The 272,248-nt window shown below is 55.3% G+C and overlaps 18 protein-coding genes across 37 annotated transcripts; 10 read left to right on the top strand and 8 right to left on the bottom strand.

Annotated features, from left to right (window-relative positions):
- The first annotated feature begins 2,946 nt into the window (after positions 1–2,946).
- On the top strand, positions 2,947–7,122 carry SHC2 (SHC adaptor protein 2). Its single transcript, XM_065745902.1, is given in 13 exon segments — positions 2,947–3,036; positions 3,039–3,608; positions 4,165–4,235; positions 4,533–4,593; positions 4,764–4,883; positions 4,981–5,034; positions 5,241–5,292; positions 5,450–5,576; positions 5,700–5,865; positions 5,949–6,015; positions 6,131–6,283; positions 6,390–6,691; positions 6,769–7,122. Coding segments are annotated over 13 exon segments (1,962 nt in total). The 3' UTR covers positions 6,898–7,122.
- Positions 7,123–11,912: 4,790 nt separating this feature from the next.
- On the top strand, positions 11,913–13,154 carry C2CD4C (C2 calcium dependent domain containing 4C). The gene has a single exon (XM_065745930.1). It carries the CDS (start codon positions 11,913–11,915, stop codon positions 13,152–13,154), a length of 1,242 nt encoding a protein of 413 aa, XP_065602002.1.
- Positions 13,155–21,753: 8,599 nt separating this feature from the next.
- On the bottom strand, positions 21,754–29,579 carry MAP2K2 (mitogen-activated protein kinase kinase 2). The gene is made up of 11 exons (XM_065745931.1): positions 29,473–29,579; positions 28,458–28,668; positions 26,929–27,075; positions 26,175–26,252; positions 25,676–25,727; positions 25,456–25,580; positions 24,134–24,347; positions 23,695–23,759; positions 23,399–23,460; positions 22,937–22,982; positions 21,754–22,042 (listed from the first exon to the last, which is right to left on the bottom strand). The coding sequence occupies exons 1-11, from the start codon at positions 29,556–29,558 to the stop codon at positions 21,932–21,934; spliced, it is 1,197 nt and encodes a 398-aa protein (XP_065602003.1). The 5' UTR covers positions 29,559–29,579; the 3' UTR covers positions 21,754–21,931.
- Positions 29,580–30,595: 1,016 nt separating this feature from the next.
- CREB3L3 (cAMP responsive element binding protein 3 like 3) lies at positions 30,596–34,834 on the top strand. Of its 2 annotated transcripts, none has more exons than XM_065745919.1 (10): positions 30,596–30,755; positions 31,745–31,872; positions 31,978–32,233; positions 32,449–32,564; positions 32,949–33,080; positions 33,176–33,282; positions 33,375–33,443; positions 33,558–33,642; positions 33,991–34,087; positions 34,165–34,834. In XM_065745919.1, exons 1-10 carry the CDS (start codon positions 30,611–30,613, stop codon positions 34,509–34,511), a joined length of 1,482 nt encoding a protein of 493 aa, XP_065601991.1. In that variant the 5' UTR covers positions 30,596–30,610; the 3' UTR covers positions 34,512–34,834. The 2 variants fall into 2 exon arrangements, with proteins under 2 accessions (XP_065601991.1, XP_065601992.1); XM_065745920.1 differs by having other exon boundaries at positions 30,625–30,755; positions 32,952–33,080.
- On the bottom strand, positions 34,833–42,088 carry SIRT6 (sirtuin 6). Its single transcript, XM_065745938.1, has 8 exons — positions 41,982–42,088; positions 41,086–41,213; positions 40,600–40,782; positions 38,510–38,569; positions 37,839–37,934; positions 36,930–37,010; positions 36,447–36,570; positions 34,833–35,771 (listed from the first exon to the last, which is right to left on the bottom strand). Exons 1-8 carry the CDS (start codon positions 42,045–42,047, stop codon positions 35,436–35,438), a joined length of 1,074 nt encoding a protein of 357 aa, XP_065602010.1. The 5' UTR covers positions 42,048–42,088; the 3' UTR covers positions 34,833–35,435.
- A 2,087-nt stretch (positions 42,089–44,175) lies between these two features.
- Positions 44,176–50,598, top strand: ANKRD24 (ankyrin repeat domain 24). Its single transcript, XM_065745882.1, has 19 exons — positions 44,176–44,244; positions 45,255–45,385; positions 45,476–45,564; positions 45,884–45,948; positions 46,209–46,266; positions 46,342–46,412; positions 46,603–46,709; positions 46,794–46,981; positions 47,132–47,157; positions 47,312–47,404; positions 47,660–47,764; positions 47,872–47,916; positions 48,017–48,115; positions 48,196–48,268; positions 48,379–48,500; positions 48,573–49,760; positions 49,880–50,017; positions 50,090–50,155; positions 50,303–50,598. Exons 1-19 carry the CDS (start codon positions 44,176–44,178, stop codon positions 50,378–50,380), a joined length of 2,811 nt encoding a protein of 936 aa, XP_065601954.1. The 3' UTR covers positions 50,381–50,598.
- A 31,115-nt stretch (positions 50,599–81,713) lies between these two features.
- On the top strand, positions 81,714–88,715 carry SEMA6B (semaphorin 6B). The gene is made up of 16 exons (XM_065745883.1): positions 81,714–82,163; positions 82,326–82,455; positions 82,791–82,851; positions 82,933–82,995; positions 83,372–83,473; positions 83,666–83,756; positions 83,860–83,979; positions 84,052–84,140; positions 84,235–84,452; positions 84,548–84,679; positions 85,033–85,182; positions 85,894–86,088; positions 86,449–86,589; positions 86,767–86,844; positions 87,045–87,103; positions 87,184–88,715. The coding sequence occupies exons 1-16, from the start codon at positions 82,061–82,063 to the stop codon at positions 88,152–88,154; spliced, it is 2,703 nt and encodes a 900-aa protein (XP_065601955.1). The 5' UTR covers positions 81,714–82,060; the 3' UTR covers positions 88,155–88,715.
- A 1,360-nt stretch (positions 88,716–90,075) lies between these two features.
- Positions 90,076–92,501, top strand: LOC136054616 (perilipin-3-like). Its single transcript, XM_065745927.1, has 8 exons — positions 90,076–90,110; positions 90,235–90,278; positions 90,355–90,553; positions 90,630–90,712; positions 90,785–91,025; positions 91,471–91,652; positions 91,730–91,834; positions 91,907–92,501. The coding sequence occupies exons 2-8, from the start codon at positions 90,237–90,239 to the stop codon at positions 92,372–92,374; spliced, it is 1,320 nt and encodes a 439-aa protein (XP_065601999.1). The 5' UTR covers positions 90,076–90,110; positions 90,235–90,236; the 3' UTR covers positions 92,375–92,501.
- A 14-nt stretch (positions 92,502–92,515) lies between these two features.
- Positions 92,516–95,508, top strand: LOC136054617 (perilipin-3-like). Its single transcript, XM_065745928.1, has 8 exons — positions 92,516–92,544; positions 93,328–93,388; positions 93,561–93,756; positions 93,834–93,916; positions 93,988–94,285; positions 94,406–94,596; positions 94,673–94,795; positions 94,873–95,508. Exons 2-8 carry the CDS (start codon positions 93,335–93,337, stop codon positions 95,212–95,214), a joined length of 1,287 nt encoding a protein of 428 aa, XP_065602000.1. The 5' UTR covers positions 92,516–92,544; positions 93,328–93,334; the 3' UTR covers positions 95,215–95,508.
- A 533-nt stretch (positions 95,509–96,041) lies between these two features.
- On the bottom strand, positions 96,042–106,504 carry HDGFL2 (HDGF like 2). Of its 4 annotated transcripts, none has more exons than XM_065745903.1 (16): positions 106,408–106,504; positions 104,697–104,773; positions 104,478–104,616; positions 102,504–102,683; positions 102,126–102,245; positions 101,890–101,961; positions 101,415–101,562; positions 101,128–101,203; positions 100,733–101,018; positions 99,894–99,988; positions 99,297–99,367; positions 98,877–98,947; positions 98,351–98,452; positions 98,047–98,260; positions 97,253–97,382; positions 96,042–97,032 (listed from the first exon to the last, which is right to left on the bottom strand). In XM_065745903.1, the coding sequence occupies exons 1-16, from the start codon at positions 106,477–106,479 to the stop codon at positions 96,954–96,956; spliced, it is 1,932 nt and encodes a 643-aa protein (XP_065601975.1). In that variant the 5' UTR covers positions 106,480–106,504; the 3' UTR covers positions 96,042–96,953. The 4 variants fall into 4 exon arrangements, with proteins under 4 accessions (XP_065601975.1, XP_065601976.1, XP_065601977.1 ...); XM_065745904.1 differs by having other exon boundaries at positions 102,126–102,239; XM_065745905.1 differs by lacking the exons at positions 104,478–104,616; positions 104,697–104,773.
- Positions 106,505–108,643: 2,139 nt separating this feature from the next.
- Positions 108,644–113,266, top strand: UBXN6 (UBX domain protein 6). Its single transcript, XM_065745970.1, has 11 exons — positions 108,644–108,756; positions 108,955–109,109; positions 109,384–109,445; positions 109,711–109,842; positions 110,098–110,195; positions 110,559–110,634; positions 110,721–110,805; positions 111,013–111,232; positions 111,338–111,468; positions 112,066–112,211; positions 112,671–113,266. Exons 1-11 carry the CDS (start codon positions 108,674–108,676, stop codon positions 112,797–112,799), a joined length of 1,317 nt encoding a protein of 438 aa, XP_065602042.1. The 5' UTR covers positions 108,644–108,673; the 3' UTR covers positions 112,800–113,266.
- Positions 113,267–113,920: 654 nt separating this feature from the next.
- Positions 113,921–127,793, bottom strand: CHAF1A (chromatin assembly factor 1 subunit A). The gene is made up of 14 exons (XM_065745881.1): positions 127,745–127,793; positions 126,719–127,533; positions 124,374–124,430; positions 122,472–122,713; positions 121,861–121,921; positions 121,283–121,351; positions 120,663–120,886; positions 120,003–120,171; positions 119,718–119,798; positions 119,541–119,630; positions 119,060–119,321; positions 117,976–118,463; positions 115,615–115,708; positions 113,921–114,241 (listed from the first exon to the last, which is right to left on the bottom strand). The coding sequence occupies exons 1-14, from the start codon at positions 127,791–127,793 to the stop codon at positions 114,144–114,146; spliced, it is 2,799 nt and encodes a 932-aa protein (XP_065601953.1). The 3' UTR covers positions 113,921–114,143.
- Positions 127,794–129,216: 1,423 nt separating this feature from the next.
- On the top strand, positions 129,217–153,604 carry SH3GL1 (SH3 domain containing GRB2 like 1, endophilin A2). Of its 3 annotated transcripts, none has more exons than XM_065745935.1 (10): positions 129,217–129,345; positions 145,807–145,875; positions 145,987–146,059; positions 146,704–146,847; positions 148,700–148,833; positions 149,685–149,843; positions 150,205–150,308; positions 151,245–151,369; positions 151,844–151,897; positions 153,198–153,604. In XM_065745935.1, the coding sequence occupies exons 1-10, from the start codon at positions 129,301–129,303 to the stop codon at positions 153,392–153,394; spliced, it is 1,104 nt and encodes a 367-aa protein (XP_065602007.1). In that variant the 5' UTR covers positions 129,217–129,300; the 3' UTR covers positions 153,395–153,604. The 3 variants fall into 3 exon arrangements, with proteins under 3 accessions (XP_065602007.1, XP_065602008.1, XP_065602009.1); XM_065745937.1 differs by lacking the exon at positions 129,217–129,345 and adding an exon at positions 144,627–144,843; XM_065745936.1 differs by lacking the exon at positions 151,844–151,897.
- A 7,716-nt stretch (positions 153,605–161,320) lies between these two features.
- Positions 161,321–170,818, top strand: MIER2 (MIER family member 2). 3 transcript variants are annotated; one of them, XM_065745909.1, is made up of 12 exons: positions 161,321–161,453; positions 161,970–162,121; positions 162,718–162,903; positions 163,469–163,589; positions 164,215–164,324; positions 164,988–165,057; positions 166,492–166,643; positions 167,235–167,316; positions 167,412–167,506; positions 168,249–168,352; positions 169,043–169,179; positions 169,750–170,818. In XM_065745909.1, exons 1-12 carry the CDS (start codon positions 161,333–161,335, stop codon positions 170,223–170,225), a joined length of 1,806 nt encoding a protein of 601 aa, XP_065601981.1. In that variant the 5' UTR covers positions 161,321–161,332; the 3' UTR covers positions 170,226–170,818. The 3 variants fall into 3 exon arrangements, with proteins under 3 accessions (XP_065601981.1, XP_065601980.1, XP_065601982.1); XM_065745908.1 differs by having other exon boundaries at positions 161,322–161,453; positions 168,249–168,376; XM_065745910.1 differs by having other exon boundaries at positions 161,324–161,453; positions 162,778–162,903; positions 168,249–168,376.
- Positions 170,819–175,367: 4,549 nt separating this feature from the next.
- On the bottom strand, positions 175,368–182,701 carry MEX3D (mex-3 RNA binding family member D). Of its 3 annotated transcripts, none has more exons than XM_065745915.1 (3): positions 182,643–182,701; positions 180,867–180,963; positions 175,368–176,716 (listed from the first exon to the last, which is right to left on the bottom strand). In XM_065745915.1, exons 2-3 carry the CDS (start codon positions 180,961–180,963, stop codon positions 175,461–175,463), a joined length of 1,353 nt encoding a protein of 450 aa, XP_065601987.1. In that variant the 5' UTR covers positions 182,643–182,701; the 3' UTR covers positions 175,368–175,460. The 3 variants fall into 3 exon arrangements, with proteins under 3 accessions (XP_065601987.1, XP_065601985.1, XP_065601986.1); XM_065745914.1 differs by lacking the exon at positions 182,643–182,701 and having other exon boundaries at positions 175,520–176,379; positions 176,481–176,716; positions 180,867–181,446; XM_065745913.1 differs by lacking the exon at positions 182,643–182,701 and having other exon boundaries at positions 180,867–181,446.
- A 5,277-nt stretch (positions 182,702–187,978) lies between these two features.
- Positions 187,979–202,230, bottom strand: MBD3 (methyl-CpG binding domain protein 3). Of its 2 annotated transcripts, XR_010622757.1 has the most exons (9): positions 202,126–202,230; positions 200,654–200,776; positions 195,787–195,946; positions 194,788–194,925; positions 192,939–193,029; positions 192,317–192,494; positions 191,153–191,350; positions 189,314–189,853; positions 187,979–188,737 (listed from the first exon to the last, which is right to left on the bottom strand). XR_010622757.1 is itself a non-coding variant. In XM_065745945.1 (8 exons), exons 1-7 carry the CDS (start codon positions 202,137–202,139, stop codon positions 191,158–191,160), a joined length of 897 nt encoding a protein of 298 aa, XP_065602017.1. In that variant the 5' UTR covers positions 202,140–202,230; the 3' UTR covers positions 187,979–189,853; positions 191,153–191,157. The 2 variants fall into 2 exon arrangements, 1 of the variants encoding a protein (XP_065602017.1); XM_065745945.1 differs by having other exon boundaries at positions 187,979–189,853.
- A 3,812-nt stretch (positions 202,231–206,042) lies between these two features.
- LOC136054645 (cytochrome b-c1 complex subunit 10) lies at positions 206,043–207,938 on the bottom strand. Its single transcript, XM_065745965.1, has 3 exons — positions 207,889–207,938; positions 207,126–207,260; positions 206,043–206,126 (listed from the first exon to the last, which is right to left on the bottom strand). The coding sequence occupies exons 1-2, from the start codon at positions 207,936–207,938 to the stop codon at positions 207,140–207,142; spliced, it is 171 nt and encodes a 56-aa protein (XP_065602037.1). The 3' UTR covers positions 206,043–206,126; positions 207,126–207,139.
- Positions 207,939–214,441: 6,503 nt separating this feature from the next.
- Positions 214,442–264,608, bottom strand: TCF3 (transcription factor 3). Of its 9 annotated transcripts, XM_065745892.1 has the most exons (20): positions 264,583–264,608; positions 262,098–262,199; positions 256,261–256,333; positions 235,349–235,422; positions 234,220–234,316; positions 229,325–229,392; positions 227,451–227,580; positions 226,402–226,451; positions 223,207–223,309; positions 222,902–223,041; positions 222,644–222,770; positions 222,156–222,214; positions 221,462–221,540; positions 220,969–221,042; positions 220,407–220,610; positions 219,727–219,850; positions 219,233–219,380; positions 218,038–218,276; positions 214,975–215,119; positions 214,442–214,747 (listed from the first exon to the last, which is right to left on the bottom strand). In XM_065745892.1, the coding sequence occupies exons 2-19, from the start codon at positions 262,170–262,172 to the stop codon at positions 214,977–214,979; spliced, it is 2,007 nt and encodes a 668-aa protein (XP_065601964.1). In that variant the 5' UTR covers positions 262,173–262,199; positions 264,583–264,608; the 3' UTR covers positions 214,442–214,747; positions 214,975–214,976. The 9 variants fall into 9 exon arrangements, with proteins under 9 accessions (XP_065601964.1, XP_065601966.1, XP_065601967.1 ...); XM_065745894.1 differs by lacking the exons at positions 218,038–218,276; positions 264,583–264,608 and adding an exon at positions 215,523–215,749 and having other exon boundaries at positions 262,098–262,452; XM_065745895.1 differs by lacking the exons at positions 218,038–218,276; positions 264,583–264,608 and adding an exon at positions 215,523–215,746 and having other exon boundaries at positions 262,098–262,452.
- Positions 264,609–272,248: the final 7,640 nt, after the last annotated feature.

Here is a 272,248-nt window from a genome sequence, read left to right as displayed (position 1 = left end):
GTCCCAGCCCCCTCACCCCAAACCCACTACTAGGGACACTGGCAGCCATGTCCCTGGGCTCAGCACTCAGCTCACTTCAGCGACACTGCTGGTATGTGTGTCCCCTCTCCTAATTAATGCTTCACGGATTGGAGAGTCCTTGATGTTTATTCCCCTCATGCAGTGCCAGAGGTGTAAGGAGATTCATTAGGCACCGTTTAGAAAAGCTATGCAAATGGAGAGAGTCAGGGCGGGAGGTCAGAGCTGCTTCCCCTCGCCTCCCACTCCTCTCCACATCGTCCACCCCTGACTCCACTGGTTCTGGGCATGTGGGTTGGTGCCAGAGCCACGTGTATTGGGGCCACAGGAGCCTCTTGCAGTATCTCAGCTAGAAATGTGATGGGCTGCAGCCTGGAAAGACTTGGAAGTCAGCCCTGGCTGTTCTGAGGCTGTTCTGTGGCTGGACATGGTGAGCTGGATGCCCTGGGCGGTTCTGCAGGGCCCTCACCGTGGGGGGTGAAATAGGCTGCTTTCTTTAACAACAGGAATCAGAATATTAGTTTAAGGATCAATCTATTCGTTTAGCAAAAGGAATCAGTGGGTGCTAATTCTAAAACATTCCATTTCAGCTTTGCTTGCTGGGTGAGCAGCCTTGTTTTCTCTGAATTCTCTCTCTCTGAGAGGGCACGCTTGTTTGTCAAGTCGCTCGGTCTGTATTGAGGAATAAAGGAATGCTGCTTTCTAACACTGCACTGGGGATAGAGGGTTTTCTTCCCGGATGACAAGATGCTCCGTGGTGCCAGCAGAGCACCTGAGGCTGTGATCTTTATCCCTGGAAGCTTTCCTTCCACTAATGATTAAAAGAAAATGAAGGGGGGAGGGCAGGGAAGCCCTTGCTGCAAAGCTAGCTCTCCAGAGCCTGAAACCAGCTGCTAATGAGATGAAAATAATCCATCAGGGACCTGTGCAGGACTGGGGAGCAGCCTGCAGGAGCTGGCAGTCATACAGAAACAGCTTGGGGGCCGTGGAGGATGGCTGGGGGGAGGGCAGGCAACCAAAGGTAAAGGCTGAGACAGATATCTGCACCCAGAACTGCTCAAGAGGACACAAAAGTTACCTGGCAGGTGTATGAAGGGGAGATACTGGCTTGGTGACTGTCTTGTGGGTTCTGCTTCCTTGGAGGAATAAAGGGAGATGACTTGGTCAACTACCACGTGAAGAATGTGAACCTGGCAGCAGGGAGGGGGGCTGGGGATTAGGAGATACAAGGGCTCGTTTTCCTTACAGGAGGCACTTCTGCTTGCAGAGCACCCACCACAGCAATGATGAAATAAAATACTGCTCTCTGAGATCCTCGCCTGTGCCTAATTATTGGCTTTGTGAGTGTTTCTCACATGCGGGATAAAATGATGGGACCAAAAGCTGCTTGCCCCAGGCAGGGTCTGCATGGTCCAACCCCACCCCCTGGGTCCAGGCTGGAGCTGGCCAGGGGAGCTTGCAGGAGCCCAGCTGGTTTCAGCACTTTGCAGTGGTCTGAAAACCAAAACAAGAAGGGCAGAGAGAGGCTGAGAGAAGAGGTTCCTAATATGGCAACAGCAAATGTATGTAATTCTATTACCCTGATTTATCGATTGCACTTAGAGCGATTACTGGCTTTCACCCCCATCATCTGCCAGGGAGCAGGAGACAGTGAAGAGAAGGAGAGATAAAGGCGGCTGTGCATTGCCCAGGGCACTGCGGGCCCCCAGGGAGGCTCCGGTTCTGTCTGTGGGGCAGAGACCCGACCCCTCTGCAGCAGAGCATCCCGCTCAACCTTCCAAAGCCTCTCAGCTGAAAGTGGAAAGGCAGAAAAAAAAAAACCCAACCAAAAAACAACCAAACAGCTCCCGAGGGAGGACTCGGGGTGAGGAGGTGGCTCTGGGCTTGGTCCCCAGTGTGTGAGTCATGCCGGGTGCCCCCACGCTGGGTGTGATGCCTCATGCAGGCTGAGCTGCCCCTCTGCTCAGATGCTGCGGGTGGATGCTGTGGGAGGACGGCAGGCTCGGCAAGAGGTCTGAGTCCTTTGAATCGCTGGGAAGAAAAAAGCTCTAGGGTTGGAGGAGGGGAGTGTGACACGATTGTTTTGAGGTCAGAAAGTCCCTTTAAGTTCCCCCCCACCCCCCACACACACTTTCCTCTTGCCTGCTTGCTGCAGATACTGGCAAAGCAGCAAGAAAATGATTGTGCTTTTTACTTGCCTGAGCCCTCCAGGCAGATATAACAAGTGAGAGCCAGACAAAATCAGAGTGGACAAGACCACTGGGTTGGGAGGCACAGAAATAAGCCAGCCCCGCTGCGCAGCAAAGCCCCCCGCAACCCCCCCACCTCCCGAGCAGCCCCAGGCACCCTGCAAACGCTTCCTGATGATGGAGTGGTATTACAATGGAGAAAATGTCCTTTTTGCAGGTGAAGGCAGCGGCCAGGGGCTGCTGGCCCCTTCCAGAAGCTTCCTGCTCGCCCCTGGGGGCATCCCAGGTGCGGGAATGGGGCCAAGCCATACCTGGGGCTCTCTCTGTCAGCACAGGCACCCCGTGTTGTGCAGGAAAGAGCTCCTCCGACCTCACCCTCGGGTATCCCCGAATCGGAGCAGGGACCACAGTTGGCTCTTTTGGGGCTCCCACCATTGGAAGCATCCCAGGATGGAGCACAACCGGGGTGGTTCGGGGTCGGGTGATGCTGCAGGGTGCTGGGGGGGGGGGCTGGGTGATGCCGAGTGATCTCAGGGCTGGGTGATGCTGGATGATCTCAGGGGTGGGTGATGCCGGGTGATCCCTGGGCTGAGCGATGCTGAGCGGTGCCAGGGGAGCTCGGGGTGCTGGCGGGGCCGTGCGGACGGCGAAGGCGGGGGTCGCGGGGCCGGAGCGGGCGGGAGGCGGGGATGCTCGAGCAGCCGGGAGGGGCCGGGGCGGGCGGCGGAGCTCTCACACCATGACATCAGCGCTGCGCGGCCCCGGGGGAGCGGGTGGGGGGCGGGAGCCGGCGCGGCAGCGGAACGGGAGCGGGAGCGTTCGGCTCGGCCGGGGCTGCGGGGCATGCTCCCCGAGCCCAAGTATGATCGCTTTCGGGATGAGCCGCTGAGGGCCGCGGCACGGCCGCGCCATCCTCCGGCCGCCCCTATGCCGGCCCCGGCCCCATCGCATCCCGGTGCGGCCCCGGGGTTGGCACAGCCGTGCCCCGCCGCTGGCGAGGAGCCGGAGGCGGGCACCACCTTCTGCATGCTGCTGCCTCGGATGCCCCAGTGGAAGTTCCCCGGTCCAGGAGGTTTTCTCAGCCGCAGCCCTTCGGGTTCCAGCAAGGAGCTGTCCTCGCCGGCCAAAACGGGAGGAGCCGTGGAGCCCGGGGGGGCTCCGTCCAGCCTGGCCGCCGTGCTGGGAGCCTGCGAGCCGGGCTGCTCGGCTCCGTGCTCGCTGCAGGTGATGAGCAGGCTGCGTGGAGGGGCCGGGGCTGCCAGGAAAGCGGCGAGGGTGGAGGGAGCCCGGCCGGCCGGGGACGAGTGGAACCGCAAGGGCAGCTTCATCAACAAGCCGGCCCAGGGCTGGCTGCATCCCGACGAGCGGGTGCTGGGTCCTGGCGTCTCCTACATCGTTAGGGTAAGTGCTGCCGGCCCCGCTGCTCTCTGGTTTGGTGTGGGAAGGTGTGAAGCCCCCTAGCACTCGGGGCAGCTGGAAGCCCCCTCTGCTTGCTCCTCACTGTGACATGGTCGCAGAATCCTGAAGGACTGGGCAGGACTCCTATGTCCTGGGATGGGCACTGTGGGGTGCCCCTGTAGCCAAGCAGGACACACAGCCCAGGGCCTGAACAGTGCACGGTGGGAGCCCATTGCCCAGCCTCACCTGGGGCTCAGTGCGAGGGCAGCAGAAATGGTCAGTGGGCCCAGAGGCTGCTGGCCTTGCTCCAGACCAACCCAGCCCTGTACAGTGTTCAGGGCTGGAGCCTCAAGTTTTCCTCATCCACATGTTCATCTCGGTGGGTATGGGATGCTGGCAGCCATATCCAGCCCTGCACAAAGCCCACAGGCAGAGGGGAGCAGCTCTGGAGCTGGTGCCAAAGCAGGCCCTTGTCACTGGCACTCAGCTCCTCTCCATCACCTGCATGGGGCTGGCAATATTCCTTGAGGCTTCTCTGACCTTCCCTCCTGTCCTGCAGTACATGGGGTGCATCGAGGTGCTGCGCTCCATGAGATCCCTCGACTTCAACACGCGGACGCAGGTCACCAGGTAGGACCTGCAGAGATGGGGGGGTCAGGGCTGGGAGGACCCCCTGCCCTGTCGAGGCCACCCCGCATGCTGAGACAGAGGCAGCAATGCGGTGATGGGCATTGGATCAATGGGTGGAAAGAGGATAGGGGAGGTGGCCCCAGTGGGGATGACGTACCACCAGCCCCGTGACACTGGGGGAGGCTGGGGGACATTGCGGCTGCTCGGGGATGATACTCCCAGAGCTACAGGAAGGGAAAGCAGCCAGGAAACATCTGGGATCTGCAGCAGTAATGTTGTGGGACTTGGGGCTTGCAGAGAAGCCATCAACAGACTGTACGAGGCAGTGCCGGGTGTGAAGGGCATCTGGAAGAAGAAGGTGAGTTCCCACCCAGGCCCGTCCCTCTCTGCTTTCCTAGGGCTATGGGCAGGGTGCTAGGGCTGATCTCGGTGCAGAGCCTGGGGTGTTGGGCACCCTCTCTGTTTACCCCACTCTATAAAGGCTCTCTGGAAGGGCAACATTGCCCCCGTGCTCCTGTCCCCCATCAGGCTCCCAGCAAAGCTCTCTTCTCCATCCTGGGCAAGAGCAACCTCCGCTTCGCCGGCATGAGCATCGCTGTCAACATCTCCATTGATGGCCTGAACCTCATGATCCCTACCACACGCCAGGTGAGGGCCAGGCATCCCAGACTCTGCCTCCAACCTCAGCTCTGAGCCGGGTGTTGGTGGCCTCCCCGAGTAACCCCACTGTGGCCGTGCCCCACAGATCATCGCCAACCACCACATGCAGTCCATCTCCTTCGCCTCCGGTGGGGACATGGTGAGGCTCTCATGTCCCGGCCCCACACTCAAGGAGCGGGGACATGGGGCTGCCCATCCCATGGCGGGGCCAGGCTGAGCCGAAATTCAGGGACAGCCCGGTCACTGGGGCTGGGACAGACAGGGCTGAGTCTGGGACTGGCAGCCTCAGCCCCGCTCTCCACGCAGCCACAGGACATGAGCCCCAAACACCCTCTGTGTCCCCAGGACACCACGGACTACGTCGCCTACGTCGCCAAGGACCCCATCAACCAGAGAGGTGATGCTGATCCCCAGGGCACGGAGAAGGGATGAGCTGGGCTGGAGTAGGGCACCTCTTGGTGGGGTGTGAGGGGCAGCTGGGGGGCTCCTTGAGGGGTTGCTGTGAGCGTGGGGGAAGGCTCGAGCCATGTGTCTGTCCTCCTGACTGTTCACAGCCTGCCACATCCTGGAGTGCTGCGACGGGCTGGCACAGAGTGTCATCAACACGGTGGGACAGGCCTTCGAGCTGCGCTTCAAGCAGTACCTGCACAGCCCACCCAAGGCGGTGGTGCCCCCGGACAGGTAGGGCTGGGTCCCCCCCAATTATATCCCTCCATCCCCTTGCCATTGTCCTTGTCCTTGCTGGGACTGGGGCTGGGCAGTGTGTCCCCAGCTGCCCCCGCTCCCTGCTGCGTTCTGCACAAGGGTGCTGGGGATGGAGGAGTCGGCATGGGGGGAGGATGATGAGGCGGCCGAGCATGACTACTACAACAGCATCCCGGGCAAGGAGCCGCCCCCAGGAGGGCTGATCGACTCCCGCCTCCAGCACAGTGCGTTCCCAGGCCGTGTCCGCGTTCAGCCCTCCCATCAGGTGAGCCCTGGAACTACTGCTAGCCCCACAGTGAGGGCCCAGGGTCAGTCCCCCCCAGTGCCCTTGCTGTCTCCTGTTCCCAGGGTGTGTTAGCACTCAGACGAGAGCTGTCGAGCCAGCCAGGGCAGCCCTGGGACCCAGAGAACCAGGGTGGGTACCACTGCTGGAAATGTTGATGCTGGTGGCATTGGGGTTCCCGCAGGGGCTGTGGAGGGGACCCTGCTCCCAGCTGGCCTGTGCAGGTGGTGATGCCCAGTCCCCACAGGCCAGTCCTGCGATGGGTATCTGCAGGCAGACGGGCACCCCCTGGTGCCTCGGGATTACGAGGAGCACATGTATGTGAACACACAGAGCCTGGAACCCGATGCTTCTCACGCAGCACCAGAGGAGAGCCCGAAAAAGGACCTTTTTGATATGAGTAAGGTGATGGGCTGGGGTTGAGGGGTGTCCTGGACATTAGTCTGCCCAGCCCCATGCTCCAGAGCAGTGGTGTTCCCCCCTCCCCCCACCCCCGGTCCCTGTAGGGCCTTTTGAAGATGCCCTGAAGCTCCACAAATGCATTGCGGGGAGCAATGTCAGTCCCCTCATCGAGGATCAGTGGCCGAGTCCCCCCACCCGGAAGGCTCCCATAGCCCCCACAGAGGAGCAACTGAGGAAGGAGCCGTGGTACCATGGGAAGATGAGCCGACGGGATGCTGAGAAACTCCTGCAGATGGATGGGGACTTCCTGGTGAGGGACAGTATCACCAACCCAGGGCAGTATGTCCTGACGGGCATGCACAGTGGGCAGCCCAAGCATCTGCTGCTGGTGGATCCCGAGGGCGTGGTAAGGGCAAGGTGGAGGGGGTTGGGGGGCTGGGAACAGCTGCCGGGATCTTCAGGCATGCTATGTCCCCACCCCAGGTGAGGACCAAGGATGTGCTCTTTGAGAGCATCAGCCACCTCATCAGCCATCATCGGCAGAACGAGCAGCCCATTGTGGCTGCAGAGAGTGAGCTGCACCTCCGCCAGGTTGTCCAGAGGAAGCAGTGATGCAAGGGGGTACGTGAGCCCCCCCACCCCACTCCCCTGGCACCGATCTTGCCCCAGCCCAAGGTAAAACTAGGGCTCCTCTGCACTCCCCTCCTCTCTTAGTGCCTGTCTTCTGGAGAGAGTCAAAGGCCCTCAGGGTCAGTGTCCCTGTCCCGGTCCCCAGTAGGGTCTCATGGTCCCCCTCCCCAAGGGGACGTGCTGTTCCTCCATTGTCCTCCCACCCACAATGCCTTCTCTCCATTGTTCACACGGGGCCCCTTGCCCCCACGGACACACAGATATTTATTCCATGTGCAGTAGCAAAACGCTGCTCAGATGAGGGATATCTGCAGACAACGTGGGAACGTGCTGGGGGTGAAGCAGCCTGTGCTGCCAGAGGGGCTGCCCTGTGCCCTCTGCCCCGGACACCACCGTTCCCATACCCACTGCTGCTGCTGCATCCTGGCACAAGAGACATGGAGCAAAGAGGGGAGGGGGGCAGGGACAGGAGCATCGTCCCCGGGCTCCTGGGGTGGGATAAGTCAAGCAGTGTGCATGTGTTCACGTGTGCATGCATGAGAGGGGCTGCTGGGGCTCTGGCCCCCACCCACTGAGCTCTGCCTCTCACCCAGCACTGCTGCTCAGGACCCAACTCCTGCCTCAGTCCCTTCTCTCTGCCAGGACATTGGGGACCTCCCCCCTACATCCATGGGGACTGCATCTCTGCTGGGGCTCTGACTGGCAGGGCTGGGCACAAGCATCTCTCAGAGCTGGTGCTGCTGGGTTTTCCCGTTGGTTCCAGATTTCCAGCTGCCTTCTCTCCATGAGCTCACAGAGCCCCTGGAGCTCTGTGTGGCCCTGAGATGGGGGCCAGGATGGAGTCTCTGTGGGGACGGCGTGGGGAAGCAGTGAGGCTGCAAAGCTGGGGCTGGCAGGGGGAGAAACATCCCCAGCCCTGGGCCCCCACCTGGCTGGAGCTTTGGCAGGTTTTTATGATGTTCACCATCCCGTCTCTCGTCACTCGGCACGGGTTCATTGTTTCGATTACGTTTCTAATTAAACCTGGAAATGAGTAAGTTCCCTGCTGTTCATGCTGCTCCGGGCACAGTGCTCACAGGGGAGAGGGCTGGAGGCTGCCTGTGCTTCTGTGCCAGCACAAAACAGGGACAAAGATGGGGACACAGAGGGTGCCAGGTGGACTTCTCCATCACTGTCAGCTCCTGGCTGGTCCCACATTTGTGGCTGCACCCTCCAGCCGGGCACACATCACCTCAAAGCTCCAGCATCTCCTTCTGGAGCCGGGCTGGCTGCAGAGGCCAAGATGCTGCCAAGGTGTCTGGTGCAGCCTTGTCTCACGCTACAGCCAGGCTGGCATCAGAGCAGCACAGAGCAGAGCTGAGCTGTCATTCATCACCTGCTAATGACTACAGACTGGGAGCGGGAGCTGAGCCTGGCCATGACCGTAGCTCCTGGCTGTGCTGCGTGGCCAGGTGATAAAAAGGCATTTGCTGAAATTGGTAAAGGCAGGAAAAGCCCTGCCTGAGCCCAGATCCTGGGCACGAAAGGCTTTTGGAGCTAGCAGCAGGGCCAGGCTGCCAGGGGGTGTGTTCCCCATGGCAATGGGTGCTCAGCCCCAGTGGGCTCTGGCTGCAAAGCGTGGGCTGGGTATGGAGCTTTGGCAGCGAGCTCCAGGCAGGCTTTGAGCTCAGTTCCAGCACTGACACCTGGGGGTCCCCATTAAGCACTCTCTGTTCACTGTGCCCAGTGCCAATGCTGGGCCTGGGGGAACAGGATCACACCCTGGGGTCGTCCCTCCGGGCAGGGTCAGTACTGTGTGTGGGGGGGGGGGAGGGGAGTGGGTTTGTCTGCGTGCTGGGTGACTCAATGAATATAATCATTGCCAAATAAAGCCCAGTAATGAATGTGTAATTTTCCATTGATAGTCAAATACCTACAGGGATGCAGCGCTTCCATCTCAGCTGCTATTTTTTTTCATGTAGTAATGTGTCTGCAAAGATAATTGCACCATTCCCTCAATAGCAGAGGCAGGAAAAGGCAGCGAGAGCCCCTGCTTTCTTCACTGTCGGAGAACCAGCCCGCACCTCGCACCAGCTGCTGCCTGAGATGCTGCGAGCCTGGCGGGGCTGGCACGTCATGTTTTAGGGGGGGGGTTCAGCTCTTGTTGCACCAGAAAGAGAGCACTCCCTCCCTCTCCCCCCCCCCCCCCCCCCCACAAACCTCTCAGCCCCAGCACACAGTCAGGGCCGTGCGGCGTGGGGAGATGAGCTGAGAGCTGCACAGCTCTTGAAACAGAAAACAATTAAATATGAGCCCTTTACCGAGTTAACTATGGACATGAATAATGCAATCAGAGCGTCGGTTCCCAGGAGTGCTCGCATCTGAAATTGAATTTCTGCCGGGCGGTGGGGAAGGAGGGGTCGCTGCCGTGCGGTGCTGCCCCACTGTGAGGGGGGGGGGAGGAGAGAGGGGGATTCTGCTTCCCATCCTCCAGCAGGTGGTAGCACGCTGCCGGCTCCGCATCCCCAGCTCTGCCATGTCCCAGCCCTGACTCCGTCTCCAGCTCCGCCGTGTCCCCCAGCCAGGCATCGCCCCTCTGCCGCGTTGAGCCCGGGCACTGCTGGATGCTGTGCACCCCCAGCCCCCTCCAGGCTGGCGTGGAAGCCGACCCTTGTCCATCTCTGTGTCACTCGTGGGAAGGCACGGAGCCCTTGAAGGCCGCGGGAGGGAGGAGGGGCGGGGGAGGGGGGCAGCCAGGAAGGCAAAACCACCTCTTCCAGCTCCGCAGTGCTGTGTGATGGTCTGCAGCCCATTTTGGAAGCACTGGAAAGCTCGTTTTCTCCCAACCCTGCAAGCATTTGTTCCCTGCCCGTCTCTATCTGTGGTCTGGCACCTCCCTCCGAGCGCAGTGTCTGTGGCAACGCAGCGCTGGAGGTGAACGCTGGTCCTGAGCCCACGGCGTGGAGCAAAGCTGGATGGAGCAGCCCGGGTACAGCCTGCATCCCCACTGCGTGACCCAGCACCGCGATCCCTGCTGCTGTCCGTTCGCTGCAATCCGGGTCCCACGAGCACACCGTGGCTTTTGCAGCCCCTCTTCTTCCCCAGCCCCACGTCACGCTGCTCCCCTCCGTGCTCCAGGGACTGTTGATCCCAAACAGATCACGCGGGCAGGGCTGGCCCCGCTCCAACGCTCTTTGTTATCTCCGGGGAACTCAACCATTTCTGCACTTTATTTACCTCCCGTTGTACATGGGTGGAGGAAAGGTAAACACCAGCCTTTTGTTCACCTTTTCCTTGAGCCTCTTCCTCCTCTCTCTGTCTCCATTCACTTTCCCCCCGGGTGGAGCCAGCACTGCAGTGCTGAGCCCCAAAGGCATCCACAGGGCTGCCATTCCCCCTCCCCAGTGCTGCCCAACAGATATCCCAGCCCGGACACCTCCCAGGACTCAGGGGTGCTTCCCAAACCCTTCATGCTCCATTTACTGATCCCAGTGGCTTCTCCCAGATCTGTCCCTGCAGTGAGAGAGGGACTGCTGCGCTGAGCAACCCGTTCCCAGGTGGAAATCTGCATTTTGTCAGAGCTCCCCACGGGGCAGAGCGATCTGCTGAGAAAATCCCACCCTTTTCATGGTGCTTGGCTGCCACGATACGAACTGAATGAGCTCACCGAGCCAGGCTTTCACTTCTGGTGATTATACCCAGCCCTGTGCTGCTGTGGACTGTTCATGGGGAGAATGGAGCCTTCCTGACTGCTGGCAGCATCCCTGGGGTAGGAGGAACCCCTGCTGGCCCCGACCAGGCCCCATCCTGCTCTGAGTAGCTCTGTCCCCATGGCGGGACAATGTCGGTCCTTGTGGCACCTGTCTGGAGCTCACCCTCCCGGTCTGAAGATCTCCTGCCTGTCCCCTGTGGGCTGCAGCAATGCTCTCTGGATTCTGCTGATGATTTTGCCCCTGGTGTCCCCAGCACCGTCTGGGCCATATCCCACCCTGGTGCTAGCGAAATGTGTGACAAGTGGCATTGCCTTCCCCACTCCTTCCAGCCACGATATTAAACCACTTAATGCACTCAGCGAGTCCTTCAGCTCTGAGCTGCTTTGGAGTGCTGTTGGCTTTGTTCAGTGCTTTGATGAGCTCAAGAGCTTGGAGCAGGGAAAGCACCAGGCTGGCAGTGGGCTCCACTCCATGCTCTCTCTCAGGACCCCAGGCGGGAGGAAACCGGGGACACCACGGGGCTGCCGTGTCCGTTCCCACTCCAGTCACGGTCCCACCCGTGGTTTCACGGCAGAGCGACCCGGGATGGGTGGGGAGCGGGCTGCGGCATGCCGCTCCCCGGGTTAGAAGGGGCCGTGGGGCAGAGCTGGGTTCCGACCCGACCCGTCCCGGTGCTCGGAGCTGCCCGGCAGCATCCCCCGGGATGCCCGGAGCTGTGCGGGAAATGTGAGGGCGCAGCGCTCGGAGAATTACGGCGGCGGCGCGGCGGGGAGCGGCGGGGCCGTATAAAAGCGCGTCCGCTCCCACCCGGGTCTGCGGCGGCGGCTCCGGTCCAGGTGCGGCAGCGGCTCCAGCAGCGGAAACGGCAGCTGCCCGGTGGGCGGCCCGGCCCGGCTCGGCACAGCTCTCCGTGCGTCACGGCCGCCCCGTCCCATCGCTCCCAGCGCTCGGGTCCGGTGGCTCCGCCGCGCGTCGCGGGGTCCCGGGGCTGCGGGTCCCGGTGCCCGTCGGTGCGGACGGTTCCTTCCCGATCCCCGTTGCACGGCTGGAGCGTCTCGGTCGCGACGTCCCGCGGCGCGGTCCGGTCCTTCCCCGTCCGTTTCCCCCGGGGCCGGAGGGTCCCGGTGCCCCGCAGCGCGGTCGAGTCCTTCCTCCCCTCCCCTGCGTGTCGGTCTCGCTCGGCGCGGCCCTTCCCTTCCCCATCCCCGTTCCCATCACCCGCGAGGCTCGCGGTTCGCCGTTGCCCGGTTCCCGGTGACAGCGTTTCCGATCGTTATCTCTTCCAGCCCTGCACCCGGCGGCAACATGTGGCTCCTGGAGCGGCTGCGCGGCATGGCGGAGAGCAGCGGTGCACGGGGCTCGGGGCCGGACGATTCCCCGCGGGGCTCCCGCTATAGCAACGTCCTCACCCCCGATAAGATCCCCGACTTCTTCATCCCTCCCAAGCTGAGCGCTGCACCCGCTGAGCCCGAGGGTACCGAACCCACTGCGCAGCCCACCCTGGGTCCCTCTGTCTCGGAGCAGGACCTGGCGGGCCGCAAGACCCCACGCAGCCCCCGGCCTCCCAGCCGGCCCCGTGCGAAGGCATCCGGCCGTCACATCATCCAGATCGAGAGCGCCGAGGACTGGACGGCCGAGGGAGGCTTCAGCACCAACGCGGACCCGCAGGCGCAGACAGCCATGTCGCTGCCCTACGTCCCCAAGGCGCAGACCTCCTATGGCTTCGCCACGCTCGTGGAGAGCCCCCACACCCGACGGAAGGAATCGCTCTTCCACAGCGAGCACAGCAGCCTCTGCCCGTCGCCGGCCACCTCTCCCAGCGCCCAGCGCAGGGCCAAGCTCAACGGCGAGAGCAGATCCCAGGCACCTGCCGACCTCGGGGCAGCCCTCATGCACCCCGGCCGCTATTTCAGCGGCGGCGAAAGCGACACGTGCTCCTCGGCCGAGTCCTCGCCCTTTGGCTCACCCCTCCTCTCCCGCTCCGTCTCTCTGCTGAAGATCTTCAGCCAGGAGAGCCAGTCTAAGGTCATCAAGCTGAAGCACTCGGTGGCTCGCAACAGCTCGCTGTCCACCGACGACAGCTCGGCCGACACCAGCCCCAGCGCGCAGCGTCGCTCCAGGAGCGCTCCGGCCGGGGGACCGCCGGCAGCGGGCACGGAGCTGCCGCAGGGCCGGCCCCGCGAGCACAGCCTGCGGCTCAGCCGGGGTGGGCGGCTCCGTCTGACCGCTGACTATGATCCTTGCAACGCCCGGCTCCGTGTGAGGCTCATCTGCGCTGAGGACCTCTACGACGCCCTGGTCGACGTGCGTGGCATCCACTGCTGCGTTTCTCTGTGCCTCAACCCGGGGAAGCTGCAGAAGCAGCGCAGCACCATCATCAAGAACAGCCGCAACCCCGTCTTCAATGAGGACTTCTTCTTCGACGGGCTGGGCCCCAGCCACGTCAGGAAGCTGTCCCTCAAGCTGAAGGTGGTCAACAAGGGCAGCAGCCTGAAGAGGGACACGCTGCTGGGGGAGAAGGAGCTCCCGCTCAGCGCCCTTCTGTAGGCCCAGCAGCCCCCGCAGGGAGCGTGCCCGTGGGGCTGGGGCACGGGAGGGCTGGGGCCAGCCCTGGCCTCTCTGAAATAGGGGCTCCCAGAGGAGGGCCAGGGCTGTGGCAGAGCTCAGGGACCCTGCAGGGCCAGGTCCCCGGAAGCAGAGCTGCCAGAAGCAGCCCTCCTGTGCCAGCCTCTTCCCTCTGTTCCAATTCCCTGCCCAGGGCTGCGGCTCCTGGAGCACAGCAGGAGCCACCCGCCCTGTCCCCTTTGGATGGATGGATGTCAGCTGCTGGGCTCTTCCCTTTCTGGTCCCCGTGGCCTCCAGCTGGCCAGCGTGAAGGTTGGAAGCGCGTAGAGCTCTGCAGCATGCTTATTGCCACCTCTTTCCAAGCCTTAGCTCCTGCTATCTGATGATGGCATTGACCTTGGCTTTCATTTAAAAGTCAAGCTTTGTAGTCTTGGAAACTGCAGAGAAAATGCTGCAGAGGTGACCCAGGAACCTGGCTGGGGTCCCTGGGAGGTGGCCCCGTGGCTGACTCACACCTGTGGTCTTTCTGAGTCCCTTCCTGGGACCACATAGGGTGTGCAGGTCAGCTCTGCCTGACACCCCGCAGCCTCTGGGATGCCCTCCCATCCTGAGCAGCACCCCCCAGGTACTGACCCCCCCCACCCCTCCCAGTGGATAACAGCTGCAGGAACTCCAGAGGCATTTGGATTTGCCCAAACCTGGATGGCAGCTGATAGGGGCTGGGGGGCACACGGCCAGGGGGGGGGTGGGTATGAATGCTGGGGCATTGTCCCAGCTGACCCCAAGCAACAGGAGCAGCACCCATCCCCCCCTCCATCCCCATCTCCCTGAGTGCTGCTGGCTGTGTACCTGCGTGGCACCAGGGACAGGTGGCAGGCTGGGATCTGGGCTGCCCTCCCTTCTTCTACCCTCCCTCATCTATGAGTGCTCAGGGGGTTGGGAGTTTCTGCTCCCACCCACAGGGAGAGCCATGGCCCTGGGAACACAAAAGCCCCTCCCCTGGTGGGACCCAGTCCCCAAACGGGGCTGTGTTGGCACACTGGCTCCCAGTGCTGCCTGGAGATGCTGGAACGGGGGGAAATCCAAGCTGGGGTATCTGCAGGTGGCTGAAACAGACACTTCGTTGTTGTTTGGTGTGGTGTTACCTGCATGTTCTTTCTTTCTTTTTTTTGTGAAAAGGAGCAGAAATAGCATTGCTCCTCTCTGCCCCCCTCCAGCACGTGTGGACGCACGCACATGTGTCCCTGTGTGTTAACCTCTGTTGGTGGCGGTTGATGTTCCTTCCTTGTCCTTTGCAGCAGATGGCAGATTTCAGTGTTGGCTATTTATATCTGAGGCTGATCTTTCCCAGCGTGTTTTACTTCTGTCTGTAAATATGTTTCAGGTATATGAGGCATGGTTCTGGTCGCGTGCTGTTTGCATGTCGGGGGGATTCGGGGTGATCGTGGCTGTTTGTTGAGCTTGTGGCTGAAAACAAACCATGCAGGACGCGAGGAACAGACGCATCCCTTTGCCACAGGGGGTTTCCCACCTGCTGCTTCCCACTGCTCTCCCCAGGAACAACTAAGCAGTGCCCACCTTTGCTCTTCCTCCATCCCCTGGCCTGGGGGAGGAGGGGGTGCTGAGCTCAGCACCAAGCAAAGTGGGTGCTGCTGGGGACAGGGGACACCCAGCTGGTGGCCAGAGGCTGGGGCCAGGACCAGTTCATAAGGTTTCAGTGCTCAAGAAGGGCTGGGGGTGCCACAGCCCCCCCCCCCATGGTAGAGCTGTGCTGTGTGTCTCTGGGTTTTGGGGTAGGGGGAAGGCTGAGAGCAGGGCTGGGGGCTGCTCGTTGGCTTGGGGCTGGCCCCATGGGGGGGGAATGGAGGGCTAGGAGCTTGTGCCATCCCCCCTTCCCTGTCCCAGGACTTAGCTGGGCCCTGGGACTTGCTGCTGTGACGGATGGGAGGGTGGATGCGGAGTCCTGGCAGGGTCCTTCCTCCCTGTAGCTCTTTTCTAACGTTCCTGCTTTATGATATTTCTGTGGCTGGATATTTATATATTCATGAATGGAATGTTTGTTTACAGATGATTTCCCCTTTTTAGTGCAATAAAGTCTTTCTAAAACAGTTGCGGGTGGTACCCAGCTCCTGATGTTCCCCTCCTTTCTGCTCTCTCATGTGCTGCTGACTACCCCCCCTCCCCATGATGGGAAGCACTGGGGACAGCCTCCCCCCACCAACCCACCTCTGACAAGCAGCTGCTGAAGAAATGAAGGAGGTTTGTCTGCAGCATTTCTTTTTTTTTCCCTAATTTCCACCGTTCTAATAATTTGTCATTTTTAGGAGAAATAAAGAATAGGAATGCCAAACAGATCCGCCCTCCCTCCTCCTGGCCCCAGGGGCACAGAAAGCAGCGTGGTGAAAACTTGGCAGGTGCCAGGAAATTAAAGTAGTTTTTATTTCTAGAGGTGTAAATGCTACAGCAGTTAGCAATGAAATGAGTCTGATTAAGTTAGTTGGAACTAGAGTGGATGGGGTCAGCCTGAAAACACTAAAAATCCCTCAAGTGCTCAGTATGCAAAGCATGGGAAACAGTCAGAGGGGCGGCTCGTGGGGGAAGATTTAGCTCTGAATTACTAATTGAGTTGTTAGAGGAGAGAAATACAGCTTCCAGAGCCCGGGGTTAGACCCTGAGCTGGGGGTGGGCTGCAGTGAGGCTCTGTGCTGGGGGCTGTGGGATGGATGGGGTTGGGGTCCAGGGTTAGGGGTGGGTGCAGTCATTACCTTTCCCTGCAGATATTTGGGTGCTGTTGGGGCTGGGGGCAGCCTGGCAGCACCCCCTGCTCCGACGAAGCTGCTGTTTTACCGTTTTGGTTAAAAATAATAATAATAATAATAAATAATATTAAAAAAAAATAGCTTCTTCCCGTTGCTTGGCAACACCTTGGCTGCCTGGTCCGGTTGCGGGGGCTGCAGGGCCCTGGGCACTGTGGGGCTGCCCCAGCTGCAGTCTGATCCCGAGCATCACTCCCAGGCTCTGAGCAGCCTGTGTGGGAGCAGTGCTGTCTCAGTGGGCATGGGGCACAGTGCACCCACCCCACAGCTGCGTGCGAGTGTCGGCCTCCCTCCGGCATGCACGCTCCTCATCTTTATTGCATGCATTTGTCTTCCGTGGCAGCACGTCTGTTTTAAAGCAGGGAGAGAGACTCCCACTGTTACCGGGTGGAAAACAGAAGTTAATTGAATCCCACAATTCCTCGTAGTCGCATCAGGTGAGAGAGAAAAGCCAGAGGCAAACGTTTTGCCCCCATTGCTTTCTGACTGTGGGGTCTGGGCACTTTAAGCCACGAGGACACCAGACCGTGGGCACCTCGAACCATGGGGACACCAAGCCCTGGGCAGGTCCTACTGGCAGCAGGGATGATCTAAAGCTCCTTTCCAGCCCTGAGGCATTTGCAGGTTTGATAAGAGCCAGCACAGAAGCAGCAGCTTGTGGGCTTTCCCCAGGGCTGGCAGTGCTGCTGTCACTGCAGCCCCAGGGCTCAGGCTCAGGTTATTTTGCTTTTCCACTCGAGCTTTGCTCTCATGTTTTGAAGCTGACACTCTGACAAGGACCTGGAGCCAGGGGATGGATCCTAGCTCAGCCTTTCCCATCTCCTCTGTGGAGGAATTTGGCAGAGGAGAAATTAACACATCCCAAAGCCCTAGAGGGGCTTGGCTGGAGCACACACAGCTGTAGGACTGGCAAAGCCCCCACAATCTGTGCTGGGAATGTGCATGGTTATAAGGATGGACAAGAGAAGGGGCTGAGGATGTACTGCCTCTGGACCAGCTCTTTTCCAGCTCCCTCTGATGGGTTTGCAAAATGCCCAACACATGGAGCAGGCCCAGGTGTGTGGGGGGGAAGTGGCCAAAAAAGAAACCCCAAAGCAGACAGGAGGATTTGTTAAACGCCATCAGCTGACAGCCAATGTTTTAATATCAGTTCAGACAGGCACCAATCGATACAGCAATATGGGGCTGCTGGCTGAGCTCTGCACTTTGCCCACGGGCCAAGACCTGTGCTACAGCTCTGGGTGTGGGTACAGGTTGGGGGGACTCCTTGCTGGGTGCTGTGGGGGGTGGATCAAACCCCGAATCATGGGTTTCTTGAGGGGCAGTGACTCTTACCCACATCGAAGCATGATGAGCATGTGGGGCCACATCCACCATCGCAGCTGGGTCTGCCCCCAGCACGGGCAGCATCTGGAGATAGTGCTGGACACACCACAAAGAGCATCAGCCTGGCTCCATCGCCATGGCGATGCAGATAGCAGAGCCCGCAGGCAGGAGGGGAGAGCTGGGAGCCCTGGGCTGTGCTCACCCCATGGAGGTGCCACAGCCACACTCAGAGTCAACCAGGCAAGTGGGGGGGGCCCTCTCTGAGTGCTTGGGGCTGCCCGAAGCTGCTCTTGTAGCTGCAGTGCCACATCTCACCATGCTGAAGCTCTTTGCTCCACAACAAAGCCAGAGGTAACACCGGACCACGTGTGAGTATATAGAAATAACGTCTATTCAAACCTTCACATCTTACTGCTGCCAGGTTATAATTAATTCCTATTTGCAACTCGGTCCAATTTCCTTCACGCAGCCTCTCAATTCAATCCAATTGCCGTATGAGATTTCTGTAATCACTAATCTTATCATGTCCATCAGCGTGAAGTGAGAAGGCTGCAATTAGCAGGGCTGGGAGCAGAGCCGCGTGGAGCAGCAGGTGATGTGCTGCTTGGTGAGTATTTACCTCACCTGTGCCAGGGAAAAATGGTGCCTGGCCAGGGCTGTGCTGGGGCTGTCCCCTTTCTATTTCCACCGTGGCTCTGGCTGCAAGAGCTCGTGCAGCAGTGAAATGATGCTGGCCTGGGAAATGGGCTCAGCTCCCCAGCACACCAGAGCTGCTCCTGCCTCTCCCCCTAACCCAGGGCTCCCCCTGCTCCCTCCATCCCAGGACAAACCCCCTCCCCCACAGCCCGGGGGTCAGCAGGGCTGCCCCCAAGAAACGCAGCGTCTGGATGCCAACAGTGAGCCAAGAAACGTGACGTTGATGCTGGCGAAGCGTCCTTAAACAGAACCATCTGCGCCACTCTTTGTCACAACAGTAGGAGTTAGAGATGAAGTGTCAGCCTGCGTGCTGGATTTCCTGGCTCTGCTTGCCACCACTCCCTTTCACAGCCCAGCTCCAAGCTCTGCTCGCTCCGTTCCCGAGCAGACGGAGCCTCAGTCTTCAGGGGCAGGAGGAAGATGCTCGCATCCCGCCTGCCCTCCCCCGGAGTGCTGCCAGCCTTTTGCCAGTTGTGCAGAGCGAGGCTGCTCGTGCTGCTGTGACACCCCACGAGGGCCAGGCTGGGCTAGCTACGAGCACACCCGGCCCCACTGCGGGCACAGGGGACCCCAATCCCCTCCGAGCTGGCCCCATCCCCGGGGTGCGGTTCGCGGGGGATCCCGCTCCGCACTGTGCCTGTTTGGTGGACAATCTGTTCTCCTCCCACCAGCGCTGGCTGCCTGCCTGCAGCTTGCTCCCGGCAGAGGCGTCGTGCGATGGGATCGGAGCTGCTCCCGCAGGTGCCTCGAAGCTATAGGGTCCCTCTCTGCGCCTGCCTGAATTTGGGGTGCAGCCGCTCGCCCCGGTGCTGGGGTACCCATCGAGGTTTTTTTTTTTTGGGGGGGGGCTCACACAGGTCTGATCTTAGCGCATGCCGGGAGCGCTCTGGGGTGCTCCAGGGTGCACTGGGTGGCCCAGGAAAGCTTCTGGGGTTACCTACGGGGTAGCTCGGGTGCCCCAGCTTGCCCTTGGAGGGGCACAGAGGGAAAGCTCTGGGGCAAATTGAATGGCTCTGCGGTGCCACTGTGCAACGGGGGTGCGTCACCTCTCCGGGCACCAGGCAGCCGGTCAGCAAAGTCGGGATCCCCCACTGCGGGAGATGCGATCCCCCATTACCCACGCGGAGCTCCCGCCCCGCCCGCGCAGCGCTGAGGCGGGCGCCGCCTGCTGGCAGCACCGCGGTACTGCAGCCCCGCGCGCATGCGCAGTGCTACGTGGGGTGGCGTCCACGCCCCGCGGGTGCCGGCAGCGCGGAGCGTGGGCAGCGGGAATCAGAGCGGCCGTGGGGAGGCGAAGCGGTACGTGCACGGGGATCGGTGGGCACGGAAACGGGGAGGGAAGGGCGTCGGGCATTGCAGGGCGGCAGTAGAGCTGCTCGCCCTAAGAGCGTATGGGGATGGGGACACGGCTTCGGGTGGGGGGGGGGGGGGGTTGGGGTCAGGCAGCCTCTTTGCCCTCTTTATTTTGCTGATGTAGATTTGGGGTCGTAGCACCCACGTTGGGGTGGGTTGCCTGCAGGGGGATTGGTGGGGCTCTCAGCATTTGGCATCATAGCACCGTGAGCCTGGAAGCAGAGCACTGCGGGAGGGATGGGGGGGGGCAAGGTCAGGGTGGGGGGCACAACAGAGCAGCAGCTGCTGCCACAAACAGCTCACAACAAGAAGGAATGGTTTCAGGGTCAGGTGTGTCAAATTGGGGTGGAAATCACACACGGGGACAGCACGAGGTTGCTCAGCAGAGCGTATACCACAGCATCGTCCTGAGAAGAAGTGCAGAAGGAGGGATCCAGCCCCAGCAGCACCAGGGAGCAACGTGAGGCCACAAGAGTGCCTGTGTCTTAATTCACGCCAAGCTGCTTCGGGTGGAATGCACTGCATGGCACATGGGGTACCCCAGAGCCCATGGGAAGCACTAGGAGTCCTCAAGGGCACACCAGCAGGGAGCCAAAGCACCCAAAGAACGATGAGATGGTTTGGGAGTACACTAGGATGCCCTAAAGTCAGTCCCTGAAGCTCTCCTGAGGGTGGGGGCAACCCTATAATGCCTGCAAGAGGTGCCAGACACCGTGCCCAGCCACTGGGGTCCCCCAAGCCCCACCCTGATGAGGACTCTGCAGGGGTTGAGTTGATGCAGGGTTTTGATAAAGCATTATTTTTCAGGTGTACTCCAAGGTTGGATGAGTCCAGGGCTCCCAGCTAAGCTCAGCCTCACTATAATGAATACACTCAGCACCCAGCAACCCCAGAGCAGGATTTATGGCAAAATGCTTTCCTTGGATCTCACATCCATCCTGCTGGGACAGGATAACTGGGGGATCTGTTCCACGAGGAGCCTGGCTGCACAGGAGTGAAAGCTGAGCAGGAGAAATCAGAAGAGAACAGGCCCGTAAATGTAAAGTGCCATTTATTATTATTTTTCCACGATGAAAATATTTAGCTTAAAAAAAACAACAAAAAAAAAAATATGATTTTCCCCTTCCAAAACCCAACACCAAAGTGAAACAAGCCACGAATACCCTAAGACTTGATGAATGGACCATCTCCCCACCTTGCACATAGGAGGCAAAAAACAACAGCTGCCCCAGTGCATCCTGCTGCCATCCCCCTGCCCCAGCCAGGCAATGGGGAAGGGGCACAGGGTTTGGGGTTCATGGGGCAATGCTCTTGGCAAACTGCAAAGGGAAAATCAAAGTAATAAATGCATAATTGAGGAGGCCCACCCTCCCCCCCACATAAGGAGGAGAAAGGGCTGTAAGGCACAGTCTTGGTGGTGGCTCAGCCCTGACTTCAGACAGAGGCCTCACCCTTCTTGAGGCAGAAGGGCACACAGCAACCTATGGTTGGGGTTAAGAGCGAGCAGGGTGGGCACAGAGCAGACTCTGGAAAACCCTGAAGCCTTTGGGCTGAGCATGAGGGGGAATTTAACCCCCCCAATAAGATCCAGGCCTGGCCTGGCCCAGCCCCTCCGTGGCCCCCACTGCAAACCCACACATGGCAGGAGCCCAGGCCTCAGCTTGGGGGGCAGCTGGAGGGGGGAAGCCTGTAGGCCAGAGGGGCCTCCAGGACTGCTCTGCCTGAGGCACAGAGAATCCAGGGATGGATCCTGCCCGAGGCATCAGACCTGCTGCCTGGACTGCAAGGGGTGGGAGTGGAGCACCTGCCCTCTGTGTACTCAGGCCTGCCTGCAGCAGGGACAGCAGAGCCCACTGCCTGCCCCACGCCTTTCCCATCGGAGCTGGGAGCTCAGCCTGCACTCAGCAGATCAAGACAATTCATCAGGAATCCAGTGCACAAGAACAAGCTTTAAATTAACCCAGTTAACAGCAACAGAAGTCAAGCCACATGTGCCTCCTCTACCCGCAGGCCAGCTGGGCTGAGCAATGCCTTGTGGCACAGCACCTACCAAGGCTCTGTGGCTGTGGACACCCTGTGAGGTTTCTCCCCTCCTGGTAGCACTGATTTCCCCATTCCATGCTCCTAGTCCAGCTGAGGAGCCCAGGAGCAGATGAAGCAACCACCACCCCACAGCCATTTGCCCATTCCCTGCCCCCATCTCGTACACATACACCAGTGCACACACCTTTTTTAACCCAAGTGAACATGTTTCCAAAACAAAAAACAAACAAACAAAAAAGAAAAATTAACATAAGCAGCACATTGCCCAAGTGTCAAGAGCTCCAAGCTGGAGCAGAGGCCTAGGACACCCCCAGACCAACAGAAACCAAGCCCACGCTTGCTGGGGGGGCAGGGGGAAAAGGAGGGGGGCAGCTGATTAACATTTCCAAGTGATGGTGTTTCGCCAGTGGGATGCGAGGTGAGAAGGGGCTGGGGAGAAGGAAGAAAGGCAGTTCTGTTGTGTACTGAAGGAGAGGAAACGGTGACAGAGGCAGATGTACTGACACCAGGGGGTGGGCTCAGCCATCACACGGCAGCACGGGTGGGTGTGCTGGGCTGGTTCAACCTCAGTGTTTTGCACAGCCAGCCAGCAAAATCGACCTCTTCCACTTCAGAGCGCTTGATGAAGGTGTGATTCTGCAAGGGAAGCAAAGCAAGGTTAGAAAGGCACCTTGTCAGCACACAGCCAGGTGCTCCCTGCAGTGAGGGGAGGCACAGGGTTCCCACCTCCAGTCCCTTTTCAGAGCTTTGATGGGGTTGCACTGGACCCCAGTAAGGCTGATGGATCCAGGGCCACAGCTTGGGGTGCTTTCAGGCCCAGGTAGCAGATCTGGAGAGTAGTTCCTAGGTGTTTGCTACTTACAGCCCTGTGGTTGGGTTTTAAAGTCAGTGCATCTTGTGCCTGACCATTAGGATCTCAGGGCATGGAGAAGAGTTGAGGTGCAAAGCCTGTGTGCTGCATCCGCAGAGCAAACCAGAATGTCATGGTGGAGACAGGACAAGCCTGGTGTGGGCTCAGCCTGGTCCGTCTGCTCCTGAAGAGCAAACCCCCTCCAAGTGAGAAGAGAGGTAGAGCAGGGTGGCCACAAGCCAAGGACAGGGAGCAGGGACACAAGGATGTGGGCTGCTGCTTTTGCAAGGGGCAGTGGGGGGCAGCCAGCTGTGGTTCAGCACTAGGCTGAGGAAGAAAAGTAAGATTCAGAGGGATAAACGGAGCTCTTCTACCTTGCTCAAGAGGCAAAGGTTTGTCTCAGGCACCTTCACAGACACAGAGAAGTGCTGGAGCCATCAGGTTCCCATCCTGGGCTCTGCTGGGGAGGGGCAGCAGGCTCTCAGGGGTTAGATGACATCACTGCCTTTGAGACAAAGGCAAGTGAGTCACTCCCTGTCCCAGGCTGGACTTGGTTCTCAGGCTCAGACAGGGGAGTTTCCAGCCTTCAGAGAAAAGGAGTCTGGAAGGGTTGGGATGAGGCAGCAGCCTACAGATCTGGTGCCACCCAGTGTAGAAAGAAGATTGCTCTTCCCATTTACCATCAACATCTTCAAATCTGCCCGTTCTGCTGGATTCTTAATTAAGCTGAAATGAGAAGAGAAAAAAAGCAGCACTCAGACACTTCTTACACAACTGCTTATCTGTCTGGAAAGGTCTCCAGCTTCACTAAAACCACTCTGCCTCCTGTCTGCCTTTCCAGCAGACCAGCAGCATGCCCAGATAGTACTGTCTGCAGCTCCAGCACCCTGAGCTTTAGGCAGAGCCACAAGATCCATCACTTCTATATTGAATGGACAAATTTACAGAGATTAATGGTTTTGCAACATCCAAATGATGGTAACAGCATTCCCAGGCATGTCCCCAAGGTCAGAGGGTCTTGAAGGCAGTGGCGTTTGCAGGGTGCCTGAAAGGTTGTGGGGTGAGCTGCAAAGCATAACTACAAATAGACATGCCAGCAAGCACGTACAGGCCTCCGCACTGTTACAAACAGAAATCCTTACCATTTATTTACAAACTCCTGGAAATCTTGTGTGAAAACTCCGTTTGGCAACTTGGGAGGTGGCTGCAAGAGAGAGGAAGAAGGGTTAACAAACCTGTTAAGGTTTGTCCAAAGCCATGCTCCTCCAAGCTGCTCCCTTCCCATTCTACCATAGCAGCAAACAGGATTTTGGTGCAGTTTGAAGGGGTTTTATTGAAAAGCCACTGTCAAGCAAAGGTTTTTGAGACTACACTGACCTGGCAGAATGGACACAACACCAACCCAGGGGAGCAGAACCTACAGCAGGGCAATACTCACCTCATTAACTATGTAGTCCAGCAGTTCAAAGATGGCCATCGCAGGCCGGCTGTCCATTCCATGGCCTGTGCAATTAAGATGAAATAAATACTGCTGAGAAACCGTTCAGACAGCAAAGGGCTTCATTTCATGCAAAGAAAACCCACACGGTGGGGTTTCTGTTGGGAGAGGCAGAGGGCTCTGACTTGAGAACAAACCCACAGATAAAAAAATCCCCCAAATCACCTCCTAAGCTCCCAGAATCTCATAGACTAACTCAGAATTACAAACCTCCACAGGACTGGATTCTGCTACAGCACAGACATAGCTCTGCCTGCAGGAAAGAGCAAGATGAGAACCCTCCCTCCCACAGCAGCTTTTGTTAACCCAATCACACTGAAGGAATCCATCCCCTTGCCCCCACGCTCGTGTATTGCATCCAATGCATGACAGCCCCTACCACTGATGGGGCGTCCTGGGGGCCTGGCCCGCGGCGAGATGCTGTGAGATTCTCCCTCTGCCCCATCCACCACAGGACGGCCAAATATTGCTTCCAGTTCCTTGGAGTCTGGTGGGGGAATTGGGTACCTTCCAATAGACAGCTCCACCAGGGACAGACCCATGCTCCAGATGTCGGACTGGACTGAGTAATGAGTGCCCTGCAAGCGCTCGGGCTGGAAGGAAAGAGCACAGACAACACATTGATAAGAAACCTGAAGCATCCTCTCTATGAGCAGGTGTCCTCCAAGCAGCCAAGACTGCCTGCCAGATGCACCAGTGTCTGCAGAGGAAGCATTTCTTGGGAAGTGGAGGAGCTGCCAAGTGCAAAGGGGTGGTCACGTGCAAACACAAAGCACTTGCACACATCTAACCAAGAGATACAGCTGAGAAGCATTTGCAGTTGTCTGTACTCAGAAGCCTGGAGTATTCAGTATTTCTCAGTGAGCTGAGATCTCAAATGAGTAGCCAAATAAAAGTTGCTTTTTATTTTTTGTTTGTTCCTGTTAATATCTGAGGAGCAGAAAACCCTACTGTGATAAAGCTAAAAAATAAAACACGCAGGACATCTATACTGGTAGCTTTGTGTGAGCTATGCAGACCCAATGGCTGCATGCAGAGGGGAACATACCCTTAAATACACCATCTAACTATAACTCTACTTAAATAACCATTCCCAAAATACAAGAGGAGCTCAGACCTAAGTACAGAAGCACCAGTAGCTTCACTAACAAAGCTTCTGCCTCCTTCCAGCCACACATAGTGTGGACAGCAGACATGGATCTTCTTTGCTATCCAGTCAGAGGACCAGAACCAGCCAGGAGGGAATGTCATGGTTACAGCAATCTGCTATCAGGACACAGCACAGAGCAGGGATTCAGTGGGCAGAGGAGTCTGCACGATGCCACTCACTGCTCTGTGTCACTGCCACTACACCAAACTGGACAGGAGCTATTAGCCAAAGTGTGTCACTCAACATGAGGTCTAGCACACTTGCAGCCAGGCTAAAATGGTTTCTGACTTTCATTTAGAGGCACAATCAGCACTTTTTGCAGTTCTCCTCCAGACTGGCTTTGTTTTCCATCAGTCTGCACCAAACCCACCTGCACTAGACCAGTTGACACGTGATCAGGCAGTGCCCAAAGAGACCACAGTCCCAGAAAGGCAGAAACACAGGGGAAGATTGCAAACAGCTTGGGCAGGACACTGATTCTGTACAAGTGGTTAACTCCACCTGCAGCCAAGCTGAACCCAAGTAAAAACCCACTAAAAAGTTGAACTTACAGACATGTAGGACCGAGTTCCCACAAAAGAGTTTGCCATGGAGTCAATGAGCTGACCACTGACCCCAAAATCACACAGCTTAATCTCTCCTCGAGAGTTAACCAGGATGTTGGAAGGCTTCACATCTGACAACAGTGAGAGAGAAGAGTGTAAACATGGCTCTAGGTAAAACACAGGGCTCCTCCAGCACGGGCAGCTATTCTTAGGTTCCTCCTCTCACCTCTGTGCATGATTTGGTGCTTCTCTCTCAGATATGCCAAGCCTCTCAGAACCTAGAAGGAAGCCAAAGACAGGATAAGAACTCAGAAGCAAAGCGCTCTGCCTTCAGTAAGACACATTGCATAAACTTGAGTGCTGCCACACCACAGCTCTGTGAGGAAAGCCTCCCTGTAGTGACTAAGCACTTCAAGTTTTGCAACTGATCACCATGGATAGGAGTGAGCAATGGCCACTGTTTAGATTCAGTCAGAGAGCAAAAAACAACTCCTACTGTGACAATCACAAGTCTTGGGTTTATTGCCCAAGGAAGTTTCTGCATGGAGCCACCACAGTGCAACAACAGGGGTTGGAGCTATGGAGTGTCCTTGGGAATCTGCTTCCCTGCTCCCATCTCACATACCATCACCTCCTGCACAGCTTCAGGATGGGAAAGCACACGTGGAGAAATGAAGAAAGCTTCCTGGGGATGTACAAGCATTTTCTCACCCGCAGCAACTCACCGCTATACTGACTTTCCCCAGTATTTCCTCAGGGATTCTTTTGGCTTCTTTCAAAACTTGATCCAGAGAGCCACCATCCTGAAATTAAAAAAAAAAAAACAAAGCCAAACCACTGAGGTTACCAGCACAAAAACAGCAGCAGAGCAGCTGGCCACGCAGACAAACATGCCCATATTGGACAAGTGCTCTAAGAGTGGTACACAGCACCCCAGCTCTGTGAACTGCAGTGAATCAGTATCAAGCACACTCCTACAGCAGAAAAAAGACTTCTGGTGATCAGACCTCAAGCTCCTCACGGAGAACTACTTCAATCCCATCAGCTCTATTTCTTGCTGTTAGCTTTTAGCTTCTTTTCCCCTCTGCAGTAGACACAAAGATGATGCTGCCAGCATCATTTTGGAGGAAATGACAACGCTTCTGACAGAGACAAGAAAAGATACACACTGCATTTGGCAGTGAGCTCTGCAGAGTGGTGGGTTTACAACATTTGTTTGGCCAACCCCCAAACTTCTGCTTCCCAAAAAAAGTCAATGCCTGTCATTTAAATGCCTAAGTAGGAGCGTGTAGCTTCTAAACTGAGCTCAGCAGCCTTGCTGCATGCTGAGCAGTCAGAGCAAGGAGCCACTGCACTGCCAGCAATGAGCACCAGCACACCAATCCACTTCACCTGGATGTCATTCTCATGAAGATCCAGTTGGGAACACAGTGCTGGGTGCAGCAGTTTGCAGAAGGAGAGGAGGGGGTGTGGACTCACCATATGCTCCATGCAGATGGAAATCTCTCCATCACTGTAGAAGGCTCCATAGAAACCCACAATATATGGGGAATTACACTCATGCAGCACCTGCAGCTCTCGGATAATCTGATTCCTGATGGCTGGTTTGATTTCTAAATGAATCAGCTGACAAGAGAAGAAAGTAAATTAAAAAAAAATTAAGGTGTAGTGCCTAAAGAAATAAACAAAACAAAAAGAACAACCTTACAGGAACCACATGAACAAGTGAGAGTAAGCACTGGGAAGAAATAAAAACGTTTTCAAAGTGCACCCTGCTTTGACCTCAACTTCTTTGTGTTTTTTCCTTTGCAAACTAAAATTAAGGATGAAGGGACAAGTAGAGCACTGTGCAGTCTGTTAGAAAGCACAGCAACTGGCAGCATGTGTGACACACTGAGATGACACAGGACACAGTGGAAAGGCAAGTCAGAAGTTGGGTGCAGATCTGACTCAGCAATGTGAATGTTTTCACAGGCTTTGTAGGAACAGGTGCTCCATATTGAGGAAACTATAGAAAGTAGGAAAAAAAATATGTTCACATGCTTCTGCATGTGAAAGCATTATTCCTTGGGCTCCACATAGAGACAGCAACCACAGCTGTGGGAAGGAAAGCCATGAAGTCTAGCAAATGTCATGGCAGGTTAGAAAGCAGCTGCTGTTACTATAAACTTGAGGACACCCAAGCTTTAGTCTCTGCAAGGAACACAGCAGTGCTGCCCAAGGCTTCAGCTTGCCTTGGCTCCAGTTTCTAAACACAGTACTCCCAACAGTCTCAGAAACACCTAGTTACACCTAACGTCCCCAAAATAATGCCATGATGGCACCCAGAGCTCAGCTCCAAGCAAAACCACCTGGAAAACTTATTAGTTCACAATACCCACTAAGTTGTCCTCACAGCAGGTGAGGATAGAGCCTTCCAAGGAGGCTCTCCTGTATATTAGCAATTGTACTGTCCTCACTGAGCACTGTCTTTTCTGGTAGGCAGACAGAGCACCTCCTATTTCTCTATTACAAGGCACTACAGTAAAAGACATCTCCCAGAAGCCAATCTCTGGGAGGGACGAACATTAAGACAGGTTCACAAGGCTGCTTGGAACTACTACGAGGACAGCAAGGGATGTGTGCATGCCAAGGTGTGTGCAGGGCCTCCACATGCCACACTGAGCCCTCATTAGCCACAACCCTCAGAAGACCCATTTCCTAGTGCTTTACCATTTCACTGAATTCATTAAAAATAGCTTCACTGGTAAAAGAACAAGCTTACGTTCTCACACAAGGCATTGCAAAACCCCATGACCTGCCATGGTGCAGACTTCCCCTCCCAGTAAAGGGCCCACAGCTGGGCAGCACAACCAGAAAGTTCACAGAAGTTAAGAGGAAGAGGCTCTGCACAGAGCCCAGCTTAGGGCACTGCTGCCAACCCATGCAGGTGCTGTGCATTCAGGTGGAGCACTGCAGATAGCCTGATTGGACCCTGCTCTCCAGCAAGGCATCTCCTGTCCCCTCACCTTCCGTGCCATAATGAGCCCTGAGGGTTTGTGTTGCACTTTGGTGACCACACCACCGTTGCCAGCCCCCAGCTCAGAGATCCGTTCGAAGTCGTCATCCTTCAGCTCCCCCACTTTGGCTTTCTGGGTGAGGAAAGCTTCCAAGCGCTTCTTCTGCTGTTCATCCAACTCCAGCTCCTCGAGCTTCTTCTGAAGGTCCACCAGGTTAGCCCTGCAGGAGATGATGGGGGTAATCAGTCAGAGGTCCATGAGGGCCCAGAGAAAGAGAGCTTGTCCTCTGTTGGCAGCGGCAAAGCATGGCTCAGAAGAATTGGAAAGTGAAGGAGTGAGGAGAAGAACCTCAACATTTTTTTGTGGGAATATGAGAAGTCCCATCCCACACATACTCAGCCCAAACCCCTGTACAGTTGAGAGACAGCCTCCCCTAACACGGAAACTTCTCTGTGAAGCACAAGAACAGCTCTCCACACATCCACCAGCCCCCTGCTCTGCCACTACCCTAGATCCATAGCCGAGCACAAAGGGGGGCCTGTGTTCCCCAACACCTGCTACCCCACTCAACACACACACCAGCCGCCCTCTGCCAGCTGCTACCCCACCCCCCTCCACCCCACACCCAGGGCAGGGGAATCAGGAAGGGCTCCCTGCAGCCCCCAGCACACTTCTGCCTGCCTCCACCTGTCCCCGTGCCAAGGCCCGAGGGCCCCACTCCTCCTCACCCCCTGCGACCGCCCCACACCGCTCCCTTCGGCCTCAGCCACCCCCGGCCTTTCCCCACCTCGTCCCGGCCAAACTTAAGGGGCAAGGCCGCTCCGTGCCCGGCCCCACGGCCCTGCCCCCAGCAGTCCCCAGCCCAGGAAGGGCCCATCTCATCCTCCCCCCATTCCCGTCCCGCCCGCTCCCCAGTTCCCCGTTCAGCTCCCCCCCAGGCCCCGCACCCAGCCGCCCTCAGCACCCCGGGCCCGACGCTCCCGCCGCGGCAGGGGCCGGACGGGCCCCACCGCCACTCACTCACTCTGCGGAGCCTCCTGGCCCGGGTCCTTCGGCGGGGCTGGGAGTGATGGTGAGGGCCGGTAACACCGGCTTCCTCTTGGCCGGCATGGCCGGGCCGCGCCGCGCCTGCGGGCCGAGCGGGGCGGGGCATGGGGCGGGCGGGGGGGCGGGGCCGGGAGGGCGGGGCGGAATCGAGAGGGAGAAGGGAGGAGCGGGGCGGGGGGGGGGGGGGCGGACGTCTCGCGGGGTCTCGCGAGAGCGAGCCGAGGAAGACGAGTTCGAGGCGAGAGCGGGAGCGGGGCGTGCGGGGCTGCAGCGCCCCCTAGCGGTGCCCGCCAGGCAGCCAAAGGGAGCGGAGCTGGGGCGGAGTGGGGGAGGGGAGCGGGGGGGTGGGGGTGGGGGTGGGGGTGGGGGTGCCCTTTGCCCGGAGCCGGCAGTTCCCGTCTCCGCCGCGGTGCCATAAAATGAGGCGTGAAGGCGGTGCCCTCCCGCTTGCAGGTCCCTCCTGGACAGAGGGCGTTGTGGCGGAGATAAGCGCGACGTTGCAGCCTTGTACCCGTGTCACAGCGCGGTCACAAGTCGCCTTGCTCACCGTGCACGAGGGACGGGGTCGGGCTTGGCTCTGCTCTGTGCCACAGGGATCCGCTGGGTGAGGCAGAGCCCAGCGTTCACCCAGCTGCAATGCGAGGTATTCGACATGACCAGCGCAGGGTGAGGGATGCGGCAGGCAGCGAGCCCCTGCCTTTGTGCCTTTGGTCTGCAGGGAAACTGAGGCACGGAGGATGCAGGTGGCAGCCGGGCCAGCCCTGGGTATGAGGAGCAGCGGGGATGGACGTGTTATGGAGCAGCAGCATGTGGTAGAGTCCAAGTTGACATCTTCCCCAGATGCTCTCAACACCTATAGGGTGTGATTAATGCTGATACACTCATCTGAAAAAAAAAAAAAAGAGAGAAATTACCCCCGAAATGGGTGAAAGTTCATGGGCAGATGCAGAGCCTGGACTTCGCCCATCAGCCCAGGCCCCTCCTGCCCCGCTCGGCAGAGGAGGACAAAAACATTTGGCTAATGAGTTACGGAGCACCGTGGGCCTTCCCTCTGCCATTGCGTACCGCCGGCCCCTATCAGGACGCGGTCGATTTTGCAATCTTGGACACTATTTATGTGCTGTTGGAATTTAAACTTTGCCACTCGGGTCAGGGCATCGCGGAGGAGGAGGTGGCCAGGCTCAGTGTCCCGCACACCAAGGGAGTTCAGAGGCCAGGACGGATCCGCAGGCTCCCCGCTAGAGCTGGGGTCTCATACAGGTATGTCCTGGCTGCCAGTGCTTGGCAGGGCCCTGGGGGCAGCAGTGAGGCTGTTGGCATCACTGGAAGGATCAGGGGTAGAGAGTAGGGTGCAGTTTCCCTCTTTTTCCCGAGCTGGCTGGCCAAATGTGACGTTAATGACAGCCAACCTCAGTCTCAGCTCAGAGAACTCTTGAGGCAGTGCTCCTGAGGCTGTGAGGTCGGTTGGGTGGTGGGCTGGGTGGGTTGGGTAGGTTAGGTCAGTTGGTCAGTGGGTTGGTGGTTTGGTCAGTCCGTTTGTCAGTTGGCCAACAGCTTGGCTGTTTTCTCTCAGTAGATTGCTCAGTTTTGCTGGTTACTCAGCCAACAGCTTGGCTGTTTGATCTGTCTTTTGGTCACTTCCTTGGTTTTGCTAGTCAGTTGGCCAACTGGTTGGCTTCCTTGGAGTCTGTGGGACTGGAGGAGCAATGGGGACCCCTCCTTGTGGCTGGCCAGCAGCCTCCTCCCCTCCATTTGCCGCACTAAATGATTAACCTGATCTTCCCAGCAGTCACACATCCCAGACAGGGCCAGACAACTGAGCTGAGGTTCAGGTCTGGGTGCTCCTCCTGGTAGGGTTGGGGAGGCACTGCCATGTTCCCAACTCCCTGTATGTTGTGCAGACATACATGTGTTCTCCCTCCTGTGTGCAGGCATGTAGGGCTTGGCCAGGTGTGCTCACATGCTCCAGTACAGGTTGCAACGTGTGCGTGCACATATAGATTGCACAGTCATATCCTTGCACACACCCAGCTGGGCGTGCATCTACACGATTGTGTACACCTGCACACACACACACACACGTGACACATGTGTGGATACACTTCCTCGTGGTCCCACACCCATCCTTGTGATCTTTGCTCCCCCTCAACAAGCTGCCCCGTGCATCAGTGTGTCCCTAAAGTTGTGAAACCTGGGGGAGAGGCACAGGGATGATCATGGGGATGGAGGCTGACTTTGCCTCCTTGCAGCCATGGCCTCCGCTGTGGGCAGCCTCGACAGCATCGACCTGCTGGACCTCCTCTTTGATCGCCAGGATGGAATCCTCCGTGGTGTGGAGCTAGGGACGACATCCCCAGGCACCTGGCATGAGAATGGGGTGAGCCCTCAGGGTTGAGAGATGGCCTTACCTTACAGGAACACTGTGCAGTGCTGTCCTGTGGGTGGCCAGCAGTGATGGTGACTGGCATTTGTATCCCCACAGCGTGCCAAGGATGGCGAGGACTTCCTCAGCTCCATTCTGGGCTCTGGGGACTCGGTATCAGACTCGCCCAGCTGGTCCCCAGGTGTCAGCGACAGTGGAGTCTCCGAGGACCCCCCCTCTGATCAACTCGATAGCCCCCCTGGGTGCTGTGATGGAGGGCTCAATGAGGCTCCATACACCTTTACCAACTCCTGCCAGGTTCTGACACACCCTGGGGGCACCGGAGCACCCCGCCCTGAGGTCTCCATTGACCTGGGTGAGCCATGGAGACAGACTGGGTGGAGGACGGGGCTGGGAGCACTGGGAGGGCAGGGGGACACTGGGGAGCTAAAGGATGGCGTGGGAAGTTAAGGGAGCTTGGTGGGATGGGAGGTTTGGGTAAACTGGAAGAATGGAGAGGTATGGGGCACAGAGGGGAAGCTGGGGGGCCAAGATGACACAGCTGACAGCTCTTACTCACTCCTTACCCAGATATGTGGAGCCCTGGCTTCTTCCTGGAGGAGGGCCGAGGCCTGTCGACCTTCCCTGCGCCTGCATCCTGTACCCTCACTGTCAAGGATCTGCTGCTCTCGGGCAGCTCCGATGCCGTGAGTCCTCACCACCGTGTTCCCTCCTTGTGCCCAGCCCTGTCCCTTCCTAGATGCCATCCTCATTCCTCAGGCACGGTCCCATCTCCATCCCTGTACCTTTCCTCATCCTTTCTTCTCTCTGTCCTTGTATCTTTCTTTGGACCTTTGTCCTTCCCTCCCTCCTTATCCCTGCCACTTCCTGGACCACGATCTCACATTCCTACCCTCATCCCTCCCTGTCTCTCCCCTGCTTATTCCTCTTCCTGAACCACAGTCCTTTTCCTGTCCCTTCCTGGATGTCATCCTCAACCCTGAACCATGGTCCCCCCACCCGTGATCCTCTGGGGCAGGCGTGGGGTGAGCCTGCAGCCCGGGATCATCACCCAACCCACGGTCCCACAGCAGCCACAGATGTCCAGCACCATGCTGAGGCAGGGCCAGGGGCAGTTCCAGGAGCTCGTGCTGACAGAGGATGAGAAGAAACTGCTGGCAAAGGAGGGGGTGTCCCTGCCCACACAGCTGCCCCTCACCAAGGTGAGTCCCGTGGTTCCTGAGATGGAGCAAGTGGACGCTGTGTGCGGGGGTCCTGGCTGCCCTAATCCCCCCCCTCGCCCCCCTCATTTCTTCAGTACGAGGAGCGGGTGCTGAAGAAGATCCGTCGCAAGATCAGAAACAAGCAGTCAGCTCAGGAGAGCCGCAAGAAGAAGAAGGAGTATATCGATGGGCTGGAGAGTCGGTATGGCCTCCGAGCCCCTGCCCCAGGCTGGCTGGTGATAGGCACACTGCTCGGCTCCCCTCAGACCTCACGTCCTTCTCCCTGTCCCCCAGGATGTCAGCGTGCACGGCTCAAAACCAGGAGCTGCAGAGGAAAGTCCTGCACCTAGAGAAGCAGAACTCGTAGGTGTCTCCAGAACACACCAGGGACAGAGGGGCAGGTGAAGGGGTGGTTGAGAGTCTGCTGGGAGGTGGATCCCAGATCTTGGGGTTGTCGTGCACTCTCTCTGTCCCCAGGTCTCTCCTGGAGCAGCTGAAGAAGCTCCAAGCCCTGGTGGTGCAGTCAAGCAACAAGGCAGCACAGACAGGGACCTGCATTGCGGTGCGTGGAGCCTCCTCCTTTTATCCCCATTCTCTGCCCCAAATATCCTCCAGGGCTCCTTGCTTCAAGGGAGCAAGAAATCAATGGAGGAGTGCTGGCAAGGGTGCATGGAGGGATGGGTGTGCTGATGTGGAAGGATAGATGCTCCAGGGTCGGGTGGATGAAAGAAGGGATGGTCGTGTGTGTGATGAAGGGTGGATGCATGGTGTCCTGCCAGGGGCACGTGGGCAGAGAGAAATGGAGGGACACAGCCCTGGTTCTGCCACCAGCCCCTTCTCCAGGAACCATGTCACAGAGCCTGGTCCTCCTCCAGCACCACACACAGTAAAACCACCCCTGTGCCCCCAGGTCCTGCTGCTCTCCTTCGCACTCATTGTCTTCCCCTCCATCAGCCCTTTTGCCCCTAGCAAGGCTGAGACAGGCGGTGACTTTGGACCGGTGCGAGGTAAGGAGGGCTGGGGGGGCCATGCTGGGGCTACACAGAGGGCCCTACTGCTAACTCTGACTCTTGTTTGTGCTCAGTTTTCTCCAGGTCCCTGCATAACACAGCTGCCTCCCGTGTGGCTTATGCACAGCCCCGAGCTGGGGATGAGAAGCCCCCAGAGCCACTGTGGTCAAAGCCCCAGGGCGAAACCGAGACGCTGCACAAAGCCTTTGGAAGCAGCTCCTTCACTCCACACCTCGACAAAGCTCCCTCCAGAAACAGCACAGCACCACTTGCCTCAGAGGGGCTCAGCCAGAGCGATGGGGACCGAGCTGGCACTGTGCTGGGGGATGACACTGCACTGCACCACAGCCTGACATCGCTCGCTTGGACCGAAGCTGATCACAGCAGACCCACGGTGCTGGAACCAGCTGAGGAGCTTTAAGCAGCACCCAGGGAGACTGCAGGGGATGCAGTGGGGTGGTTTGGCACCCCAGCACCTATAGGACGGACCCTTGGGGTCGCTCTCCAGGCACGGACAGATGCTGGACCAATTTGGCTTTGCTTCTATCTGCGAACTGGGAAGAGATTATTTCCTATTGGCCTTGCTAGGAGGGAAGGAAGGGGCTGCCCCTGCCTGCTGGGTACAGCAGGACTTGGGGAAGGGATGTGGGTTCGGTCAAAATAGGATGGGGTACCCACAGGAGCTCTGGTCTGGCTGGATGTTGACATTGCAGCTTAGTGGTTTTGTTCTCTTTTTTTTTTTTTTTTTAACAAACAAGCTTTATTTTCATCTCTAAATAAAAAGTATTTTGGAAAAAAAAAAAAAGAAAAAATAAATAAAATTCATCTGCCTTAATTTATTACAGGGTGATGCACTGGGTTTCAAAGACACCTTGGCTGTTGGGTTCAAGAGCTCCCTGGCTCACAAGGTGGAAGCAGAGCTGGGAACCTTGACCAGACCCAGACCACACTGCCCAGCAACCCACGGGCACAGCAGGAGGCAGAGAGACCAGAACACCACCCCACCACTGCCCAGCCCTGGCTCTGAGACAGCAACACCTGCCTGATCCTGTTGTGTCTCTTCCCCCAGCATTACCTACCCAACACTGAGCACCCTGGGCCCTCTGAGGTCTGTAGGACACAGCTGAGCTCTGCAACTTCTCTTTACAGATCAGGAACCATATAGAGCAGGAAACATTCTTCCCATGCTAGCAGGTGCAGCTGCCCAGACATGCATGATTCAAGTGTTTTTAATACTTACATAAAAAAGAGACAATGCTTAAGGATATATATATATATATAAAAAAAAAAGTTGGTAGGAAAAGTGGCACAGACAAGTTTCTAATCAGACAGGGAACAGTCTGGGTCAGGTGAGGAGAGGCTCTACCTTCATCTTTTTTGTCAGTGGTGGTCCTGTGTCCGGACTGGGACACTCCTGCTTCAGACTGTCATGGTGCTCCACCAGCGTGGTCCCAAGGTCAGGGCACTGCCCAGCTGTCCCGTTGTGCTGGGAAAAGGGCTCCTCCTCGAGCAGCCCGTGAGCCTCGGGCTTCAATCTGTAGAGCTGTTCAGGCTCGGCAGAGTCAGCACTTTCCACCACCACTGGCCCTGCCCACTCTGGGACTTCCAGCCCCAGGTGCTTCATCAGTTTTGTCATGACATCATCGACGTAAGCATGAATGCGCAGGTCAGCCTGTCTGTCCTGGGGTAAGCAAGGACAAATGTGGCATTAGAGGGACAGACACGATGTACAGGAACAAATGTCTGTTCTCAGGGAGTGCCTGGGGACAGGGAACTGGGCAATGGCTCAGCTGCACGCAGACTCCAGGGCTCCTGCCCCTGGGACATCATCTGTGAAGGAATACATGCTGAGACCGTGACCCCACCTGACAGTGCTCTCTGGCTATGCTGCAGGCTGCTGGGGCTGTATCCAGGTGCAAATAGACAGTGTGCACCTTTAAATACAGCCCAGCAAAGCAGACAGAAGAAGCAAAGCCAGGCTAGCAAGCCCAGGTCAGAGTGGGACAGGGACAACAGAGCACTAGCAAATCTCAGAATATGCCTAGCTCTGGTTATTCAAAAGATGCCTGACGATTAGGGCACCAAAACCAGGGCTAAACATGAGCCAAACTCCCTTGTGCCATGGCAAAGGTTATGTGTGTGCAATTATTTAATTGGACATAATTCACCAGAGCATACACTGGGCTTTGTGCTTTTTTTTTGTTTTTTATCATGTTCTTGATACATACCTTCCCATTTCTAGGAAGCCCAGCCTGCCACTTCTATATGGCTGCTTGGGAGGGGACAATGTGCAGGGAATGAGTGATGGGGCTGAAACAAGTGAAGGGAAAAGAGCAGCAAGGATGCTCTCACTCACATGCTTTGTTGCTTGCAGGTTGACTATGACCAGCTTCCCTCCTCTTTTCTTTGTGATCAGTGGGAGGTTGCCACTGGGTTTGATCTGCAGAGAGGTCCCCAGTGTAACAGAGAGATCAGCTTTCCTGCAGGGAGGGGATCAAATATGCAAGACAGAAAATAAAAATAAAACAAAAAACATAAAACCATGATCATTTGCAGACTGCTCCAGCCTGGGCTCTAAAAGCTTCCATCAGGAAGCAAAGCTGTGGTCAGAATTTGCAGCACTTTTCCTTGGTTACTTCCTGGGGAAAGAGCTAGGCATTACTGTCTTCTGGATACTGCCTCAGGTCTGCAAGGTCTTATGCACAAACAAAACCACGCAGGGTCAGCCTGAGGCCTGCTGTGGTACTGGCAGAATGCAGAGGGCACAGGCACCCTCCTGGGTCACTGAAAGCTGCAGCAATCAGCAGTCAGGATGGCTTGAAAATTCTAGATTTGGTACCTGCAGGCTTCATCTGCCAGTGTGAGGTCACGGTCGGGCAGGGAGTCTTCCCAGTCCAGAATAGTGTCTCTTAACTTCCCTCTAAAAGAAATACAGGGACCACGGTTACTCTGCAAGGAATGGTCAGCAGAGATGCCTGGGAGAGAGGTGACAGCTCCATGACCCAAACCCCCCTGTCACACCTCCTCAGCCCAACACTGCAAAGGTATGGGAGAGAGCCCAGAGCAGTTATGTGGACTCACCAGCAGGCAAGGGAAGAAACGTAATTTACCTGTGTGAAGCATTTTGTAGATGGTGCTGTGATGCCACCAAAAGCCATCAAAGCTGCTCTCTCTCTCTTTCTGTTCATTGCTGGTGTGCACCTTTAGTTCCCCAGATTCAGAGGTGCATCAGCACAGCTCTGCCCCACGTCCTGCAGCCCCCCACCCTCCAGCTCAAACTCTGCTGTACACAGAGGGAGTGTGTCTGGATGTCACATCATATCAGTGCCCCTCTAGCTGTGGAGCTGAAGGTGCTGCCTACACTTCCCTACAGGAGATCTGCAGCATCAGGGCAGGGTAAGGACTGCACCCTGCTGGAAGGGAAGGGCCATCTCTAAAGCTACAATCCTACAGCAGTGCGTTCTCCAGCAGCAGGACATGTTCAAATGATCAGCATGGGAAGATACCCAAGAGTAGGCTGCATGGTTAGGAACTTCTCAAAGGCTGGGACACTGGCTACCTCTCCTTGCATTCAAAGATATCCTGTGCAGCCAGTGCTGCTTATTTATTCACCTGAACCTGAGGGATTGCTGGCTCAGCCCTAGAACACAAAGTCTGAACATCAAAAATCATTCACTCCCACCTCCCAGGTCCTCAGCTGTCCCCTGGGCCAGCACCTCCACTCCCACAGCTGCCCCAGCAGACGTACCTGCAGGCCCGTAGCCCTCGTGCTTTGGTGACACTGCACAGCCTCCCTGTTGGCTTCAGCCCCATGCTGCCCACGACAGCATCCCTCACGTACTGCCTGCACACACAGGAGAGATGGTGCTATTCAGGGTCAGACATAAAAGCAAGGCTCACAGCAGCCACATGCAGGGAGAGGGCACAGCTGTGAACTGTCCCCACAACGTGGCACGTTTCACATCGCAGACACCTGGGAGTGGAGGAAGCAGGTGAGGGCTCAGAGCTACAAGTAATGAGCTGAGCACCTAAGTCCTTCATCAATCTCAACCCACATCTCTACCCAGGTGCTGCCTGCAGCAATTTCCCTTTCAGGGAGCTCTGAACAACAGCTCCAGAGCCATGAAAGTCTGCTACCATCCAAGATGGAAAGCCCAGCCTGCAGCAACCTGCTCTTACCTCTCTAGCAGGCAGCCCTGCTTGCCACAATGAGCAGAGGGTTTCCCAGGCAACGAAAGTCTCTCAAAATGTTTATTTCCCACAGTATGACAGGGCTTACAATTCAGGTGGGACAGATCTGTCCACGATTCCATGCACTCTGCACTAGGGACCTGTCTGACAGGCAGCTCCAGGTCTGTGCAGGCCCTCCATCGTTCCCCAGGACAACAACAAAGCCCCCACCTGCTGCTGCCCACGTACTTGCCACATTTCATGCACTCCTCCACAAACATGTTCCCATGGAGCTCAGCCAACTTGTTCCTGTGGGAGAAACGGCAGTGATGAATGGAGGCTCCCTGAACCGCAAGGAGCCATCACACGCAGGGCATGTGAGATCTGCTTGAGCATTTAACACAGGTAATACTGTTCCAGGGTGGTTTGGGAAGAGCTGTCCCTCTTGTGGGGCAGAGGAGACCCAAAGGACATGTTCAACCCCTGGGAAGAAACCTTCTGCACCCATTCCACTTCTATCATGAGAACGTTATGCTACGCTTGCCACAGTTGGGACCGAGAGGAAAGAAAGCATATCCTGGCTGTTTGATTTTAAATGCTTCCCTCCACAGCAACAGCTCTTTTTCTATTCTGCCCCAGTCTCAAACCTTCTTTGTGCCTAGCAACAACCTGGATCTTTGCTTTTCTCAGCACTCAGTGTTTTTCTCTTTGTCCTTGGAGAGCCTCATCCCTTTGTCACCCTTCTTGTCCAAAATTCTCCCCAAGCTCAACACCAACCTCAAAGTACTGAAGGCAGTGGAAAACAAAGCCACACTCTCCCCATGTTCCTATAAGCCTCACAGTGACTGGAAACCTCCAGGACTAACTTGATTTCCACAACGTTGAACAGCTTTGGCCCCAGCTGAGGGGCACTTTCTTATGCACATGCTTCACTTGAGTGGAAGAGAAATGCTGAAGAAGAATGTGAGCCAGTGGCACCAGGCTGAAGGGAGCACAGATAAGTCATGGTGATTATTTCTTATTCTTTTTTCCAATGTTGTTTCATTTGAAAAGGCAAATGCAGTGCCAGGAGCATGAACTAGGCCTCAGGGTTTTTAATAATAGGAAAAACTCTCTTGAGGCAGCTCTCTGCTCAGACCATGAAGGCTTGAAGCCATCTGAGAAATGCATCTTCTCCCAGATCCCAATCAAGCTCCTCATTCTCATCCTAACTTCCTTCACTCTATTTCCTTACTTGAATTCAACTGCTTTCTCTTTCTCTTCCAGGTAGCTCCAACAGTTTAGATTACAAGATAATTACCTGCTAGTCTCAAGTGCTGGAAATGGGTTCTTATCACAAGCTGAAGTTTCTTGAAGGGAGAAGAACCTGTTGCCACAAGTGCTAATGCAAAGGCAGGTTCCTTTGAAGACAACTTGGAAATAGCCACCACACTGCTAAACACACTTCAGACTCCACCCAAGCAGAGATGGGATATCCCTTACCCTCAGTTTCCACACATCACTGCTTCCCACAGAGGGAACAGCACTATGTAGGACCCCAGACCCCACTGCAGCTGGCAAAAAAATCAGAGCCTGCAGCCAGTAAGTTTGGTCAGTTCCTACCACAGCATTCTCTCTGCCCTGGCACTCACAGTTTTCTAAGTTTATCTAGAAGCAAAGTACCCTCTAAAGCTATATTTGGCCAGTGCACAGTTTCATCACTGGAGCAACATCCACTTTAACTGTTTCCTCTCTTGAAATTCAGTTTAAGCAAACCCTAAAATAACACTTCTAACAGTGCTGGTAAAACAGGGCAACAGGCACTTCTGTAGGAGCAGTTCCCCATGCTCCTACCCTCCCTTCTGTCCACTCAACTGTGTGCAGAGGCAGAGGAAAGGACCACGAGTCCTGAGCTGGGATCTGATGTCTCCTGTTCCCCGGGCAGTTGCATAGTGCATGCCACTGCCAGCCATAGCTGCATCACTGACAGGCATCAACACACAACAGCCCAATGCTATGGCCTGTTTGTTCTACCTGGCAGCTTCTGGTTGTACTTATAAAGAGTATCAAATGACACTGACTTAACATCATCACCCTCCAAATCACTTCCATAACCTCTCTTCCCTGAATTCAAGCTGGTTTGCATACTTCTTCCCTCACTAATGCACTCCCTTTTATCAGTGGGCAGACAGCTTCTAAGCTCTCTCTGAAACTCAATCCCCAATGTAAAGAGAGAACTGGCTGGTGTGTTTTGTCAGGGATGTTTGCAGATGCATGCACACGAGGCCACACTAATGAGGTAGGTAGAACAGCCATGCTTTTGGCAGTTGGGACAGACAAAAGAGACCTGGAGGCAGTACCGTGGAAATCCTGAGCGCACATGAAGGCCATCCACGTTCTGGCTGACCAGGAATTTCAGGATGCCAACTCTTTGCAGTTCCAGAAGTGCCATGTGAGTCTTGGAGGGTCTGGCGTTCTCAAAGGTGGTGTCAAATTTTGGGGAGAGCCCCTTCTCTTCCATAGTCCAGACACCATTGGGCCCCCTGCAGCAAAGGGACAGAAGAAGTAATAACCGAGATCTCAGGCTCTGCTAAGATGTTTGTAAATGCATCCCAAGCCCTGTCAATGTAAGCAAGGCACTGCTAAAGCAGGGCCACACGTTACTGGAGATTTTTGTTTAACATCAAACCAGTGCTCATGATAGAAAGGGTAGTTTCAGCTTGATACAGAACAAGAGTGGACAGGACATGACAGGATGGCTAGCAGGAAGCCCAGTCTAGATGGAAGATGGACTCAGAGGAGGTGCTGTCCCCCCACGCCCCCTGTGTGCTGCCCACTGCCTTTACCTGAAGTCAGGAATGCCCGAGGAGGTGCTGATGCCAGCCCCTGTGTGGAACACCACATTGGAAGAACTCCTTATCAAGTCTGCCAGCTCGCACACCTTCCTCTCCAGCTCTTCTGGTGGATCAAAAATCTGAGCAGAAGAGACAAATCCCCACAGGAATGGGGACGTGCAGAGATGGGTGCTACGTGCCTCCTGGCAGGCCCGAAGAGCCAGCAAACTACAATTCTGTCTTATCCACAATGAAGACTCCTCAGGGAAAAGCAGGTTTCACATAGCTTAATGAGAAATACACATAAAGAGGGAAACAGCACTGTATATACCATCCCCACACAAGCTAAAAGGCTTAAAACAAGCAGGATAGGGGACACCGGTGGATGGGGTCATGGGCCCATCCTGCTTTTTGGCGTGGCATGAAATTTCATTTCCACAGGATGGTTTTTCTGGGGACAGGGGTTCCGGCCCCTGCACGGCCCCAAAGCTTTTCTTTTTTCCCCAAAGCTTTTCTTCATGAGTACAGACAGAGGATAGAGGTGGGGTCACTCCAGTAAGAACCCAGCAGTGCCCTTCACACTGTCACAAAGTAAAGGCGGTGACAGTGGGGGTGTCCCCGCAGACGGATGCGAAAACAAACGGGCACCCGAGCGGGGAGGTCCTACCAGGGTAAAGGGCCGACCCTGAGGAGCGAAGCCACGCTGAGGGACACAGAGGGGAACACAGGGTGGGAGCGGACACAAAGCAGGAGGAAGAAGGGAATGGAGGCGGCGAGCTACGAGGCCGGGACCGGAGCACCCGAGGGCCCCGCGGTGCCGGAGGTCCCCGTGGGGCACAAGGCCCCGTTGCCATGGAGACCTCGCAGGGCTCAGGCCATGCCAGGCGACCCCGCCGCGCCGTGCTCACCTCGGGGAGACCGCACTTGCCCTTATCCGAGTAGGGCGAGAGCCCGGCCGCGTAATTCACCGCCATGGCCCGGCCCGGCCACCGGAGAGCTCATTGTTGTCGGTCCGCGAGCGGGCGGAAGCGCGCAAGGAGGCCGCGGCATCAGGGCGCATGCGCAAACTCACGCCTAGAAAAGGCCGCGCCGCCATCTTTGTGCCTGGCAATGGGGATGCGTGCCCTCACCTTGCCAAGGTGTATCCCCTATAAAACACAGCCCTGGGAAGGGGAGAAGACACGGGGTGTTGGCAAGGGTGTGCCTCACAAAGGCAGGGGGTGTCAGTTGCGCTGCTCCCAGCCATGTCCTACACTGCCTGTAGCCTCAGGAGGAGCTGGGGAGGCAGGTCATAGAATCACAAAACAGCTTACATTACAGAGGACCTTAAAGATGATCAAGTTCCACCCCCATTCATTGGGCAGGGTTGCCAACTGCCAGGTCAGGCTGCTTAGGATCCCACCCAGCCTGCCCTTGAGTGCCTCCAGAGATGGGGTGTCCACAACCTCTGGGCGACCTGTTCCAGCACCTCACTGCCCTCGGAGTAAAAAACTTCTTAACACTTAACTTAAAGGGTTGTGGTGCTTTCAAACCCTCCTTCCCCTCCCCTGAGGCTCACCGTGGTCCCCTTGCTCCTGAAGCTGCCCTGTGCTTGGGTGCTGGGTTTTAAAGGGTGCCAGTGCTCCCCATCCATGCCTGGTGCAGGGCCCTCCCATGTTCCCCCCCCCCCGGCTGTAAGTAACCCAATGCCACTGTGTAGCCCCCCCCCCCGCACTGTGCCGTGGGCCAGCAGCTGTGAGATGAGGGACGGACAGGGCTGCCGGATCCACAGCAGCAGCAGAAAGGCCCTCAAAGCTGCCACTGCCCTCTGTGACAGTCACATCCCCAGGACCTGACCCCACGAGGCTCTCAGGCACAGCCATCGGGTGTCCGGGTGCCACGGGATTGGGACTGGAGCTGCCATGAAGAGCCTGAAGGCCAAGTTCAGGAAGGCAGACGTAAGTGCTGTCCCCAAAGGACGTGGGGATGTGTCCTGGGTTGTCCACAGGGATGTGGGGACGTGCCCCAGGATGTCCTATGTTCCACATGGGTATGGGGACATGGGGACCTGACTCGGGATGCTCTCGGTTTCATGTGGTTATGGGGACATGGGGACCTGCCCTGAGTGGCCACTAACCACGGCTGCCACTGGGATCATCGGTGGGAGCAGGGCAGAGCAAAGGAGAGAAAGGCAGCACCAAGGAGAGGTGAATGTGCCCCAGAACCTGTACGCATTTCTGTCCCATGGGATGCAGGGATGGCTGCCAGCTTTCCAGCTGCCACAGCCGGGTTGGGTTCCCACCTTGGGGACAGCGAGTCAACTCTCCTTAATTATTCAGCACCAGACTGGCACCATGCTGCAGGTTCCTGCTGTTCACCAGGCTGGGAGGAGGGTGACAGTGCTGTCCCCACTGCCTATGGCAGCACCATGTGGACGTGTAGTAACTGGGGGGCCCCCACACTGCCTGCTGTGCTCAGGGTGCTCTGTGCCTCAGTTTCCCCACAGTGCTGTGAGAGGGTAGGGCTGAGGGCCTCCATTCGGTCCCGCAGCCCCTAGGGGTCTTCTGGGACAGATGCCAGGGATCCCTCCATATTTTGGGGTTCCCTTCTTGCAGGAGGTCACTATTCCCCTAAGATTCAGGCAGGGGGTCCTGTGTAACCCTCCTGGCCCCAGAGTGATGGGAGTCTGTGCCCCCCAGGGCAGGGTTCAGGTTCTACATCCTTCCTCCTCCTTGGGGAGCTGGATGCAGGCAGTGGGAGGATGCTTGTCCACGTAGTTTGGGGATGTATCTTCCCCTTTCCTTGGGCACAGGGTGGGAGAGCTACTCCCCCCCTCCCCATCCCTTCCCACTCTAACTGGGACCAGTCTTGGTGCTCGGTGGGATCTCGGTACCTGCTCCGAGGTGGGGATGCAGGGATGCGGGGATGCAAGGATGCTGAAACTCCGGTAGTGAGGAGGGAGGGCAGGAAGGAGGGACGAAGGGGTGGCAGGAGGCGGATCCCGGCTGCCACTGCGGCAGGACCCGGCCCCCACCCGGGCGGCCGTACCGGACCGACCCATGGTCCGGGGTCCGTGTCCCGGAGCCTCAGCCAGCCCAGCCCAGGCAGGGAGGCAAGGGATGCATGGCTGCCCGCCGCCTCCTCCTCAACACCATGAAGCAGATCTGCCTCTGTGCCGCTGCCTCCTTTGCGGTACGTCCCTGCCCTTCATCCCCGCTCCCCTTCAGTCCTTCACACGGGGTAAGCTGTGTCGCCCCCACCCCGCCCGAACCCCCTCTATTCCCAATTCTGTCCCCGGGGCTCCGCTGCCACCTCTCCGAGCTGCTTTGTCCTTGCAAGACAAAGGGGCGGGGGTGAGCACCACGCTCCCAGTTTGCCCAGTAACTCTGGGAGTTACCCCATGTCAGGGTCCGCTGGCCCCATAGGACAGCTGCCGTGGCACAGAGCTCCTAAATAGCGCTGGGCATCAGCTGGTGAGGGGCAGGATGTGAGCAGGTCCCAGAGGTGACATCCATTTCCCAGCCGCAGCCAAGCTCTGGTTTGTTGTCTCAGGCTGTGGGGTGAGCCCGAGGCTTCCCACACTGGTCCTGCTCTGCTGTGGGTCATTCTCTGAGGATGGGGTGTGTGGGGCCACCGGGCCAGCAAACCCTCACCTAGCTCCAGTTCTGCTCAGGAGCAGGGGAAGCATCATGCCCTACACATCCTGGGCTGCTGTCATCCCCAGAGACCTGAGCTCACTGTCAGCCCTGCTTGCCCTGACTTGAATCCTTCCTTGGAAAGGAGAAAATCAGGGCTGGGAATGGAGAGACCCAGGCAGGGACAGGGCTCAGGCACCCTTGGGTGCTGGCTGTGGATAGCATCAAGGTCCCTGGGGTGGCAGGAACAAACCCTGGGGTGGGGGCAGTCAAGGAGCATAGGGTTGCTCCCAAATCTTGGAATGGAGCAGCTCTGTTACTTCCTCTGTCTGTGAAATGCAAACTGGTTGGGGGGCGAAGGGGAACCTCATTCTAGTCAGCTCTCCTAACTGAACCCATCACACAGCACCCCTGACACTGCTGCAGCTGGGAAAGTGCACCCAAGAAATGGGGTTGGGGATGGGTGGGAGATAGCAGGGGATGAGATGAGGATTGTCACCCATACCTAGCTCAGCATCCTACTAAGGATAGCACAGGGATCACAGCCTCACACTGGCTTCATTGCAGAGTCAGGACTGGACCAAGAACGATGAGAAGCTCCTTCAAGCTGTGGACTACAACGATGCTGGGAGGGTGGCATCCCTCCTCGTCCGCAAGGGCCTGGTCCCCACCAAGTTGGATTCGGAGGGCAAATCTGCGTAAGCACTGACCTGTGTCACCAGGGCTGCAGGGCTGAAATAAGGCTTAGGTGAGAGATATGGGTCCGACAGCTCTGGGTCTTGCTGCAGATTTCATCTGGCTGCCACACGGGGGAATGTGGACTGCCTTGATGCCATGCTGGCTCACGGCGTGGATGCCATGACCAAGGACAGCTCGGGTGAGGGCATGGTGACCATATACCCATGTATAGTGCTATGGTACACCCTGGGCCACCAGTGCTCCCTGGTTCTTCCAACTCTTTTGGCAAGTGTTGAGGCTGAGGGGACAGAGGTGACAGCCACACGGACTGTATATTGTCCCTACTCCCTGTGGGGACTCAATCATTTGACTGAAGGTGCTCCTGTGGGTGTCTCATTCCTATTTAACCTCAGCCCAGCATGTCCCACTGTGTGCTCACCCATGTGTCCCCCAGCTGATCCCCTCTGCGACCAACCCACTGTCTGTCCTCTAACCTGTTTGTCTGTCCTTCTCCCCAGGTTACACAGCCCTGCACCTGGCATCCAAGCACGGCCACCCACAGTGTGTGAGCAAGCTGCTGCAGGTACTGGGGCTGGGAGGGAAGGTGCTGGTATCATGCCACACTGAGCCCAGCACCTTAAGGGCAGCCTCAGAGTGGTGCTCTCTGTCGCTGAGCAACCTTCCCTCAGTGGTAGTGCTGCTTGGCATGGTGGTTCCTGGCTTTATCTGGCACGGTATGATTTGGGGCAGCCCAGCTCAGCCCTACAACCATGCCAAGTAGCTATGTGCTTGCACAGTCTGTCTGTCCCCCATCCTGCTGTAACACAGATCCTCTCCCTTCAGGCCTCCTGCCCTGTGGATGTAGCTGACAGCAGTGGCCAGACAGCACTGCACCATGCAGGTGAGTGGGGACAGTGCCAAACCCGTCCTGCTTGCATCCCCCCATCAGGCAGCACTCAGCCTCTGTCCTCCACAGCAATCAGTGGCTGCATATCGTGCTCAGAGATCCTCTGCGATTACAAGGCTTCCCTAAACATCAAGGACAAGGTGAGATCCTTCTGCTCCTCAGCCTGTGATACTCTACAGAGCAGCAAAGATCTAGGCTGGGGCTACCTCTGAAATGCAGCTGCTTCTGGGGTGGAAAACAAATGGGATGTGGAAATCAAGCAGCAAGCTGCCCCAAAGTGGGGTATCCAAGCAGTGTCCCCACAACCTCACATGATTTATCTCTGCCCAGGGTGGCTGCACACCGCTGATCCTTGCTGCCAAGATGAGCCACTCAGAGCTCTGCCAGTACCTGCTGCACCGTGGTGCAGCCATCAACAGCCGGGACCTGCAGGGGAAGTGAGTGAGTCTTTGCTGGTGGAGACTGGGAGCACGTGGGGAGATGGATGGTCCTCTCACCTCTGCTCCCACCCCTCTGCTCAGGACAGCCCTGATGCTGGCCTGTGAGAATGGCAGCGTAGAGACCGTGGAGGTGCTCATCAATGCTGGTGCACGGGTGGCCTTGGTGGACTCGATGGGCCACGATGCTGCACACTATGGCCTGGCCACGGGCAATGCTCTCATCCAGCACTTCCTGCAAGAGGCAGCTCAGCGCCAGTCCTGGGCCAGTGGTAAGGCAGCTGTATGTTCTCTGTGAGTGCATGCCACTGTGTGAGCACACCAGAGGTCTCCTTGGACCCACTCTGGCTCTGCTTGCCACGCCCACCTCCATGATCTCCAAAACCTCCCTGATTTCTCTTTCTTCCCACTTTGATCCACAGAAGAATCATCTGAGAAGACATCCCAGGTGAGGGCTGCCAGGCCTGACTTTTAGCAGGGCTGGCCTTGCTCCTGCCCACTGCCCTGGGGTGGGGTCCTTGGGAGCTCTGAGGCTCTCCAAGGTGGTGGTGCTGGACCAGGAAGGAGGGAGATCACTTTGGGTGTGATGTCCCTCTCTGCAGACATCTTCACCCAGCCAGTCAGCAGGCGGAGAGAAAAGCAACACCCCAAGGAAGAGGAAAGCTCCCCTGCCTCCCCCAGGTGCCCCCAGCCAGGTAAGAGACAGGATCCTTCCTGGCACAGGTATAACTCCACACCTGCAGTCAGCATGGCAGGCACAAGGCAGCTGAACTGTGGCCCATTCAGAACTCCTCCACCTTAGCCCACCCTGGGGGCTGCATGGGGGTCCCTGCCTGCATTGGAGGAGGTGATCATGGGTTTGAGAACGCAGTGGAGGCCACAGTGGGGAGTCTGGGATAGGGATGGGCCCACAGCATCACATCCTGAGGCTGGACAGCTCTTGCCTGCAGGAGGACCAGGATGCTTACGAGGAGATTGTGCGGCTGCGGCAGGAGCGGGCACAGTTCTTGCAGAAAATCCGGGGCTTGGAGCAGCAGGAGAAGGAGAGACGAGAGGTAATGGTGAGGAAATATCTCATGGGGAAGATGCCACCCTATCACCAAGGATGGGAGGGATGAGGACAGCATTTACCCCTCCCTGTTGTCTCTCTGTGTCTTGCTAGCAGGCAGAGCTGGACAAGGGCTCCCTACGCTCCATGGAGAAGCAGGTGAGGCCAGTGTGGGGAGGTTGTGGGCAGCCTTGGCTGTCTGGGGGGTCCTGGGGGTGCCATTGGAGAGCGAGGGGGACCCCTGTGACATGCTCTGCAGATCCAAGAGCTGGAGGAGCGGCTGGCAGCACGGGAAAGAGAGAAGGAGAGGCTGGGCAAGGAGGTGGAGGCTCTGCAGAGCCGCTTGTCCTCGCTGGAGGTGGGCATAGGCAGTTGCTGGCAGCACCAGAGGCCAGGCAGGATGTGCAGCATCTGACACATACTGCTCTGCACCCCTAGAATGAGAAAGAGAACACGAGTTATGACATTGAGACACTGCAGGACGAGGAGGGAGAGCTGCTTGAGTTCCCAGGTAGGGCCCTGCTGGACTCCCAAGGCCACCGTGGGGCTGTGAAGCACTCATGGGTTCCCAGCAGTGTGGAGCAGCCACACGGGCATGACACCATCATCTGTGCTGCACAGGAGCAGAGCTGCTGCTCTCCAAGAAAACTCTGAGCCCTTCAGCTGAGGAGCTGCTGGCCACACTGCAGGGCCAGGTGCAGTCCCTCACCATGCAGAACAAGGAGCTGAGGGAGAAGATACAGGCAAGTCACCCTCCGTCTGCCCATCCCTCCTTGGTCTCCTGCCCGCTGGCAGCCTCACCATCCCCTCAGCAGGTCCTGGAGAACTTCGAGCGGGATGAGAGTGACCCATCTTCCCCCGGGGACTTTGTGCCTGCCAGCCTCTACAACTCTCTCAAGAGGGAGCTGGAGAGGCTGCGGGCTCAGGGCACAGTGGGGCTGGCGGAGGCTGAATGTGAGAGGCAGAGCCCCGGCTCAGAGCTGGGCAGAAAAGAGAGCAAGGAGCAGCGGCGTGCTGAGCGGCAGCCCCAGACCCGGAGTAAGCACGAGCTGCAGATCCCACTCCAGCAGTTTCCCTCCAGCCCCGAGCAGGAGTGTGGCACTGAGCTGGCCGAGGCCCGGCTGGCCCTGAAGCGGGCACAGGCAGCGCTGGAGGAGCGGGAGCAGCAGGTGAGGGAGCTGCAGGGCCGCTTGGAGGCTGGTGACCGGGATGCAACAGCCTCGCTCAGGCCCTCCCTGGAGGAGGCATCGCAGGAGAAGGCGGCTCTGCTGGAGCGCTGCAGCCGAGCAGAAGCGTTGGCGGAGGCGATGCGACGTGAGCTGGAAGCCAAGACACCGAGCTGGCGGGTGGGCAGTGCGCCCGAGCTGGAGCCAGAGCAGCATGTGGCCGAGCTGGTGCAGCAGCACAAAGAGCTGACAGCTCAGCTGGGGCAGCTGCAGGAGGTGCTGGGCCGCAGGGAGGCCGAGCTGGATGCCCTGAGAGAGCAGCTGGCCGCCCGGCCGGTAGGGAGGCAGGAGCACGAGGAGGTGCTGGCCCGGCTGCGGCGGGCACAGACGGAGGCCAAGGGCCAGGTGTCAGCGGAGGAGCACGCTCGGGCCACGGCAGTGCTGCGGGAGCAGGTGCAGGAGCTGCAGCAGCGGGCGGACCGGCTGCAGGCTGCGGCGGAGGCCAAGGGACGCGAGGCTGCGAGGATGGAGGCCGAGCTGGCGGCGGCGGTGCCTCGAGGGGAGCACGAGGCCGTGCAGGAGGGGCTGAGGGCCGAGGCGGCGGCGTTGAGCCAGAGGTTGAACGAGCTGTCGCGACGGCACGAGAAGACGTGCGAGGAAGTGTTCCGGGTGCAGCGGCAGGCGCTGTTCATGAAGAGCGAGCGGCAGGCGGCCGAGGAGCGGCTGGCCGCCGTGCAGCAGCAGCTGGCCGAGGCCAGGGATGAAGCACGACGCCTGCAGGACCTCCACGGCCACGCTGAGGACTCGGCCCGGCTGGTCAGGGACAGGGATAGGAAGGTAGGGGATGGGGAGGAGGAGGAAGAGGGGTGGCAGCGAAGGCACGGCAATGGGGAGACCCCTGGGAAGGTGGGGCTGAGTGGTCCGCTGGTTCCCCATAACTGCGATGCGCTGCACAGATCACCGAGCTCTCCAAAGAGGTCTTCAGGCTGAAGGAGGCCCTGAATGCTCTCCCTGAGTCCCAGGGAGTGCTGCAGCCCCAGCATGATGCTGCCGCCATGCAGTCCAGGATCCGGGCGCTGGAGGAGAAGCTGGCGGTGGGTACTGGGGTGCCCGGTGGGTTCCCCAAACCCCTTGCCCCAAGCACAAGCCTGCTTGCTTTCTTTCAGGAGATGGAGCTGCAGCACAGCAAGGTGATCAAGCTGTACCGGAGCCACCTGCTCTACGCAGTGCAAGTGAGCTGGGGACACGGCTGTGGGGACAATGCCATAGGGCACCACCGCACCATCCGTACCAGTGCCCTGTACACGTGGGTGGCAGCAAGGGGCCGGATCCAGGCACTGCCAACTCACTGAGCTCCCAAATGTCCCTTTTTGCCCCAGGGCCAAATGGATGAGGACGTGCAGAGGCTCCTGTGCCAGATCCTGAAGATGCAGCAGCTGCAGGAGCAGGGCAGATGAATCCCCACCAGCCGAGACAGTACCACAGGGACCATGGGCACAGCCAGCAACCTGCCAGGGGGGTCAGGCCCATGCTCACACCCTCACGGCCCCTTTGCTTCTCTGAGCAGCACCCTGGTGCTGGCAAACACATCCCCAGTGTTCACCTGGCACTATGGGGTCCCGTGCTACCCCCCACACTGCTGCACGCACCCCAGCACAGTAGCAATAAAGTATTTATATTCACAGCACGGGATCATTTGTCTCGAGTTGGGATGAGGATGGGCACGTGGGTGATATAAAACACAGAGTCGGAAATGAGGATGTTGGGGATTTAATGCCATCATCTCCTTCAGCCCCAGCGCCCCCAGAAGGGAGCAGGTGACCACAAAGGAAGAAGTGGGGTGGGAAAGGACAAAACCCTTTCAGACAGACACAAAAAACTGCTTCCCTGAGGCCTGGTGCAAGCAGCAATCCCATGCACAGGGATCCCTGTGAGGTTAAATTGGCCTGCAGGTCCCCACTCTTGTGTCAAAACACACCCCTGGGTGAACAGCTCCATCCCAAAGGCTGGAAGATGGCACTGCAGACAAGCTGGGACAATACTGCTGACTTCTGGGATCAGTCAGCGGGCTGAACCTCTTTCCCCTCTATAGGAACTCACACTGGGTGAGATTTGCACGCTGAGTGCTTCCCCAGTCACTCAGCAGCTAGCACTATAGCGCTCCCGTGCCGGCTATCTCTATGGTAGTAGGTCCTCCAGCAGCCGCTGATCTCTATGGTAGTAGGTCCTCCAGAGCTTGCTGCGCATGTGCGGGGAAAAAACCCCGGAAGTAGCGTCTCCTCTTTTTAACCGCTCTGCGCCGCCAGTTCTCCAGTCTCTATGTTCTTTGGTCCTCCAAGCAGCACAACGTCTGCACCCGGAAACGTAAAAGCGATATCTGCTTCTCGTAACTACTGGAAGGGGAGATGAACAGTGCACCCCACGATGTTTATTGTTTATTTCCGCTTTTTTATCCCCGGGAACGGAACGCTTTGTCCCCCACCGCCCACCGCGGCTTCTGATTGGCTCATCGCGTCACTTGACTGACAGGCACCCGCCCCCTCCTTGCGCGTGCGCACTAGTGTTACGATATTCGCTGCTGCCACCTAGCGACCATAACTCGGTACTGCAGGCGCAGTGTTCGGGGCTGTTCCCTCCGTATTTTCTCACTCACTTCTGCTGTTTCTTTCTCTCACACGACAGAGAGCTCTTCGTCAGTTCTCCGGCATCTCAGCCCATCTCCATCCTGTTATCTTTTGATGAGACACCATCGTCAGGACCGACCTTGCGAGCACTTTGCACAAAGCCTGGAAAAGACGAAGGCCTTCTCAGGGAAAACAGCTGCGCTGATTAAAACCGAAATAACCTCCATGCCAAAACGTTGTTCACGTGGGGACGTGTGAACAGCACCGTTCTTGTGACCTCCACGGCAGCAGGACAGCTCGTTCCTCAGCGCTGGTGTGCAGCAGCCTTGGGACCACTCCCACTGGTACTACCGAGCTTCCTGGGAGCTGCTGAACACGCAGATTTCTTACCCATCCCCAACAGCCATCGTGTCTCCTCGCTGCGCTTCGCCGGTAAGCAGCCACGTGCACAAAGCGCGGCGATACCGCTCCGAGAAACGAGCACTGCGCATGCTCACGGCAGAAGCGCTACTCCGCATGCGCGGGGCAGTGCCTGCAGTACCGCCGGCGTCCTGCAGGGGGCAGCAGAGAAACGCTCCGTGGCCGTACGAGGGAACAGCGGAGCACCGAAACGGAGAGCTAAGCGTGGGGGAAACAGCATCGGTTCAAAGTGAGAGGGGAAAATCAACTCCTGCCGCCCAGAGCTCATTGCTGTACTTCAGAGTGCCCTGCAGGCTTTTCTTCCTGCCTTTCCCACGCTTTCCCCAGGTGTCCTCCTTGCTCTGCCCTGTTATTCCCCTTGCCTTCCTCTCCATTGCTCAGGCATTGCTCTTCCCTCATCAGTATCAAATCCTGACACACTGCCACTCTGTAAGAGAGTTATCCAGTCGGGTTGTATTGCCTCGCTACCAATCATAACCCCTAAATGGCTGTAAGAACCTGAGACGTGCGCTGCTTCTGGGGTGGGCTCAAGGATTTTTCTTTTACAGGCTTGTTCAGCATTCTGGGATGGATGTAAGGGTTCGGGGTTGGGGTTTGGGAGCAGCATAGGAGGACCTGGTGGGAAGAGAGGGTTAAAGGACTAAGTAATGGGGTTAGGGTTTGAGAGCAGCATAGCAGGACCTGGTGGGAGAGAGGACTGAGTAATGGGGTAAGGATGATCCTCAGTGTGGGGGTTGGATTAGGGTTATGCCCATAATTTTCCCCAGCCCCCCCTGTGCTGCATGGCATTGTCCCCAGGCAGCTCTATGGAGCTGTGCAGCCGTTGCCAATCAGTGGGGGATGAAAGCTGGCGCTGCCTAAAGGCAGAAAAATTAAATGAGAGAAGCAGCAGCTTCTAGGCCAAGCAGGCAGCCCGGCTCTATCTTTCTCCCTCCCCAGCACACTGTTGTTGTGGTGTTTGGGAGCACCTGGTGAACCCCACGTGGATTTCCTACACCCACCATTCCCCTGGGAGCGCCCACCTCCTTCTGCCCGAGCCATGGGTGGCACAAACTCCCCATAAAGCCCCGATTGTCACCGTCCACGTGCAGGGTTTGGAACGCCGTCAGGGCTGCTGGCTCACCCCAGCCTCTTCCCAGCAGCCAGCATTTGGCATTCCCCATCCAATCCCCTCCGTGCAGCTGCACTTGGCCACAATGGTCCCTTCTTGCAGCATCGCTGCACCGGGGCCACCTTCCCCCCATGCCCAGAGCTGGGAGGAGAGACCTTCCCTGGTTGGAGTGAGGCAGAAAAATCCACACTTGTACGTGGGCCAAGAGTTGGGAGGAGAGCCCCAAGCAGTCCACACTCGAGCACACTGCAGGCTAATTCTGCTGCAGAGGGAATGTGCAACCCAACTGGGAGAGACTTGGGACAGCGCTGGAGTGTTGTGGGGAGAGAAAGTGGGGAGACCCCAGGGGAAGCCCTGCTGGGCCCTCAGGTGTGGGGTCTGGCTCCTGGCTCCTGCAGTCTGGAGATGTGCTGGAGGTTTGGGCTCACTTGAGCGCTCTTTGATCCCTCCCAGCATCGTGTGCTCTGCTACAGTGCGCTGCAGCACAGATCCTAATGAAAGAGTGTAGGTCTTATCCGTGCTATTAAGGTCCTCTGGGTATGTAAGCAAAGCAGCCAATGTTGATGGGGAGGAGACAGAGCCAGGCTCTGCCTGGCTCTGAGCAACCAGAAGCTGTGCTCCCCCGGGGGTGCACTGCATCACTCAGCCAGCCCCAGGTGCCCCAGTGACATTGCTGCCACCTGCTGACCCCCACGCCCCCCCAGGACACCCTGGCAATGGAACATCAGCATGCGGTCCCCAGGAACTGCTAATTGGAAGCAGCAGTGGGAAGTTTTGTCGTTAACACATGGGACTGATAATTGCTGTGTTGCTGTGGCTGTGCCCTGGGAGCTGCCAGAATGCCAGTCCCTCAGGCTCCACGAACACCCCATCCGTAATCACAGCGCTTTCCCTGCATGCAAGGAGCAGCAGCTGCATCCCTGGGGATGGATCTGTGCACCACAGGGGGAAGTGCAGCCCTCTGAGGAGTGGGGCACCCCAAACCCATCAAGCTGGAGGCGTGATGCTGGGATGTGGTGCTCACCCACTCGGGGTAGGGGCATCTTTGGGGTGGCAAACGAAGGCCTGTGAGGTGTGAAAGGTGCTGAGCTTACAGGTGTCCCTGGGGTGGCACCCCAACATCACCTTGTCAGCATGGGGACACGCTGTGGGGGAGTCCCCAACAGCCTTAGTGCTGGGGACCCCCCCTTCTACAGCTGTGCCCCAGAGCAGAGGGGCTGTGCAGGTCCCCAGGGCTGTGTCCCCGTGCAGCACTGTCCCCATCCACCCAGCCTGGCTCTCCCCCTGCTGCACATCTGTCCCTGTGCTGCAGCTGGAGCTGGTGCCTTCTGCCTTTGTTTGTTTGTTCACAGTACAGCGGCTCCGAATCATTAGATAATTAACGCTCCGGAGAAGCTGCCGTCAGGAAGTGCTGTTCCTCCAGAGACACGTGCCGTCCTCCTGGGTGGTTTTGGGAGGGGGACGCCCAGAGAGGGGGCATGGACCCCATCTTCCATCCTGGGGTCAGCGGGCAGGGGTAGGATGGACCCACATTGGGAGCATCACCCGCATGGCCTCCAAAAATCCAAGTGCTGGAGGCTGAGCCCATCCACCCGTCACTTCTGAGCTGCCCAGGAGCAATGGGAGCTCCCGGACACAGCACTGCCTCTGTGCAATGAGTATGACCCATTTACCTGGGCTCGTTAGCACAGTGAGAGGCTGCTTAATTTGAGGCTGAGAGCTCAGCACGTGCTGAGCACAGTGCCCTGGGCACTCTCTGGCCGGGACAAAAGGGAATGTGGGTTAAGCACGAAGCATTGCACTGCTGCACACAGAGCCCTGCTCCACTGCACCGCGAGGATGGAGCAATTAGCTAATTGCTCCGCATTCCCGTGGCAGGGGACATGCTCATGTTGTACCCTGAACTTATCTGCTGCAGAGCTGCTTCTAGGGGTGCCCACCCTGTGGCTGCTCGTGGTCAGTCTGCAGCAGCAGCAGCCGTGGGGGGCAGAGGGGGCTCAGGATGGAAGGAGGGGGCACAGAGCTCTGTCCACGACTGATGGACCTTAAACTTCAGTGTCACTCATGCCCTGATTGTGCATTGCAGGGGGGGTTGGGGCAGCCTGAGGGTTGTGCTGGGGCTGGGTGAGGTGGTGACTGCTGTGTGATGTCACCACGAGCCAGTGTGACAAATGACATCATCAGACGGGGAAAGCCTTTCCTATGGTGCTGCAGGACACGGAGTGCTGGGGTACCCCAGCGCAGTGTGTGACGTTGGCAGAAGAGTGGAGAAAGGGGGGCTGGGCTGAATGAGAGTGGGGCTGGGATGGCACAGGCTTGGGGAGTGGGGAGAGGAGGAGGAGGTGGAGGAAGATGAGGCTGGCACAGAGCAGTGCCACCAGCTCGTGGACACAGGTCCCGTCCTTGCGCTGCTGACATATTGACTGACAATTCTTAATCAAGTGGATTATTAATTAGCAGAAGAAGCCGGCTGCTTAATCCTCCCCATCCTTGGCTGGGCTCGGAGCCGGGAGTTTATGCTAATCGCGGCTGTTATCGCGGCGATGTCAGCAGCTGAGGCCAAGGCTGACAGGAGAGCTCGGCGGCAGCGAGATCGGTAATTGCAGATTTAATCAGCTCTAATGTTTCCTGAAGCCACCACGCGCCCTTGTGCACAGCACAGCCACCCCCGTGTGCTGCATCGCTCCCCACTGCTGCCCGTGGTGACAGTGCTGTGTACACGGCCACGTCCCCGCTGTCCCCACCCCCACTGACCCTGTGGGTCCGGGCCACACCGCCTCTGTGCCAAACTGGGGTGTGAGGATGGGGCTGGGGACCGTCTCCTCCGTTCCCATCTGATGCTGTGTTTCGGAGCAGGAGCAGTGTTGGTCCTCATCATTGTCAGCGCTGAGCTCGCTTCACATCGCGTCTGTCGGTGGAAATCTCACATCCCTAATTAAAGCTCAACGCGTGCAGCGTCGGTTCCCCGGAGACGCTTTCCCTCTCCTCCCTATTTCCCGTCAAGATCAAGGGGATAAACTGATGCTACCGTTAAAGTTAACGACAGAGGCAACGAAGGGAAGTGCTGACAGCCCCGCGCCGGCAGCGGGAGCTTCTCCGGGGTTGGGACAGCAGCACTGGGGGATGATGGTGACCCAGGAGTGGTGGTAAGGGTAGGGACAAAGGGGGAATGAAAGATGTAGGTGAGATGTGAGGAGGAAATTCTTTGCTGGGGGATGCTGAGGCCCCAGCACTGCCCAGAGTGGGTGTCCCATTCCTGGTGGTGCCCGTGGTTGTGGTTTCTGGGCAGCTTGAGCTGCTGGGAGGCACTCAGCCCGTGGTAGGATGGGGCCGGTGGGGCTTTGGGATCTTTTCCAACCCAACCCAACCATTCTACGGTTCTGTGGGATGAGGATATTGGATGCAAGGTGAGGGCTGCTCAGTGCTCAGCTCCTCGAGGAACTCTTGAGGAGCTTCTGCCCCCAACATGGGATGTGAGCAGGACATGTCCCAGCTCCGTCCCCAACACTGCTGGGGGGAGCCCAGGGCCCTGTATGAGCCTCCCCCTCCTTGAACCCCATCACGAGCCTCCCTTGGCTGAAAGATGTTGGCCATCTACCCCTCTGACCCCTCTGCTGCACGGGGCTGAGGGGGGGCGAGCTGCACGTGGTTGGGTGAGCAGCACAGTGCTGCCTTCCCTGCAGGCAGCCGGGGTGGGGGGGGGTGGTTGGGCGAGGGGGGGCTGCTGCTGCTTCACATGCCAAGCAATCTCATCCCAGGCATCTGCGTTGCTCCCCGGCTGCCAGCGTGCTGCTCGCAGGGGTGGGGGAAGCTCTGGCACCGATCAGTGCCCACATCTCACACCCCGCTGCAGCCAGCCGTGCCCCGGCCACCGTGCCGGGGAGGTTTCCAGCCCTGCAGGGAGGATTGCACACAGGCGGGTGCTCCCTGCTGTCTCGCATGGCTGCTGCCTGCTTAATTGCGCTGAAAGCACAACAGATGGCAGAATGGCTTCAAGATGTTCTTTTGCAACACTGAGGTGCTGCCGGGCTCCCTCGCTTGCTTTCCTCTAGCACCGAACAACTTCATAACGTGCAAATGGGGGGGGGGGGAGGGGGAATGGGGAGAACTGGACCGTGCCTGAGCTGCAGTGGGACCCCGCTCCTTGCTGACCCCAATGCAGCGTGGCACCGCTGCTCCTTGTCCCCAGCAGCCGGGCTGTGGGCAGCTGGGAGGGGAATTAAAACATTTGCTACCCCAACAGTGCCGTGCTTTCTTCCTGTGATAATCCCCAGGCTGTGCTGCCCTTCCTTCCTCCACCTCCATCACCTGCCCCATCCTCGTGCCACGCAACTGCCTTTGACACTGCACCCAGTGCTGGGCCATGTGCCGACGGCAGCTGGGGACAGCACATGGGGTGGGGGTGGGGGGGATCCATGTGGGGCCAACCATTGCCTCTGGTTGTCCCCCAAAAAGCATTACCCCACCACTGGCACCAGCACCAGCCCCCAGCTCAGCTCTGCCACCACCAGTGCCCATTGTGGGCCACCAGTTCTGCCCCAGTGCCCAACTCCTCCACCTGGCTCCCCCCCCCCATCGCCAGCACACCGGGACGACGCGTATTAACACACGTGTTGGATGCATTATTCATAAGGCAGGTGACCTCATTCATTCAGATTGATTTTCCTCTGTGTCACTCCAATTTCTGCTGCGCTCCTGGAACGGGCGGGCAGATGGAGCACTGGGTACGGGGCTGGGGCAGAGGGTCCCACCCTGGGGACAGGACAGGGATTGCTCTGCACCTGGCACATCCAAAATGCCCTTTGCTGGCTCATTAAGGGCTTTTTCCCCTCTTTTAATCACCGGAGAAGGGCTGATCTCAGGTGTGTCTCTAAGCATCCTCATGCTGGGGGAGACAACAGCTTTGTGCTGGCATGCCAGCCCCGTGCCGTGCAGGATGCTCCATGGGGACCATCCAGCCCCATAGCCCCATTGCCCTCCCTGTACCAGCCCCCAGAATCCCCCCCCCCCCCGTGCTGGGCTGATGGCTGCTGCCCTTAATTGTCACCCCAGGTAGCCCCGTGCTGCACAGCCTAACGAAGCCACGCAGAGCAGAGCAGCAGGGCGGCTGCCCATCGCTATTGTCACTGACAATGGGAACTGCCCGGCCCCGCTCACCGAGAGCACCATTAGCCCAAATATTTGCTTCCCGTCTCCAGGGTGACGGGGTTGCCAGCGCTCACCCACATGCCTCCTTTGATCATTTTCCTCTTGATCTTCGGCGCACCAGCTCCCTGCACTCCTCTCTGTCTCCCGCTCCTTGTGGGAGCCGGTGCAGCATCCTCCAGCAAGGGACTGCAGGCAGGCAGCTTCCCTCTGCTGTGCATCCATATATTTCTTCTCCCCTTTTGGTCCCTGTTTAGCCTTCCTCACTTATGGAGATGGTAAAACGGGAGGTGCAAGGCCCAAGGGAGCTCAAGTGTCCAAAGCAAACCTCCATAACCACCACCATCATCTCCTCATCAGCACCACCAGCATCTCCCCATGGCCACAACCATGGCATGTACCCATGGCCACCACCATCATCTCATCATTACCACCACCATCATCTCATCATTACCACCACCATCATCTCATCATTACCACCACCATCATCTCATCATTACCACCACCATCATCTCATCATTACCACCACCATCATCTCATCATTACCACCACCATCATCTCATCATTACCACCACCATCATCTCCCCGTGGCCATCACCAATCCCAAGACAGACCCCTGTGGGCCACCACTCATCACTCTGGACACAGAGCTGTTGACACATGGTGCTATGAGGGAACCAGTCCAAGCCACCAGGCTGCCAATGGTTTCTTCTTCCCCTAAAATTCAGCTGACCCAGCAAAGGTCCCATCAAGGATCCATCCATCAGGGTAGAGATGGTGCTGTGCCATTTGATGACCATGCACAGAGTCGCTGCTGTTGGAGCATCTTCTTCTCGACATAGGGGGGGTTTGGAGGGGAGCAGGAACAGCCCCAAACTCTGTGGGGTTTTGGTGGTGGACAGCAGTGCAGTGCTGAGGAGGGAGCGAGGAGCCGAGCGATTTCTAAGTGGTGTTTTAAAAACAAAGTGGAATGCTTTCCCAGAAAAAAAAATTGTCGTTTCAGTAGTGTTAGGAAATGAAGGTCGTTTCCAAGCAGTGCTTTTTGTTCAGAAGTTGACCAAAAAATAACAGAAGAGGGTGAAGCAGGAAAAAAGCAGCAGCTTGGAGCTGAAATGGTCCATAGGAAAACATCCTTTGTTTTGGATAAACCCAACTGCTGTAACTCAGTTTTGGATGGAAGGACCTCGAGTTACCATCTCTGGGGGCCGAGTCCTCCTGGAGAGCAGTGCTCCCAAAGTGTCATTCTGCAGAATCACTCCATCCAGCACAGTGAGCAATAACACGAGCCCAGGGGTCAGGCTATGTGCTCATTAAGCTGTGAGGTCATTAATTACTGCCAGAGATGACCCCAGGCCCTGTGCTATCCTCCCCTCGGGGTGGAAAACACACAGGACCGATGCAAACATCTCCACCTCCACCAGTACCAGGGGGATGCTCCCAGCCCTGGTACTGGGGATGGTCAGCATCTGTGTCCCTGCCACACTGCTGCAACGATGGAGAAAATTCCTTCCTTGTTCCCTCAGCTTTATTTCTTTTCCTTTTTTTTTTTTCCTTCCCCCTTTTGTTGCCTCCAATCAATTTCATTTTGATTTAATGGTCAGGGGAACCGCTTTTTAAATTGTAATCACCGCAGAAAAATTGAACTCCGTCAGCGCCGGGCTGCCCAGCGAGCTGTGATGGAGGAGATGGGCTCTGGTGCAGCACTGGGACTATTGAGCCCTGCACTCTGGGTCTGGGGGCAGCACACGGAGTCTTGGGGTCCCAGCACCCAGCATGAGCCCATCACCATCGTGTTGGGGTATGGGAAGGGGAGCTGAACTGCTTCTCGAGGTCAAAAATACCAGGAAAGGCAGAGCTGTATGGAGAAGGGGCTGAATCTGCCTGATCCTGTGGGCAGAGGGGAGTCCCTGCCCCAGCGTGACATCAGAGCTGTCCCCATCGAGGTGACACCCCCCTGGGACATCCTGAGCTGCTGCAAAGGCTGCTCCATGGAACAGAAATCTTAGACAACGCTCATTAAGCTCAATTACAGGAGTAATGGCACGGCACCAGCCTTGGTGGGGAAAGCCCTGAGGCACTGAGCCCCCTCCTGCCCCCACCACACACTGCCATAGCATCCAGAGGGGTGGGAGACATTGCCACAGCACTTTCCTCCCCCCAGGCAAAGGAGGTAGCATCCCGCTCCCCACACAACCTTCATTTTGAGACCCCCACCGTACACACACTCCATTTTCTCCTCGTTTCTTGATGGAAAAGCAGCAAATCACTGGATCCTCTGGCTCCGAGGCAGCTCACAGCACGGAGGAAATCACAGCGTGAGGATGAGCTGGGAGGAAAAGATCCTTCCCCCCAACCCTCCCTCCACTCCCAGTGCCACCAGCAATGGCCTGGTGAAGCCTTCCCCATCTCTGTGTCCCTGTTTGGGAATGGGAGCAGCACAGTCCTCTGTAGGAAACAATGGGATCCTGCTGCAGCTGACGATGCTATGTTATCACCAGCGTGGAGAGCAGCCTTCAAAAGGATTAAACACCATCGCAACGCCCCGCAGCCAGCGTGACGTGGTGGCTAAGAGGGTTTTATCTCATGTCAGCAGCCTGAATGCTGATGGGGCTGCAATGGGATCCCCCAGGACGTTGCTCCCCTGGGAATGGGATGCAGCTTAGGATGTGGGAGTAAATGGGAGTGGGTGGGGAGATGCCTTGATCCAACTGCCCAGCTGGAGGAACCTCGGGGGTGGTCCACCAGGGGCTTGGGTGGGCTGCAAGGGGACATTGTCTGGGGCATCTCTTGCTTGAATGAAGCGTGGGCCAGGGGACAGTGGGAGGAATGTCATCGCAGAGCCTGGAGGGGCCTGGAAAGGACATTGTGAGAGGATAAGGAGGAACAATGTGGCTATCCCAGAAGAGACAAGACACGACCAGAAGGGCCACTCCTGAGATGGACATCATGGGGCCAGGAGGGACATTACTGAGGGACCAGGGGAGATGCTGCTGGGAACCAGGAGGGACATGGTTATGGGACCAGAAAGGACATGGTTACAGGACCAGGAGGGTCATGGTTACGGGACCAGGAGGGACACAGTTATAGGACCAGGAGTATGCTGTCACATGGGACTAGGAGAGACGTCTCATCATCAGAGGACCAGGATCAACCAGGAGGGAGACTGGCAGAGAGTTTTGCAAGACCAGGAGGGACCTTGGCACCCGCTGGGTGCACCTGAGGACAACGCAGCCAAAGGGAAAGTGGCAGTGAGGGTGAGGGGAAAGGCCATGGCACTGCAGCCAGGAGAGACGTGCTCGCCCGCACTTTGCTGCATGACTTTGATTAAGTTGCTTCCCTTCTTTATAGTCCCTCGGGGAGATGTTAAACAGCTGCTAATAAAGACGGATGTTTCTGAAGTGGTGTCTCCGGAGCATTGAGATCCATGAGTTTCAGGAGAGTCAGGAGGTGCTCGGGGCCAAGAGATGGCAGCTTTGGGCCAGCAGACAGCCCCAGGGCCATTGCCTCTGCCTGGGAGGACACGGCTCTGCACGGGCAGTGGGGGGGACGCGGGGGGGCCCCGAGCAGGCACCCCCTAACTCCCTTCACATCGGTTTACATCCGAGCACTCCGTTGTTTTTGCCTTTCCCACATATTTTTAGTACCCCCCCTCCCCCCCAGCTGCCGGGGATCGAGTCCAGCAAGGCGCAGCGCATCGCAATTAGCAACGCTTCTACCGGCGAACGGCAGTTGGGAGTGGAAGCGGCATTTCCTTAATTAAAACAATTCGTTAGGGTGGGGTGAGAGGGATGATAAAACACTCCCCTGCAAGAAGGATGCACGGGGCAGCCCCATCTCAGCAGTGGTGGCTGCTGCGTCCCATGGCTGGGGGCAGCGATGCCACCTCGGTCCCCCCCAGCAGTGGAGCACCCCGGGGTGCCCTCTGTGCCCCGATGTGGGTACAGATCGCAGCTCCAGGATCCGACCCTGTGGTCTTGCAGTGTCCCCATCCCCAGCATCCCGGTGGTGCCAGCAGCGAGCCGGCCCCCGGCTCCTCGCCGGGGTATAAATATCCGCGTGTTACTTAGCGACTAATTGCACAGAGCGCAACTGTGGGGGGTGCCAGCCCCTAATGAGTAGCTGGAATCGCAAGCTGCTAATTACCCCTGTGCTGAGCTGCTGCATCGTTTCTACTGGGGTCTGTCCATCCGTCGATGATATCCCAAATCTGAGTGACCTCTCCCTCTCCGAGGGCAGGAGCTTCACAGTGCCATGATCCTAATGCTCGTGGCTCCACGCAGACCTCGGCATGCATCCCTTGGGGTGACCAGGCTGATATTTCTGGGCCAAAACCTGTGCCTTCAGCAGCTGCCTGGTACCACAGGAATCCACCCGCACTTGCCCTCGGCCTTGGGAAACCTCTGGGGGATGTGGGGTGGCTCGTTTGCACCCGAGGAGTTTGTCCATCCATCCAGCTGCAGGATGCACAGCTGGGGCACCCCCACTCCCATCGGCGTTGCCCAGTGCTGGGTGCTGGGATGAGGCAAGGGGGTGCAGGAATGGGGGAGGAGCACACAGGGGTGTTACAAAACGACCCTCCCACGTGTTTATATTTGGGGGTGGAGGGATGCAGACCCAGCCAAGCTCAGACAACACCTCCCTCTCTGAACGCTGCTTTTCCATCTCGCCTAATTCATCCATCGCCCTCTTTTAAACGGGGCCTTTGTGTTAAACCCTGAAACGCCGGTACTAATTGATTCCCTTCATCCTTCCAGAGATGAACAGGCTCGGGGGTGGTGTTGGAGGATTCACCCCCACGGTACTGTAGGGCCAGCAGTGCACTCCCTACACGAGGGGGAACCGCCAGCTCCGAGCATCCCAAGAGCACACCCCATTCACCCCAAAACAGCAGCACCGCTCCGCTCGGAGCTCAGCATCCCCCGGGGGGCCGAGGGGGTGGGCTGTCATCTCCGTCTGTTTATTTATAGGCTGAGGGCACGGCGGAAAGCGGGTCCGGGTAAATATCTCCCCGCGGGTTCTCGCAGCGATGCTTCCTTCACAGGATTTACAGCTTCAAAGACTCTGCCTCAAAGCCTGCAAATATCTTTTCATCATTTCAGCCGCGGTCTAATTACCCGGCTGGCCGCCAGCGCCGGCCCGCTCTCCCAGGTATCGCTCCCTCTAATCGCAGAGATTTATTATTTAAATGTCAGCGTTTGCCTCCTGTTTCCCTTTTGGGTTCGGAGATGCCCGTGGGGTGCACCTCGGCGCCCCAAACCTGCTGCAAAGCGGAGCACCGCGCTCCTGCTTCCCGCGAGCAGCACGTGCGGCGGTGCTGAGTCATTAATTAAATGCAAGGTAGCGTTCCCCACTTCATCTCGGGTGTAATTATCTCGCAGGGATAGCAGAAAGCGGCGCTTGTTAACGCTTGCTGGAGGGGGATTAAGGCAGCGGGAGCGCCCAGCTCAGCGCTGCGTCCTCAAGCTCTGCTCTTTCGTGGACATCCTTCAGCCCTTTGCAAAATGAGGGGGTTTTCCTGCTTGGGATGGAGAGCAGCAGAAGCATCCGTGCCCGTGATTTACACCGGGCTCAGCCCTGCCGGCCCCGGCGCTGCGTGCGGTGATGGATGCGGGGATCAGCCCCGGGCACCTGTTAATTATCTGCTTTGGATTTATGAGGAATCACAGCTCTCGTGGCATCGTATCTGCGGCCGAGGGTGGCAGCGGGGTGGGGGTCAGCGGCGGATGCTCCTTTCCCCGGCACTTCGGAGGGGCTGCGTGCTGCCGAGCGCTCAGCTGGAAGATAATTTATGGTTTCGTATCAGCACGGCCGATCTTGGAGCGTTTCCAGCGTCATCCTCCCTCTCCCCGCATCGCTTTCCTTGAAAGCTGACTCCCCAGGACGGGCTCCAGCACCACAGCCGGGATGTGGCCGTGTGTCCCCCCCCCCCACCTAAGGATCTGGATCCCATTGTCCAGAGATTAAATCAAGCATGTGCTGACCTGGGGCTCAGTGGGTCCCTGGCACCAGCTCCAACCGCAGCGGGTTAAGGATGCTGCAGCACTCCTGATGGGCAGAGCAGGATGCTGCTCAGCACCACAGCCCCATCCCGATCCCTGAGCTCCGTGCACCACACGGGCAAAAGTTTGGTTTTGTAATGCCAGATCGCCTTTCTGTGGCTGAACTGCTGAACCTTCCTGTGCAGCAGTGCAACCGGAGTGCCAGGAGCTGGCAGCCCTGGTGCCTGCAGCCAGGGAATGGCACTGGTGCTAACAGCAGGCTCCAGCTTTGGCTGTATTTTCATTGGATTCAGTGTTTCCTTGATGGCTGTCTCCTTGCAGAGCTGTTTGCAGACGGGGGAGGGAAGAGGCAGACACTGGAGCAGACACCTTAAATAGGTCAAGGGAACTGAGCTCTACAGAGCATCACGTTGCAGTGCCCATCACGGTGCGGTGTCCCATCACGGTGCGGTGCCCACCACGTCACAGACAGGGTTAAGGCTGAGCCCTGCCAGGGGGGATTAACCTCGTTTTCACAGTCCCTCCGGTGCAGGCAATTCCCTTCCTTGTCCATCGATCCCTGTAAGGTGTTAAGAGAGGCTGCAGCATCGATCGGTGCAAAGCCCTGGGTGGCAGTGAGCCCAAAGCAGTGAGGCTGAAGGTTTCCCTGGGCACGGTCCGGCCCCTGAGCATCTGTAGGGTTCAGTGGCCAAAGGGAGAGAATTTGCAGTGCAGTGCAACCGGAGGATGAGAGGCAGCACCCAGGGGCAAACCCAACCTGCAGAGGGGGGTCCGGGGTCCCCTGCCCCAAATATCTTTGGAGACAGAATGGGATGGAAGGGACTGTGCTGGACCGGGCTGTGCCCGGCTCTCCCAGGTGAGAGGGAGGAACTGCAGACTGCCAAAAAGGAGTGAATTTTCCTTAAAAGAAGGGAAGGGCTAAAGACAAAAGGAGCCATTTAGCGGTATGCTGACAGCCTGGGCACAAACGGGAACGTGGTGAAAATCACATATTAAGGAAAGAAAAGAGCTGACCTTAACTCCAGTCCTTAGCCAGTAAGAAATTGAAGGATTTCTTACGATCTCATCGGGTTTTTAACCATTTAGGGCTATTTATTTACTCCTCTTCAAAGCTCAGAGGGAATCGTTTCATATAGGAAATGAAATACAGCAGCTCCTCAGACTCCAATTGTCCTTGAACTGCACAAAGGGATTCAGTCCTTCTCTGGGGGGCAGAGCCAGGGGGTCCCCATGGCACAGCTCCCACAGTGCTGTCCTCCTCCTCCTGCAAAGGGACAGAAGGCTGAGAGCTGCAGTGCAGACACTGGAGGGGGACGAACCCCCAGAAATGGGATCGTTCTGCTCAACCTCGTGACTTTTGGGGTGAAAATCTCCTTTTCTCTTTTCTTTTTTGTTTCCATAGGATGTTGCCCTGCGCTACCCAGGGGGAAAAATGCTCCGGGCTGGGCTCTGCGCCGGGTTAGCCACGCTCGAGGGGAAAAACATAATGATGTTTCTGTGGGATCCCATTGGGATCTGCTCTGCCAGCAGGCGGATGCGTGGAGGGATGGCTGAGCACGGGGTCCTGTGAAACTGAGGCACAATGTGGCACTGGGCTGTGCAGGGCAGGGAACAGTGGGGTGCAGTGCTGTCTTTGGGGTGACATAGGGGTTAGGGTTAGGTTGGTGTGGGGCTGGGCACGGGGAACGAGGAGCAGTTCCTGCCCAGCCTTGAGAAGGGGATATAAACCCAACAGAGCATGCTCTCATAGGGAGAAAGGAAAAAAGGGAGCAGTGAAAATCCTCCAAGGAACAGGTGAGTGTGGCACTGCTCAGCAGCAGGGGGGCCCGGAGAGATGCCCACCTCCTTCGCAGCGTGAGCACCGAGCTTCCCCAGCATCCTTTCATCGCTGGAGGAGAGGAGGAGAACAGAAAGTCTCCGAGGTTGTGAAAGTCACCAGCTCTGCACGGAATCAGAGCGGGTGAGAGCTGGAGGGGAGGTTATAAATATCACCGGCTCAGTGGGAGGCTGAGGGTGGGGAGGGACAGGGGACATGGGGACAGGGACAGCCTGCATGGAGCTGGGGTGGGGGGAGAGAGGGGAGCACCCCTTGAGCTGGGAGCAACTCTGGAGGGTGAGAATATCGGGGTGGGAGTGGTGGGATAACAGCTGGATGAGGAGGTGGGGATGACAGCTGGATGGGGGTGACCTTGCAGTGGCAGTGGTGACAGCTGGAGTGAGAGCACGGGGGGCACATCTGGATGGGATGGTGCAGGGTTGGCCATGGGAACATCTGGATTTGAGGCTGGGGAACAGCTGGATGGGAGGGTCCTGCAACGGGGAGAGCCATAGATCGTGGGGACAGAGGATTCTGGTGGCATCCAGGAGAGCTCCTTCCCTTAAGAGGTTTTCCTCTTTCTGGATGAAGTTGATTAAGTTAACACTCATCTCCGCATCGCACTCTGGAGCAGGGAGTCAGCAGCGGGGTGGCAGGAACAAGGTCATTAAAGCAGAAAGAAAAATACATTAGAAATGCTCAACTGCTCAGTCTAGCCTGAAATGTGCTTAAATCAGTCCCGAGTAAACAATGAGAAGGGATTAGTGCCAATTAGTTTTCATTAGAAAGGTGGCATCGCCCTTCCCTGCACCCCGGGGGATGCTCCGTTCCCGGCTGGCACCGGGGGATATGGGGGCGATGTGGATGGATATGGCCACGGCCATGTCCTGGGGTGCAAGGAGCAAAGGGAACGGGGCCAAACCTGCGGGGCTGGGGGGGCAGGGAGGTGTGTGACAGGCGGGTGTCAGCGTCCCCCCGGGTGCGGAGGCTGCAGGAGCCGCTTTATCTCCACCGAAGCAGAGACGAGGGACCGGCAGCAGCCGGAGCTTCAAAGGGAATCCGTAAATCCGGCGTATGCAAAACTCCATCCGGAACCGCAGATAAAAAGGGATGTGGCTCCGGTCGTCCTCCGCCGCAGCACCGGGAAGCGCTCGGCCTCGGGTGATGCTCAGCACTGGGGTGATGCACGGCCTCAGGGTGATGCTCAGCCTCGGGTGATGCTTGACACCCAGTGCAGCCTCAATTTTTGCAGTACCCATCCCTCCCGGGGATGAGATATGGGATGAGGGCTCTGCATTCTCTGCGGTGCTGTGGCCTGAGGCTCCTGGAGAGGTGGATGCAACCATGGCCGCGCGGGATGGGAAAGCTCCATCACTCAGAGCTCGGCTGCCACGAGCTGCCAGGTCTCAGCTTGCACCCCCACATCCCAAAGCATCCCCAGAAGAAGGACAAGAAGGAGCAGTGTGTTGAGAAGGGGGCAGGTTCAGCCTCTTGTGAGGCCACCCTGTGCATGAGCAGCTCGTCGCCTTCTCCCCTCCACACTCAGCCCTGCTGACAGGTACTTATTTGGAAATATTTAAAACCACTCCAATTGCAGGCTTGCAACGCAGTGCTTAATACTCTGCTGGGCAGGTGAGGGCTGTGGGGTGAAGGCAGAGGTGGAAGAGCCCCTAACCCAACCCACAGCAGCAATTAATCCCTCCACACCATCAGCCCAACGTGGCCATGCAAATGTGGGGTCCTTTGCCCTCACCCCCAGAACACAACCCCTGTCATTAGCACCCAGAAAATGTTGGGTTTCTGGCTGGGAAAACACAGCAGATATGTACATTAAACATCAAATTATAAAATTAACAGATTCAAACCGAGGATGATTTGCATGTGCAAATTAACTTAATTACCACTCTTCCTCCTCGAACGCCGCCGCAGCGTGCCGGGGAAGGGCCGGGCACAGCACTGGACTGCTGCAGGTGCTGGGGATGGAGCTGCTGCTGCGGGCACTGGGTGCAGCCTGATTAGGGTGGGGGTGGGGGGTTGATGTCAGCAGAGGAGAGCTTGGGGCTGCTGCAACGCTCCTCTGTGAGCAAATGCACGGAGATGTTGTGCATGCACATGTGCAAAAGCTTGGGGGGGGGGGTCACGATGCAGGGTTGGGGTGCTGTGGTATGCAGCAATGCTAAGGCTGTGTGTTTTCTGTTCTCTCTGAGGGATACCAAGAGTTCATGCCAGGTTTGTGCTGAACCCCTCTATTGCAGAAGCGCAGGTTCACACTTTGCTCTATGGTTCCCACTTTGCTCAGTGCGTCCCATGAAGGATTCTGGGCAGGACAGACCTTCCCACTGGTGCAGCTAATTAGGAAAGAGGCAGTCAGTGAGGTCTAAAGCTCTCCCTGCTCGCAGCACAAAGCTGCTTTGCACTGGCTGATGTGGGCACCCTACCTGCACCCCACAAAGGCTGGGGCTCAGGGGGATGCACCTGGGGCTGCCTGAAGGTGGTGACCCCAAAGAAGCAGTGCCAAAGCCACCAGGAGGACAGTGCTGTGGGGGGGTCCTTGGGGAAGGGACCCCGCTGGGTCCTGATGTGAGGGCTGCCAGCAGGATGGGGGTGCCATGAAGGCAGTGCTGCCTGAACCCCCTTCTTGAGCCTCTGCTCTGAGCTGGGCTTGGGGCTCCTGAGGGGGGGTGAGAGGGCAGGAGGAGCAGGATGCTGTGCCGTGCCGTGCCGTGCCGTGCAGCAGGCGTGCTGGAACAGGCCTGGGGGCTGCAGCTACGCCCAGAACTCCCCCTGCATGCTTGGCATGTATGAATCTGGTGGGGCACAAGAGGGGGGGGGGGGGAGGGTGAGCTCTTTCCCTGACCCCCCATCCCACTGGCATCCCCTCCAGCCACAGGACCGCAGAGAACATCTCCACTCATCACACGGTGGCTGTGGTTCTCAGTGCACAGTGGGGGCACAGGGGGAGGGCTGGGGCTGCCCGCAGTGCGTGCCTGCCGTGCACAGCATCCCTCAGCTCACTTCTGGCCCGCCCAGGGGAAACTCAAGCCAGGGCAGCTGGGAGCTACGGTGCCCCAAGCAGAGACTCGGGCACGTTCTGCTGCGATGGAGGCGGCTTCATGCAGCCTTGACATACCCCTCTGTTTGCACCTCCGGAGTGTTTTCCCTATAAATAAAACCTAACACATAAAAGATAAAAAGAGTGATGGGGACGGGGCTGCTGGCATACCCCACCCCACCCCCACAGCCCTCTCTCTGCACCCTCTGTGTCACCCAGCACGGTGGGACCGAGGCAGCCCGCGCTCCGTCCTGCCGCCGCCGCAGGATTTACAGATCCAATTAGCTCTTCTCCAACTATATACGCTTCCAAAAGGTCAAACAAACCCCACAGCCCGTGAATAAATCTCCACGCAGAGGCTGTGAGCAGTGACGGTCCTCCCAAAGCTGTGATTTTCCAGACTGCTGGCCAAACCCGCACCCGGGAGCACGATGGCTGTCAGGATTGGGGGGGGGGGACGTGCTGATGGGATGCCATGGGGTGTTAGGGTTGGGGAGAGCTGACCCCATGGAGAGTGCTCCCCCCACAGCACACGCAGAACTGCAGTGACCCATGACTGGGGGGGGGGCAGCGGTCCCCTCTGTGTCACCCGCACCGGTGCTGCGTGGCTGTGGTCCCAGATGCGAGATGCTTCTTATCTCAACTGCTTCCCGTGGAGGGGTCCATGGGAAGGGGGAAAAGGAATGAAGCAGGAAGACGGTTAATGACCTCAATCAGCCTGAGCTTGGCCAGAGCGATGAGCAGAGGGCCGGGTCCAGGGGCTCAGCGCTGTCCCCTCGATGTCACTCCAGGGACGCTGACTCAGGCACTGAGTCACAGCCGCGGTTTCCTTCCCACCACAGGGCCTCTGGGGACCCCCTCTTCCTGCACGGGCGGTCCCCACCCCGGGGTTGGCTGTCCCCGTGTCCCCGCTGCCAGGGATCAGCAGGAAGGGGTGAATCAGCAGCGTGAGAAACCCGTGGCATGAGCTGAGCACCGGCACAACTCAGCGCACTCATGGCATGGGCAGAGGTGCTCACAGCCCTCCTCCATCACCCGGAGGGGGGGGGGGGGATCTCCCCTCCCCATCACCCCGCAGTGTCAGGGCACTGCGAGTCCCTCCATCCACCGGGAAAACCACATTCAACCAGACCCAAATCACAGCCGGGTGCGGGTGGTGGCATCACCTGGTGTGTGTCCCTGCCTCTGTCACCTCACAGGGATGCTCCAAGCCAAACATCTACCCCCAGGGCTGGGGGATGGGATGAAAGGGAGGGGGGAAGGGGTGGAGGTGGGGGGGGGGGTAGTGGTTTATTTATGACTGCTGTGATTTATTTATTTTTTTCTGTGTAAGTTCAGCTAAAACAGGCGCGGGAAGCAGATGGTGGAGGGGAATATGATGCTCGCCTGGTGTTAAATCATCAAATATGTGAAAACGAACCCCCTCTCCTCCAGCCACGTCCCCACCCGGAGGCCTTGGGTGAATGCTCCGGGGGTCCCCCACCCTGCTGGGGTGTCCCCCACTCCAGCGTGGGCAGGCAGCCCCCGTGGGCCGTAGGGTGGCCCTGAGCCCTCTGCACAGAGGATGCAGCCACAATGCCAGGGAGGGGAGGGAGGGGGGAAGAGAGGCACTTCGTGCACGGGGAAACTGAGGCGGGGGCTGCGGGTAGGGGTCCTGCAGCCTGTCCGCAAGGGGGGATGGATGGATGCCGTTGGGGGGGTAGGGGGGGGGAAAGGGACAAAGCCTTTTTTGCAGAGTGGGGGAGGGGAAACTGAGGCAGAGGGGTGCACGGCCGCACATCCCCTGAACCGGGGCACGGCGGGAGGGGGGCCGAGGCTGGCTAGGGGCCGGGCCGAGGTAGGGGGGAGGGGGGGGGGCGTCCAGGGGCGGGGGCAATGCGCGGGGTGGGAACGGCAGCTCCGCTGTAGCTCCAGCGCTGTACGCTGCCGGAGCGGCCCCGCTGCAGCCGCAGCCGCCGGGCGGGCCCGGACCCGGCTGCTCCGGCCGTGGCCCCCTCCCCGTTGGCAGCCCCGCCCCACCACGGGCTCCGGTGGCCCCGGCGCCTCCCGCCGCGGCGGCGCGCACGGTGCGGAGCGGAGCGGGGCCGAGCGGAGCCGCGCTGCCGCCGGGCGCAGGTGTGCGGTGCCCCCACCTCCCCCGGCCCCCGGAGCTGAAGGTAAGAGCGAGGCCGGCGTCGTGTCGTGTCGTCCCCCTCCCCCCCCCCTCCTCACCTCCCACCCCCCGTTGATTCGGTTGTGTCGTTCCCCATCCCCCCCCCCCCCCCCCCCTCCATCCGAATCGGTGCGAAGTTTCCCCCTCCTGCCGGAGGCTGTCGGTGTTGGGAGGGGGGCTGCACCCTGCTATTGGGACACTGGGAAGGAGGGGGTGGAAAAAAAAGGGAAAATGTGTCGTTTGCCCCCCCCCCCCCCCCCCCGGCATGGCCCTCCCTCCCCCCTCCCGGCTGCTGCTGCTGCTGCATTGGGAAGCGGCGCTTTTGTTAGCGGCTCTCCGGGCGGAGCGGGAGGAACCTTGAAGGGTCACGGCTGGAGGGCCCCCCCCCCCGCACCCCGGCCCTCTCCCGGCCCCAATCCCCAACCCCCACCCTGCCCTCCTCTAAAGCCCTCTCCGCACCGCCGTGCTCCCCCGTCCCCCCCCCATCTCCACCCTGTCAACCCCCCCCCCCTCCCCCACATTCTTCGGGTATTCTCCTCACCTCCACCCCACACCTCAATTCATCCCCCTCCGCCAGCACTATGGAGACTCTCCTATCAACCTCATCCTTCACCCCACTGCCCCCCCTAGCACCTTGCTGTACCCCCCAGCGCTGTGTCCCCCCCCCCCAGGATCCCCATCCTGCACCCTCCCCACATTCCCATCCCCTGATCCCACGGTCCCATAACCACCCCACTCTGCCCAGCACCCTTATAGTCTTCCCACACCCTGGGGCATCATCCCCCCCCCACCCCAGCAGCTGAATCCTATACACAGCATCATCCATCCCCTACATCCAGCACCCCCATCCCACCACAGCACCCCAACCTGCATCGTGACCCCCCCGGCCCTGGATTGTAATGTGGTGAGCCCTGGGAGGGCCGGGGTTGGGGGGGGGGGGGAAGGGCCAGAATAGAGGGAGAAGTGGGACAGTCCCAAACTGGGGGGGGTGAAGAAGCAGCAGAATGGGATGGGGAGGGCTCCCTGCTTCACAGGGCTCCTCCACCCTATAAGAAGCAGATGGAGTGTGGAGTATTGGGGCAGAAATGGAGGGGGTGGGGGGCTGATATAGACCCCCACCTCATTTGAGCTCAGCTGAAGGGATTGCGGTGTGGGTCTGCAATGGGGCAGGACAACAGAGGGGAGCAGTGAGGGCTCAGACTGGGGGGCAGTAGGAGGTGCTTTGGCCCCCAAACAACCCACAGGCCCAGAGGTGACAGAGCCCCCCACGCCCCCCAGAGAGCTGGGGTGCTCAGCTCCCTGGAACTGGAACTTTTCCTCTCTGTTCTCACAGTGGGGTACAGGTGTGTGGGGGGGTCACACCCCATAGGGTCACCCCATACGTGCTGGGGGTGTTGGCATTCCCTCGGTCGGAGCACAGCTGAGCATCCCTATGTGGGAACTGAGGGGGGGGGGGGGGGTGGGCTGTCATCTCCTCGGGGACTCTGCACTATAGCTACGGATTTTGGTGATGTAACCCCAAAATAATGTGGGTTGTGCAGAGCTTGGCCCAAATCCTGCTCTGTCACCCTCACTGCTGTCACCATGGGCATCCTGCCTGCAGCATGGCCCCCCCTTCGGCACCCTCCCCTCCCCAGGCCTGGCCTCCTTTCCTCCTGCATCATCCCTATCAATTGTGGTGGGGGGTCCTGAGCACCCTCCTGCCCCAACTCGAGTAGGGAGAGCTGTGTGTGTGGGGGGATATTGGCCCTATTTAAGCTGCGGGGGGGGGCAGTGCCCTCTTGGGAGCAGGGCTGGGCTGTTGGCTCGGGGTGACCTTGGGTGAATGGTGCTGTCCTCTCTGCCTCAATTTCCCCTCCACCCAGTGCACAGCCTAGAGGGGGGGACGGGGGGGGCGGGGGTCAGATAGACAAAGCCCCCCCTCCCCCACTCCCCACCTTCTTGCAGCTGTGGCTCAAGGAGATGAGGACAAAGCAGGCACCCCTGCCCTCCCCCCCTCCCCAGTACCCTCTGATCCATTGCAGCCTGCTTGGCTCTGGTGCAGGATGTGGCCCCCGGTGCTGCCATCCCCATCGCACCCAGAGCCCGGCGGGGGGGGGGCAGAGCGAGGTGCTGAGCCCCATGTGGAGGGGTGCGGGGTGATGCGGGAACTGGGTCACCGCTGTCACCGGGGCACGTGGCTGCGTTCGGAGGTGGCGTGTATGGAGTGGGGGGGGGAGGGGGGGGCTGCACACCGTCCTCCTTTGGGGAGGGGGAGGGCGGGGGGGAGGGGGATGTGCTCCTGGGGGTTCCGTTTCCCTCTGTGCTGTGGGTGCTGAGCCTGCCGGGTGCGGGGATCCGCTCGGTGGAAGGTGTTTTTGCTCGGTGCCGCCGTTCCCATAAACAAAGGGAAATTACCGAATTACCCCCTGACAGCGCCGGGGCCGCTCGGCTCCGTGCCTGCCGGGATGCCAACGGGGCCGTGGTGGGATGGAGAGGGCTGTGCGGGAGCGTGGGCACGAGGAGAGGGTGTGTGGGGGGGGGGGGGGGGCGGTCCCGCTGCGTGGACGTGCGCTGCCCCACATGGCGTGGGGCTGAGCGGCTCCGCACCCGACGACCTCGAGTCACCGTTCCCGGTGGCACCGCGCGATGGTTTCGCTCCCGGCGCGTCCTGCGAGCATCGCTCCGTGCTGGGGGGAGGGTTGGGGGGGGGCTCCGCCGTGTCCCCTCCCCATCGCGAGCGCCGTGCCGCGCCGGGGCTCCGTGCGGAGCCGTGCTGCAGTGCTGGCCGCTCTCGCAGCTTCAGGTTTTTAATTAAAGCTGCCAGTTTGGACGCCGTTTTGCGGCGGGCTGAGCCGCTCCGTGGGCGCAGCCGTGCCGGTGGGGCTCTGTCGTTGCGATATGGGGGGTGCCTCGGCCTCTCCTCCTGCTTAACCCGTGCTGGGGTGCGCTGGAGGGGGGGCGTTATTTGTTGTTCCCATCATCTCAAGGAGCTGGGTGGCTCTGGGTATCTCCTGCCCGTCCCTGGTATCCCCATAGCTCCGGATTTTGGTGGCGGGGGTTTGGTTCCCTTTAGTGCAATGGGATGGAGAGGGAGAAGGATCGTCTGGAGCAGAGGAGACTCCCAGTGGGGCCGGATTGTGCTAACAGGATTTTACTCCCTATTTAATTACAATTTTGTCAAATTAAAAAAAAAATAATAATAATAGATCCTTCTCATCTCTGCGCTCGGTTCCTGGGAGCAGCAGCTGTTAATTACACAGCAGGTGGCGGCCACCACCGGGCCCCAAAGGCAAACCAGACCCACAGTGGGACCCACGGTGGGTCTGCCTGTCCCCACTCTGCCCCAGTTCCTCCCAGTATGGCACGGAGGCCCTGGGCTGGCACTGGGGCTGACAGCGGCCGTGGATGCAGCGTGCTGATGCGCCGTGGCTAATCCCTGCCTCTTCCCCGTGTAATCCTGCCCACGAGGATAATCCCATCAAACCCAGCAGTGGAGCTCGGGGCTGGGTGTGCCCGTATCACCCTTAGCACTGTGTTTGGTGCCGAATGCATCCGGGGTGACCGTGGACCCCGGGAGAGTGGCTGAGAGCAGTGAGCTTGGCAGAGTTTGGGGGGTCCAGAGCAGGGAGCTCTGCCCCGTTGGTCACCTCCAACTTGGGAGGAAACTGGGGAGCAGTCTGAAGGTGATGGGGAAGGCCAAGATGGGAGTTGTCTCTGCGTGGTGTGGGCCAGTCCTGTCCCGGCAGCAAATAACCCAGCAGCTGCCCAGCACCTGCTGCCTCGTACCCTTCATTTCACCTTTCCAAGTTATCTCGGCGCTGTGAGGTCAGGGCTGTGAATAGCCCCACGCTGCTGGTGGCCCAGGGCTGCCCCACAGAGCCATGCAACCAAGAGCTGCTGGGATCCCGACGTGTTTGGGGTGCGTGGGGGGGATGCTTCTGATCCACTGCAGCCCCCTCTCCCTGGAACAGTGCTGATTTCAGAGCACACACACACACACACAACGTGAGCGTTGCATGGGCCCCATAACGTGCACACACACATGTGCACACACATAAGCACACGTGCATGTGTCTGCACACGTGTGCACACACCCATATGTGCAGCCCTATGCGTGCACGCACATGCACATACCCTGCTCACGCGTGCACACATGTGTGTACACAAACATGCATTTACACACACGCACTCCTCCACGCACCTGCACGCACACGTGTGACATCACCAAGCACACGCACACCCACTTACACCTTGTGGCCGTGTGCACCCCCCCCCCGTGTGCCCAGCACCCACGTACACACCGCCCACACCCGTGCACACGCAGCAGACCTGTGTGCAAACACACTCCTTGCTGCTGTGTGCACGGATCCTGCTGCCCATCCCAGGCACGCTGACGCCTGCGTGCAAGGGACAGCCTGGTGTGCACATCAGTGCTCACAACACCTGCACACACACACACACACACACACACACGTGTGACAGCAGTGCACAGGCCCCACACCACCTCCCCGGCCCTTTAAGAGCCCCCTCAGAGCCCCCTCTGCTTTTGTACAGTTCCTCCCTCCCCGGAAACACAAATCAATACTCTTCCCCCCCCCCCCCCCCCCCACACACACACACTGCTCACTCCTGGGCCCTTAGCAACACGTCTGCCTCCAAGTGCACATCTGCTCCGCACCGGGGAGGGGACAGGGACCCCCATATCCCAAAGTGGGGGCTGGGGGAGGGCTGTTCTGTCACCGCCCAGCTGGAGGGCTCTCGTGCACACCCCCGCTGCCCACCCGTTGGGTGATGGCCCCGACAGAGGTGTCCTCAAATCTGGCTATAGGGTAGGGGGGTGTTCTGCTCCCCCCCCCCCATCCCCACCGACCACAGCAGCTGAACAAGGCGCTATTTCGGGGTGGTGAGGAAGCACCTGACCTTCCGGCGAGCGCGCAGGCGGGGGCACGGAGTGTGCTCCTGCAAACAATGGCCCTTTGTTCCCCACCAGCAGCATCCCGCAGCCCCCAGCCCGGCTGCAGCTCCGCTATGGTGCATCCCACATCAGGGGGACGGGGCTGTCCTGGTGCTTGGGGGGGGTGGGGGGAGGATTGGTCACGTGGAGTGGGTCAGGGCTACCCATGGTGGCTCACAGCTCTCCCCAACCCCCCCCACTTTGGCTGCTGTCCGGTGGTTCGTACAGCTGATGGAGATGGTGGTGGGAAACGCGGAGCGGGATGGAGCCGGGTCGAGGCAGCAAGCCTGCAGCCTGCCAGGAGGAGGAGGAGGAAGAGGAGGAGGAAGAGGAGGAGGTGGTGGCCATGTGAAGGCTGTGCTTGCACAGCACTGCCCACACCTTGGCAGCAGCGGGTGCATGCATCCATCCTGAGGAGCTGTGCTGAGCTGTGCTGGGATGTGCAGTGCCGTTCTGTGCTGAGCTGTGCCATTCTGAGCTGAGCTGTGCCATTCTGTGCTGAGCTGAGCTGTGCTGTGCCATGCCATTTTGCACTGTGCCGTTCTGTGCTGAGCTGTGCCATTCTGAGCTGTGCTGGGCTGGGCTGGGCTGAACTGTGCTGTGCCATTCTGAGCTGTGTTGAACTGTGCTGTGCCATTCTGAGCTGTGCTGAGCTGTGCTGTGCCATGCCATTTTGCACTGTGCCATTCTGAGCTGTGCTGTGCCATGTGAGCCATACTGGCTTGAACCGTGCCATTCTGAGCTGAACCATGCCATGCTGAGCTGTGCTGAGCCATGAACCATGCCACCATGTGCTGAACCATGCCGTACTGAGCTGTGCTGTGGAGCCATGCTGGCCTGAACCGTGCCATTCTGAGCCAAACCATGCCACTCTGAGCTATCCAAGGCCATGCTGTGCCACTCTGAGCCATCCAAAGCCTTGCTGTGCCATTTGGAGCCATGCAAAGCTCTGCCAGGCCGTGCCGTGCCACTCTGAGCCACGCTAAGCTGTGCTATGCCACTCTGAGCCATGCAGTGCCATTCCACGCCATGCGTCAGGGCAGGGGGGTGAAACGGAGACCCATGTGGGGCCCTGGGGGTCACCAGCACCTCGAGGGGACCGTGTGGGCACTGCGGTCCCTTTGCCCACTCTTCCTGTTCTGACATGGGGTGCACAGTGGATATTTCATCCAATTTGACTACAGATCAGGTTTATTTTTTTTCTGAAGCATAGAAATTTCAAATCAAAGCGCTGGTGCCTGAGCTTGGAGCAATTAAAGGTAACATTTTCCCCAAGCAGAGCGAGGCAGCCAAGCGCGTCCCAGCACGGAGGAGATGCGGGGGAAGACTAAAGAGGAAATAAAAACAACAACAACAACAAATAAACTTTTATTAAGGCTTAAAAAATGAGCTCAGTGGTTGGGCTGAGTTGCTCTCCTCCCCACCCCCTCTCCTGTCCTGCTGGGACCTGCAGGTTTGTTGTTGTAGGGTCGCTTTCTCAGGGCTGGGGTGACCATCGGCGCTTTGTTTTTGTAGGGTTGCTCCTGAATGTTGTGTTTACATCCCCCAAAAGGGGTGTTGTGGGGTGGCCTCGTGGTGATGGAGCTGTGCTTTGTTGTTGTAGGGTTGGGACCTGGAGCAGTTTGTGGGAGTGGAGTTGTTCTTGTGGGGGTGCTGCTTGGAGCTGGGCTCGAACACTTGGGTTTCTTATTGTAGGGTGCCCCTTTGGGTCTGGTTGCCACGGGGTCCCATTGCCAAAAGCAGATCCCATCTCCAGGATGCTGCCGTGGCCACTGAAGTTCTCTGTGGTCACAGGGCCACCAGGCTGGGGACAGTGGGGGGGCGATAGGAGATACACCCAAGGGGCTATAGAGGGGGACAAGAGGGGGTTGTGTGACTTGGGGCTCAAGGGGACCAAGGAGGGGTGAGGACCTTCGGGGACAAGTGAGACAGGAGGAAACAGAGGGGTTGTGCTCCTTTGGGAGTAAAGGGGACAGAAGGAAGGGGACATGCATGGCTCTGGGGGGCCGTAATGCCTGGGCAGGGAACACGTGCATGGGACAAGGGATGCGGGACACTACGCTGCTGGCACTGGGGTTGCACCGCTGTGGGGTGGAGGCACTGGGGGGGCTCAGGCCCAGCACCCCATGGTGCCCCGTGCCCACCGCGGGGGTTTATTTTTGGCATGAATTGAGACACCTCCTAAATAGGAAATCATCCTTAATATGCAGATGGGATAGATTTAATATGCAAATTGACCCAGCTCTGGCCCGCCGCCAGTACCGGGTGTCGGTAGCACCTCGTGTGCACCCAAAGGTGGGTGATAGCATGGGGGGTGGGGGGGGGGAGATGACGTGCATCCTTCTGGGGGGTGATGGGGACAAAGCCACCGCAGCATCCCAGCATGGGGCAGGCAGCAGGCAGGGGGGTGCCGGGGGGTGCGGGGGGGGCTATAAGCAGCAGCTGTAAGCGGAGCCGGTAACCGGAGCACGAATGCGGGGGGGAGGGGGAGGGGAAGGGGGAGAGAAGGGAGGAGGGGACAGCTGAGCCGACAGGGACGCGGCCGCAGAAGCACCGAAAGGTAAATGGTGGTGGTGGTGTCCACCCCCCCTGGTGTCCCGCTGGTAGCGGGGGGGGGCACACATCCTCTTGGCACCCCCTTGGAGGATCTGAATGCCCGCAGCTCCCGGGGGGGGTGTTGTTTGCTGGGGGGGGGGGGGGGGGGGGCTGGGGGTGGTGTGCGGTGCCAGGTGGCCGCGGTGACATTTGCTCCGTCCGCGCCGTGGGGACAGCTGCTTCCTGCCTCTGCCACCCGAACCAGCAGAGCATGGGCAGGACGGAAACCAGTGGGGGTGACCCCCCCCTTCCCCCTTCCCCCCCCCTCATACACACACACTGGGGCCGGTGGCCCTCCTGGCTGTGTGGCAGCAGCAGCTGGGTTGGGGGACAGGGGGGCACCCCCAGACACTGCACCCCAACCCCCATTGCTATGGGGTCTCAGCTCCCAAATCTGCACAGAGCATTGTGGGGAGGGGGGGGTAGACCCTGTGCCCCCCCCCATCCCCCCTCTCCGTGCCGGTTTTGCGTGTTGTCAGCATTTCCTTCTGCCGCCGCTTATGAGGGTCCTCATTAACATATCTAATTGCCGCCTCTCTATAGTGATTTGTGCTGATTGCTTATTGGCATTAGTTACTTTGTAAAGAAAATTACCCTAAACATCAAATAAAACCCGGCATTATCCGTATGGAAAGGGACGCCGCGGGGGTTTTGGGATGACACCCCCAGCCCCCCCCCCCCCCCATGTGCTTTGGGATAACGTACCCACCACGGTGCCACCGCCCTAGGGAACCCCATGTCCCCTCTGTGGGTTCCCCCCCCACTCGCAGTGTAACCCAGTGTGGCGACGGTGGGAGGGGACGCTCTGAGTTGGGGGGGGGAGGGAGGGGGGCATCAGCCCAGTGTCAAAGCGGTTCCAGTTGGTGACAGCTGCGGCGGTGCCAGCTCCGGTTACGGTGACATCAGCTCTACCTTCCCACCTGGCGCGGGGGGCTCGGGCCCCGTCCCCTGGGGGTCCCGTGGGGGTGGGATAGGGGGTGTGTGTAGGGGGGGTGAGTGACAGCTGAGCAGCTCTCGGGCTCTGGAAATGCACCCAGCGCTGCTGGAGCTTCTGGGGGGGACCTGATCGCAGCGGTGGGGACAGCGGTGGCAGCGGAGCTGAGGTGGGCAGAGTGGGGGGGGGGTGGGGGGGAAGGGGAATGGGGAGCCCTGGTGCTACAGTGAGGGGATCCCACCCCCGGGAGGGAGGCAGTCTATCCTTCCCCCCCCCCCCCCTTCCTCAAACCAAGGGTTAGCAGGGATGGAGTCAGTGTTGTCCCTAAAGGGATGCCCATGGGGACGTGCAGGGGGCAAAGCTGCAGAGATACCCTTCCCCTCCCCCCCCCCCCCCGCCATGCCTCTGTGCTGGAGGGATGCTGGGGTGGGGAGGATGGGGTGAGCATCAGCCCCCCCCGAGGCTGTGGGTGCGGATGGGTGGTGCCTGATGCTGAGCACTCTATCAAATGGGGAAACAGAGGCACGGCACGGGGACAGCTCACCCACGGTTGTTGGGCAGCTCCGTTTGCAGCCGTCCCCATTGCCTTTCTCTCAACACCTTCCCAAAGCTTCTGCCACGGACCCCCATCCCCACCCCATTGTGGGGGGGATGCCCCCTCCCACTGCCTCAGTTTCCCTGCAGCCATCCCTGCTCCTCTCCCCCCTCCTCCACCTCCTCCTCCTCCTCCATCAATGCAGCCCTGTTCGCCGCCGTGCCCCCCCCTCTCCACCAGCCCCCTCCTCCCTGGCCCCTCTCAGCCGTTGCCTTTTCTTCACCCGCACAATCGGAGGCATTTATGCCTCTGGAGGCTCGGGTTACCCCGACTGTGCTGGGCACCCGCTCACTGTCACCGCTGAGCGCCGGGGGACGGTGACACCGGAGCCCCCCAGCCGGGTTACAACCACCGGGGTCAATGGCATGGAGCTGCCGAGGGTCCCCAGACCCCAAATCCCACTGGGAGAGCAATGGGAAGTTTTGGGCAGTGTTGGGGGGGGGGGGGGGGGGCGGGGATTCTCAGGTGGCTGATGGGGGTTGAGCCCTATCCTTGGGTCAGGTGGTGTCTCTTTTTTAGGGTCCCCTGGTCACAAAACTTTATGGGGATGCCATGGTTTGTTCCCCGTGGTGAGGGTTTTTGTTTTGGGGGGGGTGTGGGATTGGGAATTGTTTTGGGGTTTTCCTCTCCCCAGTGACCAAAACTCTTGGGGGGTGGGCACACAAAGGCACTGGGGGGCTGCAGTCAGCTCCTGCCCAGGGGCTGTGCCATAGTGACGTTGTGTTGGGTGTCCCCAGAGCTGAGTGGGATGGGGACAGTGCCAGCTCTCACCCGGGACATGACACCATGACACTGCACGGAGCACGAGGACAGAACTGGGTCTCATCCAGCAGCTCTGTCACCGAGAAGGGGATGGGGACAAAGCTGTGTCACTCCCTGTGACACCGCAGAAGGGAGCGGGTCGGGACTCAGTGTCCCCTGTCCCCTCTCAATGTCACCCTCCATCACTCTCTGCGAGGAGGGCGATGGTTGGATGGCACCCACATCCCTGCTCACCGCCCTCGCCAGATTGAGAATCAATTAAATCGCCTCCTGTTAATTACCCAGCCCTACCCCATTCTGTGTCACCCGCAGGCGCGCAGCGGGGACGGCACCAGTGCCCAGAAACAATGGGGGTTGGTGACAGTGGTGGCACTGGGGCTGTGCTGCTGGGGGGTGTTTGGGGTTGATTCCCCCCCCCCCTACTTTCCCACTAATCCTCCAAGGCAGCGTGATTGCATTTGGGACGGGGAGAAGGCAAGTGGCAGCTGCAGAGCTGCAATGGGGGATCCTTCTGCAGGGCGGCCGTGCTCCCTGCACCCTGTGTCCCTGTCTGCATGTCCCCACGTCCCCATCTCCGTCTCCCCGCAGCCGGGAGCTCAGGTTGCACTCAGGTTGCTCCCAGTTTGTACCCAGCAGCTCCAGAGCGGGGCTGTGCAGGCGCTGGGAGCTGCTGGAGGAGGGTGTGGGGGCAGCTTTTCCCAGCATATTTGGAATTCTTCAGCTGGAGAAGGACTCACTTCCCCCATCTCCCAGGCACACCCCTGGTCCCACACTGCTGGCTGCTGGCACCGACCCAGCCCCAGCATCCTGAGCCCTCACCCTTCACTTCAGAGGTCCCCCCCACCACCCCCAGCCCCAACGAGGCACCCCCGTGAGCACTGTCAATGGGTTTGGGGTTCAGGTGGGAGCACAGAGGGGAGGAAGCCGGGTGCTGCCCCCTCCCACCTCTCCCCTATCCGCAGGTGCTGTGGGCGCCTGCCTGCACCAGGGGTGATAATGTGGCCCCCCCTCGTCCTGCTGCTCCTGCTCACAGCAGAGAGGACAGCTCACGGCACCTTCCCCGAGGAACCCAGCCCCATCGCCGTGGCCAACGAGGACTGTGAGTGCCTGGGGAGGTGGCCAGGGGAGCACAGACAAACACAGAGAGGGGACGGGGCTGGGGGGCTTGGGGTGCTCTGTGAGTAGGGTCCTGGCCTGTTGTGGGTCTGGGGGGGGGGGGGAGGGGCTGTGTGTGATGCTGTCCCCCTCCCGGTGTCCCCAGATGTGAAGCACTATGCTGTGTTCGTGGGCCATGGCAGCAGCCGGCCGGGCGGCCCCGAGGGTGGTGGCACCGAGCGCCTCAACATCCAACGCATCCTCAAAGTCAACCGGACCCTCTTCGTCGGAGACAGGTGTGAAACATGGGGTCCCCAACCTCAGCACCCCTCACCTACCCATGGGCCCCGTCATTCCTGCCCAGGGGCCCTCCTGGCACCCAGAAATCTTCCCCAGCCTTGGAGTTTGGACACCCCAATCTCACGGCAGGGTGCTGTTGGGTGCCTCAATTCTATATCCTGGGAGTCTCCGGGCTGGCCGTGCCCCAGTGATGCTCATTGCCCACCCCACACCATCCCCAGAGGGCAGAAGGGCTGAGCACGGAGCCCACAGCCCCACACTGCAGGGCGCATCCCTGGGGTGCCCCCAGGCACCTGTGAGGTTGTGACATCCGTGTCCTCCCCCCCCCCAGGGACAACGTCTACCGCGTGAGCCTGGAGTCCACTGCTGGCAGTGAGATGCGCTATCACCGGGTAAGGGCCGACCCCCGGGCTCTTATGGGGCACTGGGGGGGGATCTGCTCTGGCCCCACATTGGATTTTCTGCCCCCACAGAAGCTGACGTGGAGGTCGAACCAGCACGACATCAGCATCTGCCGGATGAAGGGGAAACACGAGGTATGGGGGTGGGGTCCATGCCCTGCGAGCCCCCCTCACCCTCCTGCATCCCACGTCACGTGTCACCGTCCCCCAGTGTCACCCTGTGCCTCTCGGCTCCCTGCCAACGCTTGTGTCAACTGTGATTTATTGGACGCTGGTATAATTGGGTTTGTAATTAATTATTTCTGGCCCGGTGATCAGAACAGACACGTCTCATAATCTGTGAGAAATCCAATTTCCAGGTCCTGTCCGTGCCCCCTGGGGCTGCCCCCACCCCCAGCCCGGCCTCTCACAGTCAGGGGGGCAGAGGGGACCCCTCCACCCCGGGGCTGTTTTGGGGGGCTGGTGTTGGGGATCAGATGCAGAAGTTGACGGCCCCCTCTCTCTGGCACAGGCAGAGTGCCGAAACTTCATCAAGGTGATGCTGGTGAGGAACCAGAACCTGCTCTTCGTGTGTGGCACCAATGCCTTCAACCCCATCTGTGCCAACTACAGCGTGAGTGCCCCGCTGCCGCCGGGCTGGGACGGGGCTGGTGGGTGTCAACGGGGACAGGAGCTCTGCAGAGGAAAGCGTGAACCTTTGGGGGTGTCCTGCTCCCCAGGAGGGCGATGCCATTGCCCACACCCCGCTGCCTGATATTTACCCCCCACTGCAGCCACGCTGACAGCCCCGTGTTGCCCTCTGCAGATGGACACGCTGGAGCCCATTGGGGACAACATCAGCGGCATGGCACGGTGTCCCTACGACCCCAAGCACGCTAACGTGGCACTGTTCACAGGTCAGTGCTGACTCAGTGGGGACCACCGGGTGGGCACTGCTCCTCTGGGTGCTCTCTGTGCTCTGGCTCCATCCCCGTGCCCATGCCTGTGTCTCCCGTGCAGGGGGGATGCTGTTCACGGCCACGGTGACGGATTTCTTGGCCATCGACGCCGTCATCTACCGCAGCCTGGGGGACAGCCCGACCCTGCGCACCGTCAAACACGACTCCAAGTGGTTCAAAGGTGCGTGGCACCGCTCCCTGTCCCCTTCTGCTCTGGCCTGGGGCAGCCCTGAGCCCGTTGCTGTCCCCGCAGAGCCCTACTTCGTGCACGCGGTGGAGTGGAAGAGCCACGTCTACTTCTTCTTCCGGGAGATCGCCATGGAGTTCAACTACCTGGAGAAGGTTGGGGAGGTCCCTGCGGTGACCCGAGCCTAAGGGACACCTGGGAACTGTCCCTTTGTCCCTGCAGCTGGGTGGTGACAGGCATCCCTTGTAGGTGGTGGTGTCTCGAGTGGCTCGGGTGTGCAAGAACGACATGGGGGGATCGCAGCGGGTGCTGGAGAAGCAGTGGACATCCTTCCTCAAGGCCCGGCTCAACTGCTCGGTGCCGGGTGATTCACACTTCTACTTCAACGTCATCCACGCCGTGACGGATATCCTGGAGCTCAACGGGCGCCCCGTGGTGCTCGCTGTCTTCTCCACCCCCACCAACAGGTTGGCCCTACAGAGCCAGGCTGGGGAGTGCCCCGTAGCGGTGGGGATGTGGGGTTGGGTTGTGGTGTTCACCCCACAGCTCATCATCTCGCCAGCATCCCCGGGTCAGCTGTGTGTGCCTTCGACATGACTCAAGTTGCTGCTGTCTTCGAGGGACGCTTCCGGGAGCAGAAGTCACCCGAATCCATCTGGACACCCGTACCTGAGGACATGGTGCCAAAGCCCCGGTGAGTGAGCGACCCATAGGGACAGCGGGGGGGGGGGTGGCAGGGAGGTGGGGAGAGGGGCAGGGATGAGGACGGGAGTGGCCAGGGCTGGTGGGGAGGGATCGGAATAGCAGAATTGGAGGAGTTGGAAGGGACCTCTGGAGGTCCTCCAATCCAACCCCGATGGGGATGGGGATGGAGAAAGGGACGGGAGTGAGGACGTCAGGAAGCGGCGTGGGGGTGGAGACTGAGACAGTATCAGCAGAGCTGAGGACAGGGTGGACATGGGGCTGGGGACGGGACTTGGGGACAGGACCGGGCCGGGGCTCAGGCACGCAGTGGCAGTGCTGAGCTTTGCCGTGCCGTGGTGTCAGACCCGGGTGCTGCGCTGCCCCGGGGATGCGCTACAACTCCTCCAGCACTTTCCCCGACGAGATCCTCACCTTTGTGAAGACGCACCCGCTGATGGATGAGGCGGTGCCGTCCTTGGGCAACGCGCCCTGGATTGTGCGCACAATGAGCAGGTGAGTGTGCGGGAAGGATGGGACCCGGAGGGGCTGCAGAGGGGTCCCCGGCACAGAGCAGGGGGGAGTGGCTGCTTTTGGGGTGCACGTGTGGATGTGCGTGCACGGCCGCTCCCAGCTGTGCCCATCCATGTGCCCCCAGCACGTTGCTGCCTCCAGCACTGCCCCTGCATGGGAGAGCGCCATGAGAACTGATAAATGTCATCAACTTTGCAGCTGGGATTGTCTCATCCTAATTAAATCTGCCTTAATTGCTGTTTGATGGGGAATTAATCGAGCTGCGCTCTCGGGCCACGGCCTCCAGCCAGCAGGACAGCACAGAGGGCTGAGGATGGGGACATGGGGCTGGGGACAGGCATGTGGAACGGGGGCTGGGGACCATCTGGGGTTCTGCAGGGGGTGAGGGGGACCAGGGCTGGATCCCAAGTGGGGTCAGGGCTGGGGACTATCTGCAACCAGAAGGGAATCCAAGCAGGATCTTATGTGGGCTCTGGGATGGGTTTGGGATGGGATCTGGAATGGGTTTGGCTGCATCGTGGTTGGGATCCAGGCCAAGCCTGCCTGGGATTTGGACTAGTTTCCATGTGGGATCTCTGCTTTCCCCTGCATTCCCTGGTGGTCCATGCCCTGGGGTCCAGCTCCCATCCTGCCTCTGTGGGACACGTGGGTTCCTGCTGCCCCCGACACCCCCACTGTGCTCATGCTGTGCAGGTACCAGCTCCGCAAGATTGTGGTAGACAACGCAGCAGGACCGTATCACAACCACACCGTGGTCTTCCTGGGCTCCAGCACAGGCACCATCCTCAAGTTCCTCATCCATCCCAACGCCACCAGCAGCCCCACACCTGCAGCCCCCGGCAGCCAGAGTGTGTTCCTGGAGGAGTTTGAGACCTACCAGCCTGGGAGGTGGGCTGTGGTGGGGGGAGGGGGGGGGTGGGTGGATGGATGGATGGATGGATGGATGGATGGATGGATGGATGGATGGATGGATGGATGGATGGGTGGGTGGGTGGGTGGGTGGATGATGTGTGGTTGGATGGGGAGATGAGCTGGTAGATGGATGGATGGGTGGGTGAACGGGCAGATGAATGGATGGATAAAAGGAACAGATCAGAAAGATGCAAGGGTTAGATGGGTGGTGGGATCGGTGGGACGGGTGTGTGTATGAGACAGGGGCAACGGGTGAGCTCCCTTCTCTGGACCAGCCTGCATCAGGGCAGGTGGGGACAGGAGCTGGGGCTGCACTGACCTCTGCCCCATCCCCAGATGTGGCCGGGACACGGAGGATGAGCGGCGACTCCTGGGCCTGGAGCTGGACAAGGCAGCTGGGTCCCTGCTGCTGGCCTTCCCCCCCTGCGTGGCCAGGGTGCCCGTGGCCCGCTGCCAGCAGCACTCGGGCTGCATAAAGTGAGTGATGAGAGGGCAGGGCTTGCAGGAGGGCTTGTGAAAGGACAGAGGGCTTATCGTGAATCTGCTCTGCACTGGTGTTGAGCTATGAATATTTCGGCATAGCCAGGAGCACCGATGGGGAAAAGAAAGTCCTGTGGGGGCTGGGGGTTTCCTGACCTCTCTGCTCCCTGCCAGGAACTGCCTTGGGAGCCGGGACCCATACTGTGGCTGGACACCTGAGGGCTCCTGTGTATTCCTGGAGCCCAGCCCCAGGTAATGCTGGCTGGCCCGAGTGGACTCCTAGAGGGGGACATCGGGATTTCAGGGTCTCCCCAGAACCTGTGAACCTCGAGCCACATCAGCTCCTCCAATTCCTCTCACCACTGAGACCCAACAAACTCATCAGCAGCTGCAGCAAGCTGGGTGCCTTTTGGAGACCGACTGACCCCTCCTTTTTCTGCACTCCCCCACAGGACAGCTTTCGAGCAGGACATCTCTGGTGGCAGCACATCGCACCTGGGCGAGTGCGAGGGTGAGTGCGGCACGGGCTTGGGGCTCGGGGACGTGGTGGCACGTCACGGCTGCCCCCTGAGCCCCCCTGCCCTCACCCAGGGCTGGTGACGGAGAGCTTCGTGGACGAGCCGGACGGGCTGGTGTCGGTGAACCTGCTGGTCATCTCCTCGGTGGCCGCCTTCGTCATCGGCGCCGTTATCTCCGGCTTCAGCGTGTGTTGGTTCATCGGCCACCGGGACCGCAAGGAGCTGGCACGGCGCAAGGACAAGGAGACCATCCTGGCACACAGCGAGTCGGTGGTGAGCGTCAGCCGCATGGGTGAGCGGCGAGCACGTGGCGGGCAGCCCGGCGCGCTGCTGGCCCCGCTGATGCCCAACGGCTGGCCCAAGGAGCTGGGCAAGGCGAGCCAACACGACCTGGACTCGGGCGTCCTGCCTACGCCGGAGCAAACCCCGCTGCAGCAGAAGCGTTGCCCCGGTGCCCTCCAGAACTGCACCTGGGAGCAGAGCCACAACATCATCAACGCCGCTCTGCGGGACCCTGGTGCCAGCGGCACGCGGCTGCACGCCGGCTCCGGCCGCTCTGCCCGCGGCATGCCCCTCTCCTGCCACGTCATCCTGGTGGACCAGGAGCTGGAGGCTGAACTCAGCGACTCCTCGGGTGATGGGCACTGGGGACGGGACCACCACGAGGGTCCCCGTACCCGACAGCACCCCCCAGCCGGCGCCCGCCGCCCGCCCCGGAGCTCCTACGGCGACTTTGGGGGCACCCCACGCCCCAGCCCTGACCGCCGGCGCGTGGTTTCGGCGCCCGGTGGGGAAGGGGGGGACTTTGTGGAGGGGCCTCCGTGGCACCCCGAGCAGCTGAACTTCAACGCCAACAACGGCACCCAACGCCCCGGTGCCCACCTCAAGAGGAACCACACATTTAACAGCGGCGAAGCGCCGGCGGGCGGCTACGGGCAGCACGGCACGGCCCCCCGGGCACACGGCGCGGGACCCCCCCGGGCACTCACGGACCTGCACCACCTCCTGCACTATGGCATGGAGCGGACTCCCTCGGGCAAATAGGAGCCCACCGCCCGGCTCGGCACCCGTGGACACTTTTCCTCCGCCGTGCCGTGGCACGGTGCCCCAGCTCCGTGAGGATGGCGATGGGGCTGAGATGCTGCATGGGGGATTGGCAGCCCCTGGGTTCCCGTGGGTTTGAGGTTTTCCCGTCCTGTTCCCGGAGCTGCACAGGTTCCTGCTGTCCCCGGCTGGATCGGGGCAGTGCCCCGTGCTCTGGTTGCTTTGCACAGGTTCTGGGTGTCTGTCGGTCTGGTCTCTTCCCCAGGCTGGACCCAGGGACTGCTGCGCCCTGGGCGGGACTCCCTGGGAGGCAGCAGGATGGACACACAGACACGGGCACAGCAGAGCAGTGCGGTGCCCTCTGCCCAGAGCCCCGCAGCCCCATCGGCTGTGCCCGGGCACCTTTAGGGACACCCAACCAGGACAGCACCCAACAGGGGATGCCATCAGGGTGCATCATCTGCCAGGGACTGGGCGAAACCTCTGCTACCCCAGCCCAGTGCCAGCAGGGAGCTGTCATCTGTCCCCCAACACCTCCACGCTCCCAGCACTCCGCTCCCCTCTCCTTGAAAGCACAGCTGGGCACTGGGGTGCAGGGGGCCGGGGGTGCCACCAAACCCACTCTCTGCTGGCAAAGGGTGCCCTTTTGGTGCCACTCTTGCCCCAGTTGCAGGTGGCACGGGGGTCAGTAGGGCTCTGCAGGACCGCGGGGCCGGGTGCAGGGATGCGGGCGCTGCAGGGCGGAGGGTGACTGGTCCCACGCTGTAAATAGGGTGCCAGGGCACCGCGGGCACCCCATCGCCCCGGGGCCGTTCATGCATGCGACAGCGGTAACGTCTCTGTATAACCCCGGAGCCCCGCAATAAACTTCTGTTTACAAGAGGTGATTCCTCCCCACCACCGCCTCCAGCGCTGTGCAGAGCGGTCCCTGAGCTTGTGGGGCGCAGGTTGGGGGACACGGGGCTGGACGGGGCCGTGGGGTGGGGGAGCATGTGGGGCCGTGGGGCCGAGAAAGGGGGACTGCAGCCCATCCCCTGCACGGGGGCACCCATGGGGTGGTGGTGGGGGTACAACCCCTGGGGTGATGGTGAGCTGCTCACCCACAGCACCATGGCACTGCTGGGTCACATCCTGCCACCACCGCTGCTGCTGCTGCCGGATTGTGCCCCCCCGGACAACGCAGTGCTCCCCACTGTCTCCTCTGGGTGACACTGAGCCACGGGGGGGCACACAGAGAGGGGCGTGGGGGGGCTGTCATGGGGCGGCGTGACGCAGGGACACGGGGACACCTGGCACGGGGACACTCAGGGTGGGAATACCCGGGGAACGGCGGCGGACGGACACCTCGCGTGGGGGCACAGGGCACGGGGTCACTCGGGACCGGGTCGCGGGCTGCGAGTCCCCGCGTGGCCCCGCCCCCACCTCCCACCAAAGTCCCGCCCCTCCCTCCCGATTGGCTGCGGAGCACCCCACCCCTTCGCTGATTGGCTCCCGCCTCGCTATGAACGTCTGGGAGGGGTTGGGGGAGGTGGGGGTGATCGCGACCGGGAATCTCGATCGTGACCGGAGTTCGCGATATCCCAACTCCCCCCCCCCCCTCCCTCGAAGTGAGTACGGCGCTGGGGCTCTGCAACAGCAGGAGGGCGGGAGGGAGGGAAACTACCGACGGGAGGGTCGGGGGGGTCCGGGGATGGGGGCGGTGGGGCACCGCGATGTCCCATGGGACCCCCAGGACCTCCTGGCAGCAGGGACCTCCACTCCAGCGCCCCCTAGGGACGCAGGGACCCCTGCCCCTCCCCCACCCCCTCCTCAGGGGCTCCCTCCCACAGGGACTTTTTCCACGCGGACCCTCCTGCACGCACCCCACGGGCGCGCCCACCCCGAGGTGAGGGGACACTGCCACGTCTCCACGTTTCCTCGGAGACCCAACCCCACTGCCTCCTGGTGGGGTGGGAGGTGAGCCCCAGCCCCATCCGCCCTCCTAAAGTCCCCACCTCCACCGGTTCAGAGATGCAACTCCCACTCGTGCCGTGAGTTTGCAGTGCTCAGCTCCACGCTCCCTTTCTCCCCCCCACTGCAGCAATGGCGGACGACAACGCAGCACCAGCACGAGATGAGCTGCAGGTAGGGCTACGGGGAGGGCCCGTGGGCTGGGGGCACCACGGGGTCCCATCTCGCTGTCCCCGTTGCCACCCCACAGCACAATGTGGTGACACGGGTGGCCAGCCTGCCCCTGGTGAGCTCTGCCTGCGGCATCGTGTCCAGTGCCTACACCTCCACCAAGGAGAGCCACCCCTATGTCCACTCCGTGTGTGATGCTGCCGAGAAGGGGGTGAGGACCCTGACAGCAGCAGCCATCTGTGGGGCTCAGCCCATCCTCACCAAGCTGGAGCCGCAGAGTGAGTGGGGCACCCCACGGGTCCGGGGCTGGGGGGTGGTAGTGGGGTTATACAACTGCTTTTTTTGGGTTTTTAGTTTCCGCCGCCAATGAGTACGCGTGCAGAGGGCTGGATAAGCTGGAGGAGAAGCTGCCCATCCTGCAGCAGCCCACTGAGAAGGTAATGTCCCTGTGGGGCAGGGTGGCCTCGAGTGGTCTGCCGGGACAAACTGCCCCGTTTTGTGTCCTCCAGGTGGTGGCGGGGAGCAGGGAGTTGGTGACGTGCGCGGTGATGGGTGTGCGGGAAGCGATGCTCCGTGCGCGCGGGGCGGTGCGGGGAGGCGTGGAGAGGACACGGCGGGTGCTGGGCTGCGGTGTCAGCACCGTGGTGAGCACCCGTGTGGGGCAGCTGCTGGCAAGTGGCACTGACAAAGTGCTGGAGAAGTCGGAGGAGCTGGTGGAGCATTACCTGCCCGCGACGGATGAGGAGCCGGGTGAGTGCCCATCTCCTTCTTTTGGGGGTGTCACCCCCTGTTGGGACTGAACCCCGTCCCCAGGGCTCAGCACTGCTCCGGTACTGTGAGTGCTGGGTGCCACGCTGGGGGTGTGGGCACTGCAGAGCGGCCCCCACCCCTCTGCCAGGGCAGTGCTGAGCCCTGCAGAGCCACCGTGACCCAGTGCACGGGGGAACGCGGAGCAGCCGTGGGTGAACTCTCACCTGGAAAGCAGAGAGCAAATATAGCCTGGTGCCACCAGCCTGCCTGCACCGGGTATTTATAGCTCAGCGGTGGGCAGAGCTGGCTCTGTGTCACCGCAGAGGTGACCGCAGGGGCAGAGGGGGCACCTCCCCATGAACGGGGGCCGAGCAACGCAGTGCTGAGGGCACATCCCAGCGGGATGCTCGGCACCTTGTGCATCTCTCACGCTGTCACCCCGCAGTGGATGGCACCGAGGGGACCTCACGGGAGCGGCGGCGGCGGCGGCAGAGCCGCATGGTGCGCGTGGGCTCCCTCTCTGCCACTCTGCGGCACCGCGCGCTGCGGCGGTCCCTGGGCGAGCTGCAGTGGGCCCGGCACAGTGCTCAGCAAGCCCTGAGCAGCCTGCACCGCATCATCGAGCTGGTAAGGCGGCAGCCGTCCATCCCCGCATCCTCACCCGGAGCACCGCGGCGCGCTCCTGGAGCTCTCCACCCTTTCAGATCGAGCAGGGCCGGCGTGGCGTGGACGGCTCATTGCACGGCGCCCTCCACCGCATGTGGTTGGAGTGGAGCCTGCAGGACGACGCGCCCGTGGAGGACCACCAAGTACGGGAGGGTCCCCCCGCAGTGGGGTGCAGGGCGTGCAGGCAGGGCTGTGCCCACAGTGCTGCTTTCCAGGTGGAGGTGAGGACCATGGCCATGCTGCGTGGGCTCCTGGGGCAGCTGCGAGCCGCCTGCGCCCACCTCCCCATCCGTGGGCTGCCCAGCGGCGTGCAGGACACGGTGGGGCACGTGAGGCACGGCGTGGAGGGATTGCACAGCTCCCTGTCCTGTGCTCGCTCCTTCCACGACCTGTCGGGCATGGTGCTGGAGCAGAGCCGGCAGCGGGTCCTGCAAGCACAGCTGAGCATCGACGAGCTGCTCGAGTACGTGGGGCAGCACGCGCCCCTGCCCTGGATCGTGGGCCCCTTTGCCCCCGTCCTCGTGGAGTACCCGGAGGACTGTCCCATTGAGATGGCCAAGTGGAACGGCTGCGTGTGCGTGGGACACGGGGTGAGCGCTGCGCCCGGTGACCACGTGGAGGAAAGCCAGCCCCGATGGGGCCGGGAGCAGGATGGACTCGGTGGTCCTGTGTGGGACCCGTGATGCCAGCAGGGGATGGTGGCAATATGGAAAACGCCCGTCTTGCCCGCGTCCCCCAGCCCAGGTGGCATCGGGATTTCTTGGCTTAGCAGATTTCGGAGCACGTGAAAGAGAAAAAGAGAGACAAAAACAAAAAACCGACCCCAAGCCATCGCTCTGTGCCTCACACTGAGGTGGGGGGGGAGAAAGGGGAGCGCGGAACACGGGGGGCTCCATCCGAGGGATGGGAGGCGGCCGAGTGTCCCCGGACTGTGCCCCGCCGTCGGGTGGCAGCGGACTTCAGCCCCGTTATCACCGCCGCCGCTTCCCACGGTGCGCGCACATCCCCACGTCGGGGGGGCAGCGGTGGGGGGTGGGGGGAGGGTCTGACAGCCACGGGTTGTGCTGCGGGGTGGGGTGGGGGGGTACTGGGAGCGCCGTGCAAGGAGGGGAACCGCCCCTCCGTTCCGCGGGGGGAGGTCTGGGCCGTCGGTCGCTGCACCCGGGCCGCCCCCGGTAGGGTGGGACCCGGTCACATGCGCACGGGGCGGGACCCGGGGCCATAAAAGCGGAGGGGGGAGCGGCCCCAAAAGGAGCGTCGAGCGTCGTGCCGAAGCGGTGAGTGGGGTCGGGGGATGTGGGGGTGGCCCGGTCCGAGCCCGGAGCTGCTGTGCCCCCCTGGGAAGCAGTCGCCATCGCCCCACAGTGCTGGGAGTGGGCGGGGACCGGGCCGCCCCATCCTGGGTGGGATCTTCGGGGGCGAACTGTGCGCGGAGCGGGACACCCCCCCCCCCCCATCCCCCCCCGTCCTGGGGTGTGCGACCCCGGGGTTCTGCCCCTGGGGAAAGGAAGGGACCGCCGGAGGGGGGGAGCAGCGTGGACTTCTCTCTTCCGGGATATTCAGCCCCCCTCCCCCCCACCGTGCAGTTTTTTGGGGTTGCCCTCCCCCGATCGGCCCCGCATTGCTTCCCCCGCAGCCCCGCCATGGCCGCGAGCGAGCACAGCACAGCGCAGCCCAAAGCTGAGGAGCAGCAGCAGGTCAGTGGGGTGGGGGGATGGGGATGGGGGCTGTGGTCGCTGCTTTGAGCTGTCCCAGTCCGGGCTGGGCTGCGGGGAGGGGGAGCGACCCACCCCATCGGTGACCCCATTCCCAACAGTGAGGGACGTGGGGCTTTGTTGTGCTCTCACTGACCCCCATTGCCACGCACAGAGCATCGGGACACGGGTGGCCAGCCTGCCCCTGGTGAGCTCTGCCTGCGGCATCGTGTCCAGTGCCTACACCTCCACCAAGGAGAGCCACCCCTATGTCCGCTCCGTGTGTGATGCTGCCGAGAAGGGGGTGAGGACCCTGACAGCAGCGGCCGTCAGTGGGGCTCAGCCCATCCTCACCAAGCTGGAGCCGCAGAGTGAGTGGGGCACCCCACGGGTCTGGGGCTGGGGGGTGGTAGTGGGGTTATACAACTGCTTTTTTTTGGGTTTTTAGTTTCCACCGCCAATGAGTACGCGTGCAGAGGGCTGGATAAGCTGGAGGAGAAGCTGCCCATCCTGCAGCAGCCCACTGAGAAGGTAACGTGGGGTGTGCAGTGGGTTGGGATCTGCCCCAGCGCTGCCTACCAGGGCTCTGTCGTTCCCTCCAGCTCATCTCGGACACCAAGCAGCTGGTGACATCCACGGTGACGGGGGCCAGGGATGTCCTGACCTCCACCGTGGCTGGAGCCAAGGATGCGGTGAGCAGCCGTGTGACGGGCGTGATGGATGTCACCAAAGGGGCCGTGCAGGGCAGCGTGGAGCTCACCAAGTCGGCGGTGAGCAGCGGCGTCGCCACCGTCATGGGCTCCACCATGGGCCAGATGATGGTCAGCGGGGTGGGCTCTGTGCTGGACAAGTCTGAGGAGCTGGTGGACCACTACCTGCCCATGACAGATGAGGAGCTGGGTAAGGACCTGGTGGCAGTGTGTGGAGATAGGGGAATCAGAGCCCAGATGGAGCGGCACTGGCTCTATGTGGAGGTTGGTGGGAGGGCAGGGGCCCAGCTGACTGCTTCCTTTCCCCTAGCCAAGCTTGCCACGGCCGTGGAGGGCTTTGAAGCAGAGCAGCAGAAGCAGCAGCGGAGCTACTTCGTGCGCCTGGGCTCGCTGTCAGCCAAGCTGCAGCACCGTGCCCTCCAGCACTCCCTGGGCAAGCTGCAGAGCGCACGCTCCAGCAGCCAAGACGTGCTGGGCCAGCTCCAGCGTGCTCTCGACCTGGTAGGACCATCCCCATCCCCACTGCTGCCACGGGGCTGGGGTCAGCCACCCACCCCCTGCTCTGCCCCCGCCACAGGTGGAGAACCTCAAGCAAGGTGTGGACCAGAAGCTGCAGGGAGGGCAGGAGAAGCTGCAGCAGCTCTGGTTGGAGTGGAGCACCAAGCAGCCCGGCGGTGGCAAGGAGCTGGTGCCACCAGGGGTAGGCAGAGGGCAGGAGGTCCCCAGGGCCACCTCAGCTTCTCTGCAGTGCTCACCCCACCTTTTCCCCCCACGCAGACGGTGGAGTCGGGCGCCCTGGCCCTGCTGCAGGGCTTGGCTCAGCAGCTGCACAGCACCTGCCAGCCCCTGGTGTGCAGCCTGCAGGGCCTCCCTGCTGGCATCCAGGACAAGGCAGCACAGGTCCGGCACAGCGTGGAGGAGCTCCGTGCCAGCCTGAGCTCGGCCACCTCCCTGCAGGAGCTGACGGGCAGCGCGGTGGCACGGGCACGTGCCCACGCTACCAAAGCCCGCGAGCTGATGGATGAGCTGGTGGAGCACGTGGCACACAACACGCCCCTGTCCTGGCTGGTGGGGCCCTTTGCCCCTTCCACGCAGCAGGAGCAGAGCGTGCAGGGGTAGTGGCAGCCCTTGGGGGGAGGATGAAAGCGGTTGCAAGCTGAAATCAGAGCTCCTACTAACCCCTCCTTGCCTGAGTACCCATTAACTTCCCTCCCTCCCTGTCCTGGGTGTCTTCTTGGCCAGAGCTGTGCCAGCCAAGTGCCTTAGCTTCCCCCAGTGCCTATGGCTGCCCCAGCCCTTGCTGGCCAGCTCTCTGTCCCTTTGGCCACCACTTGTCACCTTTGGTGCCTTCAGGCCCTTGCTCTCTCCATCGGAGTGGGTGGGTAAAGCAATAAACTCATTTTGGTTTTGCAATGGTCTAAGCCTTTTTGGGGGAACTGGGGCTGGTGGGGTTGGGAACCTCAGTTTCACCTCAAGATCTGCCCTGCTCATCTTGCCCCTATTTCCAGTCCTTCCTGAGGCCTCTACTGGAAGGAGAGCACATGGCCTTCCAATAGTGGCACCAGCATCTGGTGCTGTGCAGAGCCCGTAGATAAGGACCAGGGACTGCCCAGGAGGAGTACAGACCTCCAGGTGTGATCTCACAGCACCCGTGTGGGTTCACAACTTGTATCTGACTTCAGCTCACCCGTGGCACCAGTGATACCCCAAGCCCTTTGCTGGGATGACGCATGGCTTGGCCTGAAAACTGGGCAAGATGGAAACAAGGTTTATTTGGGTTTTGTTTATGGAGGGGTGTGGAACATGAAATGAACACTGGAAAAGAGCACAGACTCCCCAGGGTACGGTTACAGCAACACCAGCCTGGGATCAGGGCACACCACCCCGTGTTGGCACTGCCCACCCCATGGCACAAACAGGACACGAGGACGCAGCATCTGGTTGAGCTGGGAACATCTTTATTTTACACGTACAAAAGCTTCAGATTGTTGCAAAAGAGCAGAAAGACAGACAGACAAACGAACAAGATGCTGCCCAGCACAAGGCAGGATGCTGCCACTGGTGAGTCCCCCAGCTGAGACAGGGGGAATACATAATCTTACTGTGCTTACCCAAAGCCAGCCCTGCTGCAGCTGCTGGAGCACAGGGACCAGGCTCCAATAGCTGCAACCAGCTAGAGAGAACATCACAGGAGGGAGAAAAGGGCTCAGAGCAGCAGGGTGAGGATCTCCCAAAGTCCTTGTGTCCCCTCCCCAGCAGAGCTGCACCCAGTGCCATCACTGGCAAATGAAGAACAGAGATTGGGAGTGCAGCCAGGTCCCACCATCACTCCCCCTGGGGACAGCTGCACCACAGCAGGGACAGGGCCAACTTTGGGTGCTCAGCCCTGCTCAGGGCCCAAGGGAACGGGGACCCCTGGGGAATTGCTCTGGTCCCAGCCCGGGGCAGGGACAAAGGGATGAGGGAGAGCTCCCGCCCACCCCTAGTCACAGTCAGCGATGCCTTAAGAAATAGACACTATGGCTCTTTGTGTTTTTCATTAAAAAACCCTTTATATTCATTTCATGTCGGTTGAAATCACAAGAAGTAAGGAAGGGAAGGGGGGGGGGGGGGGGAGAGGGAAGAAAAACAAAAAATGGGGGACAAATACAGACAAAACAGCACAGTCTCCCCCCACGTTCAGTGCTTTCACGGGGTTGGGGGCACAGGACAAGACCTAAGACATCAGCTACTGTGTGACTTAGTGAAGTAACGTGAAGATGGGCAAGGCAGAGGCCAGCCTCCTTTGGGAGCAGGTTGCATGGCCCCTCCACATCCTCCTGCAGGCAGTCCCACGTGCTCAGCTCTCTGCCTCCTCCTCAGCTCTCCTCTGCATCATCCACAGACTCTGACTCCCCACGAGCCCTCTCCCGTTCGCCGCTAGGATAATCCTGCACGCTGCAAGGAGAGCACAGGCATCACCTCAGCCAACATCTCCCCTGCCCCTGCTCCCAGCATCCCCTTCCCAAGCCAGGAGAAGCCCTACAACCCACAAAATCCCCTATAAATGTGGCCAAACAGGAGCCCGGCTTCCTGCAGAGCTGAGGCTGGGTGGATGTATGGTGATGGTGGATGCCAAGGAGCTCCTCCATGCTGCATTTGCCCCTCATCCACTCACTTGTTCTGAGCCTCCTCAGTAGATGCCTCTGGCTCTCCAGCTCCTGGCCCTCGGCTTTTGTCTCGTTCCTGCTCCTCTGTGCCCTCCGTTTTTTGGGACAAGGATTCACCATTCACAGGACCTGACAAGTCTGCAGAGAAGAGAAGGTTGGGACACTTGGGCTCCTGGGGCAGATCTCACCCACCCCACCCGAGGGGCAGGGTAGCACCAGCCCACAGCACCACAAGAGCTATCAGAATGGTCCTAAAGGCTCAAGTGCCCAAACCCAGAGGCTGACATCAACATGGATTTCCCCTGCTGTCCCCTCTAGGAAGGCTCTTACACCATTACTGGGATGTGCCCAGCCAGACACTGACTGCTGGGCACACAGCCATGAGGCAAAGGAAGATCCCAGTCAGCAGCTGCCTGTGCAAGAGCCCAAGCAGGCCTGCAAGGGCGTCTCCACATTCCTTTATCTCCCTGGTGCCCTGGACCACAGCTCAAGGAGTGAGCCTGGCCCAAAAGCTGTCCCAGGGGCACTCAAAACCAGGGTGTGGGCACTGAGGTTGCCCTCTGCTCTTACTGCCGCGGCTGTTTGATATTCAGCCCACAAAGCGTTGCTTAAAAATGCAGTCTCTACACTCTGTGAGGGAAGCTGGGGTGAAACTGCCCCCTTCTCCAGGCAGCTCCACAGCCTGACACATGAGCTAGACACAGGTCCACAGGGGGATCAGCTGTACCCTGAGCACAGTCCTGGGATTGCTACACACCCTGACAAGGCAGGGAACCGCCCCAAGATGTGCAGGGCACATTACCAGCATTCATTTCCTCTTCTCCCTTCTCATTCTGCGTCTCCCCTCCTGACAGCTTCTCCTGGCCCTTCTCCACATCCCCCTTCTCCTTCTCAGGCCCAGCTTTGTTGGCCTTCTGGATTGCTTCCATCTTTGGTCCCAGGACACGCGACTTCAACCGGGTGTAGACTTCAGCAGCTTTCTCCATCACGTCCTTGTTTGCTTTATAGCGACGGATCTGCAACAGAAGCAGGGACACCCTCGGAGCTGTAGCACCCTAAGCAGGTTTGTGCCCTCCAGTGGATGCTCAATCCTCCACCTCCCCTACCTTCTTCAGGGTAGCCACCACATCAGTGTGTTTCTGGAGGATGTGAGAGGTGACCTGGAGTGCTCCCAGCTCCTCTAATGCATTCAGGCACCGCTTGATGTCCTGCAAGGATGGCACCAAGATCAGAAAGTGCTTGGAAGTCTCTCTGTGGATTACATCTGTCTCTGCACAGGCATGAAGGAATGAATTGGGAGCCCGAGGGACTCCATCTGCTAAATCTCTATGGTTTTTTCAGCAAAACTCTGTCTCAAGGAAGAAATACTGCAGCCCCAACTCCCCTAGCTCAGCTCAGGTGAGAGGACAACCACCCCCCACTCGTGGGGACAGGAATGGGAAGGGTAGAACTAGCCCTGCCAGCTCCCAAGGGGGTAACTAAGGCAGGCTTGAGCTCTCAGTGGGCACCCAGGACCAGCACTGATATCCCACTATATCAAGACATCTGCCTCAAGCAGCTGCCAGGACCTACGTGGTGCCAAGGACACAACCAGGGGCCTCCCAGGCCAGGCCAGCGTGCTCGAGCACTCACCGGGTTATCCACCTTCAAGGCAAACTTGATCTCACTGTGAAGTTTCTGAAGTTTCTCTTCAACTGTGGGCTCTGGAGCAGCAAGAGATAGGCCAACGTATCAGGTCAGCAGCAGGGAGCATGCTACTACCCAGGACCTCCCCCCCAAAATGGGATTGGTTTCTTCCCATGTCTCCAAGGCTGAAAGCAGCCTCAGGGGCCTCTCTGAGGAGGGTGTGCCAGAGCTGGCAGGAATGTAGGCAGGAAAGTGGTCTCCACACACCCTGTAAATACTTTCCAACATGATGCAGGGACCACAGCCGTGCTGGAAAGGCACTGATCCCAGCTGAGATCCCTCCCCAAGCTCCAGCTGGTAAAGGAACCAGCCCTGGCTCCTTTCTCTCCCTTCTGTGGCTTCTCTCAAAAGCAATCGCTCTCTCACCCTTTTTCTTCTCCATCCTCCTCTCAGGGATCAGGTCAGACTTCTTCCGGCCTCGTTCCACTTTCGAAGGTCTGTGGGGAAAGAAAGAAAAGAGCTCATTCAAGGGATGCCTGCAGGTGAAACCACCTGCCTGTTGCTGGGCAAGCAAGAGAGGTGATGGCTCATGCCAGTACATCCTCCAAACTGCTCAACAGCGTGAGTCCTGCCACACTCCACCCATGCTTGCAGACACATCTCTAAGCTCACACAAAAGCAGGAGCTTTGAGACAGCAGCTCCCCCATGCCCCAGCTTCCCAGAACTGCAGAAAGGCAGAATGCAAAGCAAGGTGTCCAGAGATACCCCAGGGATCTTCCCCTCTGTGGGATGGAAAAAAAGCAAGGGAGCTCAGCCTGGTGCCATCCAGACACCTCCATCAGCCCCTTCAGCTCTAGGAGAAAGGAGAAAAGAAATCTCTCCATGGGTGCTGCTGTCACAGACAGCTCCACAAGGATGTTCATCTCCACTCCAGAGTCCTCAGAAGGGTCTGGGCAGCAGCAGAGCAGCAGACCTGTCCCCAGAAGAAAAGAGCATTGAGTGCAGGGAGGGGAGATGCTGACTTGTTCCGTGGTTTCTCCTCTGCTCGGCCTCTCTTCTCCTTCTGATTCTGTTTCCTTGACAACTCTGAGGGTTGCTTCTTTGCTGGCTTCTTTACCTGAAAGGAGAGAACAATGCAGCGAGAGCAGACTGCAGCAGAGACCACCTCCCCCCCCCAACCACTGCAGGAAGGCGACAGTGCCATGGCCTGCTCTGGTCCTCCCAGTTCCACATGGGCATAATCCAGAAAATCTAGCAGCCAGCACCCATGACATCACTGCTGCAAGCCACAGGCAAGCAGCACCATGGGCCTGGGTGCAGGGCTGTCCCCAGCACAAGATGAAAAAAGACTTAGGTTACAGCATAGCCATCTGCTGCTCCAGAAGTAAATATTCTGGTACTTAAAGCAGCCCACCCAGCCTGCAATACCTGCATGCCTGTGTGGGCAGACCCACACTTCCTTCCAGACCTCAGATCTGTGTGAGGCTTTCACAGCCCAGCTCTACACAGAGAAACAGGCATCAACCTGAAATAGTGACCCTGCCTCTGCCAGTGAGGAAGCACAGCTGCCAGAAGCCCTCTGCAACCTTTCTTAGTGCTTCAGCCAAGCCTCACTAACCCTTTCCATTAACCTGCAGAGCAAAATGATGACTGTGGTGGGAGGGAGAGCATCACAGGGATGCAAGCTGGATGGGACCTCCAAAGCTCAGGGAACAGCTGCCCTAGGGATCCATCCCTTTCCTGCAACTCCAGGGTAACAGAAGACCACGGCAGCACGTCACTGCTGCTCCTGGAGGCCCCTGCTGACCTGGCAAGGAGAGGGTGGGTTGTCATTTGACACCAGCTCTCCTCCTGTACTCACCTCTTTCTCCATCTCCAGCTCAGAGTCTGAGGAGGATGGGGCCTTACCCCGACCCTTTCTTCCCTTTTTGGCCACTTCATCATCTGCACTACTGTCACTATCTGAGTGTGCCTCCTCGCCCTTCTCTGCCTTCTCCTTCCTTTTCTCTTTCTCCTCCTTCTCCTGCTCCCGGAGCCGACGGATCTCTTCCTCTTGTTCCCTCTTCCTCTTCTCCTCCAGCTCCCGTCGCCTTTCTTCATCTCTCCTCTTCCATTCACTGATACGGTCCACATCACTGTCACTATCACTACAAAAAACAAGAGCATGTCTGGAACCCTTGCTGTGAGAAGGGAGGCCAGGGACTCCCCCCAGCCCAGCAGGTGACAGCACCCCAACCCCACTGCAGCTGCTCTCACCTGTCACTGCTGGAGCTGATAGGGACACGCTCAAGTTTTGGTTTTCTGCCACGGGGTTTGGGAGGGGGTTTCTCAGCTGCAAGACAAAAGGGAGATGTTCAGCAGGAGCTTCTTGTGAAAAATGCCCCACGTCGGGAGGTCAGGGGGTGCTCAGACATGCCTTAGATGCTGCCCAAAATAGAAGGGGACCCCAGAACCTCAGGAGCACCGAATTTCAGGTGCTCTCCAGTACCCTGAAGAAGGCAGCAGTGGCTCAGTCACAGCAGGTGAAGTCTCCTTGGTGTTACCTGGCTTTCTGCCCCGTTGAGGCTTTTTAACAGACACATCGGAGTCCGAATCGGAGTTGGAGTCTGACTTGGTCATGTCCACAGTCGCGTTTCCCATTTCTGAGTCTGAGTCCACTTTGGAGTCAGAATCGGAGCCAGACTCCACTTTCTGTAGGTAAAAAGTGGGGTTGGATTTGGGAACTGGGAGCAGCTGACACCCCCAAAAGCAGCAACGCAGGGCCCAGCCAGATCACTGAGACAGAAGCAGGGTCTCTTCTGCCACTGGACCTACACCCAGCCCACAGCAGATCCCTCCTGCCCCAAGTCCTCCAGGCAGCACAGAGCCCAGCCTCCCTCCTCAACAGAGAAGCCACCCCCTGCACCTTCCTAGACAGACCCAGGTGCTGGCAAAAGCCAGATCCCTCATCACCCAGAGAGTCTGGAGGAGAGTGAAGTAGCAGTGTATAGCAACAAACCACTTCTGGGGTCTTTTTACCTTTTTCTTCCTTCCCCCTGCAGGCATCCTCCGGGGAGCCCTGGCCACTGGCTTCTTCTCGGGAGTGAAGTCCTGAGGGAAAACCCAGATGTTAAGAAATGGGGAAAGGTCTCGTAAAGGTGAAGCCAATCAGCTCCTCCAGGCCCTGATTCAGTGCCACTGGCTCCATAGATAGTGCTACCCTTCCAGTAGCATCCTGCCAGCCTCCATACAAGCACGTCCCCAAACTGTCTCACCTGGTCACTGTTTTTTTCTGACTCAGAAGACGTTTCTGAGTTCTCCTCTTCTGACAGGGAGGGGCTGCCCTGATCTTCACTTGAAGATTTCCGAGGCCTTTTTGCCACTGGCATCTGATACTCGAGAAGCAACAACGTGAAATGTCCAACCCCAATCCTCCCACAACAGAAAGGGAGCCCTGGCCAGGAAGGGGTTGTCCAGCTCTCCCGGATCAGCCACGTGCACTCAGAAGAGATGTGCACCAGGACTTGACCACTTCACAAAGCACAACACCTGCAAGACCCCTGAACACACACTGGGCCCCACTATCACACAACAGCCCCCCCGACCCCAGACTGGGGCAGCCCCACATCCCCAGTGCCTCAGCCCACACTCACTTTCATTGCCAACGATTTTCGCTTGAGCCTGCTGTGGTCACTGCCTCGATCTGAGTCTTCATCACTTTCCATTTTCTCTGTGGTGACTGCAGCCATGGCAGCATCTTCCTCATCATCACCAGCATCACTTCCTCCCATCGGGTCATTCTCAGGGATGTCACTGTCAGAGGAGCTCGCAGGCTAAAGACAGTGGAAATAACAACTGTGTTATTGCACCAGGAGGCCTGTGGTGTGCCAGCCTGGAGAAAAGGGGCACAAAAGGGTGACAAGCAACGAACAGCAGCATTGAGCAGAGAGGAGCACACACAGAAGAGCAAAGGTAAGGGGCCCAGCAGGAGCCAGGGCCACTCAGCGTGGTTCTGGGGCAGGAGGACAATATCACACAGACCCTGAATGAGTGTGCTGTTGACCCCCTTCTAATTTCCCTGCACCCCTTCCCCAAGGCCCATTCCACACCACCCCATGACCACCAGAGACACCTTCCCTCCAGCTCCTTCAGCTCAGCTCCACCTACCACTTCATCACTCCCCTCCCCAGCATCCTCATGCTCTGCCAAAGACCCCTGGAGAAGCCTGAGATTGACAACCCCCATGCGTGAGTGGACCCCAGCCTTCCTCTGCCTCGCAGGTGCCAGGGAAGCAGGGCTGGGTAGCACGCTTCAGCCCTTCCTCCAGAAGCTCAGCTCAGGCCAGGCCTCTTCCTTCTCATATGGTTTCTCCACACGGCATGCCACACGCCATCCCCAAGAGGCCCAGCAGCACTGCTGCCTCCCAGTTGGGATCTCTTCCATCCTGTTCCATCACTCCACACAGAGAACATCTCCCAGCTTCTCATCAGCCCGCCATGAGGTTTCCTCACATTGCATCCAAGGGGAAGAAAGCTCCCAAGCTGCTTCTTCTGGGCTCTTCCATTCTTTTCACAGACAGCAGGACCAGCTGCCCCTAGAGCCAGGATTCTTCCAGCACTGGAGCCTTGCTGCTGGAAAGACCTTCATCATTTTGACTTTTCTTGACACCTTGCTTCAGTCAGGACTCAGAATCGAAAAGACCTCTGCTTCGGTTTCTTCTGTGAGACCTGTGGTCTCGTTGGGATCTTTGCCATGGCCTCAATCACAGCAGAGCCTTCAGGAATGAGTTTCTTAAGTCTGCTGGAAGTTCACAGTGGTGCTGAGCAATCTCTTGAACAGAAGGTGCTGCCTTCCTCACCATCGCCATCCTCCCGCCCACCACTACATACAAGCAAAGCTGCTCTCCAGGTTCTCAAAGATCTCCAGGACCTCACCTTATCTACAATTGCATCCTTGGATCCAGCCTTCTCCCACAGCTACTCAAACCACAGCTCCTCTCCTGCGCTGCCAGCAGCACATCTGAGCCTGCCTACCTCCAGACCATCTCATCTTCATAGCTCACCTTCAAAACCTTCCTCTGCCTCTTCAGACCAACTGCCTATGAAGCTGCTTTGGACGCCTTCTTTGAAGATCACTATACAATAAATTGTATCACACAATAATGGTTACAAAACGCCCCTCGTACACATGAACAGTTGACAGCAAAGAGCTGTTCCCCAGCCTGCTCCGAAGGAGTGATCAGTGGCTTTTGGCTCAGGACCTCGGAAATGGATGAAGAGAGGGACTGCACACAGGTCCACGAGCCAGGGACCAGCAAGCCTCCATTCTCACTCCGACAAAGAAATCCTCTGTGGCTTTGGGCAAGGCACACACAGCACAACCCTGTTTGGCCTCAAAGATGGGGCGGAGGTGCCTACCTCGCAGAGGACAAGGAGGGCCGACTCACCGAAGGGAGAGGCAGGAAGGGGGAAGCTATTTCAACCCGAGAAAGCCAATCTGCGAGACAGAAGCGCAGAGACACCACAGCAGTGACAAGCAGAAAAAGGAGGAGAGCGACTTGGAGGAAAGGAGAGCTGGAGGCAGCCCGGATCCTTGCTGACCCCCCGCCACACGAGGCCCGCACTCACCGCAGGGGCACTGTAACTGGCATGAGGGTTGTTCTGGATTTCCCACAATCCCTCGTTGAAGCCTTTTCTCTTGTTTGGTTTCCCATATTTGTCCTTATACTTTTCATAGGGGAACAGGTCTTTGGGGCCCAAAAAGGCGCTGGAGAGAAACAAAGCAGAGGTGAGCCCAGAGCAGAAGCAGCAGGGCAAAGCCCAGAGAGGGGGCGAGGCAGCGCTTACGTCTCGTGAGTGCCGAAGAAGAAGATGGGGTACTTGTTCGGCGGGGGTTTCACAGCACCATCCGCGATGTCATCGATCTGAAAGGAAACCCAAAGCAGGAGGTGGTCAGAGAGAGCGGCTTGGGCACATCCTCTGCAAGGCACATTAGCCCCGGCTAGCAGCGTCGGACTCCAGCACACACACACACTTGGAGGCAAGCACGGCAATAAAGCACCCGGACAGGGAACTTGCTACGCACAGAGTCCTAATGCAGCGTTACGGTCAAGCGGGAGCTCTAGAAGAGGAACAGAAGGGATCCGGCACAGATGTTTTATGGCTAGAGCTGGGCACGAGGGCCATGGCACGTGCCCCTCGTCGGGATGCGTGGGAAAGCCCCTCCAGCCCAGGGGTGGCAGCTCCAGCAGGTGGCCTGAAGGTCCCTCCTGGCTGCAGACAGGCCACAGGCAAAGCCCAGCTGCCAGCAGGACACACGGGCACCCCCGTCTTCTTCCCAACACGCCGCACTGGCTCCGGTGCCCTTCGGTCTGCTCCACACGGTCTGGGGCACAGGCGGGAGCCTCGGGGGCACCCCCACACGCTGGGGAGTCTTCGAAAGGAGCGTTCCCAAAGGAGCAGCCAGCTAAAGCAGGAGATGCTGTGGGCAATGCGAGCGCCCCGCTGGAAGGGCCGAGTCCTCTCGGCGCTGGGCCCCAGCCCCACGTCGCTGCAGGGCTTGGCATCCCAGATCTCCTGGCGTGGCGCAGCCAAGCAGTGTTGTCTCCAGCACCCGGTCCTGCACAGCACCACTCACCACCGGACCGACCCACAGAACCCTCACACCCGTAGCACCGCATCGAGCCCTGCACGCCCCACATCGGGGCCACCGTTCGAGATGGAGACGCACGGTGCTGCCCACCGGGACGGCCATCCACACCACGTGCACCTCACTGCCCCTCACCCTGCACAACAGCACAGCTCCCTCTGCTCCTGCACCCTGAGAGCTCACAGTTCCCTGCGTGTATCTGTGTCACCACAACAGCTCGAAACCCAACGCTGCCCCAGCAAAGGGCGCTGCCCCACAGCAGCTCTGCCCTCATCCCTCCTCCTGTTGTCCTCTGAGCGCGCGGGGCTGTGCAATGCAGTGGGAGGATGAGGCTGGAGGTGGAAGGATGGGGCACGGGACGGGTACAGCCCCAGTGGGGACCCAGGCAAAGAGAACAGGGCAAAGTGGAGGTCCTTCTCGAGTGGTACCCCATCCCACTCAAGGTTGAGCCTTAACCCACGCATCCATACAGCACCTCAGCCCCTCGCTTTGGCCCAAGTGCCAGCGTGGAGCCCCAGTGCGAGCTCAGGGCCTCCGTTCCCATTCAGCCCAAGCACCAGCGCGGGTCCCCACGGCGGCGGGGACACAGCCCCACGCACGGCAATGGGGCGGCATGGCAGAGCGGGGACAGCTCCCGAGCAGATCCCCATCCCCGGCGGGGATCACCCCTCGGTGCAGAGTCCCCATCTGCCCCCCCGGCCCCACAACCGGCACTCAACGCGGGCCCTCAGCTCCCGCTCAGCCCAAGCACAGCGCGGGGCCGCAGTACCGGCCCTCCCCGGACCCCGTCCCGTTACGAGCGGGGCCATAAGGGACTCGTGCTGCGGACGGCGCTCCGCCCCGAGCCCCGCTGCCCCGGGGCGGCCTTTCCAGAGCCCTTCCCCTCTCGGCGCGGCTCCGCGAGCTCACCCGGGCGGGCCAGTGCGGGTAACCCTTCATCTTGGCGAAGACGAGGTCTCCGGGCTTGAAGCTGTGCGGCATGGCGGCCGCGGGGCGGGGCGGCGGCGGAGGCCCAGGCCGCGGGCAGCAGCAGGCAACGGGGCGGGGACGGCCCGGCCCGGCCCGCAGGATGTCCCGCCCCTCCCGCTATCCCGGCTTCTGTTGGCTGATTGCAGTGCCGCTCTGTCGCCTCGGCCAATGGGAAGGAGCGAGGGCACGGCGGGATAACGGGATTGGGCCGCGCCTCCAGGGTGGGGGCGAAGAGGGGTATGGGCGGGACGCGGGGCCCGTGGGGTCGGGGGTCGCGCGATTAAAGGGGGCAGGGGCTGTGGTTTGGGGGGCGTGGGCTGTCCGGAGCCCCCGTGGCACGGAGGTCAGCAGTTTGGGGGGGGGGATAAAAAGCGATCATCAGCCGTCTCGCTGGGGGCAGAAGTGCAGCTCTTAAAGCCTGAGCCCTCTGAGACGTGGGCTGGAGCTGAGAGGTGAAATCCCATCAGAGCTGGGCTGGGGGGAGCTGGGGGGCATCCCTCAAGCACTGCAGCCACGAACCTGGGGGAAGGTTATGCAGGAAAGGAGCGGGAAACACGCAGAGGAATTAGACCTGAGTTCACAACCTATGATTCAATGGCCTTTGGTAAAAACTTCTTTGCTTTCACTTAAACTAAACCCACTCAGCCAAATCCGTCTGCCCGCAACTTCATCCTGCTTCAGCTCAGCTTTTAAGTTGGGTTTTATATCAATCTCAGTGAGAAACTGCAATCAAATGGAAACGAGCGGCTGCACGCGACGCTGTGACAGCCTGAGCTGTGCGGGTAAGGGTGAGGCTGTTACCAAACACAGCCCACACGTGTCACAGGGATTACCTGCAGAGCAATTACACCTCTGGGAGAGGCGAGTGAGAACAAACCACGGGTTGAGTGTGCTGTGTTCCCTGCAGCACTGCTGGGGAGTGCACGGCTGCTTTGGTGGTGAGGGGAAATGACTGCAGGCTGCGTGGAAGGAAAACACGGAGGTGTGGCAGGAGCAGGCAGCAGCCAGGGATCAGTGTTATGGGGACAGAGTTACCTGGGACAAAGAAGCTGCCCCAAACAGCATCTGCTGCTGTGCCCCTAGGGGAAGCTGTGCTGCATCCTGAGCTGCATCCGAAGCAGAGTGGCCAGCAGTCATGGAGGGGATCTGCTCCTCTGCTCTGTGCTGGGGAGATCTTACCTGGAGCACTGCATCCAGATGTGGAGTCCTCGGTGCTGGAGAGATGCAGATCTGTAGAAGTGTGACTGTAGAGGAACAGCTCGCTGCGAGGACAGGCTGAGAGCTGGGGCTGTGCAGCCTGCAGGAGAGAAGGGCTGAGTGCTGCCTCTCAGAACCTAAAGGGGCTGTAAGAAATGGGGGGATGGTCTTTAGCAGGGTCTCTGTGCTAGGACAGGGGAAATGGTTTCAGAATAAGAGAGGGGGGATTTAGAATGGATATAAGGAAATAGTTTTTTAATATAAGGAAGCACAGGTTGCCCAGAGAGATGGCGGTGCCCTGGAGACACTCGGGCTCAGGCTGGATGGGGCTTTAAGCATCTGATGGGGCCGTGCATGTCCCTGTTCATTGCAGGGAGTGGGACCAGATGGCCTTTAGTGGTCCCTTCCAACTCCAACCGTTCTGTATTTCTGTGTCCAGGCCCAGTTTGCCTACCCATGGTGGTGCTTACAGCTGTTATCACGACACAGCAAACCCCGAGTTGGAAGGGACCCACAAAGATCATCGCATCCAACCTCAGTGTTCGCACAGCTCCACCCAAACCCTATGGATGTGCTCCAGCAGCTCAGGGCCGTACCCACCGCCCTCCAGTGCAAAACCTTTCCCTGACCCAGCCCCAACACAACTCTGTGCTGTTCCCTGGGGCCAGAGGGCAGAGCTGAGCGCTGCCCCTCCACTCCCCGCGAGGAGCTGCGCCTCAGCCTCCCCTTCTCTGTGCCGACCAAACCAGGGGTGGGGCTGGGGGTGACGTGTGGGCTTCGCGGTCGGTTCTAGTCGGTGCGGGGCTGCCTCGACCGACCCAGGGAGAGCCCTCGGCCGCCTGGAGGACCGCGCACAGAGGTGCAGGGATAGAGCGGCACGAGGGCGGCGGCGGCCCCGCCCCTTCCGGCAGCGGTCACGTGAGAGGGGCGGAAGTAGGAGGGGTGGAAGTAGGAGGGCGGGTGTGGCCGTTCGCGTTCCGGTGCGCGTTCGCGTCCCGTTCCCGTCGTTATGCGCAAGTTCTTCCAGGAGATCAAGGCCGACCTGAAGTTCCGGAGCGCGGGGCCCGGCCAGAAGCTCTCGGAGCCGGCTCGGTACGGGGCTCTCCGCTGTCGGTCCCGGCGGCGGAGCTCGGCCCGGGATGGCCCGAGTGCAGCTTGCGGTGCCGGGGGAACGTGCTTTGAGTCTCTCCAAAGGGCGCTTCGGGTGCCGAAAGCAAACGGGTTGCTGCCGCTCCGCGGGAGGCGGTGTCCCGGGAGCTGCCCCTTGAGCTGCGTTCTGTCCCGCCCCAGGGTTCCCAAGGAGAAGCCGAAAGTGGAGGCGGCACCGAAGCCTCGGCAGGGACCCACTGATGAGGCGCAGATGGCGGCGGCGGCAGCGCTGGCCCGGATGGAGCTGAAGCCCAAGGCGAAGTCACCCTCCTCCCAGGGGGCCATCAAGAATCAGGGTAGGAGATTGCTGGAACGGGTTGGCAGTGATAGCTCCAAGCTCAGCCAGCTGCTGGAGGCCTGAGTCTGAAAAGAGAGCCCCCAGCAGCTGGGCAGCTGGAGCTGGCTCCTTGATGACAAGCCTCTTAGAAATGGGGCTAAGGCACACCCTGAGCCAGAAGCAGAGCACCCATGGAAGTGTTTGCTTCCCTAGAGCAAAACAGTGCAAAACCCTCTGAGGAACCACTTGGGGTCTGTGCTCCTGCTGCTGTAACTGGCGTTTTTCTCTCCTAGTGAGAAAGGAGCTGATGGCTGAGGCAGCTGCAAGTGAGAAGGGTGTTTCTGCAGACCAAGAGGTACGAGGCGTGCTGCTGTTCCCTAATCATGTTAAAACGTGTGCTTTGAGAGTGCTGCTGTACCTGTCTTATAATCACAGAATCACTCAGGTTGGAAAAGACCTTAAAGCTCATTGAGTCCAACCACGACCTAACCATACTGTCCTACTGTCCTATAAAGAGATGCTGTAAATCCACAAAAACAAAACAAAACCAACAAAACCCCACAACAATCCCATACAAAGCTTTCTGTTACTCAGTTGTGCCTGGTTTTTGTCTCTCTTAGGACCCAGCCTTCTCAGATAAGGAAGGTGCAGCTGAACCCTCCGTTTCAGGGGTCTATTTCATTTGCCCGTTGACCAGCGCAGTTGTAAGGAAAGATGAGAAAGAAAAGCACATCAGGGAAGCCATCCAGTCGGTGAGCTCCACGTCTGCTTCTTTTGTTCTTTCCATTTTAACTCATTTTGTACATTAATCCCCTCAAGCAATGCAGAAGTGACCTCTTAACATCTGCCTTCTCCATCTCCCACAGTGAAGGCTGTGTTCAGATGTTATAAATGCCTGCCCTTTGGCTTGCTATAAATGCTGACGCAGGGAACTCTAACCTACGTATCCCTTTGACTGTACAGAATAATCAGTTCCCCCATGACCAGCTCCTCTTCTTCTTTCCCAGTATTTCTCTGTAGACCCAGTGGCTGCCTCCATCATGGAGATTCACACCTTCAATAAGGACCGGGAGAAAGTCCGAGTAGGCGTGGAAACCATGGCCAAGTAAGTAGGAAGGAGTGTGCAGCGAGAGGGCTTCGTCCCTCCCCTGGAAGGTTAACAGGCACTGCTGCACTCCAGGCAATGTCTGAAGGAAAACAAAGCCAAATGCTTGAAACATCTCAGCCAGGTGGTGCTGTCAGTTGAAATAAGGTCATTGCTGAAACACTTTGTGTTGATTCACTGGTCCAAGAGGTTTGGGAGCTGCTGGTTGAGATCAACCACCCCCGTATTTTGCTTCCCTTGTTTTTTCAGCTTTTATCTGAGACCTCACAGTATTTTTCACAGTTCTTTTCATTATGCCCAAGAGCAGCACGTCCTCAAGTGCCTGCTTTGATCCGTGAAGTACATTCATTCCTCCTTCTGCAGGTACTTGGACAATATCTATCTGCATCCAGAGCAGGAGAAGTACAGGAAAATCAAGCTGCAGAACAAAGTGTTTCAGGTGAGACGAAGACTGCTGCAGATGCTCTGCCTAGGGAACTCCTTGCCTGGAGCAGACTACATTTAACTCTTTTCCTTTTCTTCCAGGAAAGGATAAACTGCCTGGAAGGCATACATAGATTTTTCCAGTCTGTTGGGTTTGAGACAAAAACACTGCCTGTTCCAGGACAAGGCAAGATATTTAAGTGTATTAAAGTGAAGGCAGCAGTTTGAGTGGTGGGACAGCCCAGGGGAGGCTAGCTTTGGTTGTTCTCTAAGCTCCACGCTTCAAGGCTGTTACATGAACAGCCTCTCACCCTGCATTTTCCTTGTTAAGACAGCAGGTTTTCTGGAGAATATTGCCCTTAGATTTCATACATTACTGTGCTTTTGGTTGTAGACACCACAGAAGAGTACTACGTACTGAAGGAAGAAATGCTGGCCAAGTTGGAAGACCTCAAGGACTACAAAGAGCAGCTGTTAAGCTGTGAGCCCTTGAGACTGCAGCTGGATCGCCAGCTCTGTGTGTTCAAACCATCACCTGAAGCTGCTCGATTTGAGCTACCAAATGACTTCTACAGCCTCACTGCAGAAGAGATCAAACGAGAGCAGCGGCTCCGGTGAGCGGGTTTCAAGTGAGGGCCTCAACTACCCAGGGGGCACACGATGCCAGCTAGCTGCCTTACACCTCTTCTTCATGCTAAAAAATCACTCTTTATCTAAAGGACAGAAGCAGTGGAAAAGGCTTCAATGCTGAGGACGAGAGCCATGAGAGAGAAAGAAGAACAAAGGGAAATGCGGAAGTACAACTATACTCTGTTACGAGTCAGATTTCCTGACGGTTACCTTCTCCAAGGTAAGACTTCTTGCCCTTTCTTTATGCACCCCAAATAGCTTTTGACAATGCTTGTAGCAAAAGAGATTGCTAAGCAGGCTTGGGCTGTGCAGAACACAACTATTAAGAGTGAATACAGAAAGAGAAATACGGAGTGAGGTAATGTTTCAGCTGCATAGGGCTGGATCTATAAACCAGGGTTCACTGTAGAGGAGAGAATCTCAAGGCATTACTAATTAAATGTGCTCTTCCCAGGGTACTGCTAGCAAGCTGGAATCATTAGATGAGTTTGCTATAGTAACCAGCATGAAATTGCCTGTGTGGTGGGAAACTGTACAGCAGTACAAATCCTCTTCAATTTTTGCAGTAGAACTCCAGAAATAGTTCCAGGCTTTCCCAGTTCTTTGTTACAGCCTGGCAGGGGTTTACAACATGTGAAGCAGCACTTTTCTTTAGGAATACTGCTTTTATACTTCAGTTAAATTAGGCTCTTCCACTGGCACTGAAGTAGTTTATAAAGTTAGCATCAGTACTGGAGCCCTGTAAAACCTACCACAAAAGATTGCATTTGCTAAATGCCAGAGATGACTCCTTTAAGTCACTTTTTCTTCATGGCAGGGACTTTTTATGCACGTGAACCTGTATCTGTGCTCTACAACTTCGTAAGAGAAGCACTCAGAGATAACTGGCTGCCCTTTGAGCTTTTGGGGCCTGGAGGTCTCAAACTGACAGATGAGAACTTGGCGTTCAATGAGTGTGGGCTGGTGAGTAAGAGATGGCACCACCTTGCACAGGGCACTTCAGGTGGCAGCAGAGCCCTAGCTGCTGGGTCAGCTGCTGCTCATAACTTAAGACTGCATCCTCAGCCTTCAGCACAGTAGTGCTCTGTCCCTTTTCTAAGCTCAAACTCAAGGCTAGGAGGCCTCCATCAAAGAAACTTTAAGGACCTACATCTGTCTTTGCCAGCACTGATACCCAAGGGCTAGTGCCTGCTCTGGGAAAACATAGAAGGCAGCTACTGTGAGCCAGGTACAGCTCTAGCATAAAGCTTCCAAGAGCAAGCCCAAAGCAGAGTGCCCCAAGGAGCTTCCTGCAGAAATCCAAACCCCTGTTGAAGTGCTAAGCTTTTTCTTTTCAGGTGTGTGAACACATGTTAGGAGAAGGTCAAAGTATGGATTATATAAGCATTGCTGTAGCTTAGTAACACTGCTCTCTCTGTCCAGGTCCCCTCAGCTCTTCTGACTCTTTCCTGGGATGCAGCAGTCATGTCAGACATTGAGGCAGCAGGACAAGAACAACCAGCAAGCCCCCTGAAACCAGAACTTCTCTCCCATGTCCAGACACTGTCTTGAAATAAAGGGGAATGGATTCAGCAGTGGTGGTTTTAGACTGTTCCCTTATGCTGGAGCATCCAACATGTGATCTCAGAACTGACTTTTAGCCCTGCAGAGTGGGAGGCTAGAGATTCAGACATTATAGACCAACCTTGCAGTTATTTCTACAACTCAGCAGCCATATCTAAGGCAGTCTTGCTCAATAAAGCTTCACAAGACTGCACTTAGTGGCTTTAAGTACAAAGTTCTAGCAATGACTGTTTAAGGTATTTTTAAGACCACAATGAAGTACCACTTTCCTTCCTTGGAGGAGGGATGAGATGCTAATAAATGTCTGGATGACAAACTGATTGAGCCTGGATATTGGGCTGGGCTTAGAATTCAGCTTTCCCTTTTGCTTCTACGTGCACTGTAACTCCTATTGGAGAGAGTATATTTAGATAATGTTATATTCAGTCTAATTAAACTGATTATTTAAAGACTCAGTTCTGCTTCAAGTTATTTGAGTCACATTGCTCTTACTTGAACTGCAGCTGAGCTCCAGTCATTGCTGGAGCTAGCATTAATGTGCAGCTGGGGGATTACTCCTCATCTTTTCAGGGCACCTGCAGACAGAAGAGCCAGCCTGGGAAACAAGCAACAAGCAACAGCTATTTATACTACATTGTTCCTCTGCTGAGAGATTAAACCCCAGCCAGTATTTCAGAGAACTTGTTCCTCAGCAGCTGAGAAGCCTTATAAAAAGTTAAAAACCACAGCAAGCTTGTTAACTTCCATATGCTTAAATCTTAAAGCTCTCCTGGGGGACAGAGATCAGCTTTTATACACGCATACACCTTCTATTGCAGCAATGTATGCAAGGGACCAGGCATCTGTCACTAACCTGCTGTGTAATTAATACCAGACTATCAGAAAAGAGGAGGAACAGCTTGCAGGTATTTTCCAAAGGCATAGCTGTGGAGCAAGTAAAATCACAAACAGGATAATACAGATAGCATAAAATCAAATGTAATTGTACATCATTCATACCCAAGGGCATGCTATACATTATGAACAGAGGAAGTCTCAAGAAGCATCACAATAAGCTCATTTAAAGAACCCTCCACTAACATAGATGCTTTCCATTACAAAGAAGTATCAAAATTTCAATAATGCTTTATTAAGGGCAGATTAATATGCAATATTTTTTAAGCTAAAAACTAAAAGTTTAAGCTTCCATCTGGTCTGAAGCAGAACAAAGTGCTGTCTTCTCTTTACAAGAAATATGGAATACTTTCAAGTATCTTGTTCAAAGATACACAGGGTTTTAAAATTTCTAAACAATTCTACATACATACAGAGAAGTTAGTAGGCATTTAAGTCTCAAACTGTATTAGATGGGCTGACCGTGTTGGCATCCTGGTGAGCAGCAGTTGTTCCACTGGATTCTGGAGCTGTTTCAGTAACTGCCAATGTTGAATCTGCAGAGTAGAAAACGTCTTTCACATTTTGTTTTTTAAGTGCCTTCATTAAACCAGTCAAATTTGACTCCTGCCACATGTGCATCCAGTTACAAGGCTCCTTTTCAGTAGCATTTGGAATTAACACTGGATTTTAGCATTGGGTTATGCCAACACAGAGTTAAAATTCTAAGAATCGAGACTTTTTAGTGCTTCAGGACTAAGCAGAGCTGCTACCAAACAGCACTCATCCTCAGAGCAAGAGCCTATGAACCTGAAGCAAGGCTTCAAGGCTTCCATCCTGCTGCAGTCATGTAATAAGCAAAAGCAGCTTAAGATTAAACACAAAGCTTCTTGCCAAGCAGCTGTGTTGTCAGCTGTGGAAGGTGAGAGGAGGAACGTAACACCAGCTCAGATAGAAAGAGAACCAAGATGTGTCTGGAATGGATCAAACCTCCATAGAATTTAATATTTTGGGAACACACAGAAGCCCTCACCTATCAATTAAAGGAGTTGCCTAATAATAATTAACAAAAAAAAGCCACTTAATTCAGGTTGTGCCAGTAGCATTGTGAGAGAGCTATTGTGAGAGCTGTAGGAAAACTTGGATGCTTTAAAAGCAGTTCAGAGGACCTAGTTGCATATGGTTTGTGTTAAAGTTATTGATCTGCATGATCAAATACATGTAGTTAAAACCTCACTGAGATGAAAGGAGCTCTTCCTTTCCTCATTTCACTGTTTCTGAATCTATAGCCTGAAAAGCTATAGCAATAGAGCTTTGGAAGACCCTTTTCCAAGAGATAACTGGGACACAAATATAAACAACTGCTTAGATTCTAGCACATAGCTGTACAACACTGATCAAAGCACCCATCTGTCACGCAGCTGAGAGCTTGGTTATCTGGTGCTATTTCCTTCAGAATGGACACTTCAGCATGTACTTAAGACTTCAAGAAGGCAGCAAAGCTAAGCTCCAGACCTTGTTAGTCCTGGAAGAGCTCTGAATGTAAGTATGCAAGCCCCAGAGATGAGCCCTTCTCAGAAACATTTACTGTTATTAAGTGGATCTGCTGCTAGCAGCCCAAATGTTCACTTCTCTTATCAGAAACAAACTGTAATGCTGGCAGACAAATGCTATTCACAAACACTTTGCTCTGCTTTGGAGGGAGGAGGGAAAAGAAGGGCAAGAGCAGATTAGAGAAGATCATAAAAAGCAAAGAAGCAGCTAGAATAAGTCATAAAAGCAGAAAAACATCTTGAATAAAACATCTATGGAGAAAAACACAAAGCTTGGAAAAACTGCAGCAAAAAAAAACAGTGACAGGTTTAGTTTCTACTCCCCCATCTGTGAGTGATTGTCTGCCAAGAGCCTGCTATCAATTATTTTTTCCCACCTTTGCATGGCTGTACATCCACAATCATGCAGTCGTCATCATCCTCATCTTCCTCAGTGTCTGCCTGAAACCCATCCATATCCATTGCTTCAGCCTTAAGGGGAAGAGGAGGGGAAAAAAAGGATGTTACAAGATGCACAACAGCAAGGTGACAGTGCTAAGGTGCAAGATCTTGCACAGCCAATGCTGAGGAGGACTGCAATGGACATTTCTCACAATTAGTGCTCAAAGCAGAGTTCAGACAGGCAGGTATGGAAGTTTGCAGGGAACAGCACACACTGACTACTGGAAAAAGCCTGGCTCTGCAATGGCACACACAGCAGGAAGCACGCCAAGCTTGTGCACCATGTTTACTATTACACAACGTAATTACACACCTAGAAGTCAGTTCAAGCCCCAATTAAAGTCTGACTCAGTTTTGTTTTTCATATATTCATATATATATATATATTTCCCTTAAAAAAGATATATATGTAATAAAGAGATATATATATCTTTTTAAGGGAAATCTTCCTCCTCTCTTGATTCTTGCTTCTGAAGTCAAAAAGCAACTTTGACTTGTCAAATTTAAGCTCGTTCTCCCTGACTCATTTTTGTCAACAAACTTTTCTTCAGGGAAGGATGACAGTTCTTTCCTTGGTGACACTATTTGCTGCCCTGAGAGCAGCAAAAACTACTCACTTTGAATCAGGAAAGGATACAAATGCAAGGAGTGATGCAAGCTGAAGCTGTCCTGCATCAAACAGCTGCCAGGTTTTTTTCCCCCCTTACTTTCTTCCACTGAAATTGTGGAACTGAAGCCTCAGAATTTGGTCCCTGCCCATACAGACTGCTCCAAGTTGAGTTTTAAATTTACAGCTCCCATTAAAGTTGCAGCTTTCAGATCAAGCATTCCCCTCCTACACATGCTGAGGTATTTCAGTACCAAGTTCTTTCTCTGCAGCTTATGTAAGAGCACCTTTACTTACAGAAGAGCCCTGGCACGAGCTTTGTGGCAGAGCACTGCAGGCCATGTAGGAGAACAATTAGCAGGTCAATGCTGTCAGGTTCCCTAATTTCTCCACAAGCTCCAGCCTTGCTCAGCAGGAAGGATGGGATCTCAATACCTGAATGCTGCTGATTTAGATGACAAGTATGATAGGCTCCCAGGAACCTGACACCTACCTTTGTTCTGAGCTGCACTACATCACATCTCACGAGGGCAACTGAGATGCTTTCAAGAGCTTTGAAGAATTTGGGCCAATGGTGTAACTGTACTAAAATAGTTAGTTTCACTATTTCTGCTTATATTCAAGTACTTGGACAGAATATCAAGCAGAGCTTTTTAAATATATATTTTTCTAATTTTTAATCTCTGCTTTTGTTTAGTGCATAAGAAAAAAAGCCAAGCAGGTACAGTTTGGGGACTGAACAGTTTCTCAGCTTTCTGATCCCTATCAATACTTGATTGCAAATCTTCAGTAGAAAAGCTGAAGTATTAGAGAATAAACTTGGAAAGAAAAAAGCACAAGAAGCCTTGAGCAAGGCTTCCTTCCTCCCCCTTACACACAGGGGAGTAATAAATCCACTGAAAAGTGCAAACCAGTCCTGTCTGTAGGTTTGAAAGCACACACTTGATAACAGCAGGCTTCAGGACCTAAAACCTTACTGTCTTAAGTACACGGACAGCATCAGGCAGCCAAAGCACTGATAACATGCTTTTCAACCATACTTTTGGATAATTAAGCTCTTAATACTACTCGTTTGCCTCTGCTTTTCAGGGTAACCACAACAGGAAGAATGCAGATTAGAGCTGGCACAGTAACTGCTCCAAATCTATCTCCTTTGCTCCTGTGTTTTTTGTTGTTTTTTTTTTTTAAACCAGCTCTTGAAATTCAGCTTTACATATAATAGCATAAACCTGAGACTTTGCAGTCTGTTGAGCTGCAGCATTTAGAAACCATATTTAACTAGTACGTGTGCATCTGATGCAAGTCACCAGCCCAGGCTATGCATCTGGCAGCCATACACACAAATTACATACAGCTGGAAAACCAAGGACATGCAGACACTCAAAACTATTCACAGCTTGGAAGCAATCACTGCCAAATAGCCGAAAATGGAAGAACAGCAGGAGATCAATGTTTCAAGTGAAACAATCCAAGTTAAGGGAAAAGAAACCCATCTCCTTAGAATTGCAAAGTTTCGGAGGGGAAGGAGTAAAAGGATTTTTTTTGTATGACCAATAGTAGCTTAATATTTTGACTCTGCTGATGGCAAATTTAGGTTGATCTGGGAGCTGTGGCACGATACCTGCCTACTGGAGACACACAGCTGCATTCCTGCCCTTCCTTACTGGGTAAGAGTGCTGTGAAAGCTCACCTGTTCAGCATCCCTAGGCCTTTTCATGAATTTAGTGATGGACATAGTTCCAGTGGACTTCCTCTTTACTGACACAGGGGTGATCTGCACAGGTGCCAAGCCTGGCACACTGCCACCATCCTCCTTTCCAGAAGAAGGGACTTGTGTGATGTAATTCCATTGGCAAGGGACAGGAAGGTGCTCTTGATCAAAATTCTTCAGCACCTCCGAGTGGACGTACCAGCACATCCGATATTCAGGTCTCTTCTCATACACAGAGTTCTCAGAAATGATTCTCTTTAGCCTGGCTTTGGAAGGGACACCACTGTCCTCACCAACGGGTGTCTGTGGCCGGGATGTGTTGGGGCTCACAGGGCTCGTGTCACCACAGTCAGCAGCTGCAGTCACATCACTGAACAGTCCTTGCCGGCAGCACTCCTGGAACTCCTGGATGATCACTTTGCTCCCGTTCACATTCCCATGGAGCAGTGGCAGAAGCTGGCCAAGGACTGCAGAGAAGAAAGGTTGCACAAAGATGGTAGAGATGAGCTATTTAAAGGTCAAGAAAAGCCCAGCTGATATAAGGTCAGTATGCACGCCCCAGGAAAGGAGACAAACAAGATCAGATTAATTTTAGATATAGGATTGCAACAGAAGCTAAACTCTATATAGATAAGTCAGCCAAAGGGGAACGTTGAAGTGAGAATTTCAACCTCTATTGAAGCCTCGTGGGGCATGATTCACACCCTTGCATTAATCACATGCAGGACATACTCCCTGTAGAGTTTACACCTCTCTCCCTGAGCAACACACAATTAAGATGGCTCAAGCACCTCCAGTAAGCAGTCCTAAATCTGAACCTTCTGAATTCAGTCTTGTTGGCATTGTTTCCTGGACTATCTGAAGCAAGAGCATCTGGAGTCAGTAACAAAGGCCATACAGCATGCAATGCCAGAAAACTGATTCTCAAAAGACCTCACTTGAATTTGAGGTAGATCATAAGCAGAACATTCTGATACTATAACTTGATTAAAAAAAAATCCATTATCCCAAAAGTGGAGCACAACAGTGCTCAAATACAATTATTTAGCCCTTCATGTCTTACTCTGCTGATCTTTTGCTCTTTTTTTGCTACATTTCTGTATCTGCTGTTCTTCCTCAGTGACAGATGAATCCAGGATACATGCTGTGAACTGCTGGAGAACCTTTAGGTCTGCATTTGTGCCACTGTCGTTTTGTGCACTTTCCCAGATGCAGCCAATTTTCACAGGCTGTAGAACATGGAGCCTCTTCCCCTTGGCCATGAGTTCATCCCACTCCTTTGCTTTCAGCTTTTGTCGAACCTTCTGATTCTCTGGATCACATTCCTGAAAAGCCACAGGTGAAAAAGCTTGTTACAACCACTCCAAACAAACAATGTTATTTTAAAAACCCAGCTTCCTGTTGTGTTTACCAAGTTAGACAAGTCTTCTCCTGCACCAAGCAAACATGAGTTATGTCCCTGCCAGGACTACATGATTTCTTCATGCATCAATATTTAGTATTTGGTATATTGGAAGCAAAGATGGAAATCCAGTGACACTTACTTCTGTCACTCCTTCATCTTCAGATAGGTACCCATGGGGTACAAAAAATCCATCGTCATCGTCTTCATCCTCCCCTTCTTCTTCATCATCCTGAAAATAAACTCAGCTCTTTAGAAATCTGTCACTGTCAAGTGCAATTGTTTCTAAAAGCTGCTTTCCAGCACATAGAATCCTTACCCCTTCACTATGGGAAAGGCTTTCTCCAGGTTCCTCCTCTTCCCATTCTTCATCACTATCTACTTCATAGTCCAGTAATTTCTAGAATAAGAAATGCCAATATGCCACCTCAGTTAGTCTGAAAAAGCACGATGCCAGAGTCCACCTAGTGCTAACTCAACAGCAAGACTGAGCACACAAGTGGATCAGCAATCCCAAAGAACAGGTAAACCTGAGCACCACAGATTCACTCTGAGAGCACTGAGGGGGGAAAGAATCCAACTACACTGCTTGTAAGTTACTTACACTGTCCTTTGACCAAGGATTCCTGGGCCGGATCATACTGGTTTTCTTGTTCCACGTGCCCCAGTATGCAGGACGGTGATTTTCACAAAACTGCAGAAGTTTCATTCTACCAAATTTTCCCCTTTCTGGAACAGCATCTGTTTTGCAGTTATCCACTACTACCACATCGCTGTTAAAACAAAAGACTACCATCAGAACACTCCCCTGCTGCTCAGGATAATAACTCCTACAAAACTTCAGTTCAGCCGTGGTATCAGCACAGAACTTGATTGATCAGAACAAACACAATTCAGCTGCAAGAACAGGAGTTTCATATAAGCCACTGCCCCCTTAACAGTACTGTGGGCAACAGCAGCTCTGCCTTAGTTTCAAGAAGTACAATCGATGTCTACCAAAGATGAGCACTACTCAAGGCAAGTAGTTTCTAGTGCTGAAGTGGAGCTGCCTAAAATGAAAGACTTCCTGCAATTAAGGATTTAAGAAACATGATAGAATGAAGGAAATCTGTACCACAACACACTCTCCCTCAGACAGGATTCTCAGAGACAAGCACTGAAAGAAAAGCTGCACCTTCCTATTATCTCTAGTATTAGATTATAGCTTCCTTGAAACCACTCATTACAAAAACAAATGGAGAAAAGCCCCGAGACACAGACTGACCTGTTCACTATGTCGGTACTGCTAGTGACAAAAGTAGGTCCAGTTTTACGTGGCTTACGACACTTGAGCTCTCTCAAGAAAGAAACTTCACTATTCTGTGCACGCAGGAGCCGATCCAGCTGTTCTAAGAAGTCTGGATAAAGGGCAATACGACAGAGGGGAGCTAAGACCATGTTCTCCTTAATTTCAAAAGGAGCAAACTTTCCACAAGAGCCAGCAAGAATCTGAAATGGTAAGTGAGGATTGTTAGGGCCTGAACACCTGAGAAACTCCAGTACCAGCATATTCATAGCATACAAACCACAGGAAAAAAAAAAAGTGAGATTTGAATGAGGGTTTATAATAAGCCCTTCCTATCAGACTCCAGCAGATCTTCTAAAGGTCCACACACTCATTGCAGCAGTAGACAAAGCTGAGATTTTACTCGAGCAACTACAGACTTCTGTCACCTTTACTCTGGTCACAGACTTTAAACCCTTCTCTGTTTTAAAATGAGGAAGTACATAGTAATGGCTTGTACACCTAAGCAGCAACAAGGGATAGATGAGAATGAAACCAGTGTGCTGGTAAGAAGATGACTAATGAAAACCCAACAAAACACAGGCATAGCAATAGCTCACCTTTGGGGCTTGAGGAGTCTTTGGTTTCTGGAAGAATCTTGTAATTTCTGCTTTCTGAGCATTAATACGCTAAGGTCAGAATGAAAATGCAAATTATAATTAAAGGTATGACAAGACCTCATAATTTAAAGTGAACTCAAGCATAACCCAACTTCAAATCTAATGAGGCATAAAACAAAGTTCAGTTGTTTATCAGCTCCTGTGATGCAATAAAAAAAAAGTGGCTGTCTTCTCTAACACACCTACACAGATTCCAAAGTAATTGCTAAGACAACAAATGCAGAAAAAAAATTAACAGATAAAACACAGACACCAGCATCTAAACAAGAAAACTGCAGGATCTAACTGGTGGAACTGCACCACCTGATCCTGTTGGACTGACTCTGCTCCACAGGGACATGCTCATTCTCCAGCAGCAGATGGTGCAGGGGCAGCAAGGCAGGGTACAATGCTGGGAGAACTTCTGGGAGGGTAAAGCAGCAGCTCCACTGTGAATAGCTCAGCAGTGCTCAGCAGGGTGCCAGGGAGCCCATTCACAGCACTTCACCAGAATAGAAGAGCTTAGAAAAAGCATTTACCTTTTCTTCCTCTTTTAACCGTTTCTCCTCTTCTTTCTTTCTCTTCTCCTCAAGTTTTGCCCTGAAATATAAAAGTTCATTTCACTGGTCACAAATCCAAGTATTTGCTTGGACTGTGGCAGGTGAGAAGCCTTAATAATTAAGCCCACATCACACTATGCTTTAAGATAGTCTGTTAAATAAGCATGGCTCTTGACTGATTTGAGTGCACAGAAGACTCTTCTTTCCTTCTAAATCAAATATTGAACTGTTCTAGGCACAAAGCAGCTGGGATCTTTCAAGTTTCCCTCAATACTAAAGTATTTACCAAGTTATCCCATTACAAGCAACTTCCCCAAAGGAGAACAGCAGTGTCTGCAAATGCAAAGTGAGTAGCAAGACTGGTCATGAAGGAAAAACTCAGTGGTTCATGACAGCTCTTTTCAGCCATTTAAGATCAGCTCAGTCAGCAAGCAAAAATCACTGCTGAGATTAAACTCAGGTATAGTCTTTCCAACCACTTAAAATATATTTGTTGACAATAGTTTTGTCCTCTAAAATGGACAGTGGGTATGCAAAGGTTATCACATCATCACACATTTCCCATGGCCTTTAGAAGCCAAGCCACTTACTCCAAGGCTTCCTGCCTCTCCTTGCGTTTCTCCTCCTTCACTCTCAACTTCTCAGCTTTTTCCTTTTCCTCTTTTTCTTTCTTTTCCCTTCTTTCTTTCTCTTTCAGTTCTTTCTCTTCCTCTTTCTTCTTCTTTGCCTCTTCCTTGGCTCGCTCCTTTGCAGCTTTTGCCTCTTCTTTCAGCCTTCCTTTTTCCTCTCTTTCTGCTTGTAACTTCTGCAGCTTGTCAGCACGCTCCTGATCCTAGTTCAAGAAAATCCATTAAGAGAATGTTTTTGTACACAGAAGTAGCATACACACTTGAGTAAAGTGAGGGCATAACTTCTCCAGCTGAGATTGTTGCACTCATCCACACAAACCTGCAAGGTTCTAGCTCCTATAGCTGTAGTTAGGAACTATATCCTATGTGCAGCCCCAGCTAGCTGAACTATCTTGTGTGGCATTTGTGTTAGTTTACTTCATTTCAGGTAATCAGGCAAGGCACTCTATGCTTATTTAAAGGGTAGTATGAGAACAATGAGGGAAGATGGCGAGAATGAAAGTGTTGTTTTCCACATTATTTCACCTCAATGCAACTAAAATTCTCATTATGGGTCTACTGACACAAATGAGAATTATGGTATGCTTACCAAAAAAAAAAGACAAATTTAAGGAAAATAATTTCCCTACACTGTAGACATTGGTAACTCCACAAGGAAACTAGGATATGTCCAAACTCAGAGATATAAACATCCTTCTGGTGCATTTCCAATTTCTTTTTGTTTATTTCACATCTAGATCTTCTTGGCAGGATGAGAAAAAAAAAATCACTGAGCAGCATCACAGTGTACAAATAATGCCAAAACTGTGCCAATGGTAAAAAGCAACACTGTCAGAACTGAGTCACAGCAGCCAGTTATGATCAACTGGGTAGCTCTGGAAAGAGGTATGAAGCTAACAGCAGGAGCAGTGGGTTGATTTAGCTTTTAACACAAAGCTTCCATTCTCATCTCTCTCAAATGTGACTATATAAATAAACATTAGAAGTATAATAGAAAAAAAAAGCAACAGACTGGAATTTTACATGGGGCATTGTGAAAAGCAAGCATCTCAGGGAGTACACTCAGTCACTTATAGCTTATATAAAAAATGCAACCAACCAATTTATAAATTAGTTACTACAAAACACAGTAAGAATTCTCATGCACAGTCCTCCCTGACTGCTGTTAAAATAACAGCCAGCTTTCCAGCATGCAGAGCCCACTCATACAGTGCTGACTGCTTGAGCACTCCACGTGATCCCTCAGCCTCCTCTGTATTTAGCACTGCATGACTGAAAACAGAATGGGCAGCAAAATTATCACACTGCTGTTTCGTTAGGATGTTCTGACTAGCAGCATTTGAGTGGACACACAGCCTTAAGCATTTCCAGCAGCTATGTCCAACAGTTTCTTCAGCAAGCCATAAAACCATCAGCCCTTTTGCCTCACTTATTGAGGAACTGATGCTACTTTTTGTGTTTTAAAGGGAGAAAGGTGAGAACAGTGAGGCAGGAACCCTGAACAGAAGGCTTTCAAGGATTTTGCTTGTGCGTGTCCACTCTGTAGGCTGCACCCCTCTGAGGAGGGGTTTGAAAACACTCCCAAAAACATTTTGATGAGCAGTCAGCAACATTTAGAGTTTCTCAATACCTTCCTAAAGTGCACTGTGGGCCACCCACACTTCGTTAGGTATGCATTAAGAAGATTTTGGAACAAACTGAGTACTTTAACCACATGCATTAAGAATCTTCCATATTCATCAGCAAGGAAAGCCAGGAAAAGAGCTGTTATAAGGAGACTGAGATGAAACACACAGGGCTTTGCTTACTATTCAATGCAAAAGCACAGCAGGTTAACTTTCTATGTCAGTGAAAATGCCTTACTCTTTGCAATCTCAGCTTCTCCTTCTCTGCAGAACTTTTGTGGAGTTTCTGAGATACCTGAAATCACAAAAGGCAAGTTTTATAGATCCATATCATTCTTTCTCATGAGACACTCAAACTACTAAAAAGAACAGCAAGCTCCATTTAAACTACATTAGCTTTTTTTCAGATTGGTATATTCACCAACATAAGCATTCCTTCAGCACTAGATACACTTGAGCTATATTCTTAGACCCAATCTCACTGATTCATATTTGAGCCAGAATACATCTAACTGTTTCAGTTTACATTAAGTCCTCCTATTACTAGACTTTGCATAAACAAATCCTTCTACTTAGTCCTGAGGTATCATCTGCAGTCTAACACCACACATACAAAGACAAACAGGAGGTACAGCTGCTATAAATCACAAGGGCATGACAGAGAGCACAACACTAATTCAAAGGACCCAACTTTGCCATATAAACTTTTTTTGTGGCTCCCATTTCTTTTTGCCAGGTTACTTAGAGCTTCCTAAGTACAAGGACTATTAGCAGTATTTCCACACTGTTCCTGTGGGTGACTATAGCCCTTTTACCCTTCCATTAATATCAGTGCATCAACCCTATGGGTCACACTTTCAGTTAAAGCCATTATTCCCAAGGAACAAAGGTACAGAGGTACTTGGTATCTAAAAAGAGTAGCACTCCTTGACACATCAGCTTCTGACCCATCTCTACTTCACCACACTCTGGCTTGGTTTCTTGTATCCACCTCTTCCTCCTGCCATTCTCAGGCAAAGGTAGAGCATTTATCCCTATGATTAAACAAAACACACCAAATGCTTTATTCCCTATACTCAGACACAGAAGTTCAGAGTGTAAAGCTGCATCGGGTGATTCTGTACTCACATAATGCAAAAGTAGAGTACTTTAAACAGGGAGCTTTAGTTTAAAGAGGTGTTTCTGCTTTAGAAAGCAGACATTCTAACACAGATAACAGTGCAGTTCAGCACAGATATCAAACTCTTTCAAACAGAATGAACCGTGCCAACCTTGCATCACACCAGGCAAAATTAATAACTTGTTGACGTGATTATGGCACATCTAAAGTCAAATACTCTCTTCTGTTCTGCTATACTAGATATATTTCATGCCTACTTGGGTCTGTGTGTGCATTTACAAGTGATATCACAAGTTTTAACAGCCTGAAACCAGAACTGGGCAGCTCTCCCCAAGAAAATGCAAACAGTAGAAAAAGTGGTCAGGCCACAGTGAGAACTTCAAGTCCAGCTCACACAGCACAACATCTGCATACCTGTGAACACCTTCTTCATTCTCCCCTCCAATAATGCAGTTAACCCAAACAAGCACACCAGTCAGAGTCCAGTTGAACTGGAAAGCACGTTCCCCAGGACTGCTCTGCTGTACGGATTTCATCACTGGGTGGTTGTGCTCCCAACCACAGCATCCTCTCCTTACACCTCCACCTATCTGTCCCCCAGGAATACTGAGCACTTTCCAATCACTCAACTCATGACCATTTCAGCCATCTGCACAGACACTGTTGGCTTATAAAGCCTCCCCTTCAGTACAGCACCAAAGCTCATAATAAAGCTCAGGGGTCTCTTGTTACAGGACAGGCACTGACCAGAAGCTAAACCAGATCCCAGCCCCAGGACACGCAGGACTGTCAGCTCAGAGATATCCCACCCCCTCCAGCCCTCAGCAGCATCACATGGTCACAGGAGCACACACTGACTTCTCCCTTAAGCACCCCCATGTTGGATGGAGCACACAAGATGGCTGATTGCACAAGCCTTGCACACTTAATTCCTAGACACACTCATTTGACTGACTTCAGAGGGAACACTGCACTTCTGCTAATGCCCTGCAGTTTCACTGAAGTGTTTTCAACAGCCCAGATTCAAGACTTCAGAGCTGGTGCTGGAAGTGAGATGACTAACAAAAAAAACCACAAAACCTACAGCAGCAATAGAGAGAACAGAATGGAGGTTATAAAGCACTACCTGCTGCACAGAACTATTTCTGAACTCTGTCCATACCCCAGTTACTAAGGTGGCACATCCCAAGGCATACACTTTACAATCACTTTGTGAGAAAATGAAACTGTAGTTGAAGCTTAAAGCTGCAGTCACACTACTCAAACATAGCAACACAAAACCAAGATTTAAACAGTCTATCCACACAACTGAAAGGAGGATTCAAGAAGGTAACCATTCAGTTACGTTACTAATAGATGGACACTGCCTTCCACATGTTCTAACAATCTTTGTGAATATCTTATTCATTCTTTTCATGACATACAACCCATCTACAGTGAAATAACCAAGAAAAGAGACCAACCTTCCTAACAGGTGTTGAGACAGCTAAAGGACTAGTATTTCTCTTGGTTTCTGCAACAGGCAGTGCCTCAGGGGAGCTCACAGAGAGAGAGCTTAATGAGGAATTAGTAAGTACAGAGTCTCCTTCATGGGACAATTCTACGGTCTCATTTTCTGATGTGACACTTCCATCCAGAGAAGTGACCTGGGGAGATTTGGCAGCCATAATATCTTCAAGAAGTACTACAGGCATCTTCCCCTCAAATATGACGTCCTTCAGTTCACCCTGATTAACCTTCGTGTTTTCCAAGTTGTTACATTCTGTCAACCCAGAACAAGACTGGATTCCATCTACTAAATCTTCATTTGCAATAGCTTCGCACTGCTCATCAGTCTCCATTGAGTCATCAGTTTGGCTATTTTGAGTGGAATTCAGGCAATTCAGCTGGTTCGTATCTTTTCCTAGCATACCATTAGTCAGAGCTGCAGAAGATGCTTTTGAATCAAAATTAACGTGGTCTACATCATCACTGAGTCTTTGACTAGACTCATCTACAGAGTCAATAATGACAATGATTTCATCTGTGTTATCTTTTGTGCTTTTCTGTATAAAGTGGTCTAACGGACCCTTTCCGTTAACGAGTTTCGGAACAAAATTCACATCTGAATTCAGCTGGCAGTCATTCTCCATATTGTCCGTGGATGCACGCAACATGTCGGCAGAGGAATCCTTACTTTGCCCCAAACCACTCATAGAGCTCTTTTCTTTCTTGCCTTCTGCTTCTGCATCATATTTCTCCTTTGGCACAGGATTCAGGCGCTTGAAAGGCAATCGAGCTGTAACAAACAACATTTTGCTATTTCAGTCACAGCAAACGAATCAGAGGGGTAAAAACAAAAACCAAGATATTCATTTTGCTGTTGAACAGGAGAACGAAACCAGATTACAGCTGTAGGCAGTACACTGCTGAAAATACTCCCAGGCCTAGTGCTTTCTGAAGGCACAAGGGCTTCACAAGGGGTGACAGAGGCTCTCTCGCAGCCTTACCTTGCACGAGTCTCCGCGGGGGAACGGCCGCTTTGTCTCTGAACTCCATGGCTACAAAAGGGAAACAAAAAAGAGCCCAGTGAATGGCCAGGCCACGCTGCCGCCCCACCACCGGCCCCGGGCAGCTCCCGGCGGGCACAACCGGGCCCAGCTCAGCCTCCGGAACCGAAGGAAACCGAGCACCCGAAGGAACGGCACCGCCCAGGGCCTACACCGAAGCGGTACCTCCACTCCCGAGCCTCCTTTGTTACCTCAGGAAGGCCCCGCGCACTCTGAAGGCCCGGAAGCCCCGCAATGCCCCCAGGCCTTCCCCTACCTGCCATGGCAAGAACGCCACGGCTCCAGCGGCTGCCGACCCGAGCGGATCCGGCCCGCTCCGGCCCGCTCCGTCCGGTTCCGGCCCTCCGCCTCCCGCTCGTATTTGGCGGGAGCCGGGACGACCCCGCGCCTGCCCGCGCTGATAGGCGGAGAGCTCCCACGTGACTCGCTCTTCCGCCCGCCCTGCCTCCGCCCGCGTCTCGCGAGGAGGCTCGGCGCTGGCCCCGCCCCCTCGTCGGCATTGGTCGGAGCGAAGGGAGAGCGCTGATTGGCGATCGCAATTGTCACTCTCGCTCACTGGAGGCGCTGATTGGATAAAGATAGGGAGGCAGGAGGAGCACAGAAGGTCCCCTCGCCCTGGGCCTGAGGTGGGGTTGCTGATGGGCGGGAGCCGGGGCCGGCTCTGCGGCTCTCACGGCAGGCTTTCTGCAGCGGTGGGCAGAGAGGTGGAGGCGCCCAGTACATAAGGTCCTTCAGCGGCCCGAGACAGTGCGCGAAATGGCGGCTGTGGCGGCCAACGAGCAGCCCCGGTCTTTAGGCGGCTCTGCCGCGGAGGCTGCTGGGAGTTGTAGTCCGGCTGTGGAGCATGAGCCGCTGGGAGCGGGAGCGTGATTCCTGCGGCGCTTTGGCACGGAGCGGTGCGTGGGGGTGAATGGCTTCCTAGGTTAGCGAGGCACTCAGAGCTGATAGCCCCCAGCCCTGCGCTGGGCAGGGCGCAGCTCCAGCTCAGCGTCCATTCATGTGGGGCACCCACAGCAGTGCTGGGGCCTCATTGTCTTCTGAGTGAAGAACTCCCTCTCATCTGACCTGAAAGTTTTAGTTCAAAAACCGTTCCTCTGCGTACCCGTGTACAGTCGCTCTCCCTCCTGTTTATAAGCTGCCATCAGATACACGAAGGCCGCAACGAGGTCCTCCCAGAGCCCTCTTCTCTCCACACCGACCCCCCCCCCCCAACTCAGCCTCTCCCCAAAGCAGCGGCGCTGCAGTGACGCTCCGCCGCGCCGCCAGGGGGCGCTGTGCTGCAGTGACGCTCCGCCACGCCGCCAGGGGGCGCTGTGCCCGCCTTGGGGCGGGGCGGGCCGGGCCGGGCCGGGCGCTTCCTGGCGGCGGCGTTTCGGCGGAAACGGCGGCGTTGGCAGCGGCCGAGCGGGCTGCGGGTGGGCTCCGTGTTTGCCGAGTGTCACCGCGGCGTTAAGCCGCACGCTGCGCGTCCTCAGGCGGCCGGCACAGGAGGCAGCATGTCGGTGGCGGGGCTGAAGAAGCAGTTCTACAAGGCGACCCAGGTGAGGCACCGTCGGGACCCGCACCCTCCCTCCGTCCATTGCGCTCCCCCCACCCTCAGTGTTCCCCAGAGGTGCTGTCCCATCTCCCTGCCGTTGTCCCACTCCCGCTTTGGGGTGCCCTGTGGCAGCGCCCAGGTGTGAACCCCCCCGGTCTCTGCTCCTTTCCCATTCCCTGTCCAGCACCTCTTCTGACACGGACCCCAGTGCTGTGAGCTCCGCTGCCATCCCCGCTATTGGCACCACCACTGCAGTGATCCGCCACTGCGGTGACATCGGGTCACAGCACCCCTAGATCAATCCCCCCGTCCCCATCGGCTGTCCTCCGCCCACATCTCTGCCACGTCGGATGGAGATGAGACCAGTACTGGAGACCACAGTGAGCGTGGAGCTGGGCAGCACAGTGGCACGGTCACCAGGAGGGATTTGGTTCCAGCACGGTGGTGGCCTCGCTATAGAGATCTGTACAGATTCACTGTGAGCTCTAAACCCTGTGGTTTATGGGCATTCCTGAACAGAGTGGGATTTTAGGAGTGATGCCTTCAAGGAGGAAGGGAGAGCAGTTGCATAAAGCGCAGCCTGCGGGGTGGTGTTCCCCATGGGTCGCTCTCCTGTGACCTCGGGATGTTCCCACTGCCATGATAGCACTGGGACTGAGGAAGATCAGTGAGGCAGAACCACAGCTCCCCACCTGTGTGTGTCAGGGTACGGCTCTGCTGTTTGGGAAGACTGTCAGAAGAGCAGTTTTTAGCAAATGAAGCCTTTTTGTGTCTCCTGTAATTATAGTACAGCTGTGCTCCTGAAATTAGCACTTGGGATTTTTTTTTTTTAATGTATTCTTGGAACAAAGCTGAATTTAGTAGCACGTCCTTAGGAACGCTGTTCTGGGTCCCCCAGTCATTGCTTTTGTGCCCCTGTTTTAAATTCAAGGCAGATTAATTTCCCACAGATCCACCGATGGGCTCTGCTTTCCATGTTCATAGTTTAAACCCTTCTAAGCTCCATCTGTGTACGCTTGCTACGTGTGTTGGTTCCTTTCTTGGCCATGTTTATGAAAAAGCATTTTGCTTAAACAGCAAAGTAATACATTCCTGAAGTCATTCCCCACCCCCTTTCTTACAACAGGAAAACAAATCTCTGCATCATTTTTTTTTATGACTTCCACAGGGGGAGGTTGTGCTGCAAATAAATTGTAGGAAGACTAACTAGCACAGATGTGCAGTGTTGTTGTAGTGGGGCAATTAGAGGTGAAAGCTCATCGATGAGTCAGAAGTAACGTGTTTCTAAGGCCTGGAAACATCTTTCTAAAACATCTGATGAAACTTTTCTGGGGGGAATTACTGTAAACTGAAGTGAATTCATATGTGGTGTTTTTGTTATGGATGTCGTTCTTTATTTTTTTAAAGGAACCAATCTGATTACGCATGGAAAAGTGCAGCTCTCTGCTGAGCAGCAGCCCAGTGCCCAAACTTGGTGGCCCATTTGTCTGCTGTGCGTGCATGCTTGTGTGTATGTGTTTTGAGCACTTAGCTTGTGTTCAAGGAATACTATGGTGGGAGAGAAGGTGTGCATGTGGCTGCATCTTGGGCTCTTTTGCAGCTCCCGCTGCTGCAGGGTTGTGGAAGGTGATTAAATCTGAAGAAGCCTTTCTGCTGGTATTTCAGTATGGTTGCCGAGTTGCTTTGCAGGATCTAGAGAAGCAGGGTGACAGGAGGGACCCTGCTACCACCTTCACCGTGTCCCAGTGGCTGGAACATAGGAAGGCAGCTGTGCTGCAGAGGTTTTCTTTGTCTGGAAACAGGAGTTGCTGGTTCTAGCTCTGCCCCTTTTCTGTGTTCTCCTCTCCTTTCCCTTTTCACCCTTCTTCCCCTTCCCTCCCCTGGTCCCACTCTTCAGCCACTCCTTGGCTGAAGGAGGAGGAGGATTAGCTATTTTTTGGCTCTCTTAAAGGTATCAGATGCTGCCAAAGCCAAACATGTGGAAGATCTTTCCTAAAACGTTGTGTTTCGTTCCACGTCTGTTATTAATTGAAGAAGAGTGCAGCCAGGACTGAGGCATGCTGGGCCTTTCAGTCTGGAGTGTGGGGATAGAGCTGGGTACCAGCTTCTGCCTCATGCTGTCACGCAACAGAGAGCCTAGAGTACCCTGCAAAAAGCCTTGCTTGCAATGCTTCAGGATGTGAGCCTGTGCATCCAGAACAGGTTTTGCTAGTTCACAGCAAAATGTTCCTCTGGAGAGAGAGAGGAAAAAAAAAAAAAAGAGACAGTACAAAAATAAAACCAGCCTTTAGAAAGTGGCCTCCCAAGAGGGAGAAGCAACTAGATGCACAGCTTGGAGCTCCAGCAGCGTGAGCTGGGTGCAGTATGGGAAGCTGCCATCACTGCATGGCTGGGGTCCACTGCTGGCCTCTCAGGTGAACAGGGAGGTGCAGAAACCTCCTGGTGTGGAGATGGCTTCACTTGCCCTGTTTTCTTTTCATACAAACCAATTTAAGTCCCAAAGTGGAAGATTTAGTATCTGCAAGACTTTCTGGTAACTGCAGAAATTTGATATGCTTTCTGTATAAGCAGGGCTAAGAAATGCATCTGAGCTGTTCCTTGGTGAATCCAGTGCCAGATGAGTGTATGTGCAGGTTCCTTCTCCTTACATACAGAATAACAGCGTTGGGTGGGTTATCTGCCATGAAGAGACAAGCCCTAGGGTGGAGGCAGCTCTGCTGTGATGTGGCACTGGTGAACGTGTCCCCTCCCTCTGCCAGATATCCCTGTCCCCACTGGGGCTTGCCAACTGCTGGCATTTCATGTATAACAAAGCCTTTCTGGAGACATGAGACGTGTTTTTGTGCTCCCATCAATCAGCAGATGCCCCGATGGCTCAGCGTGGGGTTGGATTCAGCCCAGGCTGGGGTCAGCACTCTTGTCTTGGAAGAATGACGTTGCTTATTTTTTGCCCCACACTGTTGCTCGATGCTGTTGTCATGTCAAACAGGATGAGTGTGCTCTGCATGGACCAAACCCAAACCTTGCTCATCCTGCTCGGGCTCAGCATCCAGAACAGCATACGAGTTCTTGTGCCTGCTGTGCCTGAGGAGCTGCTCGCCAGCCGCCCTCCTGCTTGCAATCTGCCATGGCTGCACTCAGTGACCATGCCAAAAGCATGTCGGGCAGCACGGCAGCCTTGGAGCCGTAGGATAACATCCTCTTCCCTTCCTGGGGTGTGCAGAATGAGAACAGAGAGTCCTGGTCCAAGACAAAGCCCAGCAGCCTCCCCCTCTGTGTGCAGAAGACAAAAGCCGTTTTCCAAGAGGAGAGTGCTCATTAGAACTACCAAACCCTTATAACATACACAGTTTTTCCTGATGTTTGATGATTGCTCTCAAGGCTCTTGAAGATATTTTTGAACCTGAGGGCCTGGGTTGTGCTCTTTGGCCTGTGACAGTCATTTCACTCCAGGAACAAGTGGTTCCTACACCCTGTACGGCTGCGATGCGTGCTCACTGTCCTGAGCAATGGGTGAAGAATCACCTGTGCCCACTGCTGTGGTGCAATGGCATCTGCTTAAAGGCCTGAGACATGAGCCTGGCCTCAGATGCACTGCACAGGGACTGTGTGGGAACCAGGAGAGGGATGGCATTGCTCTTTTTTTTTCTTTTTCTTTTTCTCTTTCTTCCTCTTGTGTGGTCTGGAGTGAGATTTCCTTTATTTCTCTTTGGGTGAAGTTCTTTCTGTAGTGGCTTAGCATTGTGGTTTCAGATGTTCTTCCCTCTCCCGTTTCCCAGATTATACCTTTTAACAGTTCCCTTTTTTTTTTTTTCTTTTTAAAGTTAAGCCAGTCTTTCTAGCACCTGATTCTCTGAGGCTTTCTCCCCCAGGCAGGAGATAGCTCTCCACTCACTTCCTTTGCCCCGTTTGCAGCTGGGCAGTGGGCTGCTCTGAGTGTCACAAACGTGCTGTGCGGTTCAGGATCTCCTGCTGGAAGGGAAATGTGCTGCTCAGCGTGCAGGATAACCTTTTACACTGAAAACAAAACCCACGGAGGCCCATTTCCCTGGCCTGTTGGTGCCCTGTCCTGCTGCAGATGTTTTGGGTTGTTCCTGTTTCCAGATGGAAGTTGTTTCCGCACTGCTAGATCCTTCCACACCTGGAGCTCGTGTCTTAGCTCAAGACAACCACTGCAAGAGCTTCAGCCACTGACAGCAGATGCTGGATGTGAGAGCAGTGGTGACTGAACAGTGGTATCCCCAGTGCTGATGTGGTGCTGCAACCTTATGGATATAGGACGTGAGCTGAAGCACAGTGCCAGAAAGTGGGCACAGAACCTCAAGACAAGCCAGGCTGTGCAGTGGAATGCAAATGTCGTGCTGGCATTTAGTGATTCCTCCAGAAAGAGTTAAGGCTGGCAATGGACCTGAAATGCACTTGTGTGCCACCTGAACTCAGCAGTTCCTCAGAGATGTGATGAGAGGGGCACACAGGATCCTGGTGAGCGGGCACTCTCTGGATTTTGTTTTGCCCTTCTGGGACACGAGGTGCACAAACAGCCCTTATATACCAACTTCTGTTTTGAAGTTGGGAGAACAGATCCTCCAGTTTTCCCTTCCAGGTTCTCCTCATGTTCCTGGCTCAAGGCAGTGCCACTTGGTGACAAAGGCTGAGATGTGATGTTGAAGTGCCTTATCTGGAAATATGAACTTGAACCAGCAAGTTGAGGGATTTGCTGTGTCCTGCCAGCCTTATCTTCCCTCCCACAGCACTCAGGCTTTCCTCTATTAATATTAACCTGGGCTGGAGTCCCCTGCAGTCTCACAGGTTAGTCTTTCGATGTTCATCTGCTCCTGACTCACAAGGCTGAGGAAAGGCAGATTTGCTTAAGCACAGCAAGATCTTGGGTGCTCAGAGTGCCAGCTAGCAATGTCAGAGAGCAGGCCGTGCTCTGCAGCCAGCCCAAGTGCTGCTGTCATCCTCATCCAGCATGCTGGAGCCCTCGTCTCTCTGTGTCATTGGAGCCCAGTGTTTCATGCAAGTCCGTGTATGGCAGGTGCAGATGTGGAGGACAGTGCAGGTACTCCATTCTCAGCAAACCTCAAAGTGAATGGGACTCAGGGAACAGGAGTTCCTCACCCTGTCCTCACTCACTGTAATGACTGAATACTGGTATAATGCCTGCTGCTACATCTACCTAAAATGACCGTAAGAGAGATATTTTAATATTAATTTCTGTCATTTCTTGCATGATTTCTCATTGATGAAATACTTGGCCTGGCAGCATTGTTCTGCTGGTTAATCATTGGCAAAACAGCCCCATGAGCACACCAGTTCCCAGCTGATCTCAGTGTTGTCCAGCCTGCCTGGAGTTGCAGGTAGAGGATGGTTCAGTTATGTTGACTTGGCATTTCTCATCCTTTTAGGATTGCTTTCACAATTTTTAGGCTCTCATGGTAATGAGAGCTCTGATTCTCGAAAGGCAAAGCAGAAAGCAGAGGTAGAAAGCTCTGGCTCCCTCATATCCTGCTCTCTGTGCTTCCCTCTTCATTTCTCATGTTAAACAGAGCACTGTTATCCCATGTTTACAGCTGGGGAATCTGGGACACGGGGAGGATGCATGACTCAGGGCTGCGGGGGAAACGTGTGGCATCAGGAACACTGATTCCTCATTGTCATCTCACGCTGTCTAAAATTGCCTATTTGTCTGACTGTTCTAATGGGTTAATTTGAGGGTGAAGTATTGAAAGTGTAAGACAGAGCTGGGGGGGGAGGGGGTTGTTGCTGGATGTAGTGGAAGGAAATCCTTCCTTCTGCTTCACCCTGCCAACACTTTCCTCCTGGGAAAGAGCAAAATGGGGATGAGATCAGGCAGACTGCCCTGTAAAAGCTGACTTACTCCTTTAGCACATTTGTTGTTCCTTCTCTCCCCCTTTCCTCCATACGCCAGCACCTTTTGCCAGGATTTGCAGCCCTGTCCAGCCCCTGGCAGACCCAGAAGGACATGGACCCATAGCATGGAGCTGCTGCTGCAGGAGCAGAGCAATTCGCCTTGCCAGAGATGCAGAAACACTCATGCAAAAATGAATCAAAGCTGCAAGCTGCCCGTGCCTGGGGGAGGCTGTAGCCTCTTTTGCTGCTGATGGCAGAAGGGAAGAGGTTCTATCTGTGCCTCTCTGAGCTGATGTCCAAGCTCACGAGTAGGTTTGTTGGATGGTAGGGAAGAGGCAGTACTGAACACTGTCCTCTCCTGCACCTTTCCATAGTGCCTGAGTCTCATGGCAACTTTTGCTTCATCTGCCTGAGGCATACAGTGGGTGCCTACAAGGGAACTGAGAGACTTGGGTGAAGAATGCACAGTGAAAAGGTCCTCTGTGCTCTGTGAGGAGTGGAATGTGAGGGGGTTATTGCAAGAACTGAGCCTACTGCACCCTAAATCAGTGCAGCTCATGTTGCTGTACTTCCAGGGGAGACTGCTGGTGTGTGCCACTGCCAAGCAAGATGCCAGACTGCTGGAAAAAAAAGAACAAAAACAAACAAAAAAGAAACCCACTCAGAAATAAAATAAATCCATAATTCAGAAGGTCTTGGGTTTGTAACGTCAGCTAGCCTCATTCACATGGGAAGGCAGTGATGCATCTGGACATTAATGCTGTTTCATAAGAGCCCCGTGCTGTGCTGTTGGACTCTTTACGTGCTGGTCGAATCCTGAGTGTGAGTGATGAAGTCGGGGCCCAGAGCTGGACACACAAGGAGTTGTTCTGCTGCTGCTTGTCTGCAGGGGTTGACTTTCACATCTTTCTGCAGATCTGCTCCCTCCTGAGCTCTGTCCCCTCTCTGTCATGCTGTATCCCTGGCCCTGAGCTGGGGGAAGGTGAGTGACATCTGCTCAGAGCTGGGGCAGAAGGGGAAGGAGCCGGGCTCCTCAGGCTACAGCTGCCACACAGCATCGTGTTACTTCTCTTTTAGTGAATGTCCGTGTGACACGACTTAGTGCAAGTTTCACACACACCCCTTGGCCTCTCCCTGTCTAAAAGTAATATATAATTTTTATAATATTTTTTTTTTTCCAGAAAGAAAGGTTTCCTCTTCCACCTCCCCCATCCCTTTAAACTGCAACCCCATCACTTTCAGGTTCCTGTTGACAGGAAGCAGCCGTGCTGGGCGGCCAGGGCTGCTGGCGGCAGCCATCCAGGCTGGAGCTGTAAGCAAGCAGCTCCCTGGATCCCCTCCAGCAGCAGCAGGCTTCCACCTGGGGCTGGGAGGCAGGACCTGCCCTGCTGCTCCTCCTGATGTGGACATAGAGCACAACCCCATCCCAAGCTCATCCCATCCTGTGCCACCAGCTTCGTCACCAGTACGTGCTGGTGGAGCTGGGATTTCCTTCCTGAGCCACTGGGATCTGAGAATCTTCCTATCTCACGTGTTAACGAAGTTCAGAGCATTGTCACTAATGAGCTTGTACTTCTGCTTTGAAAAATTAAGTTAAGCCCATCTCCATAATGTAATTCTGTCTTTCAGACAGAAGGTAAAGTTTGTGTGATTAAAGCTTTAAAGGGCTTTTTCTGATTGAGAAAATGCTTCATAATTTGTCCCTGAATTTAAAACCAGGCTGTATGTGCTTGCTGGGCCAGACTTTATCTGGCTATTATAATATATTAAGCACTTTTTTGACCAAATTTATGTTGGCTTTATAGGACTAGCTATATTTGACATTATTCTAGTCACCTTCATGACAAGAAAGGCAGAAAACTGGTGAATAATTACCCACCCACAAAGCAAATCCACTGAGTAAGGAGGTGCTGTTCTTGCCAGAAGGATTTTTTTCCCTCATCTTCACTGTGTAGCAAAGTGGTGAAGCATTTAGCAAGCATCTCGTCGGTGCTGACGTGTGGCTGCACACGTGCTTTTGTTGGGCAGGCACAAATCTGCAGCACCAGATGTTGCTGGAGCCATTCTCATACATAGCAAAGCTCCTCATTGCACTGGGTGCATCTCCAGGAGGAAGGGAATCTGCACTCTGTGTCAGAGAGGGATAAAGCAATACGGGTGTTGTGTTGTCTACCAGAATTTCTGCTACACCTGTTTCTCTGGCAGCAAGGCAGCAGTGATAGTGTCATCTGCAGAGTGAAAGTTCTGCAGGAGCCTGACCTGGGTCTGCTGGCTCCCTGCGGCCTTGCAGATGTCACTCCCCCTCTCCTTTTCCTTAGGATGCTGTGCTCGGATGTGATAACCACCAAGCCTTTCCTAGTATTCACGTTAACAAAGGAAAACGTGTGTGTATCATTTGCTGAATTATTTCTCTCCCTCTTTGATGTTTGTGTACACTGTGATTTCTATCGTTCTTGTAGTTCTCTTTTGGCCAGCTCTGCCTGTGTTAAGGAGGGCACGTCAGCAGTGCTCTGCATGTGTTTTCCTCTCCTCCTCTTAAAACTGGGAAGGGAGATTACTACCTTTCCTTTTACAGATCTGAGCTGCTGCTGAAGATCTCTCACCACCCTTTTTGGATCTGTTCTGTCCGTGAGCCTGACTGCTGACTCACCTCGTTGTCCCCAGTCCTCATTAACACAGTCTCCATCTAAACCTGCGTGCAGGTGACTAAACCCTCTTACCTAATTGCTCCATGTGTCCTGTCAGCATGGCTTTGGCTCATCAGAGCTAGAGCTGACCCTCTGTACCCCCATTCCCAGCTCTGTGATGGTCTCTGGGCTCTGCTGTACTGGTGGCTTTTGTTGGATGATGCCATTCACTGCCCTGCACCCCGGGGTGGTATTTTTCTCATGTCTCAGTTTTCACTGGAGCAGAAATCCTGTCTGCTGGTTGGGAGTCCTTCTCACAAGCTGCCTCGTGCCTGTTGTGTTCTCCTCAGGGGCCTCCAGGTGTCATAAACCCTCCTACTCCTTTTTTCTATTGCTTTTCATGAAATCCTGAAATCCCTGGCAGCAGCATAGCCAGGCTGCTGGTTGCTCTGCTTCAGTGACATCAGAACTTTGCTGCTGTCTCACAAATGAGGCAAAACCAAACTCCAGGAGACACTTCAGCACTTTGTACCTTCATGCCATATCTGCTGAGCAGCTCCAAGTGCCAAATGGTAGCAACCGCTCGCTCGTCTTTTCCCCTGCGTCAGAGGTCTGGAGGAGCTGCTGGGAAGTGATTGCTCAGCAACTTCAGAAAAGTCAGGCAGCAATTAACAAAGGCTTTTGGAGATAGGACGTGGGGAGGTTGGGCAGGAAATCTGGATGCAAGGCAAATATTCCCCATTTCCCCTTAGTTTACTGTAGTTCTGCAGCCGTGGCACGTGGGCGAGGAGATGGGCAGTGCCAGTTGCAGAGAGAACTGCTGCTGCTTTTCCCTGTGGTTTTGTTTTCACTGTTTGCTTGACCCAGTTTTATTTAATTCTAGCTGAATAGAAATGATGTCTCATTTGGTATAAAGCATGTGAGAAGTAGCTAATAACAGGAGAAAATGTGATGCAAGGCCTCGTTGCTGACTGTTGGGAGGTGCCTGCTTTCATGTGGTAACCCCGTGGCAAGTGTCACCCAGAGCAAGAGGTAAGGTCTGAAACTTCTCTCTGGTGCCAGTCTGTGCTCAGGGTAGCAGCATGCCCCTTCTGCAAGCCACGACTTAAATGCTGCCATCCAGCATTTAAATGAAAGGATGAATTCCCTGAGCAAAAAAAGTGGCTGCATTGCACTGGCCTTAGCCCTGTGGGTGAGACCTGCTGGCTCCTACTTAAGTTACGTTTTCTAATTCATGCTGTCCTCATTCCTCTGAGCCCATCTGCTGGATGGAGATGAGTCATTCGATAATGCTTTGAGTAGGTGATTTGACAGGTGGCTCCCTAGAAAGCTGTCTTTGCATACGACAGCTCTTTCTTTGCGGTTCCTATGTGATAAGATTACAACCTGAGGTCACTTTGAAGGCGTTCTGCTAGAGAAGGAGAGAAAGGAGAAGGGGAGGGCAGAAGGCAGCAGGAGTACCTCTACATGTGTCTGGATAGGTTCATCGATGGTGCTTGGTCTCAGGAGGGAATGGCTCTTCCTGTAAAATAAAGGAACAGTGAAGGCAAGAAAGCCCAGTAGAAGATTGAGGGCTGGATACCAGAGTAAAAACAGTTTTGTGAGTGGGGAGATGGGATGAGGTAAGTGGCAGTTGGAACTGTCAGGTCCATACGCCCTGAGAAGTGAGATGAATAGCAGAACTGATGTTAGGAGCCAGCAGCAGTGTCTCAGGTGGAGGGGCAGCGAGGTGAGAGCTTTGCCTGCTGTTTGCCTTCCTCTCATCTGCCTTTCTGCAGCCAAACAGAGTGTGACAAAAGGTGGGGCAGTGTCTGTCGAGTCATATCCCACTTCTGGTTTGATTCTGCTGCTAACCTGTTCTTGACAGTAGGCAAAATCACTTCCTCTCATTCTCTTTTCTGCTTAGAGTGGTGACTTTTGGGCTGGGGAAGTCCAGCAGGTGTGGTGGTACTGACAGAGCTGCTGGGAGCTCGCAGCATTCTCCTGCTGCTCAGGGCATGGTGGCTTGCTAGGGAATGTGCCTTCCTCCTTGTTATGAGATGATAATTGTTCATCCCCTATTCCACAGAATAATGCTTCAGTCTGTTTCCTTCTCTTTAAAGTAGGTCAGAAGCTGCCCAGATTCGGATGCACTTTGCTGTGGGTGTGCTGGTCACTGCTTAAACTGGGATGTCTGCTACCTCTCTGCAGTGTCATTCCTCAAGAAAGGGTTCCTTGCATTTCCTAAAAAAGACTTTGAAAGCCTCTGAGGAGGCAGAGTGCGACCAAGGGTAAGAAGCAGACATGAACAGACAGAATCCAGAAAGAACTAAAGGCTCACTGGGGTAAAAAGGTGTGTTTGCAGTGCCAGTGCTCCCAGTGGGCTGCTGCTGCCCTCCTCACCCACAGCTGGGGATGCAGTGAGCTGCAGGAGATAGGGATGGAGGGGAAGTGGTGCCTGCTGTTGGACAAGCACCTTCCACTCTTGCCATGCTCCCAAGGATGGTGCTGGGAAGGTGATAGTTGTCATGAGAGCTTAGGGACACCATGGGTACTTCCTAGGTGCTGGAGCGGAGTGTGTTTCAGAAATTTGGGGTTCTCCAGCCCTGCTACTGCCAGATCCCACAACAGGAGAGTGCCAGCACTGCAGCTGAGGGATTAGACCCACGTGCTGCCCAACTGTTCTAAATATACGTGTAGCAGCAGCGAGTTGTGTTGGCTCCGTGGAGCTGCGAGCTCCCCACTGCCTTGTCCTTTGTGATGATGAAGCTACTAGCGAAGACAACCAAAAATTACATTTAATTCCAGGGAGTTGTGCCTTACTGAGCTATTGCAGTGGTGTGATGGCTTTATTTAGCTCCCACGGGCACAGCTCACAGCAGCGTGCTGTTGTGCACATCCGAAACTGCTCACCAGCAATCCCAGCACTTCCAGCTGTGTTTTCCTTAACTACATCTCTCTCCCAGGTTTTTGTGTTGCACTAAAGCCTCGTTCATCTGGGATTCAGGACACGTACAGCACCTTTTTTAGCTAGTTTGTGGGCTGGTTTGGTGGTTTTTTTTCCACTGAACTTGCTCTTTTCTAACGCAGGCAACCTGGGCAGAGCTGCTCGTCTGTTTGCTTGCCTGTGGTTTTTATTTCTCAAAAGGGCACTTTCAGTTGAAGCATGACGCTGGGAGGTGGCAGGGAGGAGGGAGAAGACTTTGGCACGTCAGTATTGGGTAGGATAATGTTTTCATTATAGTGTGGGCAACTGCTTTGAATGCAGTGATTGCATATGTTTGATATGTTATAAATAGCACTAGCTGTTTGCTGCGGAGAAAGAATGTGAGTTTTGAAGGAAACAATAGGTTTTTTCCTCTCTCAATGCGTTGTGCTTGTTTGAGGAAGTTACATCCTACCTTAATTTCCCAGTTGAAAGTACTTAAAGGTTGAAAAGCACTGTGTCAGTAGGATGTGTGAGGTCCCCGTCGGGAAGTTGCTTGTTGGCATAGCACCGACTTCAGGCTCTGATATCCACAGGCTGGGCGGACAAAGACTTGCTCACCTTTAGGGACAGTGCTGCACTTCTCTACTCTGCTGATCTCGAGATGGAGGGGATTCACCAGCACTCCTCAGCTGCGAGAGGTTTGCCTGGTGGCATCTTCCCACTTGCTTCTGGCTCTAGTTTCATGTTTGATGATCGTGCTGTACACTGATTCCATTTTTTTTCTTCATATCTGTCCTTCCTCCATCACCAGCAGTGCAGCACAGCACAACCCATGCTCTGAGCTGCCACTCGTTAGCTCTGGAAATGGCCATGTCTGCTGCTGGCAAGGCATCTTGATGCTCTGTACTCCTAAATACATCCACACACATCTGCTGTGTGGAGAAATGCACTGGGCACGGCCTCATGTCACCACCAGGATTTTAAAGGGGTGGTGCTGCAGCCAGCAATGAGAGGAGAGCATCTTTGCCAGGGTGTGCCAGGGTCCTACTTAATGCCACTGGGATCTGTTTAGGTTTCAGTGATGGCGTGGGCAGCAGCAGATGCCTGCCAGGTCTGTCTGATTCATTGGGTTTATGTAAGGATGCACCAAATGACAGGAGCATTGTTGGATTGTTTGTTATTTACCACGAGCTCATCTTGGGGTTGAAGAGCAATTGTGTAGGTTGGGTGAAGGAGTGGTGGGATTGGAGGGGGATGATGAGGACAAGGAGGGGTGTGTGGATTTTGTGTTGTGTCAGGAGAGACAACACAGCCCTCCCTCATCCCTGGGCTTATGTTTCTCTCCCACTCTCTGCTATAAGAGAAGCCCCTCTCCATCTTGTCTTTCTTATCCCTCAGCATACACAGATCATTCCTTCCTCTCCCTGTTGCCAAGCTCCTGTAGTTGGCTAACAAAAGGGCTTTCATTTCTGAACATCTACCAGGCTCAGCCCTTCGGTAGTGTTGGGACGCCAGAGGTAAGTGTGATTATTTGAGTTCCCATGCTTCTACAAAGGAAGCCCCTGTGAGTTGATCCTCGTTAAAATGGGGCTGCAAAATGCAGTCAGGAGCAAAGAGACAGATGAAGCAGAAGCTGCGTGCCGTGCTTTGGAGTTGGCCCTCCCGTGGAGGTGTTTGCTGGGTGGGAGCCACCACCACACCTTGGCACAGAGCCGGAGCCGTCCAACAGGACTGCCATCAGTGCACCTCCCTACGCCTTGAGATCAGCTCGGAGCTATCTGGGGCATATTTTTCCTGCCAACGACCTTTAATTATACACGGGTGTTGCTTCTCTGCTGGCCTGTGTGTGCACCGTCTGCTTCGTCCCTATTTATTGGTGGTTGTGATGCCTGCTAAAGAGCCGTCCTGTTTTGAAGCTGTTTTATCTCGCTGATCTGTGACGCCTGGCTCTATTGCCTTGTGCTAATATTTGCTGTAGGAAGCACGCAGCTTTGACTGCTGTGCACTGCAGCCGAGGGCTTTTGCTCTGCCAACTGTGTCCTGCTTCCCTTGCATTGAGCTGCTTGCTCTAGGCTTAACATTTTGCTGTGTGCCCTGTCCTGGCCTCCAGTCTGTGCCCCTTGTTCTGTCACTGGGCACCACCAAACAGAGCCTGGCCCCATCCTCCTGACCCCATCCCTTTAGATATTGATTAGTACTGATCAGATCCCTTCTCAGCCTTCTCCAGAATGAACTGCCATGAACATGCCAGCCATGTCCCTGGTTCACATCCCCGCTTTCACCGGGGGGAACCTGTGTTAGTTTGTCCTCTTGCCTGACAGATTTGGGACTGTTGGGATGGAGATGGCACACAATCCCTCCTTCTTTCCTCCTGAGATGAAGCCTCCTAGCTTAATTAGAGCCAGCAGGGAGAAAACCTCAGTCTTATTCTTCCTTCCCAGCAGGGCACCAGTAGCATTTCTTGGATGTCAAAAGGAGGATTAAATTAGTCTGCAAGCGAATATTCCTCCTTCACATCTCTGTGCTCTCTGAGAGAGTGCTAAGCCTCCAAAATCACTGTGGTGATGGCCGTGTTCGACATGGCATGCCCTCCCTGATTACGGCAGAGCTCCCCGTCAGAGGCGGCATTTACGTCTTTCTGGGCTGCAGATCCGAGTGTGGGTGGGTGGGGGATAAGCAGGGATGGAATTACTCGGGTTAATTGTACTCTTCCTAGGTGTATAGTGAAAGAAAGGACGTTTCTGGAGCTGCAGCCTTTGGGAATGTGATCTGGGCTGTGTAGAAACCCCTTTCTGGCCACGGAGGCTGCGTGAGGAGCTGTCTTTTGGCATGGAAGCACAGGAGTGTGCGGTGGCAGCTGGGAGCGAGTGCCCACGCAGGGTCTGGAAGGCAGAGCAACCGCTTTGTGGTTTTTTCTCCCTGCTCCAAAGAGGAATGTGTACTTCCCCAGATCAGCTGGCACGCAGGAGTGTGTGCTGGCACCCCAAGCACAGAGCAAGGATCCAAAAAAAGCAAGAATTCAAGTTTTGGTTGTTTGCCCATCTGCAGGCAGCTCTGCGGTGATAACACCCCTTCGAGCCCCTCGTGTCTCTTGGCATGCTCTTGCTGAATCTGTACTCTTGCTCTCCCTGCACTTCCCGTGTCCTTTCAGGTGCTAGGAAAAAGCTGGTGAGGACAGGAGGAGCGTGCGTGCACCTTTGTGGGGCTGCACGTGCAGTGACATATGAAGATCCATTGGGGCGTACACCTGAGAATGAGATCCAGAGCCAAGGACTGGGCTGAGTGAACATGGAGAGCACTGACCCATTGCTTTCCCCCAGAGACTAAATGTCCAGGAGAAACCACAGCTATCTCTTTGTAAGACATCTGGGATCCTCTGCTTCCCCAGAGAGAGAGAAAAGCTTTCCCCAGGCGAAGTGAGGCCCTGAAAGGCTGCTGCCTTCTTTCTCAGCTCCTTCAAACTCTTGCTCTAAAAGGATATTTTGGCCTCGCGATGATTTATGCTGCTGTTGCTCAGTGCAGAGCTGTCACTCAGAGGAGCTCTCTGCCCTCTCTGAGCCTCTTCCCTGTGATGTCTGCATGCCTTGAAGCTCCGAGCAGCTGCAGATATCCATCTGACCACTGAGGCACGAAGAGCGCATTGACCGTAGCAGTGCTCAGCCTAGCACCTTGGTTGGCAGCTCATTAGTTGTTTTTCTTTACCAGTTCAGGGTCTAGAATTGGGATTTTGCTGAATCCCTGTGGACTTTCCTTTGTAACAGCAATCATTTGATTTTGGAGCTAAGCACTGCCCGGTGAGTGCAGTGGCACAGAGCTGAAGGAGCATCTCTAAGTGCATCTGGAACTGGATGCTTGCCTGAAGAGTTTTTTTCTCCTTGTCCTCTATGGAACCACTCTGAGTCCCCATGGGCACCACAGGAAGAAAGACTTGATAAAATCAGATATTTGATGTTGAAGTAGATAAACCTGTATTGTTTGTCCAGAGCTGGAGTTTTGACTTCAAGCATGAGGAATCCTGGCAATGGGCTGTGGCAGGCAGCAAGAGCCTGGGAGCCAGCAGCCATTTCCTAGAGCGCTTTTGATGTCTGTGGAGGTAATTTGCTGTACACAGACCCGCTGTGGGGCCTGGCAATCACTTGTGGGTGTGTTGCAGGTAGCTTTGGCCGATCCATTGAGCCCCATGTACTGCCACTGGCCTCGCCCCATGGGAACAGAGATGTTCCTTTCTATTTGGTTTGTATGGAAGGACACTACTTCAGTAGGATTTAACAAAGCACTTCTGGCACACGTCTCTCAGCTCAGGAAGTTGAATGGTGAGGCTTTGGGAAAAAGTCTTTTCTTACACTAAGTGGTATTTTGAAGAAAGCTGATAAGCCCTTCGTGCCAAAAGCAGCCCTGCCTTTGCAGCTGTGTCAAACATCTTGCTGTTGCTTTGTTTTAGAACAGACATCAGAGATACCTCAATAATTGGATCTGAAATTTTTCGTGTAGCTTCCATAAATCTCTTTATCCTTCGCTTAAAAAAAATCTTGAAATACAGAGCCCTAGATCCTGAGCTCTCACCATCTGGATTGCAAGGAGTTGTGGTTTAAGGCTTTGAGAGGTTCGTTTTGAACTTAGTTCTTGTACTGGCTGCTGCAAGCAGGGTATGTTAATTCCCTGTTTACTTGCATTTTGCCATGTGTGAAATTGAAGCCTCACTTGAAATGGAGTTGAGAGACAATGCTGTTGCTCGCTTTTTCCAGAAAGCGTTGGAGTTGGAGCTGTGAGCTGAGATTTTAAAGTGCTTTGTAGCTTCTGCCAGGTGGGGAATATCCTGCCTGTGTCTAAAGGCTGAGCAGTGCCTTGGGAGGGTAGGGGATGTTTATTTTTTTTAGTGGGGCAGCATTGTTATCACCGTGATTTGGGCTGTTCCTACTGCCTCCTTTCTCTTGCAGGTGCTGTCTGGACCACCCCTGTTCTCTTTCTGTCCCCAGGACTCTTTACCTCTCTGTATGAGGTAGAGTGGACAGCCACTACTGTGCCTGATTCTTCCTGCCTTGTTCTTTTTCTGCAGCTGGTCAGCGAAAAGGTTGGAGGGGCAGAGGGGACCAAACTTGACGATGACTTCAAGGAAATGGAAAAGGTGAGCAGTGGATGGGAGAAATCCCTAAAATCACACATGTAAGCCTTCTGTGACCTTGCCAAAGCCCTGAGCTGATCTTCACTGCTGCTGGATCATCTTGTTTTCCTACAGAAAGTGGACTTGACCAGTAAGGCAGTTACAGAAGTATTGACCAGGACAATAGAATACCTGCAGCCAAACCCGGGTGAGTTGCTGGACCTCTCCTGTCCAGTTTCCTCTGGCTCCCAAATTGGGTAAGAGGAGAAGAGACAGAGGGTACAGAGAGACCTCAGAGAGAACCTTTATGGCCTTGAGGTGTGCTTTGCTAACTGGCTGAGTTTAGTGGGGTCTCACCCTAGATCACAGTTGTTTTGTGATCATATAGCCCTCTTGATCTGTGATGTTTTTCTGGGCTGTAAGACACTGCTGTTGCTATCAAACAGTGAATAAAACGGACACATCTTTAACCTTGGATCTAGGAAAGATCTGGGGGGGACCTGTTTTTACAGAGGTGCCCAGAAAAAATGTCATCTCTGGGTTGGGAAGGGGTGGTTAGCTTCGTAGCCATCACCTCCTGTGTTTCCAGGCAGCTTGTTCAGAGAATGCTCCAGGGACTATGGGAGGGCTGGGGAAACTCCTTTGGCCTTCACCATTTAGCTGTGGGGATCTATATTTGTTTGCTGTCTTGGAAAAGAAACTTTTCATAGCAAGTGATATTTCTGGTAGATTATGACAATAGCACTTCTTGGCTTCGGGAGCCACTTAAAAAAAAAAAAGAGTTGGCAGTGGCCAGCAGCTGCTGGCAAGTCCAAGTAATTGCAAACACGGCTGTGCCTGTTTCTCTGCCAGCTTCCAGAGCCAAGCTAACCATGCTGAACACGATGTCGAAGATCCGTGGGCAGGTGAAGAACCCTGGCTACCCACAGTCAGAAGGGCTGCTGGGGGAGAGCATGATCCGCTACGGCAAGGAGCTGGGCGAGGACTCCAACTTCGGTGAGTGCCCCGTGGGGCTGCTCCCTCCAGGAGCGTGCAGATGAGACAGTGAAGTCTGGTGCCAAATTTCCACTCTCTTCTCTGGATTACTGAAGGGCCCTGTGACCCTTTATATCACTTAGCAGCATGTGCCTCTGGTCCAGGCCAGTAATGAGTGCCAGATCTATAGCAGTCTCAGAGCAAAAGCACGGCAGTGGCTGCACCTCATTCCTTAAACCAAAACCAGGGGTAAAATCCACAGCTCACTGCTGATGTCTGTGCTGTCAGCACCCTCTGTACACTGGCCCTCGCTGGGGCTCTTAGAAGAGGTCTGAAGGCTTCCACCCAGGTAGGGAAGGAGTGAGAGGAACCCAAGGGTACTGGATCACAATCGATGACATTAGGCTTAGGTCCAAAACTTTTTAATGCTTTTTATTGAATACTAGGATAAATTTGCATGTGGGAAAAACTATCTCTGTGCTTTTTAAACTGAGCATGGTGATGTGGAAATCAGACTGAGCAAGACGAGGTGCTTGAATATGCAGTAGAGCTCTGCTTTGAGGATTCTGTCTTCATGGGGTAACTTCTCGTAGTCATAAAACAAGCCACGTGTGACTGGTAGGTAGGAAAAGGGTGTGAAGCTTTTTGATGTCATCAGTCTTAACCCAATGAAACATCAGCTTGCACATGTGACAGAGCTGGTACAGTGCACAGCTGTCTGATTGCTTCCAGTGCAGGGAGGAGCCTTCTTGCATCAGGAAAATTGCAAAGCTCTGGCTACTCTGTGGGAGTGGAATTCTCGAGGGTATCTCTGGCTGGCTCAGAACTCTGTATCTCTTGGCTTGCAGGAAATTATTGCAGAGCAAGGGGGAAGGAAGTTTTTAGAAGAACATAGCAAACCTGGCTTCCTTTAATAGCCTCTCTTCACAGAAACACTTAAGCTGATACGTTTTTATTTTGACAGGTTATCTGGAGTTATCACCATTGAAATAATTCTTCTGCAGATACTCTGTTGTATACTTTTTTTCCACATGGACAGCAGACTGTTGGTTTCACTTTACTCTCTATTTCATTTGCATTAGTCTCCTGTGCTCATGTAGTGCTGAAACGATTGGTTTGCCAAAGCTGCACAGGAATAATTTAATCTATAAAATGGTTTCTACTGGAATAAAAAGCCAAGACTAAAAATGCTTTGCTGCAGGGCTGCCTGGTTTAACTGTCATCATTAGAAGGAGCATTAGAAAAGCTAAATAGGTTTCAGTGAGCGGCTCTGAGTTCTAATTCAGAGAGTGGTGGAAAAAGAGATAAGATTGGCTCGATAGAGGTCAGTGTCCAAAGTGAATGGAAGGCTGCAGGTTGGTTGTTGTCACCTGGGGAAACTTGAGAGGTCAAGAGTTCTCTGGGCTTAAAACCATCTGAACATAAGGATGGCCTGGCTGAATCAGGCTAAATGTACTCTGCCCCTGGCTTCTGCTGTCAGCAGTGGCCAAGCAAAGTTAAAGCACTGCTCAGCCAATTAGTAGCTCAGGGACTCCTGAGCTAACAAAGCTGTTTACAAAATACTTTTCCCTTCCTCTGTGTAACGTGTAGAGATTGTTCCTTATTTTCAGAGGAAGAAAATGAAGCACGTTGGTGAAGTGTCTTCTGTGGAGTTGGCACTAACGTGCCATTGCCTGCTGTCACACCAGTCAGCACTCCCTGTGCCCAGCTCAGTGAGTTGCTCCAGATAGAAACGTGGAGGTTTTTGACACGTGACAGAACGTGCACATGCTGGGTGTCATGGCAGAATGGCTCTGCATGCAGCTGCCACAGACTTTGGCTCTATTTAACTGGCTGGCCTGTTGTCCTTTTCTCTTCCTTTTCTCACTCAAAGGCGATGCACTGCTTGATGCTGGGGAATCTATGAAACGTTTGGCTGAAGTGAAGGACTCACTGGATATCGAAGTCAAACAAAATTTTATTGATCCCCTCCAGAACCTGTGTGACAAAGACCTGAAGGAGATCCAGGTAAATGCCACAGTGTTGTCTCTGCCATTTATCTCCTTAGATTCTGGCCTGTTCTGGCTAATTAGTGCATGTGACCACTTGCTCCATCACAGTGGGAAACAACGTGGACTTGCACAGTTATCACTTCTGTTCCCCTGCATGTCATGTGCGTTCTCTCTCAAGATTTGCTGTTACTTCCTCCCCTGTTCGGTGCATTCAGCACCACTGCCACTGTTCCTGAGCAGCTTCTGAAGTTGGATGTAGGTTGGAGTAGTTCACTATTCACTCTGCTTTATGAAGGATGCCGTGATAGTGTGCCACAACGTGTGTTCTGAGCTGCTTGCATTTGGTGCTCATTTAAACAGTTCTGACCCTAAGCTGTTACAAGATACAATAGCCAGAACCTGTATCCCAATTCCTGATCTCTGGAGATCCCTGTCACTCACAAGGAGCTGAAAGTAGAGGCCCAGCTGTTCATTTCCCTGAAAACCTTGCATGGGAAACAGAGCTGAGCTGCTCACTGTCTTGTTTTCATGCAGCTCCCAGCTAGAAGGGGGTGAAATTGTATTTTCATACCAATCTGTTGTGGGTTATTCCTCAGTAAAAAGCACCTGCAGCAGTAGTGCATTGCCAAATAATCTGCTCCTCTATATCATCTTGCAGCAACCCTGACATGCAGCTCTTTATCCTGTGTTGGAACCTCGCAGGAGTCTGAACAAACGTGGGAGCCACAGGAGTGTTTGCTCTGAGATCAAGTTTCTGAAATGAATGAGCTTGGTCTGTGACTCGTGCTGCCTTCTTGACTCAAAAATTCAGTTGCTTCCAGTCTCTGACTCTTGCCTCTTTTTCTTTACTGTTCATCTTCTTTCCAGCACCATCTCAAGAAGCTGGAAGGGAGACGCTTGGACTTTGATTACAAGAAGAAGCGACAGGGAAAAATCCCTGATGAGGAACTCCGACAGGCCATGGAGAAGTTTGAAGAGTCCAAGGAAGTAGCAGAGACCAGTATGCACAACCTCCTAGAAACTGATGTAAGTGCATGGAGGGCACCTGGACTCCTTGCTGTCCCTGGGGCTGAGAGCTGGGGGTGGGTTGTGTGTTTCCATCTGCGTGAGGGTGCCATTGGGAATGAGTTTGGCCAGATAATGCAGCACCCTTGGGAAGGATTTGACCAGCTCGAGAAGGGAAGCCGAGGGGGTGGGAGACAGTGGCCTCTGTTCTGCTGAGTCTCAGCCAGAGCCTAGTCCCTAGGATTTGAAATCCCAAACCTCATCCTCATTTTCCTGGGGAATCTGTCCCTTGTGCACATTTCCAAGTATGATCTCAGCCCCAGTGGGAGTCTCCTGTCAGCAAGGGAAAGCCATTCATCCTGCCTTGGTGTGACTCTCACAGATTGAGCAGGTGAGCCAGCTGTCGGCCCTGGTGGATGCTCAGCTGGACTACCACAGGCAGGCAGTGCAGATCCTGGATGAACTTGCAGAAAAACTCAAACGCAGGTGAGTCTTGGGGGCTTTGGGCACTCCGTTTTCACAGCCACGAGCTGTGTGTGGGATTTTCCAGTAAATACCTGGCTCCCTGTCTGAATCTGCCCCCTGGTGTTAAAGTCAGTTCCTGCAGTCGCTGCAGCTTCAGTCCAAATCTCATTCAGATCATTCATATCAGCGATGGGCACATTCTAAAATACAAAACAGCTTGTCTGTCCTTGCTTCATGGGCAGCCAGGCTCTGCTGGTTTGAGCAATGCCTGAATTGGAGTGTGCAGTTCCCAGGGAGCTTGATATTGAATTTGGCAATGGAAGGGTGGAAAAGCAGTGCACCTTAATGCCAGTGCCCATAGCTCCTTGCATTTTGGGCTTTGAGCAGGTAGTATCTTTTAGCCAGACCTAGGATCAAGTAACTGTACTGTTGGAGCAGATGGATCAGATGTCATCAGCTGAATCTGCCTGCCCCCTCCTAGCTTAGTGTCCTTGTGCCATTAGCTTCAGTTGTAGTTAGGGAGCTGGAGTACCTGGTGATTTAGCACTGCTGCCCTGCTGCTCTTCTGTCATAGAAGAAACCACTGAATGGATGCTGTGTCTGGCTGGAATTGAGAAGAGCTGGGAGTATCCTACCACAGCAAGCTTTCAAACTGCAGCACGAGTGTCCTCTGCTGGCCTGAAAGCAGTGGTTGCCTGAGCTACCTCTACAGCAAAGCCTAGGGGCATCATCTTCAAAAGGCTGAGTTGGAGGTCTGAGGTGGAGGCAGCTGAGACTATGGATGCAAGGGGCCAGTTATGTTTGCCTTGCCCAGCTGGGAACACAGGAGGGAAAGCTTCCTTTTCTACCTCAGGCAGCAGCATGCTTTCTCCAAACCATTCACACCAACAGGCAAGATGTGCATTGATCTTCTTAGACTTCACTTTAATTTATCCACATTTCTTTTAATTCTACCAGAATGAGGGAGGCCTCCTCACGTCCCAGGCGGGAATACAAGCCCAAACCCAGGGAGACATATGACTTTGGAGATACCAACCAATCTAACGGGGGCTTCTCTTGTACTCCTACCCCTAAAGTCTCAGGTAAAGTTGTCCCATGTATGTCAGTGTGCACACAGGTGCCTCCGAAGCAGTGTCCTGGGGATGGAGGGGAACTGCTCTGCCTGAGAATTATGATTCTGACATGTTGGATGTGCCTGCACAAGCTGGTAGCTCTGAAAGTGTCTTAAACATCTCTAAACTCAGGCTGTTTTCTCTTGGGCCCAACAGCCTTTGTTTTCTTGACTTTGGAGAAGTCCCAGGAGAGCCTCTGGTCTGGGTCACTGACTGATAGCACCCAGTCAGTGACACCAAGGGCAGAAAGGAAAAATTAAACATCTCTCCCTCCCCATCTTCCATCACGCTGCATTTGTCCCTTCCTGATCCCAGCAAGGCAGGTGGTTTTCTAACAGCATGCAGGATGCCATGTTTCTCCTAACAGAACCTCCCTTTGGGCCTTGCCTTTCCCTGTCTCCAGTTCCTGTTGTTTTAAGCATGTCTCTTTTTGTTTGGAAGCAGCTTCCTCCTCTTTCCGATCCGACAAGCCATCCCGGGCCTTCGTCAGGAGTATCCGTGAGTTTCCTCCCACTGCACTGCATGATGTGTGACCATCTGTCCCCACCCTTCCTTGCTCCTCCTTCCTCGACACTGCTTCTCAAAGCCACTAATACCCCTGTGCTGAGGCACTGTGCCTGGCCAGCAGAACAGCTGAGCTAAAACATCACCTCTACCGAGGCCCAAATTAACCCAACCATGCTATATTGAAATTTACCACCCTAAAGCTTTTGCTCACCTGGATGAGTTCTAGAAGCAGTCATCCTGCAGGCACATCCTGCTTGAGCCCACAAGGATCAGGAGCTCTTCCAGGAGATTATCAACCACCTTTTTCCTGTTACAAGCCACCCAGCCTTGATCTGTCTCTCCTGCTCCTACTAGCTGCTCCCCCCACCATGCAGCTGGAGGCTGGGGACAGAGTGGGCAGTGCTTTGGTATATGGTGTGTGTTTTGTGGTGTCTGGGCAGCAAGCAGCCTCAGATGGGTTGTGATTTGCACCAAGTTCCCATGCAGAGCCCACAGGTTGACTCGAAGGGGCTCAGGAGCTTTCAGTGGGGTACAGAGGCAGTCTTGGATGCATCAGAGTGGGGCAAGCAAGGGGTTCATGGTGGTACAGTAGTGGGGCAGAATGGTTTATGGTGCCTGAAATGTGGTACATGCTGTGGCTGTGGGACCAGCTTGGTGTTTTGAGAAGTTCTCTCAGAAAAGAAGGTGCTTGGCTGCTGCTTTTGGTGTTTTCCAAGTTCTAATGCTGAGTCCTCTTGTGCTGTGGAAGTTCAGCAGACCAGGTGTGCTTGGCCTCCTGTTGTACCATTCCCCATGTCCTGTTTGGAAAAGCCGTAGCACAGAGCCCTTCCAGGCACTGAGCAACAGGGAAGGGAACTGGGGCCCTGGAGTGGTCTGCATTAGCTCAGCCTGCTCTCAGTAGGATCTCTACAGCTGCAAAGTTTCGTGCCTGCTTTTCTCCCATTGAAGTAGGGGAAGGCACAGGGGTTGGGGCTGCGCTCTGGGAGAAGCTTATGAGGGGAAATGTTTGGAACAAGAAGGCAGAGGAACTAGTGAGCTAAAACCCATCGAGGAGTTCAAATTAAATTGATGCTTTATCATCCTGAGTGCAGAGCTAAAGCACAGTTTCTGCCAGGCAGGGAAGAGCTCCCAGTGCTCACTTGTCCCACTGGGGCTGTGCAAGTCCTGGCTCTGGCAGACCTGGTGAGCCCATGTGGTGTCTGGGACTGGAGTGAGCAGCTGGCTGCCTGCTGTAGGGCTGAGGTCAGACTGTAGGCAGCCAGCTCACCTCTTGCACACCCTCTCCCCACAGCTCACCTGGACCAGCCCTGCTGCAAGGCACTCTACGACTTCGAACCTGAGAATGATGGTGAGCTGGGCTTCAAGGAAGGTGACATCATCACCCTGACCAACCAGATCGATGAAAACTGGTACGAGGGCATGATCAATGGCCAGTCAGGCTTGTTCCCACTCAACTACGTGGAAGTGCTGGTTCCGCTACCTCAGTGAATTGGCATCTCTCCCCGTTCCTCTCCACTCATGCCCCCACACAGTGCAGGGCTGAGCCTGCATTCCACGTTTGTCCTGACACTAGCCCTCTAGTGAGGCGGGGAGAGAAGACACGGCCATTTCCTGTATCATCTCGGGGTGAGTTTGCCACCAGGGAACAAGCCAGAAGGGTCAAACAGCCCTATCCTGGAGAATATATTTTATCTTTTTTTTTGTCCTTCTGGTGCTTGAACTTAGGTACTTAATGAATCCTGCCAGGTTCTCCCCAGTCTGTACATTCAAGCTGGGTCATAGGCCTCTCCCTGTCCAGTTTTTGTCTTTCCTTTGGTCCAGTGTCCGTATAAACCAGGCTGGCTGTGCCAGAGAGCTGGGGTGCATGGCCTTCATGCTGAGTGCTACCCCAGGTCACTTGGGGTTGAGCAGCCCTGAGCCTCGTGGAGGGGTTTGCCTCTATTTCAGCCATGGTGTGGGCATCTGCCCCTGAACACTACCCACCTCCCCTCAGCTCCCAGCCCCTGCTCATTCTAACATCCAGCTGCTGTGGGAAGGGACTGCAGCTTCCTCAGCACCCCACAGCCAGGGCTCAGTGGAGGAAGCATGGGGCAGGGCAACACTGTGACACAGAACAAACACTACACCAGCTCATGGCAGTGCTGAGCTCTGTCTGGAGCTCTGTGCTGTCCCTCCCCTCCCTGGAGGGGGGCAGAGATGTCTGAGGCGTGATGCTGGCTCTCTGCCCTCTCCATGGCACAGTTCAACTCCTTTCTGCTCTGGAAGTGTTTTAAGCTGGGTTGCTTCTGTAGTTTGGGCTTTTTCTGCTGCAGCCTCTACATGCAGAGCTGGGAGGTGACTCGAGGGGCAGTCAGGCTGCAGCTCAGGGTCTGCCCATGGAATCATAAGTTCAAATGGACCCATAATGATTATCAAGTCCAACTCTTGGCTCCACACAAGGGAGGCAGATGATGGCTTCTGCCCGTGGTGTGGTCCCATGCAAGATCCACTCACCCCCTGGCTCTGTGCTTGTTCTCTCCATCAGCACCCCACGAGGCTGAGCAGCAGTCCCTCCACTTGCTCCTCAGGGCTGCTTGCTTTGGACCAGGTTAATCCTCATGTGCCTTTCCTGCCACCCCCTGCTCTGCCCCCCCCATTCCCATCCTCCACCCATTGGGAGAAGCTGCTCCCTGGGCTCTGTGACCCTCAGCTTCTGCTCTCTGCATACAGATTCAGTGGAAAAGGCATCTTATGTCTCTGCACCCCTTCCTTCCTGCCCTGGGTCGTCCCAGCTTCTTTCCCCATACATGTTTTGGAATGGGGCTGGGATCTACAGTGCTCAGCATGTCCCCATCCCCTGGAGAAGCGAGCATGGCACTGCCTTCTGCACCCACAGCTCCTGAGCTCCATTCCTTGTTTTTCCAGTGTTGATAGAGAAGTGGTTTCCCTGCTCTGGGGGTCTGGCACCTCTGCTGCAGCGCTTGGCAGGGCTCTGGTGCCACTCTCCTTGACCAGCACCCTCCTGGTCAGCGTGCAAGCCTTAGCTCCCTGCCAGCCCCACGCTGCAGCTGCTCCATCTCCTGTTACATTTACACAGAACCTTTTTAATGTTTTTACCCATGCATGTCAATGTATGTCTGGTCCCCTGCCATGCTGCGTTTTGAGTGGGCTGACCCTCGTCTGGCACTGGTGCCTGGCCCTCCCTCCCAGTGCAGGATGTGGGAGCACACGTGGTTTTCTCCCCCAGCTGCCAGCAGTGCAGGGGACTGAAGGGACTGATGGCCTTAGTGCCTCATCCCTACCCCACTGGGGGCTGCTGGCTCCTGCTCAGGTGGATCGAGATGAGTCTGTCAGCTGGGACAACTTGCAAGACCTTTTTTTTGTAATGGTTTGTAAAGGGGAAAAAAAAAGAAAAAAAAGAAAAAAAAAAAAAGACCCACAAATCTCAACTTGTATCTCTGAATAAAAGTATTAAATGTTTTCTTCTTTCTAATGGCTGCATCCTCTCTGTGCCCATGAGATCCCATCCTGGGGCTGGGATGGGAGCAGGGGCTGTGGAAGGCTTGAAGGAGCATTTGGAAGGGCATCCTGGTAGGGCTGTAGGTATCCCTGTTTGTTGTAGGAGTGTTGGACCTTTAAAGGTCCAACTCAGATAACTCCATGATTCTGTGCAGTCAGATTGGCAGCTTCCAGCAGATGAACTGTGCCCGCTGAGCACTGCCTGCTGCCTGGCCCTGCAGTCCCTGCAGAGGGCTCAACTTTGGGAAGAAGAAAATTCCTCGTTTCCATGGGAACTGGAAGAGGAAAGTTTCCAAGCTGGAGCTGGGAGCGAGCCATGCAGGCTGAGTGCAGCTGGGCAGTGGCACCCAGTGCCCACCGTGCAGTGCCTGCATCTCCCCTGTGCCCAGGCAGTGCTCAGTGGCTGATCCCAGTGCCTGCACCCCATGAGCTGCAGCCTTGCTTATCTAGGGGCTCATCTCAGAGCAGACTGTGGCTGTGACACGAGGCCCTGGAGCAGAGGGCTAACGATGCCTTGGGATGGAGCCAACCTTTCCACCATCCAGCATTACCTTTGGCTCCCTGCCACTATCTGCACGGCTACCTGTGGATTTCATTTCCATATTCATGGCGTTTTAATGACCCTGTAATGACTTCATGTTCTGCAATTAAAGGTAGAATCCTTTCGTTTTTTTCTTTCCTCCTGCAGATGAGCATCTGCATGGCATGATTCGTGGCATTTGAGCAGAGGATGGAGGCTGTGCAGGAGGATTAAACTTCAGTGATCTCCATGACCCCTGTATGTCTGTCTTCAGAGTTCCAATGCAGACAGACAGACATGGGAATCAGGAGAGGTGGGGGCACCCTGCAGCCCACAGCCCCCTGCTGCAGAGCCCAGGGCCTATACTGTTCCATCTCTATTCCTACAGCTCCTGGGCACCCCGGGGCCCTGCTATCCCTTGGGCAATGAGATGTCATTGCGTCTCGGTCCTGCAAGATGGATGCAGAGTGGGGGGAGGGGGTTGTGGGGACAAACCCCTGCTGCTCTCCCCCTCCTCCTGCCCCTCTGCTGGGCTGTCTGATACGTTCATGCCAATATACATACCTAGATACCTTATTTCCCTAACACAGGCTTTGTAGAGCCCAAGCTGCTGCCACTGCCCACCCCAGCAGCTTCCAGGGATGATACTGCATCAAGTGGATGAAGGACGGTGGTGAATTAATGCATGTGCTAATTCTGATGACAAAATTTAACATTTTGGGTAAATTCCTCCAGGTGAGCACGGACACTTGGAGAGGCTCAGCCTGGCAGATGTCACCACGGTCATTAAGCAGAGTGCTGCAAGCTGCCATGGACGCAGATCCAGGTCACCAGAACTGTACTTCTGGCACAGCACTGCACAGTGAGCAGAGATGGGTAATCATAGACTCACAGAATTGCTCAGATTGGAAAAGACCTTCAAGATCATCAAGTCCAACCTGAACCTAACCATACTACCCTAACAACCCAGTGCTAAATCACGTCCCTGAGCACCGCTGGCTGTGGAGAATTAAAAGGGATTTGCTGCAAGCAGTCCTTCTCTCCAGACTTTTGGGACAGTGCAGCTTGACCTTCCCCACACTGAGGGGAAGGAGGTGTCAGAGTGAACCTGGGCCTGCACAGCAACCTGTGGCCACTACCCTGCATTCTCTGTGTGTTTGGAGCATGGGACACTCACGGGATGGGCACAGGGTCAGGTCTCAGAGATAAAACCCAAAGGAAGGGCTCAGCAGCTGGAGCTGCCGCGAAGAGGAGCAGCTCTGCCCACATCACAGCTCTCGGACCTGAGGACAGGCAGCAGTGCTGCTCCCCACATCACAAACCTCCTGCCGTACACAACATTAGGAACAAAGCAGGACAAAAGGTTGTGTAAAAGTCCATCCAAAAGCCGCGCAGAGGGCTCCTTTTTCATTTGGATGAGACCGCTCTGTGCTGCGGATCAAAGCGCTGTGGCTGCGGTCCTCAGCTCAGCACCGCTCCGAGGATAACGCTTTGCTTCCCGGTACCGGCCAGGCCTCAGAGCCGCCTCAGAGCCGGCCCCGCTCCCGGCCCGCCCTGCACCGAGCAGCCCTGGACCCGCACACAGCGCGGTGCCTTTAGCACAGTGCTGTGATTGAGGCTGAGATCCTCCCCGGGCTCCTCGCACGGACCCTCCCCTCCGATCGAGGCCCACGGTGTAGCGGGGACGCGCACGACCCGCGCTCCGCGCGGCACCGCCCCCTGACCTCTGACCCCTGACCCCGCCGCGCCTCCGCCGCTCCCCCCGCCCTCGTGGCAACGCAGCCAATCAGCGGCCGCCGCCGCATCCGGGGCCCGAGCCCCCCCCCCCCTCCCCGCCTCCTCCCCCCCTCCCCTCACCAACCTCCGCCGCCGTTCGCGCCCGGCCATGGCGGAGGTGAGCGCGGAGCCGGTGGGATCGCGCTGGGCCCGGCCCGGGATGGGACCGCGTCTTCCGCGCCGCTCTCGGGCCGGGCTGGTCCCCTCCGGGCTGGGGTACCCGCGGGCGGGCTCCGGGGAGCGGGGCCGGCTCCGGGCCGGGGAGCAGCGGGGCTCGGGGCCCGGCTGGGTGGGGGGTGAGGGCCTGAGCGGCGGAGTGGTTCTGGGAGCAGCGGGGCTGGGCCTGGGGCGGCGCAGAGCGGAGCAGAGATGGCGAGAGTTCAGTCTGGTGGGGTCCGTGGTGGGGGGGTTTGTCCCGGGTGGGGGGGGTGGGCTGGGACCCCGCGGCCTCTCCCGGTGCTGTCACATCGGTGCTGCTGCTGAGGCCGTGCACGTCGTCCCCGCGTTGCGCTCTCTCTCTCTCTGATATCTCCCGGTGTTTCCCTCGCACCGCGGGGTGACGGCGGCACGTGGAAGCGATGGGAGCGCTGCGACGGCCGCTGTTCGCCGTGGGATGGCGTTTCTCTGCCTGTCCCACCCGGAATTCGTTTTTGGCCTCTGGAGCAGTGCTGCGTTCCCCTTTGCACTGTTGTGTTGCTGCGATGTTGGCCGACACATCCCTTTACCTTGGAGACAGCACGAGGTCGGACCACGGAGTTTCCTCTATGGCATCACCTCAGCACGAGGTCTGGGCAGTGGCTTTCTGGACAGTGCAGGGGGTGACCTGTACTTCTCATCCTCCGTGGACGTGTTGCTCTTTCAGATGCATAGATTACAGCACAAATGTGTTTCTGTCCGTACTGCTTTCCTCTGGCTGCCACTGAGGTTTGTAGACTGAATCCAAGTTGACTCTCACAGAGTGCAGAATACGTGTTAAACTAGCTCAGGAAATCACTTTGGTTATTGAAATAGTGACAGCAGTGGAGAAACGTTCTCTCTTTTTCCTCGCTTTCTTGCAAGAGTGGCTTCAGTTTGAAGGATTTTCAGTCTCACAGTCAGCGCTGCAATGGAAAATGGGTTTGTCTGTGCCCTTCCTCTGTGTTTTCTAAGACATGACCCTTGCTTTGTCCAATGTGCTCAACGACCCGAGTCCAGAACGAAGAGTGGCGTGCTGGGAACATCTGGAAGTACAAGGAAGAGGTTGGAAATGGCTCAGCATGTGTGTGACTTCTGGGAGAGGCAGGGGGTTGGAACAAGGTGATCTTTGAGGTCCCTTCCAACCCAACCCGTTCAGTGATTCTGTGATGGACTGTGCTTGATAAGCAGAGGGTAACAGAAGGAAAGCTGCTGCTGGGAATAACTCTTCCCAAGTGACCGATGGATGAAGGAGCTGTTTTGCAACCCCACAGTTCACTGTCAGTGGTGAACTGCTGTCATCTCCGTGGGGTCAGAGCTGCCACCAGTGCAGGCAACACCATCTGAGAGCTGCTCGTGGTCTGGGAACGTTTGATGATGCCTTGGTGTTCCTGCTCTCTTTCCAACACATGTAAATGCTGTTGTGTTTCCTTCCTCCTGCCCAGTGTTTGCAGTTGAAGTGTCAGACTGCAGCTCCTCACCTTCACACAGATTAACCATGTGTCCCGTGGCATCAGCAATTGGTGTAGACAGGAATATTCTGTCATTATTTACCTATTTAAACCAGACCCTCTTTTCCCTCCTATTCCTCTGTCTTGTCTGCTCTCTCTCTTCTTCGCAAGCGATCATAATTTGAAGGATTGTTCAGTTTTACACATTTTGATATCTGAATGTGAAAGGGGCTGCTTGCTCTTCTGCCCCTTGTTTCTTCTTTTCTCAGTCCAAACACAGCAGTGCTGACCATGCCATGGTGACTTACAGCAGTTCCCACTCACCCCAGTGCTGCCTTTGGAGTAACAAACTTGTGATTAGTTGCTGAGTTGTCATCCTGCTGCGTGGACTGTTGCTCTTTGTTGTAGCCTGTGATCTTTAATTCGAGAGCTCATCGTTCCTGAAGTGTTCTTGACACCTTTTGAGGCAGCCCTTCAGCTGCTGCCAGTTTCAGCCTTCGTTTTCAGAATCCTTTGCGTGCAGCCCCGTATTGATCCCTGTGTGAAGGAGGTGCAGTCAATATATGGATCATTGTCTCAGCACAGAGAGCTCTGCAGATCACTCGAGGCAGAAGGGAGTATAGACCACACCCTTCTCATATTCACCATTTGAAGGATTTATCCAGGAGGGTTTTGTGCTCGGTCCCATTCCAGTGAGGACCAGCAAAGAGACATTGAAGTTTCCTGAGTTACGAATCTGCGTGACCCAGCGTGACTGCTCTCAAAATGGAGGTTGTCTGAACTCTCTCCTTTTGTTAGCCCATAAATGTCTCCTCCCTTTTCTTTATGGTGCACTCTGCTGCAGCCGGGGTGCACTCCTGTGGGGTTACCCTGTTGCTAATGACCAGACACTGGGGATGATGATTTGTGGTGCTCACCGTGCACCTCAGCTGGGATTGAGGCATCCTCACTTCACTGCTCTGGGCAGGAGAAGGAGCAAGAGTTCCAGTGCTCCTTCACAGGTCCTTGCCTGCTCTCTTTCTTGGTCTTTGTCTTGATGGGAACATCATCTGCCTTTTAGACTGAAGCCTAGGGTGGCTTTTTTGGTGTATACTTTCTTTTAGAGGATCAGTTTTGATTTGGACCTTTATTTTCTAAGCTTTTAGAGCCTTGCACTGAAGCACCCTAGATGTCCTGGCTCACCCTGCGTGAGTGGGGAGCAGTGGTGCACAGCTGAGGTGGTTGGTGGCTGAGGATCCCAACAAGATGTCCACAATGACTGTGGGGTACTGGTGCTCTGGCTTCCCTCTGCCATGAGCTGCTCTCAGTCAGCTCAAAGGCATCACTTAATTACCTGCTTGCTCTCTGAACTTGATGAACAGCATTTCCATGTCCCTCAGCCCAGGGAGCTGCAGATATCCTGGATTGTTAGCCAGGCCTCAGTCCGTATTGCTGCATGAACTTCTGACCATGCACTGAGTGGAAGAAAGCAGGAGCCTGTTCTCACAGTCCACCTGTCTCATTTCTTCCCACCTCACCTCTCCAGGCTCCTTCACTGCCTGCCCAGCTCTGCATTTCTTGCCTGGCCCCTCTGAGTCTCCTGAATGTGGTGAGGCCTTGGGGAGAAGCTGGCGTGGTGATGGATGGCAGTTTCTGATTACATCTCCAAAGAGTGGCTCAGCTCCTGAAGGTGCTGTGTTCAAACAAGCATGTTGTGTGTGTTTAGAATGGTGGCTTAGGGTTAAAATCCTTCACTTAAGTGAATGTGTAAACCGTAAAGACGTGAGGTCTGAAGCTGGTGAGAGGATAAGTAAATAGTGGAGAACTGAAGGTAAAATGAAGACACCACCACATGCACTTAGAGACTGAGGGGAAGGTGCAGAGCCCAACGAGCAGAGCCTTGGGAGAGCAGTTTGATACACCTGATGAGAGCTCTTCTTGCACAGCACAATTTCCAGTGCTACCCTGTGTGGGTTTTGCTTTTACTGGCAGGGTTAGGAGGCCGGAGGTGTGTTACATTCATAAGAGATGTCTCAGCCATATCTTTCTCTTTTCTTGAAGGCCTCGGTGGGCAGGCAGAGCCCGAGGGTGGTACCATACCCAGCCCACAGCCTATGTCCTGGAGAGCCCAGCCTTCAGAGTGCAGCAGGTATCCACTTTGTTTGTCCTTCTGTTTGTTGGTCTGATTTGCAGAGGAATTTAAGCTCCTGGGTTCAATTTGTTTGTCTTCTCCCCTTCTTCTTCCAACGTCTGTTGAAGTTGGTTGATTCTGATGACACTTAACGGATGAGAAAAGTCTTAAAGGTGCCAAAGCTCCTACAAATGTCCATTTGCTGTTCTCCCAGTAAATAGTAATTGTTCTTAAAATCCCTCAAATGAAGGAAAAGTTGCAGTGTGCATTCAGGTGCTATGACATCAGAGAGTCCAGCCAAGAGAGGAAACACAAATACTTGGGCAACAGTCATGAGATTTGAATGTTTAGGGAACCAGACTTTGTAATACAGTGCTCACAGAAAGACTTTTTCTAGTTGTTTCCAACCTTTCTTGCTCTTTTCTACCTGATCTCTTCCTGCACTCACACCAAGGTGGGTCACGCCACATTTTGTTGCATCTGGAGATTGGGTTTAGGGTGTTGCTGGTATCCAACTTCTTTTAATCCCTGCAGTTGTGTCAATGGGCTCAGCTGATCATCGACTGAACCTAGCAGAGATCCTTTCTCAGAACTATGGTGTACGAGAAGAAAGGGAAGAAGATGATGATATTCAGGAGAAACAGAAGTCTTTAGAAGAGCTGGAGAAGAGTTTCAGTGCTTCTCAGGTAAAGGCAGCAAGGGAGGGGAAGGGAAATTACCTGATGGATTATTTTTTTTTTGACAGTACTGGTACCAAAGATCTTTGTGGGGTTAGATCTGAATTTGGGTAGCAAGGAGTTGCTCTTTCAGCAGCTGACAGCAGTACATTATGGAGTCTTTGTCTGCATGCTGTTCCTTCACACGCTTTGTCAGGGAGCCATCAGCTGCTGGGAGCATATGCAGTGTCCATTCCACAGTGGAGAGAAACCACAGAGATGAGGTGATGTGGTTCTCCATTGGGTAGTCCCCATGGAGGCCTCAGTGGGGCCTTGCTCTTCAGGTCTGGCCCAGGAATAATATAGAAATTTGTTCCATCTCTTCTGTATCAGTACAGTTTTACTGTATGGCATAAAATCTAGTATAAATATATTTTTAAAATACCCTTGGCTGTATTGTTTAGGGGTAGAAAGTTCCTGGCTGGTCCATACCTTTGAGAAGAACAGGTTGTGGTGTCCTGGAAGTCCATGCCCTCTTTGTTGTGCAGCATTACCCAAGGCACTCAGAGCCCCCAGAAGAGCAGAGCTGCCTTGACTGCCTCTGCATATCTCTGTGTTCACTGCAGCTGCTGTTGTTCTCGGTGATTGTTCCATGCCTGATGAAGCTTTGTCCTCCTCTTGCTCAGAGCAGTGAAATGCCATTTGAGGAGCTGCTTGCACTTTATGGCTATGAGGCATCTGATCCCATTTCAGAGCAGGACAGCGAGAGCAATGACATTACTCCAAATCTCCCAGATATGACCCTGGATAAGGTAAGAGCATCTGTCTGCTTGGGTGTGTGCTGTTGGCCTGTGCTGCAGCTTGTGCTGCCTTAGAGCTCTACATGTCTGCTAGCTCTTTTCAGAGGGAGTATGGGCACTGCCAAGGGGGGGGGGGTCTGCCAGTGAGAAACACCAGGTGCAGAAATGGGAATGAACATCCAGAGTATAGAGGAGAGTGGAGGAAAGATAGCTTTTAGAAAGAGGGCTTTAACAACTCTGTATGGAACTTTGTTAACAGTTCTTGGCTCATAAGGTGAGTCTGTGAATAGACAGGGATCTTTGGTGCTAGCTAACCTGTCTCTGGCTTCTGTAGGAATCCAGACTGAACACTTAGAGGAATGGTTCAAGGGAGAATAATCTAGGGGTGATGGGGAGCACGAGAATCTGTGTTTGAAAAAGCTGTGGCTGTGGGAGGGTGAGGAGAACTGTGGATGCAGCCACCCTTGGGCAGGAGTGCTTTCCTCTAGACCTCTCTTCCCCCACCCCCACCTCCCCCTGCTTTTATTTATTTATTTTCAATCTAAAATATTTTTCACTTTCTTATTGTTGTTAAAAGGAACAAATAGCGAAGGATTTGCTTTCAGGGGAAGAAGAGGAGACACAGTCTTCAGCTGATGATCTGACTCCATCCGTCACGTCCCACGATGCATCAGACCTATTCCCAAACCAGCCTGGCTGTACGTGTTACTCATTTCTAAATCATCCTTTTGTGCTTAGATGTGACGTGCAGGGTCAAACAGGGGCTTAGTTCTTTACTTTGTCACCATGTTCTGTGACATAAACTTGCCCACGTTCCTTCTGGGAGCTGCAAATAAACCTGAGTGCTGGAGGGGCCACCCAGCATCAGTTGGACATGAATGTGGAGTGTAGATGGATGCTTGTGATCATGAGAGAGTTGTCTTTAGCCATAACTTCTAAGTTTGAGAAAGTGAGAGCTGTTCTGCTACCTGTTGCAATTACAGTCTTTAAGATCTGACATCTCTGCAAGTGAATAAATTCAGTAGCACTGGGGCCTGATATATTCCTAAAGATTGGAATAGGCATGAAGCCAGAGTGCTTGAGAAGCTCAGTGTGAGGTGATCTTATTCCTTCTGCTGCCTTGCAAAATGAAGGGTTGGCTGGCACCACCCATGTGGCAAGTGTGCACATGCTCTTATTTAGAAGGGAAGAGTGGAAATATGGGTAAGTTGTCACTGAGGACCAAGCTGGAAGCGACTTTAAGACAGAAAATGAAGGAGAAAGAGCATGGAGTGATAGAAATGAACTGTTTCATAACAACAAACCTTTCCCTTTCCCACAAAGCAAACAACTTTCTTGCTGATGAAGACAAAGAGCCTTGTTCATCTCCATGTGCTTCCTCCATGGCTGAGGAGTCAGAGGAGGATTCCATGCCATCCAGCGAGTGTAAGAAGGTAAACGATGGAAATACTTCCAGAAAGGGAGCTGAGGCAGTGTCCCAGAGTCTGAGGAAAACATGACATAAAAGCACTGTGCTACCCCTCAAGCAAATTTTCTTGCTTTAACTTCCTTCTGCTCAATGCTTTGTGTGTTGAGGAAGGCAGTGGCATACATGGGTTGGAAGTATTTCTTTAATATGGTCTTGAAATCTCTGTCTGAAACTGTTCTCTGCTTCACATATGCAAAGTGCTCTTGTGCCTTGGTAAGTCAAAAATGCATTCTGTAGCCCTAAAGAAGTGATTTGCTGGGCTATTCCCAGCAAGCTTTTATGAGGGGGAACCATCTTACGGAAGAGAGGAGCAGACTCTCAAGTTCACCCTGGTTATGAATGTTGCAGGAGGCCTTTAGCACATCTTTTATCTCCAGCCTTAGCTATTTGCTGCATGCCTAACATTAAAACTGTGTCAATGCCTAAGGTCCCTCAAGTATGCTCTGTCTGGTTGTAAACCTTAATAGTTACCTTAGAAAGTAGTCGGGGTTCCCTAGAAGGGATGGTAACGCTGGGGACTGCAGATGTACCCTGGCCTTGTGGTGTCACAGTCCTTAAATAATGAAATGAACTCAGTGCCTGCTTGGAGCCTGTTCCATTTACCCAGCTCTCTGTGATGGTATTTCAGGACATCAGTATTGGACCTCAGTTCCAAGCCACCGTTCCCATCCTCCACTTAAACAGGCACGGTGAAAAAGGTAAGGCAACTTCCTTGGTGTGTCTTGCTTGGATGTAGGGCTGCTGTCATGGGAATTCAGTGGGGCTGTGGATCACCAGTTCTGTTCTGTCACTCAGCTTGGCATCTCTCAGTATCAACACCAAAATTTACAACTGTACCCAAGCTAGCTTTAAACTGGCTTCTTTGGATCTGGCTAGCAGTAGAGCTACAGAAGCTCAGTGAAAACTGGCTTGGTATGACAGGTAAGGAGGAGGGGGGCTCAGCTGTAGCCAAATCGAGATGCTGTGATGTATTCTGCTGACATCTTAACGACAGTTTCTTCCATTCAGTACTCCCTGGAGCTGACCAGTTCCCAGTTTGCAGACATCCTGATGTGCAGCTTGTCTCATAACTAGTGCAGTGCTAGCAGCAGTGTGTTGAGTTTCTGAAGAAGAAAGTTAACAGAAAAGCACCTCTTTAGAAGTGACTCATTTCCTCGCCAGTTCTTTTAGCCTAGCAGGCTTTAAGTGACTTTAAGTTAAAGGAGTGGAAAAAGCTTATGGTGCTCTCAGCCTTCTGTACCACGGGTTTAGTGCCTGTTTCGTATAGTCTGTATGTTTGCATCAGCATGAAATGAGAGGAAGCTGGCAGTAGATCTACCCAGGGTTGTTTTCTGCCCTGTCAATACTTCCTCTGACCTGATTTTACACAGCAGGAGTTGATGCCTTTGCCTGTAGAGATAGGTGAACAGGTAAACCATGAAGGATGCTAACGTTTTTATCTGAATAGAAAATAAAATCACTGTATTTCTGGTTCTTTTTATTGATGAATCCCTTCTTGCTTTCCTCTGTGCTGCTTATTTTACTTATACATCTGTTTACGTTGCTTTGTGCCATGCTCTCATGGACTAAGAGCCTTGAAATCTGGAGGGGCCAAGAACCACATAGCAATGCTGTGTGCTGCTGCTGTTTTGTGTAGATGGAGCAGCTCATGGAGGGGCATTACGAGCTAGAACAGCCTTGCAGCTGCTTGGTTTTATTTCTAGGATGATGAGGGTCTTGAGCCTAGGCCAGACTTATAGCTCAAAGCTGCCTTTGCTTCCTCATCCTTTTGTTTGCTGCACGTGGAAACTTACAACCTGTGGCTTTTAAGTTGCCAGGATTAATGAGTGAAAGCAACAGAGAACATGGTAACAAAAAACTCATCAGACAACCCTTGAGAAGAAGTGGAAACAAGTCAAGCCTGTGCTTGGGGCTCTGGAAGGGGTATAAGCAGTGTTAAACTTATCTGCCTCCAAAATCAGGAGGGGAAAACACAGCACCTTCAGACAGATGGCTGCTATCTCTAGTGCCAGCCTGCAGTCCAAGCAAAGATTTTCTTTCTTCTCCTCTCTCTGCTTTTCACGTCCATGCTGATTGTTTCTCAAAAGCAACAGGATTCTTCGATTAGCTGATTTCAGTGCTTTTTCTGTTAGCCTATGAAAATGAAGATCAGCTGCTTTGGGACCCAAACATCCTACCTGAAAGAGAGGTGGAAGAGTTCCTATACCGTGCAGTGAAGCGGCGGTGGGACGAGCTGTCTAGCAGCAGCCTGCCAGAAGGAGAGATGGTGAAAGACAACGAACAGGTAAACCCCTGCAGCCAGAGACTATAAAGAAAGAAATTCTGGCATAGTGGTGCAGTGTTCCCTCAGAGGTCCTGAATGAGGCTCTCTTAAAAGACTGGGGCCTCCCTCCTGTGATCTGCTCCTCCTGCTTCTTGAATAAGTGAGGCTGCCTCTCAGGTGCAGTCTTAGGAGGCTCTTCATCCTGCCTTTGCAAAATCTCTGAGACAGAGCTTGCAGCATGACCATCATTTTGGTTCTGTCCTCTGTAAGTTCTCTGTCTTTTTCTTTTAAGCCAGCAGAGGGTGAAGCTTCTGAAGAAACTTCAGAGCAGTTGTGTTTCCCCTGAGCTAGCCCAGCAGCTGTAGAAACATGGAAGCACGCCAGTAATCTCTAGGCTGCTGGTAGAAATGCATCTTTTCAGTCCTAAGGTTTGTAATGCAGTGCTGTGAAAACGAAAAGTGGAATAATCCGTGCTGGTAGCCAAGCTGGGGCTAGTGGCAAAGTGGCTCCTGGGAAAAATAAGTCTTACAAGACAGATGTGAGGCATAAGGAGGTCCGTATGTGGTATGTTTCTCTCACACATGCTGTCAGTCACTTTCTTTTGTGCCCTAGGCGTTGTATGAGCTGGTTAAGTGCAACTTCAATGCAGAAGAGGCATTACGGAGGCTACGGTTCAATGTGAAGGTTATCAGAGGTGAGAACCCCCTGTCTGGATTCTACCAGTCAAGGTATGTAGAAGTCTTCCTGGCTTCTGTACATTTTTCTCCAATTCCTCTGTTTTTTCTGTAGATGAGCTTTGTGCCTGGAGTGAAGAAGAATGTAGAAATTTTGAACATGGCTTCAGGGTCCATGGGAAAAACTTTCATCTCATCCAGGCAAACAAGGTAAGGATGTTCACCCCTGCATCACTCGGAGGCAAAGGGAATGAGACAGAAGTGTATCTTGAGCCCTAGCTGAGGCAGGAAGTTCAGGACTGTTCCATCCCCAGGCTTTGTGTTGACTCATGCTAGCAGGTGATGGGCTGTTCACTGCCCTGCTCTGCCTTATTTTCCAGGTGGGAGAAGTTACAAACAACACTGGCCTGCATGAGTGATGTCAGTTAATTACTGATTAGCCCTTTCTGGAGTCTCAAAAGTTCTTTCCAAACTCTCAGCCCTTGCAGTACCTTCTGTGAATGAGTGAGTTGAGCATGTGGATGTTTTGTAAAGTCCCCTGGGGTCCTCTAGGATGAGAGTTGCTGTCGTAGGGAGGACTGGGCCCCAGGACATATGCTGCTGTGCTGGGAGTTGGCAAAACCAGAGAGTCCAGTTCTGCCACTGATTCACTGCGGACATGTTGACTCTGGCCAGTGAGAGTGGATGCAGGTTTGCTCTCTTGATCTTAAGTGTGCTACTGCACAAACATTACAGTGTGTGAGCACACCTTGGGGTCTGCAAGAACAATTGTGCACCGTGGGGAGTTCCTTCTCTGGCTGATGACCACCTTGGAAATCTCAGCATCTGCTTCTGTTCTGCAGTGTAGATGTGACCGTAGTAATACTTTCTGTGCTGATAAAAAATGAGTGATCTCTCGCTTTGTGAGGCACATCTGGATGCTTGGCATGCTCACTGCCACGTTTCTTCTCAGGTCCGTACCCGGTCAGTGGGAGAGTGTGTGGAGTACTACTACATGTGGAAAAAGTCCGAGCGCTACGACTACTTCACTCAGCAGACTCGTTTAGGAAGGAAGAAGTACGTCCTCCACCCTGGAGCCACGTGCGTGGAATATTCTCACACTAAAATTAGTAATACTGTGGAGATCCCTGCTGCAAAGCACCTCCGCTCTAAAGACTGTGCTGTCTGCTCTGGAAAGGTTTTTGGGGGTGGGAGCACGTGGCCTGTTCTCAGAATATATCCCACTGCTGCTGTATGTGCTTGGATCTGGACTTATTCGTGCCAGAAAACTGCTCGCTTTTTTCATATAAATGCATTCATGAGAGAGGTTAGGGTCAGGGATTCAGGGCTGATCTCGAGGAGTAATTCAGAGGGATGAAATTTTGGGAGCAGGTTTTTTCTACGTGTAAAAATACTCCATCTCTGATGTGGAGGTGAATTAACTCATTTCCCCTTTGAGGCAAATTCTTCACTTCGAAACGTGCGTTTATTACAGCAAATGCTCTTCTAAAAGGTTGAAGCTGAAATGCTTTAAAAGGTCAAAACAAAATATTTAAGTGGAATCCCCACTGTCTTAATTGTGATTGTAATTGTGATTGCCTCCATGCCAGAACCTGAGCTGCATTCTGCACACCTGGTGCACGTTCCTTTTTGTGAGGCCTCTGCAGCCCTGTTGCTTTATTTGTTGGTGGGTTTTGATCCAGATCTGCCCTGCCTACATCTCTCTGGTTTGTGGGAGGTCTCAGTACCGTCTGCTTTTCCCCACAGGGATTACACTGACAATGATTTGGATGGGGGTGAGGTAGAAAACACCAGTCGCTCCCGGAGCTCCCCACCCATTCCCTCTGCCACCAGCTGCCTGGACTCTCACTTTGGCCAAGACCAGCTAGCAATTGAGAGCACAGGTAACTTCCTTCCTTTCTGTCTGCCCTGGGAACAACTCCTCTCCCTCACTCAGCAGCTGGACCCTCCTTTGCCTTTCTCCTTTTGCCATTATCCAGCAGTTGCTCTTTTTGCTGTATCTTATCAGTGTGCTTTCAGAGCTCAGTGCGTGTAAAGGAAACTTGGCTGTCTCTGCGTTGATGAGTACTGACTTTTCTAGAGTTGGTTTACAGTTGGTCCCACTTTGGATGCAGAGGAATGGCCCGTGGCATTCCCAAAGCAGGAGAATTTGCACTGACTGTGGCCACCTGCAGCAGGCAGTTGTTCCCAATGCACCTGCTTTAGGTAATGTGCACAGGTGTGTTCTCCAGAGGCTGAGTTGATGCACTAGAAGTCAGGCTGGACCTGTGAACTGCCTTCAGAGCTGTGAGGAGACTCAGAGAGACTGAACTGGCTTCATTCCCTCTCTCCATCAGTCCTACCACAGAGAAGGGCTTTGTGTTGGCACCTGCCATGGGGTGTATGCTCGAGGGGATGGGATTTAGATGGGATTTTTATCAGACCCTTACATTTCCCTCCTTTGCTGCACGCAGAGCCCCTGAGCGTGGAGAGCACAGCCTGCAGCCTGGGCAGCATGAGTGAATCTGGACAGGGCTACGAGTGCAGCACTCCTTCAGAGACAAATTGTTCCTTTGACCCTGCAGAGGAGACCTCCTCGGGCACCATCTCTGCTTCCTGCACACGGCATACTGTCACCCCCTCGGACACGGGGCTCTTTGCTTTGCCACCAGCAGGACCAGGACTAGCAGAGAAGCAGGAGACGTTACAAAGCTCTGGTGAGACGATAAGCATGGACTTCACTCTCCCTGCAGACATTAATGAGGGTTTGCCTTTAATTGCTGACCCTGTGGATTTGGACAGAGACCCAGAGGCAGTGGTGGCCCCTGCGCAAGTGTCCTTATCGGTCACAGATTTTGGCCTCATTGGCATTGGAGATGTAAATAGTTTCCTGACTGCTCATCAGGCCTGCTCAGCACCCGTGGCTCGGTCAGAGCCTTTGTCACAGTGAGAGTTTTCAGTCACATGAACCTGTCACGGACCCAGCAAGGACTTGGACCTGACTGAGTGAAATCCTGGAACTTCCGCTGTTCTGTAGGGACAGTTTGGAGCTCTTGGTCAGAATCCATCTTTCCATCTTCCTTGATCCAAGGCTACAGTGAAACCAAACACATTTCTTCTCCAGCGTGTTCTGACACAATCATGCAAAGCTGGTGGTTGGCTTGAGAGAGGGAGGGGGGGGAGGCCCACAACCCCCATTTCATTGACCGTGTGTTACCCCAGGTAACGCCAGGCTGTTGGGAAAATCCCTGCCCTCAGTACAGGGGAAGTGCCCTCTGCCCCCGATGGGACAGTCTGAGTGAAGAGATGTTTTGAGAACAGGGATGTATCACGGGCACTTCAGGGCTGGGACAGAGGATGCAGTCTGAAGGTCTGAGAGCTTAGGAAATCATCTTGGAGCACAGTTTGCTCGGGCTGGAGGGCTGTTGAGCAGCAGAGGTGAGCATGGTGATGCCAAAGGAACATGAGGAGTCCTGGCTGTTCACCAGTAGTGTGTTGCAATAGAAGCCACCCTCCCTGCTCCCCTTCTTGTGTGCTCTGAGCTGTGGGTTGTGGTAGTGCACACAGTGCTGTTCTCTGCAGTGTGCATTTCCCTGTGCCCACGCTGCCACCAGCTGCAGGTGTGATGGTGCAACCTCTTCCAGTCCTCTGGCCAAAGCTTCACAGCTTGGAAAGGGATGCTGCAGTGGTGTGGTGCATGCTTAAGCCTTTCCCTCCTTCCTTTGTAGAGGAAGGGGGTGGTTATCTCTGAGTTGAACCTCACACTGGACGGTGTCTGGAGATAGAACTGTGAATGTGGAGAAGCAGAAGGTGCCAGCACAGGGCAGCTGCCACCTGCTGCCCCCACCACCTGCAGTGGAGCAGCAGTATCAAATGGGGCATGGATGTGTGTGCATCCTGGGAGGGTGACAGCTTTCAGCCCCCGTTTCTCACTGGAATCAGAGAAGATTGCCCACAGCAGCACCAGCCATCCTCACTGCCACTTCGAGCCCCCGGGGTGCCCAGAGTAGGGCAGCAGTGCTGGCACCGAGACCCAGCAGGAGAGCACATGGCTTTGGGTGTTCCTGCCCCTTTCCACCCACCTCTGTTCGAAAATGTCACCCCAAATTCTTGTATGGGAAAGGGATGTCTGTAATGCCACCAGCGTTCTGAGGAGGGGATGGGGTGGGCAGGAGCTGTGGTGGCTGCTTGGTGGCCCAGGTGTGTGCCAGGTCTAGGGTTTGTGTTCTCATTCCCTTCTTCCATGCCAGGGAATGCTATCTGCTGACTTGCCAGGCAGAGCTCTGGTGCAGAGGTTCCCTTCCTCCTGATGTTTCCTGAGTTTGAGAAGGGGTTTGGGTTAAGATTTTTTTTTTTGCTTAGATTGGTGGAAGCCTTCAGGCTGTGATCCTGCAGTTGCTTCTGTTGCCAGTGGATTTGGAAGATGACTTAAAGCTATTGGCCTGGGTCCTCGTTGTACCTGGCCCGGGGAGGAGGGAGCATGGAGACAGTGCCAGACAGCTTTGAGGGGTGGCTTAGGGTCAGACCTCATCTCTCACCTTCGGAGCCCCAGACCTGTTCCCCTGTGCCAGCAGTGTGTTGGTTCAGTCCCAGGCAGTGCTGAGCTGTGCCAGGATCCTGACACAGTGCTCTTGTGACCGGGCATTGCTCTGCAAACCACATATGGTAAAACAGAGGTCTCTGGCTGCACCCAGCTGCTGGAAATGGAAAGCAAATCCAAGTGCCAGCTCCAAAGTGGAACTTCCCAGGCTGTGATTCCCCCTTTCTGGGGGAGAGAGGAAACTCCTTGGCTGGAAGGAGAGGAGGGGACCTCAGCAGCTGCAGCCCTCCAGGGGGAGGGCCAGGCCTCAGCTTCTCCTCTCTATCAGCCAAGAAGGTTTTTAGTTTTTCCTGAAGCTTATTTTTTCTTCGGTTTGTTTCAAGCCCCGATGAAAGGAGAGCAGAGGCTGGAGGAGGCAGAAGTGTCTCTTATTTATATTATTCAGTGTTGTTTACAGATTCGCATGGGGTCTTTCAACGTTGTCAACAGGAGCACGGCGCTTTGTCCACATCACTTTTAAGGGAGAGGGGTGGAAAGGGCTGGGACGGGGAGGGGAGTCACAGGGGGAGGGGATTTGATTTTGTTGGTTTTTTTTTTCCCCTACTTACAAAGCACATTCACTTTGAGATGCTCCCAGTGCTGGACTCTTCCCCCTCCCACCCTCATGCCCTACACTGTGAAGTGATACTGCCTTGAAAGGCCCCTCGCCGTTATTTATTTAATTAAAAACCTAATTTGAAAGCGAGCAGGAAAACTGTCTTGGGAATTTTTGGAGACTGAGAGGTCATAGCTCCGTGCAGCGGAAGGAAGCCCTCCTGGATCGCGTTTTCCTCCATCCTGCGTGCTGCCAGGACCTGTCACAGCAGCCCAGAGGACCTCTAGGGCTCAGTGCAGAGCCCACGGGGTGCAGTGGGGCTCCATCCACGCGTGTCGGGACTCCGGGGAGTGCTTCCCCATCACAGCCCTCTGTTCTGTCATGCGGCTCTTCAATCCCGGTCCCTTCCCCATCTGCTGTGCCCACCGCTACCGCCCCCGTGGGGCAGCACTGCTCCAAAACGAGAGGCAGCGTCGGGCGGGGAAGGACCGCCCGGGTCGCATCGGTTCCCATCTTCCGTCCCAAAACTCAGAGGAGGAACGACAGCCCCACTCCATTTGTCTTCAGTGTCGTACTGCGCATGCGCCCGGAAGCGCGGCGCCAGCATTAATCTGCTCTGACCGCTCTACGCCGCCAGTCCTCCAATATCTATAGTCACGAGTCCTCCGAAGTGTACTGCGCATGCGCGCGGAACCGCGGCAAATGGGCCGTTCTGCTCTGGCCGCTCTGTGCTACCAGTCCTCCGACATCGATGGTTTTCGGTCCTCCACCGGGTAACACGCATGCGCGCCTAAACGCGGAAGTGGCTCCGTTGTCCTCAGTGGAAGGCGGCGAATATCTGAGGCCTCAGGGCAGCAGGGCTGTGCTTAATGACTCCAGCCATGAAAGCAAAGAACAAAAAACACTTCTTTTAGATAAGAAAACACAGTGCACTGAGTACAAATGTCATTCTGCTGCTGTTCATGAAGGCAGAAAAATGATAACTGCTCATAGAAATGGTGTGATGAATTCAGCAGTGCGCTGCTGTGCATTGTGTTTTATACACAGATGGAGGAGAAATTGTATGTAAATAAACTGTATGAACTCCGGGCCAAAGTTGGAAGGAAGTTTGGACAGATGAGCTCCTCCGTGGTGGAACACAGCTGTGATGGAGCGACACTGCAAAAAAAAATCGAGAATATTGAGCAACAACAGCAACAAACCCGTTATTTTCTACTCAGAAACGGATCGAGTGCCTCTGTCAACCACAGCAACCTGTCCTTCCCTGGCTCAGAGTGACACAAAACGCCGACCCTGGGCAGCGTTGGTCATCCCGTGTCCCTGTGGTCCTCCGCTGAGCCCCAGCTCCGGGACCTCACAAGCACGGCTTCCCCGCCAGCCACGGGTGGGGCTCCATGCTCTGTGGGTGCCACCACCCATGGGAGCCACTGTCTATGGATCCCAAAGGTCTCCCTGGCTACCACCACCCATGGGTCTTCATTCCCATGGGTGCCACGTTCTTGTGTGTTCCCACTGCCCACGGGTGCCATCATTTCTGGGTCCCCGTGGCCCATTCATTGAGTGCCATGGGTGCCACTATCTCTCAATGACCCATGGGGTCCCCGCGTGGGGAGAGGCAGGGGGGTGGCCCTCACTCTGCACCGGGAGAGCACACACTGACATCTCCTGGTGCAAAAATATCCCATCTCCCACCACCCAATGGCTGTCACGTGTGACCCCATAGACCACACCACAGTGGTCCCAAAACCCAACGGGCTGGAGGCAGCCATGCAGCAGAGGCAGCAGACGGATTCGTATATAGTAAAAAGTCTTTATTAAGAAGGCTTTGAAGTCAAAAAATAAAACTCTTGATACAATTTTCATAACCGTCAAGTCAGCTCAGCAAATATATAATCAGTACTTTAGCCATGTAAGGTTAAAGGTCCGTTATTTTCTTCTTAAAATAAAATATATTTTAGTTTTTAAAATTTATTCAATAAAGTACATATTTTCCTATAAATTCCCTACATATACATAAAGAGGTAAAAAATAAAAAAATAAAACTAGAACAACAACTGGAAAAAACAAAACAAAACAAAACAAAAAAAAAAACCAACCACGGAACAAAAAAGGAGATATAGAAATCTGTCTGGGTTTGGTTTTGGGAACGTGCCGTGTTCACCGTGCCCCCCCCTCCGGCCCCTCGTAATGCTTTTTGGGCAGTATTCACATTGGCAAAATAGAAGATAAGACCTGTGTTACAAAACAAAACAAAAAAATATATATATATATTTATAGAACCGTCAAGAATCATCCAAACAAAAAAAAATTATTAATAACTACGTACAAAAAGAACGACAACGAAAAAAAAAATCATAATAATAATAGAATGCTTTTAAAAAAATAAAAGACAACCCTTGCGTGTCCTAAAATAAAAAGTGCAACCGGACCTTTTCTTTCTGTTTATTTTAACTTTGCAAACTGAATACTGTTATTTGGAAAGGACTGTTGAAGAACAGCTGGGCTTCCTCTCCCCAGCCGCCACAGCCGGGCTAAGAGTTAAAGCTATTCTGTAAACATTGGGTTCTGCTCCTCTCTGCTTCTCTTCGTCATCTTTGTCTGCCCCTTCATCCCTACCCCTCCCAACCCCTTTGCTCTGCCCCCTCCCTCCCCACGATCCTGCCCTCCGGCTTCCATCCAGCGGGAGAAATAGCATCTTCATCCCCACCCCTGCACCCCCAGTCTGATCCTTTAAATAAAAAGGGTTGACCCCAACGGCTGCGTTGAACCTCAACGGTTGCGTTGACCTCAACGGTTGCGTTGACCCCAACGGTTGCGTTGACCCCAACGGTTGCGTTGACCCCAACGGTTGCATTGAACCCCAACGGTTGCGTTGAACCCCAACGGTTGCGTTGACCCCAACGGTTGCGTTGAACCCCAACGGTTGCGTTGAACCCCAACGGTTGCGTTGAACCCCAACGGCTGCGTTGACCTCAACCACTTCAAGTCCTTAAAAAGTTGTGTTGGAGGGGAGGGGAGCGGGGCCGGTCGCCGCGTCGAGCCGACCCCGGCTAGGAGAAGATGTGGATGGCTTGGGTGGCCGGTGTGTGGCACGCGGGGCACTCGGGCTCGGCCTTGCCGCAGATGCGCATGGCACACTCCATGCAGAAGAGGTTGTGGCCGCACGGCACCAGGGCGGCGATCACCTCGCTCTCGAAGCACACCATGCACTCACGAGAGCTCTTGCGATGCCCGTCGGAGCTGCTGGAGTCGGTGGGTGAGCCCGAAGCGGCCGAGACGCTGCCGGGCAGTGATGAAGAGGAGGAGTAGCCCGTGCTGGTGGAGAAGGAGGAGAGCGAGCCCTGAGTGGGCAGCCAGGACAAGGTGCTGACGGGGTTGCTCTGGATGCGGCGCGCCAGGGGGTGCTCCAAGGCCCCGCCGGCGCTCTCGGGCAAGGTGGGTGAATGGCGCGGCGTGGCCGTGCCGCTGTTGCGTCTCTGCGAGCCGCCGAAGGCTTGCAGGGGGTTGGCAGCACGCTCGAAGGGCGACCAGATGGCGGCAGCGGCGCTCGGCGTCGTCAGGTCCAAGGCCAAGAAGTCGAAGCCGAAATCGCACTCCTCCGAGCCCAGCGGGGCCGGCGCATCGCTGAAGGTGAATCCACCTCCGGTGCTGTAGGGGCTGGTGGGGCTGTTGTCCGCCACCCGCCCGCTGTAGAAGGACTCGGTGGAGGCGCTGCCCAGGGAGCTGAGGCTGTCGTTGCGCAGCGCGGCCGCGGGACGGCGGGATGGGTGCGGGGCTTTGGCCCACAGACCACCAGAACCGCCCTGCAGGTCCAAGCAGACGTCGGTGCCGTTGGTGTGGAAGTCGTTGTCGGCGTTGACGTCGACGAAGGAGCCTGTCCGCATGGTGATGTGGGCCTCGATCTCCTCGCGGGCCCGGTCCACGTTCTCGGGCATGCCCGTCACCTCGAAGACGGGCTCCTTGTCGCGGCTCGGCGTCACGATGTAGGTGTGCGTCTGCTGCTGGATGCGCTTGATGGTGGCTCCCTTGGGGCCCACCACCAGCCCCACCACGCGGTATGGGACCCTCACCTGGATGGTGGTCTGGCCAGGAAGGTTGGGGGGACCCTGCAGGGCACCCGTCAGCCCGTTCACTTTGTTGCGCGTTGCCCGGATCATGGAGAAGTGCTCAGCGGCGGACAGGATCTCCCTCTTGGCCATTTCCACGTCCTCCTTCCTCCCGGTGACGATGAAGATGGGCTCCTCGCCCCTCACTGGTGTCTTGATGTACGTGTTTGTCTTGGCACGCAGGGCTTTGATTTTGCAGCCTGGAAAGTGAAGGAGAAGGGGAAAAAGATGACGTGTCAAAGCCAAGACCTCGTGGGAACCCAGTGCCCAGGAGGGAGAGGTGCAGAACCAGCAGGACCCAGAACCAGCGGGACCCACAGGTACCACTAGTATCCAGCAGGACCCAGTAGGACCCAATAGGACCCAGCTGCACCCCTTGCAGAAGGCTCTTGCTTCACACCTCACATGAGCAGCTAAGCCAGGATACGGCCCAAGCATGGCAGAAATGCAGAGGGAACAGGGACCTGGGTGGCACTGGCACCCCGTCCACACTTGTCCTGCACTCCTCCCTGCAGGGACACCGAGGCAGACAGGTGCCAGTTCAGATGGGGTTTTGCTGCCCCACTGCACGTTACACCCAAAGCAAAGTCGGGGTCCCACAGCACAGAGCCCACCCGTGTGCACCACGACTGCTGCCACTGCAGATCCCCATCCATAGCAGCAAACAGCTGCACAGCTCCGGGAGAGCTCTGCCCTGCACACAGCGGCTGCGAGCGTTCAGAGCTCCTCCTCCTCCTCCTTCCCAGCAGCAGAGAAAAGAGAGCCCTGGGAGGGGGTACAGAACGACCCCCAGCAGCCCCATCCCACACAGGGACGCCTCCGATGGGGGACAGAGGCTCCAAAACACCACAACTCCGGGACAGAGAGAGCTGCTGGGGAGGCAGAGAGCTGTGCTGAGCCCTAGGGATCCACTCCCACCCGGGTTCAGCCCTTCTGCCACCCCAGAGCCGCCCGCGTCCCAGCGCTGCTCCCGGTGAAGCCGTGCGCGGCCGAGGAAGAATGTGGGTGGAGAAGGGTTTGTCAGTGCTTTTCCTAATTTAGGACAGCAGCTGGAAGGTGTATTTATGGCTGGGGGCAGCACAGGGGCGGGGAAAGCAGCGGCCCAGTCACCGGGGCAGGACCAGCAGCCACCAAAGACCCATTTCTTATTTTAAAGCGTCGGTGCTGCTGCAGCCCCGTGCCGCCCTCCTGTCCCCTGCCCTCTGTATCCCAGCACGTGCTGCCCCGCTCTGTGCCCTGCAAAGCAACAGCACATGCACACACACAGCCACACGCATCTCGTGGAGCGGGGGTGATGCCGCCGAGGGGGAGAAGAGCCCGTGGTGCTCAGCTGCTAAAAGCACCGGGTGGGATTTGGGGATTGAGGCTCTGAGGGCTCCGTGTGCTGCAGAGAGAGGGGACCTCGATGGGTTCACAGCGTGTTTTGGTGGTGGAAACTCTGGGGGACACAGCAGCCACATCTGTCCCCAGTCCCAAACTGCATCCAAAGCAGAGGAACGGGGCTGGTGCCTGCTGGCTGCGGGATGGCCAACCCCAAACATCCCAGGTCTGCTGGCCCCACGGAATCCTTAAACATCCCACACTGACAGGAGCCCACAGTCATCGTGGAGCCCAACCCCACCGAGCCCCATCCCCAGGCATCTCGGGGAAGCACCCGAGGTCCCCGCATCCCACCCGGGACGCACAACACGTGGTGTCACCGACAACCCACAGTGGGGGGGGGGGGGGGGGAATGCTCTGTACCAGCACGAGCTATTTTCGATCAGTCCCAACACGCCTCCGGCACAGATGGCCGCATCCTTCTCCAGTCCACACGGCGCAAACCCAATGATGGGGACCCGGGATGGAGAGGGTCTTCCCAACCCCCCCCACCCCCCCCCCGGCACCGCCCGCACCCCGCTTTGCTCTGCTGGGGTGGCCAACGTGCAACGATAACGATGAGGGAGGAGGAAAACAAGGTGCCAGACTTGGCTAGCAGTCTAGAAATAAGGTGGCTTTAAAAGCATCGCCAACAAAACTCCAACAAAACTCCAACGAAGTGGGGGGAGCTGCAGCAGACCCCCCCCCCCCCATGAACACATCCACACTGCACACACAGCACCACGACACCAGGGGGATGCTCTGCTGCAAACCATCCCAAATCCGACCCCGTGCCCTTTTCTCCCTCCGCTGCCCCACGTGCGGCCCCGGAGTGGTGGGGCTGTGCCACAGCCCATCCGTGCGCTATCAGGGTCAGCCTCGGGGACGTGGCACAGCCCTCGGACCCCCACCCCGTGCCCGAATCCCCCCCTCCCCCAGCACTGCTCCCATCACCTGGACACCGCCGCCCTATTTCTGCCAAGAGCCCAACGATCGGTGCCCACAGCGTTTGGAGCAGACGATCCCTCCCACGGACACAGTCATGACCGGGCTTGCACAGCCACGTAATCCTGCCCGGCCGCGTGGTGGGGTGGGCAGGGAGAAGGGCCCGGGAACTTCAGCTCATGTCACAGCGGCACCGATGCGCTCTGCAAAGGTTTACTTCCTGAGCTGCTTAACTTAGGGCTGGAGGAGAGAGATGGAGAACCAGGAGAAATGGAAACCGACCGCCTCGGCCACGCATCAGCCCACGCGGGACGGGGACGGTGCGGACACAGCGCTCAGCTCTGCAGGGACAGGACACGGCTCCCACCGTGCCCCAGCAGCACACGCTCGCAGGAACGCTCATAGGGATGGGGACACGCAGCCCCCCCAGCCCGGGGTCACCCCAAAGCCACGGCCCTAAGGCGTCCCCAGGGCGCACCACTGACCCAGGGACCTGAGGGACCTCGGTGCACACGGCTATGGGGCACAGTGAGGAAGAGGAGGCCCAGGGAGGGAGGGCTCCGCTGGGTTTCGAGGCCCCAGAGCTGTGCTGGCCTCGCACATCCCTCATTTAAACCAGCAGCACTGGGGGGGGGAGAGGGCACAGTCCCCCCACACACACAGCATCACTATACAGGGGATGACCGCCCCGACACTGGGGTGGGGGGCAACAGCTCAGGGGGGGCCGAGAGGGGGAGCAGGGACAACGCACACGGAGCACATCCCTGGGAGGGCGCAGCAGAGGGGCTGCAGCCATCGGAGACCCCATCAAGGACCCCATGGAGGACCCCATCATCGGGGACCCCGGGACAGCGCAGCAGTGCGAGCACACACACCCCGCAGCGATGCAGCACGAGCATCCTCCACGCTCACCCCACAATGCGGGGAGGGGTCTGCAGACCCCCTCCCATCCAAGCACCGAACTACATCCCCAAGGGACGCCGTCCCGGCACGGCGATGCGCTGCTCCCCCCTTCCCCAGCTCCCACCGTCCGTCCCGGGCTCGGCGGTGCCGTTGGGGGTCGGTGGTGAGGGACGGGGGGGTACCGAAAAGTTGGGTGTCCCGGTGCCGGCCGGGAACGCGGCTGGCGGGGAAGCAGCGCAGGCCAATGGGAAGCGCAGAGCATGATGTCACCACGCTAATCGCAGCATGGCTCGGGCTAACAAAGAGAACAATGAGGCTGCCCAGCTCCCCGCTTCTCCGCCGCAAAAACGTCCCCCCCAAAATCGCCAGCGCGGAGGGACGGATGGGGATGGAGGAGCAATGGGATCGCTGAGCACAGCGGGGTCGGGGCGCGGAGCTTCGGGGTGCTGGATGGGGAGGGGTGCGGGGAGGAGGAGTGGGGTATGGGGGGGGGGGAAGGGGGCAGCCCCCTTGTGGTTTTAATTCATTTGTGATGTTCTGGCCGGTTAAGGAGCGATGTATGGGGTGGGGGTTTCCTGGAGACAAAGCACCGTGTGTGGCATGGGGACGCCGAGGTGTGTCCGTGTGCTTCTGCGGTGGGGGGGGCGACAAGGGGGGGGGGGGGCTTTGGGCCCCTACACACCCCCTCTGAAAGCCGTCGTTCATTTTTGGGGGGGAATGGAGGGTAGTTTTGTACGTTGGATGCAAGAGGAGAGAATGAGGGTGAGGTGGGTGACGGGGTGGGGATCGGAGGGGAGGGGGGGGGAAGGGAAAAAGAGAATAAAAAATAGAACAGAACATCACGATTTTTGTTTTTCTTTTGCGAAGGACTTGGAGAAGTCCGGCGGTGGGAAGAACTTTTTTGGGCGGTGGGGAGGAGAGTTGGAATTTGTGGGGGGGTGGGGGGGAGGCTGAAGGGGGAGGGGGAAGAAAGGGAACGAGACAAAGAATGAAATTGACCCAAATGGTGATGGGGGGCGGGGGTTTAAAGCCCCTCCACTCCCTCCTCCTCCTCCTCCTCCTCCTTCCCGGGGCTGATACCTCTGGTTGTAAATATGGGGTACCGTGGGGGGGGGGGGGTACACACACAAAGGGACACATTACCTTGACGGCCCACGATCTCGGCGACGTGCTCGGAGCTGGGGACGGGCACGCACTCGGTCATATTGACGCTTTTTTTCCTACTGCCGAGGATGTTCATCTGCTCGGCCAACAGAGGGGCGAGGGGGTGAGCCGCGAAGTTGCCGAAAACGGGGGGGGGCGGCGGCGGTGGCGGTGGAGGAGAGGTACCGGGAAGAGTCGGGCTGCTCCCGGGGGGCTCCGGTTCCGCCTCCCCACCCCCTCCTCCTCCTCCTCCTCCTCCTCCTCCTCCACCACCACCTCCCCCCCCCGGTTCGGCCGTTTCCTCCAAACCCAACAACGACAGCTGATCCAACGCGAATCTCAACGCTTCGTCCTGCGTCGGAGGCGGCCCCTCCCTCTCCGTTTCGGGCTCCGGTTCCTGCCCGGTGCTGACGCTCGACGGTGGGGGTGGCGGAGGGCTGAGCAACGCTAAACAACGCGGTGGGGCTCGGGCAGCCTCGCCGCCGTCTGGCTGATAGATGGAGCCGGGCATGGCGGTGCGGTGCTTTGCGGGGCGGTGGCGGTGCCCGGTGCCCGCCGCACGCCGCCTCCCCCCCCCCCCCACCCCGCCCGGCCCCGCGCCGTTCGGCCCCGCCCCCCCCGACGTCACACCGCCCCGACAATGGGCCGCGCCCGGCGCGCGCATGCGCGGTGGCGGCAGGAAGGAGGCGTGGCTAGAGGGGTTAAACCACGCCCGTCTAGTTCCGAGACCACGCCCACTCACCCCCACGCACACACCGCCTCTCTCTCTCTCTCTCCTGGCGGGAAGCGGCCGTGCGGGATGCGAGCGAGAAGGGTGGGGGAGGGGCAGCGCCGGCATGGAGCCGGCATGGAGCTGGGATTGAGGGGGGGTCCAGTGCGTAAAGAGAGAGAGCAACGCGTTACATGGACGTATGGTTTAAATCCATTCCCCCTCCCCCCCCCAACAGCGGGCGAGAAGTAGGTCAGATGCTGGGGGGGCATTTCTCACCCAGAGGGCGATGGGTGCCCTGAGGGGACAGTCCAGGCATGGGTGGGGCTGTGTGCCCCTGGGCCCCGCACCTGTACGGTCATTAAGAACCTTTCCAATCCCCCCCCCCCCCGTTTTCTCCTCCCTCCTCCCCCCCAGCTGCTGCAGAGACCCGGCATCAGCAGCCCCACATCTGGGGGGGGTTCACCCATTCCCTTCCCCAGCTGTTCACGAGCATTCACCTCCAATTCATCTGCTCCCCCCCCCCGGGCCACCCTCTGCAGGGAATTCCCAGCCCAGAGCTCATTCACCCTAATGCTATCCAGCTCAATTAGCAGCTCACCCACTGCCTCAAACACCCACCGTCCTTCCCAAAGTCCCCGAGCCCAGTTCTCAAGCTTTCACATTTCCATTGGCACACGCTCATCCTCACACCCCGTGCCGGTCTGTGGGACCAGTTCAGCCACTGGGATTGATTTTAACTGCAAGAAACCCCAGTGCCTGGGCTGGGAACCCCCAGCTCAGACCCCCCCAGAGCTGTTTGCACTGCACTGATCCCAGTAAACATTAACTCCTGCAGGTCAGCGGCCAAACAACCACCACCAGCTCTGCCCTGGAGCTCCCAAGGTCTGATCCAGGGCAAGGGACTTTCAGTCCCCACTTTGACGATCCCCTCAAACTCCTCCCTCATCCATCCAGCAAGATAACAGCCACCAGGAGCTGCTGCTTCTTCCTGTTGTGTTTAGTTGGCAGTTGAAGCACATTTTCCAGCTGCTGACAGCCTCGCTTGCTCCTCTCCTCTTGGTTACCTTCTGCCATCCCGGTGCTGAGCTCTGAGCTGCTGTTTCTGCACGATGCACTTCTTCCTTTCACCATTTCACCATCAGTCCGCACTCATCCCCACCTGCACCGATGCACCAGCACGAGTGTGTCCTCTTGCATCTTCTCCATCCCCCACCACGGAGCTGCTGAGGGCTCCAGGTTTGTCAGGAGGAGCTCACGCCTGCTGCACCTCTCTGCAAAGGACAGAGGTGACAAAAGCAGATCAGAGCCACACGGGCTGGCTGCGAGACATCTCCTCCTCAAAACATTTGATTCAATAAGCTCAACCACCCCCACCAAGCTGCTCAAAATAGTGGCTTTCCCATTCCTCGCAACAGAACGGTGCAACCTCTCCATTCCGAGCTCCTCCCAATTCCAGAAATGGTTAAACAACAACGACAACAAAACCAAAAGCCCCACAAAAAACTCCCAAATAAGCACCCCAAAGTGCTGGATGTGGCACCTGAGGCCACAGAGGGCTTTTCTGACCTTTGTGACACTGTGATAACCCCGATGCTGTCACACGAGCTCCCAAAGTCACCCCAGTGACTGCAACACCAGCTCCAAACTCTGTGTTTTCTGCCCACGCTGTGCTCTCAGCCCTTTCTGGAAATCACTGCGTCACGTCCCACGACACCTCGGGAAGTGCCAGCTCTTATTTAAAGCATTTTTGGCAAAACTGGTTTCTAGATGCTCTGCCTGTGCTCTGCTCCATTTACAGCAGAACTAGCTCACGCTTTCTTCTTCCCTTCGCTTCTCAGTTTCACTCGTGACCCTAAGTTACCTTTTTTTTTTAACCCGAGTCATTAGCAAGTCCTTAAAAGACTTGTCTTCATTAACAGAGAAGATGGATTACATAAATTAGACAAATCCTTTAGTACAACTCCACTTGCCTACCAAAAACTCCACCTCCACAGTTCCTCTTCGCTGTGGCCAAGTGGCACAGTCAGTGGACATGGTGGGATGAGTTGGGTTCGGTGCTCTTCGAGGTCTTTTTTAGCCCTAATGATTCTGTGATTCAAAGATCCAACTTCCCTGAACACAACTGAAAGGAGAAAGTGGGCACTGCTGCTTCCAAGCCCACCTGCACGTGGGTTTCCCTGTTTCTCATAGGAGCTCGTTCCCAGTTCCCCCCTGCTGCTGCTTTGTGGCCGTTTGCCAAGCAGCCCCAAATCTGGGGAGCCACATTTGTCACTGTGTGAGGATGGCTTGGCAGGAGGATGCTGGCACAGTCCTCAGCTGAGCATCCTCAGAACAAGGCTGTCACCCAAAGCCATCGCCTGTAGAGAGGTACAGGGAGTTAAGAAGGCTGTGCTAAAGCAAAGCAGAGGTGAAACAGTACACGAAGCCATTTTCTGGATGGGGAAATGGATCAATATAGCTACAGCAAAGTGATTATTACCACCATAGCTATGCAAGTGTAACTCCCTCCATAATTCTGCGACAGCCACTTCCATCTCAGGTCAAGTGTGCAAATGCAGGACTTAAACACCCTAGCTGGACTATTTATTCTGTTACAAAGACCAAGCCCTAAAGAGAGGACACCCAAACATAGAGGGAGGGAGCAAAAAACCCACACTTGTCTCCAGTTCCTTTAATCACAGTGCATTAGCCAAATGGGACAAACAGGATCCAGCCTTTAGGAGGGGAGGGTGTTTTGCAGTGGCTCCTCTAAACTCTTCAGGAGCTCCAACTCGACTTTCTGCACTGTTCTCCAAGCAAAAGAAATCATGCAAACATCATGCAAACAAAAAAAAAATACACCCTTTGAGCACAGTGCAGGGAGAGCTGGTGCAGCCTGAAGAACTATAAAAAAAGTCCTCAGTGGTGTGTGGGAAGGCTTAAGGGAATATTTCAGCACATCAGGAGCTGAATCACTGCATGTAGGTGGAGCCAGACAGATTGACAAGATCTGCAACTTGAAAAATGACCTAAGCCTGAGATCAATCATCTCACAAAGTCGCTGACGGAGGGAACAGCGGATGGATGTGGATGGAGGTGAGGAGGTTCAATGTCAGTGTGGTGCGGAAAAATGGCACTGGGCACACACAGACACACTCTGTGCAGTGTGAGAGGCCGAGCACGCTCTTCTTCTCTTACCTTTCACCACCAAAACTTTCTCTTCTGCTGCAGCAGCACACAAAGAAGGCACTCTGGGTGAAGCCATTTCCAAACGTCTCTTTGCCACGTGTTGGATGAAGAATGCAGCTTCCAGGTACTGACTTCTGAGGAGTTGTGGAGCAGCACTTGATGCAAAACTGTGAATTAATTGCACATCAGAGAAAAGCATGAAAAATAAATGATTGTGAATCAACCTTTCAAGTTCTACGGCCCTTCAGATCACCAAATCCCAGACAAATCTGCTTCGTAGGCTGATCCAGGACATCAAACTGTGCTCAGATTACAAGCAAACCCGAGTAATAACTTACTGACTTCCCTCAGAAAGCACAAACTCGGGGCCTGTTCATCAGAAGACCTGTACTTTGTCCATGCAAATAAATACAGCCCCCTCAGCTGAGCAGTTCCTGAGCTCTGCCACTAGAGACAAACCACATACCAGGTCACTCACTGCCCTACTATTCCAGTTCTGCACGATCTCCAAGCACTTCCCTCTGTGACTCTGCACAGGCTGAAGAATGCACTAAGCACGAGATTAACTGAATGAATTAAATAACAGCTCGCCTTGTTTGGTAAATAAAGCTTATTAGCAGCCGTTAGCATCCTATCTGTGTCATCAGTGCAGAGCTAGCCCGTGACCCTGGCAATCATTCTGAACACCATTTGCCAGGTCATGCTGAAGTTCAGAATGTTATGACTGTAAATCAGCACTCAGCAAACGCTGCTCTGTGCTGGTCGTGGGGTTAAACAAAAGGGCAACGCTCTTCCCTCGTTAGCTGGAGGCTGATCTCTGCTGATCTGAGAGCAAACCCGAGTTTTGAGCTCGCATCCTCTGCAGGATGCTGCTTTCTGTTTCCAGCAGGGAGCTGTGGGTCTGATGGGTTCGAGTGCTGTGTGACAACAGCTAAGAAAGTGCACCTCATTCGATGGGGGATAACTACATCTTTTGCATGTAGTTAATCCTAAGATTTGCAGGGGTGTTTTGACTCCTGGAGTTTGGTCTTATGTACGTATGCAACTACAGGAATGAACAGAGGAAGCAGCAAGGCTCAGTCAGAAGGAAGCTGAGCACGTAGGAAAGATGGAGAGGGACTTTTTGCAGCCAAAGAAACGGCACCAAAACTCATCAGACCCAAGGAAACTTTATCAGCACAGCACACGGCCTCTTCCCTCTGCTCCTCAAATTGCTGTCAGCCTGCGAGAGATTAGCTTTCAGCAAGACAGCTGCAAAATACATGCCATTTTCCTTTCTTCCTTTCACCTTCATTTACACTCCCATTCAACGTTTCCTTAGTTTACAGAAAGGAGCAGGAGGACTGCCTGCCAGAGCTGGAGAGCAGCAGCATTACCTCCAGCAGCAGCTGATAAACTGCCACTGCTGAAAAGCTTCCATTCAGCAGCCTGGCTGGCACAAAGCTCCCACTGCAAGCCAAACGTGCCTGATGGAAACACGTGTTTCTGATTTGCCAAGTTCATTCCAGCTCCTCCTTTCACCCAGGAAGCAGAACAACAGCGTGCACTTAGCAGTGAATTCTCACTGAAAACATATATATATATATATTTTTTTTCTGCTGCAGCATTATTGCTAGGAAGAACCCATTGCAGAAATGAAACAAAGAGCTCCACGTGTTGGGTTGAATGTACCCACAGCAGCAGCCCAGCCGTGCCTCTCATGCCTGTTTTCTCTTCCTAATATGCTCAGTTTAAAAGCAAGAAAACTCCTCCCTTCCCTCGCCCAACGTGCAGCCCAGCAGGCTGGGCTTCAGCTGGGAGCTGGCTGTCTCTTGGGCACAGCACTGCAGAGCTTAAAGGGCACCAACATCCACGCAAACGGGTGATCTGACTGCAAGAGAAACTTTATCCAACTCCTAGAATTTGGTTTAAAACAAGAGAAAAACCCCAAGCAATGGTAATATACAAGCTGGAAGATAATCCCATTCCCTTAATCTTGTTGGTTTGGAAAAAAAAAACATAGTGGAGAAAAGGTGAGCTGTTGTAAACAGCTCCAGCACACGTTGCACAGGCTCAGGCAACCAGGAATCTCATTTGTGCTGTTCTTGCAGAGTAAAAAACTGCATCTGAGGGTTTCTGTCCTCTCCTCCGAGCAGTGCTGCTGCTTCCAGGTGGGACACGAACCATGGGATGCAGCACAGGGCAGGTCTGGGTTTTGTGTCTGGGCTTTGTGAACTCAGCAGTGCGTACCCAAAGTTGCATCACCTGCAGAGAAGGATGCATGACTGCAGCTGCACCAGGCAGCCTGCTGCCTTCCAGGTGAAAAAGAGCACCCACAAAGCTCAGTACAGTCACTGTGGGTGAACAAAGCAGTCTTATCAATGCAAACGTTGCACGGGACAAGCCAAAGCTTAACACATCTTACCCCAATTGCATCCAGTTACTTCTCTTACAGGTTTTCTTTACTAATTGTCTGCTCCAAAAGATGCACCTCAGTAACTACTGCTCTCTCCATCCTGGGGATGCACTGAGTGAAGGCAGATCAGTGTGTGCTCCTCCATCACGCCCGTGGCAGTAGGCTGCAATGAGAAACTCACTTTCTCAATGTGAGAAAGACAGCAAGCTCCTTGACAAGGAACGTGGGTTCACTCACCCATCTCAGTAAGCAGGTAATGCCATTTAAGTTCCTTCAGATGTCCTGTCCTGCTTTTCTGGTACTCTGAGCAATCAGCTCCCTCCATTATCCATGCAAACATTAGGAGACTTTTGATTTGACACACCACTTGGCAGCAGTTTGAACTTCTGAATTCATTCTTCCTTCAGCTCTGGCCCATCAGAACAGTGGTGTCAGCCTTTCAGCCACTGACGTGGTGCTACGTGTGCTTAGTGTCTATTTCCATTTAAATAAAAGGAAGCAGAGGCATCACTAGATATCAAAAGTTTACAGAACAAACCACCAAAACAGGGTCAGAACGTGGACACCACAGCCATGAGAACCCCTCCAGGGTGGGCTACAGACTTGTAGAGCTGAAATGCATGCAGTTGTTACCAGCACACCCCAGCAGCCTCTTAACCCAGAGGGGATACAGGACTCAGCAGCTTTCCTATTCTCCTCCTATGGGTCGCAAACACTGAGATCCAAACCTCAGAACAGAGCTCACCACAAAAACATGAACATCTCTCTGCCCACATCAGAGGAATACAGCACAGCAACTCCAGGCAGGGGCTCGAGGGAGAAGAGAAGAGTCTCTGCTTTGTGAGAAACATTTAATTCAACACAATGAATTACAAGAGGACAGATTTACAGAATAATAACCGTAACAGACTGTTTAAAAAGGAAAATCATCTTCACTGGCTGCAGTAGAAGGTAAAGATCCCTGAGGCAATACCTGGTACAGCAGCAGCAAAGCACAATTCAGTCTTCTTGCAGTACTCCAAATGAGCAGTATCAAAGAACTTTCTATTTTCACATCTTCAAGAAAAGTTAATACAGTATCAGTCACTTTGGCATGGGATATTTTTCAAGGGGCTTAACCCTACAGACATCACTAACCCCAGCTACTCCCAAAGGTTACTCAGTCCCCAGTCCCTCGCTGTTACTGCTAACCATTCTCACATGATAAAGGCTCTGGGAGCTACTTTCTTCCCCAAGTTTTGGGATACCAACAACTTGTACAAGTGGTTAGTGGCACAATATTTAATCCACCACTTTATACTGTACTCTCAGCTGAGATGTCCACGCATGAATTATGCAGTGGATACCCTAAGACTAAAATAACATCTGCAACCTAGTCAACATATTCTCCAAGCTATACACTCCTCCCCTCTCCCCATCCTCCCTCCCCACATAAAGCCCTTTTGAGCCCCAAAATTACCCCCCAAATGCTCACAGTTGTACTAGAAGAGACTGAGGAATCAATCAAGGTACCCACGGTGAAGCCAAATACTTATAAACACATTAAGGCAGGTTTCACATCATTTCATTTTTGGACACAAAATGCTGGTCACTTCACTGCACATGCAAATAAGAAAGATTTAATACTTAATAAAAAGCTTTAAATTTTTTTTTCTTTTTTTAGGTAACAATTATAGAAAAAAAATCAACCTTTTTGCCTTGTTTTTAAAAGAGGTCAGAACATTACTGCACATGAAAGCAGATGTGTAGAAACACCTATTGGAATGGATTCCCTTCCCTCCAAACACACAGAAACAGAGGTGAGGGTTCTTGGCACCAATAGAGAAAGAGGAAGACTTCCTCATTGTCAGTCAGAAATGAGTAATCCTCCCATTCTGAGTTGAGAAGGTCCTTCTGACCAGAATCAACCGAAGCAAAATATACCACTGAGTGGGTATACTTATCTGTTCTGCTATGCCTGGGCATACACAGAACTCCATATAAAAACGTGCACTGTAGTGCATTTGGTATGGTGTTGGAACTCACTAAAAACCAGACTGCCATTGACCAGTTCCTCACGTGTAACTTCCCCTACTCATCAAAACCTCAGGTGGAAGAGGCACTGGTAGTTCATCTCTGAGACTACACTGCCAAGACCAATGTGGTCTTGTGAGGAAAATGAAATTCACTGACCTGAATTGACACATGGAATGACAATCCACAACATAAAATGACCTCCGTACAGACTGGTACAGACAGCCCACAGCAGAGCAGCCAAGGAGTGAAACAGCATCTCTCTCACTTGCATCAGAGAGAAAATGGTTTCTGTGGGTCATCGTTAAAGGTACTGAGATAGAAAAGCCTGAAAAATGTAGCACCTATCACTGACCCACAAAACCAAAATCAAATTAAAAAGGACAGGAAGTCTGGTTCCTAATACATTCCCTCCCACTGTTTTATATTCCTTTATTCCCTCCCACTTTTGTTTTCCCCATTGCTCTCCCCCTTCACAAAAAGGAGGGGGAGCAGAGCTTATAGTCAAGTTCCATCTTCCAAACTACCCAGCAATGAATGAACCATCAGCTTCTTGGCTTTCCTGAAGTGTACATCAAAATGCTCATAGTTGCAGCTGGACTGGTGGTGCAATTTACTCTGCAGACACTCTTGGCTTTGTAAATAGTTGTGCTGACCCTGCTGATAGGGTTTATACTGGGAATTCTTAGGTGGAACTCCCTAGAAGAAAAAGAAAGAAAAGACCATGTAAGTTAGGAGATACTTCTGAACATCCCTGCAGCACCACTGCCAAAACATGGCCATTTCTTTATCTCCTGTTTTTCACCTTCAGCAGATAGTTTGTTATGCTTCTCTGCTAGGCCAGACCTCTGTAGTAGAAAGGAATGTGAGACATTCACTGTCCAAATAAAGCTACTGCTGGTCATGTGGTAAACCAGGAAAATATAGAGCCCAGATGTAAGATGGTATCGCTCCCGAACAGACTTCACATGAGAACCAACCTTCCAGCTCCACATAAATCATTCCTCATTCCACCTCATGCTGAAATGCAGCTGCCACTCCCTCCCAAAGAGGTTTTTCTTTTCTCCTGCTGTTCATCCTAAAGATCCTTTCTTCCTCCACATTCTTGACTCCTGCCTGACAGGCTCACACCACTGGAATCTGCACAATGCAGCACCCAGCACATTGGTGCCTTCCCCCCCCCACCTTATGCATTCCTACACTGTAAAGATTTATTATTCAGAGCTACTTTAGGTTACCAGACAATAAGAGGATTCCACCTGCACCCACTGTACATGTGAAAGTCAGACAGACTGAAGACAAGAAGCAGCTCTTGATGATAACTTTAAAGGCTGAGGGCACGTTTCTGTGAACCCTGCAGTTGGCAGCATTGAACAATCTGACTTCTCAGTTCTTCTCAGGTTCTGAACAGGTACACTCTTCAGTTACTTCCAGTTTACAAATTCCTGCCACAAAGTATTTTGGCCACTTCCCTCTTTTGGCAGGCAGGTTGCCCTTTATGAGTTCTAAACATGTTATTTCAAATTTCCAGCAATGTGTCCTCTCATTCGTTTTGCAAGAAAAATGCTTCCTGAAAAAGCAAAAGGGAACTGAGTCCATAAGACATCAGCTGTCCTGCTCCCCTACAGGATCTTCTTGCCTGAGGTAGTAATAAATAAACTGGGGGGGAAAATGACATCACAGAACATAAATTCTTAAGAACTGATCCACTTTCAAGTTAAAATTGTTGATGGGCTCCCATTCAGCATTACTGGTTACACATTCAGCCATTCCATCTACTGCAAACTTAAGGCCCAGAACATTTCATGACAATGCACTCACCACAGCCATCACAGTCAGCAAAATATTTGATTTCTGCAGGAAAAGCATGCCTTGAAAGTGCATGCTTAGAAACAAAGATTTGTCAGTATACGCCAGGGTTCCCTTGGAAAACATTCCTGCCTCCAGTGAAGCACTGTTCATTCAGTACAGTGAAGGTGAGAGAGGCTGCCACATTACCTGGACTATACATTCTCCATTTCCTGGTCATGATCCTGTTCCTCTTCCTCCTCCTCATCCTCTCCTTCTTCCTCAGCTCCTTCTTTCTCTGTAGGAGCTTCCCCATCTCTTGCTATCTCCTCTACGTGGGCCAGCATGTCAGCCATCAGAGCTTCCTCCAGCCTCTTCCGCACCTGCTGCACCAGCTCCTCTTGTTTCCTGCCCCAAATCAACCAACACTTACATCAATTCTCAAAGCTTCTTCAAGCAAAAGAAATACTGCTTGCAGACAAGGCTGGGCAGAAAAGCAGGACTTGGAGAGAGCTTTCTGCAAGAGCTGCACCATTAAAAACAAAAAATAAGCCTGGCATCATGCTTCGAAGTGAAGCTGAAAGAAACACCTTTGTTTGTCCACTTAATACTTCAATGTTACAGTTCCTTTTATCTCAAAGTCACCTAATACAACGTAAAGAATTGGTCAACAAACTGCAGCACATGGGACTGCTATTTCATCTCAGCCACAGGAAACCAGAAAGCTATAAACAGACTGTTTTTCCTGGTCCTTCATGTCTAAATCACACCCCTCAAACGTCATCCTGTAGTTCAAAAAGATTGACCAGCTCAACAGCCAAAGCAATTCCTGCCTTTACACACTGTTAATGAACGTGAAGTAGTGTGATTTCAGGTCTGAGAATGGAATATACTAAAGACATTACCAAGTGCTTAAAGGTGATTCTGACCAACCCTGATTTGTTGAAAGCAAGCTGTAGCTACAGGAACTGCATCCCAGTTCACTGTCACAGCAGTGGCTGATGTTTCTGGTTGGTCCTGTGCTGCCACAAAAGACTAAGGCGGTAAAAACACATTCAGTATTTTCCCAGGCATCCCTCTTCTTAAGAACACCAATGTTACTCAAGCTCATATGCCTTTTTCAATTAAAGGAGACACACTGATATGAAGAACAAATATGAACCTGAAACCTCAAAGTGACCATGGTCAAAATAAAAAACATGGTTTAAGTACATGCCTGTGTGAAAACTGCTTTGTGCAATCATTTTTTTTCTATCTTTCTGATAAAGACACATTCAAAGCCATGCTCCTCTACCAGAGGCTTCAGTCTGACATTGGAAAGAGTACTGTTTTACCAGAGGAAGACTTTTCAAGACTGATATTTCTGATTAATACCTAATATCTTCATCAGTCACCATAAATGCTTTGCAAAGTGGCTGTGAAGTGTTGAGCCACACGCCAGGATTCTTCTCCACGGCTGCAGACAGCTGCCCAGTGATGGGCATGGTGCTGGTGTGCAGAGCACTGGCTATGGCAGAGAGAAGGGTCTCATCAGTGCAACCAGGTCCAACCCCTGCAAGGTGGAGAAGTGATCATCAGCACTGTGTGCAACGAGGGACAGCAAATCGAACAGAAAGCACTACTTAAATGTTAATGGCAAAGCAGGTACTGTTATTTAGAAAGTCATCACGACACGAATCTCAGTCCTAAATGGTTCTAATTGCACCTGCACAACTCCCCCCAGGGTTATTTAATCCCAGATCAATCCCTCATTGTGCTAGGTAAAACACAGCCTGGGAGTGGAAGCAGTTTAAACAGGCACTGCTTCTGGAAAACAAACAGAAGTCAAGAAACTTTGCCACTTCCTCTCATTATGCTGCTCTCTCCCCTAAGAACAAAGGGAGGTCACAGGGCATTAACAGCTGCTGCTGGGGGAGGAGTGAGCTCAACCACAGCACCTCTGGATCATCACTGGAGCCAACACTGTCACCCCCGGAGCTAAGGGCAGGCTGATTACCTTGTAAACCTTTTGGAAGGTCCATTGTTTTCACCAGCTCCTCCGCGATGTCAAAGGCATTCAGCCCACTTAATTTCTTCTCCCAGAAGAGCTGCCATGAAAGAAAGCACTGATTGGTACACAACAGAGAAATGGATCTGACAGACACAGTGAAGGCTTTCCCCCGGGAGCAGAACATCACTGCTTCTGAACTGGAGCAGTGAGACAATGCTGCTTGCTTGCCTTTAAGCACACAGTATGGGACGGCATCGTTACACTCCTATTCCTTTTCTGCTGTCTCTCACACACCACAGAACTGAAGTTAAGGAATGTAGAACCCATCTGAGCCATGTTGGCACTCCTCTCGTGGTGTTTTTCATTAGAACTTTATCCTGAATGCTGCATTACAGCTTCTGCTCAAACTTAAAGACAAGCAAAGCCATGGTTTGGTGGGGAGATGGATACTAAAGCTGGCTACACTTTCATCTCTCAATCTGCCCATAAAAGGATGATCAGTGAATAGCTGGAATGCAAATTTCCTTGCAATAAAGTAACTTCCCCCAGGTTTAGACAAACTAAAGGTTCTCCCTAAGCAGGACAGACACGTTTCCTTTCATGCCTGTCAAAATCCAAGTGTTACAAACAGAAATGAGGACTGCAAAAGCCAAAACTCATCTGCTGGATATTCTCTAGCCTGTGACTTTCAAACAGGTGGATATCACACCAGATCATGGTGGTTTACAGGAGGAGCAACAGAACTGCCAACACACACACCCTTTCTGCTTAGGAAATGATGTTCAAAACCCAGCAGCCTGGCTTCAAAACGCAACCACCACTCCATTTCAGACAGATCCTAAATCACACTTCACATAAGTTCTCAAGCTCGCATAAAGTTTTTAGTCTGAGGTGTATTTTATGAGGTATTTTTAATGAAATCACTTTCCTCTTTGAATGATACATTTGAATGCCAGCAGATCTGCAAGAGCGTGAAACATCCTGGTAATTGGTACCATTGACAGAGCCTGAACATGCTAATAATGAAGCTGAACTTCTAGTTTCCAAAAGGTATAAAGATGGGCTCAGGACAGAAAAGGGTTCACAGGAACCCCAGTGAGAGCTCAGAGACAGCAGGCTGTCAGCTCCGGGCAGTGCTAATGAACTGAGAACGCCTTCCAAAGGCAGCTTTGAACATACCAGCCTCACTTGAACCACTGCCCAGCTTCGAAGCTGCACAGGCCCGAGTGCACTCTTTGCATCCTTTCACTTGATGAAATTAAGCTGAAAGATTTCCTTTACTACTGGGTCCGCTCTCTCGCTGGCAAATATACAGTAGGAGAAGAAAAACAACAAGAAACTTTGTCACAGCGACGTTCCAAGTGAATTTCAGACCATACTCAGAGAGGTGGAGCTAGCTAATAATGATATATCCCTCTGAAAAATAGGCACACACAGCGGGCACCATCCCTTGCACACATCACAAGCACCCCAGTGTGCACAGGGATGGGGATCTGGAACACAGAATTTGAACACTCTTGGAGCATCTTATAATGACTACACTAAATTGGTGATGACTTCTGTCCAACTTCGTAGATTGGACTTAATTTCAGTATTAAGTAAATGGAGTTTTAAACAGAACTGTGAGCTTAATGAAGATTGGAGTGCAGCTATAAAGGCACGTGGATGAACTGCATGCTCAAAATGTTTTCTACCCCGATTTTAAGAGCTGGGAGCACCATAAGCTCTGAAATCTCGAATAACCACAGACTCTCTGTCCAATGTTACAAACTTAAAACCATTAAACCACTTCTCAGCAGCAAAAAACAGGAGTTTCTTCCTTCTGGAAGAACAGTTTCTGAGCTCCAGGCCTCACCTGCCGGGGTTGGTCCACAGCTTTCTGTGGATCACTCTTCACCTTATTGCTGGGATGGTTGGTGATCTTCGTGACAGGCTGCTTGAAGATGGAAGCTGTCTGCCTGACAGGCAGTGCTGTGTTCAAATCAGGTTTGCCCTAAACATTTCGAAACAAAAGGAAGGGGGAGATGCCATGTAATATGTTTTTCACCTGCCAAAATATTACTACAGCTATAAAGATGCACAGCATGTAAAAGAGCAGCACTTACAGGCTTGAAAACTTGCCTGCTAAAAATGCATTGTACCCTCCAGATCTCAGCTAAGGCCTTTCAAACATAACCACTCATTCCCCTTTTTCACTCTGCCCTTAGATGCTAGTCACCCCTTCATCTACTTTATACAGTTTTATTTCTATTTTGGCAGAATTTAGAAGTCAGACCACTGATTTCACGCTTTGATATGACAAGCCACCTTAGGGACACCAAACCTCAAAGTTTTGATGCAGCATTGGCAGTTATGTGGGATTTAGAGAGCAGTTTGTGTACACAGAAACCATCCTGACCTCTCTGGTTTTACTCACAGGCATCCAGTACTGAATTACAACAACAGAGCTGGAATCAAATGCTTTTTCTTTTTTTACAAACCTTCGGATCTTAACCAAACTCACATTTATCAGCACTGATAACCACCAAGTTGGGCTAGATGAACTCGGTGGTCCTTCCAACCTTAATGACTCTAAGGTTTCACAACACGACTGCACCTTAAGTTACACAGAGGACAGGAATCGTGCTCCTTAGATCTGCCCAGCTCACCTGAAAATAGCTGTGAGATGTTTTGTTCTCAAGAATGCAGATACACTCTCTGCTTAACATATTTATGAGGTGTAGAAAAGCACTAAGGACAAACGCTGCTCATGCTGAGTGCTAATGGCTCCATAAGCTTATGACAGCTGTGGGCACACCTCTTCTCACCCACTCAGCACTGCCCCCTCTGTTAATCCCACAGGTGAACAACTTACTTTGGCTTGGTTGGAACAGTCGTAGCGCATCCTCTGTCTGTTCTTGTTCATTTTACTCATCAGCATTTTCCCCGTGCGGAAGTCAAAAGTGCTCAGGTCCATGGAGCTGCCCAGGTAGCGTGCCAGCTGGGGCTTGCTGCGGAACTTCTTACCACTGGGGCTGGAAAAGCACAGAAAGAAATCAGGAGGGGGACTGAGACCCTCTGCACTTCAGTACAGCATCTCTGTTGAGAGTCGTGTCTCTCTTCCTGAGCTCACGCTCAGCTCAGGATGGGTATCACTGCACTCACATCAACTCCTCATCATTACTGGAAGAGACAGAGTGCAGAACTTGTTGGAACGTGTTTAGAAGTAAAACTGAGACCAGGTAGAAATGAACAGCATAATGAGCACAATGACAGGAAGCAGTGGCACAGAAGCAGTCACCACTCAGTTGTCTCCAATAATAACACCTGTTTCCAAGGATAATCTCATTGTGTCTGAGAGGCACCAGAAGTCCTCCCCACACTCTTGTGCAGCAGCAAGGAGCAAGCAGGAAGGAGTTCACTGCCAACAAGGTGCAAAGCAATGAAATACAACGCTTAATTGATGCAAGAATAAAGGTTGAAACCTTACAACACACCCCATTAATGGCAAAACAGAAGAGGCTCTTTCTGAACACCTGATTTTACATGGGAGACTACAAGCTGGCAGGCACACACAAACCACTCCAACTCTTTGTTTTATCTTAGTAACAACAGAGCCTTTTGCACTACTACAAAAAGCACTAATTGAGTCCTTTTATATTTCGTGCATAAAGCAAAAAGCAGTCAATGCACTGTGACTGCAGTGAGAACTACAGCCACTGAGTACAAAGTCGTCTTCACATCTCATTTAGCATCACAACAATGCTGCTTTATTCTCTTAATTTCTCCCATTTCTGTTACTTTGCATCTTTAACACATCAAGCACTTTATTTTCTGAGGAGCAGAGGAGAGCACTGTGCATCCAGCAGGGAAGGTGCACACACAGACTGATAAAAGCTCACTTCATACACCCTAACGCAGCTTAATTGGGGGAAAGACACTTGAACACCAAAAACTCCAGCTGTGCCCTCCCCACTTTATGTTTCCTTCAATACATGGCAGTTAGTGCTAGGACACATCGGCCATATCACATGGGAGCAGGTTTATCTCCAAGTGCATGGTGCTGCTTTTGGGTTGGGGTAACCCCAGATACGAGTACATACATTAAAGACTTTCTTTGCTCCTCTGGAGGGGAGAGAGAGGTGTTATCAGCACAACTTACACCCACTGGACACAAACGAGCTCAGATGAGGTTCCAGTGCTCTCTGGAATCAGCTGGAGATCTGTAATTAAGTTACCTTCTGCTACTCCTGAAGCCATAATCACAGCTTCTTGTTCAGAGATTTCTACTAGAAGGCCAGGAATAACTGGAAATAATGAAGCTGTCACAGGCTGAGGGAAGCAGCACTGCTTCAGCAATGCAGAACACCCCCCAGTGCTGCAGCGCTGAGATGCTAACAACCTCTCTGGGGTCTTCTTTAGGGTAGCTCAAAGGAAAAAGCATTTTTCCACAATATTATCTGCTTCCTTTGAAAGCTCCATAGCAGGACAGACTGAAAAAAGCAGTGTGAGCAAAGGATTTCTAGTCCCATGGCACTGAAGGGCAGGAACAAGTCAATTAGACTGTATAGGGTAGACTGAATTAGACAGAAAGGGAAGAGGGGGGAAAAAGAAAGGGAAGAGGGGGGAAAAAGAAAGGGAAGAGGGGGGAAAAAGAAAGGGAAGAGGGGGGAAAAAGAAAGGGAAGAGGGGGGAAAAAGAAAGGGAAGAGGGGGGAAAAAGAAAGGGAAGAGGGGGGAAAAAGAAAGGGAAGAGGGGGGAAAAAGAAAGGGAAGAGGGGGGAAAAAGAAAGGGAAGAGGGGGGAAAAAGAAAGGGAAGAGGGGGGAAAAAGAAAGGGAAGAGGGGGGAAAAAGAAAGGGAAGAGGGGGGAAAAAGAAAGGGAAGAGGGGGGAAAAAGAAAGGGAAGAGGGGGGAAAAAGAAAGGGAAGAGGGGGGAAAAAGAAAGGGAAGAGGGGGGAAAAAGAAAGGGAAGAGGGGGGAAAAAGAAAGGGAAGAGGGGGGAAAAAGAAAGGGAAGAGGGGGGAAAAAGAAAGGGAAGAGGGGGGAAAAAGAAAGGGAAGAGGGGGGAAAAAGAAAGGGAAGAGGGGGGAAAAAGAAAGGGAAGAGGGGGGAAAAAGAAAGGGAAGAGGGGGGAAAAAGAAAGGGAAGAGGGGGGAAAAAGAAAGGGAAGAGGGGGGAAAAAGAAAGGGAAGAGGGGGGAAAAAGAAAGGGAAGAGGGGGGAAAAAGAAAGGGAAGAGGGGGGAAAAAGAAAGGGAAGAGGGAGGAAAAAGAAAGGGAAGAGGGGGGAAAAAGAAAGGGAAGAGGGGGGAAAAAGAAAGGGAAGAGGGGGGAAAAAGAAAGGGAAGAGGGGGGAAAAAGAAAGGGAAGAGGGGGGAAAAAGAAAGGGAAGAGGGGGGAAAAAGAAAGGGAAGAGGGGGGAAAAAGAAAGGGAAGAGGGGGGAAAAAGAAAGGGAAGAGGGGGGAAAAAGAAAGGGAAGAGGGGGGAAAGCCAGAAGGAACCAAATGATTAAAAACACTCCTGAAAGGGGAAGTCGGTACAGATTATACTGGAAATATCAGAGGAGGAAGCTTTGCATCCAGCAGGACAGCTCGCTGTGAGCTGCAGAACGCTCAGACCAGAAGATGGCATCAGAGCAGGAAGAAGCAGGCAGGAACAGACTGGATCCAGACATCAAATTTGAAACCACTGCTTAAAAACACAAAGGGATCTGTATGCTGTGATCCCAAAAGGAAGAACCAGCTCCAGCAGCGTTCTGGGCAGAGCTTTTGCTGTTGTCAGCCAAGGGGAAGAGAAAAGCTCCTGCTGCATGAAAAGCACGATGCTGCTTCCTCTTCTGAGATCTCTGCAGCTCCTGTCCTATTGAATGGGAACAGCAATCCACCAACAGGGATCTTAAAAATAACGTGCTGAGGGTTGTGCTGAGGTGCAAGGTTCCTGTTCTGCCACTTCAAAGCGTGGGGGGATTCCACAGCAACAGCAGCAGAGGCACTCAGGGCACTTTGCATGAAGCCTGCAGCTTTATTTGTCAGTGTGCACTCTAGTAATTCTGCAGCGGATTTAAGAGCTGCTTCTAAGTCAAGTCAGCTTACAACTAAAACAGTTCTGAAATGACTCAGAGCCCTGTCCCTCCTCCCTGGGGAAGCCTGGCCCAAAACAAAAGCACTGAGGGGTCAAGGAGAGAAACTTTTATCCCGTTGCAATATGGGGAACAAAGCTGTGGGGCTGCTGCAGCTCGGTGCCAGGAGCATGCTCAGCGGTGCTGAAAGGATCAGAAAACAAAATGCAGCCAAAAAAAAAACCCCAACCACCAACAGAACTCAGCAGGTTGTGCTCCCAGTGAGGCACAATGCACACAGAGATGGTGCTCCAGCAGTGATGGAGCTGATGTGCCTTTGAATGCAGAGAAGATGAAATTTCTCTATTTCCATGCACAGAGCAAAAGCTTTGCTTTACATTTTTTGCATTTTGTTGTTGTTGTTTCTTTCTGATATATGAAGACTTAGACCCAGAAGAAAGAAATTTCAATGCAAAACTGCAGAAATCAGCCTCTTCTGGATGTGGCTGCAGGTCCTGGTGCTGCGAGCACAGTGCTGAGCTGGGAATTCCCTCCTTCCACACTTCCATCCCTAAAAAGCAGAGAGCCACGAAGCCACGAGCGATTCCCATGCTGCCTACCAGCAGCCACACGGCGTTATCACCACCCAGGGCTAACAAAACAGCCCCACGAAGCCCTCATTCACTGCTCAGGGACTTTGTGGGTGTGCTCAATGCACGCAGCTCATTCAGGGCACGCGGCCACCAGGTGCCCACTCTCAGCACTCAGCTCAGCCTTTGTCTCTGCACTGCGAAGCAGAGCGCTGCCAGCTCGCTCCCTCCTCCTGCCTCACTCCACGAGTCTCCTCCCCTCTGCTCTCCCCATTTCGCATCCGCCAGATCCACACAACTTGGGAAGCGAGGGACAAAAGGCAAAAAAAACCCAACCCACCAGCCCACTCCGGATGTTGCCTGCCTTGTAGTGAAACAGAGATGGCCGTGACCTATGTAAAAAGGGTGGGTGATCAGAAGTGTACGCCTAAAGCCTCGTGCTGGTTATTAAGGCAAGATGCTTTTCCATCTCTTCTCACTCTTTTCCTCCTCTTCCTCTTGTGTGCTGCCTGCATCTCACCCTGAGGAGCTCCACACCACTGCCCCACTGTCCCCATTACCGGTGGCAGCAGGATGGTACCAGGTCCTGGACTCGCCCTGGAACTCCCACACCTCTGTGGGGTGCAATGAGACAGCACAGCCACAGAAAGCAACAGTGCAAACCCACCAGGACCAGGTGAGCCCTCAGGCCACACAAGACATGGATGGGCTGCCAAAGATGTGGCCCCACGGACAGGTACAAACAGAGCTGCACAGAGCAGCTGTAAGCCCTCCTTCCTCAGGTGGGCACGAAGAGCATGAGAAGATCCCACACAGCCAGAACTCTCATTCTTCATGAACTGCTGTGTTTCCCTTCTTGACACACATAGCAAAACCTCCACCCCTCCACCATCAGCCCCACTGTGCTGCCTGACACCATAAAGCAACTCCTGCACTATTCCAGCTGGCAATTCCCAAAATCCTGCAACACAGTACGACGCGTTTGCCTCCCAAAGCAGACTTCATACAGGACAGAACTCTGTTACAGGGCTACAAAAGGAGCTCTCCAAACACAAAGCACAGGAGCTGCAAGGAAAGCAGTCTGTGCTGCTCACCTCGGATTGGTGTTAATCCCCAGGGCCGGCGATCGCACACGGGAGCGTTTGTTTCCAGTGATTTCTGATGGGAAGCTGTGCACGCAATTGTCCACGCTCACTGCCTCTGTGTGCTCAGAGCAGCTGGGAGAAAGAAAACAGCCAGGTAAGCAACAGGCAGAAATAGCAGAGGTATTAATAAAGCGCCACTCGTAGATTTTCCACTCTGAGGTAATGCAAAATGCAACAGTAACCAAAAATTAGTGCAGCGGGGCCACATTATACCTTTGATCCCTGTCCAAATTGATATAAAGGGAAAATCCATTATACCTTGGGAATAATGTGGCACTTATCCTCTCTCCTTCCACTGTTTCAAGTGCCATTCTGAGAGCACAACTCTACAACGAGGTCCCTGGGAAGCAGAGCGGCTGGCTGCACCCCCAGCTCTGCACGTGGGACTTTCCCCTCCCTGGACCCAACACTGTGGGGGTCGTGGGCACCTCCAGCATCAGATCCCGACAGCGAGCACCTGCCACTTCGCTCAGTGCACAACGCTAATCCACACCGTCATAACGTGGTGGTGAAGATGAACCCCACACGTGCACAGCTGACAACACATCCCACCGACCACAAGGGCCGGGTGAGAACAGCGAGGCACCCACACTGGACTCCTCCAGCCCTGGGTTTGCCCATGGGGCAGCTCCCGGTGCTTGAAGGAAGATCTGCACGGCCCACCCACGGCTGCATGAAACGCTCATCTCCATCTCCTCCAGGCAAAGCAGGCGTCTCCCGGCCATACACCTCCCCGGCAGCACCACGCACAGGTGAGCACACCCCACACTTCCGAGCCCTCTGCCTTCCCTCGACCCCAAAGTCTCACGGGAGAGGCAGCGTGCTCAGCCCTGGGAGGACGGGACCCTCCTGCTGACATCCTGAGCACACCTTGCACCCATCGGACCCACTGCCGTGCAGCACCCTGAGGGAGCGAGGGCACTGCCCAGGGATCATCCCGCAGCACCCATCTTGTGGGGCAGCACACAGCGGGGGGTGGGCAGCTCCAGCGCCCCAAAGCAGATCCCTAGTACCCCAAAGCAGACCCCCAGTGCCCCAAAGCAGACCCTCACCACCCCAAAACAGATCAGTGCCCTAAATCAGATCCCTAGTATCCTAAAGCAGACCCCCAGTGCCCCAAAGCAGATTCCTAATACCTGAAAACAGACCCCCAGCGCCCCAGAACAGCCCCCAGTGCTCCAAAGCAGATCTCCAGTACCCCAAAAGAGATCCCCAACGCCCCAAAGCAGATCCCTAGTACCCTAAAGCAGCCCCCCAACACATCACCCAGTGCCTCAAAGCAGATCCCCAGTACCCCAATCCGGACCCCCCAACACCTCCAACCCACCCCCCTAAGTCCCAACGCGGGACCCCCACCCGCAGCCCTCGCAGCACGGAAGCAGCGGCAGTGCCCCCCGGGCCGTCCCCCCGCCCGCTCCCACCTCTTCCGCTCCATCTCCGCCGCCGCGGCCTCGGGCCCACCGCTCCTCGCTCCCCCTCCGCCCGACGCCGCCGTTTCCCGCGCCCCCCAACGGCCGCAGCTCCTCCCGCTCCGCTCACGGCCCCGAGCGCGGCCTCCGCTGGGCCACGCCGCGGCCCTCCCTCAGCCGCGACGCGCTGCGCCCCGCGCCGCTCCACAGCTCCGCCCGCCCCCGCGGTTCCGTTCCCGCCCCCTCACCGCACTCCGCCTCTCGCAGGGCCGGGGGCGCCGGATCCCTCCGCCCGGGCACGCCGCGGGATATAGTCCCTGGGTAGCGGCTGCCTGTGGAGACCCACCCATGGCGCTCAGAGCCCCAACCCCCCCTCCCCCACCCTCTCCTCTAGAGACCCCCACAGAGCGCCCCCCCCCCCCACCCCAAAGGGGACTCCTCCCCCACCCCCTCCTCCAGAGACCCCCACAGACCCATCCGCAGAGCCACCCCTCTCTACCCCCCCCCCCCTCACCCCCTCCATCCCCTCACCCCCATCCTTACCCCCGCTCCTGACGCCGCGCCCCCCCGCGCTGTCCCGGCAGCGCCGCTTTGGGCATCCTTCCCCCCCTCCCCTCCCCCTTCCTCCGGTTCCCGCCGCTCTTCCCGCGCGGTCCCGCTCTCCCCGCGCCCCCCGCCCGCTCGCGCCCCCTGCAGCTCCGGCCCAGCGCCGCAGCCCCCTCCCCATTCACCCCCCTCCCCCCCCCCCGGGCTGAGTGGGACATAGGGTCGTCGTAGATGGGACTGAACGGGAATGAACGAGCTGCGGGGGGGGGGTCACCGCACGCCCCCCCCCACCCCCGTGGGTGAGATGCGGGGCTGCTGAGAATGGATGGATCGCCGCAGGCTGAGCGCGGTGAGGGCGTAAAGGATAACGGGGCTGTGGATTAAGGGATGGGATGGGTGGGGTGTGGGTGGGTCACCGTGGATATGGATTCACGAAGGGCGTGGGGGAGGGAATGGGCCACCCTGAGTGCTGGAGCTGGGTGCTCAGAGGTGGTGGGGTCTCCTCTGGAGGCTTCCAGACCCAGCTGGACTCCTCCCTGCACAAGGGAGCTGCTTTGGCAGCTCGATGACCTCTAGAGGTTCCCTCCAAGCCTTACAGTTTTCTGTGACGTGACCCCACGGACAGGCCACGCTGCCGTGAAAGGCCATCGAGAACGTGGCCCCGTGGACAAGTCATGCAGGATGTAGGGCATGGACAAGTCACCAAGGATGTGGGGCCGTGCAGGACATGGAAGCAGCCCCCAGGGACAGATGAGCCACCGAGGGCACGGACCCCACAGGCAGGACAGCCCGAAGCTGAGCTTCGTCAGCCTGTTGGATCTCCCAGTTGTTCCTCCAGCTCTCGTCGGGGCAAAAAAAGCCATCCTCACTTAAGAAAAAAAAAAAAACCAACAAAACGTGGCTCATCCGTTTCAAACGAGCACAGCGGGAACGACACGACGTGAGGAAGGATGTGAGGCATGTGGGGGGGATGAGAGGAAACCCGGTCCCACACACATGGGGCACAGGCTGCCCAGACACAGAGGGAGAAGTTCTCAACGGCTTCAGAGGGGCACAGGGTTGCAGTTGCTGGTACAGGAAGGATTTTCTATGTCAGATGCCTGACAGTGGGGATTGTGCCTGTAGCCAGCACAGAGCTTGCATCCCACCTCGCCAGGGTTGTCTCCTGGATGAACACTTTGGAAACACTTTGCTCTCCCGTTGTTATTTCCTGCAGTCTTGAACACACAAAGCTCTAACCGCCAGTATTGATCAAAACCACATCATTTTTCATAGACCTACTTCCCCTTTTCCTGTGACTTCTCTCCCCCTCCCATCCCAACAAAGTGCCTGCACTCAGACACAGCTCTTTCACTAAGAGGAAAGAGGTGTGCGCACAGGAGCTGTGGCATAGCATTCCTGAATTTGCTCTTTTTCAGCACAGCGAACAGGAAAACAAGGAGGGGATGCTGGTGTGCTGGAAGCAAAGCCCCAACCCCAAAACCCTGAGCACAGTGACCTGAAGATGTCCCTCTACGGCTGGGGAATAGATTGTGCTGTGAGTGGGGATGGAGATACCGACCTACAAACGTCCACGGGATAACAGCAGTTGGGAAATGGGTTTTCACTGACAGCTGGTGCAGGAAGAAGCCACGGGAAGGAAGATGTTTCTCCTCCCAGGACCTCATGAAGAGTTTGGGCAGCAACTCTGGAGCTCAAGGGGAAGATGCTCCAGTGTTCCTCTGGGAGCGCTGCTGAGGTACGGAGGTGTGAGGAGATCCTGCTGAGCACGCTGGGGTGCCAGGCAGCCTGCCTGGCTCCGGGACCAGCACATAATCCCACACGTTGGATTTCTGCTCAGCCCTGTGCTGAGCCCTCTAGCGGAGCTCTCCTGCTTGTGAAAGGGGAGCTTTCCCCCGCGGGTCTTTGTGTTTCGCTCATTTCTTCCTCCGTGCATGCGACGTTGCATCAGTTCACTCTGAAAAATAATTAACTGTTAGAAAAGAGGCGAGACTGAAAGCTAGAAAGATCACCCCCTGGCCATCAGAGGGCAAGTGCTCAGACTGTGACAGAAACTATCCGAGAATGCAAAGATGTTCCTACTGGAGAATTTCTGAAGAACGCCCGCTCCCGTGGAAGGAGGAATACTAGAAATGACATTAGGGAGAGGCTAAGGGTTAATGGCAGGCAAAACCATCACTCGAAACGCAGCAGAAAACACAAGCAGCTGAACCATCGCCGAAGGGCAAACAAATCCAAAGTCCGTCCCCTTCTTGCCATGCCTGCCTGTGCAGGCAGCTGGGGTTTTGAATATGCCTTTCTCTTATAAGAACCTCCTCATCCAACAGCACTGCTACCGCTCAGTCCTGGCTGCTGATAACTCCTCGTGAAAGACAAAACTCGGGGACACCGGGAAGCAGGGCCAGGCCCTCACTGAGCCATTCTGGAGGCAGCAGGAGGAGGATCAGCCGCCCACAGGGACGAGCCCAAACTAGGTCAGTACTGGAGGCAGCAGCAGCGTGTTATGCCCATCATGTTTAGACACGTTGAGCAGGTAGGAGCACAGACTAACTGTTCAGGTCTGACCGTACGGTCGTGATGACGTATGGGGTTGTCTGACTGCCACTTTCAGGGCAGTTTGGGTGAGAGTGGATCAACAACGCTGAGTGCAGCACAGGGCTACGATGCCAGCACTTCCAGGCACAGTGCCTTTACCTTTCAGGAAACAGCCTGGAGTTCAGGAGCACGGCTCGAGCCAGCAAGGTGACCGTTGGCCATCCCACCACAACCTTCAGTACCACCCTGCTGGAATGAGTTTTGTCCAGGAAAATAATTGCTTTTCCCCATACTGCTCATTACCAACACTGCTGCGTTAATGCTAAAGCCATTACTCTGTTAGGTAGCTCACTTCTCCTGCACAGTGACACCATTTAGCCAGATTTTACAACAGTTTTCCACTTATTTATTAACAGTGCCACTCAGAAGCCTTCAAACCTAAGTGTAACACCCAAGCAGCACTGTCACTACTACCAAAATAAATATCTTCCCTAAAGAGATGCTGCTGAGCTAGGAAACAGCACCTTGTTAAGGGTAGCTCAAAAACTACAGCAGCATTCACAGGGGTGAGCAACAACTACAGCAGCTGATGCCTGAGGAAACTGCACAGGAAACAAGGCAAACCTGTGCACACCCTCCTTGGGGCACGAGTTCAAACGAGCTGAAGATGCAACACAAAACATGGATGAAGAAGGCAACACAGCAACACCAGTGTATCATTCACTTGGTTTATTCTGTACATCAGCTTTTTAAATTCCTTGCATTAGGCCCAGATCAGCTGTGGAAGGGATCAGAAGAGCACGAGGCAGGCTGGGTGTGAAGCAGACCAAGTGGTCACAACTGTCTGTGGCAGAGTTGGGACACCACAGGCTCTTCTGCAGGACTGCCAGCAGACAGGAGGCTCCAAAACACTCAATCCAGCAACACAATCCCTACAGTAAACACAAAGCAGTCATTAGGCAGTGCTTCCTGCAAAGTATAGCAGCCAACACTACAGACAGATGTCAATAAAGCTCTGATATCCAGATCTAAATTCCTGCTACAGAAACCAACACCAGAACGCAGGCTTTTATGACTCTTGAAGGAACCACAGGCCACCACAGAAACATCCTCCTTCTCTACAGCAATATGCTTTCTCCAGATACACAGCAACACTCAAAAACAGAGAACGTAAGCTGTGGTCTCAGGAATGCATCCATGTTCCCACTGCTGGCTCAGACAATTTTTAGATAAAGAACACCCTTACTGCATGGCTTAACTGTCCCTGCACGACCTGAGAGCTTTTCCTCTCAGTGTCTTTAGAATAAGGCAAAAAAAAAAGTCATAAATTTCCTATCTGCAGCAAGGAATAAAGTAGTTCTAATCCTGCTTACCACCTGTGTGTGTACTGAGGGGCCCAACAGAAGGTGCTGCTTTAGCTCTATGGATGGTCAGCCTTAAAAAAGACTCAGTACATTCCATATGTAATTTAAAAGGAATGGGAAGAACACACCAATAAAGCCAATTTTCCAATGATTTTTAGTACTTAGTAGCCAGCACTGAAAGCTTAGCTTATTTTTGATGATTACTTGGAAGAGAAAGGCATCTGGACTTGGCTAACAAAGCTAGTCTTGACCTTTAAGCCAACACAGCTAAGATTAGAAGTAAATGGATCTGCACAAAGTTCCAGTTTACACCCAGAACTTCACTCCTCAAGAATCACAGTACGCTGTGGAAAACACACCGCTAACAAAATAACCACTTGAAAATTATAGCCTTGATAATATTTCATTCTTATAAAACTCTGTTAAAGACCAACACCAACAAAGAGCAAAACACTGAATAATCAAAACAAGGAATACTGTTTTGGACCTGGAGAAACAGGACGCATCAACCATCACATCCAAACAGCACTACAACCTCAGCTAACAGCTGCACAAACCAATCCTTACCGTTAGAAGAAAGCTTAGTCTTCAGTTTTATACTTGCCACTGATGTAGGGAACGTACTGAAGGACAAGTTTCCAGTCTGTGATCCATATCACACCCGTACCGGCCACACCACCCCACGTAACCAGGGTGGGAGTCCTAAGGGAGAGACAAACGTGCACAGGCTGACTTTAATTCTTCCCTGGGCAAACACTCACTGTAAGGGAGCTAGGAAATCCATTTCAGTCAAGAAATTTCTTGCCAGAAACCTTGAACTCCACGTACATAGGGGACAGCTTCCAGAATAGCCAAGATGTTGTATAGGAAAGGGTAGAAACGCTTTTATTTAAAGGAGTGGAGAAAAGACAGACGTGCTGGTTTATGGCTCTGCTTTTGCAGCTCACACCCCATCTGTTCTTGCCTGCGGGCTGCCACCGACAGCAGCAAACACCTCTGACACAACCGGGGCAACGCGGGAAGCCAAACTCACCACAGCGGGATCAAAACCCTCCCCTGCTTCCCCCCGACACCCCGAGCGCTCCGTGCCCAGCTACAAACCAGCCCGACAGCGCCGACCCCATGCGGATCGCGGCACGGCCTGGGTCAGAAAGGACCTTAACGCCCATCCGCTCCCAACAGGAGCACGCAGAGCTGCGGGGCTCCCCTCGAGTGGGGGAGGGGAGACAACCACCCGAGGCCCGCTGCCTCCACATTCTCCGTCCCCATGGGGCGGAACCCGTCACCCCAACGTGCGACCCGGCCCGATCCGGCCCGGCCCGGCCCTCACCAGTTGCGCAGGAGCTGCACATAACGCGGCCCCACCAGCCTGCTCAGCATCCCGCCGCCTCAAAGTCACCCCCTCTGCGCTTGCGCCACCGCGACACCGAGTGTCGGAGGACCCCCGGCACGCGGCTGCCCGCGGCGCTGCCTGAGCGCGGCGGTGTTGCCATAGCAACGGGCATGCCTCCTTTGTCCCGCGCGGGATTGCGGCCTCCTCGTCCGCAGAGGGTGCGTGAGGGGTTGGGGTCGACCCCACAGCGCTGCAGGGACGCCCTATGCCCGTGGGGGAGCAGAGAGATGAGCCTGAGGGGTCGGGCCTGTCCTCACAGCGCGGCAGGGATATGGGGGATGGCCTCCGTCGCCGTGCTGCAGTGAGGAGGGAGGCTGTGGGGCTGGCACTGTGCTCACTGAGGGTGTGACTGCCTGTGTGCACAGGCCCTGAGGGTTGGCCCTAGCCATGCACAAGGGCAGAGGTGTGGGGTTTTGGTGCTGGAGGAGGGTGGTGAGCCCTGAGACCTGGCACTGTGTCCGGATGTGGAGTCCTCAGTGCAAGAGAGATGTGGGCCTGCTGGAGTGTGACTGTAGTGGGCCACAAAAATGATGTGAGAGGACGGAACAGCTCCCTGCGAGGACAGGATGAGAGCTGGAGCTGTGCAGCCTGCAGGAGAGAAGGCTCTGGGGGAGCTGAGTGTGGCCTCTCAGTACCTAAAAGGGCTGTAAGAAACGGGGGGACAGACCCTTTAGAAGAGTCTGAGTGATACAGCAAGGGGAAATGGGTTCAGACTAAAAGAGGGGAGATTTAGAGTGGATATAAGGAAAAAGCTTTGTATGATGAGGGCAGTAAATCACTGGCACGAGTTGCCTGAAGACGTGGAGACACCCAAGGCCAGGGGATGGGGCTCTGAGCACCCAACAGAGCTGTGCGTGTCCCCGTTCACTGCAGGGAGTGGGACCAGATGGTCTTTGGAGGTCCCTCTTCCAACTCAAACCATCCTACGGTTCTAACCGAATCTCACACAGAACAACAACAAAAAAACCCACCCTGTTGTTTTGTTGGGGCTTTTTTTCCTCACCAGAATTCACACTTTGCACGACTGATTTCACGCTGACAGTTTGGACTTTTTCTCTGCCTAGATACCAGCGGGGCGACGCGGGTCACCGAACCATGCTGACTTTGGGGTTCATTTCTGCACGTCGTTTCCCCGGTGCCCACGCTCCAGCTCGTGCAGGAGGAAGTCAGACAGAGCTGCAGGGCACACGTTCCTGCAGGAAGCTGCTGCCTCTGCCACTGCCACCGTGGCGATGGAGGGGGGAGAGCCTGGCTTTGCTTTCTTCACGTTGTTTTAGCTCGGTGTGTTGGAGTCACAGAAACAGCCTCAGCTCTGGCTTTGTGAGGAAAGTTTCCTGGGTGCCATGAAGAAAGAGAGAAAACCCACAAAGACATAAAAAAAAGAGCTCCCAACTCAAGAGGCAACGGAAAACATCTCAGTGTGTATCTTCAGAAGAGCCTTGTGGTTTTTCAGGCAGTTTTGGGAGCGTTTCCTACTGCTTTACCACAGTCCAAGCAGACAGCAAGAGATAGAGTAATGCTACCAATTTCCTGGTTCAAACAAAGCAACGGCAGTGTTATCATTCTTCCAATATATTTTGCTGTCATCTGCAGTTTGAGTGCTGCACAGAGGGATTTGCTGTCTGCTCTGGACACCACTCCTGCTCGCTCCCTGCAGAAATTCCTTACTGCTGTTGGGAGTACAGTGCTCACAGAACAGCAGGGACAGCGCCGTGCAGAGCTGCACCCCAAAACCCCATTCCTGAAGGTAAGAGACTGCCCATCTGAGGGTCACCTCACCTGGCTGTGGCACAGATGGTGTCGTAGGTTCTGAAGCAGAAGAGGGGCAGCAAACCTGGTTGCCCAGGGGGGCACCGCAGTGAAGTGTGGGGCAAACTGCTCAAGGCTGCTCTGCAGCACCTCCTGCCCTCACTACACCCCCAGCCCTTTGCCAGCATTGTGTTCAACCCAGTGAATCTCTTCCCAGCTGCAACCTTGCTCCCAGGCACGCTTTTCTCATTCCTTTATTTCTGGATTTGGTACAACCTTGGTTTCTCAGTCCTCACCTCTCCTTGTCCTGACAAGGATGGGTGGCTGCACCCTGAGAACGCTCTTCACCCCCTCACCTGGCAGCTCACGTCTCAAACTTCTCAATAACTGATGGGTATTTGGTGTTTGGCAGCAGTTGGGCTCTCCTGGCTCTGCACTGAGATAAGGAAGGGGGAAAAGCACCAGCAGTGCAATGCTCAGGGCTGAACATGGGGAACAACATGGGATCGGCCCCTGGGAGGGGACATGGAGGCAAAAGGGATGGGGTGAAGCAGCGTGGGACAAAGAGACACTGAATGAAATGGCTCTGCTCCCTCAGAGGTGATGAGGCAGCAGCAGAGGGCTGACACCCCCTGCAAGCACAAGGATGGATTTGGGGCAACACTGGGACCTGTGGTGATGGGTTTGGGCTGAGCCCTCTGCCCAGAGCACAGAACAGAGGGTGGACAGCAGCCGGGTCCCCCTGGGTCACCTTGTCTTTCTCTTCACTTGTTTTTTAGTACAAGGTAAAACCTTTATTACAACTTTTCATTCATAGGTATACAACATCTGAAAGACAGATGGGGGGGGGGGAAGAGAAAAAAAAGTACTATTGTTATAAAATGTCACATTTATTGCTACATTACTGTTATATACAGGACAGTTCTCAAAATCTACTTTAAAAAAGTTAGGATTATTTAAAAACTCCAAATAATCCAGCCAGCTGTTTTGACACTTGTATAAAATTATTTAAAAAAAGGAAAACAATTCTTATCTTGAGGCACTCAGAAACACAATTTCAACCCCCAATTGTGATTCATTTCAAAGAACAATGCATTTCCCCACCCCCAAATACTTTATTTTTTTTTTTATTTTCATTTTCGCTGGGTTAGGCATATATATATATATATTTACTATATATATAGTTCAAAACTATAATGTGTATCTGATTTAAGAACAAGGATTTCAGCCACTTAAGTACATCTGGATTTACAGGTAGGCAGCATAAACATCAAAAAGCAAGGACCATTTTTTTTTCTTTTTTTTCTTTTTTTTTTTTTTCAAGGCCAAAAAACACCCCTCCCCCCCTCCCCCAAGAAAAAGCCAACCTCGAACTTCGTATGGGGTTAAAAATAACTTCCCCAGGCACCTCTCCCATCTGCTCTCCCACCCCACCCTGTCCTACAAAAATATATAGAAAGAGCAACCACGGGGTGGGGGTGGGGGGGGGGGATGCTTCGCTTTGTCAACGAGCTCCTTGGAAAGCGACTCACTGCCCACACCCCAAAGGTTCCTCTCCCCCCCCCCCCCTCCCCACAACCAAATGCTGCTGGTGAGGAGCACGTGGCCCCCTCCCCGTGTCCCTGTGCTGCTGTTTGCTCGGACGCTGGTGGCTCTGGGGTGATTTGGGGACAGGGGGAGGGGGCGTGGCGCACCCTCAGCACACGGTATGACCCCGGGTGGAAGGGGTGAGGGCTTTTCCCTGCCCTCCTTCCACGGCAGTGGGCTCTGGAGGGTTGTCACAAGACCCAGGGACAGAAATACTGGTGTGGAGCCCCTGCTCCTGCCCAAGGAGGAGCAGCCAAACTGGGTGCCAGCAGAGCTGAGTACAGCTGCTCCGCTCCCACCGACTGCGGGACGGAGGATGATGGCAGAGCACCACGCAGAAGGCACAGGAGGGCCAAGTGTGCATGGAGAGCCCCCTAGGACAGGCCTGCCCCCCCCCCCCAGTCAGTGCTGGAGGGGCTGCTCCTGCTTCTCGCCACTCGTCCGACCCACATTCTCAGGGCACAGATCTGGAAATGCTTTTGGAGCTGCTGGAAATGAAGCTGTGCCCTGGGAGCTGCAGGCAGCGGGGCTCAGCGGGCACGGACAGAGCAGAGGGGAAGGGCTGGGCTGGGACCTGCAGAGCCCTGGGGGAGAGGACAAGGGGTTGCATAGGATTTAACAGGGCAAAGACCTCGTGCAAGCTTGTGGTACAGCAATCGGGTCTTGCTAGTGCTGGTGTCAAGCAGGAATGGGGGAATCCAGCGGCCGCGGCTTGCTGTAGGTTGGCCACGCTGTGTGTGGGGCTCTCTGCTTGTCCCAGCCCTACACCGCTTCACCTCCCCATCCCCAGCTCTGTTCTAAAGCCCCAGGCCAGGGGCTGGCCCCCACAGCCAGCACAGCATGCAGCAGGACTGCAGGCTGCACTGAGACATCACTCCATAAAGGCAAAACTCAGGGCCGGAGGGGCATGCAGAAGCCTCCCCGTTCTCGGGGGCCCCCTCTCTGTCTGCAGAGGGGGGCGAGGGCTCTGCTGGCTTCAGAGTGCCTCAGACACAAAGCGCCTCGGAGAGAGGCTTCTGCACTCAACCTGAAATTGCAGACTCCTGGGGAAATCCCAGCCTGGTTCTGCCCTTCCTGTTCGAGCACAACCTCGAAGAAACCGTCCCACCGCCGCCGCCCGGCTGCTGCTCGCCCAAGGTCCCACGTCACAGTTCTGCATTTCTCAGCCCGAGGGGGCAAGAACTCCCAGTGCCAAACAGAGGGGACCCCAGAGCCTGAGCGATGGGATGGCAGAGCACCATCCTGCACTGCCCCAGCTCCTGCACGCCCTGCTCCCAGCCCCGAGGTGCACAGGCTGTGACCCAGCTCCTGTCCCATAGCGTGGCACTGAGGACACCAGAGTGAGACACGAGCAGAGATGCCACGTCCCCACTGCAAAAACAGAGGCACCAAAACCTCCCCAAGCTCCGGCACAGCATGGTTTGCACTCAAGGGCTTTTGTCTGTGCCCTGCCAAGAAGTTCACCAGTTTTGCTAACAACAAACTCTCAATGTTGCTGACAGCTTATGGATTTTCATAGGATTTTTTTCTTTCTTTTCAAATAGATTTTCTTTAAATCCATCTGTACACGACCACCTTCCCAAATTCTTGTTGCTAAATCAACGTGTTGGGGAAGCACTTCTAAACCTTTCTGGTTTGCAGGGCTGGGGCGTTGCGGGGTGCTCCGGGCGGGACCCAGCTCTGCTGTGGGGCTGTCCCACAGGCAGAACCCAGAGCAGGAGTGCTGCAAGCCAGCAAGCTTGTGGGGTGGAGCAGCAGGCCGCCCTGCTCTCAGGTCTCACCCCACAGAGGTGATGCTGGGAGCAGGGAAAGCCAGGAGCATCTGACACCTCGCATTGCCCCAGCAGGGAGAGATGGTCCTGTCCTGCTCCAACACCTGGCCCCAATCTGAGCTGCTGCCACAGGGACGACCCGAGTGCATCCAGCAACCTCTGTCAGAGCACAGAGCAGAGCTGCAGAGCACCAGGTTACACCAAGGAAATGCCACAGGACCTAATGCTGCTTGCTAGCCCTTCCCTTTCCCTGTACTGAAGCACTACAGCTCTCCCAGGAGCACAGGGCCCAGAAACAGAAAGCAGGGATGGTGCTGCTGCTGCAGCTGTGCTCGCTGCCACCTCGTGCCCCCCAGGCACCACTCCCACACCGCTGAAATGGGGCACTGCATCCCCCCATCTGCCCACCGAGCTGGGAAGGAGCGGGCAGAAAACATTTCGGAAGTGATCGTGGTGAAGAAAAGAGAGGGAAGAAACAAAAGAAAACCCAATAAAACCACCAGAATCCCGGTGGCTCCGTCGTCGGCTCCAGAAGGGCTCAGCACCTCCTGCAGCCTTCGTGTTCAGGGGCTCCATCCTGCTGGGCACACCCAGGGTGAGCCAGGACAGCTCAGAGCGAAGGGAGCACAGCACAGGGAGCCCTCCCCGCTCCCTCCAGCTTTGTTCGGTCGTCTTTGTTCAGCGCTGCCCCCAAAAGCGCCTCGGACTCCGGGAGGGCACTCACACACGTGGGCAGCTTTCCCTCCACCGCCGCTCTGCTTACCTCGGGAGCTCAGCCATCCCTGCTTCCCTGCGCCTGCTCCTGTCCTCCCCCCAGGAGCGGAGGGGATCCGGCCCCGTGCTGGTGGGGGTCTCCTCCTGGGAGGAGCTGGGTGCTGCCGCACGCTGCTCCGCTGCTCGACTTCCTTTTCCCAAATCAGAAGTGGCCAAAGCAAAGAGATGGAGAATTCAGCACGAGTTTTGTTTTGTAATGGAAGGTTCAAGCCAGGCAAGGACCAGCACCTCCTCGCTGCGGCTACATTCGCTTTTAGTGGCTTTCAAGAGCCGAATCTGAGAATTCCTCTCTTTATATCCAGTCTCTCTTAATACAATTTTAATATTCTGGTTGATCCTAAAGATGCAACGTTAACTATAGAAACAGCAGCAGAAAAGCGTGGGGTACAAGACATCGTTTTTATACAAAAAAAAATAAAAAGAAAAAGGAAAAAAAAATAAAAAGAAAAATCCTTTTCGTCGCTTACAAAACATATGCAAAAGAAGCTAAAAAAAAAAACAACCAAAAACCCAAAATAAAAAAAAAATAAAACAAAAACCAGAAGGCATCGCTATTTGTTCTACGTAAAAAAATCTCGTAACTAATGTTGTTTTTTTCCTTTAAAAAAAAAAAAAAAAGAAATCTTAAGCTTAGGCACAATTTTGCTGCTGGCTGCTTGTGAACGAGCCAAGAGAACACGCCACCCTCTCCTAACTGAGTGATATGTATTGACTGTTCCGTGCTTTATACTTAAGGCAATTTTTTGTTTGTTTGTTTTTTCGTTTCAAAGTGTTTTTCCACCCCCTTACGTCACGCCAGGATCCGTCCACGTGTGTCAGTATGAGCGGTACTAAAGTTTATGGTTCGAGAAGGTCGTGGCTCACGGTGAGGGTCTGATCCCTACTGAGCTCTGCATCCAGAGGAATGGGACCATCTGAAAAGCAGAAAAGGAAAACCCGAACTGAGAGAGGGATCACGACGACGGGGTACGTCAGCAGAGCTGCGGCTCTGCTCGTGGTTTGGTTGAGTTTTGCCTCTTTTTTTCCCCTCATTTGTTACAAATAGAGGCAGCCTGCCCACCGAAGGAGGATGGCAAAGGGGAGTACTGTACCCACAGCGGTGGGAAGGACCTGGCTGGGATCAGTGGGTAGGGGAAGGTACCTTTACATGTGTCCAACGGGGTTGTGACCGTCTCCGAGCCCAGGATGCGAAGCTGAAAGAGTCATCTGGGGATCTCCCACCACTCCGGACACTTTCTCCTCTTCCCGACGCTTCAAGCAGGCTGCTTTGGGGTTCAGGTTGCGTTCTGTGCCAAGAAACAGCAGGGGAGGGGAAAGGAGCTCAGTCCGGGCAGCAGTGCTTCCCAGGAGCGAGGACAGAGGCGCAGGGCACCGTGGGACATGCGAGGTGGGAGCTGCTCTCTGCCCACTCCTCCAGTGCTGCAGGGCTGCGCTCGAGCCCAGGCCCGCACCCGGAGCACAGCAAAGCCAAGAGCTGAGATTTCCAAAGAGATCCAAGTGCCAAATTGCCATCAGCACAACGGGAAAAGGGACAGAGAGGCTCCGAGAAGCCAACCCCGGGAGGTGGCTCTGGAAAGGTCAGCACACACGTGAAGCAGAGCGGCAGCAGAGGTGCACGCGCACGCAGAGAATGGGGAGAGGGACCCCGAGGTGAGGGACCCCGAGGTGCACCTCCGGCGCTTTCCATACCTCGTACTTGCTGCTCCAGGCCCAGAATGACCTGCACCGCTTGCTGGAGGATGATCAGTTTGGTCTGTGCTTTGTCCGTTTTTAAGTGCATCTGACACATGCGTCCCAGTTCCTTAAAGGCCTCGTTAATGTCCCGCACGCGCACCCTCTCCCTGGCGTTATTGGCCATTCTCCTCTCCCGGTCCCTCAGATCTTTGTCCTCCAGGGATAAGGCCTCGTCTGTACTGCTGGGTTCACAGCACCACAGGGTTAGTCAGGGGGGTGCTCCGGGAGGGGGCAGACGTTGCCGTGCTGGTAGTGCTCCTGCTGTCCACTGAAGCGGCCCAAGCGGCCCTCGTTTTGCAAAGCCAATTGCTGCGGGTGCTGCTGGGGGGGGGTCCGGGCTGCGGGGGCTGTGTGCAGCTATGGGAGGTGCTGCCAGCGTGGGGAGCAGTGGTGACAGCTGTACCCCGTGCACAACGTCACCACTGTTTTGTCCACAAAAGGTTGGGGACGTTGGCTGCGTTGGGTTTATCCCCCCAGGATGATGCCCAAACCCCAACAAAGGGTTTGTGGCCCAACCCTCTGACGGGTGTGGGCAGCACTGGGGTGGGGGCCAGGCACCCCTGGGTCACATTCAAGTGCACCAAGTCAACCCGGCTCACCCCAGAGAGCCCAATCCTCCCCCCCCCCCCCCCCCCAGCAGTCTGGAAGGGGGAATACTCTCTTCCAGGCAGGGATGAGAGCCTGGGACAGCTCCCTCCCCCGGCAGCACCTCGAGGTGCCCCGAGCAGCGCCGTGCTGGCAGCACCTTGCCCCCTGGCATCGCCGCAGCCCCGCGACCCCCACCTCTGCTGTACAGACGACCTTCTCCCCCAGAGCAAAAATTCTCACCGGAACGCCCCTAAATCTGAGGGTCCTGGGTGCCAGCCTTGTCCCTGTCCTGTCCTCTCCTCGCGTCACGGTGCCCGCTTGGCACAGCCACTGCCTCTCCAGCAGTGCCCGGTAGTGCCACCGCCTCCAGCCACCCCAGCAGTGCCACTGCCCACTGCTGGTGGCTCAGGCACGCCCCGGGTGGGCTGCAGCCGTCTCCCTGTCGTGCTGCAGGAGCTCTGTGGGGCCACACGTGTCCCCTAAGGATGCACAGCAGCACGATGACGCAGCCCGGTGTCACCTGGTGTCACCAGCGAGCCAGCTCCCTGCCACAGCTCGACCCTCTCCTCCTGCCTGCCACCGAGTGCGGCACCAAGTCACCCAGCAGAGCCATCCCATGGCCCCACTGCGGCCCTACACGAAGCGATGTGGGGTCGGCATCGCTCCGTCCCGGAGCGGGCCCTATCTGCCTGCACTACAAACTGCACGTGGGGCTCGGTGTGCATCCCCAGCTGTGTCCAAGGAGGGTTTAAAAAGGGACAAGCGTGGGAGACCAAAGTGAACACGGTGCCAACTCTGTCTGACCCGGATCCCCTCTCCCAACCCCCCCGGCTCCTCAGCTCCTGCCTCCGGCCGCAAGCAGCAAGTACAAGGTAGAGAGTGGGACCACCGAGAGGTCACGGCTGGGGACTGTCTGTAGGAGATTGGAAAGAACAGAACCAAAATAAAAGAAAAACTCGAAATTAAAAATGAAAATAAAAGAAAATAAATAATAATTAAAAAAAAAAAAAAAAGGAAGGGGGGAAATTAAAAAAGAGACAGGAAAAAAATATATGTATATATACGTTATGAAAAGCAAAAAAAAAATTACAAACTGAAGAGAGGCACAAAGGACTCCAACATCAATGCAACAGCAGAGGCCAGCAGAGAGCAGCACAGCCAGGCACAGACCACGGGTTCGTGTGTTACAACAGCCTCTGCAGAGAGAAAGGGGTTAACCTGCCCGGCACCGGGAGGTGGGAGCATGCACTGCGGTATGGAACAAAGCAGCAAAGTCCTCTGGAACCTCCGGGCTCCACCGTGCACACGCAGAGCTCCCGGTGTGGATGGCAGCATGGCCACTGTCCCCACAGTGGCTCCAGCAGTCCCCAGCACTCTGCTGGGGGGGGAGGGGAGGGCAGCACCCAGTGCTGCAGGGAGGGGTGGGCTTTGGCGTGGTGGGATTTGCTGTTTGTTTGGGTGTATTGATGGTTTGCTGGTTGTTTTTTTGTTTCCCTGCTGGCCGAGGAAGCAGAGGTGGTGGTGGTGGTGGTGGTGGTGGGGCTGCGGGTGCCCAGCGGGGAAGCGGCATGCAGCACGCGGCCGAGGACGGAGGGGGGTGTGCAAGAAAAAATAAATAAATAAAAAAAAAAAAATTAAAAGATCATCACAGATTAAAAAAAAATATAAACAGAACAAAAAAGGAAAAATTAAAAAAAAAAAAGGATAAAATTAAAAAAATAATAAAAATAAAAAAAAATAAGGCATCGACAGCCTCGGGAATGCGAGGGCACAGGGGAGAGAGAGCACAAGGCACCACAGCACACGACACAGAGACAGACAGACAGACAGCCCCGTGCCGACCAGATCCGTCAGATATCACCACTCCGGGACCCTCACTGACCTCTAACTTGTTGCTCCAGGTTCAGTATGACTGATACGGCCTGGTGGAGGATTAGCAGTTTGGTCTGCGGTTTTTCGCTGTTTAGGTGGAGTTGGCACATGCGTCCGAGCTCTTTAAAGGCCTCGTTGATGTCACGGACCCGCAGGCGCTCACGGGCATTATTGGCGACCCTCCTTTCTCTCTCTCTCTCGGCTTTTTGCTCTGGGGGAAGAAGATCGTCCTCCTCATCCTCATCTTGACTAATGGTTTAAAATAAGAACGAGACAGGGACATTCCTCGCGTGCACTCTCAGCACTGGTCAACTCACAGACAAGAAACACACACGGAGGCACCGAGACGTCCCCCCGCCGCGACACGGGGACATGCAGTGACACGGAGAGAAGCATTAAGACTCTTCCTCTTCCTCCCTCTCTTTTTTGTTTGGATACACGACAAAGAAACCACCGTCACACAGTTGGTGAGGAAGTGGCACAGCTGCCCAGGGAGGTCACCGTCCCCGGAAGGTGCTCAAAGACAGCAGAGATGTGGCACTTGGGGACGTGGTCAGTTGGGGGGGGGGGAGGAGGGGGGGGTGGTCTGAGAGGTCTTTTCCAACCTGAATGATTCGGTGGTTCTGTGATTAAGGCGTGAGCTGTCGCTGGGAGGTGCGTGCTGGCTCCGAGGAGGTGATGGGGGAGACCCTGGTGGCACGGATTTGGGTGGAGGGCAGGAGGTGGCAGGGTGACCAAGCTGACGGCGAGGCTGGGGACGGCCCAGCACGCTGCCAGGCCCCCACCTGACCCACTGCTGTGTTTTGCTGGCTGTGACGGGGGATACAGGAGCCCAGAGCAAAGGAACGGATCCGAAGCAGGGAAGGGCTGGAGCCCTCCCTCTCTGCCCTGGATGCTGAGTGCCTGTGCTGCCTGGGGACAGCCACAAGCAATGCCCTGAGTGAGCACGGCCTGAACCCTCTGCTTTATGAGCACGAGGAAAGCCCACAGCCATAAGGACAACAGGACAGGTGGCAGGGAGCATTCCCTGGCATGGTTGATCCCAAAGCCACGGGACCCCAGGCTGTGCCCCTCTGAGGCCAGGCAGGGGGTCCACACCACAGGGACCAGGCCAAGCCTAGTGCCTGGGGGTCACTGTGGCCGTAGCCCAACCCAAATGCCTTCAGAGCATTGCAAAGTGAAGGAGAGACCTGTTCAAAGAGCACCTTGTTCTATTCCGGGAGGGTTTCAGCTCCTTCTTCTCCTCTTCTGAGTTATCCGCCACTGATGTGTTCTCCTCATCCTCCTTCTCTTCCCTCTTTATTTCATTGGTTCCCGAGGAGACGCTGCTTCGGCCCAGCCCCCCTGACAAGCCTGCCAAGGAACAGAGAGGTTGGGCAGGGCTGGGGGTCCTCACTCAGGCAGCACCACGTCCCCATCTCGCCCTGCTGGGCCGTTTCCAATTCTACAGTTCCCTCTTCACTCCCATTTCAACACTCAACACCTTCCACAGCCCAGCCTTCCCCAAGCAGTGCAGTGAAGTGCCCGGGGTCTCACTGTACCCACAGGCAGGAACATGCAGGATGAGCCTGAAGCCACATTAAGGACCTCTGGGAAAGGTGCAGTGGGTGGAACTGGGAGTCCCGAGCTGGATGTGGGGTGACCCCAACCCCTGGCATCGAGGGGGACTCGTGTGTGCCCAGGTGCAGAGCTGCCTTACCGCTGTACGTGTCCTGCTGCCTGTTGAGGTCGGGGAGTGAGCTGGGCTGTGACGGAAGTGTGACATGATTGTGGAGCATGCTGGGGGTGCTGGACAGCCCATCTTCGGGGTGACCTCCTCCCACCTACAGCAGAACGAGCAGAGCAAGGCTTGAGGGGTGGAAGGGACAGGGCCAGCACAGGTCCCCCCAGCACAGAGCCCTCCATTGCAGGAGAGAAGAGGCAATCTGCCCTGGGGGCTGCAGCTCCATGCTCTACCCACCAGCAGAGACAAGGGGGAAGCCCCCACTGGTGCTGCCATCCCATGGAAAAGCCTCTCTGCCAGGACTCCCCGGCTGCAGAGGACGTTCTGCCCGGCTCCATCAGGCACCAACATTTCTGCAGCCCCCACCAACACCACTGGAGCCAGGACATCCCAGCAGCACAGACCTCCCCTCCGAGGGGCGAGGGTTGGGCAGCCTGCACCCCGCTGGGCTGGGGTTGGCAGCACAGAGCCAACGCTCCCACTGCTGCAGCTGATGCACAGCTCAGCACACATCGCTCTGTTCCAGAGCCTGGGGAGCAAAGCCTGGGACCCCAGACCTGCTCAGAACATACTCCTGTGGTCACCAACCTCTACACAGGGGGGGAACCAGCGCAGGACGCTATGCACCATGATGCTCACCCCACTGAAGCACTCACCAGGCTCGGGTGCCGGCCCCCCAGGGCCATGACAGAGGCAGGGAAGGCCTGGCCCAGGCTGCCCACAGTGGCACTGTGTGCAGGTGCTGAGCCCAGCAGCCCGTGCATGTCCCCGTGGTTGCTCGGCATGGCGGCCGTCTGGCCCACGGCGTGGTTCCTCAGCACGTGGATGGCTTCGTCCAACCTGTCTTCCATTTTGTTTTGCTTGAAAGAAAGGGGTGGAGGAAGAAATCTGTTAACGGCCGCAAAGCCAGCAGCCCCTTGCAGCTCAGGATGCAGGGCAGATGTGGAGACAAGCAGGCCGACCGTGGCAGTGCCACCCCAAGGGACACCAAAGTGTCACAGCGAGCAGAGAGCAGGGCTGGACTCAGCACTGCAGATGGGGGTTGGGAATCAGCACCCAAATCTGCTCGACCTCATCCCACCAAAGGTCCCTTCCATCCCACGCCACTCCGTCAGCCCACCCTCCCCCTTCAGGTCCTGGGGGAGAAGATTTTACCGATCCCACCCCCCCCCCCAGGGACACAACAAAAGGAGAAGAGCCAGGAGATGTTTCACTTACTAAAGTGTGGATGCTCCCTTCGTAGCTGGGAGATAAGGCACCCTGTCCGCTCGCTCGTGACCACTGGGATGTGCCTGGGAACAAACAGGGACAGCTTGGGACTGGGCACAGCAGCCACTAGGTGGGGCTGGAAGCTGGGCCACCACAACACTGCACGGGGCCACACAGCAGCAGCCTGGTGGCTCTGCACCAAGTGTATGGGGTTTCATCGGGCACTGAAAGGGTTTTGCTGCTTCCCAGTTCACACTGGGTTCATCCCACAAGAAGGAAAGTCAGGGCCAAGCCCCACAGGGATGGGGTGTGCAAGGCCAGGGCTCCCCCAGGAGCTCGGGGGTGGCAGAGATGCTTTAGCTCTCCCCCCTGCTTTTAAAAACGAATGGGATTTGGTGAGAGTGCCCGAAGTGGAGGGTCTTTAACGAGGGTTTCTTTAGGAAGAACGCTGCCTCACAGCTCCTGTGCGTTTCTTTACACAAGGAACAACAGCATCACCCACCTGCAAGGCCCTGCGGGGAACCGACCGGTGTGGAGGGGTTCGACGAGAAGTTATTGCTAGAGTGATCTGGGGAATAAATCTGGAAGGAGGGAAGCAGGACACGGTCAGCAGTGCTCAGCCCTGTGCGAGCACTCCCCTTCCCCAGTGCTGCTGCATGTCCCTCCTGCCCCACTGCCAGCGCCCATCTCCCCCCCCCCAGCACCTGCCCTGCACTATCCCCTCTTGGTTTCCCGTGCTGAAGGGAAGCAGGAGCTCCCCAAAATAACGGTGGGGTGCAGTGCTGAGCCCTCCTCAAAGCACCAGGCAGAAGCAGAGGTCCCCGTGCTGAATGCAACAGGGGAAGCCTCGAGCTCTGCTGCCCACAGCAGAGGATGCTGTTCCCCAGTGGGACGGTGCCCTCCAGTTTGCAGCAGCATGATTTGGGACTGGGCACCGGCCCCACAATGAGGGCTACGTGGGCATGGGTCTGCCCGTGGGACCGTGGTAACGCCCCGTGCCTCAGGTTCCCCATCTGCTCAAAGGGGTTTTTTTTTTGCACAGTGCCAGGATTCAGAGTGGCAGCTGTGTTTGTTTGAGGGTGCAGAGGTTCCCCCCGACTTCTCACGCGTCCATCTTCCCACTGCCTAGATGGTCCTCGGTGCAGAGGGAGGTCTGCAGGGGCACAGAACAGTCGGGGATGTGCAGCAGCTCTTACTGAAGCTAGTGCCTTCCCAAGCGCATCTCCCGAGCTCCCAGCTGTGGTTCCTCTGTTACCTGCGGAGGGAGGGCAAAAACGTCACTGCACCAGAGAGCCACAGGCACGAGGCACCTCATCCAAGTCCATCCCGATGTGTTTCCTCCTTTTTCTGAGCAATCCTTTCCCCAGGAATCCAGGTGCTCATTTCACAGGGAACACAGTTCATTTCGGTGACACGTTTTGGAAGGGGCTCAGTGGGGTCAGAGATTAAAGCACTCAGGGCTTTAACGTGGGCCCCCCCCAGACCCACTCTGCTGCATGGCAAAGCCCACATCCACCCCCTCCCATGCACCCAGCAGGAGCGAGCTGTCCCCTGGTGAGACACAAAAGGGATCAGCAGCATCCAGGTACCCGGATAGGGGCACCCCAGCCCTGATCTTGGGGTTTTGGCTTTCCAGCTTGGTGCCTGAGTGGCAGTAGGGTTCCCTGGGGGGGGGAGCACGTACCCATCATGGTGTCGGTCCCGCTGATCGGCGGCGTGTGGCTGGAGACGCCGTACGGAGTGGAGGCGGAGGAGAAGCCCGATACGGAGGGCAGCCCACCATTCACCTCTCCTGAATGCAGCTGGTAGTTCTGCAGGAAAGGGACAGGGGGTCAGGGGTTGGGGCGGGGGCTGGGGAGGCCGTGGGGGCTCTGCCGTTGACCCAGCCCCAATGGGGGGCTCTGGGAAGGGGGGGGGGGGGGGGGGACACTGGGGGTGTTACCATGCGTTCGTGCTGATGTAAACTGTTGAAGCCGGCGGACTGCGGGAGCGGGGAGGAGGAGCTGCCCAGCATGGCCCCGTAGCTGGACTGGCTCATGGCACTGGGAGAGCTCCACAGGTCTGGAGAGTTGTGGAGCCCGTCTGGAAGGAAAGGAAGAGCTGTGAGCGGGGTCAGGGGTCGCATCCATCCTTGCTGCCCCCGCCCCTGCAGGACCTGGGGGTGCTCTAGGGCACCGTGTGCTCCAGCCCCGAACCGACGTGGTGCAATCCCTCCCCTTCTGGCCACGCCGTGTGCCAACCACTCACCGGCCATATAGAAGGCTCCGGGGTACACAGTGCTGGGAGGTTTCGAGGGGGTGTATCCAGCCGGATCCCTGCTGTAGTCATCACCTGAGTTGGATGGATACACCTGCGAGGCACAGAGGGCCGAGGAGCAGCGTGTTACCCTGGGGCTCAGCACATAGGGTGACAGAGGGGGGGGGACAGCACGGAGTGGAGCAGCCCGGGGCTGGGGACGCAGGGCAGAGCCCCCAGCAGCCCGTGCCTTCCCAGAACGGTGTCCAGGAGGCCGTACTGGTCCCAGTTTCGGTGCTCTGCTCCAGTTCCCCTTTCTGCGGTTATAGCTTTTTATGAGCAACCACAAACGCCGTCGTTTCTGCATGCAAACCCACACCCGAGGCCGTGGGACGGGACGGGGCGGTGGGGACAGACCCCAAAACCCCTCCGGCCCCATTCCCTGTGCTCGTGCACGGGGTCAGCTGCAAACCACTGGAAATAGGGGGGGGAGGATGTTGGGGTTAGGGTGCAGGACGGCACCCAGCCCTGCCAGGTTTTGGTGGCTCTGTGAGGCAGAAGATTGGCTTTCCCCAAACGAACCCAACGTGCCCCATGGAGCCCCCCCCACCCCCCCCCCAGGGCACCATGGGGCAGCGGTTCCCATTTCTGAACGCAGGAATCCAACACGCAAAGAAACCGAAACGATGTGAGAACCTTTGCTGCCACCTATTTTCGTCCCCCCCCCCCCATCCCCCAGAGGCCCTTCATTCCGAAACCACCATTTGATTTCGGGTTGGTTTCAATGCCCCCGAAAGCAGAGGTGGGGGCTCCGGGAACGCTCCTCCTGGAGGACAGAGCTCTGCTGGGATGGGAACGGGTGCTCGGTGCCCACCCCCCACCCCACCCCACCCCACCCCACCCTCCATTCCTCTGATTGCCCACAACGCTGAGAATTTCTTTTTTTTTCTTTTTTTTGGGAAGGGGGGGAATGGAAATGCCAAGCTCCCCCCCCCCCCCCCCCCCATTGGTTCCTGCTTCTCAGTACTGCTTTTCTCCTCCTGCTTCCCCTGGACCATACAGTTTCCCCCCCCCATCCCGTGCCCATCTCCATCCCTGGGATGAGGCAACCCCCCCCCCCCCACAACCATCAGCCCCTCCAGCCCCCCAGGAGTTGGGGGGGGGAGGGGGGGGCTCTGCCCTACATCAGAGCTGGAAGCAACTGGCTGACATCCATGGCAATGGGAGGAAAAAAGAAGGGAAATAGAGGGAAGGGGAAAACCTGACGGGTGCTGGCAGCTGCCCTGCAGCCCTGGCTCAACCCCCCCCATCTCCTTCACCCCCCCCCCCCCCCCAAATTTGCTTTCTGCACCGCACTGTGCGTGCGGGGCCGGTGGGGTCGGGGAGAGCGGGGGAACGGAGGAGGAGGAGGAGGGCTGCGAAGAACTGAGAATCCAGTAAATTGACTTTTCCTCTAATTTGATTAAATAGCGGGAGCTGGGACAGGGGGGGGAGGGAGGGAGGGAGGGAAGAGGGGGGGTGTGGGGGGGGGGAATCGAATGAAGCACGTCTAATGGGCCCCGCGCCATCTGCCAGGGGCTGGCGCCCGGCCAGCGTGCGAGGCAGCTGTGTGTGCGGGGCGGGGGGGCCCCCGCATCCATTTAATGCATCCAGAGCTCCAAGGAGGGGAAAGAAACCAGCGGGGGGAAGGAGGGAGTGGGGCTGCGAAAGCGTTGGGGGGGGGGGGGGAGGAGGTTTCGCTTCGTCCCCCGACCCGATGCATCCCACTGGGGTCTCTGCGGGGATCCCCCGGGGCGGTGCTGAGCCGAACGCCGCAGGAAGCGGTAAATCAGAGCCAGCCCCCCCTCCACAGCCCCCCAACCCCCCCCCCCCAAACCCCGGCGTCGGCCTAGGGGACCTCCAGGTGAGGTCATTTCCTCCAGTTGGAACTGCCAGCGCGGCGAGGGCCGGCCCAGGGCTGTGCAGGAGCAGTGCAGGGAGCTGAAGGCATTCATGTGCTGTTGCCTCTTTTTTTCCCTTTTCCCCCTCTGGTTTTTTTTCCCCTTTAAATGCACCGAGTGGGGCAGGAGCACGGGGATCCCACCGAGGATGAGCAGCGAGCCCCCGACCCCGCCCCGATCCCACGGGGGTCTATGGGGTCCCCCGTGCTGCCCCGTGACCGTGGGCACCGTCCCCATGACCGCTGCTGAGCTGCACAGCCGGGAGCTTTGCTTTGAAGGAGAAGCTTTTTGAACCTGTTTGCTCTGCACGGGCTCCAGCGATAACACAGAGCCGCCGTCCGCCTTTGATCCGCTGCCGTCGGTCCCACCCCCCACCCCCTTTTTCCCTTTTCCCAACGCCACTCAGGTGTGGATTTCTCCCCCCCCACCCACAGCGTGGAAGTTCAACAGCAAAGCGGAGTTCAGGGCCGGGAAGGGGCCCGCTTGAATTTGGGGGTGCACTGTGAGCTGTGCTGCACTGCTCTGCAGGACCCCAACGGAGCAGTGCTGGAATAGCTGGGGTGCAGCAAACACCGAGCAGCACCCGGGGGCAAAGGGGGGAGGGGGGGGGGGCAGCACCTTTGAAATCTGAGGCCAACAAAGGGCCATTTGTTGGGAGCAGGGTCGCTTCCCCCCCCACACACACTTTGGGATCTCCAAATATTCACATTCTTGCAGTGAGGTCTTCCCTCTCAGAGCACGGGGTGCCTCCACTGCAGCCCCCCACGTTCCTGCACACCCCCTTGCCTCCCCCTCCCCCCCCAAAGCGGCCTTTCCTGCAGATCCCATTACTCCATTGTTCACTTTTCTCCCCTCCAACATCCACAGACGTATTCCTGCTGCCTGCTCGGCCTGCCCATAAAACAGCGCGGGCAGCACGCACACCTGGAGCAGCCCCAGCTGCTCTGCTCTCCTCCTGCACTGAAATCCGACCGCCCCGAATATCCCATTGCATCGGGGGCACTGCGATGTAACCTCAAAGAGGGGGGGGGGGGGGGGAGGGCAGGAGCCCTCTGCCCACCTTGGTGCCCTCAGTGCTTCCCTCTAGCTCCCATGCAGGGAGGGGTGGGGAAAGGTTTCCCCCTCTGCACGCAGATGTTGCGGTGGAGATGGGGGATTGGCAGCACCGGGGATGGGGGTGCAGGGAGTGGGATTGCAGGGCATGGGGGTGCAGGGGTTGACAGTGCTGAGGATGGGGGTGCAGGGGACAGGGGTCCCAACCACTCACCGAGGAGGGGAGTCCAGGAGGCACCTTCCGAACCTTTTTGGGCTGTCCATCTGGTTGGGAGTGAAAAAGAGAGGATGGAATTTGTGGAAAGGGAGTTAGGAGGGAATAAAAGCTCCAGCTAAACCGAAGGGCACAACACACAGACCCTAAATGTGCCACGGCCAAAGGACGATCAGTAAAGGGAGTGAGGAAAAGCCCCCCAGCTCATCACCCCATACATAACCCCTAACTGTATCGTCAGTTGCATCCTACAAGATGTTTCTCAGCTCACAGTTAAGGAAAGCCCCGCTGAGGGGCAGTGCACGGGAAAGGAAAAAATCATCCCAGAACAAACTGAGGCAAAAAGCAATCACTTCCCAGGCTGGCAGCGCAGACCAGCACCGTTTTAACGTGGTAAGAGCAAAGTGGATGCCCTTTTTTTTTTTTCTGAAAAGCACTGGAAGGAACACGCAGCACCGGGTCGCTTCTGGTTTCGTTTGTTGGGGAAAGCCCAAAATAGAGACAAAAAAAGAGACTGTGGTGGGGGCGTGGGGAGGAACTATGACAAAAAACACAAATTCTGGTGAACTGGGCTTTGTCATTGGGATTTGCACCCAACCTTACCCTTTGTCACCAGCACAGAGCCCTGTTTTCAGGAGGATGCTGACATGCACAAGGAGCTGGGCACAGGGCTGGGGGGGCGGGCACACCGCAGCCCCCATGGGGACCCACACCCTCCCCAGAGCAGCCCCAGGTTTTCCAGGAACGACCACTGACGTGTGATGCGGCCTGAGGTGTTTATAGAAGAACCTCAAGCCATCTGCATCTGTAACCCAACCTGACATTTACCGGAAAAGAGGAAATTCCAAATGACTGAGAGCCCAAATTCCCATTTATTTATTTTTTTTTTTTTTGGGGGGGGGGAGGGTATATTAAACCAAATAACCAATAAAAAGCAGATGCCAGATGTGCAGCCAGGTGAGCCCACGGAGCGGGAGCGCTGCTGAAGGCAGAGCTCACCCTGCAGTCACCCACCAGAACCGAAGCAGTGTGACACAAAAGCGACCTACCTATGCTGCTCTCTGCGCCTCTCCTGCGAGGATTGCTGGGGTAAGAAAAATACTGAGACCCCCCCTTCACTCCAGTGGGGGAAAGCGTGCTCGGACTCGCCATCCCCATCTCGCTGGGCAGGAAACCAGTCTGCAAACAAGGAGAGGGGGGAAAAGCTCCGGGTGAGGATGCCTTCAAGCACCTCTGCAGAAAGTCAGCCAGGAGGGAAAGCCACGAGCCCAGGGGCCAGGGGGAGAAATAAACGTGTAAACACAGGGGCTGGGGTGGGGGGGGGAAAGATGTGTGTGCTGTAAGAAAAGGGGTTTTCATGCTGTGTGCTCTCCCTGCAGCCCAGGGATGCACTCAGCAGGTGCTGTTGGTGCACAGTTTGGGGGAGCCCATGTGCTGAGCTTTATCCGGGCTGACCCTGGGATGTTGGGAAGCTCAGGGAGACAGCACCCAGCCCGACCCCACTGCTGGCCCTGGGACCGAGCCCTGTGCCTTTATAGGGAATTCACAGGGATGGCAAAGGGCCTCCAAGCCACAAAAGCTCCCTTTGAAGCACCTTCAGGGGCCGAGCTGAAAGAAAGGAGGGCTTCAAGCTTTTGAGAAACGGGGAAGAAAAATGTGCTGCTCTTAAAAAGCACGGCCTCCTCCAAAAAGGGGTCGGGGAGGGAAAGAGGAGCTGTGTGTTCACAGCTGGTGACATTCCTGCAATCTGTTCCACCGGTCATGTTACCTCTGAGCCCAACGCTCCGTGGCCAAGCAGAGCAGGAGCAGAGCGGGGAGGGGATGGGGGTGGGCAGGTACCCCCCAGGGGCACTGAGGTTTGGGCACTTTCTGCCCCTTCCCTCACCCCGAGTGATGCTCCTTGAGATTTCTGCCTCAGCTAGGGCGGTGTGGGGAGGAACAAAGGCATTTCGAGGACAGTTTGGGGGCAAACCAAAACACCCAAACAGATCAGACCCCCCCCGCCCCACCCCACAATAAAAAAGGGAGGCCCGCAGCCAACAACAGACAGCACTGTGAAGAGAGGGGTTGGTGTCCCCTCCACATTAAATGCCCCCATCCCACATTGCCACCCAATCCAGCCCCGCATGCCTGCAGCCCCATTTACCCACCCCGTGTCTGTTACCTTATATCTCCCCCCCCCCCCCCCACAAAACCCCAGCAAAACCATCACATTAAAAAGCCTGGCTTGGCATCTGTCCCGTTTTTATTTTAGCAGCTTCAGTGGTAAATTAAATCCACTCTGGCACGGGCAGCCAGCACAGCTGTTTCAGCAAAAGGAAACATCCTCAGTTCAGAGAAGAGGAAATTATGACAAATTTGTGTAAAATTAAAACACGTAAATGTGTGTGGACGTGGAGGAAAAGAAAAGCTGTCCAGCTGAGGGCTGTGGATAACGCCGTGCTCTGCTCCCTGGTCCCGAGCTGTGTCCCCCCCCCCAACCTTGGCTGCAGAGATGAGCATGAGCTGCACAACCTGAACGGCCACGGACTCAAACACTGCCCCCCCCCAAAGTGATGGCACAGGTTCATCCTTTGGCAAGCTCTGAGGTGCTGGCCATGGGGGGGGGGAGGGGGTTGCTCCCTTTTGTTTGCAGCACGTGCCCCCTGCTCCCTGCAGCCTGAGCTGATGGATGTTGGCGTTACGGATGGAGCAGCCCCACAGGATGGGAGCAGGGAAAGCAGCAGTGCCAAGGCTGGCGGTGGGATGGGGAAGTCCCCGACCCCAATCCCAAATGCGACAGCTCCTCCCCTGAGCCCCCAACACTGCACAGCCCCTTCTGAGCTTCGCGGGACCTCGTGCCAGGAGCCAGCTGCCAGCTGCCAGCACGCTGCTCACCCCCAGGGGCTCACAAAGCGAAAATCTCCACGCGTCCCACCCTTACCTGGCTCAGCCCTGGCATCCCGGCGTCTCTTCCGAACGTGGAGTACGAGGCTCTTTCACTGCTCTTCCCTACGGTGGGCAACAAACAGAAGAGGTGCTCTGTGTGAGGGGGGAGCAGAGCCCCGTGCCCATCCCTTCCCCGGGTGCGCAGCAGCTGAGAGCAGCGTGGAGCAGCTCGCTGCGAGCACGGCAGCGCCTTGAAGTGTCCACAAACAGCAAAACCCCAAACCAGGGAAGTGCTCGTGGCCATGGAAACTGGCAGTTGGAGGCCAGAGCACACACACACACACACACACACACACACACCCAACACAACACAAACCTCCAGACGTATTAAAAGGAAAAGCTCTGAGTTTGGCAGAGGCGCAGCGGTCCCAGAGCCAGGAGGGAAGGAGAGGGCTGCACGTGCTTCCCATACAATGGGACACCCCCATCTCCGTGGGGCTCTGCTCCCACCCCTCGTGGATTATTTCCTGCCCCTTGTTTTGCTGCAGGCTCAGCTTTCCAACGGGATAGTTCCCTCTCCTTTCCAGCCCCTCGCTTCAGCCCCAGCCCACGGGGTCCCCTGTGCCCCCCACCCACCCCGTGCACCCACGATGCCTTCTACTGATGCTCAGCGCCCCCCCAGGGCACTGAGAACGCTGTTGGCACGGGGGAAAAAAAGCACAAAGAAAGAAAATCAAAAGAAACCCAGCACACACAGTGAAATGTTTCCACCCTGAGTTAGCTCTCTGCCCAGCACGCAGCACCCATGGGTGCTGGGGGGGTGGGATCCCCCCTCCCTCACCAGCACAAAGCAACAGCAGTGCTGCTGGAGAAGTGGAGATGGTGACCAAAGGGTCGTGACCAGCAGGACAGCCCCATCCTGGTGTGGGGAACATGCACGGATGCAAATGGTGACAACGGGGACATCCCTTCTCCAAAACGGGGCAGTGGCATCCTGCCTGCAGGCTGCTGCAACGAGCAGAACTGCCAGGGGAGGATTGGGCCAATCTGCTTAACCTAAAGCCCTAAGATGCAGGCTGATGCACCGGGGCGACACCGGGGCCAGGAGCTCTCGGGGAGCAGCAGAAGACAGTGGGGAGAAAACTGCCCCAAGTCACCCCCCAGCGATGGGAACGTGATGGGCAGCTCGGTGTGCAGCCCCCAGCACTGCAGGGAATGTGAGCTCAGCTCTCCCTGAGCTGCACTGCCAAACCTGAGAGCCCCAAAGGGACAGCGGTGACTGCAGCCCGGCCCCGCTGCCCCCACCCCGATGGGCAGATGTGTGGGGCCCCGCCGCCGCCTCGCTGCAGGGGCTTAAACATTAAGTAAACAAAGGTCAGGATGTCAGAGGACAGATCTCTTAAATGACCTAATTTCTAAAAGAGCTTAGCAGCTATATTTGCTGCGGCGTGACACAAATAGCTCCGCGGGTTGTGTCATTGGGGGGGGGGGGGGATGGGGACCTGAACCAGAGGGAAACCAGGGCGAGCAACCTGCAGCCCTCTGTGCTGCAAACCCACTGCTGTCCCCACCCACCCGAGGGTACCCCGATCCCAAAGCCACCACGGAAAGCATTCGGCCATAGGACAAGTGTGAGCTCAGTGCCTCTCCCCGAACCTGCTGCTTTCATCTGATGTTTGTTCTTTTGTGCCTCGTTTGATTCATGTCAGGAGCAAAAGCGTGCCTGGTACTGGCAATCTGCTGCGTGCTTTGATCAGAGGCAGTGTGAGGGTGGGAGGAACTTCAGAGAGAGCAGCATCCCCCAGCCCTGCACTGGGATGGTGCAGAAAGGGGGAAAGAGGGGAATATCTCTGCTGAGGAGATTGTGGATTTTGTTTGCTAAGAAAATGAGGCTGGAGGGGTGGCTGAGAGGGAGGGATGGGAGAGAGGGAGGGATGGAAAAGAGGGAGGGATGGGAGAGAGGGAGGGATGGGAGAGGGAGGGATGAAAAAGAGGGAGGGATGGAAAAGAGGGAGGGAAAAGAGGGAGGGAGGGATAGAAGAGGAGGAATGGCAGAAAGGAGGGATGGAAAAGGAAAAACGGCAGAGAGGAAGGGATGGAAGAGAGGATGGATGGCAGAGAGGGGAGGACAGAAGAGGAGGGATGGCAGAAAGGAGGGGTAGCAGAAAGTAGGGATGGGAGAAAGGGAGGGATGGAAAAGAGGGAGGGATGGCAGAGAGGGAGGGATGGCAGAGAGGGAGGGATGGCAGAGAGGAAGGGGTGGCAGAGAGGAAAAATGTCAGAGAGGAAGGAATGGAAGAGAGGATGAATGGTGAACTTTGAGGAATGCCAAACTTTGGAGGGATGGCAGACCTCTCTGCTCCGGGGTTTGGCACAACCCAGAGGCATTGGGCAGGAAATGGGACTAAACCCCAACAAGGCAGCACAGAGGATGGAAGCAGCTCTCAGTGCAACACGCCAGGAATGTCCCCAGACATCACCTCCAAGAGACTGAATCCTGCTGTTCTGACAGTACTGAGGTGGACAGTATGGAAAGTTGGGGAAGAAATCATTACATCAGGACACCAGGATCTCTACTGGTGGGGAGACATTGGGGCTGAGCATGAGCATCTGCCCTCCAACAACCCAGGCAGTGTCAGTGTGCAAACTTGTGGGTTTGCCTTTTCTTTCCCTGAAACAAAGCCCAGCTGCAGACGTGCAAGGCAAGGTGATGCACGCTGCCCATGGATTCGGCCAACACCCCCTGGGTACCCAGGTACTTCCCAGGGCTCCCTGCATCACCCCAGCCCTGATAACTCCATCAGAACTCATCCAAGGGAGAAAGGAGAGGCAAAGTCCAGGCTGGGATAGGAGGGAGGGAGGGACATGGTAACAAAAATCAGGGGAGCAGCAACCAGCTCCGTCCACAGGCGGAGTAAAAGTATTGTCCAGGAAGGACATAACCCACAGCAGCTCACAGTGCACACAAGATTATTGAGACACTCCTCTGAAAAGAAGCTAATTACTAGAAAGAATTACTAGAAAGAAATCTGTTATGGCTTATCAGTGCCCCTCCCATCTCTCTCCCTCATAGACACCCACCCCCCGCCGAAAGGGAATGGTAAAAGAGTGACTGATCTTGAAGATGGGTGATTTAAAACAAAAAGACCCCTCCTCCCTCATCACCCATCCGCACCACCTCGTGCCACCCAGGGGGGACCTTTTGGGTGTGGTGACAGGGAGGTGACATCTCCAAAGCTCACGCTTCCCTCCCACTCTGCTACTGCAGTCCTATGCAAAAAGACTGATTTTTTTTTCTGACCCTCTCATCTTCCCTTGAAGATTTTGCCACTTGAAAAGTTTTCAGCAGCAGTTTGGTAAAGAGGAAGAGAAAACCCCACCTGTGGTCTTCCTCCACGCCGCCGTTTCTCAGCACAAGAGCGCAGAGGCGAAGCAAAACCTACCTATTTATTTTGGAGCCTGCTCCAGGGGTTGGTGTTTTCTCCTTCAACCACATGCAATTTTAGGAACAAAAGCCACTTTGAAATGGCAGGAGGCCCCCACCCCTCCTGTCTGCTCTTTCCCAGCTCCTGTTTTGGTGGTGTGGCTCTGTGTGCCCTGGGCACTGCCACCACTCATGGGGACAGCGCAGGGTGATGGGTGACAGCAGGATGTCACCCACTGGGGCACAGAGGCTCTGCTGGGGAGTGGACATCTTGGCAGCTGTGCTGCCTGGCAAACTCCAGGAGTCCTGGCTTTGAGGAGAAGCCAAACGTGTCCTCTCCCTGCACACATCAAAGGGGAAAGCTGTGTTCCTCCCCAGGCAGCTCCTTCTCTCCTTGAAGCTCTCTGGGCTGCCTTTGCCCCCGGCATGGGAGGGTTCCTGCCCCTGCTTGTGCCCCAACAAACCCTGCTGCATGACAGAAAGGCTCCCCTGGCTTAAGAAGAAACATCGCTTCTGCTTTGCTTACATTCTCCCGGGGTAGGAAACAAGAAGGAATCCCCTCCCTCGCAGAGGGGCAGGGATGGGAGCTGCTCAGAATCGCTCTGCCGTCTTCTGAAGGTGAAGGGCAATCAAATGAAGCAGGGCTGAGAGTCAGCCCTGTGCCCCAGACACAGGCAGGAGGAGGAAGCGTGCTGACAGCCACTTCCCAGTGCCACCTTGCTCTTCTTCCCCTTTCTGACCTCCTCCAGAGGAGGAACCACCGTGCCCAGTGGGGATTTTCTGTTTCAAACCCAACTGCCCCCTTCTCACTCCCCTGCTTCCAACCAGAGGGTTCCACCCACCACTGCGTGGGCAAAGGTGGGGAGGACTAACCCCAATTCTTAATGCCATTACAGCTCTCTAAGTCCTTCAGGATGGATATTTTCTGCTCTTAATCTCTCCTTCCACCTGCAAGGGAGAAGGAGCCGGGTAAAGTGCTGCACACAGGATCATCGTCACAGGCACGGTGAGGCGTGCTGTCCCTCATGCCACCTGGCACAGGGGGCAGAAAGGGTGGACAGAGTGGGCTCTGCTTGGGCAGAACACAAGACAAGGTTCCCCAGATCCCACCACAGGAGCAGGAAGCTCTCTGCAGGGATCACACAGCCTGGGGAAGCAAGGCTGCATGGCAAAGCCCCCCATGGGCATGTTGTGAGACCTTAAGGATGAGCTGTGCCTATGGTCCCCCTCTCCACACCTTTCCAACCCTGATTAGCAGCTCCTTGAGAGCAAACTCAGTCCTTCCTGTGCCAGTGCAGCCAGCATCAATCTCTGCTACTGCCCTCGAGTGCTACTGTAAAACAGGGAAAAATAACAGTGCCTATAAATACAGGGGCTGCCGTGCACACGATGTCCTGACGTGATGCTCTAACCACAGCTCTGAGCAGCAGTGATGCTGGCCAGTGCAAATGCTCCCAGGAAGCGTGTGCTGCTGTTAGGCTGGCCCTGCTTTGAGCCCGCAGTGTCAGGCAGCAGGAGGCACTCACCCACTAGTCCAGGCCCCAGGAATGGAGATGAAGACAAGCTGTTGTGTGACGGCAGGTCCCGGTGCTCGCCGTAGTGGGGGCCTTCACCATAGCTCTGCTGGAGCGACACAGACAGTGATCATCAGAGATGCTGAGCCAAATGCTGAGCTGTGTGTACCTATGTGTGCCCCTTTTAATGTGGTGGGATGCTGCCTGATGCAACAGGAGGAGGAAAGATTCAAGCTGCTACTTGATGGGCACCCTCTGGAGATACCAAAGGACCTGCTAAGCCTCAGAGTCGCATCAGTTGCTCTGCACAGACCTGATCCAGAGAGGCCAGGCTGCCAGGGAGCAGTGGGAAGGGTGAAAGTCAAAAGCACCACGTGAAGAGGACACAGAAATGACTCGTGGCAGGGAGGCTGTGGCATTTGGAGGGGATACAGCACCAAAGCAGGGACCCACAGGGTGCTGGCGGCTCCTGATCAGTTTCTGCCCTTGCTCAGCAGCTCAGTGCCCACCAGGTGAGGAGCAAAGAGCCCCAGATCTCCCCGCCACCAAGCCAGGGGAAGCAGAGGGGAAGAGGAGCCCTATAAAAATGAGAAATGACACAGTGCTGCTCCACCACCGCTGACCTAAGGGAAGGGAACGGTGCCATAGTGAAAACGAATCACACAAAGCCATTAAAACATGAGCATCTGTCAAAAAAACGCCATTTCAATTACGTTAATGTCTTTTCTCTCTTCTCCTCCTCAGGCCCCAGCTCTGTGCTGATGCAGTTTTGGCTCCTTCATGCTGAAGCATTCCACTGCTCCCCAACCTCACTCTGATTTGGGGACCTTTCCCACCCCACTGCAACGAGCCCCCTTCTCCCCACACCCAAATGTGAGCACAGGGAGAGGGGGGAAAATGGGGGCTGAAAGTCTGCATGAGGGTTTGGAGGAGAAGCCTCCGGGCAGCAAAGCCTGGAGAGATGGGGGAGGGTCCCCTCTGCCTGCTGACCCCCTTCCAGTAACAGAAACTGGGCCCAAAATGGGGCAAAAAAAGGTGGTTTCAGGGTCAGGGCTGACCTGGGCACAAAGCCGTGCTCTCAGAGGCACGGCACAGCCCCGTTTATTTTCCTTTGAGCTCAGTGTTTGTGCTCCATCCTTACCCTTCCTTGGTCAAACGTGGAGCTGTTTTGATCTCCCGTTCCCCAGGAACCCGATCCTGGTCTTTCATCCAAACCTACCGAAAAACAGGAAGAACAAAGGTTACTCTTGCTTTATCAGCAAAGCCTCAAAGGTGTTCTCGCAAAATTAACTCTTCCTTCTGCAAACAAAACGATATTTTCATTAATAAACCACTTCCACTCGGCGTGACCCATCCTCCCCTCTCCATCCCCACCTTCCCAGCTCAGCTGGGAGTTTATCCCACCAGCTTCAAAGCGAACCCCACCGCAGTCTGGAAACGTTTCAGAACTCAGAGGGAGGTGGGGAAGAGGAGAAACGAGCACTGTGACTCTGCTTCATCCCGGGAGCGTGCATCCGAGACTGCTTCAAATCAACAACCCACTGCCCCCACCCCGCTGCTGATTTTTGCTGCTGGGAGCAGCGTGCCAAGAGCTGCCTGATGGTTCTCCATCCAAGAGCCTCAATGGGAGGCTGGGGGTGCGTTCCTGGGGCTCGTGGATATTTTTGAGTTGCTGTATTCCTGCAGGTGAAGGTCGGGGGGGAGGGGGGGGGGGTGGCACCGTGGGGCTGAGCACGGCACGCTCTCACCCGTGTCATTTTTAGCCCTCCAAAAGCCCCTCTCTTGTCAAGGTGGTTCAGTCCGTAATGGCAGCGGACCAAGAGGAGGGTTTTGCAATGCTCTCGCGGTAGGAATCGGTTTCCTTTCATCTGCTGCCAGCTCCTCTCGGGCTGCAGAGCCCCAGCAAGGTGTGAGCTCATGCCCTGAGCCCCGTCCCCATCCCACACCTCCCATCCGTTTCAATGGGGCGTGCAGGGCTCCCCCGACCCTGGAAGCTGTGGGGTGTGGGGGTCCGTGGGGTGCAGCCGGGGTGGGCCCTTCCATTTGAGCAAAGCTGATTATTATGGCAAACACGGCGGGTATTCGTCTCCTCCGCTCCCCTTACTGTTCATTTAACCAGAAACTTCTTTCAAATTACATCCTTCTATTTCTGTGCCTTTGTGTTAATCATTTCCCCAGAGAATTGGTGTTTAATTGCTGTCTAATTTGCATAATTATGCATATTAATCTCCACACCTAATGAATATTCATACTTCTCATTTAGATTTTGTTTTCTAATCAAAAATTTCCAATGTGATTACTGTGCAGAGCAGGGATAAGCCTCTAATAATACCTTGGATACTAGGGAGAATTACTGCCAATTCTCCCACCTCCTACTTCCTAGAATAAACTTTTGCTTTGCTAATGTGTTTTTCTAAAGCAATTCATCTGCATACCCCCGCAAACACCAGTGGAGATCAGGAGGCAGAGCTGCTCCTTCCCTTTGCTCAGCTCTCACATGCTGGGGGCACGAGGACAGTGCCAAGCCCCGATGGCAGCAGCCAGTGATGCCAGAGCACCAGTGGGGCAATGCAGGACTTTGGGTGCCTGGAAGCTCAGCACAAATCTTTTGCCCAAAATCCTACAGAAAAAAAAAAACCGACCTTGAAATATTCCCATTCCTTTCCAAGGTGCCCCCAAGGAACGGGGTGAGCAGCGTTTTGGTGCCCAAAGCTGAGCCTGAGAGGCTCAGGTGCCAGCCCTGGTGACAACCAAAGTCCCTTTACCACCTTCACGCCCTGTATTAGGGGAGTCAGCATCTGACAAAGGAGAATGGCTTTGAGCTCAGGGAGGGGAGGTTTAGATCGGATGTCAGGGGGACGTTCTTCACAGTGTGGTGCTGGGACAGGCTGCCCAGAGGGGCTGTGGGTGCCCCATCCCTGGAGGTGTCCAATACCAGCTTGGATGGAGCCCTGGACAACCTGGGCCAGTACCAGATCTGGAGGTTGGTGGCCCCTCCTGTGGGAGGGGGGCTGGAACGTGAAGATCCTTGGGGTCCCCTCCAACCCAAGCCATTCTATGACCAACCCAAGTGATGCTTTCACTCTACCACCCAACCAGCAAACAAAGCACAGCTCAGGGACGGCACAGGGGTCAGAAGGAGCCCCGACAGCCACCCCACAGCCAACGTGGGGCCAGCATTAGGCCTCACCCCGTCGCCAGAACGTGTGTGCAGAACACCCCACGGGTGCTGGGAGGATTCAGGTGCCCGTGGGTCGAAGCCAGCAGGAAGCACACTGCCCACCTCACTCCCTGGCAGCTGTCCCACGCTCAGCACCGTGCTGCTGCTGCTCCTCCCTCCCCTCCTACCAGCAACGCGCTCAAATCTGGCAGCAAACGCCCTCTGCTGCACCCGCGAGCATCCCCGAAGGTCGGCCAAAAAAGCAGGTGCTTCTCGAACAGCACCCACCTGCTCTGGGCAAAACAGATCAATAAAAACCCCCAACACAAAACCCACCCCAAATGCAATGCAGTGAAGAGATTGCAGCACGGCCCCGCAGTGCTCTGAGCTGCCCCCATCCCCCCCCCCCCCAGCATGGGGTGCATGGACACCCACATGTGCACGCAGCTGCTCGGAGCTGACTTCCATTGCTGCAGCCAAGCAGGTTGGGGCACGCTTCACAATTGAGAAAACAAGTGGAAAACAGGAGCTACCTCCTTCTCTCCATTAATACAGTTATTAAAAAACCGCGCAGATTAATTGTGCATTTTAATAACCCTGGGCATGAATATTCATAACACATTTCTTGCTCGTGTTCTAATTAAAACGTACTAATAGAATAAGATGTAGCTGTCAGACAGTTGTGGGGTTTTTATCCTTTACGATTTCTGTGGCACAGAAGAGCTGATAGACAACAACCCTCTCCGAGCTCTCGTTGTGGATAGAAGCAATTCGTCCACGCTGAGCCTGAGCTGAGGCCTCTGGAGGATGAGCAGGGCATGACCAGAGGGCACTGTGGCTTTTTTGTAGGGATGGGAAGGGCAAACACGACCCTTGGAGGTGGGATGCCACCGAGAGAGCCACGGTGCTCCACCCTGATTTGATTTGAAGCAGAGGTGACAGAAGGCTGCTTGATAAACACTTCCAAATTAAGCTGCTTTGCGTCCTAATCGCTCTGGCGATCAGCCCCACGGCAAAATCTCCGCTAAAAGGGATTTGAAATCAATAAAATTAGTCGACTAGTAATTAGCTTTAGTCCCAGGCAAACCAGAGGAGCTGTTTTGTCCCCGGCAGCAGAAAAATCCCACGGCCATTGAGGAGCCATTGGGATCCTGGGGAAGCCCCCGCCGGGGGAGAGCCCTGTGTCCCTGTTTATTTACCAGCCCCATCCTCCCCACAGAGGAACAAACAGGTTGGAAGGGAAGGCAGTCGTGGGCTGTTTACAGGACGTGGATTGTGGATGGGACTATACAATGTGTTCACTTCCTTTTCCCGGCGTTGGAGAAAACAATTCCGTCCCCAAGACACAAAATAAACCCACAGTGAGCAGTGCTGAACACCTGGAGGGCAGCTCGGGACGCTCAGCCCGTGCCCAAGGGGCACAGCTCCCATTCACACCCTGTGCTGCCCTAAAACGACCACATCTTGGCTGCAGAGGTCCCAGATGCAAAGGGAGGGCAAAAGGTCCACACTGCCTGGTGGGAAGCAAAATGTCAGTGGATCCCATCCACAACCCCAAAACCCATCGCTGGGGACTGTCTGATAAAAGGATGTTGGATGGGTCAACACAAATCAACGCAGTTCTGAGACCCGTTCCCCCCAAACCATAGATTTGGGGTGACCCAACCCTTCTCCTTCAGCTCTTTAGTTGGAATGATGAAAGCCCCAAGAACCCAAAGCCACCCCCTACCCTGGTGCCACCTCCCCCTCCCCAAAGGAGCGCTCAGGGATCATTTGGATTGAAAAACAAAAAAAGCTGATGCCACCCCTTCGGTGCTCTTTAATTCCTGTGCTCAGCAGCTGCTCCGGCAGCGGGTTCTGGTTCAGCAGTTTCTGCCTGGTCCACAAAGAGAGAAGGATTGTAGGAAAGATTTGGGGCTGGGGAAAAAATGGGAGAGGTACCACGAAGGGCAGGGGGAGCGATGCACGTCCCATTGGCTCTGGGCAAGGGATGAGTAATGGAGAGAAAGCAGGAGAGATATGAAACCTACAGACAGAACAAAGGCAGAAAGAGGGGGGGAAAGAGGCACTGTAGTACTCACAGTCTTTTGGAAGATGGTCTGGGAGATGGTGATGGAAGCAAGAGGAGGGATGGGGACCCCGTCACCAAGAGGTAATGGGGAGCAGAGTGAGTTTGCCCCCAGTTCAGCCCTAATTCAGGCTGGGAGATGCAGCAGTGAGAAAATGCTGCAGCGTGGCTCTTCTGCCCGGAGGAGAAAGGCCACTCCATCCGGGGTCATCCCATGGAAGGAATGAAAGCCAACCAGACCGAGTGAGACCGCGGACCTCCCTCGCAGAGCCGGGAGGAGCCGGGCTTCCCAGAGCCCAGCACGGCCACGAGATGCCACGGGGAGAAAGAAAACAAACCTGTGACGACAAGCGGAGGGAAGAAAATAAACCTTCCAGCTCAAAACACTTCCAGCAGCTGTAAAAACAAAGGGCCGGCCATGGCCAAACAACACCACAAAGGAGTGGCATGAAAGGGGACGGAGGACAACATGGAAAGGGGACAGAGGACAACACGGAGCCTCCCAAAGGCCAGCAGTCCGTGGGACAAACCTGCCTGTGTCCCTTGTCCCAGCCTCTCCACAAAGACCCTTCCTTCATCCCTAGCCTCTCTGGGAGGACCATATCCATGTCCTTTTTTCCCTAGTCTCTCCAGGAGGACCCTACTCATGTCCCTTCTTCTCCATCCCCTCAAGGAGGGCTCTATCCATGTCATCTCCCCATCTCCAGCCTCTCCAGGAGGACCCTACCCATGCCCCCTCATCTCTATCCCCTCCAGGAGGACACTACCCACATCCCCTCCATCCCAAGCCCCTCCAGGAGGGCTCTATCCACGTCATCTCCTCATCTCCAGCCTCTCCAGGGGGACCCTATTCATTACCCTTGTCCCCTGCCCCTCCAGGAGGACTCTACCAACGTCCCTCAACCCCAGCCTCTCTGGGAGGACCCCATGTGCCTCTCATCTCCAGCTCCTTGGGGTCTAAGAAACAAAGCACACAGCTCTCCCCAAAATGGAAGGGCTCAGAATTTGCCCCAAGCCAGGCTCACATGTGGGGCTTTGTGCCCAAGGAGCTGCCCTTCACCTTCAGCCTGACTTCAGGGTGTCTCAGTTTGGAAATGCTCAACTACACTACTGAAACATCCATCCCAGCACCAACAGCGATCTCTTTCCACCCCAAAGTCCTTACACGTGCCCACAACACCTCTAAAGGTGTCAAGGCTCCAAGCCAACCTCAGCACGAGCCCAACCCACCGAGCACCGCTCCCCTCCTCCCTCATCCCACGCACCCAACATCCCCACCGTGCCCACGACACAACTTCAATCCAGCAGATCAACAACCTGTTCATAAAGCAAGGCGTTATATTCCATTACACAGACAGCTCTGGGCAGGGGGGAGCGGGAGGAAACCCACAGCCCTTTTTCCAGCTCATCTGCTTCAACACCAACCCATGAAAGACACGGACACACTGCGCTGCCCACGGACACAATTCGTTTTGCTGAGCCCGAGGGATGAAGCAGGATGGCTGTGTGCTCCCCGGGACAGTGCACGGTGACCTTTTGGGTCCCACACTCACCCACCCGGGCTTATTTTAGTGAGGAGCATTTCCCTCTATTTCCACTCCGATTTGCATCTTTCCAAGCATTGTTTCATTTGCAATGTAAAATCAAAGGGCGGCAGAGATGAAACCACCTCTTGTTGTGTGTGTGTGGGGGGGGGGGGGGAAGCTTTTCTCACTCACTCTCCATTGCCTGCAGAGACAACAGGACCCAAGTGCCCATTTGCTGCCACCTGACCATCATAGATTTGGTGAAAGGGCCACCGGGGGAAGGGGGGGGGGCATGAAAGGAGAAGGGATCCTCCATGTTTCCCCCCAGGGATGTGTCCCCAGAGTGTAAAAATTAGACAGATCCAAACACAGCCCATTGGAGCAGCCTTGGGGGTTTATGTGGGTCTCCTCGTTAAGGGATCATCTGCGAGTGTATTCGCTGCAGCTAAGGATGTGGCAGCACACCCCATCAGCATCCTTGGAGTAAGAGGGAAAAATGCACTCTGTGTCTTCAGCCAGAGCTCGAGTGTGCGGGGGGGGAGCAGAGGGACGAGGGGAAGGAGCAGGCAGGAGACTCTGCTCTGCATCCCCCATCCCTGCACCCCCATCCCTGCACCCCCATCCCTGCACCCCAAATTCCTGCACCCCCCATCCCTGCACCCCCATTCCTGGTCCCCCATCCCTGCAACCCCATCCTTGCACCCCCATCCCTGCACCCACAGCCCTACACCCCCATCCCTGCACCCCCCATCCCTGCACCTCATCCCTACACCCCCATCCCTGCACTCCCCATCCCTGCACCCCAAATTCCTGCACCCACAGCCCTATACCCCCATCCCTGCACCTCATCCCTACACCCCCATCCCTGCACCCCCCAGCCCTGCACCCCAACTCCTGCACCCCCATCCCTGCATCCCCCATCCCTGCATCCCCATCCTTGCACCCCTATCCCTGCGTCCCCTATCCCTGCGTCCCCCATCCCTGCACCCCCATCCCTGCACCCCCCATCCCTGCACCCCCCATCCTTGCATCCCTATCCCTGCGTCCCCCATCCCTGCACCCCCATCCCTGCACCCCCCATCCCTGCACCCCCCATCCTTGCATCCCTATCCCTGCGTCCCCCATCCCTGCACCCCCCTTCCCTGCACCCCTATCCCTGCGTCCCCCATCCCTGCACCCCCCTTCCCTGCACCCCCAGCCCTGCACCCCCATCCCTGCACCCCCCATCCCTGCATCCCCATCCTTGCACCCCTATCCCTGCGTCCCCTATCCCTGCGTCCCCCATCCCTGCACCCCCCATCCCTGCATCCCCCATCCCTGCACCCCGCATCCTTGCACCCCTATCCCTGCGTCCCCCCATCCCTGCACCCCCCATCCCTGCACCCCCATCCCTGCACCCCCCATCCCTGCACCCCCATCCCTGCACCCCCCATCCCTGCACCCCCAGCCCTGCACCCCCAGCCCCCACGCAGGATGCCCCGACCCTGCACAGGATGCGACGCGGAGCCGCCGCGCTCTCTCCGGGCCGATGATTCAGCCCACAGGAAGGCTTCATCGAAGAAGAATTGTTCGACACAATGAGAAAAACTTTCCCAAACAAAGTGTTCTCGACACCACCTGCCTCCGCGGGGCCGAGGCGAAGCCCTGAGCTCCAGCTTTTGTTTGCAAATCGCTTCAAGACCGCCGTTGCCACAACAAAGCTTCGTCTTTCCCCCCCCCCCCAACCCCCCTCTTCTTTACCAAAAGGACAACGGCTGAGCGTGGGGCTCACCCCCCAAATCCCTTCTCCCCACACAGCAGCAGCCACGCACCCACCACCCATCAGATGCTGGAACAGCCTAATTCGGGTCCCAGCGATGCAAACACAGCACTGGGACTTTCTATATCCAGAATACACGTTCCTGGCAATCTGGGATCCCCAGAGCACACCCAACAGCCGTTCCTTGGGGTATTTGGGATCCCAAAGCAGCACACAAGGCACAGGGTATGGGATAACCCCATGTGTAGCCTCCGGGCACCAACTCCAGCACAGCTCAGCCATCACAGTGAGATATTTACCTTCAGAACGGTTTAAGGACAGATGTGACCTATTTAGAGCTCTGCCAAATATTTCGGTAATTGAATATACCATCGATTATTTAAATTGCATTAAAAAGGGCTGCGTTTGATCTCCTCGCTCCTAAGAAGCACCGTTTCTAAGAACCACGGCTTTTTACTTTTTATTTTTTTATTTTTTTTCTCCCCCCTCCCCCCATCCCCCGTCCCCTTTAAATATAAATACTTCAAGATGTTCATCCGTCCCTTCCCCTGCTAAGAATCCACATCTCTGCGTAACCACACTCCAGTGCCCCACGTCCCACTCCTGCCCCCAAAGCCAAGAGGACACAGGGCAGAGCTGAACCCAATCAGCTCTGTTTTATGCTCACGGTGTTGAAGACCCACTGAGCATCACCCAAATCAGTGCTGCTCTGCTTTAGGCTCCGGCCCAACCAAATGAGGCCCTGCTTCTCAAGTCACCTCTGCTGCTCCTGAGCCCTCCCTGTCCCCGGGTGCAGGGGGAGGTGCCAGCAGATGGCACTCGGTGTGTGGCACAGCTCCTGCTGACCTGGGAATAAGCAGCACTTGTCCCTGCAGTGCATCTCACGCCATTCCCTGGGTGCAGCCTGGGCACTGCAGCACGCAGGAGCTGGCCATCGAGCTGATCCCTCAACACCACCAGCAAAATTACCCCAAGAGCCCACCGTGCAGCTCCGTGGGAACCCCACGCAGATCTCCTGAAAGCAGATTTTATTGCTCTGACCCCACTCGTTGCCACCTTCTGCACCGCCTGGGCAGGCACTGACTATGGCTAAACGTTGCTCATTTTCTACCCCTGATCTTCAAACCTGTGCAAGCAGCAGCAGCAGCCCGGCCCCCAGGCACTGCCACACATCACAGCCAGCTGGGCAGGGGCTGGGTTTGTTCCTAAAGCCAGCAGAAATGAAACCACACCACAGCCCTTTGCAGCAGGGGACCGAGAGGCGGGCAGCACCCGCAGCATCGTGCCTGGGTTGGGGTCTGCAGGCAGCCAGGAGCCCTGCTGTGCAGTGGGACCAGCATCCAGCCACGCACCGTGCTCCTCTCGGCACCTCACCGACAGCAGTCTTAAGGGACGTAGCAGAAAGGAGATGGGAATTCTTGCATCCCTCTCAAAGCAGCACAGGACCCAGCAGTGGGCACATGGCGCGGGCAGGAGGCCAGCCCCCCTCCCCACCTCCAGATCCAGATCCCCCCACCCCCCAGCCCGATCCCCGTGGGCACCTACCCTTGTGCATCCCACACGGCCCTGCCATGTCCACAGCACAGCTGCAGTCCTGCACCCAGCGTCCCGGCCCCACGCTCCTCCTCCGGCCGCCCCGTCCCTGCCCACCGCCGCTGCCTTTGTTTGGGGACGGCAGAGTTCACGCTAAGGACAGGCAGAGGCACTTAAAAAGAAAGTTAACGAGGTTTATGGCATGGATTAAGTTTACTAAGAGGGGGAGGGGAGGGTTTACGATGCCCTGCCCGGGGAGCTGTGAGCAAGGAGTGCACCCCAGGCAATGAGAAGCGCGGGGGGAAAAAGCTCGAAGTGCCCTTACCCGCAGCCGTGATCCCCTTGGCACGATCCCTGCCGATGGCCAAGGTCAGGGCTTGGCTTCAGCCCTCCGATCACGTCCACATGGCAGCTTTGGAGCTGCTGTTTGCCCTCTAACAAAAGCCATCCCCACCCCATCCTGCCCGGCTCTGTTGTGGCGATACGGGGGATTTGTCTGGCACGGCTCCGCTCGCTGCTTATTGTCTGGCTCTCCTTTATCTGCACATCTCAAAGCATTTTATAAATGTTAAAACCTCAAAGCCTCTCTCCAGGGAACTAAACCGTTTCGAGCTATTGTACGTATAGAGAGACTTGCCCAAAAAAATCAGGGCAGCGCTGGAAACGCAGCAGCAGAGTCCGGAGCTGACGCAGCCCTATGGCACAACGCAAAGATGATCCCATCCCCTGAATTCCTGTATGGACCCCATCCCCTGAATTCCTGTATGGACTGACCCGGCTCTGCCACCACTCGTTGTGTTCTCCAACCATGACCACTCAGTTGGAGAGCCCAGCACAGAGATCTGCTCAACGCTGCCATCCAAACCATGAGGTCGTGTTCATCTTTCAGTTTTCTCATTTCGGGTAAAAAAGCCCTATGGTTTCAGCTTGGTGGAAGGTTATTTAAAGAAAATGGAACGAAAAACCACCGTGCTTTGAAAAGGACGAGGCGAGCTGGGGATGGAAGAGGCAGCGATGCTCACACCGGGCTCACAGTGCTGTGGGGTGGGATGCAATCAGCTCAGGGGGCTCCGCTTTGGGGAACCCCATCCCAGAGCCTCGGAGGGATGAAGAGGAGAAGCAAAGCAGCACGGCCCCATGCAAGGACCCTCCTGGATTGCCATGTGGCTCTGCACTACACAAACACACCTCGTGTGGGATAAGCTCTTACCAACAGCTCAGCTCTGCCCCACGCACAGCACTGCTGGGCTGGACCCGCACCAGGACAAACCTGGAGAAGCTCAGTGAGCCACAAAGGGCACGAAAACCCCACAGGGTGAAATTCACCACTCGTTTCCCCACTGCTGCTCACATCCAAGAAGCGTTCCCAGAGCTGCGGGGCTCCGTCTGGACAAACTTCATCATTTTTTCCACGGGGACAGGCAGCACCAGGAGAGCAGTGCCACCAAAGCAGCACCTCTGTGTCATCAGCCCCAACATTTGGGGCTGGGTCGTGGCATGGCCCCCCTGGGAAAGGTCCAGAGGGGCTGCAAAGAGAGGGAAACCAAAGGCTCGCAGGCACCTCGGCCAGAAACAGAGGCTTAAAAATAAATGAGGGCTCAGTTTTGAGTTCTGAGTTAACAGAAACCGAGAGGACCCACTCAGGATCGCTGCTGACCACAAGCTGAACTTCTTCTTCAGCTGTTGTGCCCCCCCCCTCCCCACCCCCCCGTGCTCCTGCAGGCACTCAGCAGCAAAGGGAAGGTGCTGGGATGTGGCTGTGCTCCAACTGGGTTGGGGGGGGGGTGTGAATCTGGGCTGGAAAAGAGACAGCATGAGCTCCACAACAAGCTCTGACCCCCCCCCCCCCCCCAAGGCACAAATCCCACTTCCAGCAGGATTGTCAGCGGCACAAATGCACAATCAGGAGAGGAAGACGTGTGTGTATGTGGGGGGGGGGGGGGGAAAGCATCCAACGGGTGAATATAATACTTGGAAGGAAAAAGCAGATTGAAAAAAATAAAAATAAAGTAAAAATAAAATATATGAGGGGGTGGTAAAATAAAAACAGAAAACAAAAAACAAAAAACCAACCTCCCCCCCAAAAAAAACCTCAGGAAGTCATCTAGTCATTCCTGCTCTTTGCTGAAACAATAGACTCGGGATGCTGGCGAAGTTATAAATAATCCTGCTGGCTGCACAACACAAACGCGAGATGGGAGCGGGGTAACTGTCGCTCCGTGTGACTCACCCCCCCCCTTAACACAGCCCCACAGAAGGGCAAATGCTGCAGCTTTGGGGTGAGCTCTGTGCTGGCACCTCGGCTCACCAGGAGCCCGAAGCACGCGGTGATGCTCGCTGCGAAGCGCCCGGCAACGGAGCGATGCGATGGGGGAAAATGATGGCAAGCCACCAACTCCACAAACATCCTCCTCTTTTTAGGAAGGAAGTCACCATCGTGAGACGATCCGGTGAGGATCGTTGGGGTCTTGTTTTCCAAAGTGCAAGCTGGGAGTGAAGCAATCGGTGAGAGGAGCGGGGAGATGCTCACGCCGGGGCAAGGTGCAGGGAAAGCAGGAGAGGGGATGGCATGCAGCACTGGGGGGGGGGGATGTGACCCTTCTGGCCTTGTAATTTTCATGGGGAAGAGATGCCCCTGTCCTTTTGGGGACCCAACAACCCCAGGAGTGGGGTGCTTCAGGCATAACCACAGTGGCACAGAGCTCTCGTGCCAAGGGAACTGAGCAAGGCAGAGATCATCCCAACTGGAGACGGGGATCATTCAGAAGTAACATATGTCCCCCCCCCCCTTTTTTTTTTTTGTTAAGAGGGGAAAAAAAAAACCCAAAATGGTTCAAAAAGAGCTTCCTGACTTGTTATTCCATCACCCCGATCTGGAAATGTAATCACGTTGCTTCAGCTGCACGAACACAACAACAACAACAAAAAAAGCAACCAGAAGTATCTTAAGGACTGAGCTGACCTGAGGGGCCCAGGGGAAAGGAGAACAAAAGTCAGAGCCCCGTGGCACCCACACGGCAGACCCGGGAGGATGTGGAGTAAGCAGCACAGGAGCTGATTTTTAAGGTGTTTTTCTGTTTATTTTGCCAGGTAGGAGAAGTAAAGGTCACCAAGAGCTGTGCGAGCACACAGCTCAGCAAGATAATGACCTCAGAGGACAACCAAACTGTGGTTCACGACTGCAAAGCTGTGAGCTCTGCTCTCCTGCAGCAATGCAGGCAGCACTGCTGCCCAAAGCTGCTGCTCATGGCCAAGTGATGGTCCGGGCTGGGAAAACAAAGCAAAGATCTCTTGGCAGCTCCATGCACTGCTGCAGAGCTCGGTGCTTTGGAAGAAGCAGTGCCCCCTTAGGTAGTATCACCTTCCTTAGGTCAACCAATGGCAAAATCCACGAGGGGAGAGCAGCCCTACCCAAAACACATCACTCTCCTTTGCTCAGCTGCAGTCGGTGCTCAGGGGATGCAGAACCAGCACGGGGCCACACGCTGCCACGCAAGGGTTGGGAGGAAAGGTGTGAGCAGGTCGAACTGCAGTACAAGGAGGCATCCTCTGCTCTCATTTCTTTCTTTTTCAAAGAGTGAGGGGAAAAAAAAAACACCACAACCCCAACAACCGAACCCACGACATTTGATAGGGAGGCACATCCATCTTCTCACAGCCTCTCAGGCCATTCATCATTTGGATAAAATCCAGTTTCACATTGAAATTCAGCTGGACTTTCAAATGCAAATACGAGGAGAAGAGCAACATATGGTAGAGGTTAGTAGTATTTTTCCTAATTAAATGGCGTGCTGCTGTTTTGTATAACAATGTTAATGGGGCATTAACAAGCCTTTGGAGGAGACACCACCTCACTTTTAAAAATACGCCTCAGAAAAGCAGAAGGGGCCCAGGACCTCCTGGCACTTCATTGTCACACAACTGTCCCCTGCAACGGGGACAGTGGGGCAGGGACCCCGTGCCACTGGGGAAAGCAAAAGTGGTCAGCAACACCTGCATCCTCCAGGGCTCACTCTGTCTGGATGTGTCCTGCAGGAGCACGGCTGGGTCCTCCCCTGGGTCACTGTTGCCCCTGATGGCACTCCTGGATGCCACGCAGCACCCTGTGAGAGCCCAGCACAGCCCTCAGAAGCTGCAACTGCAGCAATTCCCCATCCCTGCGAGCAAAAGGTGATTCAAAACCTCTTGGAGAAGGAGAGGATGGCTGCAGGTGGTCACAAACCCGGTTGCCACGCGGGACAAGCATCACCTCCGACACAGAGCACTACCTGCAGGCAGGATACAGGGAGCAGCACGTGCTTTCCTGGAAGGTTTTCCAGTTTAGGATCGGTTGTGGTTCTGCAGACATCACCCTTTACTCTTGTTTGTTACCAAAACCCACCCACCCACGTGGGTTCATGCCAACCTGGAGCGAAGCCACTCATTTATTTTCGGTCCCTGCCTAACCACGAAGGCTCCCTGCTGGAAAATAAGCTTGTGCCACGTTAACTTCACCTCCCTCTTGCTCCTGACGCAATCTCTGGGCTAAATTTAGAGAGAGATGGTGCCTCTGGTCACTTGGGAGGTGGGGCTGTGCTGCTCGGGGTTCACAGCAGATGGACAGGAGGATCTCAGATTTATCTCCTGTTAGCCTTGGAGCTGAGCTACGTGGAGAGAGATAATTGAAAAATTCAGGGGAAAAAAAAAAATAAAAGGCAAGTGTCCCAGCATCCACCTGCTCCAGCAGCGAGGTGAGGTGATATAAGCTGCTGCAAAAACTGCCCTCCAGAAACATTAATCGCAGCATCCTAAAGGGCACCGACACAACCGCTCCAAAAACCCTCAGAAGATGAACCAAGAAACCCACATTCCCCGCTCACCATTTTCCTCCTTCAGTACTTTTCCCTACGTGTTTCCATCCCACGAAACCACACAAACCCAGAATCCTCCACAACCAGGAGGAAAACTCCCTCATTGACCCCAAAGTTGGGCTGCACTGTATTCAACACCGCACAGAGGGCAGAGCTGGGCTGGGCATGGGGCTGACCCCGTCCCACACCCCCAGAGCAGCTGCTGGGGACTGTCCCCTCCCAGCCCAGCTCAGCACCGTGGGCACAGACATGGCCATGCCACAGCTGCCAGACTCAGGTTTTGGTGCCATGAGAGCGTTTGCCTCCGGTGATCTCTTATCCCCAGCGCTCGCTGTGCTCCCGGCCCCACGTACCATTAAGCATTCAGCACCACAATGCATTTCACACCGTATTTCATGCCTCATTTGGCAACAAAATTAATTAAACTTTAAGTCAACACTGAAGGAGTGCAGTACCTTTCTTCCCTGTGTGGCATATATAACTCAATTTGTTTAAACTAATGTGCTAATCAAGAATTGCAGAATACCAGGGAACCTTCTGGCAGGAGGGTCTCTGAGACTCGCAGTGAGATCATCCCCATGCAGGTTCATCAACCAACCAACAGCCCTAAAATCACAGTGTGCTTGGGTTGGATAGGACCCCAGAGCCACTCAGCCCCACTCCCTGCTGGGTGCTGGGTGCCCCCCACCAGCTCATGCTGCCCAGGGCCCACCCATGGCACTGGGTTCCTCCAGGGATGGGGACACCTGCAGCTTTCTGGGCAACGTGTGAAATGCAATCCAGCAAAACACATTAAAATGCCAAGAACACACCACTCACAAGTAGACTCCTGCCTTCGAACCTCCTGCTTGAGCAGCCTCCTGGCTAGGGATGCCCATCCTCACGCCCCAAACCCATCAGCTTTGGGTAAACGCACGTGCCCAGCACCTCAGTGCTGCCCACGGCCCTCGCTGCACGGTGACACGAGGGACAGCCAGTGCTCCCCAGGAGGCAGCTGAGGCTGCCACCCCCTCGCCGTGCTCCTGGGATGTCTCAGCTATTTGGAGGTGCTGGGAGAGGGCAGGCTAATCCCAACCCACGCGGCTGGGAATCCAAGAGGCAGATGTGGGCAAACTTCTTGGCATAACTGAGACAGCTGCGTCGGATGGCACCAGCCTGCAGCATGCAGAGCTGGTAGAACAGGCTGAGCACAGCAGCAAGAGCCAAGGCAGAAAGAGAACCACTGCCAGCAAGCTGCCACCCCGTGCTCTCCTGCTGCAATGCCCGTGACACGGGGCAGAGGTACCAAGCCTGTTCCAAAAGCTTCGCAGCCGCAGCCTGGCTCTCGCTGCTCCTGGGCAGGTTTCCAGCCCAGGGTTGGGCCATCCCCTTGCATCTGCCCTGTCTGCAGGGAGACACCGTGCTCCCCAAGAGGGCCAGGGACCCTGATGCGGTGGTGGGCAGTGCAGGGGGGTGGAACTGGATGATCTTTAATGTTCTTTCCAACCCAACCTTATCTGATGGTCTCTCCCCATGCATACAGGTCCAGGCCTCGCAGCAGGCAGGAAACACACACACACCAAAGTTGCATACCTCCAGGTGAAGCAGTAAGATGCACTGCTGGAGAAAACGGTGCTTGCAAGCAGCATCGTCGCCCTGTGGTGCTCAGTCTGCTCATGCATTAGGACAGCAGCAAGCACACTGCGTTTAACAGTGATTTTGGAGGTCAGTGAAAAGATGCCTGTACAACATCCTCCAGCCATGTTAGCATCGTGGAGATAACAGAGCTAATTAGAGATGAGCCCGTCCAGAGTAACAAAATGGCACCTTGCAATGAATCTGTCCCCTTAAGACACTCGCTTGCTACCTCAAATAAATAAATAATAATAAAAAACTCCACATTAATTCCAGTTTGAGTTGAACTGCATACAAACATTAACAATGGAGATGCAATAGGCAGTGACCGGTCACACGCAGGACACGTGCTGGAGCAGGGCACCCTACAGAGCATGCAGAATTCGAAATTAGCAGCAGCAAGGTCCAGCAGAAATGCTTGCCAGACCTGCTGGGCCCCTTCCAAAGCCATCTCTCCCCTTTGGAAAGGGCACAACAAGCGTGGAAGGCTTCAGGCCGGGATGCTGAGCCAAAAGCAAGCTTTCTGCCTACTCCCACTAGCAGAACGTGATAGGAAGAGCGGGCGGAGGAGCACCCAGTGCTGGCAGGGCTCCCCAGGCACGGCTGGATTTGGCACCTACCTTTTTTCCCCCTCTCAAACACAGAAGTTCAGGGCTCAGGCTGATGCTCAGGCAGATGTGGGGAGGGCTGAGGCAGAGCTGCCGCATCCCAGCACCAAATCCCCAGCGTGCTGCTCACTGTGACATCATTTTAATGGGATCCCAGCCCTCGTGATAGGGGCAACAGCAGTCTAAGCAAAGCAAGAGCATTAGGCACAACCTCCTTTTATTAAAGGAAAGCAGGTGTAGCTTCTTTTCAAAGGCAGAAGGCACACACCCACCCCAGCTCCGCACCAGGTGAAGACAGGAGCACCCACCCCATCACATCCCTCGAGCAGGCACAGCTCACCAGGGCTGCACAGCCTCATCTTGCAAAGGGGAAAGCTGTATGGCAGGAGATGGGTGCACTGCTCCAACTCTTAGGCAAAGTTAAAGCTGAGTGCTCAAACGAGGGCTGTGTCACATCTGCAGCTTGTAAACAAAAGCCGTCGCTTATCTCAGTACAGTGCTGGCTCTCTCACACCTCTGACATTCCCCGGGCTCTTTCCTAGTTTGACGTCTCAAATCCAGCCAGAAGGACTCTTCCCAGGGGTGGGAGATGAGTAAAAATCTCCTCCCCCTGCAAGCATGCCCCCTCCCACCCTAAAGGTAAGCATACTGAGACTGGGAGCGAGTGGGACTTCTGAGCTGCAGAGGGACGGCCTCAATCCCTGCACAGAAAACTCGAGGGAGAAAAAACAAAAACAAAACCAGATTTGAAGAGAGGGAACAAAAACCCACGGGGCTGTCAAGTTGCAAACTGACTGCAGAGGTGCAGAGGAGAACCTGGCACGGGGAGATCCTGGGGGGGGTGTGCTGGGGGACAGAGGTGTAGGTGGGTTGAAGGGACACAAGGGTGAAGCTTTTTGTACCCCCATGCCTGCTATTTCCTGCTGCCCCCAAGCCCACTTTCAGGATTGTTTCTGTTTGGTTTTCAAGCCCTATCTCCTGCATCCCTAACCTGATCCACCCCAGGGTGAGAGCCTCATGAAGACACACAACACGAAGCACAGCTGAAAGCCCTTCAAAGCAGTGCCTGCAGCACGTGGGAGCTCCCCTGAAAGTCCTCTGGGCTCTGTTACTGGAAGGGCTGGGCACGTGGGGTGTCGCCCTCAGCACCCTCCTACACCGGGCATGGAAACGCTCCTGGGCAGCACTGAGCAGCAAACAATTCCCTCTTTCCAGGCTTCGACTTGTCTGCAGCGAGGGATCTGTTCTTCCTTTGATAACGACCAAAAGCAATTTGTATTTGGAAGACGTGGTGATGCCACCAGAGAACTCTCTGACTGACTCCTCGTGGTGGCAGCTCCTGGCTTGGTGACACGCACAAGCAGCCCGAGGGCTGCAATGGGAAGTGCCAGCTCCAAACAGCAAGCCCCATATTGCATCCCTCACGTCTGCCTTCCATCACCTATCAAAATAGCAAGCACAGCCCATCACTCCCACTCCAGCACAAGCAAAACATGTGGGAACTCGAGGCAGTTTGTAGGGAAACGTGATACAGCCTTACTAATAAAAGCTTTCTCTTTTCCTCGCTATGGCAAAGAGTTGCAAATGCCATTCTGCAGCCTGAAACCCTCCTGCTGCCAGCACAGTGCTCCGACTGCACCGCCTTCACTGCAGCCCTGACCCTGTGTGTGCACACACCCCCACGTTACACCTTCCAGCAGCTCACCTGTAGCACCCACGACGGAGACAACCTCATCTTCCAGAGGATTTATTACTCTCAGCTCTGTTGCCACAGGTATCCAAGTTTGAATGGTGTTTAAAGCGGGCTTTCAAAGGGGATACAGACTCACCTGCCTCCAGGGAGAACGCATTGGCTTTGTTCAGGAGACTGTAACTTAAAAATCTGTTGCATGCACCAGCTTGTAACTCTTTGAAAAGCTCTCTGCTTCCCAGCTTCAGATGTACTTTATGAACTTGCCCCGATCAAAGCAATCCCCTAACAGCCAGCCTCATCTCCCAGTCTCCCCAGCAAAAAGGCACTGAATGCATCTTGGGGGTGGAACTCCAGGGCAGATCAGGAGAGAACCAACCCCTCCAAACCCACCCGAGAGATCTCGGGCACGGGAGCTCCCCAACAGCACGAAGCGAGGAAGAAAAGACACTGAAATGAGACGAGGCAACCCCATCGCTCCTTCTGTCTCAAAAGTCATTTAAAAATGGTCATTTCCACGCACTCAGCTCCCTGGTGCTGCTTCAGTGAACGCGCTGGGGCAGCGCCTTCTGCTCAGGGTGGTCCTCTGCAGACTGTGACACAGGGACGGGGGACACAGATGTGGCACAGGGATGACAAAACCCCATCCTTCTAGGAGTGAGATGACAGGCGTACGCTGAGAGCCAGGGCTAAAATAAAATGCCAGCAGCAAATAGCACGGCCAAGGCTGGAAAGTGCTGCTTGCAGCTCGGAGCCTCAGGAAGGCCAACCTCCCCGCAGCGACCTGCATGCTATAAATGCTGTGGCCATGGCCCACATGACGTCAGCTCCATCCTAGTGGCAATTGTTGGGCTGTGTCGTGCCAAAAAAGCACAGAGCGGAGGTGCTGAATTGTCCAGGCAGCAGGATAGCTAAACCAGTTCCTCCCTGGTGCATTTGAGGACAGAAATGAGGGAAACAGTGGCAGAGCTTAAAATAAAACCAGGAGACAAATATAAAAGCAAAGAGATCTCAGAGCTGGAGGGCTTGTGTTAACACTTTGAGTTTCCTGGCTCCGGAGAGCAGCAGGTCCCCCTCGTGGGGCCACCCACGTGCTCTGGTGCAGCCAAGGCATTTATTAATTGGGATTTGGAGAGGATTTGAACTTGGGGCGGTTTTCTCATCGTGCTGTCTCAAATTGATGCATTTCTTTACTGACCAGCTGGGCTCAGGAAGTGAGAGCCTTCTCCTGGCAGACAGGGGCGCGGTGGTGGGCAGGGAGCAGTGCCCTGCTCCCATCACCTGCTGCTGCCCCAGGGGCACAGCCTGGAGCATGGAGATCCTCCATGGGGGGAAATAACAGCACTGGGATTTCTCGAGGAGGAAGGAGATGAAGAGTGAATGGTCATGAATTCCCATTTCCAAGGGTGGGCAGAAGCACGAGACATCGTTATTTCTGGCACGTCAGATAACATCAGTTTGTTATCTTGGGGTTGTTGTAATGATGAGATAGTGGTGCTAAATTAAGTGGAACCAGAGCCCACAAACTATGAAAACCAGGCCTTGCCCCTGTCTAGGAGCTCATTCAGAGAGCGTGGATCCTTCCAGCACATCTCATCGGCACCTCACTGCAGCTATTCCCCCAGCCAGCAAAAATCCATCTTCAAACACCCGGGGTAAGAGGCAAGTCCCAAACACAGCTCCCACTCCCCAGAGCATGAAGGACAAGAGGCTGAGGGGTAACACTGTGGCTGGAGCAACCCAAGCCAGGCTGCCCTCCTGCAGGACAGAGCTGTCCCACGGCCTCGAGAGCGGGACGGCAGCGATTGTGCAATCTCTGTTGTATAATATCAACCCTCTGTTTTTATGAACTGCTCACAGCCAGACTCAGAAAGCAGCAGCCCAGAGGAAGGGTGGTGTCAACATTACCTTTCACTCACCCGAAAGAAAAGAGAGGGGAAAAAAAAATATAGAAAAAAAAAAAATAGATTTTGTGCTGTTTCGACGCCAGCCCAGCCAAGCAGAGGGAGGTCTGGTCACCGCACGGCTGCTGAGCACAGCCCTGCCTGCAGCCTCCCCCCTGGCCAGCCCTGCAGAGCCCTCAGCCAAGGCAGCATCCGAGCAGGAAACAAATTAATGGGAGCTCGCTCCAGGGCTGTTCTCTCTCATGTAGCATGTCTTGGGTGGATTGTTTTAATGGCAGAAGTCGCAGGCACATCCACACGCGCAGGAACGCTCGCTGGGGAGCTCAACTTCCATCTGGGTTAGACTGAGAGTTTCTGCCCTTGAATTTCCTCCCTTTTCTCCAGCACCCACTTAACCTCCCTGAGAAAGTGCTTGCTCAAAGCCATCCTGACAAGCAGCTGAACAGGATGAAAGCTCCGTGCTTCCCTGGCCACGATGGCACAGCAGAGTGGGGCGTCCCTGGGAGCTCCCAAGAGCTGCCCCATCACCACTCCCAGCCAGAACTGCTGGGCATGGGTACTGCTGTTGGCATAGCCAGGAGGTCCCTGGATAGCTCAAGCCGAGCTGGGGCTGAGAAACTCAAGTGCTATCCATCCCAGCTTCCTGCATGCAACACAGCTTCTCCAGGCAGCAAAAACCTGGCACAGTGCTGTCCCCAGGTTCCCCACTTCAGCATCAAATGAATCCCCACCATGCTCCCAAATCAGACATCTGAAAGCACTGTGCCCTTCAGCAAACCTGCTATCACAGCTGGGTGGGTTCCCAAACCCCTGTGACGGATGGAGGCAGCCCCTTCCCTGCACCAGGGCAGCACAGCTGCAGCTCAGTGCTGCTGGGATGGACTCAGCAGCCCAGTGCCTGCATATGGACTCACAGTAGCTCCAAACAGCCCTGCTACCACCTCTGTACTGCCTGGGGGTGGTTGGCAAGGAGGGCTTTGCAAAAGAAACCTTTGGGAAAAGACAGATCCATCACACCTGCAGCAGGGAGCTGAGTGGAGCAGCCACCCCAATGGAGCACCACCAAAGCATCTCCTCAGTGGTGCATATACACCCTGGAGAACATTTCTCTGTTCATCTGAGCAGCTTAACAGACCAGCACAGATTGCCTGCTCCCATCAGAGCTGCCCAGAGACACACAGGGCAACACAGCATCCCAAGGTACAGCAGCAAACAGCCACCAGAAAAACACACAGAACGACCGAACCCGCTCCGTTCAGGGCTCTGCAAGTGAGTACACATTTATTACAACTGACTTTACGTTGTGAAGACAAAAAAAATAAAAATGGAAGATGACAATACCTGATCCTCCAAACTGAGTGCTTGCTAGGGTCGTGGGTCTGTTTTTTCCATTAGCCACTGGCAGGGGAAACATCTAGAAAAACAGAAAGATGAGAGAGAAAAGAGATTTCAGTATGAGTTTCACTGTGCTGCTGCAAAGAGGGGGTCACAGCAGGCAGGGAGGGGGAAGAGGAACACTTCACTGATGCAAAAAACTTCCCTCTCCTCATGCCCCCGCTGCATACATCAGCTGCAGGAGGGCCAGGAGAGCAGCACAGCTGCGTGTGGACACACACACACATTCCCACGTGCATGAACTCCTCCTGTGTACGCAGCGTGTCTGGTTCCTTAGGTGCGACTGAGAGCCATCCAAGCAGCATCGCTGCCACGGTCAGAACCCACAGCTCCTTCCCCAAGTCCTCCACTCACACCGAAGGGCACCTCTGTTCATACAACACCCCCAGGGTGGAGAGCAGCACCCAGCAATGCTCCCATCCCCCCCCCCCCAACCCCTGCAGCTCGTTTGGGGCTGGGGAGCAGGAGGTGCTGCACCAAGCACTTAACCCATCAGGAGCAACACACTTTGCAGACTGGGCAGTGCTGGCTGCTGGTCACTGCACTGCTGCAGCCCCGTTTTCTGCCAGGGAGCTTCCACCACCAGCAAACCTGAACGAAGACGTGCAGTGTGAGCAGGGAGGACTTCAGAAGCTGCTGTTCAACATCTGACACGCACCTGCGTGCGGCAGAAAACTGATTCTTCCCCGCAGCCAATAAAACCAGCGGTGGGAAACGCCTGCTGCACTCACGTTTTCATATCCTCCACCACTCCAGCTACTTTCACCACCAGCCATTCGAACTGGCATTATTTTTAGCTTCGCAGCATCGGAGTTAACTCCTGAAGTTTTACACTTTGAAGGTTAAACGAGGCAGCTCTGTGCCCTGACATCACTGCTGCCTGCCCGCGGCCAGAGGTGCTCCTTCGTACAGACCCAGTGCAGTTATCAACACTGGGGAGGATAAAAACGTGGCTACTCACGGGAGGGATGCAAAGGGAGCAGAGGAGAAACCATTCAAAACAAAAAGAACAGACGTTTGGGATCGTATGTAAGTATGCACATGCACACTGTGGGCATTACACAAACACAGGCACTTCATCTAGAGGTGCGAGTGCTGTCCAAGCACACCCAGCAGCCTGCAGGCTCCTTCACAGCCCCACGCCATCACTCGCTACCCAGGGTCTGGAGCTCTGGGGGTGGGCTCTGGGGGCCCAGCCCCCCACTGCTACACACGCTTTGCTTCCTCAGGAAGTCGGGCTACAGAAGAAACCAACCCTGACAGCGTCGAGGTTCACAGCCTGCCTCCCTCTGCAGTGCCACGGCGTGGTTTTCTGCAAATAACTCTGAAAGGATGGAAAGGAGAACCTGCATGGCTGCCCCAACCTGTGCCCACCCCCCCTTCCTGCTACACTGCAAGAAAGCAAAGTGCTCAGAAGGCCTTTTCCAAGAGGAGGTCATGCACACGTGGGCACCGGAGGATGGGGGACATGCAAACATCACAGTCCCCAGCAGTGAAAACACAACGTGGACAGAAAGCACCACTGGCTCTTTGTCACGAGCATTTCAGCTCACGACTTGCTGGTGCTGGCAGAGCAAAGCTTCGAGTGGAGAGAATGAACAGCTTTGTTCCACCACGCTCAGCAAAATGGGGTGTCCCCTCTCCCCCCCCGTGGGGCAATCCCCAGCCCGCAGGGATGCCCTCGCCCCCGTGTTCCTGTCCTCCCCTCAAAGGGACTGTGGAGGAGGGGATCCCAGCTGCTCGTGGGCTCCTGGCTTTGCCTTTCTGTTTTTGGGGTGGCCAAGCTGCTTTCCCACCGCAGCCTGGGCCGTGTGGAGGAGGGGGGCACAGTCACCCTCCAAGCGCCCGCCTGTGTCACTCACAACCCAAGTTCACCCACCCACTGCGAGTTTCCTTTCTGCTTCAAACTCAGCTTCAAAAATCAACAGGGGAAGGGGGAAGGCTAGCACACACCAAGGGGGGGGGGGGGACACCCGCCACAGCCTCCCAGGCTCCGTAATTGGGTCATTATGGGGCCTTTGTTGGATTTGAATAATGTCGATTGAAGCGGTTGTGGCAAATCCCCCATCTTAAGTCCCCGTGTGCAGTTTCTCAAGCCGGGTCTGATACCACCGCAGCTCTCAGCCCCCACGGCTGCCTTCATTCCCTTTCTGTTTCTCCCAGATGCAAAACCAGAGCACGGAAACCCAAACACGCAGGAAGTCCTGGCCCCCGCGCTCCCAGCGGCCGACTCAGAAGGAAAGGGAATCTGCCAGAGCAGCACCGAGCAGCATTTCATCTATTGGGCACTTCCACCACCGCATCGGTGTTCTCAAATTAAATGGCTGTTCTCACTTCCTCTGCTCTCCCACCTCCCGAATCCGGGGCTGCACCGACCTCGGCGCTGAGCTCCCAACCCGAAATCTATTTTGCAGAGTGGAAGGCATCCAGCTGCTGATGTGGGGAGAAGAGGGAATTCGCTCCCGGACGCTGCCAGCAGGATATTTCAGACGTGCTCATTCCAGACAGGCCTTCCTGACTGCAGCCCCCAACGTCCACCGCGGCGTAAGGCGAACCTCACTTGGAACAAAAGCACCAGTTTTATCACGGAAACGCACATGCTGTGCCTCGGCCAGAGCTGGGCACTGGGTGCTGCTGCTGTGCTGCAGGAGCTGCTGGGACGGTTTGGGGTTCGCCCTCGTCTCTCTCCGGGGTTGGATCGCTTGCTGAGATCAGCCTCGGGCGACTGCTCACCCTCTGCCCACCCTGCAGCTCCTCACCGAGTGAGAAGCCCGCATCCCTCAGCATATGGTTAATACTCTGCTAATAATCATGGCTGTTAACAGTATTTCACTCCTGCCAGAGACCTAGGCTGGCACGCAGCCGCCTGCCGCTCTCCAGCTTGGCAGGCATGCACCGCAGCACGGGTGAGCCCCACAGCCAGGCTTCCCACCCCATAGACCCCCCCCCCCCCCCCCATCCCCACCACGGACCCCTCAGCCCTTCCCAGGACACGAGAACAGCAGCAGCGTGGGGCCACGACCGCGCTCACCCCACGCAGCAAAACGGAGCCTGGCACACAACAAAAAAAAAATATACAGTAAAATAACTGCACCCAAAGGAGCATCTGCAAAAAAAAAAAAAAAAACAAACCAAACCCACAGAGCTGGCGACCGGAATCAATAGGCAGGATGGCTTTCTCAAAGCTCTCCTCCAGATTTGCAAGCCTCCTGCTCTGGATCATCGCCAGGGAGCGGTGGTGAAAGAGAGCGTACAAATTACCTACACTTTGGGGCAATTATAGGAGGCAATTTGCTCCGAGGAGGAGGGAAGCACTGCTCTGTGCACAGCCCAGGGCAGGATCAGAGCTCCTAGCTGCACGCCTGGCTCCTGCTCCCCGACATGGATGCCTTTGGTTTCCACTCTCGTTGTCAAACGACGGTGCTGAGGAGCTTCAGGTGAGCGCTTCGCAGCTCAGCAATCCCCCAGTGCATTTATTCAAGAGTCTCCTCGAGGCTACGAGCCTGCTTTACACAAACCAACTGCACGAAGCTGCAGACCCACGAGGGCTGCACTCACCCAACACAGAGCAGGACAGCAACAGAAAGAATACAGAACCAAAGCACTGCTCGGAAGCAAAACGCCTCCAGCCTCTCCAAATATCTCCAGTTTTCCTCCATCCTCTCCACTGCGGAGCATCAGTGGTTCAATGCTCCACTCCTGCTTATTCCAAAACACCACCTATAAACCTATAGATACACACGCACCCTTGAGAGCAAGCTTTCTGGCCCCAAATCCTGCATCCTACTGACACAGCAGCCCAGGGCGTGGGGTGCAGCTCAGCCACTCGCTCCATCCCCGCAGGAGCGATGCTTCCATTCCCTTTATGCAGGCTCAGGGTGTGTGTGTGTGTGTGTGGAGATGAGGGTTTGTGAAGCAGACCTGGCTTAACTCCAGGCTGTGCCGGAGCCCAGCGGCCAACTGATCCCACAGGGAGTGAATGTCTTCGAATCACTCACTGGCAAATGACATTTGCAGGCCCTGATCTTGCAAACAGCCGCCCCCGAACGTCGGAGCCTCAGACGAGCCCAGGACAAATTCTGGTCATTCCCCAGGTTTACACCAGCGTAGGAGGGCTGGAATGGAACCCAAATTCAACCCCTGGCTGCGGATTAGTCTCCAAGAAGAGAAATATTCATATACAGAGGGAACAGGTCGGGACCTCTCCGCGGAGTACAGCTCTCAGCATGCAAATGAGGCTGGTTTGGTAATTTGGAAATAAAGCCTTGGGTTTCTGAAAGTGAGTGGGATTTGAGGTTGTTTTTTTTTTTTCCTAAGAGAAAAAGCAAAGGAGGAGAGGAACTAAAACAGCTTGACCTGAGAGCAGCCCGTGGGGCACCGACCCACAGCACCGCTCCAAATGGATGCGGGGGACGGCACAGGAGTGCTGCCCCGAGCAGGACCCCAAGGATGAGGACAGGAATAACCACACAGTGCTTCAGCAAACCCTGAGCACAGCCCTGCTGCTCTCACAGAGCCCGTAACAGCCCCAGAACATCCTGCTGCTGAACTGACAGCATCCCAACAGGACGAAGACAACCGGGCCTCTGCAGATTGCTATTATGTGGGGTGGACACCTCCCCCCTTCCCCCCCCACAGCACCGAGCCCCGCAGGGACAGGTACACATCTTACCCTGGAAGAGGGCTGCCCAACCCCAGTGCTGCAGCAAGCTGCCACGCTTCAGCACTTCCCACAGGCACAACAATGGCAGCGAGTGCCCCCGGTTTTGCCTCTATTTCCTCCCTTTCCTCATCTCCCTTCCTCCTCGAGGTGCAACAAAACCCATCCCGGGGCAGGGTGCCCCCAGCCCCCCCCCAGCAGCAGCAGCGAGGCCGCTCCTCCTGCAGAGCTGTTTTCTCTATCTCCACAGCACGTATGCTTATCTTAAAAGCAAGACGTGCACTGTGAGCACCGTGAGGGTGCAGCCCACGACCCAGGAACCCAACAGAGTTATTCTCCTTTGAACACAGCTCTCCCCTCTGCAGTTACACCTGCCAGCCCCGCTGTGGCACGACGGGCACGGTGCCACACGTCACCATGTGCCGGGCACGAACCCTGGCCCTGCTCTGTGGGACTTCTCTTCCCCCTGAGCTGCACACATCCACCCTGGGGGAACTTTTAGGTCCTGTTTCTTTGAAAAGCAGCGGTCGAAACGCAGCTGAAGGTTTCCAGGCTACAGAAGAGCAGAGCGAGGGGAACACAAGTGCCTGACTCCTGCAGAAATCATGCGCTGGAGAGCTTGGACAAATTTCAAACTGAGATAGAATAACCTGCAGGAGCAAAAGTTTAATAGTCTGGGGCTGGGGAGAGGAAAAAAAAGGGCTGATTAATCGGCTACTGAAGTTACATCTCTGCATTAGCTCCGTGTCCACGGTGGCTGGAGCAGCCACTCAGCCCTCTGCACCAGAAGCACCGACACAGAGCTCACAGCCTTACGTTCCCCCAGAATTTCCCATCCGAAAAAAACACCTCTAAGTGCCCCCCATGAGGAAACAACACACTTCAGAGGGGAAAGCAGGGGTTGGGGGGGGAGGGGAGGGGGGAGGGAGGGACCAGGAGGGGTAGCAGCTTCGTTTTAGCTTAAAAATAAACAAGTTGCAGCACATGTGCACGCACACAAACACGGCACATCTGAAACCCATCACGTCCAATTTACAGGCTCACATTTCCTCCCCTCCACAGCTCCCGACCCAGAGCCCCGGGCCCTTTAAAGCCCCCCCCCCCCCGGGGCGCTTTTGCTCACCATACTGAAGTCCAGCAGGTCACTGAGCTCTTTGTCTGTCCCAACTGCAGCCATTCTCTGCTGCTGCTGATTCATACTCCCACAGACTCAACAGTGGCAGTCCTAGAGAAAGCAAGGGGGAGGGGAAGAGATATTTTAATGACCGGAGCCAACCACCCACCCCATTGATGAATATTTAAAAAAGACAGAGAGAGAAAAAGGGGAAAGAAAACACAACTCCAGTGCACGTTCCCAGCACAGTGCAGCGTCCTCGCACAGCACCCAGCGCAGGAACAAGAGCCCTATTGAGCAGACACATTTGGATGTTGGTTTTTTGCTGCCAATTCCACTCGTTTGGGCCAATTCTGTTCCTGGCATGCAACGAATGAAGGGAGGTGGGGGGGGGAAATAAAGGGGGGGGGGGGGTGGAAAAAGTCAACTCGTTTATCAAAGGGTTCAGGCGAGTTATCACTCGGGCGCTTGTCTGGCTCGGCTCGCCTTGTGCTTTCCCCTGTTCTTGTGCTTCTGCTTGCCCAGTCTGGGTTATAAAAATGAGAGAGGAAAGGAGGAAAAAAAAGAAAGAAACCAACACAAAAAACAAAAGGTCTGAAGTTCTGGCTGCGGCCCGAGGTCACTGAGCACCTGCAGCTGGGCTCACGGGGATGCCCTGAGCAGGGAGGAGCAGCAGCAGCCCCGGCCCTCTCCAGAAAAGGAGGGGAAAAAAAAACCAACCAACAAAGCAGTTTTCAGAGAGGACTGAGAAAACAGAGCCCTTGGGCTGTCCTGACAAAATCCGTACATATTATCCTTCTGAATTTTACAGGTTATGATTATTGTTTCCCTAAAAGGAAGACTGATCTTTTCGGTAGAGTCACTCTGATAGAAAAACATTTCCCTGCGAGGGAGGAAGAGGTCTGGGAGGAGATGAAAGATCCCTTTTTTTTTTTTGCCCCCTCCTTCCCCCCCCCCCCCCTTTAGGAACTCATTCATGGCTATAAAGGGCAGCTGGCCAATGCATTTAACTCATTAATCATAAGGGTAAAAAAAAAAAAAAACGAAAAAAGAAAAAAAAAAAGAGACAACTGCACGCAGCCCGAAGTGCTCGTGGGGCCTCATCAGCTCCGCCGTCACGTTTCAATGAAGTTTGATATATTAAAAAATAAAAACAAAACCAAATCAAACCAGCACGGAAAAGCCACCACCGCTACATTAAAAAAAATAAATAAAAAATAATAAAAAAAAGAGGGATTTATGTTTCGCTTTGCTAAAGGAGAACGCGTGGGGATATTACTTTTTGAGCTCGTACACCCACGGGGACACCCCCAGGACCCCCCCCCGGACAACTTTAACAACGCAGCCCTGCCGATCAGCCTGGCCCTTGTTTTCCTTTTTCCTCTTTTACTTTTTATCTCTCCTTTTTCCTCACTCCTTTCGTAAAAAATCTTTTCTTTTCCTCTCTATTTTCTTTAATTATTGCTTTTTAATGATTTTCCTCTCCTTTCTTTCCCCCCCCCAACCCCCCCTCCTCCCTGTTCTCAGCCCACAGCTCCGTCCCGGGACGCCCAGCCCTGCCCTCTCCCGGCTCTCTCCGCTCCCGCAGCAGCACAAAGGCCGGAGAACAGCCCGGGGGAGGGAGGGGGGTGTCCCTGTGGGAGTGGAGGGGGGCCGGGGGGACTCTAAGGTACCCCCCCAAAACATCTCATCAGCGCTACGCTCAGTGCTCCCCCCATCCCAGGCCTTGGTTCTCTGTGCTGGGACACAAAGGGCCGGGGCTCCCTCAGGCCTAATTGCGGAGGAGGGGGGGGGGGGGGGGAAGGGGGCTCAGCCTAGAAGGGAGGGGGGGGGGAGAAAGGTCGTCACATCGCCATGTAGATCCCCCCCAGATCCCTACGAAATCACCCTGGGGTGGGAGGTCCCGATTCACACGGTGCGGGGGGAGACCCAAAGTGCTGCCCCCCCCCCCCCCCCCACCCTCCAAAAAAAAAAAAATCATCCTGAAGCTGTGGTGAGGCCTAAACCGACCCCTACTCCCCCCCCCGCATTAAAGGGGGGGGGGCACAACAGCCGCGATGCGCCCCCTCCCCACACTGAGCACGAAGGACCCCCCCCAACCTCCTACACAACTTTCCAACAGGAGCACAGGGACGACCCCCCCCCCAAACACACACACTCCTACAGATGGGGGGGAACTCCGCGTAGGACTACGGGAAGGGAGGAGAGCGCCCCCCCCCCCCTCCTCCGGGACCCCCGGACCCGAACGAGGTTATGGGGGGGGAGAATATGGGGGTCCCCCCACCCGGGGCTCGGCCGAACTCCGCGGACAATGGAGCTGAGCCCTCCACTCTGGGTTCAGGGGGAGGGGGGGGGGGGGAAGAAGTTGGCGGCCGTCCCATTGCACGGCTGAACGCGGGGAGGAGGAGAAAGGAAAGGTGGGGGGGGGGGGGAACAGCGAAAAGATCACCGCTTTTATTAAATACCGTTTATTAACGTCGGGTTGTTTTATTACCTGTTCCGGGGAGGAAGGGGGGGGGGGGAGCCCGAACCGCGCCCGCTTTGCGTTGTGCGCGGGGTGGAGCGGCGGCCTCTCATGAAGGTCCCGCGGAGCTCAGGGCCCGCTCCGGGCCCGGTGCGGGGCCGGCGGGCGGCGGCGGCTCCTATTGTTCTGCGCCGCCGGCGGGGTACGGCGCAGCGAAGCGGCGCGCTGAGCTCCGGCCCGGGCGGCGCGTGCGCCCCGGCCCGCCCCGCGCCCCCGCCCCCGGCGCGCCGGGCCCCAGCGCTGCTACCGCCACCGCCACCACCACTCCCCCCCCCTCCTCCTTTCCACAGTCCCTCCCTCCGCGCGAGTGAGCGGCGGCGCGAAGCCACGCCCCTTTTGACTCCTCCCTCCGATGTATCCCTCCGCCGCTTTGGTTGATTCTAGGGAGGCCGCTGGGAAGAGGTTGTCCGCGGACGCGCTTGGGGGGGGGTTAGGTTTTTGAAGGTTTTTGAAGGTTTTTGAAGGTTTTTGGATTTTTTTGGTTTTTTTCCTGAGGGCTGAACGTTGCCTCTGAGGGGGAGGGGTGGGACTATGTTTTACGGCGGAGGGATCTAGAGCTCAAGCGGTACTGATGTGCCGCCAGACGCTGTCCAATGGGGAGCCTCGCCGCGCTGAATGGCGGGTAATACAACCAACCAGAGAGCGCGCTGTTCACGCCCCGCCCACCGAGCGCCGCGCCGGCCGGGGGTGGCCGCTGGTTCGCGTCGCCGCCCGCAGCGCCCGCGGAGCTCGGACGGGGCGGGCGTAGTTTTGCGGTCGTCGTTTGGCCCCGCGTTATCCCGCCAGCTCTCAGCCCTCCGTTCAGCCCCATCCCTTCGTGGTTCCTCGAGTCCACGCCGCCCCTCTCGGGTGTCCCAGTTGCACTTCGCCCATCGGGTCATCGTGGGGCGGCCGCTGATGTCAGGCGTTGAAACCTTCCCGTCGCACAATTCCGTTCTTACCGTTTCCCTATCAGCGATTAAACCTCGGAGCTGCCCTCAGCCCCCGACCCCACCGAGCGATTTTCCCACCCCAAAGTTTGGCTGCGGCTCCGCTGGAGCCCTTTCTCCAGCCCTGCTGCAATGCGGGGTGCTGCCCGTCGGGGGAGGGAGGGCAAATCGTTGCTTCACGGTGCGCACCTGGAGCGGGAGGACAGGGTGTGCAGACGTTCCCCCGTGGGCAGCTGTCCCGCGCGGCTCATTGCCGGGCTCCGAGGCGCTGGGGACGTGGTTTGGGGGCAAGGCTTGCTGCTATGGGGTGAGCGGATCCGTGCGACGGCAGGTCCGAGCAGCGGCCTTTGGGTTTTGGCCGCAGAGGGATGCTCGCCGCTCCTCACCCTGCGGAGCTGTGGGTTTTCTGCTCCGGGCATTGCCCTGTGTTAGGTTTTGGCAGCGTGTGCATGGGCGGATGGGAGCTAACTGTGGGGCCGGGCCGCGTCCCAGGGTCGTCCCCTCCGTTGGTGTCTCCTGGAGCTGCCGATTTTGGGGCTGCTTTAACCCCGATGTACCCACCAGAACAGGGAGGGGACGGGAGAGACGCCAGTGGGGTGACGGAGGTGGCACTGGGGACGGTGGCAGTGGGGACGGTGGCAGTGGGGACGGTGGGGTCGGGGGCTCGCGCTGGATCCCGGTGGCTTTAAGCAGCGAGCTGGGCTTCATATTTGCATTTAGTCACACTGTGAGTCAGACATTCCAGCCCCGGCTGCCGAAATACCTCAGCTCTGAGTCCGTATTTCCCACTGCAACCTTTTTTTTTTCTTTCTTTCTTTCTTTTTTTCCTCCTCTTTCCCTTTCTCCTCTTTTTCCTCCCTTTCTCACCTTTTTTCCTCCCTTTCTCACTCTCGTCCTCACGCTTGCCCCGCGTTCAAGGCAGATTGATGCCCCGGGGGGACCTGAGATGTGGGGACAGGGCTGGGCAGGCACTGGGGGGCTTCGTTTGCCCTATTGCAATGGGGAACTGTTGGGGGGGGGGGGGGGTTTAAACCCACCGACATCGGGATGTCCAGCAATGATGGTGGGCAAGTGGGGCACACCCTGAAAGCCACTGGCACGGCAGCAGTCTGAGCAATGAGGAGCGGCAGCGGGGGTGCAGGATGGGACCCCCACCCCTGGACCCCCTCAGAGCGGGGGCCGGGAAGGAGCTATGCGGAGTATTTGGAGAGAAAGGCGGTTCTGTGCTCGGTTTCCTGAATGATGCATTCCACATGGGGTTGCATCACGCACAGCTGTTACATCACTTTAGCCAGGAAATTTAAAACAAGTGGTCTGGGCTGGAAACGGGGGGGTTAATTATTATTTATGGACAACAACAACAACAACAACAGAGAGAGGGGAAAAAAAAAAAGAAGAAGAAGAAGCCTCAAAACACTTTTTTTCTTCCTGGGTTTGTTTTTTCTTTTTGGCTTCAGGAACAGAACAAAACCCAACCCCGCCCCTCCCTCCATTCCAGTTGCTTTGTCCCCAGCTCCTGCCCTGTGTGACGGCCGTGGCCTTGGGGTTCCCACTGTCCCAAGAGTGTCCCCCCCCCCCCCCCACCCCATCCTGGCCTCCCCCATCCCATTGGGACAACCCCATCCCATCCTTGAGGACATCAGTGGGACAGCACTGGCCCTTCTCCACCCCATTTCTCTCCTGGGTATGGGTGCCTTCCTCCCATCACACCCCTCATCTTCCTTCCCTCCCTGTACAGCTGCAGTGTGGAGTGGGGCTGGGGGGCGGGGGGGGGGGGGATGGAAACTTCAGAGGGGAATTTTGATGCGTGAAAAATGCAAAAACATTTCAACAAAACACCGACCTGGAGGTGGCAAATGCTCCAACCCCTTTTTGGTCAGGGGGGGGTGGGAGGTGGGGGGGGGGGGTGATGTATCCATGACGTTTTTTCAGCCCATCGCAGCGTTGCCGTCTCGGAGTCGGGTGGTCCCCAAACTGTGACTTTCAAATGATGGTGAGGAAACCCTCACCCCAAATTTTCGGTGCTGGGGACACCCTCCATCCACCTCCCGAGGTGGTACCCAAAGCTCAGTGCCTGTGGGTTTTGGGGGGGGGAAGGGGGGAGGGGGGATGCTCCTGGTCCTTCCTGGTGCCACCCCACGCGGAGGGATGGAAAAGCTGCTTTCAAATCAACAACAACAAGAAGAAAGAAAGAAAAAGAGGGCTGAGAGAGAGCTCTTCGGGGCGGAAATGTGGTGTCCCCACAGCCCCGCCAGCCCCCCCCCCCCCCCTCCCCCCCTCTGCAGCCCAGGATAGCATCCGCCCACAGGCAGGAAACCCGCGTGCTTTCGCTGCGTGGGGGCTCGGGGAATCTCCTCGGAATGGAAAGAAGTTGCACCCCCGTACCCAGCACTGCCTGGGTGGGGAGAACCGCAGGGTGCGCCCCCCCCCCCCCCCTCCGTGGGGGGAACCCAGTGCTGTGTTTTGGGGTGGTGAGCTCTGCCTGGGGGGGCTCTGGTGGGCGGATCTCAAAGGGGTATGGGGGAGAGAGGAAGAAGGATGGATGGGGAGTGATGGTTGTCATGGGGTAGTGGGGATGGGGACGCAGAGATGTCTGTGGGCGCTCCCCACTGGGGACAAGACGAACATTGCTCTTCCCGCATCTCTGCTGCCCTGGAGCATCACTTTTGGGTGGAGGGCTCATTGTAGGGCATGAGTGGGTGAGAAACTCCTTCTCTGCTTTCATGTTTTTCCTCCTCCTGGCTCGCAGAGGGGGAGGAGAGTGATCTGAGACCCTCCGCAGAGCACTCAGGGTGATGCTCAAGATGGGGAAACAGAGGCATGAGTGTGGGGGGGACACCATGTGGGGGGGGGGGAGGGCACAGCCCCACGGGAAGCACAGCACTGGAGTGGGAGAAAACAGAACACTGCAGTGGATGAAGGTCAGAAAAGTGCCTGAAAATGGAGAACTCCAGAGCTGGGAAGAGCCAGGTACCCCACGGGGACACCGGCACCTCGGTGCAGAGGGGGCAGAGCACGAAGCTGTCAGGTTTTGGGGACCTGCTGGGGGGTTTCCCCGCTGCCCCCTGAGTGGGTTTTGTGCTCTCATGTCAGGTTTCAGGAGGAATAGAAACCACCTCGGAGTGCTGTGGGCTGACACTCAATGGGCACAGCCGTGGGATGGGGAGAACCCAGGAGGGCCCTGATGCAGTGGGAGCAGAATCCGGCCCCAAAACCCCATATGGAGGGGCTACAGAATAACTCCCCAGTAAGGGGCTAACGCTGGCTGTGGGCTGCCATGACATGAGCCCACATCTTGGAGCAGATGATGCTGGGGGCAAACCATGGCCCCACATCATTTCTTGTGGGGCATAGAGATCCTGTCCTTACTCCATACCGTGCCAGGCTGCAGCTGTGTCCCTGCTATGTCCCTCTGTGCCCCCACTGTGCCAGCCTGCTTCTCTTTTGCTTCCCCGGGGCCAACACATGCATAGGAGGGAGGGGGGACCTGACAGCACAGGTAAAATTAGAACCTGGGAACCCCATGTGCTCACATCACTTTGATGAGGAGGAGAAGCAGAAAGCCCTTGCAGGGCTGAGATGTTGAGGGGTGAGGGCAGCCTTGGGGGCCATGTCCCCACTGCTGTCCCCTGGTCCCTGCACCCCAAAATCACCTCTGAGCCAACCTCCTCCATCCGCAGAGTTTTGGGGCGGGGGGGGGGGGGGGGGGGGAAGGGTGTAGAAAGGCAGCTTAACTGCAACCACGGGTGAAATATAGGGCAGCTCCATCTGTCAGGCAGCTCCCGCTTGGATCTGACTGCAATGCCTCCATCCCCTGCATCCCATCCATCCTCTGCATTCCCCCACCCCCCTCCCCCAGCCCTGCATCCCTCCCAGCCCCCTAAATCCCATCCTGCTCCTGGGGGCATGTACAGGCACTGAACACTTGTTTGGGTGCTGGTGGGGGGGAATTACCCTTATTGAACCCTGGATTGATCCAACGGATAGCCCTGTTGTTCCCATGGACAACCCCATCCCAGACTCTTTCTCCCTATTTTTGGGCACCCAGTGACATTCTCTTCATTTGCTGTTTTGGGAAAAGTCCAGGACAGAGATTTAGGGGAACTCCCCGTGGTTTTACTCAAAACTGAGTGCCTCAGGGGGAAACACCAACCCCATGACATAAAACCCAAACTGTTTGCCCCATTGCTCTCCTACAGAGGGACGTTTCTATGCCACACAACGCTTTGCTCACAGGATGAAACAAAAAGCAGCACGGAGCCCTCTGTCCGGACCCCAGCCCTGCTTGGATCTCCGTGCTGAGCAAAGCAGTGCCATTTCATCAAGCCAGAGTTGAAGGACAGAAATCTGCCCGAAATTAAAGAATGCACTGCTGCATGCGTGTAGCCCGGCACGGCGGGGGCACGGGGTTTGCCGTGACCTCAGTTTAACTTGGCAGCCGTCAGACGGCTTTATCTTATCTCTGCATCGCACTGCGTGCGCCGAGCAAGCGGATGCCAAGCGAAAGGCTTTCCCCAGCCCCGAGTGCTGGGGCACTGTGCTCCTGCATTAATGCCTGGGACCTTGGGGGGGTTCCTATTCCCATCCTCAGCCCATCCCCATCTCATCTCTGTCCCCATTCTCAGCCCATCCCCATTCTCATCCTCACTGCCATCCTCATCTTCATCCCATCCCCATCTCATCCTCACTGCTATCCTCATCTTCATCCCATCCCATCCCATCCCATCCCATCCCATCCCATCCCATCCCATATCCATCTCATCCCCATTCTCACCCTATCCCCATCTCATCCTCACTGCCATCCTCATCTTCATCCCATATCCGTTCCATCTCCATCCTCATCCCATTCCCACCCTTATCCTCATCCCCATCTCCACCCTATCCCATCTCATTCCCATCCCCACCCTTATCCTCATCCCCATCCCCATCCCCCTTATCCTCATCCTCACCCCATCCCATCTCCACCCTATCCCCATCCCATCCCCCCAGCATCCCCCAGGAAGGGAGGTGGGGTGCAGGCACCATCCCACGCCAGCCTCCATATGGGGGTGCTGTTGGGGGTGCCCTGCACTGTGGGTAGTGCGGATGGGATGCCTGGGACAGTCACCAGTGCTTGGGTCTGATCCCACACGTCCCATTGCCCCCAAAATAAAGCACCAATGCAAAAAGTGCCACCTGCTCCAACAGGAGGATGTTCCCCCGATCCCTACCTCGCCGCTTTCCCTCCCTTGATGGCTTAAAGCAAAACTGGCATTCATTTCCCTGCAACAGGAGAAGGAGATGGGGATGGGGAGCTCAAGAAAAGGAGTCCCTGCTCCGTGCTGTTAGCTCTGCCCCATGCTATTACCCCAAAACCACATGGGGAGGACGTGCTGCTGGACTTGCCCTTTATTTTCCTGCAGCATCCCCAGCCCTCTCTGTGCCCTGTGGTTTCCCTACCTGCCCCAGGAGGCCCGGGGACAGGGACGGTGCAGCAGGCAGGATGTCACCTTAAACCTCAAGAGGAGCTGCCACCGAGGGGGAGGGCGGTGTGGGGGGGGTTGCGAGTCACCCTGTGTAAACATGGGGGCTGCTTACTAACCGTGCCCTTCCGCAGCCGCATCGGGATCCCGTGTCCCCATGGTGGTGACAAAAGGGCACCCCCTTTCCTTGGGGCCAGCACCCCAACCCTTCAGTCACACCCAGATGCATGGACACCGTGACCCCACAGTCTCTGGGTGAAGGAGGGGTCTGTGTTATGGTCATAAATTCAGGGTTCTGCCCCCCGCCAGCTCCAGCTCTGGGGGTGCAAGAGACGGGCTGAGCCCTCTTTGCCAGAATTCACCACTGCAAGAGGGGGAAAGTCCTGTGGGTGCACGCACCCACACTGCAGCAATGACCCCGTGGGTGCGTGCACCCATACAACACCCACATGTGCCTGCACCCTCTCTCCAGGAATGGGACTCTCAGGGTTCCCCCACCTGCACCCCCTCCCCACCTCACTGCCGGCTTCAGTGGGGCCGTGCAGGTTTCCGGCTCTGCAGGTGTGTGTGGGGGGGGCTCGGTGCAGTGTGGGGGGTGGGAGGGAAGTGTGGCAGTGGGGGGGTGATGGGTCGTGCCTCGAGAGAGGCACACAGACACTGCTGTGAGCGCGGGAAGGGGATGAAGGCAAGGATGAGGATGATGAGAGCGAGGATGAGGATGGGGATGAGGAGGACAGGGACAAAGATGAAGATGAGGAAGAGGATGAAGGTGAGGAGGATGAGGATAAGGATGAAGACAGGGATGAGGAGGACGAGGATGAGAATGAAGGTGATGAGGATGAGGACAAGGACAGTCCCGGGGACAGCAGCTGCCACCCACCCTGTCCCCTTCCATCACTGCCTTCCACCCCCCGCCCCCAGCAGCGCAGGGCAGGGAGGACTTTTCCCTCTGGGGGTTTCTCAGGATGGGGACCAGCTCAGCTCCAGCCCCTTTGCTCACCCTCACCACTGTGGCATGGGGCCATGGGAAGGGGCTGGGGCTCCCAAAGCTGTGAGTGAGAAAAAAAAACAACAACAAATTCTTCTCTTCTTGCCTCGACCACAGAGGCGCAAAGACGAAGCTGCTTTCCTCCCCTCCACCCCCCCCCCCCAAACCTGCTGCCTCCACCGCAGCGGTGACAGTGACAGCTGCAGGGGTTGCGGGCGTCCCTTCCCCCTTCTTCCGCACCCTTCCATCCCCCCATG

The sequence above is a fragment of the Cyrtonyx montezumae genome, unplaced genomic scaffold (genome assembly GCF_038088225.1).
Source record: "Cyrtonyx montezumae isolate F1298 unplaced genomic scaffold, pur_monq_1.0 scaffold_39, whole genome shotgun sequence".
NCBI classification, from domain to species: domain Eukaryota; kingdom Metazoa; phylum Chordata; class Aves; order Galliformes; family Odontophoridae; genus Cyrtonyx; species Cyrtonyx montezumae.
This window is presented reverse-complemented; position numbering and strand designations above follow the sequence as displayed.

What these genes read in the sequence shown, in the direction of transcription:
- C2CD4C (XM_065745930.1), top strand. Translation starts at nt 11,913, where the DNA reads ATGTGGCTCCTGGAGCGGCTGCGCGGCATGGCGGAGAGCAGCGGTGCA.
- MAP2K2 (XM_065745931.1), bottom strand. Translation starts at nt 29,558, where the DNA reads ATGCCGGCCAAGAGGAAGCCGGTGTTACCGGCCCTCACCATCACTCCC. An exon ending in GGGCCAGGAGGCTCCGCAGA is followed by an intron (nt 28,669 to 29,472) that starts GTGAGTGAGTGG and finishes CATCTCCTGCAG; the next exon opens with GGCTAACCTGGTGGACCTTC. An exon ending in TGGACTACATAGTTAATGAG is followed by an intron (nt 23,461 to 23,694) that starts GTGAGTATTGCC and finishes TCTCTCTTGCAG; the next exon opens with CCACCTCCCAAGTTGCCAAA.
- CREB3L3 (XM_065745919.1), top strand. Translation starts at nt 30,611, where the DNA reads ATGTGCTGTTGGAATTTAAACTTTGCCACTCGGGTCAGGGCATCGCGG. An exon ending in TGAGGTCTCCATTGACCTGG is followed by an intron (nt 32,234 to 32,448) that starts GTGAGCCATGGA and finishes CTCCTTACCCAG; the next exon opens with ATATGTGGAGCCCTGGCTTC. An exon ending in AGACAGGGACCTGCATTGCG is followed by an intron (nt 33,643 to 33,990) that starts GTGCGTGGAGCC and finishes CTGTGCCCCCAG; the next exon opens with GTCCTGCTGCTCTCCTTCGC.
- SIRT6 (XM_065745938.1), bottom strand. Translation starts at nt 42,047, where the DNA reads ATGGCGGTGAATTACGCGGCCGGGCTCTCGCCCTACTCGGATAAGGGC. An exon ending in GTGCGCTCAGGATTTCCACG is followed by an intron (nt 38,570 to 40,599) that starts GTACTGCCTCCA and finishes TTTCTCCCACAG; the next exon opens with GAACAAGTTGGCTGAGCTCC. An exon ending in GAGTGCATGAAATGTGGCAA is followed by an intron (nt 37,935 to 38,509) that starts GTACGTGGGCAG and finishes CTGTGTGTGCAG; the next exon opens with GCAGTACGTGAGGGATGCTG.
- ANKRD24 (XM_065745882.1), top strand. Translation starts at nt 44,176, where the DNA reads ATGGCTGCCCGCCGCCTCCTCCTCAACACCATGAAGCAGATCTGCCTC. An exon ending in AGAGCTGCTTGAGTTCCCAG is followed by an intron (nt 48,269 to 48,378) that starts GTAGGGCCCTGC and finishes TGTGCTGCACAG; the next exon opens with GAGCAGAGCTGCTGCTCTCC. An exon ending in TCAGGGACAGGGATAGGAAG is followed by an intron (nt 49,761 to 49,879) that starts GTAGGGGATGGG and finishes TGCGCTGCACAG; the next exon opens with ATCACCGAGCTCTCCAAAGA.
- SEMA6B (XM_065745883.1), top strand. Translation starts at nt 82,061, where the DNA reads ATGTGGCCCCCCCTCGTCCTGCTGCTCCTGCTCACAGCAGAGAGGACA. An exon ending in GTGAGATGCGCTATCACCGG is followed by an intron (nt 82,852 to 82,932) that starts GTAAGGGCCGAC and finishes CTGCCCCCACAG; the next exon opens with AAGCTGACGTGGAGGTCGAA. An exon ending in AGTTCAACTACCTGGAGAAG is followed by an intron (nt 84,141 to 84,234) that starts GTTGGGGAGGTC and finishes CATCCCTTGTAG; the next exon opens with GTGGTGGTGTCTCGAGTGGC.
- LOC136054616 (XM_065745927.1), top strand. Translation starts at nt 90,237, where the DNA reads ATGGCGGACGACAACGCAGCACCAGCACGAGATGAGCTGCAG. An exon ending in CACCAAGCTGGAGCCGCAGA is followed by an intron (nt 90,554 to 90,629) that starts GTGAGTGGGGCA and finishes TTGGGTTTTTAG; the next exon opens with TTTCCGCCGCCAATGAGTAC. An exon ending in CGCGACGGATGAGGAGCCGG is followed by an intron (nt 91,026 to 91,470) that starts GTGAGTGCCCAT and finishes GTCACCCCGCAG; the next exon opens with TGGATGGCACCGAGGGGACC.
- LOC136054617 (XM_065745928.1), top strand. Translation starts at nt 93,335, where the DNA reads ATGGCCGCGAGCGAGCACAGCACAGCGCAGCCCAAAGCTGAGGAGCAG. An exon ending in CACCAAGCTGGAGCCGCAGA is followed by an intron (nt 93,757 to 93,833) that starts GTGAGTGGGGCA and finishes TTGGGTTTTTAG; the next exon opens with TTTCCACCGCCAATGAGTAC. An exon ending in TGCAGCAGCCCACTGAGAAG is followed by an intron (nt 93,917 to 93,987) that starts GTAACGTGGGGT and finishes CGTTCCCTCCAG; the next exon opens with CTCATCTCGGACACCAAGCA.
- HDGFL2 (XM_065745903.1), bottom strand. Translation starts at nt 106,479, where the DNA reads ATGCCGCACAGCTTCAAGCCCGGAGACCTCGTCTTCGCCAAGATGAAG. An exon ending in CAGAAAAAAACAGTGACCAG is followed by an intron (nt 101,962 to 102,125) that starts GTGAGACAGTTT and finishes GTTTTCCCTCAG; the next exon opens with GACTTCACTCCCGAGAAGAA. An exon ending in GAGGATGGAGAAGAAAAAGG is followed by an intron (nt 98,948 to 99,296) that starts GTGAGAGAGCGA and finishes TTGCTGCTCCAG; the next exon opens with AGCCCACAGTTGAAGAGAAA.
- UBXN6 (XM_065745970.1), top strand. Translation starts at nt 108,674, where the DNA reads ATGCGCAAGTTCTTCCAGGAGATCAAGGCCGACCTGAAGTTCCGGAGC. An exon ending in GGGGGCCATCAAGAATCAGG is followed by an intron (nt 109,110 to 109,383) that starts GTAGGAGATTGC and finishes TTTCTCTCCTAG; the next exon opens with TGAGAAAGGAGCTGATGGCT. An exon ending in TGCAGAACAAAGTGTTTCAG is followed by an intron (nt 110,635 to 110,720) that starts GTGAGACGAAGA and finishes CTTTTCTTCCAG; the next exon opens with GAAAGGATAAACTGCCTGGA.
- CHAF1A (XM_065745881.1), bottom strand. Translation starts at nt 127,793, where the DNA reads ATGGAGTTCAGAGACAAAGCGGCCGTTCCCCCGCGGAGACTCGTGCAA. An exon ending in AGAAGCTGAGATTGCAAAGA is followed by an intron (nt 122,714 to 124,373) that starts GTAAGGCATTTT and finishes TTCTTGAACTAG; the next exon opens with GATCAGGAGCGTGCTGACAA. An exon ending in AGACTCCTCAAGCCCCAAAG is followed by an intron (nt 120,887 to 121,282) that starts GTGAGCTATTGC and finishes TTACCATTTCAG; the next exon opens with ATTCTTGCTGGCTCTTGTGG.
- SH3GL1 (XM_065745937.1), top strand. Translation starts at nt 144,772, where the DNA reads ATGGGCTGTGGCAGGCAGCAAGAGCCTGGGAGCCAGCAGCCATTTCCT. An exon ending in ACTTCAAGGAAATGGAAAAG is followed by an intron (nt 145,876 to 145,986) that starts GTGAGCAGTGGA and finishes GTTTTCCTACAG; the next exon opens with AAAGTGGACTTGACCAGTAA. An exon ending in TCCTACCCCTAAAGTCTCAG is followed by an intron (nt 151,370 to 151,843) that starts GTAAAGTTGTCC and finishes GTTTGGAAGCAG; the next exon opens with CTTCCTCCTCTTTCCGATCC.
- MIER2 (XM_065745908.1), top strand. Translation starts at nt 161,333, where the DNA reads ATGTCTCAGCCATATCTTTCTCTTTTCTTGAAGGCCTCGGTGGGCAGG. An exon ending in AGAGTTTCAGTGCTTCTCAG is followed by an intron (nt 162,122 to 162,717) that starts GTAAAGGCAGCA and finishes TGTTCACTGCAG; the next exon opens with CTGCTGTTGTTCTCGGTGAT. An exon ending in CAATGTGAAGGTTATCAGAG is followed by an intron (nt 167,317 to 167,411) that starts GTGAGAACCCCC and finishes TTTTTTCTGTAG; the next exon opens with ATGAGCTTTGTGCCTGGAGT.
- MEX3D (XM_065745913.1), bottom strand. Translation starts at nt 181,377, where the DNA reads ATGCCCGGCTCCATCTATCAGCCAGACGGCGGCGAGGCTGCCCGAGCC. An exon ending in CGAGATCGTGGGCCGTCAAG is followed by an intron (nt 176,717 to 180,866) that starts GTAATGTGTCCC and finishes TTCACTTTCCAG; the next exon opens with GCTGCAAAATCAAAGCCCTG.
- MBD3 (XM_065745945.1), bottom strand. An exon ending in CTGTGGACCAACCCCGGCAG is followed by an intron (nt 193,030 to 194,787) that starts GTGAGGCCTGGA and finishes CTTTCATGGCAG; the next exon opens with CTCTTCTGGGAGAAGAAATT. An exon ending in GTGACTGATGAAGATATTAG is followed by an intron (nt 191,351 to 192,316) that starts GTATTAATCAGA and finishes GATTTGGGGCAG; the next exon opens with GAAACAAGAGGAGCTGGTGC.
- LOC136054645 (XM_065745965.1), bottom strand. Translation starts at nt 207,938, where the DNA reads ATGCTGAGCAGGCTGGTGGGGCCGCGTTATGTGCAGCTCCTGCGCAAC. An exon ending in GTGCAGCTCCTGCGCAACTG is followed by an intron (nt 207,261 to 207,888) that starts GTGAGGGCCGGG and finishes TCTCTCCCTTAG; the next exon opens with GACTCCCACCCTGGTTACGT.
- TCF3 (XM_065745892.1), bottom strand. Translation starts at nt 262,172, where the DNA reads ATGAATCAGCAGCAGCAGAGAATGGCTGCAGTTGGGACAGACAAAGAG. An exon ending in ACCTGCTGGACTTCAGTATG is followed by an intron (nt 256,334 to 262,097) that starts GTGAGCAAAAGC and finishes CTGTTTTTCTAG; the next exon opens with ATGTTTCCCCTGCCAGTGGC. An exon ending in CACTCAGTTTGGAGGATCAG is followed by an intron (nt 235,423 to 256,260) that starts GTATTGTCATCT and finishes GTTTTTCGGTAG; the next exon opens with GTTTGGATGAAAGACCAGGA.